Source organism: Heterodontus francisci, unplaced genomic scaffold (assembly GCF_036365525.1).
Source record: "Heterodontus francisci isolate sHetFra1 unplaced genomic scaffold, sHetFra1.hap1 HAP1_SCAFFOLD_436, whole genome shotgun sequence".
In the NCBI taxonomy this organism is placed as follows: Eukaryota; Metazoa; Chordata; class Chondrichthyes; order Heterodontiformes; family Heterodontidae; genus Heterodontus; species Heterodontus francisci.
The window spans coordinates 712,445-1,000,802 of record NW_027141859.1 but is presented as its reverse complement, the minus strand read 5'-3'; the positions used below and the strand labels follow the sequence as shown (position 1 = coordinate 1,000,802).

At 45.5% G+C, this 288,358-nt stretch overlaps 1 non-coding gene across 1 annotated transcript; it reads right to left on the bottom strand.

Annotated features, from left to right (window-relative positions):
- Positions 1 to 285,326: 285,326 nt before the first annotated feature.
- Positions 285,327 to 285,408, bottom strand: trnal-uaa (transfer RNA leucine (anticodon UAA)). The gene has a single exon. It is a non-coding gene; the product is annotated as a tRNA-Leu (tRNA).
- Positions 285,409 to 288,358: the final 2,950 nt, after the last annotated feature.

Here is a 288,358-nt window from a genome sequence, read left to right as displayed (position 1 = left end):
AGCCTTGAATATATTCAATGATCCATCCTCCACTGCTCTCTGGGGAAGAGAATTCCACAGACTGACCCCCCCTCAGAGAGAAACACATTTCTCCTCATCTCAGTTTTAAATGGAACGTCCCTAATTTTTAAACTGTGTCCCCCAGTTCTAGTCTCCCCAACAAGTGGAAACATCCTCTCAGCATCCACCCTGTCCAGTCCCCTCGGGACCTGAGATGTTTCACTCAGATCACCTCTCATTCCTCTAAACCCCAGTGGGTATAGACCCAACCTGTTCAACCTTTCCTCATGAGATAATCCCTTCATCCCAGGAATCAGCCCAGTGAACCTTCTCTGAAATACTTCGAATGCAATTATATAATTTCTTCAGTAAGGAGACCAAAAGTGTCCATAATCCTGCAGACGTCGTCTAACTTATGCCCTGTACAGCTGTAACATCACTTCCCTACTTTGATATTCTATTCACCTCACAATAAACAACAACATTCCATTTGCCTTCCTAATCACTCGCTGTAGCTACACGGTAACATTTTGTGATTCATGTACCAGGACACCCAGATCCCTCTGTACCGTACAGTTCTGCAGTCTCTCCCCATTTCAATAATATACTGATTTTTATTCTTTCTGCTAAAGTGGACAAGCTCACATTTTCCCACATTATACTCCATCTGACAATTTTTTGCTCACTCACTTAACCTATGGAAATCTCTTTGTAAACTTTATGTCCTCTTGACAGCTGGTGAAATGGTCAGACACATGGCAGGTTAACTTCAATGCTGAGAAATGTAAAATGATGCATTTCGGAAGGAAGGCTGAGGAGAAGCGATATAAACTAAATAGTCCAATGTTAAAATGGGTGCAGGTTCAGAGAGATCTGGAATTTCATTTGTGTCACTTTTTAAATCTGAAAGATTCAATTTGGTGCTTGCAATCATGTCAGTTGAATTTAGCTTCATCCTGAAAAGTGTTAGCAAACATGTTTGGAAATGTGTCAAAAGCTGTTTCCATTCAGACATTCCTTCATTGTGGAAGTGTGAGCTATCTTTGCAGAGACAGGAAATAGAGTTGTTTGAATGGACCTGCAGGTTTTAGTTGATGCAATAACGTGAGAATTTGAATTGTGTCCCTTGCAGATACACAGAATTGAAGGTATTTACAGAACACCACATGAAGTAGTTTACCAATGTCTGACAAACTTCAAAGACTTCAAACACATGCAAGAAGAGGCGAAGGGAACAATGTACAAAACCTCAGTCAGTCAGACAACAGCAGGAGGAAAATTAATCTCATTTTATGGGTTTTAATTTGAAGGCCTGAGCTGATGATTGAAAAAGTAGGAGTTCAAATCCCACACAGGGCTGTTGTGAATTTGAATTTAGTTTTTTCTTTCAAAAAACGTAAATCTGGAGTTAAATAACCTCTAGGTTGGAATGATTCACTCCTGTCTACTAGTGCAAAGCCCGTGTGTGTCTCAGTTTTGCTGTATTTATTAACGATTTATGATGATGAGGTAGAATGCAACATACCCAAGTTTACCAATGACACAGTAAGCAGTGTAGCTGGAAGCATCAAATTACAAAGAGATATTAATATCTTAAATAAATGGGCAAAACTGTGGTAGTTAGATTTCCATGTCAGTAAAAAAGACTAGAACAGAGTACTTTATAAATGGTGAAAAGCTAGAAACACTGGAGGTTCAAAGAGACTTTGGGGGGTCCATGTCCATTTGAGTGCAGTGTAGATTTACTAGAATGATAACTGGACTCCAAGGGTTAAATTACGAGGTGATATTACACAAACTAGGGATTTATTGCCTGGAATTTAGGAGGATCAAGGTAATTTGTTCAAAGGTGTTGCGATATTAAGGGGAACTGATGGGGTAGTTTGGGAGAAACTATTTCAGCAGCTTGGGAACATAGGAACAGGAGTAGGCCATTCAGCCCATCGAGCCTGCTCTGCCATTCAATACGATCATGGCTGATCATCCACTTCAATGCCTTTTTCCCAGACTGAGCTTCCACAGCCCACTGGAGTAGAGAATTCCAAAGATTCACAACACTCTGAGCAAAAATCCGCCACTCCAGGCTAAAGGTGGTAGCAGTTTGGAACGTGTCTTCTGCACGCAAACATTGATGCAAAATCAATTGTCGTTTTTAAATCGAAGGTTGATCTCATCAAATGCCTTTTTAAAATTGAAATATTCTTCTTTCGCTCTCTGTCCCTGAGTCACGCTGTTTCTGTCTGTGTGTGTGTTTCTGTCTGTGTGTGTGTATGTTTCTGTGTGTGTGTGTGTGTGTGTTTCTGTGTCTGTGTGTTTCTGTGTGTGTGTGTGTCTGTGTGTGTGTGTGTGTGTTTCTGTGTGTGTGTTTCTGTGTGCGTGTTTCTGTGCGTGTGTGTGTTTCTGTGTGTGTGTGTGTCTGTGTGTTTCTGTCTGTATGTTTCTGTCTGTGTGTTTCTGTGTGTGTGTGTTTCTGTGTGTGTGTGTGTCTGTGTGTTTCTGTGTCTGTGTGTGTGTGTCTGTGTGTGTTTCTGTGTGTGTGTGTGTGTTTCTGTGTGTGTTTCTGTGTCTGTGTGTTTCTGTGTGTATGTGTTTCTGTGTGTCTTTGTGTGTTTCTGTGTGTGTGTTTCTGTGTGTGTCTGTGTGTTTCTGTGTCTGTGTGTGTCTATGTCTGTTTCTCTCTCCTCTCTCAGACCCTTTGTAAAGCTCCACATACATCAGTTTACCATTTGAAGTCAGCTGCTTTTGGTTTCACCGCATCTGCAGAGGTTGCACTTCCTTATGCAGGCTGGTAAGAAACATGTATTCCGCAGTTGGCTCCAATGTTCCCGTGAAAATTTAGATGTTGTGCGTGCCCAGTTTTTTTAACGTGAGCTGTCCCTTGAAATCTTTGAAGAATCTTTGAAGACGTGTGCTATTTATTGTGGAACAGGATCTGCGTGGGACCTTTGAGGCTGCTGCATGCAGATTTGCAGGAACATTGACCAACACTCTCCATCCCAATCTCTTCCTCTTTCTCTCTGGTACTCTCTCCCCATTGCAATCCTTCCCTCTCTCTCTTATTCTCCATATCTATCCCTGTTCTTTCTCACTGTTACTCTCTCCATCTGGATGGAGGAGGAGAAAGAGAGGCATATACAGAGGCAGCTTTACTCTGTATCAAACCCCACAGTGTACCTGCCTCCTCGTTCTAGACTTCCCCACAAGGGGAACATCCTCCCAGCATCCGCCCTGTAAAGTCCCCTCAGAATCTTGTATGTTTCAATAAGATAACCTCTCATTCTTCTAAACTCCAATGTGTATAGGCCCAACCTGTTCCACCATTCCTCAAAGATAACCCCTTCATCCCAGGAATCAGCCGAGTGAACCTTCTCTGATCTGATTCCAATGCATCCAGGCCTGACCATTTATCCACTCTCAAAGCTGCCAAACACCTTCATATTTCCCCTCTCACTCTGTTTATCCCATCCAATATTTCACACTCCTCCTCTTCAACTACAATCTCTGTATCGTTCCCACTCTTTTATAAAGACGGACACAGAGAATTCATTAAGAACCATTCCCACATCTCCCACCACCACAGGTAGGAAGAAGGAGGAGAGGCAATCTAAACTAAAGGATATAGTTATAAAGGGGCTAACATTCTCTGCCTCTTCCTTTGATCTAATATAATCATTGATTTCTATCATTAACAATGGTTGGAACAATTAACTGAGGTTCTGTCAAGGCTTACTCACATTCTTTATCTGTGTCTCTCTGTCCCAGAGAGATGGTGAAGAAACTATTGATGTGTTTCGTTCAGTTAAGCTTGATGACAATGTTTCCCCAGGATGTTGACGCTGGGGGATTCAGCGATGGGATAATGCTTTGAATGCCAAGGGGAGGTGGTTGGATTCTCTCATGTTGCAGATGGTCATTGCCTGGCACTTGTGTGACGTGAATGTTACTTGTCACTGGTTGGCCCAAACCTGAATGTTGTCCGGGTCTTGGTGCATGTGGCTCTGGATTGCTTCATTATCCGAGGCAAAATACTGTGGATGCTGGAAATCTGGAAAGCATCGAGCTGAATCACTAACTCTGTTTCTCTCTCCACAGATGCTGCCTGACCTGCTCAGTATTTAAAGCACTTTCTGCTGGGATCTCAGTTGAAGATGGCTGGGCTGAGGACACTACCCTGATAAACTCCTGCAATGAAGGCCTGGGACTGAGATGATTGACTTCCAACAACCAAAACCATCTCCCTTTGTGCTCGGTATGATTCCAACCAGTGGAGAGATTTCCCCCGATTCCCACTGACTTCAGTTTTACTCGGGCTCCTCGATGTCACACTCGGTCAAACGCTGCCTTGATGTTAAGGTCAGTCTCTCTTCCCAGTAGCAGACAGGTGTGAATCGTTCCCTTTGACCCGTTGTACACTGAACAAGCTGTGCTTCTTCACAGCCTGATACAGGACTGTACACGGCCGATTAATGTAGCCCATCAAACACTCCCAGAGCAGCTTCAGCACAGCTTCGGAACAGAGTATAGTTCCTTCAACATTCTCTCTCTGTCTCTCCCTCCTGCTATCTCTGACATTAGGAGAGAGACAGAGGGAGAGAGGGTTAGATATGAAGGCAGAGAGAGGGCTGTAGAGAGGGACAAATTTGGAGAGAGAGATTGTTGAGGTGGATGAAAAGGATAATGCAAGATATATTAATTTGATGTAATCCTTCACTTATGTGTACACAAACATATAAGAGATAGATATGGAGAGAAAAAAACATCGGGAGATGGGGAAATGTAGATGAAGTTGGGGCCCAGGCAGATACGTTTGATGATCCAGAAGGAACAGTCTCCATTTTAAACATCCAGCAAGCTATTCCACTGTGGGAGCCATCGCACCCTCATGATATTGGTTGTGCAGATTTCTTGCTGGCATATTGGTTAATTTTTAAATCTGTGACTGATAGATTCTTGTTAACCAAATGTATTAAGAGATAAGGGGCAAAGGCAGGATATATGGTGTAAGTTACATCACAGATCAGCCAAGATCACATTTGATGCCGGAACAGGGCTGTGTGGTTGAATTGCATCCTCCTCTTCCAGTATCCCCTGTGAAGTATCCTTCTTTCTCTGTCAGTCACCCTGTCAGTCCATGTCTCTCTGTTTCACTCTTTCTGTCTCTCTCTCTGTCTCTATCAGACAGTGTAGAGTGAGATTCACTCTGTATCCACCCCATGATGTTCCTGCCCTGGGAGTGTGTGATGGGACAGTGTAGAGCGAAATTTACTCTGAGTCAAACCCAACATTGTGCTTGTCTTGGGAATATTTAATGGGACAGTGCAGCTGGAGATTTACTGTGTATCCCTGGAATTTTGAAGGCTCAGGTGTGATTTGATGATTGTTTTCAAGGTAATAAGGGAAACTGATAGGGTCGACAGAGAGTAACAATTCCCACTGGCTGCAGAGTCTAGAACATGGGGGCATAGTCTAAAAATATAAAGCTCGTCTAAAAACCTTTCAGGAGTGAAATGAAGAAACACTTCAACACACCAGGTGTGGTATCAGTTTGGAACTCTCTTCCACAATCAGCAATTGATGCTGAGACACTTGTTAATTTTTAAATCTGAGTTTGATAGATTTTTCTGAAACCTCTCTGTCACTCCCTCTCTCTTCTCCCATCTCTGCCTCTCTCTCTCTCTGTCGCTCCATCTGTCTTTCCATCTCTGTCGCTCTCACTCTCTCCTTCTCTCGCTGTCTCTCTCTCTCTGCAATGAGGTACGGATATCTGGCACAGAGTCTGTCCCTGTTGCTCAGAAGGGAAGGGGGAAGAGGAGCAGAACATTAGTCATTGGGGACTCCAGAGTTAGGGGAACAGATAGGAGGTTCTGTGGGAACGAGAGAGACTCACGGTTGTTATGTTGCCTCCCAGGTGCCAGGGTTCGTGATGTCTCGGATCATGTTTTTGGGATCCTTAATGGGGAGGGGGAGCAGCCCCAAGTCGTGGTCCACATAGGCACCAACGACATCGGTCGGAAGAGAGATGGGGATTTAAGACAGAAATTTAGGGAGCTAGGGTGGAAGCTTAGAGCGAGAACAAACAGAGTTGTTATCTCTGGGTTGTTGCCCGTGCCACGTGATAGCGAAGCGAGGAATGGGGAGAGAGAGGAGTTGAACACGTGGCTGCAGGGATGGTGCAGGAGGGAGGGTTTTGGTTTCCTGGATAATTGGGGCACTTTCCGGGGTAGGTGGGACCTCTACAAACAGGATGGTCTTCACCTGAACCATAGGGGTACCAATATCCTGGGGGGGAGGTTTGCTAGTGCTCTTCGGGGGGGTGTAAACTAATTCAGCAGGGGAATGGGAACCTAAATTGTAGTGCCAGTGTACAGGATGTTGAGAGTAGTGAGGTCAGGGATATGGTTACAAGGACGCAAGAGGGCACTGGCAAGCAAGAACCTGGTTTAAAGTGTGTCTATTTCAACGCCAGGAGCATCCGGAATAAGGTGGGTGAGCTTGCAGCATGGGTTGGTACCTGGGATCTCGATGTAGTGGCCGTTTCGGAGACATGGGTAGAGCAGGGGCAGGAATGGATGTTGCAGATTCCGGGATTTAGATGTTTCAGTAAGAACAGAGAAGATGGTATAAGAGGGTGGGGGGGGGGGGGGTGTGGCATTGTTAATCAAGGAGAGTATTACAGCGACAGAAAGGACGTTTGAGGACTCGTCTACTTATGTAGTATGGGCTGAGGTTAGAAACAGGAGAGGTGAGGTTACCCTGTTGGGAGTCTTTTATAGACCTCCGAATAGTTCCAGAGATGTAGAGGAAAGGATAGCGAAGATGATTCCCGACAGGGGTGAGAGTAACAGGGTAGTTGTTATGGGGGACTTTAACTTTCCAAATATCGACTGGAAATACTATAGTTCGAGTACTTTAGATGGGTCAGTTTTTGTCCAGTGTGTGCAGGAGGGTTTTCTGACACAGTATGCAGACAGGCCAACCAGGGTCGATGCCACATTGGATTTGGTACTGGGAAATGAACCCGGCCAGGTGTTAGATTTAGATGTAGGTGAGCACTTTGGTGATAGTGATCACAATTCGGTTAGGTTTACCTTAGCGATGGGCAGGGACAGGTATATACCGCAGGGCAAGAATTATAACTGGGGGGAAAAGAAATTATGATGCGATTAGGCAAGATTTAGGATGCGTAGGATGGGGAAGGAAACTGCAGGGGATGGGAACAATCGAAATGTGGAGCTTATTCAAGGAGCAGCTACTGCGTGTCCTTGATAAGTATGTACCTGTGAGGCAGGGAGGAAGTTGTCGTGCGAGGGAGCCGTGGTTTACTAAAGAAGTTGAAGCGCTTGTCAAGAGGAAGAAGAAGGCTTATGTTAGGATGAGACGTGAAGGCTCAGTTAGGGCGCTTGAGAGCTACAAGCTAGCCAGGAAGGATCTAAAGGGAGAGCTAAGAAGAGCAAGGAGAGGACACGAGAAGTCATTGGTGGATCGGATCAGGGAAAACCCTAAGGCTTTCTATAGGTATATCAGGAATAAAAGAATGACTGGAGTTAGATTAGGGCCAATCAAGGATAGTAGTGGGAAGTTGTGTGTGGAATCAGAGGAGATAGGGGAAGTGTTAAATGAATATTTTGCGTCAGTATTTACAGTAGAGAAAGAAAATGTTGTTGAGAATACTGAGATTCAGGCTACGAGGCTAGATGGGATTGAGGTTCACAAGGAGGAGGTGTTAGCAATTTTGGAAAGTGTGAAAATAGATAAGTCCCCTGGGCCAGATGGGATTTATCCTAGGATTCTCTGGGAAGCTAGGGAGGAGATTGCAGAGCCTTTGTCCTTGATCTTTATGTCGGCATTGTCGACAGGAATAGTGCCGGAAGACTGGAGGATTGCAAATGTTGTCCCCTTGTTCAAGAAGGGGAGTAGAGACAGCCCTGGTAATTATAGACCTGTGAGCCTTACTTCGGTTGTGGGTAAAATGTTGGAAAAGGTTATAAGAGACAGGATTTATAATCATCTTGAGAAGAATAAGTACATTAGAGATAGTCAGCACGGTTTTGTGACGGGTAGGTGGTGCCTCACAAACCTTATTGAGTTTTTCGAGAAGGTGACCAAACAGGTGGATGAGGGTAAAGCAGTGGATGTGGTGTATATGGATTTCAGTAAGGCGTTTGATAAGGTTCCCCATGCCAACTTTAAGGGCGTTTAAGTGGTCATTGGATAGACACATGGATGAAAATGGAATAGTGTAGGTCAGATGGTTTCACAGGTCGGCGCAACATCGAGGGCCGAAGGGCCTGTACTGCGCTGTAATGTTCTAAATTCTAAATTCTAAATTCTAAATGCTCTGCAGCTCAGCCACCCGTGTTGACACGGACTTGGCTCTGGCTGCACTCCCCAGGTGAAGCATCACTTTCCTCACTATTCTGAACTGAATACCTGTTGGAGAGTGAGATGCACTCAAGGGTTTGCAGCACTACCTGCCTGATTCTTTTTGACTGTCTGGGGATCACCCATTCCCTCTCACCCTGCATAATTTTCAGCTGTTGGGTGACCACATCAAAAACATGCTAAAGCTGAATAAACTGGTGTATTAGAAGGAAGAATGTGCAGCGTTGATGGAAGAAGACAGGGAATGGGAGTAGGTGAATTGCTCATTCGGAGAGGCGATGCAGACACGTCGGACTGAATAGTTCCTTTTGTGCTGTAATAACACTGTGATGGGGCGTATCAGATGGGTGTAATGGTGGAGAATGGGGGATCCGTGGTGGGAAAGGGAAGTTGTCCTATGGGAACCGGAATCTTAGCAGGGAATGTCCGACAGCCTGTCAGGGTCGAAGGCATCCAGGAAGTAACCTCCCTGCCTCCTCCTCCTCCTGAGGTAGCCTGCGGATTCCTGGTGCCAATGCCTGTGTCCTCACGATGGTGATGATATGAAGGTGCATCAGAACACCATGAACTTGGACACCTGCTCCAGTGTGTACTGGAGGGCTCCTCCCGAGCGGATCAGACGTCGGAAGCATTTCTCCATCACACCGATGGCCAGTTCCACCATGCTGCTGGTGACTCCATTGCTCACGTTATACACATGTTAATTGTGTGAGGTTGGTTGGCGGTGGGAGGTGGTTTGAGGGTGTAGAGACACGAGCTGTGTCTAGAGGAGGTTTTCTTTGTCTCCGAGGAGTCGCATTCTGGTTCTGCATGGAGACCCGCAGTGTTGGGACCGGCTGACTGCTTCAGAATGAAGGTATGGTGGCTGCTGCCAGGATAGAGGACATTCACCAACATGATGGACTGGGCATGCTCAGACACCAACTGTACATTAATGGAGTGAGAGTTCTTTCAGTTCCTTTACCTCTCCCCGTTGACATGGGGGCCCCTCAGAGCCACAGAACCATCAGGATTCCCGCTATCCTGACAAAGCCATGGGATCTCACATCCTGCTTCTCCATGCTGAGGGAGAAAATGATGACAAAGATGGCCACCCTCACCTCCCAGAATTAAAAATGGTCAATACACAGGCCTCGTAACTACTGGTCAGTTAGTTTGACACCAGTTGTGGGAAAGGTTTTAGAAACAATAATCAGGGGAAAAGGACGACACACACTTGGAGAGGTTTGAGTTAATTAAGGATTGTCAGCACGGATTTCCAAAAGGCAGATTATGCCTGATTGAGCTAATTGAAATAACAAAGAACAAAGAAAATTACAGCACAGGAACAGGCCCTTCGGCCCTCCAAGCCTACGCAGATCCAAATCCTCTATCTAAACCTGTCGCCTATTTTCTAAGGATCTGTATCTCTTTACTTCCTGCCCATTCATGTATCTGTCTAGATACATTTTAAAAGACGCTATTGTGCCCGCGTCTACCACCTCCGCTGGCAACGCGTTCCAGGCACCCACCACCCTCTGCGTAAAGAACTTTCCACGCATATCCGCCCTAAACTTTTCCCCTTTCTCTTTGAACTCGTGTCCCCTAGTAATTGAATCCCCCACTCTGGGAAAAAGCTTCTTGCTATCCTACCTGTCTACACCTCTCATGATTTTGTACACCTCAATCAGGTCCCTCCTCAACCTCCGTCTTTCTAATGAAAATAATCCTAATCTACTCAACCTCTCTTCATAGCTAGCGCCCTCCATACCAGGCAACATCCTGGTGAACCTCCTCTGCACCCTCTGCAAAGCATCCACATCCTTTTGGTAATGTGGCGACCAGAACTGCACGCAGTATTCCAAATGTGGCCGAACCAAAGTCCTATACAACTGTAACATGACCTGCCAACTCTTGTACTCAATACCCCGTGCGATGAAGGAAAGCATGCCGTATGCCTTCTTGACCACTCTATTTACCTGCGTTGCCACCTTCAGGGAACAATGGACCTGAACACCCAAATCTCTCTGTACATCAATTTTCCCCAGGACTTTTCCATTTACTGTATAGTTCACTCTTGAATTAGATCTTCCTAAAGGCATCACCTCGCATTTGCCCTGATTGAACTCCATCTGCCATTTCTCTGCCCAACTCTCCAGTCTATCTATATTCTGCTGTATTCTCTGACAGTCCCCTTCACTATCTGCTACTCCACCAATCTTAGTGTCGTCTGCAAACTTGCTAATCTGACCACCTATACTTTCCTCCAAATCAGTTATGTATATCACAAACAACAGTGGTCCCAGCACAGATCCCTGTGGAACACCACTGGTCACACGTCTCCATTTTGATGATCAGAGAAGGTTGATGAAGGATATGTGGTGGATGTTGTCTACATGGATTTTATGAAAGTATTTGATGGAGAACCAAACAAAAGTTTGGTTAACAAAATTGAAGCTCATGGAATAGCATCCAATTGGATCAAAAATTGTGCAAAGGACAGCAAAAAGAGAAATGTGTTAAATGGTTGTTTTTCAGACTGGAAGATGGTAGACAGTGATTTTCCCCAAGGGTCAGTGTTAGGACCACAGTTTTTCTTTTGCTTTATATATAAGTGACATGGTTCTTGGAATACAGAGTAGAATTTCACAGTTTTCTGATGATACCAATCTTGGAGGAGTGGTAAACAGTGAGGATGTTACAAACTGCCTGCCACAGGATATAGATAGTCTAGCAAATTGGACAGAGAAGTGGCAGGTGGATTTTAATTGAGAGGAGTGTGAGCTGATGCATTTTGTCAGAAGGAATAGGAAGGCAATATAGACTTAATGACACAGTTCTAAAGATTGTGCAGGAACAGAGGGACTTGTGGCTCCAAATGCATTGATCTGTGAAGGTGGCAGGACATATTAGGAGAATGTTTGGCAAAACATATCAGATCTTGGGCTTCATCATGAGAGACAAAGATACAAAAGCAGGGAAATTATGCTGAAACTTTATAAAGATTTGGTTAGGCCCCAACTGGAGAACGATGTCCAGTTCTTGTCACCACACTCGGAAGGAAGTGAAGTTCCCTGAGAGGGTGCGGAGGAGATTTACCAGAATGGTTCCAGGGATGGGGGTTTAGTTACAAAGTGAGTTTGGAGAAGATGGAGTTGTTCTCCCTGGAGTAAAGGAGTTTGAGAGAGATTTGATAGAGGTGTACAAGATTATGATAGGCTAAGATCAGATAGACAAGGAAAAACTGTTCCCATTAACTGATGAAACACGGACCAGGGACACACAGATGGAAGGTTTTGGGTAAGAGATATAGGGGAATATGAGTAAGAACTTTTTTACACAGTGGATGTTAATGAGCTGGAAATCACTGCCCATGAGGGTGGTGGAAGCCGAGACAATCAATGATTTCAAAAGGAAACTGAATGAATATAACTTGCAGGTATATGAGGAATGAGCTGGGAGTGGCACTGACTGGATTACTCCAGCGAGAGATGGCCTCCTTTTGTGTTGTGCATGACTCTACGACTCCATTGATTTCTACGAGTCTATGTTGTATGTGTCTACTGCTCCTGCCTGGGAAGATCCAGATATATAGACTTTCAATGAAACTGACAGCTCCGTCTTCACCCTGGAGTGAGGCTACAGGTCGTGTTACAGGAGGTGACATGGCTCTGCGACCACCTCCTTATTGAATCAGAGTCACCTCACACACTGCTCTTGGGTTAATTGTAGGTAGGAAAAGAGCTCTTGGAAAACCCGGGGTGGGTAGGGAAGAGTCCCTCCTCCCTCATTACCGAGCTTCCGCTCTCTGCAGTCTCTGATCCATTTGTGGGTCATGTTACAGATCCAGAGACACTGTAACTACAGTCCCCACACCTCGTACAGAGTTGAGTCACCAAATCCTCTGTCCTCCTTGCATGTCTGCAGCAGCTCACAACGCAACCTCCAGAAACCCATCCACAACACATGCACTGACTTTACAATAGCAGAAGTAAGTCAAAAGCCCCTCACCTGCAGGTTGGATGCCTGGTCCTTTTTAATAACACTAGAGGGGATTCATTGTGATGCTAAATGTATATTCAGCTGACAGTGACTAACACAAGCAGTCAGTGGTCATGCCGAGACCTGATTTCAAAGACGTACTCAAAGCTGTCTGGTTGGGACATTGAAGTCACATTCAAAAATATCCTCACATGAGTATCACAAACATAGAATGACTCGCTGGAGCCCTGTCCAGCATGAGGCACTGTGCTGACCACTCAAGAGCCCTGTCCAGCATGGGGCACTGTGCTGACCACACTAGAGCCCTGTCCAGCATGGGGCATTGTGCTGACCATACTAGAGCCCTGTCCAGCATGAGGCACTGTGCTGACCACTCTAGAGCCATGTCCAGCATGGGGCACTGTGCTGACCATACTTGAGCCCTGTCCAGCATGGGGCATTGTGCTGACCATACGAGAGCTCTGTCCAGCATGGGGCATTGTGCTGACCACACTAGAGCCCTGTCCAGCATGGGGCACTGTGCTGACCACTCTAGAGCCCTGTCCAGCTTGAGGCACTGGGCTGACCATACTAGAGCCCTGTCCAGCATGGGGCACTGTGCTGACCATACTAGAGCCCTGTCCAGCATGGGGCACTGTGCTGACCACTCTCGAGCCCTGTCCAGCATGAGGCACTGGGCTGACCATACTAGAGCCCTGTCCAGCATGGGGCACTGTGCTGACCACTCTCGAGCCCTGTCCAGCATGGGGCACTGTGCTGACCATACTAGAGCTCTGTCCAGCATGAGGCACTGGGCTGACCATACTAGAGCCCTGTCCAGCATGGGGCACTGTGCTGACCACTCTAGAGCCCTGCCCAGCATGGGGCACTGTGCTGACCATACTAGAGCCCTGTCCAGCATGGGGCACTGTGCTGACCACTCTAGAGCCCTGTCCAGCATGGGGCACTGTGCTGACCATACTAGAGCCCTGTCCAGCATAGGGCATTGTGCTGACCATACTAGAGCCCTGTCCAGCATGGGGCACTGTGCTGACCATACTAGAGCCCTGTCCAGCATGGGGCATTGTGCTGATAATACCAGAGCTCTGTCCAGCATGGGGCATTGTGCTGACCACTCTAGAGCCCTGTCCAGCATGGGGCATTGTGCTGATAATACTAGAGCCCTGTCCAGCATGGGGCACTGTGCTGACCATACTAGAGCCCTGTCCAGCATGGGGCACTGTGCTGACCATACTAGAGCCCTGTCCAGCATGGGGCATTGTGCTGACCATACTAGAGCCCTGTCCAGCATGGGGCACTGTGCTGACCATACTGGAGCCCTGTCCAGCATGGGGCATTGTGCTGATAATACTAGAGCCCTGACCAGCATGAGGCACTGTGCTGATAATACTAGAGCCCTGTCCAACATGGGGCATTGAGCTGACCACACTAGAGCCCTGTCCAGCATGGGGCACTGTGCTGACCACTCTAGAGCCCTGTCCAGCATGAGGCACTGTGCTGACCATACTAGAGCCCTGTCCAGCATGGGGCATTGAGCTGGCCATACTAGAGCCCTGTCCAGCATGGGGCACTGTGCTGACCACACTAGGGCCCTGTCCAGCATGGAGCATTGTGCTGACCATACGAGAGCCCTGTCCAGCATGGGGAACTGTGCTGACCATACTAGAGCCCTGTCCAGCATGGGGCATTGTGCTGACCATACTAGAGCCCTGTCCAGCATGGGGTACTGTGCTGACCATACTAGAGCCCTGTCCAGCATGGGGCATTGTGCTGATAATACCAGAGCTCTGTCCAGCATGGGGCATTGTGCTGACCACTCTAGAGCCCTGTCCAGCATGGGGCATTGTGCTGATAATACTGGAGCCCTGTCCAGCATGGGGCACTGTGCTGACCATACTAGAGCCCTGTCCAGCATGGGGCACTGTGCTGACCATACTAGAGCCCTGTCCAGCATGGGGCATTGTGCTGACCATACTAGAGCCCTGTCCAGCATGGGGCACTGTGCTGACCATACTGGAGCCCTGTCCAGCATGGGGCATTGTGCTGATAATACTAGAGCCCTGACCAGCATGGGGCACTGTGCTGATAATACTAGAGCCCTGTCCAACATGGGGCATTGAGCTGACCACACTAGAGCCCTGTCCAGCATGGGGCACTGTGCTGACCACTCTAGAGCCCTGTCCAGCATGAGGCACTGTGCTGACCAGACTAGAGCCCTGTCCAGCATGGGGCATTGAGCTGGCCATACTAGAGCCCTGTCCAGCATGGGGCACTGTGCTGACCACACTAGGGCCCTGTCCAGCATGGAGCATTGTGCTGACCATACGAGAGCCCTGTCCAGCATGGGGAACTCTGCTGACCATACTAGAGCCCTGTCCAGCATGGGGCATTATGCTGACCATACTAGAGCCCTGTTCAGCATGGGGCATTGTGCTGACCATACTAGAGCCCTGTCCAGCATGGGGCATTGTGCTGACCATACTAGAGCCCTGTTCAGCATGGGGCATTGTGCTGACCATACTAGAGCTCTGTCCACCATTGGGCACTGTGCTGACCACACAAGTGTACTGCCCACCATGGGACACTGTGCTGACCACACTAGAAGTGGCCGGCTGTGTGGTTCGCATCATTTTATGGGTCCCATCTTCTGTGCCCTCAGCACCAGTGAGTAGAGTTGAAAATCGTGGCTAGAAACAGATACAGAGAGAAAGAAATTCACTTTAAAAAGAGAATTGAGAAAAGATTGATGGCATATTATTTGCAGAAATATGGGAAATGCACAGGGGAATGGGACTAATGGAGTGGTGAGGCCATGGAGGGATACAGACTCAAGAATGAGAATATTGAAATTGAGGTGCTGCCAGACCGGGAGCCATTGTAGATCAGTGAGCACAGGGGTGATGGGTGATCGGGATTTGGTGTGAGTTAGGATACAGGCAGCAGAGTTCTGGATGGGCTGTGGTTTATGGAGGTTTATAACTGGGAGGTGACCAGGAGAGATTCGGAATCGTCAAGTGTGGATTTAACAAAGGCACATATGAGGGTTTATGCAGCAGATGGGCTGAGGCAGAAGTGGAGACGGGTGATATTACTCAGGTGGTAGTGGACAGGGTTGGTGATGGAGAGAATTTGGAGATGAACTCAAGTAAGGTAAAAATAGAACACAGAGGTTGTAAACTGTCTGGTTCAGCCTCACGATCGGGTATGTGGTTCACAGATAGGGGATGGAGTTTGTGACGGAGACCAATGGACCAATGACACTGTCTTCTTTCTTCCCACAATTTACGTTCCAGAACAGTATTTCAGTAAACAGGGTTTACAGATCTCCTAGCTGGAAATAGAGACAGTATCAGCAGCAAAGAGGAGAGAGTAAATTGCAAGAACTGAAATACCGTTCGCAGTGGTTTATACAGCTGATTTCTGGAGATAGAGATTCAGCAGAAATAACAACAGCAGCAAGGAGGGCAGAGTAAATTACAGGAGCAGTAATTCAGTTAAACATGGTTAATCAAGGTAATTACTGGAGATATTTACCGGGATTAACAAGAGCAGCAAGGAGGGTAGAGTAAATTACAGGAATATAATGCAGTTAAACATGGTTAATCAAGGTAATTACTGGAGATATTCACCGGGATTAACAAGAGCAGCAAGGAGGGTAGAGTAAATTACAGGAATATAATGCAGTTAAACATGGTTAATCAAGGTAATTACTGGAGATATTCACCGGGATTAACAACAGCAGCAAGGAGGGTAGAGTAAATTACAGGAATATAATGCAGTTAAACATGGTTTACAGAATAAATACCTGGAAACAGATACTAACCAGGGACACCAACAAGACCGAGGATGGGATAATAAATGTATTGAGCAATCCGAAGTGCGAGGTAGATGCGAAAGTCTAATGAGAACCGATCATAATGTGTAGAAAGATCGTGAAGTTCTGAGGATAAACTCTTGCTCATTGTTGTAACATTCCAATCTATTGTTCTCAGATTCTGACCCATTGTTCTCAGATTCTGACCAATTGTTCTCAGATTCTGATCCATCCTCTCCCTCTCTCTGGAGCCGCTGATCCCTGTGAGTGCCTGGCGTGATGCTCCCGCTGGCAGTATGGGATAACACATCGAAAGGAGTCCCATATTAATAGGAGAGGGAAACCCGCCTGTGACACATCAGGGTCCATGGAGACAGACATTAATTGCAGTCACTGAACAAACAGTTTCAGTTAACACCTTTCAATCCAACACCTTTTTGTACCACAATAAACTGGAACTCTTACCCAGTCTGAATGGATGTTTTGGGGTTTCTGAGGGAAGGAATAGTGGAAATAGCAGAGGCACTGGCCAGAATCTTCCAATCCTCATTGGATATGGGTGTGATGACAGAGGATTGGAGGATTGTAAATCTTACATCCTGTTTAAAAAAGGAGATATGCGATAAATGCTGTAATTACTGACTAGTCAGACTAGTGTCACGACTGGGGACATTTGTAGACGTGACAACCCAAGAGAAAAATACTTGTTGCTTGGAAAAACATTGGATAGTAAATGGTTAGCAACCTGGATATGCTAAAGACTATTGATGTCTGGTAAACAACAACAACAACAACAATTTATATTTAGATATTGCCTTTAATGTTATAAAACATCCCAAGGTGCTTCACAGGAGCATTATGAAGCAAACTGCGAACTGAGATACAACAGGAGATATTAGGTCAAAGGACCAACAGCTTAGCCAAAGAGGAAGGTTTCAAGGAATGTCTTAAAGGAGGAAAGTGAGATGGAGAGGTGCAGAGGCGGAGATGTGTAGGGAGGATACTGCAGCTTGGGCCCCGGCAGCTGAAGGCACGGTCGCCAGTGGTGCAGTGATTAAAATAACGGATGTAAAAGAGGCCAGAATTAGAGGAGCACAGATGTCTCGATGGGTTCTGGAGCAGGAGGAGATTACAGAGATAGGGAGGGGCGAGGCCATTGAGAGATATGACAACAAGGATGAGAATTTTAAAATCAAGATATTGCTTGACTGGGAGCCAATGTCGTTCAGTGAGATATAAACGGGACTTGGTGTGAGCTAAGACATGGGCAGCAGAGTTTTGGATGACCTCATGTTTACAGAGAGTAGATATGGGAGATCAGCCAGGAGTGAGTTGGAATAGTCACATCGAGAGGTGACGAAGGCATGAATGTGGTTTCAGCAGCAGATGGGCTGAGACAGGGGTGAAGTCAGGCGATGTTACTGAGGTGGCAATAGGCGGTTGTAATTCTACCCTGAAAATGAGGTTAAAGCTCATGTTGTGATGAAATGTGACACCAAGGATGTAAACATATTGTCTCAATCTCAGACTGTCACCAGGAAGAGGGATGGAATCAATAGCAAGGGAACAGAGTTGGAGTGGGGAGTTAAAACAATGGCTTCAGTCTTCCCAATATTTAATTGGAGGAAATTTCTGCTCATCCAGTACTGGGTGTCGGATAATCAGTCTGATAATTTAACAACAGTGGAGGAGTGGAGAGAGGTAGTGCTGAGGTGAACTTGATGGAGTTTTTTGATAAAACAATGGAGAGGGTTGATGAGGGTGGTGTGATTGAAGTTATATATATGGACTTTCAAAAGGTGTTCGATCAAGTGACATTCAATAGACAGGTTAGGAAAACTGAACACTATGGATTAAAGGTACAGTGACAGTGTGGATATAACATTGGCTAAGGAACAGTAAACAGAGAGAAGTGGTGAAAGGTTGTTGTTCAGACTCAATGGGAGTATACAGTGGTGTTCCCCTGGGCTCAATATTAGGACCACTGCTCTTTTTGTTCTTGGAAACCCGGGGTGGGTAGGGCAGAGGCCATTCCTCCTCTTTCTTTCCAGAGATTTCCCTCTCTCTGCAGCCTCTGCTCCATTTGTTGATCATGTTACAGACCCAGAGACACTGTAACTACAGTCCCCATTCATCGTACAGAGTTGGGTCACCAAGTCCTCTCTCCTCCCTGAATGGCTGCAGCAGCTCACAGCACAACCTCCAGAAAACCATCCACAGCACCTCCACTAACTTTATAATAACAGAAGTAAGTCAAAAGCCCCTCACCTGTAAGTTGGACGCCTGGTCCTTTTAAATAACACTAGAGGGGGTTCCTCGTGCTGCTGAATGTATGTTCAGCTGAGAGTGACTAACACAGGCGGTCAGTCGACATGCAAGGACCAAGTTTCAAAGACGTACATCAAAGTTGCTGAAATGGCTGATCGACATCATATTCAGACCCCTCCTCACACTACAGACACACACACGTCACACCGACACCAGCACCCCGGCCAGCCTGGGTGTCCTTTACAATGTGCTGGATGTGACTGGCAGTGCAGCTCACACCATTTTATGGATCCAAGCTTCCACAGCATGAGTGGAGCAGGAGAGATGAAATGTGTGGTCAGGAAGACCACACTGTGGCTGTCTGGATACAAAATTGTCTGGCCCATTGAAGACAGAGGGTGTTAGTAGATGGAAAGTATTCAGCATGGAGCTCGGTGACCAGTGGTGTTCCGCAGGGATCTGTTCTGGGACCTCTGCTCTTTGTGATTTTTATAAATGACTTGGATGAGGAAGTGGAAGGCTGGGTTAACAAGTTTGCCGATGACACGAAGGTTGCTGGAGTTGTGGATAGTGTGGAAGGCTGTTGTAGGTTGCAACTGGAAATTGACAGGATGCAGAGCTGGGCTGAGAAGTGGCAGATGGAGTTCAACCTGGAAAAGTGTGAAGTGATTCATTTTGGGAGGTCGAATTTGAATGCAGAATTCAGGCTTAAAGACAGGATTTTTGGTAGTGTGGAGGAACAGAGGGATCTTGGGGTCCACGTCCATAGATCGCTCAAAGTTGCCACCCAAGTTGAAAGGGTTGTTAAGAAGGTGTATGGTGTGCTGGCTTTCATTAACAGGGGGATTGAGTTTAAGAGACACGAGGTTATGCTGCAGCTCTATAAGGCCCTGGTTCGACCACACTTGGAATATTGTGTTCAGTTCTGGTCGCCTCATTATTGGAAGGATGTGGAAGCTTTAGAGAGGGTGAAGAGGAGATTTACCAGGATGCTGCCTGGACTGGAGAAAGGTTGAGGGAGCTAGGGCTTTTCTCATTGGAGCGAAGAAGGATGAGAGGTGATTTGACAGAGGGGTACAAGATGATGAGAGGCATAGATAGATTGGATAGCAGGAGACATTTTCCCAGGGCAGAAAGGGCTATCACCAGGGGGTATAATTTTAAGCTGATTGGAGGAAGGTTTCAGGGAGATGTCAGAGGTAGGTTCTTTACACCGAGAGTGGTGGGTGCGTGGAATGCGCTGCCAGCGGTGGTAGTAGAAGCAGATACATTAGGGAAATTTAAGCGACTCTTGGATCGGTACATGGATGATAGTAGAATGAAGGGTAGGTAGTTAGTTTGATCTTAGAGTAGGTTAAATGTTCGGCACAACATCGTGGGCCGAAGGGCCTGTTCTGTGCTGTACTGTTCTATGCTCTATGTTCTATGTTATATGAAGAGTGACAGAGGGAAAGAAACTCACTTTTAAGCGGGAATTGGAAAAAAGATTTTTAAGATGAACAAGTTTCAGGAACATTGGAAATGAACAGGGGATTGGGATAATCAGAGGGGTGAGGACATGGAGGGATTTGAGCACATGAGTGAGAATATTAAAATTGAGGTGTTACTGGACCAAGAGCCAATGTAGGTCAGTGAGCACAGGGATGTTGGGTGAACAGAATTTGGTGCAAATTAGAAGATGGCAGCAGAGTTTTGGATGACCACAGGTTACAGAGAGTAGGATGTGGGAGACCAGCCAGGAGTGTGTTAGAATAGTCAAGTCTCGAGATAAAAAAGGCATGGATGAGGTTTTTAGCAGCAGCTGAATTGAGCTCTCTCTCTCTTTCGTTCTATCTCTCTCTGTCGGCCTCATTTGCTCTGTCCCACACTCAGAATCTTATAAGTTTCAATCAAGTCGCCTCTTACTCTTCTAAACTCCACTTGACATAAGCCTAGCCTGTCCAGCCTTTCTGCATAAGACAACACCCCCATTCCAGGCATTAGTCTCGTAAACCATCTCTGAACTGCTTCGAATGCATTTCCACCTGTCCTTAAATGAGGAGATCAATACTGTACACAGTACAATACTGTACTCAGTCTATCTATCCCTTTGTGGTTCACTTGTGTCCGCGTCACTACATACTGTCCGACCGACGTTTCTGTCATCAGCAAATTTAGCAAACATACCTTTGGCCCCTTCATCCAAGTGATTTATATAAATTGTAAAGAGCTAAGGCACCCGCACTGATCTCTGTGCACACCACTCGTTACATCTTGCCAAACAGAAAATGATCCATTTAAGCCTACTCTCTGTTTCCTGTTAGCGAGCCAATCTTCTATCCATGCCAATAGGTTGCCCCCGACACCATGAGCTTTTATATTCCGCAATGAACTTTGATGTGGCACATTATGAAATCCCTTCTGGAAATCTAAGTATAGTACATCCACCAGTTCCCCTTTATCCACAGCACCTGTTACTTCTTCAAAGAACTTCAATAAATTGGTTAAACATGGTTTCCGTTTCACAAAAGCATGTTGACTCTGCCTGATCACCTTGAATTATTCTGTGTGTCCTGCTATAACGTCTTTAATAATAGCTTCTTACATTTGATCCATAGCCAGAAAGCCTTTCTCACCTGCCACAGGCCGTATGTCCACTATGTCTATTCTGATTTTGTGCTGTATTTGAACTGTTACTCCTCAATAAACTGCTTGTGACCCTTCGACCTCCTTTTGGTTAATCTGTGACCCTTGATCAGATCTTACATTGGTGTAGGAGAGGGAACACAGCTCATGTCAAAGTCCTGCCTCCCTTTTATATGATCCTGCATAATGGACAGGGACTACTGGGCAGTAATGTGCTCAAAGGTTATCAGCAGTAATTGATTATCTCTATATTTGTATATTGTAGAACATTAAAACATGCCCCTACTCTGGTGTCCAGTGCACCCTCAATATTCATGATTAAAATATCAGAGGAGTGGGAACCAGACACCTCTGATCACCCTGAGGTACAGGTGATTCTCGAGTCGGTGTCGAGTGTATCCACAACCCATAAAGATGACTATGCAAGCAAGAGCTGACCCGAAGAAATTAACTGAACATTGTATGATCCATGAAGCAGTATTCATACCGAGCTGAGATTATATCATACATTCCAGACACTATCATGTCATTGTTATACCAGGGTGTAGTTCACGAAGCCATGTTCCCTTCTAACTGCCCGATTTGACTGGTTGGAAAGCCGGATGGCAGCTGGTGACTGACTATTGACCACCACAAACTCAATTCAGTCAACCCTGCGTGAACCCGGTTGTCTGATAGACACCCACCTCACCATCCCGGATTCCCAATGTTAGGTCTGTCTTCTCCACCCTGGATATCTCTAATGGTTATTGTAGTATCCCAGTAAAACTAGAGAAACAAATTAAATTCGTATTCACTTCTGAGGACCAGAGATACTCCTGGACATGTCTGTCACAAGGGGTTCCACAATAACCCCACTATTTTCAACAAACGTGTAGCCGGGTCCCTTCTGAGCTTTTCACAGTCTTCCTGCTCGCTGCAATATGTCGATGATCTTCTCATCACCGTGTCCACACATTTAACCCTTTTACAGGAACTACTGCAGTGACTTTGGGAGCTGGACTAAAAGAACATCCACGTAAGGCCCAGCTGGTGCAAGACCGTGTCACCTTTCTACGTGCCCAGATCAGATCATCCTGCATCAGCCCACACCAGCGTCAGGCCGAGACCATCCAGTGTCTACCCCTGTTCACCTCAAAATCCTGCCCTGTGTCCTATCCTCAGGCTGGTGGGGTATCAGTGGACCCTCATCCAGTATCTACCCCTGTCCACCTCAAAGACTACCCTGTGTCCTATCCTCAGGCTGGCAGGGTATCAGTGGACCCTCATCCCTCGATTTGCAGAGACTGTGACTCCTCTTTATGAACTAACTAATGGTGATGATGACCAGATTTAACCTGGTTGGACTGAAGAGAGCAGAGAAGCAGCAACACAATTGAAGAAAACTGTCGCCCAGGCAACGTGTCTTATCTCACCTAACCCTGACAAGACTTTCAACATGGAGGTGGTGGACACAGTGAAAAGCCTGACTGCTGTCCTATGTAGAGAAAACGAGGAGAAATTACTCCCCATTGTGAATGACTCCAGAATTGTCAGTGGGACTGAACTGATTTATTCTGTTTGTGAAGGACATTTGTTAACCACTTTCTGGGGCATCAAACATTTCACTTACATCACGGGGTTCTCCAGGGTGATACTGCCCAGACCATTATAAACTTTCCCAGTATAGGGCGGCACAGTGGTGCAGTGGTTGGCACCGCAGCCTCACAGCTCCAGTGACCCGGGTTCAATTCTAGGTCCTGCCTGTGTGGAGTTTGCCAGTTCTCCCTGTGTTTGCGTGGGTTTCCTCCGGGTGCTCCGGTTTCTACCCACATGCCAAAGACTTGCAGGTTGATCGGTAAATTGGCCATTAGCAATTGCCCGTAGTATAGGTAGGTGGTAAGGAAACAGAGGGACAGGTGGGGATGTGGTAGGAATATGGAATTAGTGTAGGATTAGTATAAACGGGTGGTTGATGGTCCGCACAGACTCGGTGGACCGAAGGGCCTGTTTCAGTGCTGTATCTCTAAACTAAACTAAAAGTAGTAATAGTATTCCCCTGTCAGAGAGTCGTAGAGTCATAGTCATTTCAGCACAGAATTAGGCCATTCTGCTCATCGAGTCCATGCCGGCTCTTTGTCGATAAATCCAGCCAGTCTCATTCCCCAGCTCTGACTCCATATTCCTGCAAGTTTATTTACATCAAGTGTTCATCCAATATCCTTTTGAAATAATTCACCTTCTCTGCTTCCACCACCCTCGGAGGCAATGATTTCCAGGCCATTACCACTCGTTGTGTAAAAATGTTGTTCATCACATCCCCCTTAACTCTTGCCCTCAATCTTAACTCTAGTCATTGTACCATAAGCTAATGGGAACATCTTTTCCTGTCTACCTTATCCAAACAGGTCATCATCTTGTATACCTGTATCAAATCTCCCCTCAATCTCCTTTACTCCAAGGAAGACAATCCCAGCTTTTACAGACTATATTGTACTGAAAATCCTCCATCTCTGGAACCATTAAAGTAACCCTCCTCTACACCCTGTCAATGACCCTCACATCCTTCCTAAAGTGTGGTGAACAGAACTGGATGCAGTACTCCACTTGGGGCCTAACCAGAGCTTCATAAAGTTACAGCATAACTTTCCTTCTTCTGAACTCACCACCTCTATCTATGAAGCCCAAGATCCCATATGCTTTACTGACGACTCTCTCAATATATCCTGCAACCTTCAGGGATCTATGTGCACGAACCCCATGTCCCTTTGTCTCTGCACACTCTTTCGAACTTTACCATTAAGTGTATATTGCCTCTCCCTGTTACTTCTGAAAAAATGCAGCACTTGCCACTTGTCTGTATTAAATTCCATTTGCCTCTCGTCTGCCCATTCTGCTAGCCTATCTCTGTCCTCTGACATCGATTGGTATCAACCTCAATGCCTGCCCCGCCTCCAAGTTTGGTATCACCTGCAAATTTTGAAATGTTTCTCTGTATGCCATTATCCAAATCTTTTATACATATCAGAATAAAACAGTGTTCCTAGCACTAACCCTTGGGGAACACAACTGTCTATTTTTCTCCAGTTTGAATAACAACTATTTACTGCAACTCACTGTTTTCTGTCATTAAGTCAGTTTTATATCCAAGCTGACACTGACCCTCCTTTTCCATCAGCATCAATTAACTGTCCAATTCTCACAAACAGATTGTGAAATAAAGTACAAATTCAACTTAAAATTAAGTGAAATGCTAAATGTAAAATTAACAAATTGTTGGAAAGAGATCGACTCTTAGATCACTTAAAATTCAATCTCTCGATAACTTTACTGCATTTAGTACTCTGTCCAAGCAGGACTCCCTAAAACTGGACTCAGTGCAGCTTATTGCATTTAGGGTTTGGGGAGAGAATTCAAAAGCTTAGGGATGAGACCAGAAAGTGCCGGAAATACTCAGCAGGTCTGGCAGCATCTGTGTAGAGAGAAACAGAGTTAATGTTTCCGGTCTCTGACACTTCATCAGAACTGGTAAACGTTAGGAATGTAACAGTCTGTAATTTAATCTATCCCCTCTCTGTCCCATCACAGTCCTTCCTTCTTGTTCTTCTTCCCCCTTCCCCTCTTTCACTTGCTCAAAGACTGTTACATTTCTAACGTTTACCAGTTCTGATGAAGGGGCACAGATCTGAAACATTAACTCTGTTTCTCTCTGCACAGATGCTGCCAGACCTGCTGAGTATTTCCAGTGTTCAGCATCCGCAATATTTTGCTTTTATTTTAGTGTTTAATTCACTGACATTTATCTTCCAGGAATTACTCCCTGGAAGTTCTGCTCTACTCTTCCAGAGCGTAGGGCCTCGGCAGCTGAAGGCAGGACCACCAATGGTAGAGCAATTAAACTCGGAGATGCTCAAGAGGCCAGAAATTGATGAGTGCAAATATCTCGGAGGGTTGTCGGGCTGGAGGAGATTACACAGATAAGGAGTAGTGAGATAATGAAGGATTTGAAAAGAAGGCTGAGAGTTTTAAAATTGAGGTGTTGCTGACCAGGAGCCAATGTAGGTCAGTGAGTCCAGGGGGTAATGGGTGAACAGGACTTGCTGTGAGTTAGGACATGGGCAGCAGTGCATTGGATCACCTCAGGGTTATGGAGAGTAGAATGTGGGAGACCAGCCAGGAGTGTGTTGGACTAGTCGAGTCTACAGGTAACACAGGCAAGGGGGACTGTTTCATCAGCAGAAGAGCTGAGAGAGGGGCAAAGTTGGGTGATGATACGGAAGTGTAAGTAGGCTGTTTTAGTAATATTTAGCAGGAAGCTCGTCGCAGCGTCAACTATGAAACCAGGTTGTGAACAGTTTGCTTTAGTTTCAGACAGTTGCCAAGGAGAGAGATCCAGTCTGTAGCTAGGAAACTTTTGACGTGGGGTTTGAAAACAACGGCAGCAGTCTTCCTAATATTTAATTGGCAAGGCAGATGTGTGAGGAGATACATTGTCAGAAGATTTGATATATATTATCCGTTCATGGGATGTGGGTGTCGTTGACTAGGGCAGCATTTATTGCCCATCCATAATTGCCCTTGAGAAGGTGATGGTGAGCTGCATGCAAAGAACAAAGAACAAAGAAAATTACAGCACAGGAACAGGCCCTTCGGCCCTCCCAGCCTACGCCGATCCAAATCCTCTATCTAAACCTGTCGCCTATTTTCTAAGGGTCTGTATCTCTTTACTTCCTGCCCATTCATGTATCTGTCTAGATACATCTGAAAAGACGCTATCGTGCCCGAGTCTACCACCTCCACTGGCAATGCGTTCCAGGCACCCACCACCCTCTGCATAAAGAACTTTCCACGCAAATCCCCCCTAAACTTTCCCCTCTCACTTTGAACTCGTGTCCCCTTGTAATTGAATCCCCCACTCTGGGAAAAAGCTTCTTGCTATCCACCCTGTCTCTCCCTCTCATGATTTTGTACACCTCAATCAGGTCCCCCCTCAACCTCCGTCTTTCTAATGAAAATAATCCTAATCTACTCAACCTCTCTTCATAGCTAGCGCCCTCCATACCAGGCAACATCCTGGTGAACCTCCTCTGCACCCTCTCCAAAGCATCCACATCCTTTTGGTAATGTGGCGACCAGAACTGCACGCAGTATTCCAAATGTGGCCGAACCAAAGTCCTATACAACTGTAACATGACCTGCCAACTCTTGTACTCAATACCCCGTCCGATGAAGGAAAGCATGCCGTATGCCTTCTTGACCACTCTATTGACCTGCGTTGCCACCTTCAGGGAACAATGGACCTGAACACCCAAATCTCTCTGTGCATCAATTTTCCCCAGGACTTTTCCATTTACTGTATAGTTCACTCTTGAATTGGATCTTCCAAAATGCATCACCTCGCATTTGCCCTGATTGAACTCCATCTGCCATTTATCTGCCCAACTCACCAGTCTATCTATATTCTGCTGTATTCTCTGACAGTCCCCTTCACTATCTGCTACTCCACCAATCTTAGTGTCGTCTGCAAACTTGCTAATCAGACCACCTATACTTTCCTCCAAATCATTTATGTATATCACAAACAACAGTGGTCCCAGCACGAATCCCTGTGGAACACCACTGGTCACACGTCTCCATTTTGAGAAACTCCCTTCCACTGCTACTCTCTGTCTCCTGTTGCCCAGCCAGCTCTTTATCCATCTAGCTAGTTCACCTTGGACCCCATGCGCCTTCACTTTCTCCATCAGCCTACCATGGGGAACCTTATCAAACGCCTTACTGAAGTCCATGTATATGACATCTACAGCCCTTCCCTCATCCATCAACTTTGTCACTTCCTCAAAGAATTCTATTAAGTTGGTAAGACATGACCTTCCCTGCACAAAACCATGTTGCCTATCACTGATAAGCCCATTTTCTTCCAGATGAATGACCAGGGATAATACAAGCTGAATGGCACAACTTTAAAGCTATTGAGAGTAACAGAGAGACCTGAGGTGTTTGTATGCAATCTTTGAAAGTAGCTGGACAGGTTAACAAACAGTTCACAAAGCAAATAGATTACTCGGCTTGATTAATAGAGACACAGAGTAGACTGGCCAGGATATTGTGTTAACCCTATAGAAAAGACTAGTCCGGCTCCATCTGGAGTATTGTGTCCAATACTGGAAACCACACTTTAGGAAGGACATGAAACCTTGGAGAGGGGACAGAAGAGTTTTACTGGAACTTTTCCAGGGATGAGGGGTTCCAGTTATGTAGCTGCGATTGTTTTCCTTGGAGCAGGGACATTTACAAGGTGATCAGATAGGGATATTTAACATCATGAAGGGTTTATATAAATTATATAATGTTTCTAATGTATGAGGGACCATTAACCAGAGGACATAGATTTATGGTGATTGGAAAAAAGAAGCAGAGTTGACATGGGGATTATTGTAATGCAATTTTTGTTTCGGATTTGCAAATTATTCTATGATAGGCTGAAGGATACAGATTCAAAAGTAGGTTCAAAAAGTGATTTGGTTAGATATTAAGGGGAAAAGTTCAAGGATCTGGGAAAGATCCAGGGTGTGGAACTCACTGGAAACTCATCAAAAGAGCCAGCACAGACTTCATAGACCAAATGACCCCCTTCCATGCAATGCTATTATATGTTTCTATGACTTTTCCTGCCTGTACTTTTACAATTTTCCTATCGTTTGAAAAGGTGTTTGATAAAGTACTATATAACAGCCGTGTGACCCAATTAGAAACACATGGGATTAAAGGGCCAAAGTCAGCCGGGGCACAGTTTGTAGCTCTCTCCCCTTTCAGTCACAAGCTTCCAGGATCAAGTGTCATGAAATGGCTTTTTCACAAGAATCAAGGCTGACAGTGCAGCGACAGTACTGAGGGAGTATTGCGCTATCAGATGAGCAGTCTTTGGAATGAAACGTTAAACCAAGGCCCCATCTGCCCTCTCAGGTGGATGCTAATGATCCTGTGGGATTATTTAGAAGCAGATCAGGGGAATTATTCCCTGTGGCCTAGACAATATTTATCCATCAAGCAACATCATAAAAACAGATCTGGTCATTATCACATTGCTGCTTGTGGGATCTTGCTGTGCGAAAATTGGCTGCCCTTTTTCCGACAGTACAAGAGTGAGTAGGCATTATAAGTATACGTTGATTGTAAATCGCTTTGGAACATGCAGTTGTCATGAAAGGCGCTACATAAATGGAAGTCCTTTTTTTTCTTTTTCAATCCCAGCATGCAAGAAATTAGTTAGGTGACAGGTATCAGAGAGTGGGGAATAATGGCTGTTTTTCAGCTGGAGCGAAGTACACAGTGGGGTTCCCCAGGGTGACTGTTGGGATCCCTGGTGTTGCATGCTAATGCAGTGGGCTTGTGTACAGAGGGGGTAATGTCCAAGTTTTCAGATGGAAGGAAACTCAGAAATGTTAATAAACAGTGAGAAGGATAGTAACAGACTTCAGGAGGACAGAGACTGACTGATGAAATGGGCAGGAACATGGCAGATGGAATTTAACACATTGAAATGTGAAGTGAGACATTTGGGTAGGAAGTATGAGAAGAAAAAAAATATAAAATAAATGATACCATTATAGAGTGAGTGCATGATTAGAGAGACCTAGGGTGTAAACACACAGATCTTTGTTAGTAGCATGCAGTGTCCTTGGTGTTAGAGAGAGACAGAGAGTAATAAAACTCAGGAGGAAATGCTGATATTTATACATCATTGGTTAGGTCCCAGATGGAGAATTGTGTCCAATTCTGATCACCACACATTGGTAAGGATGTCAAGGACGTAGTGAAGATACAGAGGTGAATTACTAGAATGGTACCAGATATCTGCGAATGCAGTTACGTGGATAGATTCGAAAAGCTGGGATTGTTCTCATTAGAGCAGTGATAGGTAAGGGGAGATTTGATATAAAATTCAAAATTATGAAGGGTTTTGATAAGGTAATCAATGTGAAACTGTTTCCAGTGTCAGAAACAGGGTTGGCACAGTGGCGCAGTGGTAAGCATTGCAGCCTCATATTATGGGTACTGCCTGTGTGGAGTTTGTGGGTTTCCTCCCTCAGCCAAAAGTCGTGCAGGTTGATAGGTAAATTGGCCATTATAAATTGCCCCTAGTATAGGTAGGTGGTAGGGGAATATAGGGACAGGTGAGGATGTGGTAGGAATATGGGATTAGTGTAGGATTAGTATAAATGGGTGGTTAATGGTCGGCACAGACTCGGTGGGCCGAAGGGCCTGATCGAGTGATGTATTTCTAAATCCAAAAATCTAAAGTTCAGTATTAAGAAGACACAGGCTGAAGGTAATTGACAAAAAACCAGAGGTGAAATGAGGAGAATGTTCTTCCACAGCGAGTTGTTGGGATCTGGAATTCACTGGCTGAAAACATGGTGGAAGCAGATTCAATAATATCATTCAAAAGGCAATTTAGCAAATACTTGAAAAGGAAAAGAAAAACAGGAGTCTGGGGAAAGAGGAGGAAAGAGGAACTAATTAGATGGCTCTTTCGAAGAGACAGCACTGACGCAAAGGGCCGAATAGCCTTCTTCTGTGCTGCATCAATCTCTTATTTTATGAGCAAGAGAAAGTGAGTGAAGAGAGAGAGAAAGACAGAGTGTGAGAAAGTGCGAAAGAGAGAACAGCAAATAGAAATAGAGAGTACGTCGTGTTTTTGGGCAGAGGGATTATGATCTGCCCGTGCCCGTTCCTGTTGAGGCAGGTGACAAACACACTTCCTGCTGCCTCCTCATTTCCATGAATTCTACGTGCCACCCCGGGTAACCCGCGCTGCTGTCTGTCTGGATGCTTAACAGGGCCCTAATGGTGTGTGAGGCTGACACATGTTTCAGCCAGGTTCAGCTTTTAAACGCAGTCTGTCCCTCTTAAAGAGGTGATGCACTGATTCACTGGAGGCTGCTGGTGCTCACTGTAAATTCTGCAATTGGAGACAAGGTAAATAGCACACTGCAACAGAGGGTTTCTGCGGTTCACGGATGTGGGGATGGATGTCTTAGTTACGAAGGGTGACAGGAGGAGAGAGGCTCTGTTTCCGTGTGGTGGGGTGGAGACTCTCAAGGAACGTCCTCCGAAGGGAATCGGTGAAGGTGGCCAGGGAGGTCAATGCAAGAATTTTCGCCACGAGACTCTGGCAGCAGAGCCAGAAGAGGTTTAATGAGCTCATACGGGTGGTCAATGTCATTGAATTAATCTCCAAATGGCATCCCCTACCCCCAACATCACCAACCTCTCACACTGCTCAATGCACCACACCCCCATCACTCACCCATCAGCAGTCCCTAACACTCAGGACTCACACCTAACATTCACATACTCCACCTCACCCTCACACACCTTGTACTGATAGCAGCCTCACACCCACCTCTCACTGCCTCCAATTACCTACAGCTATTCAGCTATGGCAGGCACATCATCAAAACACAGTGTAAAACAATCATTAATATTCTGCCTTCTTTCTTACAGGACAAGGTGATCCATAATCACAGGGAGCAGCAAGTGAACCGGCGAGTGCCAGGCATACCTTCAACCCCTGAGCTTGAGGGAGGAGATGGTTCTTCACATCATGGGACCGGCTGTGACAGAGCCCCTGGCATCCGGCATCGCCTAGTGCATTCAGGATGATGCTATGTTCCTGTCTTATGCCCCTTCTTAACTCCCGCCTCCCCCCGCATCCTGCTGTCTGGGATGATGTACAAGCTGGAGATGGTGGGATCATGGACCTCCTGCTTTCCAACCCACCCACAATCTCTCATCCCAATACGACCCTTCTGATTTTACACTTCCCAATGGTACCCCAAAACTGCCAGCTTCCCAGTCACAGCAGCTCCAGGAGACAGAGAGAGAGCATCAGCACAGGACTGATGGTGAAGCCCCATCACTTAGTCTGATACTCACAGCCTCCAGCTCAAATACTTCCACTGTGTGTGCCTTAGAGGCTGGTATAGAGTCGGAATCTGCACATGCTGATTCATCGAACACGCACGAACTGCAGCCAGGGCAGGGGGAAAGGATAGTGCATGTGGCAGCTCCCAGACAGCGAGGTCACAAACGTGTTATAATACACAGGACTCAGATCAGAACATTACTGGGCTGCTGCCTATGTCGAGGTGGTACAGTTTGAATCGAAGCACTCAAGGCCCAGAGCTGCTCGAGGACGTCCTGAAAGGTCATCTGCAGACTCCCCGAATGAAAGTCAGCAGTCTTCCACCAGCCATGCTGCAGTCACTAGGGAAACACTGGGGAGCACGAGGCAAGTCGAGGGAACGCACAAGACAGAGACTAAGGGAATATACAAGGGTGAATAGTTCCATTTTCCTTTTGTATAATTGGATGTGTTGTTGGATAAAGATGCTACTGAAAAGGTTTATGTTGGTGGTTTTTATTACAGGATGGTGACCAAGGGGACACTGTGATGGGGCGTCTCAGATGGGTGAAATGGTGGAGATTGGGGGATCCATGGTGGGAAAGGGAAGTTGTCCTATGGGAAACAAAATCTTAGCAGGGACTCTCCGACTGCCTGTCTAGTTCGAAGGCGTCCAGGAAATATCCTCCCTGCGTCCTCCTCCTCCTCCTGAGGTGTCCTCCGGATTCCTGGTGCCAATGCCTGTGTCCTCATGATGGTGATGATATGAAGGGTGCAGCAGAACACCATGAACTTGGACACCTGCTCCAGTGTGTACTGGAGGGCTCTCCCCGTGCGGTTCAGACATTGGAAGCATTGCTTCATCACACCGATGGTCTGTCCCACCATGTTCCTGGTGACTCCATTGCTCACATTATACACATGTTAATTGTGGGAGGTTGGGTGGCGGTGGTAGGTAGTTTGGGGATGTAGAAACATGAGCTGTGTCTAGACGGTTTTTTTCTTTGCCTCCGAGGAGCCACATTCTGGTTCTGTATGGAAGCCCTAAGTGTTGAGAATGGCTGACTGCTTCAGAATGAAGGTATGGTGGCTGCTGACAGGGTAGTGAACATTCACCAACATGATGTACTGGGCATGCTCACACACCAACTGTACATTAATGGAGTGAGAGTTCTTTCAGTTCCTGTACCTCTCCCCATTGACATGGGGCCCCCGCAGAGACACCAACACCATCAGGATTCCCGCTATCCCGACAAAGCCACGGGATCTCTCATTCTGCTTCTCCCTGCTGAGCGAAAAAACGATGACATAGATGGTCACCCTCACCTCCCAGAATTATCAATGGGAAGGGACAGCACACAGGCCTCGCAACTACTGGTCAGTTAGTTTAACATCAGTGGTGAGGAAGGTTTTAGAAACTAAATCAGCGGGAGAAAAATCAGCACACACTTGGAGATGTTTCAGTTAATTAAGGGTTGTCTGCACGGATTTTTAAAAAGCAGATCATGCTTTCATGAACTAATTGAATTTATTTTGATGAAGTAACAGAGCAGGTTGATGAAAAGAATGTGGTGAATGGTCTACATGGATTTTAAGAAAGCGTTTGATGAAATACCACACAAAAGGATGTGGAAGCTTTAGAGAGGGTGCAGAGGAGATTTACCAGGATGCTGCCTGGACTGGAGGGCATGTCTTACGAAGGAAGGTTGAGGGTGCTCGGTCTTTTCTCATTGGAACGAAGAAGGATGAGAGGTAACTTGACAGAGGGGGTACAAGATGATGAGAGGCATAGATAGATTGGATAGCCAGAGACATTTTCCCAGGGCAGAAAGGGCTATCACCAGGGGGCATAATTTTAAGATGATTGGAGGAAGGTTTCGGGGAGATGTCAGAGGTAGGTTCTTTGCACAGAGAGTGGTGGGTGCGTGGAACGCACTGCCAGCGGCGGTAGTAGAAGCAGATACATTAGGGACATTTAAGCGACTCTTGGATAGGTACATGGATGATAGTAGAATGAAGGCTGTGTAGGTAGTTTGATCGTAGAGTAGGTTAAAGGTTCGGCACTCCATCGTGGGCCGAAGGGCCTGCACTGTGCTGTACTGTTCTATGTTCTAAAATGTTGGATAACAAAATTGAATCACATGGATTAGCATCCAATTGGATCAAATATTGATTGATGGAAAGAAAAGGGTGAGTAGTGTTAAATGGTTGTTTTTCAGACTGGAGGATGGTAGGCAGTGATGTTCCCCAAGGGTCAGTGCTACGACCACTTTTTTTTTGCTATATATAAATGACTTGGATCTTGGAATACAGAGCAGAATTTCAAGGCTTGCCAATGACACCGAACTTGGACGCACGGCAAACACTGAGGATGAGACAAACTGCCTGCAACAGGATATCGACAATCCAGCAGAATTAACAGAGAAATGGCAGGTGGAATTTAGTACAGAGGAGTGTGAGGTGATGCCTTATGCCCGAAGGAATAGGAAGGCAATATAGACTTAATGACACAGTTCTGAACATTGTGCAGGAGCAGAGGGACCTGGGGCTCCATAAGCATTTATCATTGCAGGTGGCAGGACGTATTAGGAGAGTGTTTAGCAAAACATATCAGATCTTGGAGGCAAGGATACAAAAGCAGGGAAACATAGAAACATAGAAAATAGGAGCAGAAGTAGGCCATTCGGTCCTTCGAGCCTGCTGCACCATTCGTTATGATCATCGCTGACCATCCAACTCAGTAATCTTTTCCCCCCATATCCTTTGATCCCTTTAGAACCAAGAGCTATATCTAACTCCTTCTTAAATACATACTATGTTTTGGCCTCGACTGCTCCCTGTGGTAGCGAATTCCACAGGCTCACCACTCTCTGGGTGAAGGAATTTCTCCTCATCTCAGTCCTGAAAGGTTTACCCCGTATCCTTAGACTGTTACCCCTGTTTCTGGACACCCCAACATCGGGAACATCCTTCCTGCATCTAGTCTGTCCAGACTGATTAAAATTCTGCAGGTTTCTATGAGATGCCTCCCTCATTCTTCTGAACTCCAGCGAATATAATTCTAACCGACTCAGTTTCTCCTCATACATCAGTCCCGCCATTCCAGGAATGAGTCTGGTAAACCTTCGCTGCACTCCCTCTATTGCAAGAACCTTCTTCATCATATATGGAGACCAAAACTGAACACAATATTCCAGATGTGACATCACCAAGGCTCTGTATAATAGCAGCAAGACATCCCTGCTCCTGTACACGAATCCTCTTGTTATAAAGGCCAGCGTACCATTTGCCTTTTTACCGCCTGTTGCACCCGCATGCTTACCTTCCGCAACTCGTGTACGAGAACACCAATAATTCCCTTCTCTCAGTTTATACCAGTACTGATAATAATCTGCCTTCCTGATTTTGCTACCAAAGTGGATAACCTCACATTTGCCCACAATTATACTGCATCTTCCATGCATTTGCCCACTCACTCAACTTGCCCAAATCACATTGAAGCCTCTATGGTTCCTCCTGACAACTCACCCACCCACCCAATTTTATGTCATCTGAAAATTTCGAGATATTACATTTAGTTCCCTCATCTAAATCATTAATATATATTGTGCGTAGCTGGGGTCCTAACACCGATCCCTGTGGTACCCACTGTTCACGTTCTGCCATTCAGAAAAAGGCCCGCTTGTTCCTACTCTTTGTTTCCTGTCTGGCAACCAATTTTCTATCCATCACAATAAACTACCCCCAATCCCATGTGCTTTAATTTTACATGCTAATCTCTTATATGGTACTTTGTCAAAAGCCTCCTGAAAGTCCAAATAAACCATATCCACTGGCTCCCCCTCATCAACTCTTACTAGTTACATCATCGAAGAATTCCAGTAGATTTGACAAGCATGATTTCATTTTCGTAAATTCATGATGACTTTGTCCAATTCTACCACTGTTCTCCAAGTGCTCTGCTATAAAATCTTTGATAAAGGCTCCAGGATTTTCCCCACTTTCGACGTCAGGCTCATTGGTCTATAATTCTCTGTTTTCTCTATATATCCCTTTTAAAGAGTGGGGTTACATGAGCTACCGTCCAATCTGTAGGAACTGTTCCAGAGTCCATGGAATCTAGGAAGATGTCCACCAGTGCATCCACTATTTCCAGGGTCACTTCCTTAATTATTATTGGATTAAGATTATCAGGCCCAACACCATTTCTCTACTAATACGGATTTATTTAACTTCCTATCTCTCACTGAACCCTGTGTTCCCCAACATTTCTGGTATGATATTTGTGTCCTCCTTTGTGAAGACAGAATCAAAGTATGCACTTAGATGGTCAGCCATTTCTTTGTTCCGCATAATAAATTCCCCTGCTTCTGAGTGTAAGGGACCTACATTTGTCTTCACCAATTGTTTTCTCTTCACATACCTATAGAAACTTTTACAGTCAGTTTTTATGCCCCCACAAGCTTACTCTCGTACTCTATTTGCTGCTTTTTAATCAATCCCTATGTCCTCCTTTGCTGAATTCAAAACTGCTCCCAATCCTCAGGTCTGTTGTATTTTTTTTCCCTGGATAATTTGTTTGCCTCTTCCTTGGATCTAATGTTATCTCTAATTTCCCTTGAAAGCCATAATTTGGCTACTTTTCCCGTTGTTTTTCTTTTGTGCCAGGTATGCTGTTATAGATGCCATGCTGAAACTTTGTAATGCTTTGGTTAGACTCGAACTAAAGAGCTCTGTCCAGTTCTGATCACCACACTTTCGGAAGGATGTAAAGGTCCTTGAGAGAGTGCAGTGGAGATTTACCAGAATGGTTTCAGGGATAGGGGGTTTAGTTACAAGGTTAGTTTGGAGAAGCTGGATTTGTTGTCCCTGGAGCAATGGGGATTGAGATAGATTTGATAGAGGTGTACACGATTATTATAAGCTTAGATAAGATATTGAAGGAAAAGCTGTTCCCGTGGTGAAACACGGACTAGGGTTCACAGATGGAACATTTTGGGTAAGAGATGCAGGTGGAATATGAGGAAGAACTTTTTAACACAGTGGATGGTAACGATCTGGAACTCACTGCCCATGAGAGTGGTGGAAGCCGAGACAATCAATGACTTCAAAAGGAAACTGGGTGGAACCTGAAGGAAATGCACTTACACGGCTATGGGGATTGAGCAGGGGATTGAGACTGACTGGATTGTTCCACATAGAACCGGAAAGGATGGACCGAATGGCCTCCTTATGTGTCGTAAATGACGCTATGACTCCATCAACCTCTACTACTCTATACTGGATATGTCTCCTGCTCCTGCCTGGAAATATCCAAATACATAGAGTTTCAATGAAACTGCAATCTTAACGTCCACTGACAGCTCCGTCCTCACTCCGGTGTGAGGCTCCATGTGTTGCAGGAGGTGACACAGCTCTGTGACTAACTCCTTTTTGAATCAGAGTCACCTCACACACTGCTCCTGGGGCAGGTAAGGTAGGGAAAGTGCTCTTGGAAAATCCAGGGTGGGTAGGGTAAAGCCACTTCCTCCTTCCTCTTTAGAGAGCGCCCCCTCTCAACATCTTCTGCTCCATTTGTTGGTCATGTTACAGACCCAGAGACACTGCAACTACAGTCCCCATACCTCGTCCAGAGTTGGGTTACCAAATCCTCTGTCCTCCCTGAATGTCTGCAGCAGCTCACAACACAACCTCCAGAAAACCATCCACAGCACCTCCACTAACTTTACAATAGCAAAAGTAAGTCAAAAGCCCCTCACCTGTAAGTTGGATGTCTGGTCCTTTTAAATAACACTAGAGGGGGTTCCTCGTGCTGCTGAATATATGTTCAGCTGAGAATGACTAACACAGGCGGTCAGTGGACATGCACAGTCCAAGTTTCAAAGACATACATCAAAGCTTCTGCAATAGCTGATTGGCTCCATATTCAGACCCTTCCTCACACTACCAGCACATGCTTGATAAACCCGGGCTAAATCCCTGTCCAGCGCTAAATCCCTGTCCAGCATGGAGCACTGGAAGTGACCGGCAGCTCAGCTCGGACCATTTTATGGATCCAAGCGTCCATGACGTTGGGCCCTGTGGCGCTGTGGAGCTGAAAATCGTGGTCAGTGGTAGAATAAAGAGGGGGTGAAGTTTATTTTTAAAGCTAATTGAAGAAAATACTAGAAGGCCAAAAGGAATATGGGAACGGTCAGGGGAATGGGACTAACAGGAGGGGTGAGGCCATGGAGGGATTCAAACACATGAATGAGAATAATAAAATTAAAGTGCTGCCAGACTGGGAGTCAATGTAAATCAGTGAGCACAAGGGTGATGGGTGATCGGGATTGGTGTGAGTTAGAATACAGGCAGCAGAGTTCTGGATGGGCTGTGGTTTATGGAGGTTTATAAACGAGAGGGTGACCAGGATAGAATTGGAATAGTCAAGTGTGTAGTTAACAAAGGCACAGATGAATGTTTATGCAGCAGATAGGCTGAGGCAGAGGTGGAGATGTGTGTTAGTACAGAGGTGATAGTAGGCAGGGTTGGTGAGAATATGGAGATGAACTCAGCTCAGATTTAAATGGAACACAGAGGTTGCAAACTGTCTGGTTCAGCCTCAGATATTTGGCAATGAGGAGATCGTGGTTCATGGATAGTGGATGTAATTTCTTATGGAGACCAATGACAACTCCACTCTTCCCAAATTTAAATAGTAAGAACGTTATTTCAGTGAAACAAATTTTACAGATCTCATCGCGGGAAATAGAGACTTACCAGAGACAGCAAAGATGGGAGAGTAAATTACAAGCACTCTAATGCACATAGCAATTGTTTATTGAGCTAATATCTGGAGACTGAAATTTGCCAGGAATAACAACAGCAGCAAGGAGGGCAGAGGAAATGACAAGAATGGTAATGCAGTTAAAAATGGTTTATAGAATTAATAGCTAGATACAGAGACTTACTAGGGACACCAATAATAGCCAGGAAGGGGTAGTAAATGTATTGAATATTCCTCAGTGAGTAATAGATCCGACTGTTTAATGAGAACTGATCATAATCTGCAGAAAGAAAGATAAACTCCCAGATGAAACTCCGGCTCATTGTTGTAACATTCCAATCTATTGTTCTCTGATTCTGATCTTTCCTCTCCCTCTCTCCAGAGCCGCTGATCCCTGTTAATGCCGGGAGTGATGTGATACTCCCACTGACACTATGTGATAACACATTGAAAGGAGTCCCTTATTAATAGAAGAGGGAAATCTTCCAGTGACACAATTAGGGTCCATGGAGACTGACATTAATTGCAGTCACTGAACAAACAGGTTCAGTTAACCCCTTTCAATCCAACACTTTTTGTATCACAATAAACTAGAACATTTACCCGGTCTGGATGGGAATTCTGAGGGTTGGTGAGAGAAGGAATGGTGCAAATGGAAGAAGCACTGCACAGAATCTGCCAATTCTCTTGGGATATCGGAGTGATGACAGAGCACTGGAGGGCTGCAAATTATACACCTAGTTTACAAAAAGGAGGGATGTGGTAAACCCTGTACTGTCCAGTCAATCTGACGTCAGTGGTGGTGAAATTTCACAACCCAGGACAGAAATATTATTTGCTTGGAAAAGCATAGCATAATAAATTTCAAGCCACATGGATATGCTAATGACAATTCATGTCTGGCAAAGTTCAGCAAGAACTTATCCCAAGGTACTTCACAGCAGCATTATGAAACAAAGTATAACACTGAATCACCAAGGGAGATATTAGGTTAGGTGACCAAATGCTTGGTCAAAGAGGCAAGTTTTAAAGGAGTGTCTTCAAGGATAAAAGCGAGGTGGAGAGATGTAGAGATGGAGCTGTGAAGGGAGCGTATTCCGGAGCTTTGGGCCGAGGCAACTGAAGGTGTGGCCACAATGGTGGAGTAATTAAAATCAGGGATGCACAAGAGGCCAGAATTAGAGGAGCAGAGGTATCTCAGAGGTTGTGGGGTTGGAGGGGATTACAGAGTTAGTGAGGGGTGAGGCAATGGAGGGATTGGAAAACAAGAATGAGAATTTTAAAATCAAGACATTGCTTGACTGTGAGCTGATGTCGGTCAGTGACCGGGGAATGAGACTTGCTGTGAGTTAAGGCACAGGCAGCAGAGTTTTAGATGACCTCAAGGTTACAGATAGTAGAATGTGGGAGAATGAGTTCGAATAGTCCAGTCTACAGGTAATGAAAACATGACTGAGAGCTTCAGCAGCGGATGAGTTAAGACAGGGGTGAAATCAGGCGATGTTATTGAAGTGGAAATAGGTGGTGATAGTGATGGCACGAATATAACGGTGGAAGCTCATTTTGTGGTCAACTGTCACAGAATCACAGAATTGTTACAGGCGGCCATTCAGTCCGTCTGCACTGGCTGTCCAAAAGAGCAATTCATCTAGTACCGCTTCCATGCCTTCTCCCTGTAACTCTGTACAAACTTCCTTTTCAGACAGCTATCCAATTTCCTCCTGAATGCCTCGATTGAATCTTCCTCCACCACACTCTCAGGCAGTGCATTCCAGATCTTAAGCACTCGCTGTGTGAAAAAGTTTTCCTCATGTCAACATCTGCTTCTTTTACCAATTACTTTAATTCTTTCCCCCTCGTTTCAAAACCTTTCAGGAGTGGGAACAGTTTTTCTCCATCCACTCTGTCCAGACACATCAACATTTTGAATACCTTTTTTCCTCTCATCCTTCTCTTCTCTCAGGAAAATGTTCCCAGTTCTCCAGTCTCTCTTCATAACTGATATTCTTCATCTCTGGAACCATTCTTGTGAATGTTTTTTCACACTCCCCAATGTCTTCACGTTACCTAAAGTGTGGTGCCAAGAACTAGACAGAATACTGCAACTGAGGCCGAACTAGTGTCTCATACAAGTTCAAAATAACCTCTTTGCTTTTGTATTCCATACTGCTGTTAATAAAGCCCAGGATACTGTCTGGTTTATTAACCGCGCTCTCTCAACCTGTCCAACCACCTTCAATGACCTATGCACATATACACCCAGGTCCCTCTGCTCCTGCACACCGTTTAGAGTTGTACCATTTATTCTATATGGCCTCTCCATGTTCTTCTTACCGAAATGAATCACATCACATTTCTCCACATTGAATTTCATCTGCCACCTGTCTGTCCATTCCACCAACTTGTCTATTTCCATTTGAATTTCTACACTATCCTGCTCACAGTTCACAATGATTCCAAGTTTTGCATCATCTGCAAACTTTGAAATTGTGCCCTGTACACCAAGGTCTATGTCATTAATATTTGTCAGGAAGAGAAACGATCCCACCATTGATCCCTGGGGAACTCCACTACAAGTCTTAAATGAAAACAAGAAGTGCTGGAAAGACTCAGCAGGTCTGGAAGCATCTGTGGAGAGTGAAGCAGAGTTAACGCTTCAGGCCTGTGACCTTTCATCAGAATTGACAAAGGTAAGGAAATAAAGCAAGGGTGGGGCAAAAGAGAAAAAAGAGGTGTTGATAGGACAGAGGGTCAGAGAGATTAACTGACAAGGAGGTCATGGGGCAAAGGCAAAGAGAGTGTGCTTGTGGTGTGGTGAAATACAAAACGTTAGTGCAGAGAGGGTGTTGAATGACAAAATAATGAACAGCCCTAGCCAAAAGCAGCAACATAAAAAATCCAGTTTAAGGCCAGGAAATGGCAAAAAAAATGATAAAGCAAAATAATTAAAAGAGCCAGTCTTGATCTGAAATTATTGAACTCAATGTTCACTCTGGAAGTCTGTAGAGTACCTAATCGGACAATGACGTGCTGTTCCTCGAGCTGACGTTGATGTTCCCTGGAACACCGCCTCAGGTAAAAGGCAGATTGGGTGTCCACATTTTGGAGCACCTCCATTCAGTCCAAAAGCATGACACCGAGCTTCCAGTCGCTTCTTATTTCAACACCCTCCACCCGCCCCTCCAGCTCTACTTTTCACATTTCTGTCCTTGTGTTTTCCCCAATACCTCTACTTTCTTTGCTTAAAACCTATTACATTTTGAACCTTTGCCACGTCTGATGAAAGATCTCACACCTGGAACATTAACACTGCTTCTCTCTCCACAGATGCTGCCAGACGTGCTGAGTATTTCCATCACTTGCTGTTTTAATTTCACATTTCCAGCATCTGCAGTATTTTGTTTGATTCTACTACAAACCTTTCTCCAGCCCGAAAAGCATCCATTAATCACGACACTCTGTTTCCTGTCACTCAACCAATTTAGTTTCATGTTGGTACTGTCCTTTTTATTCGATGAGTGACAACTTTGCTCACAAGTCTGCTGTGTGACACTTTATCAAATGCCTTTTGGAATTCCATTTACACCAGATCAACAGCATTGCCGTCATCAATCTTTCATTTCACCTCTTCAGAAACTCCAACAAGTTAGTAAAACACCATTTTCCCTTAACAGATCCGTGCTGGTCTTCCATAATTATCCCACATTTGTGTGTGTGCCTATTAATGTTGTCCCAAATGTGACACCGAGGTTTGAAACAGACTGCCTCAATCTCAGAGTGTTACCAAGGAGAGGGATGGAATCAATAGCAAGGAACAGAGTTGGAGTGGGGGAGTGAAAACAATGACTTCCGTCTTCCCAATATTTAATTGGAGGAAATTTCTGCTCATCCAGAACTGGATTTCGGATAACCAGTCTGATAATTTAACAACAGTGGAGGAGTGGAGAGATGTGGTGGTGAGGTAAACATGATGGCGTTCTTTGATAAAACAATGGAGAGGGTTGATGATGGTGGTGTGATTGAAGTTATATATATGGACTTTCAAAAGGTGTTTGATCGAGTGACATTCAATAGACAGGTTAGGAAAACTGAACCCCATGGATTAAAGGGACAGTGACAGTGTGGATATAACATTGACTATGGAACAGTAAACAGAGAGAAGTGGTGAAAGGTTGTTGTTCAGACTCGATGTGAGTATGCAGTGGTGTTCCCCAGGGCTCGGCATTAGGACCACTGCTGTTTTTGCTGATGGAAAACAAGAGGTATGTAGGGCAGAGCCCCCACCTCCTCCCACTTTACAGAGCTTCCCCTCTCTGCAGCCTCTGCTCCATTTGTTGATCATGTTACAGACACAGAGACACTGTAACTACAGTCCCCATACCTCGTCCAGTGTTGGGTTATCAAATCCTCTGTCGTCCCTGAATGTCTGCAGCTGCTCACAACACAACCTCCAGAAAACCATCCACAGCACCTCCACTAACTTTACAATAGCTGAAGGAAGTCAAAAGCCCTTCACCTGTAGGTTAACTGCCTAGAAATTTTCAATGGCATTAGATGAGGTTCCTCGTGTTGCTGAATGTATGTTTAGCTGAAAGTGACCAACACAGGCGGTCAGTTAACATGCACAGTCCAAATTTCAAAGACGTACATCAAAGCTGCTGGAATAGAAGTTTGATGTGACATTCCACAGCTCCTCATGCTACTCGTACACACAATGTACACCCGGGCACAGCAGGAAGCAGTGTGCAGGCCACACCACAAGTGGCTTTAGCTCATCTCACACCCTTTTGTGGATCCAGACTTCCATTGTGTGGGCAACAGTGGTGCTACAGAGCTGAAAATCAACACCAGGGAGAGATAGAGAGGGAATGAAATTCACTTTAAAGGGGGACCTGGAAATGGACTTGAAGGCAAAGGTTTTTTTGTAATATAGGAATGAAGAGGGGAATTGGACTAATTGGAGAGCTGGGGCTATGGAGGGATTCTAACAGAAGAATGGGAATATTAAAGTGAAGGTGCTGCCAGAATGGGAGCCGTTGTAGATCAGTGAGCACAGGGGTGATGGGTGATCGGGATTTAGTGAGAGTTAGGATACAGGCAGCAGAGTTATGGATGGGCTGTGATTTATGGGGGGTTCATAACTGGGAGGATGACCAGGATAGAAATGCAACAGTCAAGTGTGGATTTAACAAAGGCACAGATGAGGGTTTATGCAGCAGATGGGCTGAGGCAGAGTTAAAGATGGGTGATAGTACAGAGGTGGTACTAGGCAGGGTTTGTGATGGGGAGAATATGGAGATGAACACAGCTCAGGTTTAAATAGAACACAGAGGTTGCAAACAGTCGGGTTCAGCCTCAAACATTGGACTTTGAGTATGTCGTTCACAGATATGGGACAGAATTTCTTATGGAGACCAATAACATTGGCTTCGGGCTTCAGAGAAAAAAAACAGAATTACCTGAACAGTATTTCAGTGAATCAGGGTTTACAGATCTTATATGTGGAAATAAAGACTTCCCAGGGCAGTACAACAGGAAAGATGAGAATAAATTACGAGAACTATAATATAATTAGCAATGATTGTCGAGCTAATAGCTGGAGACAGAGATTCACCAGGAATAACAGCAGCAGTAAGGAGGGCAGAGTAAATTCCAGTAACAGTAACGCAGTTAAAAATGGTTTGTAAAATTGACAAACTTACCAGAGACACCAACAATAGCAAGGATGGGATAGTAAATGTGTTGCATAATCAACAGTGTGTAATAGATCCGGGATGTTAAAGACAGCGAATCATACGTAGAAAGCATGTAAAGAGGCCATGATAATCCTCTGCCCACTTTTGTAACATTCCATTCCACTGTTCTCAGATTCTGACCCATTGTTGTAACATTCCAATCTATTGTTCTCAGGTTCCGATCTATCCTCTCCCTCTTCTCTGGTGCTGCTGATGCCTGTAAGTGGTGAAGCTGATAATCCACTGGCATAATGGTATTAAACCTTGAAAGGAATCCCTTATTAATAGAAGATGGAAAACCTCCAGTGACACAATTAGGGTCCATGGAGACTGACATTAACGACAGTCACTGAACAAACAGGTTCTGTTAACCACTTCCCATCCAACACTTTTTGTACCTCAAAAAAGTAGAACATTTACTCGATCTGTATGGGATGTATGAGGGTTACTGAGGAAAGGAAATGTGGAAGTAGCTTAGGCCCTGGACAGAGTCTTCTGATCCTCCTTGGATATGGGAGTGATAACAGAGGACTGGAGGGTTGTACATGTTGCACCATGTTTAAAAAAGGAGAGATGGGGTAAAACATGTATTTACTGACCAGTCAATCTAATGTCGGTGTTTGGAAATTTCTAAAGGTCACAACCAGGAGATAAGTATGCCCTGCTCAAAAAGGGATAATAACTGAGAAGCAGCATGCAAATGCGAATTCCAAATCATATCTGGCAAACGACAACAACAACAACGTATTTTATATAGTGCCTTTAATGTAATAAAACATCCCAAGATGCTTCATTATACAACAAAACATGATACCGAGAGATATAAGAAATTATTAGGTCAGAGGACCAAAAGCGTGGTCAAAGAGATAGGTTTTAATGGGTGTCTTAAATGAGGAATGGGTGGTGGAGAGGTGGCGGGATGGAGAGGTGGAGAGGTACAAGGAGGGTATTCGAGAGCTTGGAGCCGAGGCAACTGAAGGTGTGGTCACCAATGGTGGAACAGTTAATATCAGGGATGCACAAGAGGCTGGAATTAGAGGAGCACAGATATATTGAAGGGTTGTGGGGACGGATCTTACAGATACAGGACGGGGGCGAGGTCATGGAAGAAAAATAAGTTGAGAATTTAAATAAAGACAATACTTGATCAGGAGTCAAAGCCGGTCAGTGACATGTGCACCAGACTTGGCACGATTTAGGAGCTGGCAACAGAGTTCTGGAGGACATTAAGTTAACAGAGAGCAGCAGGCGGGAAATCAGAGAGGAGTGTGTTGGAGTAGTCATGTCTCGGGGTAAGGAAAGCATGAATGAGTTTCAGCAGCAGATAGGCTGAGACAGGGGTGAAGTCGGGTGCTCTAACTGAGGTGGAAATAGGCGGTTGTATTGATATCCTGAAAATGAGGTTAAAGCTTATTTTGTGATCAAATGTGACACCAAGGCTGCAAAACAAATTGTCTGAATCTTCGACTGGTACAGGGAGAGGGATGGGAACAGAGCAGAAAAGCAAGGGAACAGAGTTGGAGTGGGGAGTGAAAACTATGGCTTCAGTCTTCCCAATATTTAATTGGAGGAAATTTCTGCTCATCCAGTACTGGATGTCGGATAATCAGTCTGATAATTTAACAACAGTGGAGGAGTGGAGAGAGGTGGTGCTGAGGTAAACTTGGTGAAGTTCTTTCGTGAAACAATGGAGAGAGTTGATGAGGGTGGTGTGATTGAAGTTATATATATGATCTTTCAAAAGGTGTTTGATCAAGTGAGATTCAAAAGACAGGTTAGAAAAGCTGAACCCCATGGATTAAAGGTACAGTGACAGTGTGGATTTATCATTGGCTAATGAACAGTAAACAGAGAGAAGTGGTGAAAGGTTGTTGTTCAGACTCGATGGGAGTATACAGTGGTGTTCCCCAGGGCTCGGTATTAGGAGCATTGCTCTTTTTGCTCTTGGAAAACCGGGATGTGTCGCGCAGAGCCCCCTCCCCCTGTTCTTTGCAGAACTTCCCCTCTATTCAGCCTCTGCTCCATTTGTTGATCATGTTACGGACCCAGAAACACTGTAACTACAGTCCACATACATCGTCCAGAGCTGGGTCACCAAATCCTCCCTGAATGCCTGCAGCAGCTGACAACACAACCTCCAGAAAACCATCCACAGCACCTCCACTATCTTTACAATAGCAGAAGCAAGTCGAAAGCCCTTCACCTGTAAGTTGGATGCCCGGTCCTTTTAAGTAACACTAGAGGGGCTTCCTGGTGCTGCTGAATGTATGTTCAGCTGAGAGTGTGTAACACAGGCGGTCAGTGGACATGCACAGACCAAGTCTCGAGGTAACAGTGAAGTCTTCCAGCCATAATGGACAGTTTGACCTTTTCCCACATTATACTCCATTTGCCAGTTCTTTGACCACTCATTTAGCTTATCTATCTCCCTTTGTAGCCTCCTTATGACCTCTTCAGCACTTACCTTCTTACCAATCTTGGAGTCAATAGCAAATTTAGCAAGCATACCTTCGGTCCATTCATCAAAATCATTTATATCAATTGTAAAAAGTTGAGGCCCCAGCACTGATCGTGGTGGCACACCAATCGTCGCAGCTTGCCAACCAGAAAATAACCCATTTATGCCTACTCTGTTTCCTGTTAGCTAGCCAATCCTCTATCCATGCCAATAATGTTACCCCCTAAATGATGAGCTTTTATTTTCCACAATGACGTTTGATGTGGCACGTTCTCAAATGCCTTCTGGAAATCTAAGTACTGTAGATCCACCAGTTCCCCTTTATCCACAGTACATGTTACTTCTTCAAAGAACTCCAATATATTGGTTGAACATGATTTCCCTTTCACAAAACCATGTTGTCTCTCCCTGATCACCTTGATTTTTTCTACGTGCCCTGCTATAACGTCTTTAATAATAGCTTCTAACATCTGATCCATAGCTGAAAGCCATTCTCACCTGCCACAGGTTGTATGTACACTATGTCTATTCTGATGTTATGCTCTAATTGAACTGTTATTCCTCAAAGAGTCACAGAATTATAGAGATATACAGCACAGAAACAGGACCTTCAGCCCATTCTGTCTGTGCCGGCCATCAAGCACTGAACTATTCTAATCTCAGTTCCCAGCACTTGTGACTGTTCCTGCCTCTACCACCCCTTCAGGCAGTGCCTTCCAGATTCCAACCACCCTCTGGGAGAAAATTATTTTCCTCAAATCCCTTGTAAATCTCCTGCCCCTTACATTAAATCAATTCCCCCTGGTTATTGACCCCTCCGCTAAGGGAAAACAGATTCTTCATATCTAACCTATCAATACCCCTCACAATTTTGTATCCCACAATCATGACACCCCTCATCCTTCTCTGCTCTGAGGAAAACAACCCTAGCCTTTCCTGTCGCTCTTCATAGCTGAAATGCTCCAGCCCAGGCAACATCCTGGTGAATCTATTCTGCACCCTCTCCATTGCCATCACATCCTTCCAATAGTGCGGCAACCAGAACTATACACTGTACTCCAGTTGTGGCCGAACTGGAGTTTAATACTATTCCATCATAACCTCCCTGCTCTTATATTCTGCGCCTTGGCTAATAAAGGCAGGTGTCCCATACGTCTTCCTGACTGCATTGTCTACCTGTGCTGCTACCTTCAGTGATCTATGGACAAGTACAACAAGGTCCTGTAATCTCAGGCTTTCCTCCTCACTATTTACAAAACAATCAATTTTCGTGTCAGCTGCGAATTTACTGATCTGACCTCCTATATTCACGTCTAAATTATTAATGTACACGACAAACAGCAAGGGTCCCAACACCGATCCCTGCAGTACACCACTGTTCACAGGCTTCCACTTGCAAAAACAGCCCTTGACCATCACCCTCTGCCTCCTGCCGCTAAGCCACTTTTGGATCGAATTTGCCAAATTGCCCTGGATCCCATGGGCTCTTACCTTCTTAACAAATCTCCCATGCGAGACCCTATCAAATGCCTTACTGAAATCCTAGCAGACTACTGCTTTACCCTTATTTACACTCCTAGTCACCGCCTCGAAAATAATCAGTGAATTTAGTTAGACACGAACTCCCCTTGACAAAGCTATACTGACTATCCCTGATTAATCCCTGCCTCTCCACGTGGAGATTAATCCGGTCCCTCCGATTTCTTTCCAATGGTTTCCCTGCAATAAATTGCTTGTGACCCTTCGACCTTCTTTCCGTTAATCTGTGACCCGATATCAGATGTTACAGTGGTGTAGGAGTGGCAACAGAGTTCATGTCAAAGTCCTACCTCCTTTTTATATGATCCGACATAATGGACAGGGACTACTGGGCAGTAATGTGCTCAAAGGTTATCAGCAGTAATTGATTATCCCTGTATTTGTATATTGTAGAACATTAAAACATCCCCCTACTCTGGTGTCCAGTGTAACCTCAATATTCATGCTTAAAATATCAGAGGAGTGTGAACCAGTCACCTCTGATCACCCTGAGCTGCAGGCGATTCTCGAGTCGGTGCTGAGTGTATTCACAACCCATAAAGATGACTGTGGATACATGAGCAGACCTGAAGAAATTAACTGACCATTGCATGCTCAATGAAGCAGTATTCTTACCGAGCTGAGATTATATCATATATTCCAGACACTATCAGGTCATTGTTATACCAGGGTGTAGTTCACAAAGACACATTCATTACTAACTGCCCGATTTGGCCGGTTAGAAAACCGTATGGCAGCTGGTGACTGACTGTTGACCATCTGAAACTCAACTCAGTCACCCCTGTGTGAACCCGGATGTCTGAAAGACACCTATCCTACTCTCCCGGATTCCAAGTGCCAGGGCTGTCTTCACCACCCTGGATATCTCTAATCGTTATTGGAGTATCCCGTGAAAGCTCGAGGAACAATTTAAATTCACATTCACTTCTGAGGACCAGAAGTACACCTGGACATGTCTGTCACAAGGGGATCCATGATAACTCCACTATTTCCCACTAACGTACGGCCGGGCCCTTCTGAGCTTTTCACAGTCTTCCTGCTTGCTGCAATGTGTCGATAATCTCCTCCTCACCACCACAGACCGTGTCCACATATTTAACCCTTTTACAGGAACTGCTGCAATAACTTTGGGAGCTGGACTAAAAGACCATGCACGTCAGGCCCAGCTGTGCAAGATCGTGTCAAATTTCCAAGTGTCCAGGTTGGATCATCCTGCACCAGCCCAGACGAACATCAGGTGGAGACCATCCAGTGTCTACCCCTGTCCACCTCAAAGACTGCCCTGTGTCCTATCCTCAGGCTGGTGGGCTATCAATGGACCCTCATCCAGTGTTTATCCTTGTCCACCACAAAGACTGCCCTGTGTCCTATCCTCAGGCTGGTGGGGTGTAGTGAAACCTCATCCAGTGTCTACCCCTGTCCACCTCAAAGACTGCCCTGTGTCCTATCCTCAGGCTTGTGGGGCATCAGTGGACCCTCATCTAGTGTTCACCTCTGTCCACCTTAATGACTGCCCTGTGCCCTATCCTCAGGCTGGTGGGGTATCAGTGGACGCTCATCCAGTGTCCACCCCTGTCCACCTCAAAGACTGCCCTGTGTCCTATCCTCAGGCTGGTGGGCTATCAATGGACCCTCATCCAGTGTTTATCCCTGTTCTCCTTAAAGACTGCCCTGTGTCCTATCCTCAGGCTGGTGGGGCATCAGTGGACCCTCATCCAGTGTCCACCCCTGTCCACCTCAAAGACTGCCCTGTGTCCTATCCTCAGGCTGGTGGGGCATCAGTGGACCCTCATCCAGTGTCCAATCCTGTCCACCTTAAAGACTGCCCTGTGTCCTATCCTCAGGCTGGTGGGGCATCAGTGGACCCTCATCCAGTGTCCAACCCTGTCCACCTTAAAGACTGCCCTGTGTCCTATCCTCAGGCTGGTGGGGTGTCGTGAAACCTCATCCAGTGTCTACCACTGTCCACCTCAAAGAGTGCCCTGTGTCCTATCCTCAGGCTGGTGGGGTGTAGTGAAACCTCATCCAGTGTCTACCACTGTCCACCTCAAAGACTGCCCTGTGTCCTATCCTCAGGGTCGAGGTATCATTAGTCCCTCATCCAGTGTCTACCCCTGCCCACATCAAAGACTGTCCTGTGTTCTATCCTTAGGCTGGTGGGGTGTCAGTGGACGCTCATCCAGTGTCTACCACTGTCCACCTCAAAGACTGCCCTGTGTCCTATCCTCAGGCTGGTGGGGTGTAGTGAAACCTCATCCAGTGTCTACCACTGTCCACCTCAAAGACTGCCCTGTGTCCTATCCTCAGGGTCGAGGTATCATTAGTCCCTCATCCAGTGTCTACCCCTGCCCACATCAAAGACTGCCCTGTGTTCTATCCTTAGGCCGGTGGGGTATCAGTGGACACTCATCCAGTGTTTATCGTTGTCCACCTCAAAGACTGCCCTGTGTCCTATCCTCAGACTTGTGGGGTATCAGTGGACCCTCATCCCTCAGAGACTGTGACTCCTCTTTATGAACTACCTAATGGTGATGATGACCAGGTTTAACCCGGTTGGATTGAAGCAGTAACACGAATGAAGACAGCTTTCACCCAGGCAACGTGTCTTATCTCACTGAACTCTGACAAGACTTCATTCGTCTGACATGGCGATGGGGGACACAGTGAAAAGCCTGGTTGCTGTCCGATGTAGAGAAAACCAGGAGAAACTACTTCCCATTGTGAATGACTCCAGAATTGTGAATGGGTCTGAACTGGTTTACTCCGTTTGTGAAGAACATTTGTTAACCATGTTCTGGGGCATCAAGCATTTCACTTAGTTCACGAGGTTCAACAGGGTGATACTGTCCAGTCCATTAGAAACTTTCCCAGTATAGGAAATCAGTAGTAATAGTATTCCCCTGTCAGAGAGTCGTAGAGTCATAGTCATTTCAGCACAGAATGAGGCCATTTGTCCCATCGAGTCTATGCCTGCTCTTTGTAGATAAATCCAGACAGTCTCATTCCCCAGCTGTCTCCACATTCTTGCAAGATTATTTCCCTCAAGTATCCATCCAATATCTTTTTGAAATCATTCACCATCTCTGCTTCCACCACCCTCGTAGGCAGTGATTTCCAGGCCATTCCCACTCACCCACTTCCCGCACCAACAGGTTCTTAAACATGATTTCCTATTCATACATCCATGTTGACTATGCCAATCAGGTCATTATTATCCAAGTGCCCATTGATCACATCCTTTCGAATAGATTCTAGCAATTTCCCAACGATTAACGTAATGATAACAGATCTGTAATTCCCTGTTTTCTCTCTCCCTCCCTTCTTAAATAGTGGGGTGACATTTGCTACCTTCCAATCTCCAGGAACCCGAATCTATAGAATGTTGTAAGATGATCACCAATGCTTCCACTATCTGCATAGCTGGCTCTTTCAACACTCTGGGATGTAGGATATCAGGTCCTGGGGACTTATCAACCATCAGCTCCATTAATTTCACAAACACAAACTCCTGACTAATATTAATTTCCTTCAATTCCTCTTTCCCCCAACATCTTGGATCTCTAATTCTGGGAGATTTCTTACATATTCCTCAGTGAAGACAGACACAAAATAATCATTTAGCTTCTCTGCCATTTCTCTATACCCCATTATAAATTCTCCTGACTCTGCCTGTTATGGACCCACATTTATCTTCGCGAAACGTTTCCTTTCTACGTACCTGTAGACGTTTTTACAGCCCGCTTTTATATTCTGGCTAGCTAACATTCATATTCTATTCTCCATTTCTTTATCAGTTTCTTCATCCTCCTTTGTTATATTCTGAAATCCTCCCTATCCTCAGGTTTTCTACTATTTATGGCAACTTTATAGGCATTTTCTTTTAATCTTATGCAGTCCTTAACTTCTGTTGTTATTCACTGTTGACTGCCTTTACTTTTGGGGTCTATGTGCCTTGATAGAATGTATAGCTTCTGTAAATTATGCAATATTTCATTAAAGACTATCCATTACCTATGCACTGTCATACCTTTCAATGCATGTTTACATTCCACCTCGGCCAATTTGCCCCTCATACCTTCATAATTTACTTTGTTCAAATTTAACACCCTGGCTTAAGATTGCACGTTCAAACATCATGTAAAATTCTATTATGGTCATTCATCCCTAAATGTTATTTTACAATAACATTAGTTAACCCTGTCGCATTACATTATACTAGATATAAAACAGACTGTTTTCTAATCGGTTCCTCAACTTATGCTCTGGAAAATCATCCCTAACACACTCCAGAAACTTGTCATCCCTAGTAGAAGTTCTCATTAGCTTTACCCAATCTATATGAAGATTGAAGTCACCCGTGAATACTGTATTACCCATGCTACATGATGCTCTAATCTCCTGATTAATGCCATCCCCCACACTGCCACTACTGTTTGGTGGTCCATAAAAAAACTCCTAACAATGTTTACTGCCCCTTGCTGTTTCTTAGCTCCACCCAAACAGATTCCACATTTTGTTCTTGAGCCCTGAGATCCTCCTTTACTAATGTACTGATCCCATCCAATATTATCAGCACAACAGCACTGCCTTTTGCTTTTTGCCTATCCTTTATATATGTCGAACATACTTGTATATTCAGTTCTCAGGCTTGGTCACCCTGTCGCCACATTTCCGTTATGAAATTGGATTAGACATAATTACCTCCATTTCGGCCTTCAAATCATCAATCTTGTTGGGAATACTGCGTGCATTGAGGTAGAGCGCCCTTAACCTTGTCATCTTGACATTCAGCATTCTAAGACAAGTTGATGCTTACTTTTGTGTTGCCTGCTTCTAATGTCACTTTCTACTTTTCTACCTCCTGTTACCAGCTTTACTTCCTCCCAATTTGATCATTCATTACAATTTCAAAAGGAAACTGGATGGGTACTTGAAGGAAGAGAACATGCAGGGCTATGGGGATCAAGTGTGGGAGCAGGACTGAGTGAATTGCTCAACAGAGAACGGGCACCGTCTCGATAGGCAGAATGGACTCCCTCTGTGCCATAAGTGATTCCATTAATCAATGATGGGTGTGTCAGCTGCTTCTGCATGGAAAGGTCGAGATACATCGAAGTTCAATGAAACTGCGACGTTAACGGCCACTGACTGCTCCGTCCTCCCCCTGGTGTGAGGCTCCAGGTCATGTTACAGGAGCTAACACAGCACTGTTACCACCTCTTTATTGAATCAGAGTCACCTCACACACTGCTCCTGGGTTAGGTGTAGGTAGGAAAAGTGCTCTTGGCAAACCCGGGGTGGGTAGGACCGGGCCTCCTCCTCCTCTCTCTTCACAGAGCTTCCCCTCTCTGCAGCCTCTACTCCATTTGTTAGTCATGTTACATTCCCAGAGACACTGTAACTACAGTCGCCATACCTCGTCCAGAGTTGGGTCACCAAATCCTCTGTCCTCCCTGAATGTCTGCAGCAGCTCACAACGCAAAATAAAGAAAACCACCCACAGCACCTCCACTGACTTTACAACAGCAGAATTAAGTCAAAAGCCCGTCACCTGTAGCTTGCATGTCTGATACATTTAAATAACACGAGAGGGGGTTCCTCGTGCTGCTGAATGTTTGTCCAGCTGACCGTGACTAACACAGGTGGTCAGTGGACATGCACAGACCAAGTTTCAAAGACGTCCATCAAAGTACTGGAATAGCAGTTTGATGTGACATTCCATAACTCCTCATTGTACGAGTGCATACAATGTTCCCCCGGGATCTTATGCTGCACAGCGTGGGACGGTGTACACACCATGCCAGAAGTGGCTGGTAGCTCAGCTCACACCTTTTGTGGATCCAGGCTTCCATAGTGTAGGAAAGAGTGGTGTTGTAGAACAGAAAATGATCACCAGGCAGATAGAGATGGAAGGAAATTCACTTTAAAAGGAAACATGGAAATAGATTTGAAGGCAAAGGTTTTTTCTGGGATATGGGAATGAACACAATGAGACTAATGGGAGGGGTGAGGCCAGGGAGGGATTCAAACACAAGAATAAGATTATTAAAATTAAGGTGCTGCCAGACCGGGAGCCAATGGTGATCAGTGAGTACAGGGGTGATGGGTGATCGGGATTTGGTGTGAGTTAGGATACAGGCAGCAGGATTCTGGATGGACTGTGGTTTATGGAGGTTTATAACTGGGATGGTGACCAGGATAAAATTGGAACAGTCAAGTGTGGATTCAACAGTGACACGCATGAGGGTATATGTAGCAGATGGGCTGTGGCAGTGGTGGAGACGGGTGATATTACAGAGGTGGTAGTAGGCAGGGTTGGTGATGAAGAGAATATGGAGATGAACTCAGCTCAGGATTAGATAGAACACCGAGGTTGTAACCTGTCTGGTTCAACCTCTGACATTGGGCAGGGTCGGGTATGTGGTTCTCAGATAGGGGAAAGAATTTCTTATGGAAACAATGATACTGTCTTCAGTCTTCAAAAATAATTAAAGTACTTGACCATTATTTCAGTGAACCAGGGTTGGCAGATACTATATGTGGGAATAGAGACTTACCAGGGGCAGTAACAGCAGGGAAGATGAGAGCAAATTTCAAGAACTATTATACAGATAGCAATAGTATGTCGAGCTAAACCTGGAGATAGATATTTACCAGGAATAACAACAGCAGCAAGGAGGGCAAAGTAAATTCCAGGAGCATTAATGCAGTTAAACATGGTTTGTAAAATTAATAGCTGTATTGCCAAACTTACCAGGGGCAGCAACAGTTGCGAGGATGGGATAGTAAATGTGTTGAATAATGAGCAGTGTAAAATAGATCCGAGATGTTAAAGACAGCGAATCATGCGTTGAAAGCATGTAAAGAGGCCACGATAAACCTCTGCCCACTGTTGTAACATTACAATCTATTGTTCTCAGAATCTGACCCATTGTTGTAACATTACAATCTATTGTTCTCAGAATCTGACCCATTGTTGTAACATTCCAATCTATTGTTCTCAGGTTCCGATCTATCCTCTCCCTCTCTCTAGAGCCGCTGATCTCTATAAGTGGCGCAATGGGAAAACACCTTGAAAGGAATCCCTTATTGATAGAAGATGGAAATCCTCCAGTGATACAATTAGGGTCCATGGAGATTGACTTCAATTACAGTCACTGAACAAACATATTCAGTTAACCACTTTCCATCGAACACTTCTTGGAACTCAAACAAGTAGGACATTTACCCAGTGTGCTGGGTTGTGTGAGGGTTACTGAGGGAAGTAAATGTTGAAATAGAAGAGGTACTGGACAGAATCTTCCAATCCTCCTTGGATAGGGAAGTTATGACAGAGGACGAGACGGTTGTAAATGTTACACCCTGTTTAGAAAAGGAGAGATGGGGTAAACACTGCACTGACCAGTCAGTCTAATGTCAGTGGTTAGAAATTTCGAAAGGTCACAACCAAGCGACAGGTATTCCTTGCTCGAAAAAAATGGGATATTAATTGAGAAGCAGCACGGAAATGCGAATTCCAAATCATGTCTGGCAAACGTCAACAACAGCAACTTATTTTATTTAGTGCCTTTAATGTAATAAAACATCCCAAGATGCTTCACAGGAGCATTATTAAATAAAAAATGACGCCGAGACATATAAGGAAATATTAGGTCAGAGGACCAAAAGCGTGGTCAAAGAAGTAGGTTTTAATGGGTACATTAAAGAAGGTAAGCATGGTGGAGAGATGGAGAGATGGAGGGGTGTAAGGAGGGTATTCCAGTGCTTGGGGCCGAGGCAACTGAAGGTGTGGCCAACAAAGGCGGAACAGTTAATAACAGGGAGGTAGAAGAGTCATGAATTAGAGGAGTTCAGATATATTGAAGGGTTGTGCGGTTGGAGGATATTACAGATACAGGCCGGGGGCGAGGTCATGGAGGGAAAACAAGGTGGAGAATTTAAATAAAGACATTGCCTGATCATGAGTCAATGTCAGTCAGTGATATATGAACAAGCCTTGGTGCGAGTTAGGACATGGGCAGCAGATTCTGGGGGACCTTATGTTTACAGAGAGCAGCATGCGGTAGACCAGCCAGGAGTGAACTGGAATAGTCATGTCTAGGGGTAATGAAGGCATGAATGAATTTCAGCAGCAGAAGGGCTGAGACAGGGGTGAAGTCAGGCTCTGTTACTGAGGTGGAGATAGGCGATTGTAATGATTGCACGAGTATTATGCTAGAAGATCATTATGTGATTAAATGTGACACCAAAGTTGCAAACAGTCTGTCTGAATCTCAGACTGTTAACAGGGTGGGATCAATAGCAGGGGAACAGAGCTGGATTGCGGAGTGAAAACAATGACTTCAATTTTACCAATATTTAATTGGAGGAAAGTTCTTCTCATCCAGTACTGGATGTCGGATAAGCAGTCTGATAATTTAACAACAGTGGAGGAGTGGAGAGAGGTGGTGCTGAGGTAAACTTGGTGGAGTTCTTTCATGAAACAATGGAGAGGGTTGATGCAGGTGGTGTGATTGAAGTTATATATATGGACTTTCAAAAGGTGTTTGATCAACTGACATTCAATAGACAGGTTAGGAAAACGGAACCCTATGGATTAAAGCGAGAGTGACAGTGCGGACATAACATTGTCTAATGAACAGTAAACAGAGAGAAGTTGTGAAAGATTGTTGTTCGGACTCGATGGGAGTATACAGTGGTGTTCCCCAGGGCTCGGTATTAGGACCACTGCTCGTTTTGCTATTGGAAAGCCTAGGGTTGGTAAGGCAGAGCCCCCTCCTCCGCCCTCTTTAAAGTGCTTCCCCTTTCTGCAGCTTCCGCTCCATTTGTTGGTCATGTTACAGACCCAGAGACACTGTAAATACAGTCCCGAGACCTCATCCAGTGTTGGGTCACCAAATCCTCTGTCCTCCCTGAATGTCTGCTGCAGCTCACAATACAGCCTCCAGAAAACAATCCACTGCAACTCCACTAACTTTACAATAGCAGAAGCAAGTCAAAAGCCCCTCACGTGTAAGTTGGATGCCTCGTCCTTTTAAATAACACTGGAAGGGGCTCCTCGTGCTTCTTAATGTATGTTCAGCTGAGCGAGACTAACACAGGCGGTCAGTGGACATACACAGGCCAAGTTTCAAAGACGTACGTCAAAGCAGCCAGAATGGCTGATTGACACCATATTCAGCCCCTTCCTTACACTACAGACACACGCATGTTACATCCATGCGAGCACCCCGGCCAGTCTGGGTGTCCTGTACAATGTGCTGGATGGTACCAGCAGTGCAGCTCACACCATCTTATGGATCCAAACTTCCACAGCACCAGTGGAGTTGGAGAGGTGAAATATGTGGTCAGGGAGAGAGACAGAGAGACCATGCCAGTATTTCCCGTCGCAACCTACAACAGCCTCCCACACTATCCACAACTCCAGCAACCTTCGTGTCAACCTTCGTGTCAATTGGCTGGCCCATAGAAGTCAGAGGGTGGTAGTAGATGGAAACTATTCAGCATGGAGCTCGGTGACCAGTGGTGTTCCACAAGGATCTGTTCAGGGACCTCTGCTCTTTGTGATTTTTATACATGACTTGGATGAGAAAGTGGAAGGCTGGGTTAGCAAGTTTGCCGATGACACGAAGGTTGCTGGAGTTGTGGACAGTGTGGAAGGCTGTTGTAGGTTGCAGGGATATTGTCAGGAGGCAGAGCTGGGCTGGGAAGTGGCAGATGGAGTGCAACCTGGAAAAGTGTGAAGTGATTCATTTTGGAAGGTCGAATTTGAATGTGGAATACAGGCTTAAAGACAGGATTCTTGGTAGCGTGGAGGAACAGAGGGATCTTGGGGTCCATGTCCATAGATCGCTCAACGTTGCCACCCAAGTTGATAGGGTTGTGAAGAAGGCGTATGGTGTGTTGGCTTTCATTAACAGAGGGATTGAGTTTAAGAGCTGCGAGGTTATGCTGCAGCTCTATAAGGCCCTGTTTCGACCACACTTGGAACACTTGGAGGAGGTGTTAGCAATTTTGGAAAGTGTGAAAATAGATAAGTCCCCTGGGCCTGATGGGATTTATCCTAGGATTCTCTGGGAAGCCAGGGAGGAGATTGCAGAGTCTTGGTCCTTGATTCTTCTGTCGTCATTGCCGACAGGAATAGTGCCGGAAGACTGGAGGATAGCAAATGTTGTCCCCTTGTTCAAGAAGGGGAGTAGAGACAGCCCTGGTAATTATAGACCTGTGAGCCTTACTTCGGTTGTGGGTAAAATGTTGGAAAAGGTTATAAGAGATAGGATTTATAATCATCTAGAAAATAATAAGTTCATTAGCGAAATTCAGCACGGTTTTGTGAAGGGTAGGTCGTGCCTCACAAACCTTATTGAGCTTTTTGACAAGATGACCAAACAGGTGGATGAGGGTAAAGCAGTGGATGTGGTGTACATGGATTTCAGTAAGGCGTTTGATAAAGTTCCCCACGGTAGGCTATTGCAGAAAATACAGAAGTATGGGATTGAAGGTGAATTAGTGCTTTGGATCAGAAATTGGCTAGCTGAAAGAAGACAGAGGGTGGTGGTTGATGGTAAATGTTCATCCTGGAGTATAGTTTCCAGTGGTGTACCGCAAGGATCTGTTTTGGGGCCACTGCTGTTTGTCATTTTTATAAATGACCTGGATGAGGGTACAGAAGGGTGGGTTAGTAAGTGTGCGGATGACACGAAGGTCGGTGGAGTTGTGGATAGTGCTGAAGGATGTTGTAGGGTACAGAGGGTCATAGATAGGCTGCAGAGCTGGGCTGAGAGATGGCAAATGGAGTTTAATGCGGAAAAATGTGAGGTGATTCACTTTGGAAGGAGTAACAGGAATGCAGAGTACTGGGCTAATGGGAAGATTCTTGGTAGTGTAGATGAACAGAGAGATCTTGGTGTCCAGGTACATAAATCCCTGAAAGTTGCCACCCACGTTAATAGAGCTGTTAAGAAGGCATATGGTGTGTTAGCTTTTATTAGTAGGGCGATCGAGTTTAGGAGCCACGAGGTCATGCTGCAGCTGTACAGAACTCTGGTGCGGCCGCACCTGGAGTATTGCGTGCAGTTCTGGTCACCGCATTATAGGAAGGATGTGGAAGCTTTGGAAAAGGTGCAGTGGAGATTTACTAGGATGTTGCCTGGTATGGAGGGAAGGTCTTACGAGGAAAGGCTGAGGGACTTGAGGTTGTTTTCGTTAGAGAGAAGGAGGAGGAGAGGTGACTTAATAGAGACATATAAGATAATCAGAGGGTTGGACAGGGTGGATAGTGAGAGCCTTTTTCCTCGGATGGTGATTGCAAACACGAGGGGACATAGCTTTAAGTTGAGGGGTGATAGATATAGGACAGATGTCAGAGGTAGTTTCTTTACACAGAGAGTAGTAGGGGCATGGAACGCCTTGCCTGCAACAGTAGTAGACTCGCCAACGTTAAGGGCATTTAAGTGGTCATTGGATAGACATATGGATGAAAATGGAATAGTGTAGGTCAGATGGTTTCACATGTCGGCGCAACATCGAGGGCTGAAGGGCCTGTGCTGCTCTGTAATGTTCTATGTTCTATTGTGTTCAGTTCTGGTCGCCTCATTGTAGGAAGGATGCGGAAGCTTTAGAGAGGGTGCAGAGGAGATTTACCAGGATGCTGCCTGGACTGGAGGGCATCTCCTACGAAGAAAGATTGAGGGAGCGCGGGCTTTTCTCATTGGAGCGAAGAAGGATGGGAGGTGACTTGATAGAGGGGTACACGATGATGAGAGGCATAGATAGAGTGGATAGCCAGATACATTTTCACAGGGTGGAAAGGGCTATCACCAGGGGGCATAATTTTAAGGTGATTGGAGGAAAGTTTCGGGGAGATGTCAGAGGTAGGTTCTTTACACAGAGAGTGGTGGGTGCGTGGAATGCGCTGCCAGCAGTGGTAGTAGAAGCAGATACATTAGGGGCATTTAAGCGACTCTTGGATAGGCACATGGATGATTCTGGAATGAAGGGTAGGTAGTTCGTTTGATTTTAGAGTAGGTTAAAGGTTCGGCACAACATCGTGGGCCGAAGGGCCTGTACTGTGCTGTACTGTTCTCTGTTCTATGTTCTATGTGGCACCTTATCAAATGCCTTCTGGAAATCTGGTGCATCCACCAGTTCCCCTTTATCCACAACCCATATTACTTCTTCAAAGAACTCCAGTTAATTGGTTAAACATAATTTCCCTTTCACAAAACTATGTTGACTCTGCCTGATCGCCTTGAATTTTTCTACCTGCCTTCGATAAAATCTTTAATAATAGCTTCTAAAATCTAATCCACAGCCAGAAAGCCTTTCTCATCTGTCACATATTGTTGCTCTACTATGTTTATTCTGATTTTGTGCTGTATTTGAACCGTCACTCCTCAATAAACTGCTTGTGGCCCTTTCACCTCCTTTTGGGTAATCTGTGACCCTGGATCAGACCTTACAGTGGTGTAGGAGAGGGAACACAGAGATCGGGATATTAGGCTTGGTTTACTTGATTTGTGAGAAATAGCAAACTCAGTTGAGCTATCATTGCTGAGATTGGGTAGGACATTTGCAAACAAAGAGAGTTTGCACTCAATCAAACGTGTGTGTTCATCAGTAAGAGCGTGGGGGAGGGGGGAATTTCAGAGAGTTTTGAATAAGTAAAGCCAGAAATACAATCTCTCTGGCATATCACAGGGAATAGTCAATTGATAACCTGGTAGAGAAGAAAAACAGGCACGCCTGGGGAGACGGACATACTAAGGATTTTCGAGGAGTATGATGGGAATTACGATTTTATTCTCAATGGAATATCTGAGGATGTCCAGAAATGCAAATTAAAGCTAAAAAAAAAGGCTGAGATAAGTTAGTCAATGGGGCACATCTGTGTACCTGAACAGAAAGTGCTGGAAATAATCAGTGGGTCTGGCAGCATCGGTGTTGAGAGAAACAGAGTTCATGTTTCAGATCTGTGACCCTTCATCAGAACTGGTAAACGTTAGAAATGTTGATGTACAAGCTGGAGATGGTAAGACCATGGTCCTCCTGCTTTCCATACCACCCCCAATCCTTCACCTCAAACCTCCCCTTCTGATTTTATACTTTCCAATGATAACCCAACACTACCAACTTCCCAGTCACAGCAGTTCCAGAGACAGAAAGAGAGCAGCAGAAGAGCACTGATGGTGAAGCCCCATCACTTGGTCTGACACTCACAGCCACCAGATCAAATACTTACAGTGCGTGTACCTTAGAGGCTGGTATAGAGTCAGTTTCTGCATGTGGTGAGTCACCGAGCACGAGTGAGCTGCAACCAGGCCAGGGGGAAAGGATAGTTCATGTGTCAGATCACCGGAGGGTGAGGTCACAAACGAGTTATAATACACAGGACTCAGATGTGAACATTGCTGGAGCTGCTGCCCATGCCGAGGTGGTGCAGTCTGAATCCGAGCCTTCAAGGCCCAGAGCTGTTCGGGGACGTCCTGAAAGGCCATCTGCAGTCTCCCTCAGTAAAGGTCAGCAGCCTTCCACCAGCCATGCTGCAGTCATTGGATAAACACTGTGTCGGAGCAGTAGGCAGGTTGAGGGAACCCACAAGACAGGGACTAAGGGAATACACAAGGGTGAATAGTTCAGTTTTGTTTGTATAATTGCATGTGTTGTTGGATAAAGATGATCATGAAAAACATTTTGTTGGTGTTTTTATTGCATGATGGTTACCTAGGGGACGCTGTGATGGGGCATCACAGATGGCTTTAATGGTGGAGAAGAGGGGGATCCATGGTAGGAAAGGGAAGTTGTCCTCTGGGAACTGGAATCTTAGCAGCGTCTCACTGACAGCCTGTCCAGGCTGAAACCATCCAGGAAATATCCTCCCTGCCTCCTCCTCCTTCTACTGAGGTAGCCTGCGGATTCCTGTTGCCAATGCCTGTGTCCTCATGATGGTGATGATATGAAGGGTGCAGCAGAACACCATGAACTTGAACACCTGCTCCAGTGTGTACTGGAGGGCTCTCCCCGTGCGGTTCAGACATCGGAAGCATTGCTTCACCTGGTGGTTTTGTGTGGGGGAAGGGGTGTGTCTGGAGTTTAGAGATCACGATCCGCATTCGGGTTCTGCATGGGGGCCCGATGTATTGGGACCGGCTGACTGCTTCAGAATGAAGGTATCCTTGCTGCTGCCAGGATAGTGGACATTTACCAAGATGATGTACTGGGCATGCTCACACACCAACTGTACATTAATGGAGTAAGAGTTCTATCAGTTCCTGTACCTCTCCCCGTTGCCATGGGGATCCCGCAGAGACACCGAGACCATCAGGAATCCCGCTATCATGACAAAGCCACGGGATCTCTCACATGCTTCTCCCTGCTGAGAGAGCAGGCAGTATAATTCACCTCACCCGACATAATGGCCTCCGTCACACAGCAGATACATGAATGGACAACATAGAGAGAGATAATGGATACGTCACCCGCTCTTGTCTGGAAAGATCCAGATAAGAACATAATAACATAAGAAGTAGGAGCAGGAGTAGGCAATTCAGCCCCTCGACCCTGCTTCGCCATTCAATATGATCATGGCTGGTCTCATCTCGGTCTCAACTCCACTTTCCTGCCCGTTCTCCATAACTCTTCAACCCATTACTAATTAAAAATCTGTCTATCTCTTCCTTAAATTCACTCAATGTCCCGGCTTCTACTACACTACGGGTAGTGAATCCCACAGACTCACGACCCTTTGAGAGAATAAATTTCTCTTCATCTCTATTTTAAGTCCTTAACCCTTATCCTAAAACAATGACCTCTCATTCTAGGTTGCCCCACAAGAGGAAACGTCTTCTCTATGTCTAATTTGTCAATCCCCTTAATCATCTTATATACCTCAATTAGATCGTCTCTCATTCTTCTAAACTCTAGAGAGTAAAGGCATAAAGTGCTCAATCTCTCTTCATAAGACAAACCCCTCATCCCTGGAATCAATCCAGTGACCCTCCTCTGATCTGCCTCCAATGCAACTACATCCATCCTCAAGTCAGGAGATTAAAACTATACTCAATACTCCAGGTGCGGTCTCATTAATGCCTTGTACAGTTGCAGCAGCACTTTCCTACTTTTATATTCTATTCCTTTAGCAAGAAATACCAAAATTCAATTTGCGTTCCTTTTCACCTGCTGTACCTGCAAACTAGCTTTCTGCTATTCATGCACAAGGACACCCAGATCCTTCTGCACCGAAGCACTCTGAAGTTTCTCTCCAGTTAGGTAATAATTTGCCTTTCAATCCTTCTGACCAAAATGGATAACCTTACACTTATCCACGTTAAACTCCATCTGCCAAATTTTGGATCATTCACCTAACCTATCCATATCAATTTGTAAATTTCTTATTTAATTATTGCAACTTACTATACCAGCTATTGTAGTGTCATCTGCAAATTTGGCTACAGTACCTTCTATCCCTGCATCCAAGTCATAAATATATATTGTAAATTGCTGGGGCTAATGACCAAACACTGTGGTACCCCACTAGTTACAGCTTCCTAACCAGAAAAAGACCCATTTATCCCGACTTTCTGTTTTCTGTTGGTTAGCCAATCCTCTATCAAAGTTAATAAATTGCCCCTAACCCCATGTGATCTTACGTTGTGTATTAACCTTTTGAGCAGCACCTTATCAAATGTCTTCTGGAAGTCCAGATATACATCTGCAGGATCCCCATTTTCCACTTGTCTTGTCACAGCTTCGAAGAACTCTAGCAAATTCGTCAAATAGGATTCACCCTTTGTAAAACCATGCTGACTCTGATGGATTGCGTTCTGACTTTCTAAATATCCTGTTATTACTTCCTTAATAATAGGTTCTACCAATTTCCCAACGATAGATTTTTCCAACTTTCTGCCTCCCTCCCTTTTTGAATAAGGGCGTTATATTAGCTTTTTCCAATCTAGTGGAGCCTTTCCCGCATCCAGCGAATTTTGGAATATTGTAACCAATGATTCCATTATCTCTGCTGCCACTTCCTTGAAGACCCTCTGATGTACGCCATCAGGCCCTGGGGACTTGTCTGCCTTCAATCCCAATAATTTGGTCAGCACTTTTTACCTGGTAATGATGATTGTTCTAAATTCATCTCTTTCTATAACCTCTGCATTACCTGTTACTATTTAGATAGTACCGGTGTCCTCCACCGTGAAAACTGAGGCAAAATATTGATTTAGTGTCTGCACCATTTCTGTGTTCCCCTCTATCAACTTCCCAGTCTCATCCTCTAAGGGACCAACATTCACTTTAGCTACTCTCTTACCTTTTATATACTTAAAGAAGTTTTTGCGATCCCTTTTTATATTTTGCGCTAGTTTTCTTTCATAATTTACCTTTGCTCTTTTTATTACTTCTTTAGTATACCTTTGTTGATCATTAAAAATTTCCCAATCTTCCAGCCTGCCACTGGCCTTTGCAATATGGTATGCCTTAGATTTTGTCTTTATGTTATCCTTAACTTCCTTGCTTAGCCATGGATGTTTTTCCCCCTCCTAGAATCTTTCTTCCTCTCTGGAATATGTTTTAGTTGGGAGGAATTGAATATCTCCTTAAACATCTGCCACTGCTCATCAACTGTCCTACCTTTTAGTCTTCCTGCCCAGTCCACTCGGGCTAAATCTGTCCTCATGCCGATGTAATAACCTTTGTTTAACTCCAGAACGCTAGTGTGGAAATCCAGTTTCTCGCTTTCAAACTGAACTTTAAAATCCAGCATGCTATAATCTCTGTTCCATAGAGGATCATTAACTATGAGATCATTAATTAATCCCACCTCATTTCACAGTATCAAATCTAGAATAGCTCCCCCGAGGCTACCTTTGCCAATTTGATTAATTCAGCCTCTATGCATATTAAAATCACCCATGGTTATTGCCGTACCTTTCTTACAAGCCCCAGTATTTCTTGGTTCATACTGTGCCTCACTGTGGAACTACTGTTTGGGGGCCTATAGATTACTCCCACCTGGGACTTCTTTGCCTTGTTATTTCATATTTCTACCCAGACTGATTCTATGTCTTGATCTCCAGTGCCTATATCATTTCTCACCACAGCACTGATCTCTTTCTTTACTAACAAAGCTACACCTCCTCCTTTTCCTTTCTGTCTATCCTTCCAAAATACTAAGTACCCTTGGATATTCTATTCCCAAGCCTGACTTCCCTGCAACCACGTCTCAGTAATCGCCACGAAATCATACCCATTTATTTCTAGTTGTCCCTGTTAGCTCATTTATTTTGTTCCAAAGGTTTCGTGCATTCAGATACAAAGCCTTTAAGTTTGTTTTATTATCAATTTTCAAAGATACATAGAAGTGCAATGCAACTGAGACCTTAACAGCCACTGCCAGCTCCGTCCTCACCCTGGTGTGAAGCTCCAGGTCGCGTTACAGGAGTTGACACAGCTCTGTGACCACCTCCTTATTGAATCAGAGTCACCTCATATCACTGCTCCAGGGTTAGGTGTAGGTAGGAAAAGTGCTCTTGGAAAACCCGGGGTGGGTAGGGGAGGGCCCCTTCCTCCTCCCTCTTTGTAGAGCTTCCCCTCTCTGCAGCCCCTGTTCCATTTGTTAGTCATGTTAGAGAGCCAGAGACACTGTAAATGCAGTCCCCATATCTCGTCCAGAGTTGGGTCACCAAATCCTCTGTCCCCCCTGAATGTCTACAGCAGCTCACAGCACAACCTCCAGAAAACCATCCACAGCACCTCCACTTTTTCAAAATAACAGAAGTAAGTCAAAAGCCCCTCACCTGTAAGTTAGATGTCTGGTCCTTTTGAGTAACATTAGAGGGGGTTCCTCGTGCTGCTGAATGTGTGTTCAGCTGAGAATGACTACACAGGTGGTCAATGGACATACTGAGATAAAGTGTCAAAGAAGTACATCAAAGCTGTTGGAATGACTTATTGACGTCAATTCAAACCCTTCCTCACACTAACAGCATAGGCATGGTATACCCAGGCTAGATCCCTGCCCAGCACGGGACACAGTGCTCGCCACACTAGAAGTGGCCGGCTGTGCCGTTCACACATTTTATGGATCCAGGTTTCCATAGTGTTGGCACCAGTGCCGACATAGAGTGAAAATCACAGCAGAGTAAGATATCGAGTGAAAGCACCTCACTTCAAAACGGGAATTGGATAAAGACTTGAATGCATAAGATTTTCAATAATATGTGAAATGTACAGGGCAAAAGGATTATTGGAGGGGTGAGTCCATGGAGGGATTCAAACACGAATGAGAATATTAAAATTAAGGTGCTGCCAGACCGGTAGCCAATGTAGATCAGTGAACACAGGGTTGATGGGTGATCGGGATTTGGTGTGAGTTAGGATACAGGCAGCAGAGTTCTGGATGGGCTTTGGTTTATGGAGATTTATAACTGGGAGGATGACCAGGATAGAATTGAAATAGTCAAGTGTGGATTTAACAAAGGCACAGATGAGGGTTTATGCAGCAGATGGGCTGAGGCAGAGGTGATGATGGGTGATACAACAGAGGTGGTAGTAGGTAGAGCTGGTGTTGAGGAAAATATGGGAATGAAATCAGCTCAAGTATAAATATAACACAGAGGTTCCAAACAGTCTGTTTCAGCCTCAGACATTGGGTAGGGAGGTGAATGCAGATAGTGGATGTAGAGTGGAGTTCGTGACAGAGACTGAAGACAGTGGCTTAATTCTTCCCAAATTTAATTCACAAAAACACCATATCAGTGAAATATGGTTTATGGATCTAATAGTTGGATGCAGAGACTTACCAGGGCCACCAATAATAGCGAGGCTAGGGTAGTAAACCGTTTGAATTATCTTCAGAGCATAATAGATCCGCAATTCTAATGTCATCCAAAAATACCCAGCAGTAACCAGGCCAAACCAATAGGAGATACTCCTGCTGTCCATTGTTGTAACATTCCAATCCATTGTTCCCAGATTCTGACCCATGGTTGGAACATTCCAATCTATTGTCCTCAGATTTGGATCGATCCTCTCTCTCTCTCTGCAGCCACGGATCCCTGTTAATGCCGGCGTTGATGCTCCCACTGACACTATGAGTTAACACATTGAAAATAATCCCTTATTAATAGAAGAGGGAAACCCTCCAGTGACACAATTAGGGTCCGTAGTGACTGACATTAATTACAGTTAATGAACAAACAAGCTCAGTTAATCTCTTTCAATCCAATACTTTTTGTACCACAATAGAGTAGAAGTGTTCCTCAGTCCAGATGGAACATACGAGGTTTGTTGAGGGAAAGAATGGTGGAAAAAGCAGAGGCACTGGCTGGAAGATTTCAATCCTCCTTGGATCTGAGAGTGATGACAGGGGACTGCAGGGTTGTAAATGTTACACCCTGCTTATAAAATGAGACATTAGATAAGTCCTGTAGCTACTGACCAGTCAGACTAATGTCGGTGGTTGGAAATTTCTAGAGGCCATAAGCCTGTACAAAATATATCTTTCTTGGAAAAACATGGGATAATAAATGACAAACAGCACGGGTAGAGCAATGACCAATCACGTCCGATAATCTTGATCAAGTTCATTGATGACATAACTGTGAGTGTTGATGAGGAGAGTGTGTTTCATGTTATGTATACGGACTTTCAAAAGGCCTGTGATCAAATGATATTTCATAGTCTTGTTATGAAAAATAGAACACATGGAATAATTTGACAGTGATAGTGTGAATCTGACACTGACTCAGGGACAGAAAGCAGAGAGAAGTGGTGAACAGACTTTGTTCAGACTGGTGGAGGGGGAGTATAAATTGCTGTTTCTCAGGGGTCAGTATTAGCATCAGTGCTCTTCCTGACATGTAGATAGATATACAAGTAATAGAGACTTATATGCAAAAAAGCATAATTTCAACGCTAAAAGATGACATGAAACTCATAAATAAGGGTGGCAAAGGCGCAGGCCACAGAATTATCCAGCCTCACAGACTTTGTTTATTTTTAATTTATTCTGGACTCCAATCCAAATACAAATTTATTTCTCTCTGTATAATTCATTTGTGTGATTTTCCTGTGAGTTTGTGCATGAATATGTCCATTATTTTATTTAGATTCATTTTAGATTTTAAAGTACAATAAATTCACTTCTTGATTAAACTTAAGAAAACCTGTCTGATTGGTTCTTTCACGATCACAATAAAGGTAAAAGGTAAAATACTCACTGAGGTGGTCAGCACGTCCACTGCTAAAAAGGAATAAACCCCGTTGTGAACAAATAAAAGATAGGACAAGAGGGGAGATTGGGACACCTCCTCACCTGGCTGTATCAGAAATATGGAGGTTCTCGTGATTGTAACGCAATGACAAACGAGAAATTGGAAGTGTCACAGAGTTATACAGCAAAGAAACAGGCCCTTCGGCCCACTGTGTCTGTGCCAGCCAACAAGCCTATGCATTCTAACCCCATTTTCCAGCACCTGGCCCGTAACCTTGTACGCTATGGCGTTTCAAGTGCTCATCTAAATAATTCGTAAATGTTGTGGAGGGTTCCTGCCTCTGCAGCCCCTTCAGGCAGTGTGTTCTGGATTCCAAATACCCTCTGGGTGATTTTTCTTCCCCTCAACTCCGATCTAAACCTCATGCCCCTTAATTTAAATCAATGCCCCCTGGTTATTGACACCTCCGCTAAGGAAAACGTTTTTTCCTACCTACCCTATCTCTACCTCATAATTTTTCGTGCTTTCTGTCTCTCTCCCTTTTTTAAATAAAGGAGTTACATTCCCAATAAAGGAATTACATACAGAGTGAAGTAACTCGGTACAGGTTAAAACCCCTCTCTGTTGAAAAGTTGTGTAATGTCGTTGGATAGTTAAGGATTATTCCAAAAGCTAGGAAACCCGAAATTCTAAGACTTATGGCCAACCATTTTTTATTTTGCAGCTGAAAATTCAAACAGGGTTAGAATCACTAACAGATAGAGTAATGTTAGCTATGGTAAAACTGGAACAGAAGAGACTAGAATTAGAATTGCAGAGAGAGCGAGAAAGAGCAGAGTGAGTGTCAAGGGAAAAAGTAAGAGTGTTCCAGAAGGAGAAGGAGGAAAGGGAGTTAAGGTGGCTCAAACAACTGGAGGAAATCCCACTACACCCAATGAAGGCACAGCTAGTGAAGGAGCTACCCATAATTCAGGACCATGTGCTGAGCAGTTTCTTCCAAAGTTCAATGAGGAGGATGTGTCAGAATTTTTCATCAGTTTTGAAAAGCTTGCAAAGCAGCTGAAATGACTGACAGAGAGCTGGACACTGTTTTTACCAAGTAGAATAACAGGAAAAGTCCATGAGGTTTATTCATTGTTGACAGATGAAAGTTCATCACATTATGAGATGGCTAAAAATGGTATCCTGGGTGCATATGAGATAGTATCAGAAGTGTACTGTAAAACATTCTGAACCCTCGGAAAGCAGCCTGACTAAACTGACCTCGAGTTTGAAAGAGTTAAGCAGCTTAGTACTGCAGGAATATAGGAGCTGAAGTAAGCCATTCAACCCATCGAACCTCCTCCACCATTCAATATGATCATGGTTGATCATCCAATGCTTTTCCCCCACACTATCCTCATATCCCTTTTTGTCAGTGGTATTTATAAAACTGTCAATCTCTACTTTAAACATACTCAATGACTGAGCTTCCACAGCTCTCTGGGGTAGAGAATTTCAAAGATTCACAACCCCCTGAGTAAAGAAATTTCTCCTCATCTCTGTCCTAAGTGGCTTCTCTTTTATTCTGAAATTATGTCTGCTAGTTCTGGACTCCCCAACTAGGGGAAACATCTTAGCTGCATCTACCCTGTCTATCCCTTTAAGTATTTTGTAGGTTTCAATGAGATCACCTCTCATTCTTCGAAACTCTAGAGAATACAGGCCCGTCTTCCCCAATCCCTCTTCATAGGACAGTCCCACCATCCCGGGAACAAGTCTGGTGAACCTTCTTTGCACTCCCTCTGTGGTCATAATATCCTTCCTCAGGTAAAGGGACCAGAGCTGCGCACAGCACTCCATCTGCGGTCTAACAAAGTTTCTATACAATTGCAGCAAGACTTCTCTACTCAAATCAACTTGTCATAAAGGCCAACATACCATTTGCCTTCCTAATTGCTTGCTGCACCTGCATGTTAGCTTTCAACGACTTATTGATGATGACATCCAGGTCCCTTTGTACATCGACACTTTCCAATCTCTCACCAATTAGAATACTCTGCACGTCTATTCATCCTACCAACGTGGCTAACTTCACATTTTTCCACATTATATTCCATCTGCCATGTTCTTGCCCACTCACTCAGTCTGTCCAAATTTCCTTGAAGCCACTTTGCATCTTCCTCACAACACACATGTCCACCTAGTTTTGTGTCATCTGCGAACTTGAAAATATTACTTTGGTCCCAATATCCAAATCATTGATAGATATTGTGAACAGCTGGGGCCCAAGCACTGATCCCTGCGGTACTCCATTAGTCAAAGCCTGCCAATGCAAGAATGGCCCATTTATTCCGACTCTCTGTTTCCTGCCTGTTTACCAATCCTTACTGCTAGTCAGTATATTACCTCCTATCCCATGTTCTTTAACTTTGCTGACCAACATACTGTGGGGCACTTAATCAAAAGCTTTCTGAAAATGCACCGACTCCCCTTCTCTATTTTGTTAGTGACATCCAAAAAAAACAACAGGTTCATGAAGCATGATTTCCCATTCATAAATCCATGTTGACTCTGCCCAATCAGATCCATTTATCGCATAATTTAGAATAGATTCTAACATGTTCCCTGGTACTGATGAAATGCTAACCACGTGGGATTTTGCTGGGTGCTCTGGTTTCCTCCCACAGCAAAGACTTGCAGGTGATAGATAAATTAGCCATTGTAAATTACCCCTAGCCTATGTAGGTGGTAGGGAAAATGGGATTACTGTGGTGTTAGCATAAATGGGTGTTGTTGTTGCATTGTTGTTCCCAATTTTCTCTTTCCCTCCCTTCTTAAATAGTGGAATGACATTTGCTACCTTCCAATCTGCAGGAAGCGTTCCAGAATAGATAGAATTTTGAAAGATGATCACCAATGCATGAACAATCTCCATTACTACTTCCTTCAACACTCTGGGATATAGAATATCAGATCCTGGATAATTGTCAAACATCAGCCCTATTAATGTCTCCAATACAAACTTCTCACTAATACTAATTTCCTTCAATTCTTCATTCTCCCCAATCCCTTGGATCTCTAATTCTGGGAGATTTCTTGTATCTTCCTCAGTGAAGACAGACACAAAATATTTTTTGTTTAGTTTAGAGATACTGCACTGAAACAGGCCCTTCGGCCCACCGAGTCTGTGCCGACCATCAACCTCTCAATTTATACTAATCCTACACTAATCCCATAATCCTATCACATCCCCACCTGTCCCTATATTTCCCTACCACCTACCTATACTAGGGGCAATTTATAATGGTCAACTAACCGACCAACCTGCAAGTCTTTTGGCTGTGGGAGGAAACCTGAGCACCCGGAGAAATCCCACGCAGACGCAGGGAGAACTTGCAAACTCCACACAGGCAGTAGCCAGAATTGAACCCGGGTCGCCGCCCATCTTACTAGACCAGCTATATCATTCTGTAATCTAAGGCTTTACTCCGCACGATTTACAACCCAACCAATTTTAGTGTCATCTGCGAACTTACTGATCATACCTGCTATATTCACGTCTAAGTCATTAATGCACACTACAAACAGTAAGGGTCCCAGCACCGATCCCGGTGGTACACCAGTGGTCACAGGCTTCCACTCACAAAACAACCCTCGACCAGCATGGTCTGCCTCCTGCCGCTAAGCCAATTTTGGATGCAATTTGCCAAATTGCACTGGATCTCATGGGCTCTTTCCTTCTTTACCAATCTCCCATGCAGTACCCGATCAAAAGCCTTACAAAAGTCAATGTCGACTACATCAACTGCTTTACCCTCATCTACACATCAAGTCACTGCTTCGAAAAAAATTAATCAAGTTAGTTGGACAGCATCACCCCCTGACAAAGCCCTGCTGACTATCTCTAATTAATCCATGCCTCTCAAAGTGGACATTAATCCTGCCCCTCCGATTTGTTTTTCCAATAGTTTCCTTGCAATAAACTGCTTGCGACTGTTCGACCAACTTTTGGTTAAACTGTGACCCGAGATCAGATCTTACAGTGGTATAGGAGAGGGAACAGAGTTCATGTCAAAGTCTGCCTCCCTTTTATATGATCCTGCATAATGGACAGGGACCACTGGGCAGTAATGTGCTCAAAGATTATCAGCAGTAATTGATTATAGCTATATTTGTATATTGTAGAACCTTAAAACATACCCCTACTCTGGTTTTCGGTGCACCCTCAATATTCATAATTAAATATCAGAGGAGTGTGAACCAGACACCTCTGATCACCCTGCGGGACAGCTGATTCTCCAGTCGGTGCTGAGTGTATTCACAACCCATAAAGATGACTGTGGAAACATGAGCAGAGCTGAAGAAATTAACTGACCATTGCATGCTCGATGAAGAAGTATTCTTACCGAGTTGAGATTATATCTTATATTCAAGCCACCATCAGGTCACTGTTATACCAGGGTGTAGTTCACAAAGACACATTTACTACTAACTGCCCGATTTGGCCGGTTAGAAAACCGGATGGCAGCTGGTGACTGACTATTGACCACCACAAACTCAACTCAGTCACCCCAGTGTGAACCTGGTTGTCTGAGAGACACCCACCCTACTCTCCCAGATTCCCAGCGGCAGGGGTGTCTTCACCACCCTGGATATCTCTAATGGTTATTGGAGTATCCCAGTAAAACTAGGGAAACAATTTAAATTCACATTCACTTCTGAGGACCAGAGATACCCTTGGACATGTCTGTCACAAGGGGTTCCACAATAACTCCACTATTTTACACAAACGTATAGCCGGGACCCTTATGAGCCTTTCACAGTCTTTCTGCTTGCTGCAAAATGTCGCTGATCTCCTTCTCATCACCACAGACCATGTCTATACATTTAACCCTTTTATAGGAACTACTGCAGTTACTTTGTGAGCTGGACTAAAAGACCATCCACGAAGGCCCAGCTGATGTAACTTCGTGTCACCGTTCCAGGTGTCCAGATTGGATCATCCAGCATCAGCCCAGACCAACATCAGGTCGAGTCCATCCAGTGACTACCCCAGTACACCACAAAGACTGCCCTGTGTCCCATCCTCAGGCTGGTGGGGTTTCAGTGGACCCTCATCCAGTGTCTACCCATGTCCACCTCAAAGACTGCCCCTGTGTCCTATCCTCAGGCTTGTGGGGTATCAGTGGACCCTCATCCAGATTCTACCCCTGTCCACCTCAAAGACTGCCCTGTGTGCTATCCTCAGACTGTTGAGATATCAGTGGAACCTCCTCCAGTGTCTACCCCTGTCCACCTCAAAGACTGCTCTGTGTCCTATCCTCAAGCTGGTGGGGTATAAGTGGACCCTATTCCACTGTCTACCCCAGTACATCTCAAAGACTGCCCTGTGTCCTATCTTCAGACTGGTGGGGTATCAGTGGACCCTCATCCAGTGTCCAGCCCTGTCCACCTCAAAGACTGCCCTGTGTCCTATCCTCAAGCTGGTGGGGTATCAGTGGACCCTATTCCAGTGTCTACCCCAGTACACCTCAATGACTGCCCTGTGTCCTATCCTCAAGCTGGTGGGGTATCAGTGGACCCTATTCCAGTGTCTACCCCAGTACACCACAAAGACTGCCCTGTGTCCTATCCTCAGGCTGGTGGGGTTTCAGTGGACCCTCATCCAGTGTCTACCCCTGTCCACCTCAAAGACTGCCCTGTGTCCTATCCTCAGGCTTGTGGGGTATCAGTGGACCCTCATCCAGGTTCTACCCCTGTCCACCTCAAAGACTGCCCTGTGTGCTGTCCTCAGACTGGTGGGGTTTCAGTGGACCCTCATCCAGTGTCTACCCCTGTCCACCTCAAAGACTGCCCTGTGTCCTATCCTCAGACTTGTGGGGTATCAGTGGACCCTCATCCAGGTTCTACCCCTGTCCACCTCAAAGACTGCCCTGTGTGCTATCCTCAGACTGGTGAGGTGTCAGTGGAACCTCATCCAGTGTCTACCCCTGTCCACCTCAAAGATTGCTCTGTGTCCTATCCTCAAGCTGGTGGGGTATAAGTGGACCCTATTCCAGTGTCTACCCCAGTACATCTCAAAGACTGCCCTGTGTCCTATCTTCAGACTGGTGGGGTATCAGTGGACCCTCATCCAGTGTCTACCCCTGTCCAGCTCAAAGACTGCCCTGTGTCCTATCCTCAGGCTGCTGGGGTATCAGTGGACCCTCATCCAGTGTCTACCCCTGTCCACCTCAAAGACTGCCCTGTGTCCTATCCCCAAACTTGTGGAGTATCAGTGGACCCTCATGTAGTGTCTACCCCAGTACACCTCAAAGACTGCCCTGTGTGCTATCCTCAGACTGGTGAGGTATCAGTGGAACCTCATCCAGTGTCTACCCCTGTCCACCTCAAAGACTGCTCTGTGTCCTATCCTCAAGCTGGTGGGGTATTAGTGGACCCTATTCCAGTGTCTACCCAAGTACACCACAAAGACTGCCCTGTGTCCTATCTTCAGACTGGTGGGGTATCAGTGGACCCTCATCCAGTGTCTACCCCTGTCCACCTCAAAGACTGCTCTGTGTCCTATCCTCAGGCTGGTTGGGTATCAGTGGACCCTCATCCAGTGTCTACCCCTGTCCACCTCAAAGAATGCCCTGTGTCCTATCCTCAGGCTGGTGGGGTATCAGTGGACCCTCATCCCTCGATTTGCAGAGACTGTGACTCCTCTTTATGAACCACCTAATGATGGTGATGACCAGGTGTAACCCGGTTGGACTGAAGTGAGCACAGAAGCATTAACACAATTGAAGAAATCTGTCGCCCAGGCGACGTGTCTTATCTCACCTAACCCAGACAAGACTTTCCACATGGAGGTGGGGGACACAGTGAAAAGCCTGGATGCTGTCCTATGTAGTAAAAACCAGGAGAAACTACTCCCCATTGTGAATGATCCAGAATTGTGAGTTGGGCTGAACTGATTTACTCTGTTTGTGAAGGACATTTGTTAACCATGTTCTGGGGCATCAAACATTTCACTTACATCGCGGGGTTTAATAGGGTGATACTGCCCAGTCCATTATAAACTTTCCCAGTATAGGAAAGTTGCTGTAATAGAATACCCATGTCATAGAGTCATAGAGGCATAATCAATTCTGGCACAGAATGGGACATTTCAACTCATCGAGTCCGTCCCAGCGCTTTGTCGATAAATCAAGTCTGTCTCATTCCCCAGCCCCACGGATGTCAAGGAGCCTACAGGGTAAGATACAGCAGGAATGGCAAGCTTATGTCCCACACCGAGAACTCAGTACAAAAGAAAACCAAGAGGAGTATAGAAAGTGGAAGGCTAATATCAAAAAGGAATTTACGACATAAAGGACAGATCATAAAAAAAATATTGGCAAGCAAAATCAAGGTGAACCCATGTATGTTTTTTCTTTCAATACATTAAGGCTAAGAGGACAACTAAGGAGAGAGTAGAGCCCATTAATGACCGATAAGGTAACCTATGTGTAGGGACAGTAGTTACTGACATGGTTGTTAATGAATACTTTGTACCTGTCTTCACAAAAGAGGGGAACGGTGCAGATATTTCAGTTAAGGAGGAGGAGTGTGAATTATTGGATGTGATAAACATAGGCAGAGAGTAAGTATTAATGGAAAGAGCATCAGTGAAAGTTGATACATCACCATGGCGTGATGAAATGTACCCCAGGTTGTTAAAAGAAGCAACAGAAGAAATAGCCAAAGGTATGTCCATGATTTTCCAGTACTCACTGGATACAGGTGTGGTGCTGGAGGCTGGAGAACTGCTAACATTGTACCACTGTTAAAAAAGGGAGCGAAGGACAGACCGAATAAATACAGGACAGCCAGTCTAACCTCAGAGTGGGAAAATTATTGGAATCTATTCTGAGAGACAGGATAAACTGTCACTTAGAAAGGCACAGGTTTATCAAGGATAATCACCATAGATGTGTTAAGGGAAGATCGTGTCTGACTAACTTGCATGAATATTTGATGAAGTAACAAGGACGATAGATGAGGTTAATGTAGTTGATGCGGTCTACTTGGATTTTAGCAAGACTTTTAGGCAAGGGCGCACATCGCAGACTTGTTAAAAATAAAATTCTAGGGGATCCAGGGAAATGCAGCAAGGCGGATGCAAAATTAGCTCAGTGACACGAAAGAAAGAGTAATTGTTGACAGGCGTTTTCGCGACTGGAGGGAATTTTCCTGCAGCATTTAGTGGAGACAGTGGTGTCGTGGCAATGTCACTGCACTTGTAAATCCAGCAAAACCAGGTTAACACTCCGGGGACGTGGATTCGAATTTCACCATGACACATAATGAAATTTGAAATCAATTAATAGTTCTGGAATTAAACAGCGACTCTCATGGTGACCATGAAACCATTGTCGATTGTTTGAAAAGCCCATCTGCTTCACTAATGCCCTTCAAGGAAGGAGATCCGCTGTCCTTACCTGATCTGGCCACATGTGACTCCAGACCCACAACAATGTGATGGACTCTTAAATGGCCTCACAAGCCACTCAGTTCCAGGCAATGAGGGATGGGCAATAAATACCGGCCCAGGCAGTGACGCCCAAATCCCATGAATGAATAAAAAAAACAAATTCCATAGGGCTCAGTACTGGAACCCCTGCTTTATGTCGCATATATTAACGATATGGAAGTAAAGGTAGGGGCATAATCAGGAAGTTTGCAGATGACACAAAGATTGGCCGTGCGGTAGATCGCAAGGAGGATAGCTGTACACTGCAGGAAGATATTGATGGACTGGTCAGATGGGCAGAGAAGTGGCAAATTGAATTCAGGCTGGATGAGTGCGATATGATGCATTTGGGGAGGTCAAATAAGGCAAAGGAATGCACGATTAATGGGAGAATACTGAGAAGTGTAGAGGAACTGACAGACCTTAGAGTGAATGCCCACAGATAGCTGAAGGTAGCAGGACAGGTCGATTAGGTGGTTATGAAGGCATGTGGAATCCTTTCCCTTATTAGCCGTGGGATGGAATATAAGAGCAGGGAGGTTCTGCTGGAAGTACATAAATCATTGGTTAGGCCACAACTTCTTGAGTACTGGTTCTGGTCACCTCAATACAGAAAGGATGTAACTGCACGAGAGAGGGTACAGAGGAGATTTACAAACATGTTGCCAGGACTGGGAAAATGCAGCTTTGAGGAAAGATTGGATGGGCTGGGGTTGTTCTCCTTGCAACAGAGAAGGCTGAGGGCAGATCTGATTGAAATGTACATAATTTTGAGGGGCTCTGGATAGAGTGGGGTTGAAGCGTCTGTTCACCTTAGCAAAGAGATCAGTGACAAGAGGGCATTGATTTAAATGATTGGTAGAAAAAGGAGAGGGGAGATGAGGAAAAAAATCACCAAGAGTGTGGTGGGGTGGGGTCTGGATCTCACTTTCTGAAAGGGTAGAAGAGGCTGAAAGCCTCATCTCATTTTAAATGTACCTGCTACACCTCAAGTGATTTAATCTGCAGAGATAGGGACCAAATGCTGCAAGGTGGGATTCGGCTGGGGAGGTCGTTTTTTGGGCAGCAGAGACACAATGGGCAAAGTGGCCTCTTTCTGTGTTGTAAGCATTCTATGATTTTTTTAATGACTTTTCCATGATTTTCTAGGTGCAGATAGGCTGTTTTAGTGAAGGTGTGTAGATGTGGTCAGAAGGTCATCTCGGGGTCAAATATGACACCAAGGTGTGAACAGTCTGGTTTAGTCTCACAGAATTGCCAGGGAGAGGGATGAAGTCGGTAGCCAGGGAATGAAGTTTGGAGCAAGGACTGAAAACAATGTCTTCATTCTTCTCAAATTTGAATTGTCACAGCAGAGATGTGAGGTAATACATTTTAGAAGGATGTATGTGGAAAGACAACACAAGTTACATGTTGCAGTGTAAAGGGTTTGCAAGAACAGAGAGACCTGGGCAGTTTATGTGTAAATCCTTGAAGGTCACAGGAGGGGTTAACAAAGCAGTTAATAAGGTATATGAGATCCTGGGCGTTATAAATAGAGGCACAGAAAACAAAACTGGGAAGTTATGTTAAATCTATATGAAACACTACAGCATATCCCAGTACATAACACATGGAACAGCAGAATTTTAATCATATTGTACCAGGGATCTGGGAATTCAGTTACGTGGGGAGATTGGAAAAGCTGGGATTGTTCTCTTTGGAGCAGTGAAGGGTAAGGGGAGATATAATCTAGAATTCAAAATCATGAAGGGTTTTGATAGGGTAATTAATGTAAATCTGTTTCCAGTGTCAGAAAGTTCAGTATTAAGAAGACACAGGTTGAAGGTAATTGACAAAGAACCAGAGGTGAAATGAGGAGAATTTTCCTTCACAGCGAGTTGTTGGGATCTGGAATTCACTGCCTGAAAACATGATGGAAGCAGATTCAATAATATCTTTCAAAAGAGAATTTAGTCTGGGGAAAAAGGAGGAGAGTAGTAATAATTAGACAGCTCTTTCAAAGAGACAGCACTAACACAAAGGGCCGAACAGCCTCCTTCTGTGCTGCATCTGTCTCTAATTCTGTGAGCAGGAGACAGAGTAAAGGGAGAGAGAGTGAGAAAGGGGGAAAGGGGGAAAGGAAAATAGAAAGAGAGAGAAAACCGGGTTTGCATCGGTTTTTGGGCAGAAGGGTCATGAGCTGCCCATGCCCGTTCCTGTTGAGGCAGGTGATGCAAAATTCCTGCGGCCTCCTCATTTCCATGAATTCTACGGGCCGCCCAGTGTGACCCGCACTGCTGTCTGTCTGCACACTTAACAGGAGACCTAACTGGGTCTGAGACTAGCACATGTTTCAGACAGGGTTGAGCCCTTAAAGGCAGTCTGTCCCCCTTAAAGGGTAGCTGCACTAAATCACAGGAGGCTGCTGCTGCTGACTGCGAATGCTGCAATTGGAGAAAAGGTAGATGGAATACTAAGACAGAGAAAGGGCTCTGTGGTTCACGGATGTGTTGCTGGAGGCCTTAGTCATGGTGGGTGACAGGAGAAAAGAGGCCATGTTTCTGTGGGGTGGGGTGGAGACCCTCAAGAAACGCACTCCGCAGGGAATGGGAGCAGGTGGCCAGGGAGGTCAATGCAAGATGTCTGGCCCTGAGGACCTGGCAGCGGTGCCAGAGAAGTTTAATGAGCTCACACGGGTGGTCAACATCAGTGAATTCATCTCCACATGGCATCTCCTACCCCCAAAACCACCAACCTCTCACACTGCTCAATGTATCACAACCCCATCACTCACCCATCAACAGTCCCTAACACTCAGGACTCACACCTAACATTCACATACTCCACCTCACCCTCACACACCTTCCACTGATACCAGCCTCACATCCACCTCTCACTGCCTTCGCATACCACCAGCTATCCAGTTATGACAGGCACATCACCCAAACACAGTGCAAAACAATCACTGACTTTCTGCCCTCTCTCTTACAGGACAAGGTGGCCGATAATCACAGGGAGCAGCATTGAACCAGCGGGGACCAGGCTTACCTTCATCCCCTGAGCCTGAGGGAGGAGATGGTTCTCCCCCTCATGGGAACAATTGTGACAGAGCTCCTAGCATCCGGCATCACCGAGAGAATTCAGGAAGGTGCTATGTTCCTGCCTTATGTCCCTGCTTAACTCACACCTCTCCCTCATCCTGCTGTCTGTGAGGATGTACAAGCTGCAGATGGTGGGACCATGGATGTCACTGTGGTGTATACATGAGTTTGAGTGATTTGTGGAGAGCACGTTTCTAGATGTGGTCACCCACAGCATAAGGGCATGCAGGGAGAGAGGGAATGGGTGATCACCAGACAGTCAAGAAGAATCAGAGAGGTAGCACAGGAGACCCCAGAGTGCATCTCACACTCCAACCAGTATACAATACTGAGGAAAGTGATGTTTTATCAGCGGACTTCAGCCAGAGACAAGGCCATGGTACCAGGGCTGTCTCAGCTGTAAGGGGTTGGGGGGAGGGGAGGTACAGGGAAGAGTAGGATGTACAATGTTGACAGTGACAGGAGATTCGATAGTCACGGGATCAGACCAGCGTTTCTGAGGCCGCAGACATGTATCCAGGATGATGTGTTTCCTCCCTGGTCTCAGGGTCAAGGATATCACTGAGCAGCTGCAGAGCATCCTGAACGTGGCAGGGGGGGGGGGGGCGGGGGGGGCGGGGGGGGTGAGTGGGGAGGGGGTGTTGGTGAACAGCCAGCTGTGATCGTCCACATCGGTACGAATGAACTGGGCAGAAAGAGGGAGGTGGTCCTGCAGTCAGAATTCCGTGCGCTGGGAAAGAAGTTAGCCTCTCAAAGTAATAATCTCCGGATTACTCCCAGTACACCGTGCGAATGAGTATCGAAATAGGAGGATAGTACAGATGGATGTGTGGCTGGGAGGTTGCTGCAGAAGCGGTGAGGTTTAGATTTCTGGACTCTGAGACCAGTTCTGGAGAATGTGGGATCTGTACCGGCCGGACGGTTGCACCTGAACAGAGCTGGACTAATTTCCTTGCAGGGTGATATGTTAGTGCTATTGGAGAGGGTTAACACTAAATTGGCATGTGAGTGGGAACCAGGAGTAAACATCAGAGAGGAATTCTAAAGTGCACAGAATACTGGGAGAGATGGATAACACTATAGTAGGGTTTAGAAAGTTATTAGTTGGGGTCTGAGTAAGGGAGGAAGTAATAAAGTTTACATCAGGGTTGATGTGCATGTATGTGAATACGGAGTGTGGTTAATAAGACTGGTGAGGTACAGGTGCAGATTGCCATATGGAAATATAATGTTGTGGCTATGACAGAGATCTGTCTCGAAGAAGGGCAGAACTGGGTGTTAAATATTCCTGGATACAAGGTGTTCAGGAAAAATAAGAAAGGGAGAAAAGCAGTAAGGGTGGTGGTATTGATTAAGGAGAACATTATAATGCTGGAGAGAGAGAAAGTCCCGGGGGCGTGTATGGGGAGGTGGGAGTGGGGGTGGGTTGGTGAGTGGGTGGGTGAAGGACATAATCTGTTTGGATAGAGCTAAAAAACAAAAAAAGGTGCATTTTCATTGCTCGGTGTTGTCTATAGGCCATCAGCTAATGGGAAGGATGTGGAGGAACAAATCTGCAAAAAAATTACTGAAAGATGCAAGAATTATAGAGTCGTTACAATGGGGGAACATTCATTATCCTAATATGGACTGGGATAGTAGTAATGTAAAGGGTGGAGGGAGGCAGGAGTTACTACAGTGTGTGCAGGAAACTTTTAAACGACAATATGTTGCTAGTCCAACGAGAAAGGAGGCACTGCTCGACCTGGTTCTCGAGAATGAACTGGACCCAAGTGGATTAAGTATCAGTAGGAGAACATTTAGGGGACAGTGATAATTGTATCATAAGGTTTTTGTTGACTATGGGAAAGGACAAAGAGCAATCCAGAGTAAGAATAATTAACTATGAGAAAGTCAACTTCAACAAGTCAACCGGTGTAAAAATGGAGCTGTGGCGAATAAATTAGAGTCAACGTTTGGCAGGAAAACAAGAGCTGAACAATGGGCAACCTTCAAAGAAGAGATAGTTCGGGCACGGTGCTGGTGAACGGTCGTTTTTCACACTGGAGGACGGAAGACAGTGATGTTTTCCAAGGGTCAGTGCTGGGACCAACTGCTTTTTTTTTTGCTATATATATACAAGATGGATCTTGGAATTCAGATTAGAATTTCAAAGTTTTCCCATGATGCCATACTTGGAGGTGTGGTAAGCAGTGAGGATGATGCAAACTGCCTACAACAGGATATAGATAGGCTAGCAGAATGGCCAGAGAAGTGGCAGGTGGAATTTAATACAGAGGAGTGTGAGATGATGCATTTTATCAGATGGAATAGGAAAGCAATATCGACTTAATGGGACAGCTCTAAAGATTGTGCAGGAGCAGAGGGACCTGGGGCTCTATATGCATTAATCATTAAAGGTGGAATGACATATCAGGAGAGTGTTAAGCAAAGCTTATAAGATCTTGGGCTTCATGATCAGAGGCAAAGATACAAAAGCAGGGAAGTTGTGCTGAAATTTTATAAAGCATTGGTTAGGCCCCAACTAGAGAACTGTGTCCAGTTCTGGTCAGCACATTTTAGGAAGGATGTGAAGGTCCGTGAGAGGGTGCAGAGGAGATTTACCAGAATGGTTCCAGGGATTGGGGGGGAGGGGGTTGGTGGGGGGTGGGGTGGGGGAAAGGGATGGTTAGTTCCAAGGTTAGTTTGGAGAAGATGGAGTTGTTCTCCCTGGAGTAAAGGAGGATGAGAGAGGTATGATAAAGGTGTACAAGATTATGATAGGCTTAGGTAAGATTAGATAAGCCAACTGTGGGACAGACCCAACAACCAATGTTATCTGCAGCACCTGTGAAAGAGTCTGTCACTCTCGAATTGGCCTTCACAAGCCACTCCAGGCACTGCTTCACAAGCCACTGACCACCTCCAGGCGCTTACCCATTGTGTGCCGAGACAAGGAGGCCAAAGAAGAAGAAGATAAAATAGACAAGGAAAAGCTGTTCCCATTAACTGATGAAACACGGACTCCGGGACAGAGATGGATGGTTTTGGGTAAGAGATGCAGTGGGAATATGAGGAAGAGCTTTTTTGCACAGTGGATGTTAATGAGCTGGAACTCACTGCCCATGAGGGTGGTGGAAGCCGAGAAAATCAGTGATTTCAAAAGGAAACTGGATTGGCACCTGAAGGAAATGAACTTGCAGGGATAGGGGTTTGAGTGGGAGAGTGGGACTGACTGAATGGTTCCACACAGAGATGGCACGGAGGGGCCGAATGGTCTCCTCCTGTGTCGTAGATGTCTCTATCACTCTCTGTGACTCTATGTTAGATATGTCTCCTGCTCCTGCCTGGAAAGATCTAGATGCATAGAAGTTCAATGAAACTGTGATCTTAACAGCCACTGACAGCTACGTCCTCACCCTGGTCTGAGGCTCCAGGTCGTCTTACAGGACGTGACACAGCTCTGTGACCACATCGTTACTGACTCAGAGTCACCTCACACACTGCTCCTGGGTTAGGATTAGGTAGGAAAAGTGCTCTTCGAAAACCTGGAGTGGGTAGGGCAGATTCCCCTTCCTCCTTACTCTTTACAGAGCTTCCCCTATCTGCAGCCTCTGCCACATTTGTTGTTCGTGTTACAGACCAAGAGACACTCTAACTACAGTCCACATATCTCGTCCAGAGTTGAGTCACCAAATCCTTTGTCCTCCCTGAATGTCTGCAGCAGCTCACAACACAACCTCCAGATAACCATCCACAGCACCTCCACTAACGTAACAATAGCAGAAGTAAGTCAAAAGCCCCTCACCTGTAAGCTGGATGCCTGGTCCTTTTAAATAACACAAGAGGGGGTTCCTCGTGCTGCTGAATGTATGTTCAGTGGAGAGTGACTAACACAGGTGGTCAGTGGACATGCACAGACCAAGTTTCAAAGACGTACATCAAAGCTGTCAGAATCGCTCACTGACGTCACATTCAAACCCTCCTCATATGAGCATCACATGCATGTTACAACAGGACTAGACCCTTGCCCAGCATGGCGCACTGTGCTGACCACACTAGAGCGTGGCCAGAATGGGGCACTGTACTGACCACACTAGCGCCTTGTCCAGCATGGGGCACTGCGCTGCCCTCACTAGAGCCCTGTCCAGCATGGGGCACTGTGCTGACCACACTAGAGCCCTGTCCAGCATGGGGCGCTGTGCTGACCACGCTAGAAGTAGCCGGCTGTGCAATTCACGTCATTTTATGAAACCAGGTTACCATAGCGTTGGCACCAGCGGGGCCATAGATTGAAAATCGCAGCAGGGGAAGATAGGGATTTAAAACAACTCACTTTATGAAGGAAATTGGACATAAAGATTTTCAAGAATATGGAATATGGACAGGGGAATGGGATTAATTGGAGGGGCGAGGCCATGGAGAGATTCAAACACAAAAATGAGAATATTAAAATTAAGGTGCTGTCAGACCGGGAGTCAATGTAGATCAGTGAGCACAGAGATGGTGGGTGATCGGGATTTGGTGTGAGTTAGGATACAGGCAGCAGAGTTCTGGATGATCTGTGGTTTATGGAGTTTTCTAACTGGGAGGTGACCAGGATAGAGTTGGAATAGTCAAATGTGGATGTAACAAAGGTACAGATGAGGGTTTATGCAGCAGATGGGCTGAGGCAGAGGTGGAGACATGTGATATTACAGAGGTGGGAGTCGGGACGGTTGATGATGGAGAGAATATGGAGATGAACTCAGCTCAGGTTTATATAGAACACAGAGGTTGTAAACAGTCTGGTTCAGCCTCAGACATTAGCCAGGGTGGGGGATGAGTTTGACAGATAGGGGATGGAGTTTGTATGGAAACCAATGACACCGGCTTCCGGCTTCCCGAAGGTACATTACAGAACCGTATTTCAGAGATCTCCTGGCTGGAAATAGAAACAGCAGCAGAAGCAAAGATGAGACAGTAAATGACAAAAACTGTAAGACTATTTGCAATGGTTTATAGAGCTAATAGTTGGAGATATTCACCAAGAATAATAACAGCAGCAAGCAGGGTAGAGTAAATGACAGGAGCAGTAATGCAGTTAAAAACGGTTTATAGAATTAATAGCTGGACAGAGAGAGAGAGCGAGACTTATCAGGGACACCAACAATAGCGAGAATGGGATAGTAAATGTATTGAATAATCTTAAGTGCGTGATGGAATCGCGAGTTTAATGAGAACCAATCATAATATGTAGAAAGAATGTAGATATCCCAGGATAGACCCCTGTCCATTGTTGTAGCATTCCAATCTATTGTTCCCAGATTCTGATCCATTGCTGTAACATTCCAATCTATTGTTCCCAGATTCTGATCCATCCTCTCCATCTCTCTGGAGCCACTGACAAATGTTAGTGCCCGGGTTATGCTCCAGTTCACAGTATGGGATCACACATTGAAAGGAGTCCCGTTTTAATAGAAGATGGAAACCCGCCAGTGACACAATTAGGATCCATGGAGACTGACATTAATTACAGTCACTGAACAAACAGATTCAGTTAACCACTTTCAATCCAGCACTTTCTGTATCACAATAAAGTTGAACATTTACCCAGTCTGGATGGGATGTATGAGGGTTGCTGAGGGAAGGAATGGTGGCAATAGCAGAGGCACTGGCCAGAATCATTCAATTCTCCTTGGATATGGGAGTGGTGACAGAGGACTGGACGGTTGCAAATGTTGCAACCTGTTTAAAAAAGGAGAGATAGCAGAAACCCTACAATTATTAACCAAACATACTAGTGTCACCACTGGGGGAAAATGTAGAGGTGACAACCCAGGAGAAAAATATTTGTTACTTGGAAAACCAGTGGATAGTAACTGGCTAGCAACATGGATGTGCTCATGAAAAATCATGTCTGACAAAATTCAATAACAACTACTTATATTTATATAATGCCTTTAACATTGTAAAACATCCCAAGGTACTTCACAGGAGCATTAAGAAGCAAAGTATAACGCTGAGACACAACAGGAGATATTAGGTCTGATGACCAACAGCTTAGTCAAAGAGGTAGGTTTTAAGGAGTGTCTAAAAGGAGGAAAGCGATGTGGAGAGGTGAAGAGGTGTAGGGAAGATGTTACACAGCTTAGGGCCCCGGCAGCTGAAGGCACGGCTGTCAGTGGTGCAGTGATTAAAATCAGGGATGCACAAGAGACCAGAATTAGAGGAGCACAGATATCTCAATGGGTTGTGGTGATGGAGGAGATACCAGAGGTAGGGAGGGATGAGTCCATGGAGGGATATGGAAACAAGGTGGAGAATTTTAAAATCAAGACATTGCTTAACCGGGAGACAATGTCAGTCAGTGACAGACAAAACTGACTTGGTGTGAACTAAGGCATGGGCAGCAGAGTTTTGGATGACCTCAGGTTTACAGAGAGTAGAATGTGGGAGATCAGCCAGGAGTGAGTAAGAATAATCACATCTAGAGGTGACGAAGGCATGAATGAGGTTTCAGCTGCAGATGGACTGAGACAGGGGTGAAGTCAGGTGATGTTACTAAGGTGGAAATAGGCGGCTGTAATGATATCCAGAAAATGAGGTCAACGATCATTTTGTGGTGAAATGTGACACCAAGGTTGCAAACAGACTGTCTTAATCTCAAACTGTTGGCAGGGAGAGGAATGGAATCAATAGCAAGGGAACAAAGTTGGAGTGTGGAGTGAAAGCAATGATTTCAGTCTTCCAAATATTTAATATTGGCGAAAGAACATAAAACAGAGTGAAGTGGTGAAAGATTGTTGTTCAGACTCGATGGGAGTACATACTGGTGTTCCCCAGGGCTTGGTATTAGGACCACTGCTCTTTTTGTTCTTGGAAAACCTGGGGTGGGTAGGGCAGAGACCCCTCCTCCTCCCTCTTTACAGAGCATCCCCTCTCTGCAGCCTCTGCTCCATTTGTTGATCATGTTACAGTCCCATACCTCGTCCAGAGTTGGGTCACCAAATCCTCTGTCCTCCCTGAATGTCTGCAGCAGCTCACTACACAACCTTCAGAAAACTATACACAGCATCTCCACTAACCTTAGAATAGCAGAAGTAAGTCAAAGGCCCCTCACCTGTCAGCTGGATGCCTGGTTCTTTTAAATAACACTAGAGGGGGTTCGTCGTGCTGCTGAATGTATGTTCAGCTGAGAGTGACTAACCCAGATGGTCAGTGGACATGCACAGACCAAGTTTCAAAGACGTACATCAAAGCTGTCGGAATATCTGATTGACACCATATTCAGACCCTCCTCACGTTACAAACACATACACGTTACAACCACGCTATCACCCCGGCCAGCCTGGGTGTCCTGTACAATGTGCTGATGTGATTGGCAGTGCAGCTCACACCATTTTATGGATCCAAACTTCCGCAGCACCTTTGGAGCTGGAGAGATGAAATGTGTGGTCAGGGAGAAACACAGAGGGGTGAGGCCATGGAGGTATTGATCACACGAGTGAGAATATTAACATTGAGGCATTGCTGGACATAGGAACATGGGACTCTGAAACACGAGTCACCAATTCGGCCCTTTGAGCCTGCTCCAACATTCGATAAGATCATGGCTTAACATGGCTGAACTCTTATTTTTATATTGCATCCCATAGTTCCAGTCTCCCCACACGAGGAAACATCTTCCCGGTATCGGCTCGATCAAGTCCACTCTGGATCTTCCATGTTTCACTCAGATCACCTCTTGTTCTTTCATAATACAATGGCTATAGCACAACCTTTTCAACCTTTCTTCATAAAATCAGCCCTCCACTCGCTGAATGATTCGAGTGAACGTTGCCTTACCTGCCTCGAATGCAATTATATTATTTTTATCAAATAAGAAGACTAAATCTGTACACAGTACACCTGATGAATTCTCGCCAAAGCCCTGCGCAGCTGCAGTAAAACGTCCTCACTTTTATACACGATTCCCTTTGCAATAAACACTAACATTCCATTTGCCTTTCTAATCACTTGCTGTCCCTGTATACTAACTCTTTCTGATTCATGTACCAGGACACTCAGATCCCTCTGTACCACCGAGCTCTGCACGCTTTCTACATTTAAATAGTATACTGCTTTTTTATTCTTCCTGCCAAAGTAGACAACGTCACATTTTATCACATTATACTCCATCTGCCAAGTTTTTGCCAATCTCATTTAACCTATTTATATGCCTTTGTAATCTATTTGCCTCCTCTTGACGACTTACTTTCCTTCCCATCTTGCTGTCATCGGCACATTTAGCAACCACTCATCCTATCCCTGCACCCAAGTCATTGATACGGACTGTAAATAGTTGAGGCCCCAGCACTGATCCCTGTAGTACTTCACCAGTTACTGTTTTCCAACGCAAAAAGACCCATTTATCCCTAGTCTCTGTTTCCTGTTAGCTAACCAATCCTTTATCCATGCCAATATGTTACCCCCTATCCCGTGCCTTTTGGAAATCCAAATACACCACATCTACAGGTGCCCCTTTATTCACCTTGTGTGTCACTTCCTCAAAGAGCTTAAATATATTAGTTATATATGATTTCCCTTTCACAAAATCATGTTGATTCTGTCTGATCCCGTGATGATTTTCTCGGTATGCTGCTATAACCTCCTTTTCAATGGATTCCAGCAATTCCCTATGACTGATTTTAGGCTAACTGGCCTATAGATTCCTGTTTCTTGTTTCCCTCCTTTCTTGAACAAATGTGTTACATTTTCTATTTTCGAATCCGCTGGGATCCATCCAGAATCTAAGGAATTTGGAAGATTCTAATCAATGCCGACACTATCGCTGCAGCTACATACTTTAAGGCCCTAGGATGCAGGCCATCTAATCCTGGGGACTTGTCATACGAACATAAAACATACCAATTAGGAGCAGGAGTAGGCCACTTGGCCCTTCGAGCCTGCTCCACCATTCAATAAGATCATAGCTGATTTGATTGCAACCTCAATCCACATTCCCGCCTACCCCCAATAACCAGTCACCCACTTGCATATCAAGCATTTATCTACCTCTGCTTTAAAAAATATTCAAAGTCACTGTTTCCTCTGCCTTTTGAGGAAAAGAGTTTCAAAGACTCACGACCCTCAGAGAAAAAAAATACTCCTCATCTCTGTCTTTAATGGGCGACCCCTTATTTTTCAACAGTGACCCTTAGTTCTAGATTCTCCCACAAGGGGAAACATCCTTTCCACATCCACCCTGTTAAGAACCCTCAGTATCATATATGTTTCAATCAAGTCGCCTCTTGCTCTTATACCCAGTGGCTATAAGCCGAGCCTTTCCAAAATTTTCTCCTAAGATAACCTGCCCATTCAAGGTATTAGTCTGGTCAACCTTCTCTGAATGTTTCCAATACATTTACATCCTTCCTTAAATAAGGAGACCAATACTGTACACAGTACTCCAGACATGGTCTCACCAATTTCCAGTATAACTGTAGCATAAACCTCCCTACTTTTATGTTCAATTTCCCATAAATGATATCATTCTATTAGCTTTCCTAATAACTTGCTGAAACTGCATACTAACCTTTTGATATTCATGCACAAGGGCACCCAGATCCCCCTCTATCTTAGAGTTCTGCAATCTCTCAGCATTTAGATCAAATGCTTCCTTTCTACCTGCCAAAATGGAAAATTTCACATTTTCTCACATTATACTCCATTTGTTTCCCACTTACTTAACCTATTTATATCCCTCAGCATCCTCCTTATGTCTTCTTCACATGTCACTTTCCTATCTATCATTGTATCATCATCAAATTTAGCAACCATACCTTCAGTCCTTTCATCCAAGTCATTTATATAAATTGTAAAACGTTGAGACCCCAGCACATATTACTGTGGCAGACCACTCGTCACATCTTTCCAAGCAGAAATTGGCCCATTTATGCCTACTCTCTGTTTCCTGTAAGCTAGTCAATCCTCTATCCATGCCAATATTTCTCCCCCTGCACCATGAGCTTTTATTTTGTGCAATAACCTTTGACGTGGCAACTTATTAATGGTCTTCTGAAAATCTAAGTGCATTACATCCATCAATTCCCCCTTATCCACAGCACATGTTACTTCTTCAAAGACCAGCAATAAATTGTTTAAACATGATTTCCCTTTCACAAACTCAGGTTGATTCTGCCGGATTACCTTGACCTTTTTAAAAGCCCTGCTGCATCATCTTTAATAATAGCTTCGAACATTTTACCTAAGAGAGATGTTAAACTAACTGGCCTGTAGTTTCCTGCTTTCTGTTTCCCTTACTTTTTGAATAAAGCAGTTACATTCACTATTTTCCAATCTAACAGAACCTTCCCCGAATCCAGAGAATTTTGGAAAATTAAAACTAATGCATCAACTATCTCACTAGCCACTATCTTTTAACACCCTACAATCAAGTCCATCAGGACCTGGGAACTTGACAGCCCGCAGCTCCATCTACTTGCTCAGTACCACTTCCCTGGTTGTTGGAATTTTCTTCAGTTCCTTCCCCAACCCCGCCCCCCCCCCACCGCCTTCCATTTCCTGGCTCACTGCGAATACTGGGATGTTACTTGTATCCTCTATAGTGAAGACTGAAGCAAAATTCATGTTCAATTCACCTGTTCTCTCCTTATTATTCATTATTAATTACCCAGACTCACTTTCTATAGGACCAACGCTCACGTTGTTAACTCTGCTTTAAATATTTGGAACCTCTTACTATCTCCTCGGCCAGGTGTTAGATTTAGATGTAGGTGAGCACTTTGGTGATAGTGATCACAATTCGGTTAGGTTTACCTTAGCGATGGGCAGGGACAGGTATATACCGCAGGGCACAAATTATAGCTGGGGAAAAGGAAATTATGATGCGATTAGGCAAGATTTAGGATGCGTTGGATGGGGAAGGAAACTGCAGGGGATGGGAACAATCGAAATATGGAGCTTATTCAAGGAGCAGCTACTGCGTGTCCTTGATAAGTATGTACCTGTGAGGCAGGTAGGAAGTTGTCGAGCGAGGGAGCCGTGGTTTACGAAAGAAGTTGAAGCGCTTGTCAAGAGGAAGAAGAAGGCTTATGTTAGGATGAGACGTGAAGGCTCAGTTAGGGCGCTTGAGAGTTACAAGCTAGCCAGGAAGGATCTAAAGGGAGAGCTAAGAAGAGCAAGGAGAGGACACGAGAAGTCATTGGCGGATAGGATCAGGGAAAACCCTAAGGCTTTCTATAGGTATATCAGTAATAAAAGAATGACCAGAGTTAGATTAGGGCCAATCATGGATAGTAGTGGGAAGTTGTGTGTGGAATCAGAGGAGGTAGGGGAAGTGTTAAATGAATATTTTGCGTCAGTATTTACAGTAGAGAAAGAAAATGTTGTCGAGGAGAATACTGAGATTCAGGCTACTAGGCTAGATGGGATTGAGGTTCACAAGGAGGAGGTGTTAGCAATTTTGGAAAGTGTGAAAATAGATAAGTCCCCTGGGCCAGATGGGATTTATCCTAGGATTCTCTGGGAAGCTAGGGAGGAGATTGCAGAGCTTTTGTCCTTGATCTTTATGTCGTCATTGTCGACAGGAATAGTGCCGGAAGACTGGAGGATAGCAAATGTTGTCCCCTTGTTCAAGAAGGGGAGTAGAGACAGCCCTGGTAATTATAGACCTGTGAGCCTTACTTCGGTTGTGGGTAAAATGTTGGAAAAGGTTATAAGAGACAGGATTTATAATCATCTTGAAAAGAATAAGTTCATTTGCGATAGTCAGCACGGTTTTGTGACGGGTAGGTCGTGCCTCACAAACCTTATTGAGTTTTTCGAGAAGGTGACCAAACAGGTGGATGAGGGTAAAGCAGTGGATGTGGTGTATATGGATTTCAGTAAGGCGTTTGATAAGGTTCCCCATGGTAGGCTATTGCAGAAAATACGGAAGTATGGGGTTGAAGGTGATTTAGAGCTTTGGATCATAAATTGGCTAGCTGAAAGAAGACAGAGGGTGGTTGTTGATGGCAAATGTTTATCCTGGAGTTTAGTTACTAGTGGTGTACCGCAAGGATCTGTTTTGGGGCCACTGCTGTTTGTCATTTTTATAAATGACCTGGAAGAGGGTGTAGAAGGGTGGGTTAGTAAATTTGCGGATGACACTAAGGTAGGTGGAGTTGTGGATAGTGCCGAAGGATGTTGTCGGGTACAGAGGGACACAGATAGGCTGCAGAGCTGGGCTGAGAGATGGCAAATGGATTTTAATGCGGAAAAGTGTGAGGTGATTCACTTTGGAAGGAGTAACAGGAATGCAGAGTACTGGGCTAATGGGAAGATTCTTGGTAGTGTAGATGAGCAGAGAGATCTTGATGTCCAGGTGCATAAATCCCTGAAAGTTGCTACCCAGGTTAATAGGGGTGTTAAGAAGGCATATGGTGTGTTAGCTTTTATTAGTAGGGGGATCGAGTTTCGGAGCCACGAGGTCATGCTGCAGCTGTGCAAAACTCTGGTGAGACCACACCTGGAATATTGCGTGCAGTTCTGGTCACCGCATTATAGGAAGGATGTGGCAGCTATGGAAAGGGTGCAGAGGAGATTTACTAGGATGTTGCCTGGTATGGAGGGAAGGTCTTACGAGGAAAGGCTGAGGGACTTGAGGTTGTTTTCGTTGGAGAGAAGGAGGAGGAGAGGTGACTTAATAGAGACATATAAGATAATCAGAGGGTTGGATAGGGTGGATAGTGAGAGTCTTTTTCCTCGGATGGTGATGGCAAACACGAGGGGACATAGCTTTAAGTTGAGGGGTGATAAATATAGGACAGATGTCAGAGGTAGTTTCTTTACTCAGAGCGTAGTAGGCGCGAGGAACGCCCTGCCTGCAACAGTAGTAGACTCGCCAACTTTAGGGCATTTAAGTGGTCATTGGATAGACATATGGATGAACATGGAATAGTGTAGGTCTGATGGTTTCACAGGTCGGCGCAACATCGAGGGCCGAAGGGCTTGTACTGCGCTGTAATGTTCTAATTCTAATTCTAATCTGTCTTTTTTATTTCTTGTCTGTTTTCTCTCGTATTCTAATTTTTACCTCCTTATTAATCTTTAACTGTTCTTTGCTGCTGTTTATAATCTGTCAAATCTTCTGACCTGCCACTCATCTTTGCATAATTATATGCTATTTCTTTAAGTTTAATTCTATATTTAACAATTTCAGTTCACCACTGATGGCGGATCCTGTCAGACTTTAGGTGTCATAGTTCTCTGGTGAGGGTGATTATTTGAATTTCCCCTCTCCCTTTTTGCCTCTTGATTTTGTATCTTTGGAACGTTTTCTCAGTTTTCTACAGTGAAAGCAGACACAAAATATCTGTTTAACCACTCCTCCATGTCCTTGTTTCTTGTGATTAATTCCCCAAACTCACTCTCTGGAGGACTAACGCTAACTTTAGTTACTCTTTTGCGTTTTAAATGCTTACAGAAACTCATACTCTCTGTTTATGTTGCCAGCTAGCTTTCTCCCACACTATTCTTTTACACGCTTATTTTCTTTTGTCATTCATTGCTGGTTCTTAAAATCTGTCCAAGCTCTTCACCTACCATTAATCTTTGCAGATTTGTACAGTGTTTCTTTCAATTTAATATTATCCTTAAATTGCCCATTTAACCACGTATGATGCAACCTTCTCCAAGAGTCTTTCTTTCTCAGAGATAAATCTTTGCTGAGAGTTGTTAAGTATCTCCTTAAAGGTCTGCCACTGCATCTCGACTGTTCTAACTTTTAATCTAGTTTCCCAGTTTACTTTACTTGAATATGCCTTCATATCCTTATCATTACCTTTATTTGGGTAAATAAAAACACAGTCTTAGACCACAGTTTTCCCTTCAATCTGAACGTTGAAATTCTATCATGTTATGATCAATGTCGCCTAGAAGCTCCTTTACCATGAGGTTCTTGATTAATACTGTCTCACTGCACATTACCAGTTCCAGAACAGCCTGCTCCTAGTTGTCTCTAGAACGTGTTGTTCTCAGGAATTTTCACGAATAAACTTTATGAACTAATTTCCCAGGCGACCTTTGCCAATCTGATTTGGCCAATCTAAATGTAGATTAATGTCACCCATGATTATTGTGGCACCTTTCTTACACACCCCATTTATTTCTGCCGGTCTACTCGGTTCTACAGAAACCAATGTAGGTCACTGAGCACAGGAGAGAGGGGAAATTCAAATAATCACCCTCACCAGAGAACTATGACACCTAAAGTCTGACAGGATCCGCCATCAGTGGTGAACTGAAATTGTTAAATATAGAATTAAACTTAAAGAAATAGCATATAATTATGCAAAGATGAGTGGCAGGTCAGAAGATTTGACAGATTATAAACAGCAGCAAAGAACAGTTAAAGATTAATAAGGAGGTAAAAATTAGAATACGAGAGAAAACAGACAAGAAATAAAAAAGACAGATTGGGTGAACGAGACTTTGTGCGAGTTTGGATATGGAAAGCAGAGTTTTGGATGGACTGTTGTCTATGGCAGTTCGTAACAGGGATGGTAACCAGGACAACATTGATATAGTAGATTTGACAAAGGCACAGATCAGAGTTTATGCAGCAAATGGGCTTACATGAAGGACGATATTATGTTCGTTGTTAAGAACAGTAAAACAGTTAATCATAGAAGTAATAGCTGGATAGAGCGACTTACCAGGGACACTAATAGCAGCGAGGATGGGATAATAAATGTATTGAGTTATCCTCAGTGCGAAATAGATCCGATCCGCTAATGTCATCCAAGAATAATCCACAGTAAGATAATCAAACCAATAAGATAAACTCCTGCCCATTGTTGTAACATTCCAATCTATTGTTCTGAGATTCTGACCCATTGCTCTAACATTCCAATCTGATGTTCTCAGATTCTGACCTACGGTTGTAACATTCCAATCTATTGTTCTCAGATTCTCATCTATCCTCTCCCTCTCTCTCGCTGGAGCTGCTTTTCCCTGTTCCTGCCGGCAGTGATGCTGCTGCTGACACTGTGGGATAACACATTGAAAGGAACCTCTTATTAATAGAAGAGGGAAACCCTCCAGTGACACAATTAAGGTCCATAGAGAACGACATTAATTGCAGTCACTGAACAAACAGGTTCAATTAACCCCTTTCAATCCAACACCTGTTGTACCACAATAAAGTAGAATATGTACCCGGTCTGGATGGGATGCATAAGACTTGCTGAGGGAAGGAATGGTGGAAACAGCAGAGGCACTGGCCAGAATCTTCCAATCCTCCTTGGATATGGGAGTGGCGACAAGGGACCAGAGGGTTGTACGTATGACACCCAGCCATATATGGAGATATTGGGTCAGATGACCAACAGCTTGGTGAAAGAGTATCTTAAATAAGGAAAGTGAGTGGAGAGGCAGAGAGGCAGAGAGGTGGAGCTCTGTTGGGAGAGTATTCCAGAGCTTGGTACCTAAACAACTGAAGATGCCGCCTCCAATGGTGGAGTAATTAAAATCAGGGACACAGAAGAGGCCAGAAAGAGAGGAGTGCAGACTGGTTTGGACATCTCGAGATAGAAAGAAAGTTCACACCAGAACACTGTGTGCTCATCACTAAGAGTGGGGTGGCCGGGGCGGGGGTGGGGGACGGGAGCTTTAAGAGAGTTTGAATAAGTAAAACCAGGAATACAATGTCATTAGCAGATCACAGGAAATCGTCAATTGGTAAGCTGGCGGGGAACAATGCAGGCACACCTGGGGAGACGGACATCCTAAGGATTATCGAGCTGTATGATGTCTCTTCAGACTACTAGAAAAGATTGGATGCCCACCAAAGCTACTAAGTATCATCACCTCGTGCCATGACAATATGAAAGGCATAATTCAACATGGTGGCTCTTCATCAGAGCCCTTTCCTATTCTGAGTGGTGTGAAACAGGGCTGTGTTCTCGCACCCACTCTTTTTGGGATTTTCTTCTCCCTGCTGCTTTCACATGCGTTCAAGTCCTCTGAAGAAGGAAGTTTCCTCCACACATGATCAGGGGACAGGTTGTTCAACCTTGCCCGTCCAAGAGCGAAGTCCAAAGTCCGGAAAGTCCTCATCAGGGAACTGCTCTTTGCTGACGATGCTGCTTTAACATCTCACACTGAAGAGTGCCTGCAGAGTCTCATCGACAGGTTTGCGGCTGCCTGCAATGAATTTGGCCTAACCATCAGCCTCAAGAAAACGTACATCACGGGGCAGGACGTCAGAAATGTTCCATCCATCAATATTGGCGACCACGCTCTGGAAGTGGTTCAAGAGTTCACCTACCTAGGCTCAACTGTCACCAGTAACCTGTCTCTAGATGCAGAAATCAACAAGCGCATGGGAAAAGCATCCACTGCTATGTACAAACTGTCTAAGAGATTGTGGGAAAATGGCGCACTGACACGGAACACAAAAGTCCGAGTGTATCAGGCCTGTGTCCTCAGTACCTTGCTCTATGGCAGCGAGGCCTGGACAACGTATGTCAGCCAAGAGCGATGTCTCAATTCATTCCATCTTCGCTGCCTCCAGAGAATACTTGGCATCAGGTGGCAGGACCGTATCTCCAACACAGAAGTCCTCGAGGCGGCCAACATCCCCGGCTTGCACACACGACTGAGTCAACGGCGCCTGAGATGGCTTGGCCATGTGAGCTGCATGGAAGATGGCAGGATCCCCAAAGACGCATTGTACAGTGAGCTCGCCACTGGTATCAGACCCACCGGCCATCCATGTCTCCGCTTTAAAGACGTCTGCAAACGCGACATGAAATCGTGTGACATTGATCACAAGTCGTGGGAGTCAGTTGCCAGCGTTCGCCAGAGCTGGCGGGCAGCCATAAAGACGGGGCTAAAATGTGGCGAGTCGAAGAGACTTAGTAGTTGGCAGGAAAAAAGACAGAGGCGCAAGGGTAGAGCCAACTGTGCAACAGCCCCGACAAACAAATTTCTCTGCAGCACCTGTGGAAGAGCCTGTCACTCTGGAATTGGCCTTTATAGCCACTCCACGCGCTGCTTCACAAACCACTGACCACCTCCAGGCGCGTATCCATTGTCTCTCGAGATAAGGAGGCCAAAGAGAATGATGGGGATTACGATTTAATTCTCAATAGAATATCTGAGGATGTCCAGAAATACAAATTTGAGATAAAAAAGGGCTGAGACAAGTTGGTCAATGGGGCACATCTCTGCACCTGACGGTTAAATAAAAGACACAAAAAATTGAAGGAAGCGATGGACAATTTACAGAAGGAAAATTCAGGTTGGTAGGAGAACATTGGCATCCTGGACAATCAGTTACTCTGGGATCAGGAGCCACATGATGGAGTATATTATCCTCAGAGAAAATTAGAACAAATACTGGACCAAAACACTGAGTTACAGGCAGACACTCCCAGACTAGGTGAGGAGTTAGAAGATGTGAGGAGGGGCGATGAGGGAATTAGACCCGTGTTGAAGCTCTGCCTCCCCTGAAGCTGACCATACCCTGTGTTGAGATAAAATCTGACAGCTTCAGACAAAGTCAGACATCAGTGGGCAGTAGTGGCTGCTGTCTCCAAACACAAATCCAGATATCCCGGTTCTTCTTAGGACAACATATTTGTGAGCCTCACAGTCTCTGCTCAACCTCCTCCATAAAAGGATGACAAGATAACTGGAAATTACCAGGGTTTGTGGTAACCTGGGCCTAAACTGCAGGCCAGTCTAAGAACAAGAGTGATATAGATGGGGTCAGTGAGCAACTAACCACAGTCACTGACAGTGAGAGAGATGTCACCACCACAACCACACAGAGGCTCCTTACCGCTGTTGAGGCCAGGGCTCTAAACCAGGAACTGGGAATGGTGGATATGAGCAGAAGCTCCCTCGATCTGAGTGTTCTGTGTTCCAGTATCCAAATTATTTATGTATATCAGAAAAATATCAGTGTTCCAATCACTGCCCCTTGGGGAAACACCACTGTCTACCTTCCTCCAGTCTGAAAAAGCAACTGCTTACCACAACTCACTGTTTTCTCTCATTAAGCCAGTTTGGTTTTTTATCCAAACTGACACTGACCCTCCTATTCCATGAGAATCAATGAACTGTCCAGCTGTCACAAACAGACTGTGAAAGAAACTACAAGTTCAGCTTAAAATCAAGTGTAATGCTAAATGCAATAGTTAACTAACTTTTGGAAAGAGATCAACTCTTCGATCTCTTAACATTCAGTCACTCATTAACTTTATTGTATTTAGTACTCTGTGCAAGTAGTAGTCCCTAAAACTGGACTCTGTGCAACTTACTGTATTTAGGGTTTTGGAAGAGAATTCCAGAGATAAGGGAAGAGAACAGAAAGTGCTGGAAATACTCAGCTGGTCTGGCAGCATCGGCGCAGAGAGAAACACTGTTAATGTTTCAGATCTGTGACCCTTCATCAGAACTGGTAAACGTCATAAATGATGATGTATAAGCTTGAGATGGTGAGACCATGGACGTCCTTCTTTCCACCACCCCCAATCCCTCACCCAATCCTCCCCTTCGTATTTTATACTTTCCAATGACAACCCAAAACTGCCAGCTTCCCAGTCACAGCAGATCCAGGAGACTGAGAGAGAGCAGCAGCACAGCACTGATGCTGATTCCCCATCACTCCGTCTGATACTCAGAGTCACCAGATCAAATACTTCCACTGTGTGTACCTTAGAGGCTGGTATAGAGTCGGAATCAGCACGGGGTGAGTCACCGAGCACGAGTGAGCTGCAGCCAGGCCACGGGTAAAGGATAGTTTATGTGTCAGCTCACCGGACGGCGAGGTCACGAACGAGTTAATAATACACAGGACTCAGATGTGAACATTTCTGGAGCTGCTGCCCATGTCGATATGGTGCAGTGCGAATCCGAGTCCTCAAACCCTGAGCTGCTCGAGGAGGTCCTGCAAGGCCATCTACAGACTCCCTCAGTGAAAGTCAACAGCCTGCCACCAGCCATGCTGCAGCCACTGGGGAAACACTATGTAGGAGAACTAGGCAAGTTGAGGTAATCCATCAGACAGGCACTAAGGGAATACACAAGGGTGAATAATGCAGTTTTGTTTGTATAATTGGATGTGTTGTTGGATGACGATGTTAATGAAAAGGTTCTTGTTGGTGTTTTTTATTGCAGGATTGTGACCGAAGGGTCACTGTGATGGGGCTTCTCAGATGGGTGTAATGGTGGAGAATAGGGGATCCATGGTGGGAAAGGGAAGTTGTCCTATGGGAGCTGGAATCATAGCAAACACTCCCTGACAGCCTGTCCGGGTCGAAGGCATCCAGGAAATATCCTCCCTGCCTCCTCCTCCTCCTGAGTTGGCCTCCATATTCCTGGTGCCAATGCCTGTGTCCTCATGATGGTGATGATATGAAGGGTGCAGCAGAACACCATGAACTTGGACACCTGCTCCAGTGTGTACTGGAGGGCTCCCCCCGAGCGGTTCAGACATCAGAAGCATGGCTTCATCTGGTGGTTTTGTATGGCGGAGGGGAGTGTCCAGAGTTTGGAGGTCATGAGCCACATTCTGGTTCTGCATGGAGGCCCGAAGTGTTGGGACCGGCTGACTGCTTCAGAATGAAGGTATGGTGGCTGCTGCCAGGATAGTGGACATTCACTAACATGATGTACTGGGCATGCTCACACACCAACTGTACATTAATAGAGTGAGAGTTATTTCAGTTCTTGTCCCTCTCCCCGTTGACATGGGGACCCCGCAGAGACATCTACACCATCAGGAATCCCGCTATCCTGACAAAGCCACGGAACCTCTCATCCTGCATCTCCCTGCTGAGGTAACAGACAGTATGATTCAACTCACCCGACATAGATGGCCTCCGTCACACAGCAGATACATCAACAGACAACATAGAGAGAGATAATAGATATGTCACCCGCTCTTTCCTGGACAGATCCACATAAGAACATAGAAACTAGGAGCAGGAGAAGGCAATTCCACCCCTCCAGCCTGCCCCACCATTCAATACGATCATTGCTGATCTCATTTCGGCCTCAACACCACTTTTCTGCCAATCCTCCATCACCCTTCAACCCATTTCTAATTAAAAATCTGTCTATCTCCTCCTTAAGGTTACTTAATGTCCCGGCATCCACCACACTCTGGAGTAGTGAATTCCACAGACTTATGACTGATTGAGAGAAGAAATTTCTCTTCATATCTGTTTTAAATCTGGTACGCCTTATCTTAAAACTATGACCTCTCGTTCTGGATTGCTCCACAAGAGGAAACATCTTCTCTACGTCTACTTTATCAATCCCTTAATCATCGTATATACCTCTATTAGATTTCCTCTTATTGTTCTAAACTCTGGAGAGTAAATGCATAAACTGCTCAAACTCTCTCCATAAGAAAAACCCCTCATCCCTGGAATCAATCTAGTGACCCTCCTATGAACTGCCTCCAATGCAACTACATCGATCCTCAAGTAAGGAGACTAAAACTATATGCAGTACTCCAGGTGCGGTCTCATTAATGCCTTGTACAGTTGCAGCAACACTTCCCTACTTTTATACTCTATTCCTTTAGTAATAAATGCCAAAATTCCATTTGCCATCCTTTTCACCTGCTGTACCTGCAAACAAGCTTTCTGTGATTCATGCACGAGGACACCCAGATCCCTCTGCACCGAAGTACTCTGAAGTTTCTCTCCATTTAGATAATAATTTACCTTTCTATTTTTCTGACCAATATTGATAACCTCACACTTAACCAGGTTAAACCCCATCTGCCAAATGTTGGCCCATTCACCTAATCTATCCATTTCAATTTGTAAATTTCTTATGTATTTATTGCAACTTACTATCCAATCCATTTTAGTGTCATCTTCAAATGTGGCTATAGTACCTTCTATCCCTGCATCCAAGTCATTAATATAGATTGTAAATAGTTGGGGCCCAAGGACGAACCTTCTGACACCCCAGTAATACATCTTGCTAACCAGAAAAAGATCCATTCATCCTGACTCTCGGTTTTCTGTTGGTTAGCCAATCCTCTATCCAAGCTAATAAATTGCCCCTAATCCCATGTGACCTTACCTTGTGTATTAACCTTTCGTGTGGCACCTTGTCAAATGCCTTCTGGAAGTCCAGATATACGACATCTACAGGATGCCCATTTTCCACATTTCTTGTCACAGCTTCGAAGCACTCTAGCAAATTCGTCAAACAGGATTTACCCTTCATAAAACCATGCTGACTCTGATGGGTTGCGTTTTGACTTTCTTAAAGTCCTGTTATTACTTCCTTAACAGTGGATTCTAACAATGTCCCAACAATAGATGTTAAACCAATTGGACTAGTATTTCCTACTTTCTGCCTCTCTCCCTTTTTGAATAAGGGTGTTATACTGTTTTTTTTCCAATCCACTGGAACCTTTCCTGCATCCAGGGAATTTTGGAATATTGTAACCAATGGATCCACTATCTCCGCTGCCATATCCTTTAAGATCCTAGGATGTAGACCATCAGGCTCGGGGGACTTGTCTGCCTTCAATCCCAATAGTTTGTTCAGTACTTCTTCCGTAGTGATTTTTTTTTATTCATTCATGGGATGTTGGGTCGCTGACCAGGCCAACATTTATTGCCCATCCCTAATTGCTCTTGGGACGGTGGTGGTGAGCTGCCTTCTTGAACCACTCCATCCCATGTGGCGTAGGTACACATACAGTGCTGTTAGGAAGGATCTTCCAGGATTTTGACCCAGTGACAGTGAAGGAACGGCAATATAGTTCCAAGTCAGGATGGTGTGTGACTTGGAGAGGAACTTGCAGGTGGTGATGTTCCCATGTATTTGCTGCCCTTGTCTTTCTAGTTGGTAGAGGTCGCGGTTTGGAAGGTGCTGTCTAAGGAGCCTTGGTGCATTGCTGCATTGCACCTTGTAGATGGTACACACTGCCGCCACTTTGCGTTGGTGGTGAATGGAGTGAATGTTTGTGGATGACGTGCCAGTCAAGCGGGCTGCTTTGTTCTGGATGGTGTCGAGCTTCTTGCGTATTGTTGGAGCTGCACCCATCCAGGCAAGTGGAGAGTATTCCATCACACTCCTGACTTGTGCCTTGTAGATGGTGGACTGGAATTGGGGAGTCAGGAGGTGAGTTACTCGCCTCGGGATTCCGAGCCTTTGACCTGCTCTTGTAGCCACGGTATGTATATGGCTACTCCAGTTCAATTTCTGGTCAATGGTAGCCCCTAGGATGTTGATAGTGGGGGATTCAGCGATGGTAATGCCGTTGAATGTCAAGGGGAGATGGTTAGATTCTCTCTTGTTGGAGATAGTCATTGCCTGGCACTTGTGTGGCGCGAATGTGACTTGCCCTTATCAGCCCAAACCTGGATATTGTCCAGGTCTTGCTGCATATCTACACAGTATATCTGCTTCAGTATCTGAGGAGTCACGATTGGTGCTGAACATTATACAATCATCAGCGAACATCCCCACTTCTGACCTTATGATTGAAGGAAGGTCATTGATGAAGCAGCTGAAGATGGTTGGGCCGAGGACACTACCCTGAGGAACTCCTGCAGTGATGTCCTGGAGCTCAGATGACTCCAGCCAGCGGTGGGTTTTCCCCTGGATTCCCATTGACCTCAGTTTTGTGAGGGCTCCTTGATGCCATACTCGGCCAAATGCTGCCCTGGTGTCAAGGGCAGTCACTCTCACCTCACCTCTTGAGTTCTACTCTTTTGTCCATGTTTGAACCAAAGCTGTAATGAGGTCAGGAGCTGAGTGGCCCTGGTGGAACCCAAACTGAGCGTCACTGAGTAAGTTGTTGCTAAGCAAGTGCTGCTGGATGGTACTGTTGATGACACCTTCCATCACTTTACTGATGATTGAGAGGAGGCTGATGGGGCGGTAATTGGCCGGGTTGGATTTGTCATGCCTTTTGTGCACAGGACATACCTGGGCCATTTTCCACATTGCTGGGTAGATGCCAGTGTTGTAGCTGTACTGGAACAGCTTGGCTTGGGGCGTGGAAAGTTCTGGAGCACAGGCCTTCAGTACTATTGCCGGAATATTTTCAGGTCCCATAGCTTTTGCAGTATCCAGTGCCTTCAGTCGCTTCTTGATATCATGCAGTGTGAATCGAATTGGCTGAAGTCTGGCATCTGTGATGCTGGGGAGTTCAGGAGGAGGCCGAGATGGATCATCAACTCGGCACTTCTGGCTGAAGATTGCTGCAAATGCTTCAGCCTTATCTTTCACACTGATGTGCTGGGATCCCCCAGCATTGAGGATGGGGATATTTGTGGAGCCACCTCCTCCAGTTAGTTGTTTAATTGTCCACCACCATTCTCGACTGGATGTGGCAGGACTGCAGAGCTTCGATCTGATCCGTTGATTATGAGATCGCTTAGCTCTGTCTATCTCATGCTGCTTATGCATTTTGGCATGCAAGTAGTCCTGTGTTGTAGCTTCACCAGGTTGACACCTCATTTTGAGGTATGTGTGGTGCTGCTCCTGGCATGCCCTCCTGCAATCTTCACTGAACCAAGGTTGGTCTCCTGGCTTGACGGTAATGGTAGAGTGGGGGATATGCCGGGCCATGAGGTTACATATTGTGGTTGAGTACAATTCTGCTGCTGCTGATGGCCCACAGCGCCTCACGTATGCCCAGTTTTGCATTGCTAGATCTGTTCGAAATCTATCCCATTCAGCACGGTGATAGCGCCACACAATGCGATTGACGGTTTCCTCAATATGAAGGCGTGACTTCGTCTCCACAAGGACTGTGCGGTGGTCACTCCTACCAATACTGTCATGGACAGATGCATCTGCGGCAGGCAGATTGGTGAGGACGAGGTCAACTATGTTCTTCCCTTGTGTTGGTTCCCCCACCACCTGCCGCAGACCCAGTCTAGCAGCTATGTCCTTTAGGACTCGGAGAGCTCGGTACGTAGTGGTGCTGCCGAGCCACTCTTGGTGATGGACATTGAAGTCCCTCACCCAGAGTACATTTTGTGCCCTTGCCACCCTCAGAGTTTCCTCCAAGTGGTGTTCAACAGGCAGGAATACTGACTCATCAGCTGAGGGAGGGCGGTAGGTGATAATCAGTAGGAGGTTACCTTGCCCATATTTGACCTGATGCCATGAGACTTCATGGAGTCTGGAGTCGAATTTGCGGACTTCCAGGGCAACTCCGTCCTTACTGTATACCACTGTGCCACCACCTCTGCTGGGTCTGTCCTGCCGGTGGGACAGGACGTACCCGGGGATGGTGATGGCTGTGTCTGGGACATTGTCTGTAAGGTATGATTCCATGAGAATTACTCTGTCAGGATGTTGCTTGACTAGTCTATAAGACAGCTCTCCCAACTTTGGCACAAGCCCCCAGATGTTAGTAAGGAGGACTTTGCAGGATCGACAGGGCTGGGTTAGCCATTGTCATTTCCGGTGCCTAGGTTGATGCCGGGTGGTCCGTCTGGTTTCATTCCTTTGCATAGACTTTGTAGCGGTTAGGGACAACGGAATGGCTTGCCAGGCCATTTCAGAGGGCATCTCTTATTTTGAAATTGAGTCTGCTTGTTCTGTACTCTCCAACCAGGGGATACATGTTAGCTGCATCTACCCTGTCTATCCCTTTAAGTATTTTGTAGGATTCAATGAGATCACCTCTCATTCTTCGAAACCCGAGAGAATACATGCCCAGTTTCCACAAACGCTCTTCATAGGACAGTCCCACCATCTCGCGAACAAGTCTGGTGACCCTTCTTTGCACTCCCACTGTGGTCATAATATCCTGCCTCAGGTAAGGGGACCTTACTGCACACAGTACTCCAAGTGCAGTCTAACCAATGTTCTATACAATTGCAGCAAGACTTCACTACTCCTGTGCACAAATGGTCTTGTGATAAATGATAACATACCATTATCCTTCCTAAATGCGTGCTGCACCTTCATGTTCGCTTTCAGCAACCTATTGATGAGGACACCCAGGTCCCTTTGTGCATCTACACTTTCTAATCTCTTACCATTTAAAAAAAATACTCTGCACATCTATTCATTCTATCAAAGTGGCTAACCTCACATTTTTCCACATTATATTCCATCTGCCACATTCTTGCCCACTAAGTCTGTCCAAATCCCTTGAAGCCGCTTTGCATATTCCTCACAACACACATTCCCACCTAGTTTTGTGTCTTCTGCAAAGTTGAAAATATTACGTTGGTCCCCATACCGAAATCATTGATATATATTGTGAACATCTGGGGCCCAAGTACTCATCCCTGCGGTACTCCAGTTTTCACAGCCTGCCAATGCAAGAATATCCCGTTTATTCCTGCTCTGTTTCCTGCCTGTTAACCAATCCTTATTGCATGTCAGTACATTACCTTCTATCCCATGTTCTTTAATTTTGCTTACCAACCTCCTGCAGGGCACTTTATCAAAAGCCTTCTGAAAGTCCACCGGCTCCCCTTTCCCATACTGATAGTAACATCCTAAAAAAAGCTCCAACAGGTTCATCAAGCATGATTTCCCATTCATAAATCCATATAGCCTATACCCAATCAGATCCATTTATCGCATACTTTAAAATAGATTCTAGCATTTTCCCTAGTACTGAGGTAAGGCTAACAGGTCTGTAGTTCCCAATTTTCTCTATCCCTCACTTCGTAAATAGTGGAATGTCATTTGCTACCTTCCAATCTGCAGGAAGCGTTCCAGAATTGATAGAATTTTTAAGGATGATCACCAATGCATGAACAATCTCCATTGCTACTTCCGTCAACACTCTGGGATATAAACTATCTTTCTTTTCTTTCTTTTGGGCCTCCTTATCTCGAGAGACAATGGATACGCGCCTGGAGGTGGTCAGTGGTTTGTGAAGCAGCGCCTGGAGTGGCTATAAAGGCCAATTCTGGAGTGACAGGCTCTTCCACAGGTGCTGCTGAGAAATTTGTTTGTCGGGGCTGTTACACAGTTGGCTCTCCCCTTGCGCCTCTGTCTTTTTTCCTGCCAACTACTAAGTCTCTTCGACTCGCCACAATTTAGCCCTGTCTTTATAGCTGCCCGCCAGCTCTGGCGAACGCTGGCAACTGACTCCCACGACTTGTGATCAATGTCACACGATTTCATGTCGCGTTTGCAGACGTCTTTATAGCGGAGACATGGACGGCCGGTGGGTCTGATACCAGTGGCGAGCTCGCTGTACAATGCGTCTTTGGGGATCCTGCCGTCTTCCATGCGGCTCACATGGCCAAGCCATCTCAAGTGCCGCTGACTCAGTAGTGTGTATAAGCTGGGGGTGTTGGCCGCTTCAAGGACTTCTGTGTTGGAGATATAGTCCTGCCACCTGATGCCAAGTATTCTCTGAAGGCAGCGAAGATGGAATGAATTGAGACGTCGCTCTTGGCTGGCATACGTTGTCCAGGCCTCGCTTCTGCAGAGCAAGGTACTGAGGACACAGGCCTGATACACTCGGACTTTTGTGTTCCGTGTCAGTGCGCCATTTTGCCACACTCTCTTGGCCAGTCTGGACATAGCAGTGGAAGCCTTACCCATGCGCTTGTTGATTTCTGCATCTGGAGACAGGTTACTGGTGATAGCTGAGCCTAGGTAGGTGAACTCTTGAACCACTTCCAGAGCGTGGTCTCCAATATTGATGGATGGAGCATTTCTGACGTCCTGCCCCATGATGTTCGTTTTCTTGAGGCTGATGGTTAGGCCAAATTCATTGCAGGCAGCCGCAAATCTGTCGATGAGACTCTGCAGGCACTCTTCAGTGTGAGATGTTAAAGGAGCATCGTCAGCAAAGAGGAGTTCTCTGATGAGGACTTTCCATACTTTGGACTTCGCTCTTAGACGGGCAAGGTTCAACAACCTGCCCCCTGATCTTGTGTGGAGGAAAATTCCTTCGTCAGAGGATTTGAACGCATGTGAAAGCAGCAGGGAGAAGAAAATCCCAAAAAGTGTGGATGCGAGAACACAGCCCTATTTCACACCACTCAGGATAGGAAAGGGGTCTGATGAGGAGCCACCATGTTGAATTGTGCCTTTCATATTGTCATGGAATGAGGTGATGATACTTAGTAGCTTTGGTGGACATCCGATCTTTTCTAGTAGTCTGAAGAGACCACGTCTACTGACGAGGTCAAAGGCTTTGGTGAGATCAATGAAAGCAATGTTGGGGGGCATCTGTTGTTCACGGCATTTCTCCTGTATCTGACGAAGGGAGAACAGCATGTCAATGGTCGATCTCTCTGCACGAAAGCCACACTATGCCTCAGGGTAGACGCACTCGGCCAGCTTCTGGAGCCTGTTCAGAGTGACTCGAGCAAAGACTTTCCCCACTATGCTGAGCAGGGAGATTCCACGGTAGTTGTTGCAGTCATCGCGGTCACCTTTGTTTTTATAGAGGGTGATGATATTGGCATCGCGCATGTCCTGGGGTACTGCTCCCTCGTCCCAGCACAGACATAGCAGTTCATGTAGTGCTGAGAGTATAGCAGGCTTGGCACTCTTGATTATTTCAGGGGTAATGCTGTCCTTCCCAGGGGCTTTTCCGCTGGCTAGAGAATCAATGGCATCACTGAGTTCCGATTTGTTTGGCTATATGTCCAGCTCATCCATGACTGGTAGAGGCTGGGCTGCATTGAGGGCAGTCTCAGTGACAGCATTCTCCCTGGAGTACACTTCGAGGTAGTGCTCAACCCAGCGGTCCATCTGTTTGCGTTGTTCAGTGATTATGTCACCCGATTTAGATTTGAGGGGTGCGATCTTCTTGATGGTTGGCCCAAGAGCTCTCTTCATGCCATCATACATTCCTCTGATGTTTCCGGTGTCTGAGGCCAGCTGAATATGACTGCATAGGTGTTGCCAGTAGTCGTTTGCGCAACGCCCAGCTGTTCTTTGTGCAGTACTTCTGGCTGCTTTAAGTGCTGCGGAGGTTAAATCGCTGGGGGCTTTCTTGTAGTTCAACAGTGCAATGCACATAACGGCTATGACAGGTTGCAGCTCTTCATTATGAGATTGCAACCAGTCTGCTTTTCTCTTCGCACTTTTGCCGTAGGTGGTCAAAGCTGACTCATAGATGGCGTCTCTGATGTGGGCCCACTTGGTCTCAGCATCCCCTGTGGGAGTGTTTTGAAGGGCTGTTACAAGTGAATTTAGAAATTTTTGTAACAGCTGCGGGTGAGAAATTCTGCTCGTGTTGATGCGCGGGTGGCCCTTCTGCTTGGAGTGATGCAACTTCTTTGGTCTGAGTCTAACCTTGCTGCACACCAGGGAGTGGTCGGTGTCGCAGTCCGCACTGTGGAAGCTGCGTGTGATTTGAACAATGTTTAAAGCGGCTCGCCTTGTGACAACGAGGTCCAGCTGGTGCCAACGACGCGATCTTGGGTGCCTCCATGAAACCTGGTGACAGGGTTTAGTGTGAAAGAACGAGTTGGTGATGCAGAGGTTATTATAGGTACACAACTCAAGCAGTCTCTGCCCGTTCTCATTCATCCTTCCAACGCCATAGCGCCCAAGGCAGGAGGGCCATGAGTCATGGTCGGCCCCAACCCTGGCATGAAAGTCCCCCAGCAGGAATAGGTGTTCGGTGTTGGGGATGCTGCTAATGATGTTATGGAGTTGTTCAGAGAACTGGTCTTTAGCTTCATGTGGGGAGCAGAGTGTTGGAGCATAGATGCTGAGTAGGTGTACTGGACCAGAGGTGGTGAGCAGTCGGATGGACAGTATGCGTTCCGAGCCATTTGAGGGAGGCTCTATCATGCTGAGCAAGGAGTTTCTGATGGCGAAGCCCACTCCATGCTGTCTTGGTTCTTCAGGATCCCTGCCCTGCCAGAAGAAGGTGTAGTCTTGCTCTGCTAGAGAGCCACTCGCGGGGAGGCGAGTCTCCTGAAGTGCTGCAATGTCCACATTGAATCTACTGAACTCGTTGTTAATGATGGCGGTCTTCCGAGAATCGTTGATTTGTGTAAGGTCTTCCGACAGGCCAGGACACATAGTTCTGACGTTCCAGCTTGCAAAGCGAAGTGCTGGTACCTTCTTTCCTTTTTTCATGTTGTTTGGTGCGGTGTATCAGTCCACCTTTCGGGCAATGACCCTGAGATCCAAGCACCCATTGAAGCAGGCAGACTGTGGCGGGACAGAACCTTACTGACCGGGGGCTGCCCGGTTTGAGGCGGGCGGTAGCTGTCCAGTGAGGTGCAATGACCTCTCCCACCAACAAAGGCAACCCGTGGCGCCCAGTTCCTACGCCAATTTATCTGGACTTATAACCCATAACTGCTGCCTTCCGTGTTTTTTAGTCGCTGTGAGGCAACTATGGAGTGACCTCTCCATGGCGCATGCCTGGGCAAATTTATGGAGGTTGAGAGTTGCCCAGTCGACAAAACCCCCATCTCGGGCTTTCTGGTGGGTTCCAAAGGAGTGCAGGACACGACGTTTGGCACCAGTATGGCTGCAGGAACTGCCGGAAACATGCCAAAGGTGACACATGACCGCCTATGGGGTTCCGCTCTGGATTTTCTGTTAGGGTTTACTCCCTTAGCCTTGTTCTCTCCCGAGACGCCCACAAGGCAGTGGGGTTGTTCGGGCCCCTACACAGGTGTAGGATGGTGCCGGTGGGAGGAGGGGATGCAAGGTCGAGGGGTAGAAGGAGGGGGTGGGGGGGTGCAGGGAAAGGGGGTGCGGGGTGAAGATGGTGCGAGGGGGGGCGAGCTGGGACGGGGTTGTGAGGGGGTGAGCTGAGAGGGTGGAGCAGGGAAGGGGACGGGGGTGGGGGGGGTGGAAGGGGGATAAAGGGGGGGAGGGGGGAAGATGGTGCAGGTAATAAGCCATTTCCTCAGTGCCCACCATCGACGTCCGGAAAGCTCATCCACGTCCTTCGGGAGGTGTAGCATCTTTTGGCAGACTTAGAGGTGATTACATTTGCTAAGGGTTTTTTTTTTTTGCAGTGGTTTAAATAAAGGCATGCAGCATTGGCGACAGTGCGCTGCAGATGCTCTCCGAGCCATCTCCCGCGGGCGCTTTGAACTTGCGGCCGAGGGGGCCGTTCGTGGATTTTTTGGGTGTTCGGGGCACCTTTTCTCAGGACTTCTCTCGGGTCCCGCAGCTCCTTCTTCACCTCAATGGACTTACCGCATGCCACGGCTGCAGACACTCTGGGCGGTGAAGACAGCAGGATCGGAGATTGAAGAATTGGCAGCTGTGTTCGTCAGTTTCATCAGGATCAATTTCATTGAGATTATAAATAGAGACATTGAATACAAAAGCAAGAAAATATGACCTTTGTAAAACGCTGGTTTGCCTTCAACTGGAGCATTGTCCAATTCTGGACACCGTACTTCAGGAAGAATGTGAATAAAGAATGGAAGAATGTCGTCCTCTCTCTATCTCCCCCTCCTGCTATCTCTGAAACTAAGAGGCAGACAGAGGGAGAGAGGCTTAGATATACAGATAGAGAGAGTGCTGTTGAGAGGGACAAGGTTGGGAACAGAGAGATTGTTGGGGTGGATTGAATGGGAGAATGTAAGATATATTCATTTGATGTAATCATTTATTGCTGTATATGCAAACAGAGAAGGATAGGTATGTAGAGTGAAATACTGGTCGAGTGGGAGAAATGTGGATTAAGTTGGGGCCCAGGCGGCCAGTTTTGATGATCAGGAAGGAAAATGCTCCATTGTAAACATCCAGCAAGGTATTCCACCATGGAAGCCATCACACACTCATGATATTGGTGTGGAAATCTTGTAATCTATGCCCATGGTTATTGACCCCTCTGTTCAGGGAAATGGGTCCTTCATATCCACTCTATCTAGGCCCGTCATTATTTTATACACCTAAATTAAATCTTCCCTTCAACCTTCTCTGTTCCAAAGAAAACAATTCCAGCCTATCCAATCTTTACTCATAGTTAAAATTCTCCATTCCTGACAACATCCTCTGTAAATCCCCTCTGTACCCTCTCCAGTGTGATCACATCCTTCCTGTAATGTGGTGACCAGAACTTTACACAGTACTCTAGCTGTGGTCTAACTAGTGTTTTATACAGTTCTAGCATAACCTCCCTGCTCTTATATTCTCTACATCGGCCAATAAAGGAAAGTATTCCGTAAGCCTTCTTAACCACCTTATCCACCTATCCTGTTACCCTCTGGAATCAGTGGACATTCACTCCAAGACCCCTCTGTTCACAGTCTGAGAGATTGTTCAGTTAGATTGAAAGAGCAAATGTAAACCATAATAATTTGATGTAACCCTTCACTGCAGTATACACAGACATAAGAGCGAGATGCATGGAGTTTGAAACATCGGGGTGGAGGGAGAAAAATAGATGGAGATGGTAACAAATTGGAACGGAGCGATAGGGACTGAGAGAGAGGTAATCTCTGGTAAACTCTCTTGCTGGTAATCTCTCTCCATCTCTATCTCTCTCTTCCCCTCTCTTCTACTCTCTGAAACCCTATTTCTTCTCTTTGTTACTCACTTTCCAAGTCTATCTCTCAACTTTTCTCCCTCTATCTCTGTCTCCATCTGTACACTATCTCAATCTCTCCCTCTTGCTTTCAGGATGGGAAGAGGGAGAAAGAGAGGCAGAGAAAGGGTGTTGCAGGCAGTGAGAGATGAGGAGAAAGAGACAGAGGAACAGTGAGTCTGGCATTGATAGATAGATCTTTACTCTGTATCTGACCCCGTGCGTACTGCCCTGTGAGTATTCGATGGGGACAGTCTCAGACGGGGGAGACTGTCTAAAAATCCAAAACTATTCGAAAGCCCTTTCAAAGATGAAATTCAGAAACACTTCTGCATACAAAGGGGGAGTAGAAGTTTGGAACTGTCTTCCACAAATGACCCCTCCCTATCTCAGCAATCTCCCCCTGCTCCGGAACCCACCAATATCTGCAATCCTCTAATTCTGGCCTCTTGAGCCTCCCCAATTTGAATGGTCCCACCATTGGTGTTTGTGCCTTCAAGCTGCCAGGAACCGAACTCTGAAATTCCTTTCCTAAACCTCTCCGTCTCACTAACTCTCTTTCCTCTTTGAAGACGCTCCCTCAGACCAACCTCTTTGACCAGGTTTTTGTTCGTCTAGTGTAATATCCCCTTCAGTGACTCGATGACAACTTTTTATTTGCCTTATTTATTTGTTGGATGTGTGCGTTACTGGCCAGGCCAGCATTTATTGCCCATTCCTAATTGCCATTGAGAAGGTGATGTTGAGCCTCCTTCTTGAACCGCTGCAGTCCATGTGAGGCAGGTACACCCACAGTGCTGCTAGGAAGGGAGTCCCAGGATTTTGACCCAGTAACTGTGAAGGAATGGCGATATAGTTGCAAGTTAGGATGGTGTGTGACTTTAGTTGTTGTGTGGACAGTATTTTCAGTGCGCAGTCCATTAAAATTTTTAATTATTTATTTTTTTCAGTTGGTTACAGGTAAAGTTCCTCCGACAATCTGACTGCCTCCCCGTATCTCCTCACTCTTTCTGCCCAGCTCTCCCTCCTTCTCCAAATCCACTGCTTTACTCTGTATCTAAACCCACACTGTACCTGCCCTGGGAGGTCTCATTATGGTGCTTAAGCAATGAGTTATACACTTCTAGCATAATCTCCCTGCTCTTATATACTGCAACAGCTTTGTTGGGAATGTCACTGCAGTTTGAAAATATGAAACACTGATCCAACATTCACCCCTAAAACACTCACACTAACTTCCAAAAACAGGACTGGGCAGATAATGAGGATTGTTAATGATTGTTACAACTTGTCTCATCCTCTCTCTGTCTCTCTCTCTCATGTCAGTTTCTTCCCATCTTTCTCTCTCTCTCTCTCTCTCTCTCTCTCTCTCTCTCTCTCTCTCTCTCCCTCGTCCTCTCCCTCTTTCTCTGCCTCTTTCCATGACTCTGTCTCTTACACCATCTCTCTCTCCTTGGACAGAAATGTTTTTATCCATTTATTGGTTAATTGTGAACCTGTAAATCTTGCCCTTGCTGGGAACGTCACTGCAGTTTGAAAATATCAAACACTGATCAACACTCGCCCCCTAAACTCTCACACTAAACCCCCAATACAGGACTGTGCAGATAATGGGGATTGTCACTGAAGTTCTGTCAAAGTCCCCTCACACACTGTTTCCCATTTCCCCTGCTTCTAAAGTTTTTCCGTGTTTAATAATATTTTTTGGAATTATTTTAAATGTCACTTCAGTTTGAAAATATCAATCACTGAGCCAACACTTGCCCCCAAAACACTCACACTAAATCCCTGATCTCTCCTTTCAAAATTAGTTCCTGCACACGGCCAGTTTTACTTTTTAATTCTATCTTTTTTCAACATTATTAGAATTAAAGTTTTTCCTATATTCTCGCCCTCCCTCTCTCCCTCTCTCTCTGTGTGTCTGTCCCTCTGTCTCTGTTTCTCCCTCTGTTTGTCTCTCTCCTTCTCTCTCTCTGTCAATTTCTCCCTCTGCATTTGTCTCTCTCCCTCTGCATCTGCCTGCCTCTCTTTCTGCCTCTCTCATTCTGCATTTGCCTGCCTCCCTTATTGTCTCTCTCCCTCTGTCCCTGTTTCTCCTTTTTTCTCTATCATTCTTTCTCTGTCTCTCTCTCTCTCCCTCTGTCTCTCTCCCACTCTGTCTGTCTCTCCATCCGGCTGTGTCTCACTCCCTCCATCTCTCCGTCCCTCTGTACATGGACAGCAATGCTTTGAGCCATTTGTTTGGTTAATTTTGAATCCTTAACTCTTGTTTTTGTTGGGAATGGCAATATAGGTTGAAAATATCAAACACTCATCTAACAATCAACCCTAAAACCCTCACATTAAACCCCAAATACCGGACTGGGCAAACAATGGGGATTGTTACTGGAGTTCCGTTAAGGTCTCATTTCGCTTTCTCTTCTGTCTCTCACTGTCTTCCATTTTGTCCCTCTCTCTCCATTTCCCCATTTGTTTCCGTTTCCCTCTTCACCTCTTTCCTTCATCGCCCCCAACTTTATAAATAAAGAGGGCGCTCCCTCCACTTCATACATAGAGAGGGAACTCCCTCTGTTTTATATAGCTGCCGTGGTGGGATTTGAACCCCTGTCCGCAGGCCATCAGGCTGGGCCTCTGGATTAAATGACCAGTGATATTATCACTACCCAACTGCCTCCCAAATGGATGCGTACAGTGTCTGTCCCATAATATCATTCACAGTACTTTCTGGACTGTAACCCTGAACATGGTCCCGAATCAGAGACTCAAAGTTTACATTTTAACTGGGAAAAGGCAGGAACAGAGTGAAGCTGGTTTGATTTTTTCCCTGGATTCAGTGTCCACTGCAGACAGATCAGTTACATTTCCAATAGAAATGCCAGGAGTGAACAAGGTCAATGCAATAATATGGAAAATGTAAATGACGCCTCTCAAAATTGCCATCCATCCAGTATGAGTACAGATTTCAGGTTTATTTCAGAGAGAGGTCTTCCTCAGAAAATATCATTGACATTGAATTGATTGTGTTTTATCCACTACATTATTTACATCAGAGTCAAAGCTGTTGATGTAATGTGTTTGTTCAGGTGAGTGTAACTAACAGCAATGATCAGGGGTATAACCGTGTTAGTGGAGACTTGTCCCCTGTATCAATCAGGACCCATTGGAATGGATCAGCTCAGAGTGCCTCGTGGAGCTGTGGATTCCAGGCTAATAGAAGTCCCTGCTTCTCACAGAAATGGGATATCCAGTACTGCATCAGATAGAGGACATTTATTATCCTGTACTTGCAGCAATTGGAGTTGCTGGTAAGCCAGTATCTCAGCTGTTAATGGTCTAAATCGATGTTAAGTGTGCTGCTATACTCGGTATTATTTCTCAATGTGTGTGTTACACAGCCACCTGTTCTTTTCCAGCAATTTACTGATGGAATCTCCTCATTTTCTGCTCTTTCACTCTTGCAGGAACAGTATTATGTATTTAATGGTATTGTTTTAAGTTACTGTGGCATTATTACTGGATCATTCTGTGTATGCAATGTATTGGAATGAGATGTTTCAGCTAGGATCAATAAACAGACCATCAGGAGCTTTTAACATTTTCATGATGTGGATCGAACCGGTTCTGGAATATTTTTATGATTTTTTTCAGTGATTGATAATGAGACATTTCACGGTCTCAGTGTTACAAAGGGGCAGAACAATGTCCTCCCTCCCCAATAACATGGCTCAGTTTAACTGGGATTCCAATGTATTTATTGATTATCACTGTTATCAAACATTATTTCACTCTGTGAGTGTCTGATGCTGCTTCAGAAGTCCGGCGACAGAATTGAGTTTGCTGCTGGCACTTTTACTTCTCCTTCTCTGCTTCACTGTGGACCTTCACTGTCACTGGACTACATTGTAAAATAGCAAGTATTGATGTGATGTTTTACTGGTTTTCACTCTATCAGTTGGAAACAAGAGTCTTTCCATTTATCTGCAGATTATCAGCTGCAGTGCTGATGTTGGTGTTTTATTAATTGTTTATTCCATGTATTGTCGATGAAGTGAAGAGTGTAGGTGAACAGGTGGAGACTTGAGTGTTCTGTAGATACATTAAATTATTCACAGAGGTTTCACCATTGAACAAACTGACTCTGAGAATAGAATCATTGAACCTGGGGCTGGTGAACAGAACACAGACGCAGAATGTTAGGAATAAATCATAGGTGGAAAGCAGCATTAAGTAACAATTTACAGTGTGTGAGTACTCCGGAGAGATAGGGAAGGTGAAAAGAAGCAGGGAGAACGAAACCGAGGGAAAGAGATAAGCAGAAGTAAAGAGAAAGAGAAAGAAGCAGCAGTGTAAATAATTTACTATAATAAAGTGCTGGAATGTCAGAACAATTAGTGAGAGAAACTGTGAGTTGAAATTGTCTGTTGTCAGATTGTGTTCATTTTCCTGTTGGACTTGATCCTCTGTGTTGATTTCTGTCAGGCCCCACTTTGTTTTGTAGAAAGTTCCTATTCCTTACTTAGTGACTGAATAAACAGAATAGAATCAGTTCTTCACTGATGGTAATTCATTATTTAAATACTACACTTTAAAATCTCTGTGACTGCTGAATTCAATAAAGAGCGAGGCTGATATCAGAAATATATTTAAATTTATATTTAATGGCTTGTACAAACTAAATATATTGACTATATTGTAGAAACAATGAACTGTTCTCCAACACCAATAACCACAGGTATTATTGTTTGAATGTATGAATTGAGTTGTATTACTGGGATCGACAGATTCGATTCCTCTAACACTCTGCTGCAATCTCTCACTGTGAATCTCAGCCTCTCCTCTCACTGTATGGAATCCTCAGTCTCCTCCACCATTGCTTCAGTTTATCCACTTTCCCAAACCATCTGCTCCAGTCTCCCCTCCTGCTCCAACATGTCCTTTCCCTGGAATTTGGAAGGTTGTGGGGTGATTTGATGAATGTTTTCAAGATAATAAGGGAAACTGAACGGGTGGACAGAGAGTAACAATTCCCACTGGCTGCGGAGTCAGGAACTTGGAGGCATAGTCTAAAAATAAAGACGCAGTCGAAAAACCTTTCAGGAGTGAATTGAAGAAACACTTCAAAACACCAGGTGTGATATCAGTTTGGAACTCTCTTCCATAAACAGCAATTGATGCTGAGAGACTTGTTCGTTTTTAAATCTGAGATTGATAGATTTTTGTTAACCAGAGGTATTAAGGGGCAAAGATAGGTACGTGGAGTTAGATCACACATCAGCCATGAGCTCATTGAATGACAGAAGAGGGTTGAGGGGCCAAATGGCCTCCTCCTCTTCCTCTGTCCAATGACAAATATCCTGCTATCACTCTCTGTGTCTTGGTCTGTGTCTCTCTCCTCGTCTCGCTTTCTGTCTGTCTGTCTGTCTCTCTCTCCTCTCTCAAATATCTGTGGAAATCCACAAACATTAGTCAGCCATTTTAGGCTTTTTCGCGGTGGCCATTTTATGTTACCACAACACTGGGACATTTATTCCAGAGACGGACTCCTCACCAATGTAAGGGTAGTAATCAAATTGTGACAGAGGCACAGACATGGAGACACTGAGAGACACAGTACTAGAAAGGAATTAATCATTCCCTTGTGCCCAATAAATTGCCCTCCACTGTGATTAGGCTGGGTGGCCTGTAATTTCTCAGTCTATTATTTTCTCCCTTGTTAATCAACAGTACAACATATGCAGTCATCCAGTCCTCTGGCAGCATGACTGTAACCAGAGAAGATCGGAAATTGATGGTCAGAGCCACTGATATTTCCTCCCTTGTACCTCTGAACAGCCTGAGCCTGGTGAATTATCTGCTTTCAAAGATGCTAAACCCCTTAATATTTCCTCTCTCACTGTTTATCCCATTCAATATTTCAAACCCCTCCGCATTGACTACAATGTCTGTGTCGTCCCCTCTTTTGTGGGGACATTCGATATGTATTCATTAAGAACCATGCCCGCATTTTCCGCCTCCACGGTTAGGAAAAAGGAGGAGAGATGATATAAAGTCAAGGATCGAATTCTAAAGGAGGTGCAGGAACAGAAACATCTGGGGGGTATTTGTGCACCAATCACTGAAGGTGGCAGGGCAGGTTCAGAAAGTGGTTAAACGGCAGAAGGGGTCCTGAGATTATAAATAGAGACATTGAATACAAAAGCAAGGAAATTATGACCTTTGTAAAACGCTTTTTTGTCTTCAACTGGAGCATTGTCCAATTCTGGACACCGTACTTTCTGAAGAATGTGGGGACATTAGTGAGGGTGCAGAAAAGATTCACAAGAAAGGTTCCAGAGATGAGGGACTTCAGTTACGTGGATAGATTGGAGAAGCTGGGGTTGTTCTCTGTGTCTCTCTCTGTCTCTCCCTCCTGCTATCTCTGACACCAAGAGGGAGACAGAGGGAGAGAGGCTTAGATATGCAGATAGAGAGAGTGCTGTTGAGAGGGACAAGGTTGGAGAGAGAGAGATTGTTGGGGTGGATTGAAAGGCACAATGTAAGATCTATTTATTCAATGTATTCACTGTTGTGTACGCAAACAGAGAAAGATAGTTATGGAGAGTGAAATATTGGTAGAGTGGGAGATATGTAGATGAAGTTGGGGCCCAGGCGGACAGTTCTAATGATCAGGAAGGAAATCGCTCCATTGTAAACATCCAGCCAGGTATTCCACCATTTGAGCCATCACACCCTCATGATATTGGTGCGGAAATCTTGGAATCCATGCCCATGGTTATTGACCCCTCTGTTAAGGGTAATGGGTTTTTCCTATCCACTCGATCTTGGCCCGTCATTATTTTATACACCTCAATTAAATCTTCCCTTCAACCTTCTTTGTTCCAAAAAAAACAATTCCAGCCTATCCAATCTTTACTCATATTTAAAATTCTCCATTCCTGACAACATCCTCTGTAAATCTCCTCTGTACCCTCTCCAGTATGATCACATTCTTCCTGTAATGTGGTGACCAGAACTGTACACAGTACTCTAGCTGTGGTCTAGCTAGTCTTTTATAAAGTTCTAGCATAACCGCCCTGCTCTTATATTCTCTACATCAGCTAATAAAGGAAAGAGTTCCGAAGAAGGGTCACTGACCCGAAACGTTAACTCTGCTTCTCTTTTCACAGATGCAGCCAGACCTGCTGAGTGGTTCCAGCATTTCTTGTTTTTATTTTAAAGTACTCTGTCAGACTTCTTAACCACCTTATCCACCTGTCCTGTTACCCTCAGGAATCAGTGGACTTTCACTCCAAGACCCTCTGTTCACAGTCGAAGAGATTGTTCAGTTAGATTGAAAGAGCAAATGTAAAACATAATAATTTGATGCAATCCTTCACTGCAGTAGACACAGACATACGAGCGAGAGGCATGGAGTGTGAAACATCGGGGGAGAGGGGAAAAAATAGATAGAGATGGTAACAAATTGGAAAGGAGTGAAAGGTAGAGACAGAGAGGTAAGCTCTGGTAAACTCTCTTGCTGGTAATCTCTCTCCAAGTCTATCTCTCTCTTCCCCTCTCTTCGACACTCTGAAACCCTATTTCTTCTCAGAGAGTGTCAGAGAGTGTCAGAGAGTGTCAGAGAGTGTCAGAGAGTGTCTGAGAGTGTCTGAGAGTGTCAGAGAGTTTCTGAGAGTCTCTGAGAGTGTCCAAGTCTATCTCTCCCTTTTCGCTCTCTATCTCCCTCTGCACACTATCTCAATCTCTCCCTCTTGCTCTCCGGATGGGAAGAGGGAGAAGGAGAGGCAGAGAAAGGGTATCGCAGGCAGTGAGAGATGAGGAGACAGAGACAGAGGAACAGCGAGTCTGGCATTGGTAGATGGATCTTTACTCTGTGTCTAACCCCGTGCGTACCTGCCCTGTGAGTATTCGATGGGGACAGTCTCGGACGGGGAGGAATGTCTAAAAATCAAAAATTAGTCGAAAGCCCTTTCAAAGATGAAATTTAGAAACACTTCTACATACAAAGTGTGGTAGAAGTTTGGAAATGTCTTCCACAAATGACCCCTCCCTATCTCTGCAATCTCCTCCAGCTCCACAATTCCCCAATATCTGCGATCCTCTAATTCTGGCCTCTTGACCATCCCCAATGAGAATTGTGCCACCATTGGTGGCCGTGCCTTCAAGCTGCCAAGACACTAACTCTGGAATTCCTTTCCTAAACCTCTCCGTCTCACTAACTCTCTTTCCTCTTTGAAGACGCTCCCTCAAACCAACCTCTTTGACCAATTTTTTGTTCGTCTCTTCTAATAGCTCCTTAAGTGACTCTGTGTCAACTTTTTATTTGCCTTATTTATTTGTTGGATGTGTGCATTACTGGCCAGCCCAGCATCTATTGCTCATTCCTCATTGCCCTTGAGAAAGTGGTGTTGAGCCTCCTTCTTGAACCGCTGCAGTCCATGTGGGGTAGGTATACCCACAGTGCTGTTAGGAAGGGAGTTCCAGGATTTTGACCCAGTAACAGTGACGGAATGGTGATATAATTTCAAGTTAGGATGGTGTGTGACTTTTGTTGTTGTGTGCGGACAGTATTTTCAGTGCGCAGTCCATTTATATTTTTAATGATTTATTTTTTTCACGTGGTTAGATGTAAAGTTTCTCCTACAATCTGCCTGCCTCCCCGTATCTCCTCACTCTTTCTGCCCGTCTCTCTCTCCTTCTCTAAATCCACTGCTTTACTCTGTATCGAAACTCACACTGCACCTGCCCTGGGAGGTCTCATTATGGTGCTTAAACAATGAGTTATACAGTTCCAGCATTACCTCCTTGCTCTTATATACTTTAACAGCCTTGTTGGGAATGGCACTGCAGTTTGAAAATATGAAACACTGATCCAACATTCACCCCTAAAACACTCACATTAAACTCCGAAAACAGGACTGGGCAGATAATGAGGATTGTTAATGATTGTTACAACTTGTCTCATCCTCTCTCTGTCTCTCCCTCTCATGTCTGTTCCTTCCCATCTTTCTCTATCTATCTATCTCTCCCTCACCCTCTCCCTCTTTCTCTGCCTCTTTCCATGACTCTGTCTCTAACACCATCTCTCTCTCCTTGGACAGAAATGTTTTTATCCATTTCTTGGTTAATTTTGAACCTGTAAATCTTGCCCTTGCTGGGAGCGTCACTGCAGTTTGAAAATACCAAGCACTTTAGCACTCGCCCCCGAAAATCTCTCACTAAACCCCCAATACAGGACTATGCAGATAATGGGGATTGTTACTGATGTTCTGTCAAGATCCCCTCACACACTATATCCTATTTCCCCTGCTTCTAAAGTTTGTCAGTGATTAATAATATTTTTCTCAATAATATTAAATGTCACTTCAGTTTGAAAATATCAATCACTGATCCAACAATTGCCCCCAAAACACTCACACAAAACCCCTGATCTCTCCTTTCAAAATTAGTTCTTGCACACAGCCAGTTATACTTTTTATCCTTTTTTGATCCTTTTTCAACATTATTAGATGTAAAGTTTTTCCTTTAATCTCGCCCTCCCTCCCTCTCTGTCTGTCTCTCCCTCTGTCTCTGTTTCTCCCTCTGTTTGTCTCCCTCCCTCTCTGTCTCTCTCTCCCTTTCTCCCTCTGCATCTGTCTCTCTCCCTCTGTATCTGTCTCACTCGCTTTCTCCCTGTCTCTCTCCCTCTGCAGCTGCCTGCCTCCCTTTCTGTCTGTCTCACTCTGCATTTGCCTGCCTCCCTTTCTGTCTCTCTCCCTCTTCCTCTGTCTCTGTCCCACTCTGTCTGTGTCGTTCTCCATCTGTGTCTCACTCCCTCCATCTCTCCGTCCCTCTGCACATGGACAGCAATGCTTTGAGCCATTCGTTTGGTTTATTTTGAATCTTTAACTCTTGCTTTTGTTGGGAATGTCAATGCTGTTTAAAAATATCCAACACTCATCTAACACTCATCCCTAAAACGCTCACATTAAACCCAAATACCGGACAGGGCAGACAATGGGGATTGTAACTGGGGTTTCGTCAATGTCTCATTTCTCTATCTCTTCTGTCTCTCACTGTCTTCCACTTTGTCCCTCTCTCTCCATTTCCAGATTGGCTTTCATTTCCCTCTCTCCTCTTTCCTCCATCGCGCCCAACTTTATAAATGGAGAGCAAGCTCCCTCCACTTTATACATAGAGAGGGAGTTCCCTCCACTTTATCGCTGCAGAGCGAGCTCCCTCTACTTTATACACAGAAAGGGAGCTCCCTCTGGTTTATATAGCTGCCGTGGTGGGATTTGAACCCTTGTCCCCAGGCCATCAGGTTGGGCCTCTGGGTTACGTGACCAGTGATATTATCACAATCCAACTGCCTCCCAAATGGATGCGTACAGTGTCTGTCCCGTACTATCACTCACAATAGTTTCTGGGCTGGAACCCTGAACATGGTCCCGAATCAGAGACTCAAAGTTCACATTTTAACTGGGAAAAGGCAGGAACAGAGTGAAATGGGATTGCTTTTGTCCCTGGATTCAGTGTCCACTGCAGACAGATCAGTTACATTTACAATAGAAATGCCAGGAGTGAACAAGGTCAATGCAATAATATGGAAAATGTAAATGATGCCTCTCATAATTGTAGCATCCGTCCAGAATGAGGACAGATTTCAGGTTTATTCCAGAGAGAGGTCTTACTCAGAAAATGTCATTGATATTGAAATGATTGTGTTTTATCCACCACATTATTTACATCAGAGTCAAAGCTGCTGATGTAATGTGTTTGTTCAGGTGAGTGTAATTAATAACAATGATCAGGGGTATAACCATGTCAGTGGAGACTTATCCCCTGTGTAAATCAGGACCCATTGTAATGGATCAGCTCAGAGTGCCTGCTGGAGCTGTGGATTCCAGACTAATCGAAGTCCCTGCTTCTCACAGAAATGGGATATCCAGTATTCGTTCAGTTCATATTCATTTATTATCCTGTACTTGCAGCAATTGGAGTTCCTGGTCAGCCAGTATCTCAGCTGTTAATGGTGTAAATCAATGTTAACTGTGCTGCTATACTCGGTATTATTTCCCTCTGTGTGTGTTACACAGCCGCCTGTTCTTTTCCAGCAATTTACTGATGGAATCTCCTCATTGTCTACTGTTTCATTCTTGCAGGAACTGTATTATGTATTTAATGGTATTGTTTTAAGTAACTGTGGCATTGTTACTGGATTATTCTGTCTAGTGAATGTATTGGAATGAGATGTTTCAGTTAGGATCAATAATCAGACCATTAGGAGTTTTAAAAAGTTTCATGATGTGGATCTAACCGGTCCTGGAATATTTTTACGATTTTTTTTCAGTGCTTGATAATGAGACATCTCACAGTCTCAGTGTTACAAGGGGACAGAACAATGTCCTCCCTCCCCAATAACATGGCTCAGTTTAACTGGAAATTCAATGTATTTATTGATTATCAATGTTATCAAATATTATTTCATTCTGTGTGTGTCTGATGCTGCTTCAGAAGTCTGGCTACTGAACTGAGATTGCTGCTGACACTTTCACTTCTCCTTCTCTGCTTCACTGTGGACCTTCACTGTCACTGGACTACATTGAAAAAAAGAAAGTATTGATGTGATGATATATTGGTTTTCACTCTTTCAGTTGGAATCAAGAGTCTTTCCATTTATCTGTAGATTATCAGCTGCAGCGCTGATGTTGGTTTTTTATCAATTAAACAATCCCACATTCTAACAGATTACTTTATAATTCCAGGAGAAGGAATTTCAATGATTGTGAGGTTTGTCTGGAAGTAGCTTTCGATCCTGTTTATTCCATGTATTGTAGATGAAGTGAAGAGTGCAGGTGAACAGGTGGAGACTTGAGTGTTCTGTAGATACATTAAATCATTCACAGAGTCACCATTGAACAAACTGACTCTGAGAATAGAATCATTGAACCTGGGTCTGGTGAACAGAACACAGACACAGAATGTTAGCAATAAATCAAATGTGAAAAGCAGCATTAAGTAACAATTTACAGGGTGTGAGTACTTCAGAGAGATAGGGAAGGAGAAACGGAGCAGGAAGAATGAAACCGACGGGAAAGGAAAAGCAGAAGTAAAGAGAAAGAGAAAGAAGCAGCAGTGTAAATAATTCACTATCATAAAGTGCTGGAATGTCCAGAACAATTAGTGAGAGAAACTTTGAGTTGAAGATGTCTGTTGTCAGATTGTGTTCATTTTCCTGTTGGACTTGATCCTCTGTGTTGATTTCTGTCAGGTCCTCATTTTGTTTTGTAGAAAGTTCCTATTCCTTACTTAGTGAGTGAATAAACAGAATCGAATCAGTTCATCACTGATGGTAATTCATTATTTAAATACTGCACTTTAAAATCTCTGTGACTGCTGAATTCAATAAAGAGGAGGCTGATATCAGAAATGTATTTAAATGTATATTTAATAGCCTGTACAAACTAAATATATTGACTATATTGTAGAAACAATGAACTGTTCTCCAACACCAGTTACCACAGGGATTATTGTTTGAATGTATGAATTGAGTTGGATTACTGGGATCTCTCGATTAGATTTCCTCCAACACTCTGCTGCAGTCTTTCCCTGTGAATCTCAGCCTCTCCTCTCACTGTATTGAATCCTCAGTCTCCTCATCCATTGCTTCAGTTTATCCACTTTCCCAAACCATCTGCTCCAGTCTCCCCTCCTGTTCCAACATGTCCTTTTCCTTCTCTCCCTCCCAATCTCACTCACTGTCTCCACCTCCAGCTGCCACGTCCAACCTGATAGGAATACAGTAACATGGGAGCAGGAGGAGGCCATTCAGCCCTTTGTGCTTGCTCCACCATTCTAGATCATGGCTGATACTCAAACTTAGCGCTGCAGTTTTCCGCCTTTTCCCATTTGATAACATTTCCTGTCGGTTCCCTGAACCCAGAGCAATAAACCAGCTACACATCCCGGTCTCCCCAAACCTTCCCAACCAACAGTCTGGAGACACATTCCCAATTAACCCATTGGATTCCATCTCTGTAAAAATCCTTCTCGTTTCCCCACTGACACTGCATCCTCACTCAGTACTTCCAGCAGATTCGGTGCTGACTTTATTCACTTTCTGCATCAATTTCCCAATTCATTATTAATAACTGTGTTTTCAAACATTTCGCTGTGACAAAGCAGTGCCCGGGTCAATGAATCAGTTTTCACTGCTCGATGCAGCAACAAAGCTGGAAATTTCAGCCCAGATCCTGTCAAACTGCTGCTTTGTCTCCAGGTCTGATCAGTAATTTCTCTGCTTCCGTTTCTCTCCTTCTTCCAGTTAACTTGGTGGCGATTGTGATCCTGTCCCGAGGAAAGTGCGGTCTCTCCAAATGTATCAGAGTCTACCTGGTGGGAATGGCAGTGTCTGATCTCCTGGTCGTTATCACTAATCCCATATTGAGCTGGGTTGTTGTAATTTATTTCCCATATTCATTCCTGAGAATTACTCCTGTGTGTTCTCTCATTATCGTTCTGCGTTGTGCATCCACAGTTGTTTCTGTCTGGCTCACAGTCACTTTCACCTTTGATCGATTTGTGGCCATTTGTTGTGAGAAGCTGAAAACAAAATATTGCAGCGAGAAAAGGGCGGCTGTGGTTGTGGGAACAGTGAGTGTGCTGGGCTGTTTAGAGTCTCTCCCCTGGTACTTTACACTGGAACAAGATTACATTATTGATAATGTTCCCATGGGTTGTGTTAAGAAACTGAGCTTCTTCACTTCCCCCATATGGGGGGCATTTGAATTGTTTGACCTCATTTTAACCCCTTGTGTCCTGGTCTTTCTGATGTTGCTGCTCAATGTTCTGACTGTCAGACGGATTTTATTCTCCAGTAAAGTCCGCAGGGGATTCCGGCGCCACAGCAATGCAGAGAATCACAAGGACCCAGAGATGGAGAATCGCAGGAAATCAATTATTTTACTCTTCAGTATATCCGGCAGTTTTATCCTGTTATGGGTGACCTGGGTTGTGTTTATCATTTATACTCGAATTACAGATATTAATTATTATTCCTCCTACACTGACCCTCTCTTTATCACAGATCAAACATCAAAGATGCTGCAGATTCTCAGTTCCTGCACCAACACATGTATTTACATTGTGACCCAGACTAAATTCAGACAGGAGCTGCAGAAGGGGGTGAAATACACTCTCAATCTCATTGTTAAATTAGTGAAATCATAGAAAGAGCTGAAGGGTTTCAAACACTGGAACTAAATCCCATTCCCCCTCCTCCCACCCCCCCCCCCAGACCCCCAGCTCCACCTCCCACCCTCCACCCGCCTCTGTGATTATTTGACCGGCGCCATCTTTAGTCCTGGCAGCTGCCTGAGCGTGGGCAGACCCTGACGTTTAACTGGAATAGTGTACATTTGCGCATGTGCCAGTAGAGCGCCACCTTGTGGTTGCTGTTGTCAACAACATCAGCCAGTGGACAAAGCTGCAAATCGGATTGAATGTGAGATCGTGAGCAAGGCAGTAACTGCAGTGTGTCAGGGACACCAGCAGATGGAGATGGACAGAGGGGAGCAGCAACTGCAGTGAGGCAGTGACACCAGCAGATGGAGATGGTGAGTGGTCCAGTAGCTGCAGTAAGACAGGGATACCAGCAGATGGCGATGGTGAAAGGGGGCAGTAACCGCAGTGACACAGGGACACCAGCAGATGTAGATGGTGAGAGAGGGACATTAACTGCAGGGAGACAGGGACACCAGGCGATGGAGATGGTGAGAAAGGGACAGTAACTGAAGTGACACAGGGACACCAGCAGATGGAGATGGTGAGAGGGAGACAGTAACTGCAGTGAGGCAGGGACACCATCAGATGGAGACGGTGAGTGTGGGACATTAACTGCAGTGAGGCAGGGGTACCAGCAGATGGAGATGGTGAGAGAGGGACATTAACTGCAGTGAGACAGGGACACCAGCAGATGGAGATGGTGAGAGAGGGACATTAACTGCAGTGAGACAGGGACACCAGCAGATGGAGATGGTGAGAGGGGGACAGTAACTGCAGTGAGACAGGGACACCAGCAGATGGAGATGATGAGAGGGGACAGTAACTGCAGTGAGACAGGGACACCGGCAGATGGAGACGGTGAGAGAGGGACATTAACTGCAGTGACACAGGGACACCAACAGATGGTGATGGTGAGAGAGGAACATTAACTGCAGTGACACAGGGACACCAGCAGATGGAGATGGTGAGAGAGGGACATTAACTGCAGTAACACAGGGACACCAGCAGATGGAGATGCTGAGCCATTACTGATGGCAGATTCCCTTGCTGAGTTTGAAAGTTTCCACAAGTCTGAAGAATTTACTTTATTGTCAACTTGAGATGCTGAATAAAATAATTTCAATGCAACTTTTGTAAAATGGCTATTTTTCTACTGTGTGAACACTTGTAACATGAAACTCATTCCTGTTTGCAAAGTTATATTGAGTGATTAAAGGTAATGTATAAATAAAACAACAGGATCAAATCTAACTCAAACAGTCATTTATGAATAAAAACTCTCAATATAAGTTGTGTTGAGTTCTTGATCACCTACGTTATGACATCTCTCTCTCTCACACTTCTCTTTCTATGCTGGTATCTTCTCTACTATAACTACGAGTAGTTGAAATTTTACTCCAATTGACCTTTGAAAGTTAATATTGAATCTGCTTTCAGAAACCTGTCAGACAGTGAATTCCAGACCATAATAACTCCCTGCCTATTTGTTTCACCCCTCTACTAGTGTAAGCAGTCTCTCCTCATATCTCCAAAATGAGGGAAAGATTTTGAATGCAATGCAATTAATTTCTCCAGGACAGCAGCTGCAGAGGATCTGGAACCTCCTGAACGTGGACAAACAATGAACAAAAATCCCTCTGAATCCCCCAGGAGAGCAGAGGATAGAAACAGTCTGGAAGCAAATGGAAACAAGTGAAACTTTATTGCAGCAGTAAAAACTCTTTGTCAGAAAGTAGAGGTCTTTATTGCTGAACTTTATATAAACTGGAGGTGAAAAGTGGAAGATGTTTAATACCATTTGTGATAAATGGCCATTTCCCAGCTTTGTAAACCCTTGTAACATTGAGCTGGTGAATGTTAAGAAGGTTTTATTGATTGATTACAGCGAATACATAAATACAGCAGCATCAAATACAGGGCAAAGAATCATTGACAAATATAACTGTAAATATGGGTAAGAATTGTTGTGTGAAATGTCACTGATTATAAAAGTTCTCTTGGCTGCCTCATTAACCTGGCTCTAGTTTCAGTCTTTGTCACACAGTGGAAATGAAAAACCGAATAAAAACCGCATGTTTGTACTGCAGTCAAACAGGCCTCTCCAGCAATAACACTTCGTCAGAATTTCAAGGTAATTGCAATGAGTCATGTTCTGAACTTTCTGTGAACTGGAGGTGAATAGTGAAAGACATTTAATACAATGAGTGTTAAATGGCCTTTATCCAAACCGGCCCCTCCAGGTTTTAAATTACAGCAGTTTTTTTCTGTTCTGTTAATGAGGTTTTTGGGGGAGAGAGAGAGAGAGACAGACAGACAGGTTTCTATCTGGAATGGTCCATTTAGGATATGTCTGGAATATCCCTCTCTCCCCCATTCGCTGTTTACACAGAGTCTCAACTTGGACTGTCCCATACCTGGGATGGAGACTCCAGATGGAGGAAGCTGAGAGCTGGTTGGTTAAGCGGCATTTTGGGTAGACTGTCTGTTTTGAGTGACAGGCTCTGGGATATATCAGGACAACATCAGACCACATTCTTTCCTTCCATGCAGCTGGTTTCTGAAGGTGAGTTTCTGTGTCTCAATCTCTGTGCCCAGGTGAATTGGAACTGATCACAGTGTGTGTGTGAGAGAGTCCAGTCTGAATCCCCCACACTCTCTGGCCCAGTCCTGACGCTTTTCTCCAAATCCCACCACAATGCCCCTCTCCAGGATCCTTTCGCCACGAATGAGCTGATGGAGGGAAGGTGTTCGAGTCCAACGATGGAAAGCAGACGGTGTGGGACGGTGAGTATCACATCTTTATAGACTGATTCTGCTTTTCTCCCTTCTTCTGTCTCGGTCTCTTTCACTAAGTCTCTCTCACTGAATCTCTCTCTCAATGAATCTCTCTCTCACTCAATCTCTCTCTCACTCAATCTGTCCCTCACTCAATCTCTCTCTCACTCAATCTCTCTCTCACTCAATCTCTCTCTGAATCGCTCTCTCTCTCACTCAATCTCTCTCCCACTGAATCACTCTCTCACTGAATCTCTCTCCCACTGAATCTCTCTCCCACTGAATCTCACTCCCACTCAATCTCTCTCTCACTCAATCTCTCTCACCCAATCTCTCTTTCACTGAAACTCTCTCTCACTCACTCTCTCCCTCACTCAATCTCTCCCTCACTCAATCTTTCTCTCACTCAATCTCTCTCTCACTGAATCTCTCTCCCACTGAATCTCTCTCCCACTGAATCTCTCTCCCACTGAATCTCTCTCCCACTGAATCTCTCTCCCACTGCATCTCTCTCCCACTGAATCTCTCTCTCACTGAGTCTCTCTCTGAATCACTCTCTCTCTCACTCAATCTCTCTCTAAGTGAATCTCTCTCCCACTGAATCTCTCTCTCACTGAATCTCTCTCCCACTGAATCTCTCTCTCACTCAATCTCTCTCTCACTCAATCTCTCTCACTGAATCTCTCTCTCACTGAATCTCTCTCTCACTCAATCTCTCTCTCACTCAATCTCTCTCTCACAGCCTCCCTGGCACCGAATCTCCCTCGCACTGATTCTCTCTCGCACTCAATCTCTCTCTCACATAATCTCTCTCACCCAATCTCTCTCCCACTGAATCACTCTCTCACTGAATCTCTCTCCCACTGAATCGCTCTCCCACTGAATCTCTCTCCCACCCAATCTCTCTCTCACTCAATCTCTCTCTCACTCAATCTCTCTTTCACCGAATCTCTCTCTCACTCACTCTTTCTCTCACTCACTCTCTCCCTCACTCAATCTCTCCCTCAGTCAATCCTTCTCTCACTCAATCTCTCTCTCACTGAATCTCTCTCTCACTGAATCTCTCTCCCACTGAATCTCTCTCTCTCACTCAATCTCTCTCTCACTCAACCTCTCTCTCACTCAATCTCTCTCTCACTGAATCTCTCTCCCACTCAATCTCTCTCTCTCACTCAATCTCTCTCTCACTCAATCTCTCTCTCACTCAATCTCTCTCTCACTGAATCTCTCTCTCAATGAATCTCTCTCTCACTCAATCTCTCTCTCACTCAATCTCTCTGTCATTGAATCTCTCTTTCACTCAATCTCTCTCTCACTCAATCTCTCTCTCACTCAATCTCTCCCTCACTCAATCTTTCTCTCACTCAATCTCTCTCGCACTGAATCTCTCTCTGAATCGCTCTCTCTCTCACTCAATCTCTCTCCCACTGAATCACTCTCTCACTGAATCTCTCTCCCACTGAATCTCTCTCCCACTGAATCTCACTCCCACTCAATCTCTCTCTCACTCAATCTCTCTCACCCAATCTCTCTTTCACTGAAACTCTCTCTCACTCACTCTCTCCCTCACTCAATCTCTCCCTCAATCAATCTTTCTCTCACTCAATCTCTCTCTCACTGAATCTCTCTCTCACTGAATCTCTCTCCCACTGAATCTCTCTCCCACTGAATCTCTCTCTCACTGAATCTCTCTCCCACTGCATCTCTCTCCCACTGAATCTCTCTCTCACTGAGTCTCTCTCTGAATCACTCTCTCTCTCACTCAATCTCTCTCTAAGTGAATCTCTCTCCCACTGAATCTCTCTCTCACTGAATCTCTCTCCCACTGAATCTCTCTCTCACTCAATCTCTCTCTCACTCAATCTCTCTCACTGAATCTCTCTCTCACTGAATCTCTCTCTCACTCAATCTCTCTCTCACTCAATCTCTCTCTCACAGCCTCCCTGGCACCGAATCTCCCTCGCACTGATTCTCTCTCGCACTCAATCTCTCTCTCACATAATCTCTCTCACTCAATCTCTCTCCCACTGAATCACTCTCTCACTGAATCTCTCTCTCACTCAATCTCTCTTTCACCGAATCTCTCTCTCACTCACTCTTTCTCTCACTCACTCTCTCCCTCACTCAATCTCTCCCTCACTCAATCTTTCTCTCACTCAATCTCTCTCTCACTGAATCTCTCTCTCACTGAATCTCTCTCCCACTGAATCTCTCTCCCACTGAATCTCTCTCTCACTGAATCTCTCTCCCACTGAATCTCTCTCCCACTGAATCTCTCTCTCTCACTCAATCTCTCTCTCACTCAATCTCTCTCTCACTCAATCTCTCTCTCACTGAATCTCTCTCCCACTGAATCTCTCTCTCACTCAATCTCTCTCTCACTCAATGTCTCTCCCACACAATCTCTTTCCCACTGAATCTCTCTCACTGAATCTCTCCCTATCAATGAATCTCTCTCTGAATCGCTCTCTCTCTCACTCAATCTCTCTCCCACTGAATCACTCTCTCACTGAATCTCTCTCCCACTGAATCTCTCTCCCACTGAATCTCTCTCTCAATCAATCTCTCTCTCACTCAATCTCTCTCTCACAGTCTCCCTCGCACTGAATCTCACTCGCACTGATTCTCTCTCGCACTCAATCTCTCTCTCACATAATCTCTCTCACTCAATCTCTCTCCCACTGAATCACTCTCTCACTGAATCTCTCTCCCACTGAATCTCTCTCCCACTGAATCTCTCTCCCACCTAATCTCTCTCCCACTGAATCACTCTCTCACTGAATCTCTCTCCCACTGAATCTCTCTCCCACTGAATCTCTCTCCCACCTAATCTCTCTCTCACTCAATCTCTCTCTCACTCAATCTCTCTTTCAATGAATCTCTCTCTCACTCACTCTCTCCCTCACTCACTCTCTCCCTCACTCAATCTCTTCCTCACTCAATCTTTCTCTCACTCAATCTCTCTCTCACTGAATCTCTCTCTCACTGAATCTCTCTCCCACTGAATCTCTCTCCCACTGAATCTCTCTCCCACTGAATCTCTCTCTCTCACTGAATCTCTCTCTCACTGAATCTCTCTCCCACTGAATCTCTCTCCCACTGAATCTCTCTCTCACTGAATCTCTCTCCCACTGAATCTCTCTCTCTCACTCAATCTCTCTCTCACTCAATCTCTCTCTCACTCAATCTCTCTCTCACTCAATCTCTCTCCCACTGAATCTCTCTCTCACTCAATCTCTCTCTCACTCAATCTCTCTCTCACTCAATCTCTCTCACTCAATCTCTCTCCCCTGAATCTCTCTCTCACTGAATCTCACTCCCACTGAATCTCTCTCTCACTCAATCTCTCTCTCACTCAATCTCTCTCCACACAATCTCTTTCCCACTGAATCTCTCTCTCACTGAATCTCTCTCTCTCACTGAATATCTCTCTCACTGAATATCTCTCTCACTGAATCTCTCTCCCACTGAATCTCTCTCCAACTGAATCTCTCTCCCACTCAATCTCTCTCCCACTGAATCTCTCTCCCACAGAATCTCTCTCCCACTCAATCTCTCTCCCACTCAATCTCTGCCTCACTCAATCACTCTCTCACTCAATCTCTCTCTCACTGAATCTCTCTCTCTCACTCAATCTCTCTCTCACTCAATCTCTCTCTCACTCAATCATTCACTCACTCAATCGCTCTCTCACTCAATCTCTCTTTCACTCAATCTTTCTCTCACTCATTCTCTCTCTCACTCAACCTCTCTCTCACTCAGTCTCTCTCTCACTCAATCTCTCTCCCACTCAATCTCTCTCTCACTCAATCCTTCTCTCACTCAATCGCTCTCTCACTCAATCTCTCTTTCACTCAATCTTTCTCGCACTCAATCTCTCTCTCACTGAATCTCTCTCTCACACAATCGCTCTCTCACTCAATCTCTCTCTCACTCAATCTCTCTCTCACTCAATCTCTCTGTGAATCACTCTCTCTCCCACTGAATCTCTCTCCCACTGCATCTCTCTCCCACTGAATCTCTCTCTCACTGAGTCTCTCTCTGAATCACGCTCTCTCTCACTCAATCTCTCTCTCAGTGAATCTCTCTCCCACTGAATCTCTCTCTCACTGAATCTCTCTCCCACTGAATCTCTCTCTCACTCAATCTCTCTCTCACTCAATCTCTCTCACTGAATCTCTTTCTCACTGAATCTCTCTCTCACTCAATCTCTCTCTCACTCAATCTCTCTCTCTCACAGTCTCCCTCGCACTGAATCTCCATCGCACTGAATCTCCCTCGCACTGAATCTCCCTCTCACAGACTGTCCCTCTCACAGACTCTCCCTCGCACTCAATCTCTCTCCTCACTCACTCTCTCCTCACTCAATCTGTCTCTCACTGAATCTCTCTCTCACTCAATCTCTCTCGCACTGAATCTCTCTCGCACTGAATCTCCCTCTCTCGCACTCATTCTCTCTCGCACTCAATCTCTCTCGCACTCAATCTCTCTCGCTCAATCTCTCTCACTCAATCTTTCTCTCACTCAATCTCTCTCTCACTCAATCACTCCCTCACTCAATCTCTCTCTCACTCAATCTCTCTCTCACTCAATCTCTCTCTCACTCAATCTTTCTCTCACTCAATCTCTCTCTCACTCAATCACTCTCTCACTCAATCTCTCTCTTACTCAATCTCTCTCCCACTCAATCTCTCCCTCACTCAATCTTTCTCTCACTCAATCTTTCTCGCACTCAATCTCTCTCTCACTCAATCACTCTCTCACTCAATCTCTCTCTCACTCAATCACTCTCTCACTCAGTCTCTCTCTCACTCAATATCTCTCTCACAGTCTCCCTCGCACTGAATCTCCCTCGCACTGAATCTCCCTCTCACAGACTCTCCCTCGCACTCAATCTCTCTCCTCACTCACTCTCTCCTCACTCAATCTCTCCTCACTCAATCTCTCTCTCACTGAATCTCTCTCTCACTCAATCTCTCTCGCACTCAATCTCTCTCGCACTCAATCTCTCTCTCTCGCACTCAATCTCTCTTGAACTCAATCTCTCTCGCACTCAATCTCTCGCACTGAATCTCTCTCTCTCGCACTCAATCGCTCTCGCAATCAATCTCTCTCGCACTCAATCTCTCTCGCACTCAATCTCTCTCCCACTGAATCACTCTCTCACTGTATCTCTCTCCCACTGAATCTCTCTCCCACTGAATCTCTCTCCCACTCAATCTCTCTCTCACTGAATCTCTCTATCACTCACTCTCTCCCTCACTCAATCTTTGTCTCACTCAATCTCTCTCTCACTGAATCTCTCTCCCACTGAATCTCTCTCCCACTGAATCTCTCTCCCACTGAATCTCTCTCCCACTGCATCTCTCTCCCACTGAATCTCTCTCTCACTGAGTCTCTCTCTGAATCACTCTCTCGCTCACTCAATCTCTCTCTCAGTGAATCTCTCTCCCACTGAATCTCTCTCTCACTGAATCTCTCTCCCACTGAATTTCTCTCTCACTCAATCTCTCTCTCACTCAATCTCTCTCACTGAATCTGTCTCTCACTCAATCTCTCTCTCACTCAATCTCTCTCTCACTCAATCTCTCTCTCACAGTCTCCCTCGCACTGAATCTCCCTCGCACTGAATCCCTCTCGCACTCAATCTCCCTCTCACTCAATCTCTGTCACTCAGTCTCTCTCCCACTGAATCACTCCCTCACTGAATCTCTCTCCCACTGAATCTCTCTCCCACTGAATCTCTCTCCCACTGAATCTCTCTCTCTCACTCAATCTGTCTCTCACTCAATCTCTCTCTCATTCAATCTCTCTCCCACACAATCTCTTTCCCACTGAATCTCTCTCTCACTCAATCTCTCTCTCTCACTGAATATCTCTCTCACTGAATATCTCTCTCACTGAATCTCTCTCCCACTGAATCTCTCTCCAACTGAATCTCTCTCCCATTCAATCTCTCTCCCACTGAATCTCTCTCCCACAGAATCTCTCTCCCACTCAATCTCTCTCCCACTCAATCTCTGCCTCACTCAATCACTCTCTCACTCAATCTCTCTCTCACTGAATCTCTCTCTCACTCAATCTCTCTCTCACTCAATCTCTCTCTCACTCAATCTTTCTCTCACTCAATCGCTCTCTCACTCAGTCTCTCTCACTCAATCTTTCTCTCACTCAATCTCTCTCTCACTCAATCTCTCTCTCACTCAGTCTCTCTCTCACTCAATCTCTCTCTCACTCAATCTCTCTCTCACTCAATCTTTCTCTCACTCAATCGCTCTCTCACTCAATCTCTCTCTCACTCAATCTTTCTCTCACTCAAGCTCTCTCTCACTGAATCTCTCTCTCACTCAATCTCTCTCTCACTCAATCTCTCTCTCACTCAATCTCTCTGTGAATCACTCTCTCTCCCACTGAATCTCTCTCCCACTGCATCTCTCTCCCACTGAATCTCTCTCTCACTGAGTCTCTCTCTGAATCACTCTCTCTCTCACTCAATCTCTCTCTCAGTGAATCTCTCTCCCACTGAATCTCTCTCTCACTGAATCTCTCTCCCACTGAATCTCTCTCTCACTCAATCTCTCTCTCACTCAATCTCTCTCACTGAATCTCTCTCTCACTCAATCTCTCTCTCACTCAATCTCTCTCTCACTCAATCTCTCTCTCACAGTCTCCCTCGCACTGAATCTCCCTTGCACTGAATCTCCCTCGCACTGAATCTCCCTCTCACAGACTCTCCCTCTCACAGACTCTCCCTCGCACTCAATCTCTCACCTCACTCACTCTCTCCTCACTCAATCTCTCTCTCACTGAATCTCTCTCTCACTCAAACTCTCTCGCACTCAATCTCTCTCGCACTGAATCTCCCTCTCTCGCACTCAATCTCTCTCGCACTGAATCTCCCTCTCACAGACTCTCCCTCGCACTCAATCTCTCTCCTCACTCACTCTCTCCTCACTCAATCTCTCCTCACTCAATCTCTCTCTCACTGAATCTCTCTCTCACTCAATCTCTCTCGCACTCAATCTCTCTCGCACTCAATCTCTCTCTCTCGCACTCAATCTCTCTTGAACTCAATCTCTCTCGCACTCAATCTCTCGCACTGAATCTCTCTCTCTCGCACTCAATCGCTCTCGCAATCAATCTCTCTCGCACTCAATCTCTCTCGCACTCAATCTCTCTCGCACTCAATCTCTCTCTCACTGAATCTCTCTATCACTCACTCTCTCCCTCACTCAATCTTTGTCTCACTCAATCTCTCTCTCACTGAATCTCTCTCCCACTGAATCTCTCTCCCACTGAATCTCTCTCCCACTGAATCTCTCTCCCACTGCATCTCTCTCCCACTGAATCTCTCTCTCACTGAGTCTCTCTCTGAATCACTCTCTCGCTCACTCAATCTCTCTCTCAGTGAATCTCTCTCCCACTGAATCTCTCTCTCACTGAATCTCTCTCCCACTGAATCTCTCTCTCACTCAATCTCTCTCTCACTCAATCTCTCTCACTGAATCTGTCTCTCACTCAATCTCTCTCTCACTCAATCTCTTTCTCACTCAATCTCTCTCTCACAGTCTCCCTCGCACTGAATCTCCCTCGCACTGAATCCCTCTCGCACTCAATCTCACTCTCACTCAATCTCTGTCACTCAGTCTCTCTCCCACTGAATCACTCCCTCACTGAATCTCTCTCCCACTGAATCTCTCTCCCACTGAATCTCTCTCCCACTGAATCTCTCTCTCTCACTCAATCTGTCTCTCACTCAATCTCTCTCTCACTCAATCTCTCTCCCACTGAATCTCTCTCTCACTGAATCACTCTCCCACTGAATCTCTCTCACTCAATCTCTCTCTCATTCAATCTCTCTCCCACACAATCTCTTTCCCACTGAATCTCTCTCTCACTCAATCTCTCTCTCTCACTGAATATCTCTCTCACTGAATAGCTCTCTCACTGAATCTCTCTCCCACTGAATCTCTCTCCAACTGAATCTCTCTCCCACTCAATCTCTCTCCCACTGAATCTCTCTCCCACAGAATCTCTCTCCCACTCAATCTCTCTCCCACTCAATCTCTGCCTCACTCACTCTCTCCTCACTCAATCTCTCTCTCACTGAATCTCTCTCTCACTCAAACTCTCTCGCACTCAATCTCTCTCGCACTGAATCTCCCTCTCTCGCACTCAATCTCTCTCGCACTGAATCTCCCTCTCACAGACTCTCCCTCGCACTCAATCTCTCTCCTCACTCACTCTCTCCTCACTCAATCTCTCCTCACTCAATCTCTCTCTCACTGAATCTCTCTCTCACTCAATCTCTCTCGCACTCAATCTCTCTCGCACTCAATCTCTCTCTCTCGCACTCAATCTCTCTTGAACTCAATCTCTCTCGCACTCAATCTCTCGCACTGAATCGCTCTCTCTCGCACTCAATCTCTCTCTCACTGAATCTCTCTATCACTCACTCTCTCCCTCACTCAATCTTTGTCTCACTCAATCTCTCTCTCACTGAATCTCTCTCCCACTGAATCTCTCTCCCACTGAATCTCTCTCCCACTGAATCTCTCTCCCACTGCATCTCTCTCCCACTGAATCTCTCTCTCACTGAGTCTCTCTCTGAATCACTCTCTCGCTCACTCAATCTCTCTCTCAGTGAATCTCTCTCCCACTGAATCTCTCTCTCACTGAATCTCTCTCCCACTGAATCTCTCTCTCACTCAATCTCTCTCTCACTCAATCTCTCTCACTGAATCTGTCTCTCACTCAATCTCTCTCTCACTCAATCTCTTTCTCACTCAATCTCTCTCTCACAGTCTCCCTCGCACTGAATCTCCCTCGCACTGAATCCCTCTCGCACTCAATCTCTCTCTCACTCAATCTCTGTCACTCAGTCTCTCTCCCACTGAATCACTCCCTCACTGAATCTCTCTCCCACTGAATCTCTCTCCCACTGAATCTCTCTCCCACTGAATCTCTCTCTCTCACTCAATCTGTCTCTCACTCAATCTCTCTCTCACTCAATCTCTCTCCCACTGAATCTCTCTCTCACTGAATCACTCTCCCACTGAATCTCTCTCACTCAATCTCTCTCTCATTCAATCTCTCTCCCACACAATCTCTTTCCCACTGAATCTCTCTCTCACTCAATCTCTCTCTCTCACTGAATATCTCTCTCACTGAATAGCTCTCTCACTGAATCTCTCTCCCACTGAATCTCTCTCCAACTGAATCTCTCTCCCACTCAATCTCTCTCCCACTGAATCTCTCTCCCACAGAATCTCTCTCCCACTCAATCTCTCTCCCACTCAATCTCTGCCTCACTCACTCTCTCCTCACTCAATCTCTCTCTCACTGAATCTCTCTCTCACTCAAACTCTCTCGCACTCAATCTCTCTCGCACTGAATCTCCCTCTCTCGCACTCAATCTCTCTCGCACTGAATCTCCCTCTCACAGACTCTCCCTCGCACTCAATCTCTCTCCTCACTCACTCTCTCCTCACTCAATCTCTCCTCACTCAATCTCTCTCTCACTGAATCTCTCTCTCACTCAATCTCTCTCGCACTCAATCTCTCTCGCACTCAATCTCTCTCTCTCGCACTCAATCTCTCTTGAACTCAATCTCTCTCGCACTCAATCTCTCGCACTGAATCGCTCTCTCTCGCACTCAATCGCTCTCGCAATCAATCTCTCTCGCACTCAATCTCTCTCGCACTCAATCTCTCTCGCACTCAATCTCTCTCTCACTGAATCTCTCTCTCACTCACTCTCTCCCTCACTCAATCTTTGTCTCACTCAATCTCTCTCTCACTGAATCTCTCTCCCACTGAATCTCTCTCCCACTGAATCTCTCTCCCACTGAATCTCTCTCCCACTGCATCTCTCTCCCACTGAATCTCTCTCTCACTGAGTCTCTCTCTGAATCACTCTCTCGCTCACTCAATCTCTCTCTCAGTGAATCTCTCTCCCACTGAATCTCTCTCTCACTGAATCTCTCTCCCACTGAATCTCTCTCTCACTCAATCTCTCTCTCACTCAATCTCTCTCACTGAATCTGTCTCTCACTCAATCTCTCTCTCACTCAATCTCTTTCTCACTCAATCTCTCTCTCACAGTCTCCCTCGCACTGAATCTCCCTCGCACTGAATCCCTCTCGCACTCAATCTCTCTCTCACTCAATCTCTGTCACTCAGTCTCTCTCCCACTGAATCACTCCCTCACTGAATCTCTCTCCCACTGAATCTCTCTCCCACTGAATCTCTCTCCCACTGAATCTCTCTCTCTCACTCAATCTGTCTCTCACTCAATCTCTCTCTCACTCAATCTCTCTCCCACTGAATCTCTCTCTCACTGAATCACTCTCCCACTGAATCTCTCTCACTCAATCTCTCTCTCATTCAATCTCTCTCCCACACAATCTCTTTCCCACTGAATCTCTCTCTCACTCAATCTCTCTCTCTCACTGAATATCTCTCTCACTGAATAGCTCTCTCACTGAATCTCTCTCCCACTGAATCTCTCTCCAACTGAATCTCTCTCCCACTCAATCTCTCTCCCACTGAATCTCTCTCCCACAGAATCTCTCTCCCACTCAATCTCTCTCCCACTCAATCTCTGCCTCACTCAATCACTCTCTCACTCAATCTCTCTCTCACTGAATCTCTCTCTCACTCAATCTCTCTCTCACTCAATCTCTCTCTCACTCAATCTTTCTCTCTCTCAATCGCTCTCTCACTCAGTCTCTCTCACTCAATCTTTCTCTCACTCAATCTCTCTCTCACTCAATCTCTCTCTCACTCAGTCTCTCTCTCACTCAATCTCTCTCTCACTCAATCTCTCTCTCACTCAATCTTTCTCTCACTCAATCGCTCTCTCACTCAATCTCTCTCTCACTCAATCTTTCTCTCACTCAAGCTCTCTCTCACTCAATCTCTCTCTCACTCAATCTCTCTCTCACTCAATCTCTCTGTGAATCACTCTCTCTCCCACTGAATCTCTCTCCCACTGCATCTCTCTCCCACTGAATCTCTCTCTCACTGAGTCTCTCTCCCACTGAATCTCTCTCTCACTCAATCTCTCTCTCACTCAATCTCTCTCACTGAATCTCTCTCTCACTGAATCTCTCTCTCACTCAATCTCTCTCTCACTCAATCTCTCTCTCACAGTCTCCCTCGCACTGAATCTCCCTTGCACTGAATCTCCCTCGCACTGAATCTCCCTCTCACAGACTCTCCCTCTCACAGACTCTCCCTCGCACTCAATCTCTCACCTCACTCACTCTCTCCTCACTCAATCTCTCTCTCACTGAATCTCTCTCTCACTCAAACTCTCTCGCACTCAATCTCTCTCGCACTGAATCTCCCTCTCTCGCACTCAATCTCTCTCGCACTCAATCTCTCTCGCACTCAATCTCTCTCGCTCAATCTCTCTCACTCAATCTTTCTCTCACTCAAGCTCTCTCTCTCTCAATCACTCTCTCACTCAATCTCTCTCTCTCACTGAATATCTCTCTCACTGAATAGCTCTCTCACTGAATCTCTCTCCCACTGAATCTCTCTCCAACTGAATCTCTCTCCCACTCAATCTCTCTCCCACTGAATCTCTCTCCCACAGAATCTCTCTCCCACTCAATCTCTCTCCCACTCAATCTCTGCCTCACTCAATCACTCTCTCACTCAATCTCTCTCTCACTGAATCTCTCTCTCACTCAATCTCTCTCTCACTCAATCTCTCTCTCACTCAATCTTTCTCTCTCTCAATCGCTCTCTCACTCAGTCTCTCTCACTCAATCTTTCTCTCACTCAATCTCTCTCTCACTCAATCTCTCTCTCACTCAGTCTCTCTCTCACTCAATCTCTCTCTCACTCAATCTCTCTCTCACTCAATCTTTCTCTCACTCAATCGCTCTCTCACTCAATCTCTCTCTCACTCAATCTTTCTCTCACTCAAGCTCTCTCTCACTCAATCTCTCTCTCACTCAATCTCTCTCTCACTCAATCTCTCTGTGAATCACTCTCTCTCCCACTGAATCTCTCTCCCACTGCATCTCTCTCCCACTGAATCTCTCTCTCACTGAGTCTCTCTCCCACTGAATCTCTCTCTCACTCAATCTCTCTCTCACTCAATCTCTCTCACTGAATCTCTCTCTCACTGAATCTCTCTCTCACTCAATCTCTCTCTCACTCAATCTCTCTCTCACAGTCTCCCTCGCACTGAATCTCCCTTGCACTGAATCTCCCTCGCACTGAATCTCCCTCTCACAGACTCTCCCTCTCACAGACTCTCCCTCGCACTCAATCTCTCACCTCACTCACTCTCTCCTCACTCAATCTCTCTCTCACTGAATCTCTCTCTCACTCAAACTCTCTCGCACTCAATCTCTCTCGCACTGAATCTCCCTCTCTCGCACTCAATCTCTCTCGCACTCAATCTCTCTCGCACTCAATCTCTCTCGCTCAATCTCTCTCACTCAATCTTTCTCTCACTCAAGCTCTCTCTCTCTCAATCACTCTCTCACTCAATCTCTCTCTCACTCAATCTCTCTCTTACTCAATCTCTCTCCCACTCAATCTCTCTCTCACTCAATCTTTCTCTCACTCAATTTTCTCTCACTCAATCACTCTCTCACACAATCTCTCTCTCACTCAATCACTCTCTCACTCAATCTCTCTCACTCAATCTCTCTCTCACAGTCTCCCTCGCACTGAATCTCCCTCGCACTGAATCTCCCTCTCACAGACTCTCCCTCGCACTCAATCTCTCTCCTCACTCACTCTCTCCTCACTCAATCTCTCCTCACTCAATCTCTCTCTCACTGAATCTCTCTCTCACTCAAACTCTCTCGCACTCAATCTCTCTCGCACTGAATCTCTCTCTCTCGCACTCAATCTCTCTCGAACTCAATCTCTCTCGCACTCAATCTCTCGCACTCAATCTCTCTCTCTCGCACTCAATCTCTCTCGCACTCAATCTCTCTCGCACTCAATCTCTCTCTCACTCAATCTCTCTCACTCAATCTCTCTCGCACTCAATCTCTCTCTCACTGAATCTCTCTCGCACTGAATCTCTCTCTTTCGCACTGAATCTCTCTCTCACTCTCTCTATTTCTCAATCTCTCCCTCACCTTGTATTTCTGTCTCTGTTTTTCTCTCTCTTTCTCTCTCTGTTCCTCCATCTCTCTCTCTCTTCCTCACTTTGTGTTTCTCTCTCTCTCTCTGAGTGATTGTGCGTCTTTCTGTCTCAATGGCTTTCTCTGTCCTCTCTCTCAATCTCTCTGTGATTCTCTGTCCTCTCTCTCAATCTCTCTGTGATTCTCTGTCCTCTCTCTCAATCTCTCTGTGATTCTCTGTCCTCTCTCTCAATCTCTCTGTGATTCTCTGTCCTCTCTCTCAATCTCTCTGTGTTTCTCTGTCCTCTCTCTCAATCTCTCTGTGTTTCTCTGTCCTCTCTCTCAATCCCCCTGTGATTCTCTGTCCTCTCTCTCAATCTCTCTGTGATTGTCTGTGTCTTTCTCACTGGCTTCCTGTCTGTCTCTTTGGTGCCTTGAATTTCTTTGTGTCTCTGTTATTTCCCTCCACTTTTTCCGGTCTCTCTTTCTTTGTATCTTTCTGTCTTCTCTATTTCTCTTTCTATCATTTCTCTCTCTCTTTCAAAATTTTTCAGTCTTTTCCTGACCCTATCCACCGTCCTCAATTTATCCACCGCCCTCAATTTATCCACCGTCCGCAATTTTTATTCACCACGCAAATCTTTTTCCTGCAATTCCCCCCACCAGAAAACATCCCCCCCTTGTACAGACACCCCCGATCTAAATAATCCTCATATGCAGAAAACTGTCTGATATCCCCTGTTAACTGACCCCCATCTAATACCCTCATTGTCAACAGACCCCCATCTAATTATCCCCTTCCCTCTGTTACAAGACAACCCATCAAACGACCACCCGCACCGGACAGATTCCCATCGAAATAGACCCCGGGAACAAACACCCATTTAAATTCACCCCCGGGAACAAACTCCCATCTGGATAACACCCCCCAGGAACAGACCCCCATCTAAATACCCCCCGGGAACAAACTCCCATCGAAATACACCCCCAGTAACTGACTCCCATCTGAATAACACCCCCCAGGAACGACCCCCATCTAAATACCCCCGGGAACAAACTCCCATCTTAATACCCCCACCCCGGATCAGACTGCCATCTAAATACACCCCCCAGAACAAACTGCCATCTAGCTACACCCCAGGAGCAAACTCCCATAAAATACACCCCCAGGAACAAACTCCCATCTAAATACACCCCCAGGAACAAACTCCCATCTAAATACCTCCCCATGAACAAACTACCATCTAAATACCACCCCCCCCCCCCCCCGGGAACAAACTCCCCTCTGAATAACCCCCCAGGAACTAACTCCCATCTCAATACAGTCCTGGAACAACCTCCCCTCTGAATAACCCCCCAGGAACCAACTCCCATCTAAATACCTCCCCATGAACAAACTCCCATCTAAATACCTCCCCATGAACAAACTCCCATCTAAATACCCCACACCCCGGGAACAAACTCCCCTCTGAATAGCCCCCCAGGAACAAACTCCCATCTCAATACGCTCCTGGAACAAACTCCCCTCTGAATAACCCCTCAGGAACAAACTCCCATCTAAATACCCCCCGGGAACAGACTCCCATCTCTATACCCGCCCGCAACAGACCCCCATCTAAATACCCACCGTTCTGTGAACAGACTCCCATCTCAATACCCCCCCCCCCATTAACTGAACCCATTCTAATTCTCCCCCCGCTCTCCACTGTAAATTCTCCCGGTTTCTAAATACCCTCCCTGTCCTGTAAAAGCTTCCCCTCTACTAATTCCAACCCTGTATCATCACCCCCGTGAACAGCCCCCTACCCCCCTCACTCCCCACCGTGTTATTCCCACCTCCATCACTTTCCTGTGTTTGGCTCCGTCTCCCGACAATCTTCTGTTCATTTTAATTCCAGATCTGGAAAAGCCACTGGAAATCCAACAACTTGCTCCCAGATCCCCGGCACCTTTAACTCCTGTCCGGCCAAAATCAGGGCCGGGCATAGAGCAAGGACCTTCAGAGGCTAACTGGCATTCTGAGCCTTTAACGCACAGGACACAGGCCTCTCTGCAGAAAGGTGTTTCACCTGCTCTCCCCATCGGCTTCAGGGAATCAAACAGAGGGAGACACACACAAACACTCACACATTGATTTTGCACAGGGACGGGAAGAGGCCATTCAGCCCTTTGATCCTGTCCCACCCATGTTAGATAATGGCTGACTTATCCCTTCCCCCATTGAACCACAAGGAGACAGGCAGAGACAGTCGGGGAGCAGATACACAGAGAGTCAAAGAAGCACTGGGCTGGACTCGGACTTGGTGCCAATGGTGTAAACCAGGGTGGCGGGGAGGAGGGTGGTTGTGTATCGGCTGTCCGTTCAGAATCTCTACCTTTTTTTACCTCAATGGGAGCAAAACTGGGCAGAGATGGAAAGCAGGATCCCACTTCACAATCACCCTGTACAACACCAAGGCTGTGAGTTCAAATCCACCACCTGACAGAGGGACAGAAACACAGAAAACAGATCCCGGGATTAGGACAGAACAGAGAGAGAGAAAAATAATTGGAAAGGGAGATGGAGAATGAGATGCAGGGAGTCCGACACCAGTAAGAGAAACTGAGAACAGAGGGTCGGAAATACTGAGAAGGGCAGAGAGAGAGAGAGAGAAATGGAGATATTGAGAAAGATCCCAGACCAAGAGAGTGATGCAGAGACAGAAAGATGTGGAGGGGCAGAGATCCAAAGTAAGGTGCGTTTACAGAATAGAGAGGGATGCTGCGGGATGAGGGAAATGCAGAGATAATCTTGCAGGAAAGGAGGAGCAGCGATGGAAATATTCAGGGATTTGGAAGTGAGTGAGAGAAGAAATGGAGTGAGAGGGAGACAGATAAAGATGCAGAGAGTCGCAGAAAGAGAATGACAATGGAAACCTGTGAGACTCCAGAGAGAGGCAGAGATAGAAAGGATGTTGAGAGATACAGAGACAGGGATTTAAAGATGTGAAGAAACAGAGCTAGGAACAAGGAGGAAGGTGCAGGGAACAAGTAGCAGCAAGAGATGGAGAGAGGGAAATCTATGGGATTACATTGACTGTTCTGGAGCAGCGATTCCCAAACTATTCCCTTCGGAGCACCCTCCTGCCCCCTCCCTTGAGGTAAAAAAAATCCACAGAACCCCGAAAACACAAAATCAAAATACTGCAGATGCTGGAATTCTGAAATAAAAACTGTTCTGGAAATACTGAGCATTTCCAGCACTTTGTTTTTCTATCAGCCCCGAAAACACAAACAGTTATCTTTTCTGTATTTAGAAATGAATTTGACAATGACAAATATATATGTATTATTATTTTCCCTACCTGGTTAAAGCTCTTGTTTGTGAATTCCACGTGTCTAAAGGATTCTCCCTCTGCATCATCACAGATGCAGCTTCCAAAAAGATTCTCCTTGGGAATAAGAGAAATAAAATTGATTCAAACAAAGCAAAGCATTTTTGCACAGAAATAAAACACAGCGAGAGCCCAGGACTCTCTCTCAAACTCACTAACATAAAGCAATCTCTCAGTGACTTACAAACACATCCCCTGACACAGAGCTAGAGACTGGGAAGTTTGGATGTGTTTACCTTGTCATTTCCTGCTCTCTCTCTCTCTCATTTTCTCTCTCTATTTCTCTCTGTGTCTCTCGACATCTGACTTTGTCTTTTCTCTATTTCTGACTTTCTGTCTTTTTCTGACTTTGTCTTTTCTCTATTTCTGACTTTGTCTTTTCTCTATTTCTGACTTTCTGTCTTTTTCTTACTTTGTCTTTTCTCTGTTTCTGGCTTTGTCTTTTCTCGATTTCTGACTTTGTCTTTTCTCTATTTCTGACTTTCTGTCTTTTTCTGACTTTGTCTTTTCTCTATTTCTGACTTTGTCTTTTCTCTATTTCTGACTTTCTGACTTTTTCTGAATTTGTCTTTTCTCTATTTCCGACTTTGTCTTTTTCTGACTTTTTCTTTTCTCTATTTCTGACGTTGTCTTTTCTCTATTTCTGACTTTCTGTCTTTTTCTGACTTTGTCTTTTCGCTATTTCTGACTTTGTCTTTTTTGACTTTGTCTTTTCTCCATTTCTGTCTTTCTGTCTTTTTCTGACTTTGTCTTTTTTCTATTTCTGACTTTGTCTTTTATCTATTTCTGACTTTCTGTCTTTTTCTGACTTTGTCTTTTCTCTATTTCTGACTTTCTGTCTTTTTCTGACTTTCTCTTTTCTCTATTTCTGACTTTCTGTCTTTTTCTGACTTTGTCTTTTCTCTATTTCTGACTTTGTCTCATCTCTATATTTAACGTTGTCTTTTCTCCATTTCTGACTTTCTGCCTTTTTCTGACTTTGTCTTTTCTCTATTTCTGACTTTCTGTCTTTTTCTGACTTTGTCTTTTCTCTATTTCTGACTTTCTGTCCTTTTCTGACTTTGTCTTTTCTCTATTTCTGACTTTCTGTCTTTTTCTGACTTTGTCTTTTCTCTATTTCTGACTTTCTGTCTTTTTCTGACTTTCTCTTTTCTCTATTTCTGACTTTCTGTCTTTTTCTGACTTTGTCTTTTTTCAATTTCTGAGTTTGTCTTTTCTCTATTTCTGACTTTCTGTCTTTTTCTGACTTACTCTTTTCTCTATTTCTGACTTTGTCTCATCTCTATATTTAACTTTGTCTTTTCTCTATTTCTGACTTTCTGTCTTTTTCTGACTTTGTCTTTTCTCTATTTCTGACTTTCGCTCTTTTTCTGACTTTGTCTTTTCTGTGTTTCTGACTTTCTGTCTTTTTCTGACTTTGTCCTTTCTCTATTTCTGACTTTCTGTCTTTTTCTGACTTTGTCTTTTCTCTATTTCTGACTTTTTGTCTTTTTCTGACTTTGTCTTTTCTCTATTTCTGACTTTGTGTCTTTTCTCTATTTCTGAGTTTGTCTTTTCTCTATTTCTGACTTTCTATCTTTTTCTGACTTTGTCTTTTCTCTATTTCTGACTTTCTGTCTTTTTCTGACTTTCTGTCTTTTCTCTACTTCTGACTTTCTGTCTTTTTCTGACTGCCTTTTTTCTATTTCTGACTTTGTCTTTTCTCTATTTCTGACTTTCTGTCTTTTTCTGACTTTGTCTTTTCTCTATTTCTGACTTTCTGTCTTTTTCTGACTTTGTCTTTTCTCTAATTCTGACTATCTGTCTTTTTCTGACTTTCTCTTTTCTCTATTTCTGACTTTCTGTCTTTTTCTGACTTTGTCTTTTTTCAATTTCTGAGTTTGTCTTTTCTCTATTTCTGACTTTCTGTCTTTTTCTGACTTTCTCTTTTCTCTATTTCTGACTTTGTCTCATCTCTATATTTAACTTTGTCGTTTCTCTATTTCTGACTTTCTGTCTTTTTCTGACTTTGTCTTTTCTCTATTTCTGACTTTCTCTCTTTTTCTGACTTTGTCTTTTCTATGTTTCTGACTTTCTGTCTTTTCTCTATTTCTGACTTTCTGTCTTTTTCTGACTGCCTTTTTTCTATTTCTGACTTTGTCTTTTCTCTATTTCTGACTTTCTGTCTTTTTCTGACTTTGTCTTTTCTCTATTTCTGACTTTCTGTCTTTTTCTGACTTTCTCTTTTCTCTATTTCTGACTTTCTGTCTTTTTCTGACTTTGTCTTTTCTCTATTTCTGACTTTCTGTCTTTTTCTGACTTTGTCTTTTCTCTATTTCTGACTTTCTGTCTTTTTCTGACTTTGTCTTTTCTCTATTTCTGACTTTGTCTTTTCTCCTTTTCTGACTTTCTGTCTTTTTCTGACTTTGCCTTTTCACTATTTCTGACTTTGTCATTTCTCTATTTCTGACTTTCTGTCTTTTTCTGACTTTGTCTTTTCACTATTACTGACTTTGTCTTTTCTCTGTTTCTGACTTTCTGTCTTTTTCTGACTTTGTCTTTTCACTATTTCTGACTTTGTCTTTTCTCTATTTCTGACTTTCTGTCTTTTTCTGACTTTGTCTTTTCACTATTTCTGACTTTGTCTTTTCTCTATTTCTGACTTTCTGTCTTTTTCTGACTTTGTCTTTTCACTATTTCTGACTTTGTCTTTTCTCTATTTCTGACTTTCTGTCTTTTTCTGACTTTGTCTTTTCTATATTTCTGACTTTCTGTCTTTTTCTGGCTTTGTCTTTTCTCTATTTCTGACTTTGTCTTTTCTCCTTTTCTGACTTTCTGTCTTTTTCTGACTTTGTCTTTTCACTATTTCTGACTTTGTCATTTCTCTATTTCTGACTTTCTGTCTTTTTCTGACTTTGTCTTTTCACTATTTCTGACTTTGTCTTTTCTCTATTTCTGACTTTCTGTCTTTTTCTGACTTTGTCTTTTCACTATTTCTGACTTTGTCTTTTCTCTATTTCTGACTTTCTGTCTTTTTCTGACTTTGTCTTTTCACTATTTCTGACTTTGTCTTTTCTCTATTCCTGACTTTGTCTTTTTCTGACTTTGTCTTTTCTCTATTTCTGACTTTGACTTTTTTTGACTTTGTCTTTTCTCTATTTCTGACTTTCTGTCTTTTTCTGACTTTGTCTTTTCTCGATTTCTGACTTTGTCTTTTTCTGACTTTGTCTTTTCTCTATTTCTGACTTTGTCTTTTTTTGACTTTGTCTTTTCTCTATTTCTGACTTTCTGTCTTTTTTTGACTTTGTCTTTTCTCTATTTCTGACTTTCTGTCTTTTTCTGACTTTCTGTCTTTTCTGACTTTCTGTCTTTTCTGTGTTTCTGACTTTCTGTCTGTTATCTACTTCTGTCTTCTGACTGTCTGTTTCTATCTTTTCTCTCATTCATTTTCTATCCATTCTTTTTTGCTTTCTTATTCTCTCTCATTCTCTCTTTCTCTCCTTCTTTCTCACTCTATCTTTTCTCTCTTGCTTTTTCGAACACCAAAGCAATAGCCCACCCCGCAATTATTTATTCCCCCTGCAATTTATTTCCCCCCCGCAATTACCCACCCCCGCGATTTCCCCCCCCCCCGCGATTTCCCCCCCCCGCGATTCCCCCCCGCGATCCCCCCCCCGCGATTCCCCCCCCCGCAATTTACCCCCCCGCAATTTATCCCCCCAGCAAATTTAGACCCCCTCCCCTGCAATTTCCCCCCCCCTCAATTTCACGCCACCCGGCTGCTAAATTTCCTCCAAACGCAATCTATATCCACGATGCAAGTTTTATCCCCTGCAATATTTCCCCCCCACCCCGGATAACATTCCCCCCTTGTACAGACCCCCACCCAATCTAAATAATCCGCATCTACAGATCCCTATCTGATATCTCCTGTTAACTGACCCCCATCTAATACCCTCACTATCAACAGACCCAGGAACAGACCCCCATCTAATTATCCCCATTCCCCTGTCACAAGACAACCCATCTAGCTACCCCCCCTGGACGGAGTCCCATCTAGATACCCCTCCAGGACGGAGTCCCATCTAGATACCACCCGCCCTCCAGGGACAGACTCCCATCTAAATACCCCGCCAATAACAGACTCCCATCTAGATCCCCCGCCGGGGACAGACTCCCATCTAGATACCCCGCCGGGGACAGACTCCCATCTAACTACATCCCCGGGGACAGACCCCCATCTAAATACATCCCCGGGGACAGACCCCCATCTAGATACCCCACCCGGGGACAGACCCCCATCTAATTATACCCTTATAATACCCCTGTTACAAATAACTGACGGGGATAGACCCCCATCTAAATAGTAACCCCGGGGACAGACCTCCAACTAAATTCCCCCTCCCCCGGGACAGACCCCCATCTAAATACTAATCCCGGGAACAACCCGCATCTAAATACTAACCCCGGGGACAGACCCCCAACTAAGTACAGCCCCCGCGGGACAGACCCCCATCTAAATACTAATCCCAGGAACAGACCCCCATCTAAATACATGCCCGGGAACAGACCGCCATCTAAATACCCCACCCGGGGACAGACCCCCATCTAAATACATCCCCGGGGACAGGCCCCCATCGAAATACATCCCCGGGGACAGACCCCCATCTAAATACCATCTCAATATGCATAGACAGAAAGTTGTGGAGGGGCAGAGATACAAAGTAAGATGTGTTCACAGAATAGAGAGGACTGTCCCAGGACAGGTGGGAGGGAAATGCAGACATAATCTTGCAGGAAAGGAGGAGCAGAGATGGAAAGATTCAGGGATTTGGAAGTGAGTGAGATAAGAAATGGACTGAGAGAGAGACAGATAAAGATACAGAGAGTCGCAGAAATAGAGTGACAATGGAAACTTGTGAGAATCCAGAGAGAGGCAGAGATAGAAAGGATGTTGAGAGATACAGAGACAGGGATTTAAAGATGTGAAGAAACAGAGTTAGGAACAAAGAGGAAGGTGCAGGGAACAAGTTGCAGCAAGAGATGGAGAGAGGGAAATCTATGGGATTACATTGACTGTTCTGGAGCAGCGATTCCCAAACTATTCCCTTTGGAGCACCATCTAGCCCACTCCCTTGTGGTAAAAAAAAATCCACAGACCCCCGAAAACACAAAATCAAAATACTGCGGATGCTGGAAATCTGAAATAAAAACTGTTCTGGAAATACTGAGCATTTCCAGCACTTTGTTTTTCTATCAGCCCCGAAATCACACAGTCTTCTTTTCTGGATCTAGAAATTAATTTGACAATGACAAATATATTTTTATTATTACTTTCCCTCTCCGGTTAAAGCTCTTGACTGAGAATTCCACGTGGCCAAAGGATTCTCCCTCTGCATCATCACAGCTGCAGATTCCGAAAAGATTCTCCTTGGGAATAAGAGAAATAAAATTGATTCAAACAAAGCAAAGCATTTTTGCACAGAAATAAAACACAGCGAGAGCCCAGGACGCTCTCTCAAACTCACTGACATAAAACAATCTCTCAGTGACTTACAAACACATCCCCTGACACAGAGCCAGAGACTGGGAAGTGTAGATGTGTTTACCCTGTCATTTCCTGCTCTCTCTCTCTCTCTCTCTCCCTCTCTCTATTTCTCTCTGTGTGTCTCTCTACACCTCTTTCTGCCTCATTGTAAAAGCACACAAACACGGGTGACCCCCATCCCCTCTCCTGTAGAAGGATAGAGAGAGAAATCCACATTCCCATCCCTGAAAATCTGAATTCAAATGGTCCCCAGGTGTTTCATTTCACTGTCAAATTCAGCCCACAGCCTCAAACACCAGCAATATTCGGGAATGAGAACAAGCCTTTACAAACCTTCACATTTCACCCATTTCATTGCTGATTCACAGAAGTATTTGACGCTCAATGAATTAATTTTTAAAGTGCTCGTCACTGTTGCAATGTTGGAAATGCTGCAGACCATTAGAGCACAGCAAGATCCCACAAGCAGCAGTGTGCTTGCAGCCGGCTACCCCTCTCTCCCCCTCTGATTCATTCACTCTCCTGAATCTCTCTCCCTCCTGTTACTCTCATTCAGAGAGACAGATGGAGAGAGAGAGAGAAATTCACGGCACTGCCCAAAACACCAGAATTAACTTCCAGGCCTTCAGGAGAGCTTTACACACAATGAATTCACTTCTAAAATGCCGTCACTGTTACAGTGCAGGGAATTCTGCAGGCAAGCCGTGCACGGCAAGATCCCAGCAATGGTGACACTTCAAAATTCAGTTTACCAAGATTTTGAGTGTGGATTTCTCTCTCTCTCTGTCTTTCTCCATCTTTATCTGCATTCCCTCCCTCATCCAGACTCCTCCTGTCTCTCTCTCTCTCTCTCTCTCTCTCTGTTTAACCTCCCACCTCCAGCTGTTTCTCTCTCTCCCTCTTTTTCTCTCCATCTGTTTCTGCCTCAGTGTTGTAATGTAAGAATTGATGCAGGGAATGTATGCACAGCAGGATCCCACAATGTGATCATAGCCAGATATCCTATCACAGTCCTCTGAAAATGCTGAACTCCATCTTTAAACTTTTCACAAGTCTTTAGACAGCTTCACGTTCAGCTCTTGTCATTATTGGCCCTCAGGAGCAGTTGAGAATCAATGAACTAATTTTTAAAGTGGTCCTCACTGTTGAAATGCAGGAAAACTGTTGGCAATCTGTGCACAGCAAGATCCCAAAGGCAACAATATGCTAATATGCAGATAATCTGTTTTTAGTGATGTAAGTTTCGAGATCCCAGAGGGAGGGACATTCCTGCAGTTTGAAAATCTCAAACACCCCTCTCCCTGTCTTTCTCCTGCTCCCTCTCCCCTGCACCCCATCCACATCTGTTTCTTTTTCTCTCGATCTGGGATTTAATCTAGATTGAAACGTCCGCTGAAATGTTTCTGTCACCGTTTAAAATAACCACGTATCACATTCGATTCATAGAGAGATACAGCACTAAAACAGTACTTTCGGCCCAACGCTGACCATCAGCCATCCATTTATGCTATTCCTACATTCATGCCATTTTTCCCCCTCTCACATCCCCACCTTCCCTCAATTCTCCGACCACCTACCTACTCGAGGGGCAATTTTTATAATGGCCAATTTACCTATCAACACGCAAGTCTTTGGCATGTGGCAGGAAATCAGAGCACCCGGAGGAAACCCACAAGGAGAACTTGCAAACTCCGCACAGGCAGTACCCAGAACCCAACCTCGGTTGCTGGAGCTGTGAGGCTGCGGTACTAACAACTTAGCCGCTGCAGGAAAGTCTCCCCCTCTGCGATCCCGAAACTTACATCACTGAAAACACATCTGCATATTATCATATTGCTGCCTGTGGGATCTTGCTGTGCACACATTGTGGCACCTATTGATTAATGGTTAAAATAGAGAAAGTGCGGGGGAGAGTGAAGCAGAGGAAAGTGCAGAGAAAACACAGAGAAATCCACAATCTGACCCTCAGGAAGCTGCATTTCAAAGTGTCCTCATTGCTGTGCAGGAAATGCTGCTGGGCACTAGATGCACAGCAAGATCCCACAAGCAGCAATGTGATAATAGACAGATTTCAGTCCCCAGAAAGGGTGAAACTCCCTCCTTAAACTGGGAACAAGCTGCTGATTCTGTCTCACCATTTCAAATAACGACAAATCATATTGCTGTGTGTTGCATGTTTTTTTAAAATTTATTAAAGGTTTAATTGGAGAAGGTGTGTGTGAAACCGAGACAGAGAAGATAAATCATGGGGGGAGATATAGACACAGGGAAAGAATGTGGAGACAGAGAGAAAGCTCAGACCTACAGTAAAATGAATTAAAATGGGCACCGTGCATCTTATTTAACTGTTAACTTCATAGCATTGACCAAAACACCAGCAAACCTCACAGACAGGGCTGGAAGGAGCAAGGGGCAAATGGGACTCCCTCCTGGGGCTGCTCCTTTAACCCCAGGCTTTCAATCTGTATAAAACACCAGGAGCCCCAATCCAACATTAAATGGTTAACCCAAGGACCCAGAGAGGAAATTAAACCTCAGGCTAATAAACAGACACAACTCACGTGGGCCCTTTGGGTGCAGATTGTGGACAAGGCCTCAGTCCATCCCCTCTGGAGGAAGCTCCTGTCCAAGGATTCCTCGTCCCAAACTTTCCATCTTCTCACCTTCATCGTGCAGTTTTCAGAATGAAAATTCCTCAGGGGAAAGAAGGAGAAAAAAATTGGATGAAAATACAAAGCTAGGACATGTTTAAACAAAATTGCATAGCAAGAGCCCAGAGTTTCCTCTCTCAGTTACACAGATAATCAGCAATATTCAAATACAATCAAATCACAGTTATAAACCAGATTGAGACAGAGAGAGCACACACACAGATACACAGATACACACACTGAATCAGATTTGGGAATGTGTCCACTCTCTCTCGCGAGAGAGTGAAAGCTGGGTTTTGTGATTGGAACTGAGATCTTCAAACCCAGTTTATATCCTGACTGAGCTGTTTGCAAACTCCACCCCTTGAGCCTCTGACATGTTGGGCTGTCTCTCAATCTCCTGCCTCAGGGGCGGGGGAGGGGGCCTGTCCATTGATATGTTAATCCCAGGACAGGACCTTCCTGACTTTTCCAGTCCATTGATATGTTAATCCCAGGACAGGACCTTTCAGACGTTTACAGTACATTGATATGTTAATCCCAGGACAGGACCTTTCTGACGTTTACAGTCCATTGATATGTTAATCCCAGGACAGGACCTTTCTGACTTTTACAGTCTTTTGATATGTTAATCCCAGCACAGCAATGCTTTCAGCCATCTCTTAGTTCATTTTAAACCTTTAATTCTTTGCCTGCAGTTTCAAAATATCAAACACTGATCCAACCCTCCCCCCTCAAACCCTCACACTAAACCCACAAAAAAGACAGAGGCGCAAGGGAAGAGCCAACTGTGTATCAGCCCCGACAATCACATTTCTCTGCAGCACCTGTGGAAGAGCTTGTCACTCTAGAATTGGCCTTTATAGCCACTCCAGGCGCTGCGCCACAAACCACTGACCACCTCCAGGCACTTACCCATTGTCTCTCGAGATAAGGAGGCCAAAGAAGAAACCCACAATACAGGACTTGGCAGATAATGGGGATTGTTACTAAGGTTGTGTTTGGGGATTTTTACTGACATCAGTGTGGATTTTAAAGTGTGTCTCCCCTTCCCTCACATCTAAAGTCTCTCAGTGTTGTTGTTGTGTGTTGACAGCTTTTCCACTGTCCAGTCCCTTTCAACTTTTAATAAAATCTGTGGAACACAAATAAATATAAAGTTGCTCCGACAAGCTGTTTTGTCCTCCCTCTTTCACTGTCTTTCTCTGTCACTGCCCTATCTCTCTCTCTGTCTCTCTCAGGACTGGGAGACACTGGGGATTGTTACTGAGGTTCTGTTGGTCATTTTTACTGACATCAGTGTGGATTGTAAAATCTGTCTGTGTGTGTCTGTGTGTGTGTCTGTGTGTGTCTGTGTATCTGTCTGTCCCTTTATGTATGTGTCTGTGTGTGTCTGGATGTGTGTGTGAGAGAGAGAGAGAATATCAGGGTCACCTCGCTCCATCTCTATCTCTCCTTCTCTCTCTGTTTCTCCTTCTCTCTCCCTCTCTCAATCCGCCTGTCTCATAGAAACATGGAAAATAGGAGCAGGAGCAGGCCATTCGGCCCTTTGGGCCTGCTCCGTCATTCAATAAAGATCATGACCGATGGTCTAATTCAGTACCCTGTTCCCACTTACTCCCCATACCCCTTGATCCCTTTGACATTAAGAAATATATCTCTCTCCTCCATGAATATATTTAATGACTTGGCCTCCACTGCCTTCTGCGGTAGAGAATTCCACAGGTTCACCACCCTCTACCACATCCATCTCTCCCCCTCGATCTCTGTCTCCACCCTCTATCTCCCTCTCCCCCCTCTATCTCCCTCTCCCCCTTCTATCTCCCTCTCCCCCTCTATCTCCCAATCCCCCTCTATCTCCCTCACTCCCCTCTATCACCCTCACGCCCCACTATCTCCCTCACCCCCCTCTATCTCCCTCACCCCCCTCTATCTCCCTCACCACCCTCTATCTCCCTCACCCACCTCTATCTCCTTCTCCCCCCTCTATCTCCCTCACCTCCCTCTATCTCCCTCTCCCCCCTCTATCTCCCTCTCTCCCCTCTATCTCCCTCTCCCCCCTCTATCTCCCTCTCCCCCTCTATCTCCCTCTCGCCCTCTATCTCCCACTCCCCCTCTATCTCCCACTCCCCCGCTATCTCCCACTACCCCTCTATCTCACTCTCCCCCTCTATCTCACTCTCCCCCTCTATCTCACTCTCCCCCTCTATCTGCCTCTCCCCCTCTATCTCACTCTTTCCCTCTATCTCACTCTTCCCCTCTATCTCACACTCCCCCTCTATCTCACACTCCCCCTCTATCTCACACTCCCCCTCTATCTCACTCTCCCCCGCTATCTCACTCTCCCCCTCTATCTCACTCTCGCCCTCTATCTGTCTCTCGCCCTCTATCTGTCTGTCGCCCGCTATCTGTCTCTCCCCCTCTATCTCCCTCTCCCCCTCTATCTCCCTCTCCCCCTCAATCTCCCTCTCCCCCTCAATCTCACTCTTCCCCTCTATCTCACTCTTCCCCTCTATCTCACTCTTCCCCTCTATCTCACACTCCCCCTCTATCTCACACTCCCCCTCTATCTCACACACACCCTCTATCTCACGCACCCCCTCTATCTCACACTCCCCCTCTATCTCACACTCCCCCTCTATCTCACTCTCCCCCTCTATCTGTCTCTCGCCCTCTATCTGTCTCTCCCCCTCAATCTGTCTCTCCCCCTCAATCTGTCTCTCCCCCTCTATCTCACTCTCCCCCACTATCTCACTCTCCCCCTCTATCTCCCTCTCCCCCTCTATCTCACTCTTCCCCTCTATCTCACTCTTCCCCTCTATCTCACACACCCCCTCTATGTCACACACCCCCTCTATCTCACACACCCCCTCTATCTCACACTCCCCCTCTGTCTCACACTCCCCTCTATCTCACTCTCCCCCTCTATCTGCCTCTCCCCCTCTATCTCACTCTTCCCCTCTATCTCACTCTTCCCCTCTATCTCACTCTTCCCCTCTATCTCACACACCCCCTCTATGTCACACACCCCCTCTATCTCACACACCCCCTCTATCTCACACTCCCCCTCTATCTCACACTCCCCCTCTATCTCACTCTCCCCCTCTATCTCACTCTCCCTCTCTCTCTGTCTCTCTCACTGCCTCTCTCTCTATCTCTTCCTGTCTCTCTCTCTGTTTCGTTCTCTCTTTCTTTCCCTCTGTCTGTTGCTCTCTCTCTTTCTCTCCTCTCTCTTTCAATCCATGACTCTGTTTGTGTCTCTCTCACACCATTTCTCTCTCTCTGCCTCTGTCTCTCTGCCTCTCCCTGTCTCTATCTCTCTCTCTGTGTCTCAGCTTCCCCAATCTCTCACCATTGGACAGTCCCGTCATCCCCGGAACAAGTCTGGTGAACCTTCATTGCACTCCCTCTCTGGCAATAATATCCTACCTAAGGTAAGGGGACCAAAACTGCACACAGTACTCCAGGTGCGGTCTAACCAAGGTTCTATGTGATTGAAGCAAGACTTCACTACTCCTGTACTCAAATCCTCTTGTGATAACGACTAACATCCCATGAGCCTTCTGAATTGAATTCTGCACCTGCATGTTAGTTTTCAGTGACTTATTGACGGGGACACCCAGGTCGCTTTGTACATCTACGCTTTCTAATCTCTTACCATTTAATAAATACTAAATTCCACCATCCCGGGTGTGATCAGATACTCTGTCCCTTCGTAAACCATTTCCTGTCCCTCCAACAGCTTGTGCCACTACCCTATTTATCGGTGTGTTTTTTTCCCCTTCTGATGATGTTGAATTTGTTATTCGCTTTTCTCCCACTGAAGTTGTTGTATTGTTAGGTTTTTTTAGTCCTCGGGAAGCTGTTCTTTTCCTGTTGAAATTGTTGCATTTGTTGGTGTTTTTTTCTCCTGTTGAGGTTGTTGTTGCATTTGTTGGTGTTTTTATTCCTGTTGAGATTGTTGTTGCATTTGTTGGTGTTTTTTTTCTCCTGTTGAGGTTGTTGTTGCATTTGTTGGTGCTTTTTTTCTCCTGTTGAGGTTGTTGTTGCATTTGTCGGTGGTTGTTTTCTCATGTTGAAGTTGTTGTTGCATTTGTTGGTGTTTTTCCTCCTGTTGAGGTTGTTGTTGCATTTGTTGATGTTTTTCCTCCTGTTGAGGTTGTCGCGGAATTGATTTGAAAAACACGTTTGCTGACACTTTTCGGGATGAGAAGCTACATTCAACTGAACCCCAGGACCCGTTTCTCTGTCACGGTTAAAGCACTAACCTTGCATTAGTGAGGAGTCTGTCTCTGAAATAAATGTCCCAGTGCTGCTGTAACATAAAATGGCCACCGTGAACAAACCTAAAATGGCTGACTGATGTTCTGAGAGAGGAGGGAACGAGAGACAGACAGACAGACAGAAAGAAAGACAATCTGTAACCTCATGGCCCGGCATATCCCCCACTCTACCATTACCATCAAGCCAGGAGACCAACCCCGGGTCAGTGAAGTGTGGAGCAGGGCGTGCCAGGAGCAGAACCAGGCATACCTCAAAATGAGGTGTCAACCTGGTGAAGCTACAACCCAGGACTATCTGTGTGCCAAACTGCATAAGCAGCATGCGATAGACAGAGCTAAGCGATCCCATAACCAACGGATCAGATCGAAGCTCTGCAATCCTGCCACATCCAGAGAAAAGGAGTGATCAGCGCGAAGAGACTGCTGGAGATTTATGTTCCTGGTAATCTCTCCATCTCTATATCTCCTTCCTCTGTATTTTACTGTCTCAAGCCCTGTCTCACCTCTCTGTTCCTCTTTATCCATGTGTTACGAAGACTGGACTTTGTCTTTCTCCCATCTTCACTCTTCATCTCTACTTCTCCCTCTGTTACCCTCTGAATCGCAGTTTCTCCCTCTCCGTTACCCTCTAAATCCCAGTCTCTCCCTCTCCGTTACCCTCTGAATCCCAGTCTCCCCCTCTCTGTTACCCTCTGAATCCCAGTCTCTCCCTCTCTGTTCCCCTCTGAATACCAGTCTCTCCCTTTCTGTCTCTCTCTCCCTCCCTCTCTGCTTCTTTCTCTCTCTCTGTCTCTCTCTCTCTATCCTTCTCTCTCTGTCTCTCTCTCTGTCCCTCTCTGTCTCTCCGTCTCACTCCTTCTATCTCTGTCACTCCCGCTCTCTCTCTGTCTCTCTCTCTGTCCCTCTATCTGTCTTTCCTTCTCTGTCTCTCCCTCTCTCTCCCTCTCTCTCTGTCTCTCCATCTGTCTTTCCCTCTCTGTCTCTCCCTCTCTCTCCTTCTCTCTCTGCCTCTCTCTCTGTCTCTCTCTCTGTCACTCCCTCGCTCTCCTTCTATCTCTGTCTCTCTCTCTGTCCCTCCATCTGTCTTTCCCTCTCTGTCTCTCCGTTTCAATCCTTCTATCTCTGTCACTCCCGCTCTCTCTGTGTCTCTCTCTCTGTCCCTCCATCTGTCTTTCCTTCTCTGGCTCTCCCTCTCTGTCCTTCTATCTCTGCTTCTCTCTCTCTCTGTCTCTCCAACTGCCTTTCCCGCTCTGTCTCTCCCACTCTCTCCTTCTCTCTCTGTCTCTGCCTCTCTCTATTCCTCCATCTGTCCTTCCCTCCCTGTCACTCCATCTCTCTCCTTCTCTCTGTTTCTCACTCTGTCCCTCCATCTGTCTTTCCCTCTCTGTCACTCCCTCACTCATTCTCTCTGTCACTCCCTCTCTCTCCTTCTCACTCTCTCTGTCCCTCCATCTGTCTTCCCCCCTGTCACTCCCTCTCGCTCCTTCTTTCTCTGTCTCTGCCTCCCTCTCTGTCTCTCTCTCTGTCCCTCCATCTGTCCTTCCCTCCCTGTAACTCCATCTCTCTCCCTGTCTTTCTCTGTCTGTCCCTCCATCTGTCTTCCCCCCCTGTCACTCCCTCTCGCTCCTTCTATCTCTGTCTCTGCCTCTCTCTCTGTCTCTCTCTCTATCCCTCCATCTGTCCTTCCCTCCCTGTAACTCCATCTCTCTCCCTGTCTTTCTCTGTCTGTCTCTCCATCTGTCTTCCCCCCCTGTAACTCCCTCTCGCTCCTTCTATCTCTGTCTCTGCCTCTCTCTCTGTCTCTCTCTATCCCTCCATCTGTCCTTCCCTCCCTGTAACTCCATCTCTCTCCCTGTCTTTCTCTGTCTGTCCCTCCATCTGTCTTTCCCTCTCTGTCTCTCCCTCTCTCTCCTTCTCTCTGTCTCTGCCTCTCTCTCTGTCTCTCTCTCTGTCCCTCCATCTGTCTTTCCCTCTCTTGCACTCCCTCTCTCTCCTTCTATCCCTGTCTCTCTCTTTGTCCCTCCATCTATCTTTCCCTCTCTGTCACCCTCTCTCTCCTTCTCTCTCTCTCTGTCCCTCCATCTCTCTTTCCCTCCCTGTCAATCCCTCTCTCTCCTTACATCTCTGCCTCTCTCTCTCTGTCTCTCCAACTGCCTTTCCCTATCTGTCTCTCCCACTCTGTCCTTCTTTCTCTGTCACTGCCTCTCTCGATCCCTCCATCTGTCCTTCCCTCCCTGTCACTCCATCTCTCTCCTTCTCTCTGCCTCTCACTGTGTCCCTCCATCTGTCTTTCCCTCTCTGTCTCTTCCTCTCACTCCTACTCTCTCTGCCTCTCACTGTGTCCCTCCATCTGTCTTCCACCCCTCACTCCCTCTCTCTCCGTCTCTCTCCCTCTATCCCTCCATCTGACCTTCGCTCCCTGTCACTCCATCTCTCTCCTCCTCTCTCCGTCTCTCACTTTGTCCCTCCATCTGTCTTTCCCTCTCTGTCTCTCCCTCTCTCTCCTTCCATCTCTGTCTGTCCATCTGTCTTTCCCTCTCTGTCACTCCCGCTCTCCTTCTCTCTGTCTCTCCCTCTCTCTCCTACACTCTCTCTCTGTCCCTCCATCTGTCTTCCCCACCCCACCCCCCCGGCACTCCCTGTCTCTCCGTCTCTCTCTCTCTATCCCTCCATCTGACCCTCCCTCCCTGTCACTCCATCTCTCTCCTTCGTTCTCTGTCTCTCACTGTGTCCCTCCATCTGTCTTTCCCTCTCTGTCTCTCCCTCTCTCTCCTTCTCTCTGTCTCTGCCACTCTCTCTGTCTCTCTCTCTGTCCCTCCATCTGTCTTTCCCTCTCTGTCACCCTCTTTCTCCTTGTCTCTCTCTCTGTCCCTCCATCTGTCCTTCCCTCCCTGTCAATCCCTCTCTATCCTTACATCTCTGCCACTCTCTCTGTCTCTCCATCTGTCTTTCCGTCCCTGACACTCCCACTCTCTCCTTCTCTCTGTCTCTGCCTCTCTCTCTGTCTCTCTCTTTGTCCCTCCATCTGTCTTTTCCTCCCTTGCACTCCCTCTCTCTCCTTCTATCTCTGTCTCTCTCTTTGCCCCTCCATCTGTCTTTCCGTCCCTGACACTCCCCCTCTCTCTTTCCATCTCTGTCTCTGCCACTCTCTCTGTCTCTCTCTCTGTCCCTCCATCTGTCTTTCCCTCTCTGGCTCTCCGTCTCTCTCCTTCTATCTCTGTCTCTGCCTCTCTCTCTGTCTCTCTGTCTGTCTCTCTCTGTCACTCCATCTGTCTTTACCTCTCTGACTCTCCCACTCTCTCCTTCTCTCACTGTCTCTGCCTCTCTCTCTCTGTCTCTCACTCTGTCCCTCCATTTGTCTTTCCCTCCCTGTCACTCCCTCTCTCTCCTTCTCTCTCTCTCTGTCCCTCTATCTGTCTTTCCCTCCATGACACTCCCTCTCACTCCTTCTCTCTCTGTCTCTCTCTGCTATCACTGACACTAGGAGAGCGACAGAGGGAGGTAGGGTTAGATATGACGGCACAGAGAGGGCTGTAGTGAGGGACAAACGTGGAGAGAGAGAGATTGTTGAGGTGGATGAAGAGGATAATGTAAGAAAAATTAATTTGATGAAATCCTTCACTGCTGTGTACACAAACATATAAGAGATAGGTATGGAGAGAAAACGGACATCGGGAGAGGGAGGAATGCAGATGAAGTTGGCGCCCAGGCGGACACTTTTGATGATCCAGAAAGAACAGCCGCCATTTTAAATATTCAGCAAGCTATTCCACTGTGGTAGCCATCACACCCACATGATATTGTTTGTGGAAATTTCATGCTTGCTTATTGGTTAATTTTTAAACCTGTGATTGATAGATTCTTGTTAACCAAATGTATTAAGAGATAAGGGGCAAAGGTAGGATATATGGCGTATGTTTGATCACAGATCAGCCATGATCTCATTGAATGCCGGAACAGAGCTGTGGGGTTAAATTGCATCCACCTCTTCCAATATCCCCTGTTAAATATCCTTCTTTCTCTGTCAGTCACCCTGTCATCCTGTTTCTCTCTTTCTGTCTCTCTCTCCAGGTCTCTATCGGACAGTGTAGAGTGAGATTCACTCTGTATCCACCCCATGATGTTCCTGTCCTGGGAGTGTTGAATGGGACAATGTGGAAGTAGCATTACTCTGTATCTAATCCATGCTGTACCTGTATGGGGAATGTTGATGGGAGAGTGCAAACTGTGAGGTCTGGGACCAGGGTCCTCATGGGGAGAACTTAATGGTGCCTCCTAATTGACCAGTGAGCAATATTGGTGCTGCAGGGACGAAAGGGATATTGGCTGAGTGGATACCACATTGGCTGAGAGAGTGGACAATGGTTGTTTCAGACTGGAGGGAGGTATACAGTGGAGGTTTATATTAGGACCACTGCTCTTTTTGATCTTTGCTAAAGACTTGGACTTGTGTTTACAGGGCATAACTTCAATGTTTGCCAATGTTTGTGACATCTGCAATGTAATAAAAGGGAAGGGACTAGTAGCAGACTTCAGGAGGATAGAGGCAGTCTGGTGAAATGGGACACACAAGAACAAATGAATTAGGAGCAGGAGTAGGCCATTCGGCCCCTCGAGCCTGCTCTGCCATTCAATGGATGATCTGATTGTGAACGCAACTCAACTTTCCTGTCTGTGTCCCATAACCCTTGACTCCCTTATTGATCAAAAATCTATCTAACTCAGCATTGAAGATATTCAATGATCCAGCCTCCACTGCTCTCTGGGGAAGAGAATTCTTCAGTCTGAACCCCCTCTGAGAGAAACACATTTCTCCTCATCTCAGTTTTAAATGGGACGACCCTAATTTTTAAACTGTGTCCCCTTGTTCCAGTCTCCCCAACAAGGGGAAACATCCTCTCAGCATCCACCCTGTCCAGTCCTCTCGGGACCTGAGATGTTTCACTCAGATCACCTCTCATTCTTCTAAGCTCCAGTGGGTATAGACCCAACCTGTTCAACCTTTCCTCATAAGATAACCCCTTCATCCCAGGAATCAGCCCAGTGAACCTTCTCTGAACTACTTCGTATGACATTATATAATTTCTTCAGTAAGGAGACCAAAAGTGTCCACAATCCTGCAGACGTCGTCTAACTTATGGCCTGTATAGCTGTAACAACACTTTCCTACTTTGATATTCTATTCACCTTGCAATAAACAACAACATTCCATTTGCCTTCCGAATCACTTGCTGGAGCTACACGGTAACATTTTGTGATTCATGTACCAGGACACCCAGATCCCTCTGTACCGTACAGTTCTGCAGTCTCTCTCCATTTCAATAATATACCGATTTTTATTCTTCCTGCTAAAGTGGACAAGCTCACATTTTCCCACATTGTACTCCATCTCCCAATTTTTTGCTCACTCACTTAACCTCACTTAACTTTATGTCCTCTTGACAGCTTACTATCCAACCTATCATTGGACAGACACAGGGCAGGTTAACTTCACTGCTGAGAAATGTGAAGTGGTGCATTTTGGTATGAAGACTGAGTGATATAAACTAAATGATACAATGTTAGAATGGGTGACAGGACAGAGAGATCTGGGATTTCATCAATGTTACCTGTTCTGCCCAAAAGCTCAATTTGGCGCTTGAAATCTGTGAGTTGAATTTAGCTTCATCCTGAAAAGTGTTAGCAAACGTGTTGGGAAATATGTCAAAAGCTGCTCCATTCAGACATTCCTGCATTGTGGAAGTCTTTGCAGAGACAGGAAATAGAGTTGTTTGAATGGACCTGCAGGTTTTGGTTGATGCAATAAGGTGAGAATTTGAATTGTGTCCCTTGCAGATACACAGAATTGAAGGTATATACAGAACACCACATGAAGTAGTTTACCAATGTCTGACAAACTTCAAAGACTTCAAACACATGGAAGAAGAGGAGAAGGGAACAATATCCAAAACCTGAGACAGTCAGACAACAGCAGTAGGAAAATGAATCTCTTTTTACGGGTTTTAAATTGAAGGCCTGAGCTGATGATTGAAAAGGTAGGAGTTCAAATCCCACACTGAGCTGTTGTGAATTTGAATTTTGTTTTTTCTAAAAATAAACAAAAAATCTGGAATTAAAAATCCTCAAGGGTGGAATGATTCACTCCTGTCTACTAGTGCAAAGCCCGTGTGTGTCTCAGTTTTGCTTTATTTATTAATGATTTAAGATGATGAGGTAGAATGCAACATACCCAAGTTTACCAATGACACAAAAATAGGCAGCATTGTAAACAATGCAGCTGGAAGCAGAACAATGCAAAGAGATATCTGAAGTGAATGGTTAAAACTGTGGTAGATAGATTTCAATGTCAGTAAAAAAGTCTAGAACAGAGTACTTTATAAATGGTGAAAAGATAGAAACACTGGAGGTTCAAAATAGAATTGAGGGGTTCATGTCCTTTTGAGTGCAGTGTAGATTTACCAGAATGATAACTGGACTCCAAGGGTTAAATAACGAGGTGATATTACACAAACTGGGAATAATTCCCTGGAATTTAGGAGGATCAAGGTGATTTGATATAAGTTGTTGAGATATTAAGGGGAACTGATGGGGTAGTTTGAGAGAAACTATTTCGGCAGCTTTAGAATATATGAACAGGAGTAGGCCATTCAGCCCATCGAGCCTGCTCCGCCATTCAAGACGATCATGGCTGATCATCCACTTCAATGTGTTTTTCCCAGACTATCCTCATACCCTTTACGTCATTGGTATTCAGCAATCTGTCAATCTCTGCTTTAAACATACTCAATGACTGAGCTTCCACAGCCCTCTGGGATAGAGAATTCCTAAGATTCACAACCCTCTGAGTATTGACATTTCTCCTGATCTCTGTCCCAAGTGGCTTCCGCCTTATTTTGAAATTGTGCCCCCTGGTTCTAGACTCCTCAACCAGGAGAAACATCTTACCTACATCTACCCTGTCTATCTGTAACGTTACCCCAGGGTCCCCACACAGCCTGTCTCCCCGTCCCCCTGCTTCTAAAGTGTCTCAGGGTCTCCTGGCACTTTCTATCTCTCTGCTTCTGTCTCTAGCCCTCACTATCACTCTGTTCTCTCTCCATATCTATCTCTCCCTATCTCTCTGTTACTCTTCCTCTGTTCCTCTCTCTCTGTCTATCACTCTCCACCACCATGTTGGTTTGCATTGGGGGTCGAGTTAAATCACAGACAAAATAAGCACTTCACCTGTCTGCCCCGGAATAAATAGCAACATTTGTGGCTATTTTATGTCTGTATTCAGACATGATCACAGTGATGTTGACAGCAAAATATCTTATAGGATGGGATGCTGCAAATCGATTTACACTCGTACAGTCAGAAAAACAACTTAAGAAGAATTATTCACAAGTCCAGTCCAACTTAACGACAGATTTGACCCGATAAGGTAAGAAATGCCAAAAGTCTGGAGTATTTTTTGGAGTACGTTAAGCTTTACTCTGTCTGGCTTTCAAAAATTAAACATTACACATGCACTGCAAGATTAAAGATTATACATAGGTTAGGTTACATAGAATTTTGGAAGGACTAACAAGGCTAGGGAATATCCAATGAATGGTGAGACCATAGGAAGTACCGAGCGTCAGAGGGATCTTGGTGTACTTGTCCATCGATCACTGAAGGCTGCAGCGCAGGTAGACAAGGTGGTTAGGAAGGTATATGGGATACTTGCCTTTATTAGTTGAGGCATAGAATATAAGAGCAGGGAGGTTATGATGGATCTGTATAAAACACTGGTTAGGCCACAGCTGGAGTACTGTATACAGTTCTGGGCACCACACAAGAGGAAGGATGTGATTGCACTGGAGAGACCGCAGAGGAGATTGACCAGGATGTTGCCTGGGCTGGAGCATTTCAGCTATGAAGAGAGACTGAAAAGGCTGGAGTTGTTTTCCTCAGAGCAGAGAAGGCTGAGGGGGGACCTGATTGAGGTGTCCAAAATTATGAGGGGCATTGATAGGTTAGATAGGAAGAAACATTTTCCCTTAGCGGAGGGGTCAATAACCAGGGGGCATAGATTGAAGGCAAGGGGCAGGAGGTTTAGAAGGGATTTGAGGAAAAGATTTTTCACCCAGAGGGTGTTTGGAATCTGGAACGCTCTGCCTGAAGGGGTGGTAGAGGCAGGAAACCTCGCAACATTTAAGAAGTATTCAGATGAGCACTTGAAATGCCGTAGCATACAAGGCTACGGGCCAAGTGCTGGAAAATGGGACTAGAATAGGTAGGTGCTTGATGGTGGGCACAGACACGATGGGCCGAACGACCTGTTTCTGTGCTGTATAACTCGATGACTCTAACTGTCGTCATCGAATTCAGCTGGAAATTGATCATTTACATTGTTAGTTCAGTTATTTCAGTCCATATTTACAGTACACACGGTACCTTACTGTTGTAATAAAGTCGTATAGTATCTATTCATCCCACTGGGGCAAAATGTCACTGGCTCAACATTCTCACCAAATACGAAAGCATTCCACAATGCAAGACTCACGAATTCAACACAAGTTTTCTTTTCTGAGTCTCGCTGGTCTGTTCTGATTCTCTGAGGGATTACTGATGCTTATCCTCCACATGAGCAGTCGTCCTAATCCCGTGTGCCTGTCCTGCTCCCAAACCCGGCATCCGCTTACATTAAGGCAAGTGATACAGGAGCGTCTCAGTGACTGAGGCAGGTGAGTCTTGAGGCTGAGCAGGGGTCAGTGAGTGACCCGGGTTAATCCGACACTCCAGGGACAGTTTAAACGGAGCTTTACTCTGTATCTAACCCGTGCTGTACCTTCTCTGAGAGTGTTTGATGGGACAGTGCAGACGAGGAGAGTTATTCCTTACCCATTTTAAATATAGAGAAGTGAATGTCCAAGAGATTGTTTTAAGTGTGATGAGGGTTTCTGCCTCTACCATCCTTTCGAGTCATCGAGAGATACAGCACTTATATAGGCCCTTCGGCCCGCCCAGTCTGTGCCGGCCATCAACCACCCATTTTATACTAATCCTTTCAGGCAGTGAGTTCCAAACACCCACCAGCCACTGGGTGATGTGTTTTGTTCTGTGAAGTTTGATGTCAATGTTTCCCCAGGATGTTGACGCTGGGGGATTCAGCGATGGGATAATGCTTTGAATGCCAAGAGGAGGTGGTTGGATTCTCTCTTGTTGCAGATGGTTGCAGACCATTAACCAACCATTTTATACTGATCATACACTAATCCCATATTCCTGCCACATCCGCACCTGTCCCTATATTTCCCTACCACCTACCTATACCATTGGCAATTTATAATGGCCGATTTACCGACCAACCTGCAAGTCTCTTCGCTTGTGGGAGGAAAGCGGAGCACCCGGAGAAAACCCACGCAGACACAGGGAGAACTTCCAAACTCCGCACAGGCAGTACCCAGAATTGAACCCGGGTCGCTGGAGCTGTCAGGCTGCGGTGCTAACCACTGCGAAACTGTGCCGCCCCAAAGAGAGAGAGGTAAGCTCTGGTAAACTATCTTGCTGGTAATCTCTCTCCATGTCTATCTCTCGCTTCCCCTCTCTTCGACACACTGAAACCCTATTTCTTCTCTTTGTTACTCACTTTCCAAGTCTATCTCTCTCTTTTCGCTCTCTATCTCCCTCTGCACACTATCTCAATCTCTCCCTCGTGCTCTCAGGATGGGAAGAGGGAGAAAGAGAGGCAGAGAAAGGGCGTTGTGGGCAGTGAGAGATGAGGAGAAAGAGACAGAGGAACAGTGAGTCTGGCATTGGTAGATAGATCTTTACTCTGTATCTAACCCCGTGCGTACCTGCCCTGTGAGTATTCGATGGGGAGATTCTCGGACGGGGGGGACAGTCTGAAAATCAAACATTAGTCGAAAGCCCTTTCAAAGATGAAATTCAGAAACACTTCTACATACAAAGGGTGGTAGAAGTTTGGAACTGTCTTCCACAAATGACCCCTCCCTGTCTCTGCAATCTCCTCCAGCTCCGCAATCCACCAATATCTGCGATCCTCTAATTCTGGCCTCTTGACCATCCCCAATTTGAATTGTTCCAACATTGGTGGCCATGCCTTCAAGCTGCCAAGACCCTAACTCTGGAATTCCTTTCCTAAACCTCTCCGTCTCACTAATTCTCCTTCCTATTTGAAGACGCTCCCTCAAACCAACCTCTTTGACCACGTTTTTGTTCGTCTAGTGTAATATCTCCTTAGGTGACTCGGTGTCAACTTTTTATTCTTTATTTATTTGTTGGATGTGTGCGTTACTGGCCAGGTGTTGTTGAGCTTCCTTCTTGAATCGCTGCAGTCCATGTGGGGTAGGTACACCCACAATGCTGTTCGGAAGCGAGTTCCAGGATTTTGACCCAGTAACAGTGAAGGAATGGCGATATAGTTTCAAGTTAGGATGGTGCGTCACTTTAGTTGTTGTGTGCGGACAGTATTTTCAGTGCGCAGTCCATTTAAATTTTTAATTATTTATTTTTTTCATGTGGTTAGATGTAAAGTTTCTCCTACAATCTGCCTGCCTCCCTGTATCTCCTCACTCTTTCTGCCCGTCTCTCCCTCCTTCTCTAAATCCACTGCTTTACTCTGTATCTAAACTCACACTGTACCTGCCCTGGGAGGTCTCATTATGGTGCTTAAGCAATGAGTTATACAGTTCCAGCATAACCTCCCTGCTCTTATATTCTTTAACAGCCTTGGTGGGAATGGCACTGCAGTTTGAAAATATGAAACACTAAACCAACATTCACCCCTAAAACACTTACACTAACCTCAAAAAACAGGACTGGGCAGATAATGAGGATTGTTAATGATTGTTACAACTTGTCTCATCCTCTCTCTGTCTCTCCCTCTCATGTCTGTTGCTTCCCATCCTTCTCACTCTCTCTCTCTCTCTCTCCCTCGCCCTCTCCCTCTTTCTCTGCCTCTTTCCATGACTCTGTCTCTAACTCCATCTCTCTCTCCTTGGACAGAAATGTTTTTATCCATTTCTTGGTTAATTTCGAACCTGTCAATCTTGCCCTTGCTGGGAACGTCACTGCAGTTTGAAAATATCAAACACTGTTCAACACTCGCCCCCTAATCTCTCACACTAAACCCCCAATACAGGACTGTGCAGATAATGGGGATTGTTAGTGAGATTCTGTCAAGGTCCCCTCACACACTATATCCCACGTCCCCTGCTTCTAAAGTTTGTCAGTGCTAAATAATATTTTTTTCAATAATATTAAATGTCACTTCAGTTTGAAAATATGATCCAACACTTTCCCCCAAAACACTCACACTAAACCCCTGACCTTTCCTTTCAAAATTAGTTCTTGTACACAGCCAGTTTTACTTTTTAATTCTATCTTTTTTCAACATTATTAGATGAAAGGTTTTTCCTATCATCTCGCCCTCCCTCTCTCTCTCTCTGTCTGCCTCTCCCTCTGTCTCTTTTTCTCCCTCTGTTTGTCTCTCTCCCTCTCTCTCTGTGTCCCTTTCTACCTATGCATCTGTCTCTCTCCCTCTGTATCTGTCTCACTTGCTATCTCCCTGCCTCTCTCCCTCTGCATTTGCCTGCCTCCCTTTCTGTCTGTCCTCCTCTGTCTCTGTTTCTCCTATTTTCCCTATCATTCTAGTTCTGTCTCGCTCTCTCCCTCTGTCTCTGTCCCACTCTGTCTGTGTCTCTCTCCATCTGTGTCTCACTCCCTCCATCTCTCAGTCCATCTGTACATGGACAGCAATGCTTTGAGCCATTTGTTTGGTAAATTTTGAATCTTTAACTCTTGCTTTTGTTGGGAATGTCAATGATGTTTGAAAATATCAAACAATCATCTGACACTCATCCCTAAAACACTCACATTAAAACCCAAATACCGACTGGGCAGACAATGGGGATTGTTACTGGGGTTCCGTCAACATCTCATTTCGCTTTCTCTTGTGTCTCTCACTGTCTTCCACTTTGTCCCTCTCTCTCCATTTCCCCATTTGTTTCCGTTTCCCTCTCTCCTCTTTCCTTCATCGCCCCAACTTTATAAATAGAGAGGGTGCTCCTTCCACTTTATAAATAAAGAGGGAGCTCCCTCCACTTTATACATTGAGAGTGTACTCCCTCCACTTTGTACGTAGAGGCGGAGCTCCCTCTGTTTTATATAGCTGCTGTGGTGGGATTTGAACCCCTGTCCCCAAGCCATCAGATTGGGCCTCTGGATTATGTGACCATTGGTATTATCACTACCCAACTGCCTCCCAAATGGATGCGTACACTGTCTGTCCCATAATATCAATCACAGTAGTTGCTGGGCTGTAACCCTGAACATGGTTCGGAATCAGAGACTCAAAGTTCACATCTTAACTGGGAAAAGGCAGGAACAGAGTGAAACGGGATTACTTATTCCCTGGATTCAGTGTCCACTGCAGACAGATCAGTTACATTTACAATAGAAATGCCAGGAGTGAACAAGGTCAATGCAATAATATGGAAAATGTAAATGACGCCTCTCATAATTGTCATCCATCCAGTATGAGGACAGATTTCAGGTTTATTCCGAGAGAGGTCTTACTCAGAAAATGTCATTGACATTGAAATGATTGTGTTTTATGCACCACATTATTTTCATGAGCGTCAAAGCTGCTGATGTAATGTGTTTGTTCAGGTGAGTGTAACTAATAGCAATGATCAGGGGTATAACCATGTCAGTGGAGACTTATCCCCTGTATAAATCAGTACCCATTGGAATGGATCAGCTCAGAGTGTCTGGTGGAGCTGTGGATTCCAGGCTCACAGAAGTCTCTGCTTCTCACAGAAATGGGATATCCAGTAATCTATCAGATGGAAGACATTTATTATCCTGTACTTGCAGCAATTGGAGTTCCTGGTAAACCAGTATCTCAGCTGTTAATGGTGTAAATCAATGTTAACTGTGCTGCTGTACTCGGTATTAGTTCCCTCTGTGTGTGTTAGACAGCCACCTGTTCTTTTCCAGCAATTTACCGATGGAATCTCCTCATTGTCCAAACTTTCATTCTTGTCGGAGTTGTGTTATGTATTTAATGGTATTGTTTTCAGTAACTGTGGCTTTGTTATTGGATTATTCTGTGTATTGAATGTATTGCAATGAGGTGTTTCAGTTAGGATCAATAATCAGACCATTAGGACTTTTTAATATTTTCGTGATGTGGATCTAACCGTTCCTGGAATATTTTTATAATTTTTTTTTTGATTGATAATGAGACATCTGACAGACTCAGTGTTCCAAGGGGACAGAACAATGTCCTTCCTCCACAATGACGTGGCTCAGTTTAACTGGGATTTCAATGTATTTATTGATTATCACTGTCATCAAATATTATTTCACTCTGTGTGTGTCTGACGCTGCTTCAGAGGTCTGGCTACTGAACTGAGTTTGCTGCTGACACTTTCCCTTCTCCTTCTCTGCTTCACTGTGGACACTTCACTGTCACTGGACTACATTGTAAAATAGAAAGTATCGATGTGATGTTTTACTGGTTTTCACTCTATCAGTTGGAATCATGTTTCTTTCCATTTATCTGTAGATTATCAGCTGCAGCGCTGATGTTGGTGTTTTATTAATTAAACAATCCCACATTCTAACGGATTACTTTATAATTCCAGGAGAAGGAATTTCAATGATTGTGAGGTTTGTCTGGAAGTAGCTTCCGATCCTGTTTATTCCATGTATTGTAGATGAAGTGAAGAGTGTAGGTGAACAGGTGGAGACTTGAGTGTTCTGTAGATACATTAAATTATTCAGAGGTTTCACCATTGAACAAACTGACTCTGAGAATAGAATCATTGAACCTGGGGCTGGTGAACAGAACACAGACGCAGAATGTTAGGAAAAAATCATATGTGAAAAGCAGCATTAAGTAGCAATTTACAGGGTGTGAGTACTCCAGAGAGACAGGGAAGGAGAAAATGGACAGGGAGAACGAAACCGATTGGAAAAGAAAAGCAGAAGTAAAGAGAAAGAAGCAGCAGTGTAAATAATTCACTATCATAAAGTGCTGGCATGTCCAGAACAATTAGTGGATAGATTGGAGAAGCTGGGGTTGTTCTCTGTGTCTCTCTGTGCCTTCCTCTCTCTATCTCTCCCTCCTGCTATCTCTGACACTAAGAGGGAGACAAACGGAGAGAGGCTTAGATATGCAGGCAGAGAGAGAGTTGTCGAGAGCTATAAGGTTGGAGAGAGAGAGAGATTGTTGGGGTGGATTGAAAGGGAGAATGTAAGATATATTCATTTGATGTAATCCTTCACTACTGTGCATGCAAACAGAGAAAGATCGGTATGGAGAGTGAAATATTGGTGGAGTAGGAGAAATGTGGATGAGGGTGGGGCCCAGGTGGCAAGTTTTAATGATCAGGAAGGAGAACGCACAATTGTAAACATACAGCAAGGTATTCCACCATGGAAGCCATCACACACTCATGATATTGGTGTGGAAATCTTGTAATCTATGCCCATGGTTATTGACCCGTGTGTGAAGGGAAATGGGTCCTTCCTATCCACTCTATCTAGGCCCGTAATTATTTTATACACCTCAATTAAATCTTCCCTTCAACCTTCTCTGTTCCAAAGAAAACAATTCCAGCCTATCCAATCTTTGCTCACAGTTAAAATTCTCCATTCCTGACAACATCCTCTGTAAATCTCCTCTGTACCCTCTCTGGTATGATCACATCCTTCCTGTAATGTGGTGACCAGAACTGTACACAGTACTCTAGCTGTGGTCGAACTAGTGTTTTATACAGTTCTAGCATAACCTCCCTGCTCTTATGTTCTCCACATCGGCCAATAAATGGAAGTATTCCGTAAGCCTTCTTAACCACCTTATCCACCTGTCCTGTTACCCTCAGCAATCAGTGGACAGTCACTCCAAGGCCCCTCTGTTCACAGTCTGAGACGTTGTTCAGTTAGATTGAAAGAGCAAATGTAAAACATAATAATTTGATGTAATCCTTCACTGCAGTATACACAGACAATCGAGCGAGAGGCATGGAGTGTGAAACATCGGGGCAGAGGGAGAAAAATAGATGGAGGTGGTAACAAATTGGAAAGGAGTGATAGGGACTGAGAGAGAGGTAATCTCTGGTAAACTCTCTTGCTGGTAATCTCTCTCCATCTCTATCTCTCTCTTCCCCTCTCTTCTACTCTCTGAAACCATATTTCTTCTCTCTGTTACTCACTTCCCAACTTTATCTCTCTACTTTTCTCCCTCCATCTCTATCTCACTCTGCACACTATCTCAATCTCTCCCTCTTGCTCTCAGGATGGGAAGAGGGAGAAAGAGAGGCAGAGAAAGGGTGTTGCAGGCAGTGAGAGATGAGGAGAAAGAGACAGGGGAACAGTGATTCTGGCATTCGTAGGTAAATCTTTACTCTGCATCTAACCCCGTGCTTACCCGTCCTGTGAGTATTCAATGGGGACAGGCTCAGACGGGGGGACTGTCTAAAAATCAAAAATCAGCCGAAAGCCCTTTCAAAGATGAAATTTAGAAACACTTCTACATACAAAGGGTGGTAGAAGTTTGGAACTGTCTTCCACAAATGACCCCTCCCTATCTCTGCAATCTCCTCCAGCTTCACAATCCACCAATATCTGCAATCCTCTAATTCTGGCCTCTTGAGCATCCTCAATTTGAATCGTCCCACCATTGGTGGCCTTGCCTTCAAACTGCCAAGACCCTAACTCTGGAATTCTTTTCCTAAGCCTCTCCGTCTCACTAACTCTCTTTCCTCTTTGAAGACGCACCCTCAAACCAACCTCTCTGACCAAGTTTTTGTTCGTCTCGTGTAATATCTCCTGAAGTGACTCGATGTCAACTTTTTATTTGCCTCATTTATTAGTTGGATGTGTGTGTTACTGGCCAGGCCAACATTTATTGCCCATTCCTAATTGCCATTGAGAAGGTGGTGTTGAGCCTCGTTATTGAACCGCTGCAGTCCATGTGGGGTAGGTACACCCACAGTGCTGTTCGGAAGCGAGTTCCAGGATTTTGACCCAGTAACAGTGAAGAAACGGCGATATAGTTTCAAGTTAGGATGGTGTGTGACTTTAGTTGTTGTGTGCGGACAGTATTTTCAGTGTGCAGTCCATTTAAATTTTTAATTATTTATTTTTTTCACGTGGTTAGATGTAAAGTTTCTCCAACAATCTCCCTGCCTTCTCCTCACTCTTTCTGCCATTCTCTCCCTCCTTCTCTAAATCCACTGCTTTATTCTGTATCTAAACTCATACTGTACCTGCCCTGGGAGGTCTCATTGTGGTGCTTAAGCAATGAGTTATACACTTCCAGCATAACCTCCCTGCTCTTATATACTTTAACTGCCTTGTTGGGAATGTCACTGCAGTTTGAAAATATGAAACACTGATCCAGCATTCACCCCAAAAACACTTACACTAACCTCCACAAAACAGGGCTGGATAGATAATGAGGATTGTTAATGATTGTTACAACTTGTTTCATCCTCTCTATCTGTCTCTCTCTCTCATGTCTGTTTCTTCCCATCTCCCTCTCTCTCTCTCTGCCGCATCCTCTCACTCTTTCTTTGCCTCTTTCCATGACTCAGTCTCCAACACCATATCTCTCTCCTTGAACAGAAATGTTTCTCTACATTTCTTGGTTAATTTTGAACCTGTAAATCTTGCCCTTGCTGGGAACGTCACTGCAGTTTGAAAATATCAAACACTGTTCAACACTCGCCCCCTAAACTCTCTCACTAAACCCCCAATACAGGACTGTGCAGATAATGGGGATTGTTACTGAGGTTCTGTCAAGGTCCCCTCACGCACTGTATCCCATTTTCCCTGCTTCTAATCTTTGTCAGTGTTCAATAATATGTTTTTCAATGGTATTTCATCTCACTTCAGTTTGAAAATATCAATCACTGATGCAACACTTGCCCCCAAAACACTCACACTAAACCCCTGATCTTTCCTTTCAAAATTCGTTCTTTCACACAGCCAGTTTTACTTTTTAATTCTATCTTTTTTCAACGTTATTAAATGTACCGTTTTTCCTATAATCTCGCGTTCTCTCTCTCTCCCCCCTCTCTCTATTTCTCCCTCTGTGTGTCTTCCTCCCTCTCTCTCTGTCCCTTTCTCTCTCTGCATCTGCTCTCTCCCTCTGTAAATGTCTTCCTCGCTTTATCCCTGTCTCTCCCTCTGCATCTGCCTGCCCCCCTTTATATATCTCTACCTCAGAATTTGACTGCCTCCCTTTCTGTCTCTCTCCCTCTGTCTCTGTCCCACTCTGTCTGTGTCTCTCTCCATCTGTGTTTCACTCCCTCCATCTCTCTGTCCCTCTGTACATGGACAGCAATGCTTTGAGCCATTTGTTTGGTTAATTTTGAATCTTTAACTCTTGCTTTTGTTGGGAATGTCAATGCAGTTTGAAAATATCAAACACTCATCTCACACTCATCCCTAAAACACTCACATTAAAGCCCAAATACCAGAGTGGGCAGACAATGGGGATTGTTACTGGAGTTCCGTCAAGGTCGCATTTCACTATCTCTTCTGTCTCTCACTGTCTTCCACTTTGTCCCTCCCTCTCCATTTCCCCATTTGTTTTTGTTTCCCTCTCTCCTCTTTCCTTCATTGCCCCCAACTTTATACATAGAGAGGGTGCTCCTTCCACTTTATAAATGGAGAGGGATCTCCCTCCACTTTATACATAGAATGGGAGCTCCTTCCACTTGTACATAGAGAGGGAGCTCCCTCCACTTTATACGAAGAGGCTGAGCTCCCTCGACCTTAAACATAGAGAGGGAGCTCTCTCTGTTTTCTATGGCTGCTGTGGTGGGATTTGAACCCCAGTCCTCAGGCCATCAGGTTGGGCCTCTGGATTACGTGACCAGTGATATTATCACTGCCCAACTGCCTCCCAAATGGATGCCTACAGTGTCTGCTCCGTAATATCACTCACAGTAGTTTCTGGGCTGTTACCCTGCACATGGTCCGGAATCAGAGACTCAAAGTTCACATTTTAACTGGGAAAAGTCAGGAACAGAGTGAAACGGGATCGCTTTTGTCCCTGGATTCAGTGTCCACAGCAGACAGATCAGTTACATGTACAATAGAAATGCCAGGAGTGAACAAGGTCAATACAATAATACGGAAAATGTAAATGACGCCACTCATAATTGAAGCATCCGTCCAGTATGAGTACAGATGTCAGGTTTATTCCGAGAGAGGTCTCACTCAGAAAATGTCATTGACATTGAAATGATTGTGTTTTACCCACCACATTATTTACATCTGAGTCAAAGCTGCTGATGTAATGTGTTTGTTCAGGATACTGTAACTAATAGCAATGATCAGGGGTATAACCATGTCAGTGGAGACTTATCCCCTGTATAAATCAGTACCCATTGGAATGGATCAGCTCAGAGTGCCTGCTGGAGCTGTGGATTCCAGGCTAATGGAAGTCTCTGCTTCTCATAGAAATGGGATATCCAGTAATGTATCAGATACAAGACATTTATTATCCTGTACTTGCAGCAATTGGAGTTCCTGGTAAGCAGTATCTCAGCTGTTAATGGTGTAAATCGATGTTAACTGTGCTGCTGTCTGTATTATTTCTCAATGTGTGTGTTACACATCCCCCAGCTCTTTTCCAGCAATTTACTGATGGGATTTCCTCACTGTCCTCACTTTGATTCTTGCAGGAACTGCATTATGTCTTTAATTGTATTGCTTTAAGTCACCCTGGCATTGTTACTGGATTATTCTGTGTATGGAATGTATTTGAAGGAACGGTCTTGGTTAGGATCAAGAATCAGACCATCAGGAGTTTTTAACAGTTTCATGATGTGGATTTAACCAGTCCTGGAATATTTTTATGATTTTGTTTTCAGTGATTGAGAATGAAACATCTCACGGTCTCAGTGTTACAGGCGGACAGAAGAAAATACTCCCTCCCCAATAACATGGCTTAGTCTAACAGTGATTTCAATGTGTTTATCGATTATCACTTTTATCAAATATTATTTCATTCTGTGTGTGTCCACAGCCACCTGTTCTTTTCCAGCAATTTACTGATGGAATCTCCTCATTGTCTGCTCTTTCATTCTTGTAGGAGTTGTGTTATGTATTTAATGGTATTGTTTGGCTTTGTTACTGGATTATTCTGTGTATTGAATGTATTGGAATGAGATGTTTCAGTGAGGATCAATAATCAGACCAGTAGGACTTTTTAATATTTTCATGATGTGGATCTAACCAGTCCTGGAATATTTTTCTGATTTTTTTTGATTGATAATGAGACATCTCACGGTCTCAGTGTTACAAGGGGACAGAACAATGTCCTCCCTCCCCAATAACATGGCTCAGTTTTACTGGGATTTCAATGTGTTTATTGATTATCACAGTTATCAAATATTATTTTATTCTGTGTGTTTCTGACGCTGCTTCAGAAGTCTGGCTACTGAACTGAGTTTGCTGCTGACACTTTCACTTCTCCTTCTCTGCTTCACTGTGGACCTTCACTGTCACTGGACTACATTGTAAAATAGAAAGTATTGATGTGATGTTTTATTGGTTTTCACTCCATCAGTTGGTATCAAGAGTCTTTCCATTTATCTGTAGATTTTCAGCTGCAGCGCTGATGTTGCTGTTTTATTAATTAAACAATCCCACATTCTAACGGATTACTTTATAATTCCAGGAGAAGGAATTTCAATGATTGTGAGGTTTGTCTGGAAGTAGCTTTCGATCCTGTTTATTCCATGTATTGTAGATAAAGTGAAGAGTGTAGGTGAACAGGTGGAGACATGAGTGTTCTGTAGAAACAGTAAATTACTCAAAGAGGTTTCACCATTGAACAAACTGACTCTGAGAATAGAATCATTGAACCTGGGGCAGGTGAACAGAACACAGACGCAGAATGTTAGCAATAAATCATATGTGAAAAGCAGCATTAAGTAACAATTTACAGGGTGTGAGTACTTCAGAGAGATAGGGAAGGAGAAAAGGAGCAGGGAGAACGAAACCGAGGGGAAGAGATGAGCTGAAGTAAAGAGAAAGAGAAAGAAGCAACAGTGTAAATAATTCACTATCACAAAGTACTGGGATGTCCAGAACAATTAGTGAGAGAAACTGTGAGTTGAAGTTGACTGTTGTCAGATTGTGTTCATTTTCCTGTTGGACTTGATCCTCTGTGTTGATTTCTGTCAGGTCCTCATTTTGTTTTGTAGAACGTTCCTATTCCTGACATAGTGACTGAATAAACAGAATAGAATCAGTTCTTCACTGATGGTAATTCATTATTTAAATACTGCACTTTAAAATCTCTGTGACCACTGAATTCAATAAAGAGCGAGGCTGATATCAGAAATATATTTAAATTTATATTTAATAGCCTGTACAAACGAAATATATTGACTATATAGTGGAAACAAAGAACTGTTCTCCAACACCAATAACCACAGGGATTATTGTTTGAATGTATTAATTGAGTTGTATTACTGGGATCTAGAGATTAGATTTCCTCTAACACTCTGCTGCAGTCTCTCCCTGTGAATCTCAGCCTCTCCTCTCACTGTATTGAATCCTCAGTCTCCTCTTTCATTGCTTCAGTTTATCCACTTTCCCAAACCATCTGCTCCAGTCTCCCCTCCTGCTCCAACATGTCCTTTTCCTTCTCTCCCTCCCAATCTCACTCACTGTCTCCACCTCCAGCTGCCACGTCCAACCTGATAGGAATACAATAACATGGGAGCAGGAGGAGGCCATTCAGCCCTTCGAGCCTGCTCTGCCATTCTAGATCTTTGCTGATACTCTAACACAGCGCTGCAGTTTTCCCATTTGATAACAGTCTCTGTCGGTTCCCTGAACCCAGAGCAACAAACCAGCTACACATCCCGCTCTCCCCAAACCTTCCCAACCAACAGTCTGGAGACACATTCCCAATTAACCCATTGGATTCCATCTCTGTAAAACCCCTTCTCATTCCCCCACTGGCACTCCATCCTCACTCAGTACTTCCAGTAGATCCGGTGCTGACTTTATTCACTTTCTGCATCAATTTCCCAATTCACTATTAGTAACTGTGTTAACAAACATTTCACTGTGACAAAGCACTGCCCGGGTCAATGAATCAGTTTTCACAGCTCGATGCAGCAACAAAGCTGGAAATCTCAGCCCAGATCCTGTCAAACTGCTGTTTTGTCTCCAGTTCTGATCAGTAATTTCTCTGCTTCCTTTTCTCTCTCTCTTCCAGTTAACTTGTGATCCTGTCCAGAGGAAAGTGCGGTCTCTCCAAATGTATCAGTGTCTACCTGGTGGGAATGGCAGTGTCTGATCTCCTGGTCGTTATCACTGATCCCATATTGTTCTGGATTGTTTCAATTTATTTCCCATATTCATTCCTGAGAATTACTCCTGTGTGTTCTCTCATTACCGTTCTGCTTTCTGCATCCACAGTTGTTTCTGTCTGGCTCACAGTCACTTTCACCTTTGATCGATTTGTGGCCATTTGTTGTGAGAAGCTGAAAACAAAATATTGCAGCGAGAAAAGGACGGCTGTGGTTGTGGGAACAGTGAGTGTGCTGGGCTGTTTAGAGTCCCTCCCCTGGAACAAGATTGCATTATTGATAATGTTCCCATGGGTTGTGGTCATAAACTGAGCTTCTTTACTTCCCCCATATGGGGGGCATTTGAATTATTTGACCTCATTTTAACCCCTTGTGTCCCGGTCTTTCTGATTTTGCTGCTCAATGTTCTGACTGTCAGACGGATTTTATTCTCCAGTAAAGTCCGCAGGGGATTCCGGCGCCACAGCAATGCAGAGAATCACAAGGACCCAGAGATGGAGAATCGCAGGAAATCAGTTATTTTACTCTTCAGTATTTCCGGCAGTTTTATCCTGTTATGGGTGACCCAGGTTGTGTTTAACATTTATAGGAGAATTACAGATATTAATTATTATTCCTCCTCCACTGACCCTCTCTTTATCACAGAACAAACATCAAAGATGCTGCAGCTTCTCAGTTCCTGCACCAACACATGTATTTACATTGTGACCCATACTAAATTCAACAGGAGCTGAAGAAGGGGGTGAAATACCCTCTCAATCTCATTATTAAATTAGTGAAATCATAGAAAGAGCTGAAGGGTTTCAAACACTGGAACTAAATCCCATTCCCCCTCCTCCCACCACCCCCCCCAGACCCCCAGCTCCAGCTTCCACCCTCCACCCGCCTCTGTGATTATTTGACCGGCGCCATCTTTAGTCCTGGCAGCGAATGAACGTGCAGACCCTGATGGTTCACGGGAATAGGATACGTTTGCGCATGTGCCAGTGCAGCGCCACCTCGTGGTTGCTGTTGTCAACAACAGCAGCCAGTGGACAAAGCTGCAAATCGGAGTGAATGTGAGGTCGTGAGCAGGGCAGTAACTGCAGTGTGTCAGGGACACCAGCAGATGGAGATGGACAGAGGGGAGCAGTAACTGCAGTTAGGCAGTGGTACCAGCAGATGGAGATGGTGAGGAGGGACAGTCGCTGCAGTGAGTTCGGGACACCAGCAGATGGAGATGGACAGAGGGGAGCAGTAACTAAAGTGAGGCAGTGACACCAGCAGATGGAGATTGTGAGTGGGCCAGTAGCTGCAGTAAGACAGGGATACCAGCAGATGGCGATGGTGAGAGGGGGCAGTAACCGCAGTGAGGCAGGGACACAAGCAGATGGAGATGGTGAGAAAGGGTCAGTAACCGCAGTGAGGCGGGGTGCCAGCAGATGTAGATGGTGAGAGAGGAACATTAACTGCAGTGAGACAGGGACACCAGGAGATGGAGATGGTGAGAGCGGGACATTAACTGCAGTGAGACAGGGACACCAGGAGATGGAGATGTTGAGAGGGGGACATTAACTGAAGTGAGACAGGGACACCAGGAGATGGAGATGGTGAGAAAGGGACAGTAACTGAAGTCACACAGGGACACCAGCAGATGGCGATGGTGAGAGGGGGCAGTAACCGCAGTGAGGCAGGGACACAAGCAGATGGAGATGGTGAGAAAGGGACAGTAACTGCAGTGAGGCAGGGATACCAGCAGATGGAGATGGTGAGAGAGGGGGCAGTAACTGCAGTGACAAAGGAACACCAGGAGATGGAGATGGTGAGGAAAGGACAGTAACTGAAGTGACACAGGAACACCAGCAGATGGATATGGTGAGAGGGGGACAGTAACTGCAGTGAGGCAGGGGTACCAGCCTATCGAGATGGTGAGAGGGGGACAGTAACTGCAATGAGACAGGGACACCAGCAGATGGAGATGGTGAGAGAGGGACATTAACTGCAGTGAGACAGGGACACCGGTAGATGGTGATGCTGAGCCATTACTGATGGGAGATTCCCTTGCTGAGTTTGAAAGTTTCCACAAGTCTGAAGAATTTACTTTATTGAAAACTTGAGATGCTGAATAAAATAATTTCAATGCAACTTTTGTAAAATGGCTATTTTTCTACTGTGTGAACACTTGTATCATGAAACTCGTTCCTGTTTGGGAAGTTATATTGAATGATTAAAGGTAATGTATAAATAAAACAACAGGATCAAATAAAACTGAAACAGTTATTTAGAAATAAAAACTCTCAATATAAGTTGTGTTGAGTTCTTGATCACCTACGTTATGACATCTCTCTCTCTCACACTTCTGTTTCTATGCTAGTATCTTCTCTACTATAACTACGAGTAGTTGAAATTTTACTCCAATTGACCTTTGAAAGTTAATATTGAATCTGCTTTCAGAAACCTGTCAGACAGTGAATTCCAGACCATAATAACTCCCTGCCTATTTGTTTCACCCCTCTACTAGTGTAAACAGTCTCTCCTCATATCTCCAAAATGAGAGAAAGATTTTGAATGCAATGCAAATTAATTTCTCCAGGACAGCAGCTGCAGAGGATCTGGAACCTCCTGAATGTGGACAAACAATGAACAAAAATCCCTCTGATTCCCTCAGGAGAGCAGAGGATAGAAACAGTCAGGAAGCAAATGGAAACAAGTGACACTTTATTGCAGCAGTAAAAACTCTTTGTCAGAATGTAAAGGTCTTTATTGCTGAACTTTATATAAACTGGAGGTGAAAAGTGGAAGGTCTTTAACACCATTTGTGTTAAATGGCCATTTCCCAGCTTTGTGAACCCTTGTAACATTAAACTGGTGAATGTTAAGAAGGTTGTATTGATTGATTACAGTTAATACATAAATACAGCAGCATCAAATACAGGGCAAGGAATCATTGACGAATACAACTGTAAATATGGGTAAGAATTGTTGTGTGAAATGTCACTGGTTGTAACAGTTATCATGGCTGCCGCATTAACTTGGCTCTAGTTTCAGCCTTTGTCACACAGTGGAAATGAAAAACCGAATAAAAACCGCATTTTTGTATTGCATTCAAACAGGCCTCTCCAGCAATAACACTTCGTCAGAATTTCAAGGTAATTGCAATGAGTCATTTTCTGAACTTTCTGTTCAGTGGAGGTGAATAGTGAAAGACATTTAATACAATCAGTGTTAAATGGTTATGATCCAAACCGGCCCCTCCAGGTTTTAAATTACAGCAGCTTTTCTGCTCTGTTAATGAGATTTTGGGGGGAGGGAGAGAGAGAGACAGACAGACAGGTTTCTATCTGGAACGGTCCATTTGGGATATGTCTGGAATATCCCTCTCTCTCCCAATCGCTGTTTACACAGAGACTCACCTTGGACTGTCCCATACCTGGGAGGGAGTGTCCAGATGGAGGAAGCTGAGAGCTGGTTGGTTAAGCTGCATTTTGGGTAGACTGTCTGTTTTGAGTGACAGGTTCTGGGATATATTAGGACAACATCAGACCACATTCTTTCCTTCCATGCAGCTGGTTTCTGAAGGTGAGTTTCAGTGTCTCAATCTCTGTGCCCAGGTCAATTGGAACTGATTACAGTGTGTGTGTGTGAGAGAGTCCAGTCTGAATCCCCCGCTCTCTCTGTCCCAGTCCTGACGCTTTTCTCCAAATCCCACCACAATGCCCCTCTCCAGGATCTCTTCCCCATGGATGAGCTGATGGCGGGAAGGTGTTAGAGTCCAACGATGGAAAGCAGACGGTGTGGGATGGTGAGTATCACATCTTTATTGTCTGTTTCTGCTTTTCTCCCTTCTTCTAACTCAGTCTCTTTCACTAAGTTTCTCTCACTGAATCTCTCTCTCACTGAATCTCTCTCTCACTCAATCTCTCTCTCACTGAATCTCTCTCTCACTGAATCTCTCTCTGAATCATTCTCTCTCTCACGCAATCTCTCTCCCATTGAATCTCTCTCCCACTGAATCTCTCTCCCACTGAATCTCTCTCTCACTTAATCTCTCTCTGAATCACTCTCTCTCTCACTCAATTTCGCTCCCACTGAATCTCTCTCCCACTGAATCTCTCTCCCACTGAATCTCTCTCTCACTGAATCTCTCTCTCACTGAATCTCTCTCCCACTGAATCTCTCTCTCACTGAATCTCTCTCGCACTGAATCTCCCACGCACTGAATCTCCCTCTCACTCAATCTCCCTCTCACAGACTCTCCCTCTCACAGACTCTCCCTCGCACTCAATCTCTCTCCTCGCTCACTCTCTCCTCACTCAATCTCGCCTCACTCAATCTCGCCTCACTCAATCTCGCCTCACTCAATCTCTCACACTCAATCTCTCTCTCACTGAATCTCTCTCTCACTCAATCTCTCTCTCACTGAATCTCTCTCTCACTGAATCTCTCTCTCTTGCACTGAATCTCTCTCTCTCGCACTCAATCTCTCTCTCTCACTGAATCTCTCTCTCTTGCACTGAATCTCTCTCTCTCGCACTCAATCTCTCTCTCTCGCACTCAATCTCTCTCCCACTGAATCTCTCTCCCACTGAATCTCTCTCCCACTGAATCTCTCTCTCACTTAATTTCTCTCTGAATCACTCTCTCTCTCACTCAATCTCGCTCCCACTGAATCTCTCTCCCACTGAATCTCTCTCCCACTGAATCTCTCTCTCACTGAATCTCTCTCGCACTGAATCTCCCACGCACTGAATCTCCCTCTCACTCAATCTCCCTCTCACTGACTCTCCCTCTCACAGACTCTCCCTCGCACTCAATCTCTCTCCTCGCTCACTCTCTCCTCACTCAATCTCGCCTCACTCTATCTCGCCTCACTCAATCTCTCCTCACTCAATCTCTCTGTCACTGAATCTCTCTCTCACTGAATCTCTCTCTCAGTGAATCTCTCACTCACTGAAGCTCTCTCTCACTGAATCTCTCACTCACTGAATCTCTCTCTCACTGAATCTCTCTCTCTTGCACTGAATCTCTCTCTCTCGCACTCAATCTCTCTCGCTCGCACTCAATCTCTCTCACTCAATCTCTCTCTCACTCAATCTCTCTCTTACTTAATCTCTCTCTCACTGAATCTCTCTCTCACTGAATCTCTCACTCACTGAATCTCTCTCTCGCTGAATCTCTCTCTCACTGAATCTGTCTCTCGCTGAATCTCTCTCTCTTGCACTGAATCTCTCTCTCGCACTGAATCTCTCTCTCTCGCACACAATCTCTCTCGCACTCAATCTCTCTCGCACTCAATCTCTCTTGCACGCAATCTCTCTTGCACTCAATCTCTCTCACTGAATCTCTCTCGCACTCAATCTCTCTCTTTCGCACTGAATCTCTCTCTCACTCTCTCTATTTCTCAGTCTCTCCCTCACCTTGTATTTCTGTCTCTGTTTTTCTCCCTCTCTCTCTCTCTGTTCCTCCATCTCTCTCTCTCTCCCTCACTTTGTGTTTCTCTCTCTCTCTCTGAGTGATTGTGCGTCTTTCTGTCTCAATGGCTTTCTCTGTCCTCTCTCTCAATCGCTCTGTGATTCTCTGTCCTCTCTCTCAATCTCTTTGTGATTTTCTGTCCTCTCTCTCAATCTCTCTGGGTTACTCTGTCCTCTCTCTCAATCTCTCTGTGTTTCTCTGTCCTCTCTCTCAAACTCTCTGTGATTCCCTGTCCTCTCTCTCAATCTCTCTGTGATTCTCTGTCCTCTCTCTCAATCTCTCTGTGATTTGCTGTCCTCTCTCTCAATTTCTCTGTGATTCTCTGTCCTCTCCCTCAATCTCTCTGTGATTCTCTGTCCTCTCTCTCAATCTCTCTCTGATTCTCTGCCCTCTCTCTCAATCTCTCTGTGATTCTCTGTGTCGTTCTCACTGGCTTTCTGTCTGTCTCTTTGGTGCCTTCAATTTCTTTGTGTCTCTGTTATTTCCCTCCACTTTTTTCTCTCCACTTTTTACCCTTCTCTCTTTCTTTGTATCTTTCAGTCTTCTCTACTTCTCTTTCTATCATTTCTCTCTCTCTTTCAAAATGTTTCTGTCTTTTCCTGACCCTATCCACAGCCCTCAATTTATCCACCGCCCTCAATTTATCCACCGCCCTCAATTTATCCACCGCCCGCAATTTTTATCCACCATGCAAATCTTTTTCCTGCAATTCCCCCCGCCAGAAAACATCCCCCCCCCTTGTACAGACACCCCCGATCTAAATAATCCTCATCTGCAGACAACTGTCTGATATCCCCTGTTAAATGGCCCCCATCTAATACCCTCATTATCAACAGACCCCCATCTAATTATCCCCTTCCCTCTGTTACAAGACAACCCGTCAAACGACCACCCGCCCAGGACAGATTCCCATCTAAATGGACCCCGGGAACAAACACCCATTTAAATTCCCCCCCGGGAACAAACTGCCATCTAACTACACCCCAGGAACAAACTCCCATCTAAATACCCCCGGGAACAAACGCCCAACTGAATACATCCCCAGAACAAACTCCCATCTAAATACACCCCCAGGAACAAACTCCCATCTAAATACCTCCCCATGAACAAACTACCATCTAAATATCCCCCCCCCCCGGGAACAAACTCCCATCTCAATACCCTCCTGGAACAAACTCCCCTCTGATTAACCCCCCAGGAACAAACTCACATCTCAATAACCTCCTGGAACAAACTCCCCTCTGAATAACCCCCCAGGAACAAACTCCCATCTAAATACCTCCCCATGAACAAACTACCATCTAAATACCACCCCCCCCCCCCCCGGGAACAAACTCCCCTCTGAATAACCCCCCAGGAACAAACTCCCATGTAAATACCTCCCCATGAACAAACTACCATCTAAATACCCCCCAGGAACAAACTCCCCTCTGAATAACCCCCCAGGAACAAACTCCCATCTCAATACACTCCTGGAACAAACTCCCCTCTGAATAACCCCCCAGGAACAAACTCCCATCTAAATACCCCCCGGGAACAGACTCCCATCTCTATACCCGCCCGCAACAGACCCCCATCTAAATACCCACCGTTCTGTGAACAGACTCCCATCTAAATACCCCCCCCCCCCCATTAACTGAACCCAATCTAATTCTCCCCCCGCTCTCCACTGTTAACTCTCCCGGTTTCTAAATACCCTCCCTGTCCTGTAAAAGCGTCCCCTCTACTAATTCCCACCCTGTATCATCACCCCCGTGAACAGCCCCCTGCCCCCTCACCCCCCACCGTGTTATTCCCACCTCCAGCACTTTCCTGGGTTTGGCTCCATCTCCCGACAATCTTCCGTTCATTTTAATTGCAGATCTGGATAAGCCACTGGAATTACAACAACTTGCTCCCAGATCCCCGGCACCTTTAACTCCTGTCCGGACAAAATCAGGGCCGGGCATAGAGCAAGGACCTTCAGAGGCTAACTGGCATTCTGAGCCTTTAACGCACTTGAAGATCCCAGCCCCAGACACAGCCCTCTCTGCAGAAAGGTATTTCACCTGCTCTCCCCATAGGCCTCAGGGAATCAAACAGAGGGGGACACACACAAACACTCACACATTGATTTTGCACAGGGACGGGAAGAGGCCATTCAGCCCTTTGATCCTGTCCCACCCATGTTAGATAATGGCTGACTTGCACCTTCCCCCATTTAACGACACGGAGACAGGCAGAGACAGTCGGGGAGCAGATACAGAGAGTCAAAGAAACACTGGGCTGGACTCCAACTTGGTGCCAATGGTGCAAACCAGGTTGGAGGGGAGGAGGGTGGCTGTCCGTTCAGAATCTCTACCCTTTTTTTTACCTCAATGGGAGCAAAACTGGGCAGAGATGGAAAGCAGGATCCCACTTCACAATCACCCTGCACAACACCAAGGGAGCGAGTTCAAATCCACCACCTGACAGAGGGACAGAAACACAGAAAACAGATCCAGGGATTAGGACAGAACAGAGAGAGAGAAAAATAAATGGAAAGGGAGCTGGAGAATGAGATGCAGGGAGTCCGACACCAGTGAGAGAACAGAGGGTCAGAAATACTGAGAAGGGCAGAGAGAGAGAGAGAGAAATGGAAATATTGAGAAAGATCCCAGACCAAGAGAGAGACACAGAGACAGAAAGATGTGGAGGGGCAGAGATACAAAGTAAGATGCATTTACAGAATAGAGAGGGATGCTGCGGGATGGGGGAAATGCAGAGATAATCTTGCAGGAAAGGAGGAGCAGCGATGGAAAGATTCAGGGATTTGGAAGTGAGTGAGAGAAGAAATGGAGTGAGAGAGAGACAGATAAAGATGCAGAGAGTCACAGAAAGAGAGTGACAATGGAAACTTGTGAGACTCCAGAGAGAGGCAGAGATAGAAAGGATGTTGAGTGATACAGAGACAGGGATTTAAAGATGTGAAGAAACAGAGTTAGGAACAAAGAGGAAGGTGCAGGGAACAAGTTGCAGCAAGAGATGAAGAGAGGGAAATCTATGGGATTACATTGACTGTTCTGGAGCAGCGATTCCCAAACTATTCCCTTTGGAGCACCATCCAGCCCCCTCCCTTGTGGTAAAATAAAATCCACAGACCCCCGAAAGCACAAAATCAAAATACTGTGGATGCTGGAAATCTGAAATGAAAACTGTTCTGGAAATACTGAGCATTTCCAGCACTTTGTTTTTCTATTAGCCCCGAAAACACAAACAGTTTTCTTTTCTGTATTTAGAAATGAATTTGACAATGACAAATAAATATGTATTATTATTTTCCCTCCCTGGTTAAAGCTCTTGTCTGTGAATTCCACGGGGCCAATAGATTCTCCCTCTGCATCATCACAGCTGCAGCTTCCGAAAAGATTCTCCTTGGGAATAAGAGAAATAAAATTGATTCAAACAGAGCAAAGGATTTTTGAACAGAAATAAAACACAGCGAGAGCCCAGGACACTCTCTCAAACTCACTGACATAAAACAATCTCTCAGTGACTTACAAACACATCCCCCGACACAGAGCCAGAGACTGGGAAGTGTGGATGTGTTTACCCTGTCATTTCTTGCTGTCTCTCTCTCCATCTTTCTCTCTGTTTCTCTCTGTGCGTCTCTCTGCATCTGTTTCTGCCTCATTGTAAAAACACACAAACACTGGAGATCCCCATCCCCTCTCCTGTCGAAGGATAGAGAGAGAAATCCACATTCCCATCCCTGAAAACTGAATTCAAATGGTCCCCCGCTGTTTCATTTCACTGTCAAATTCAGCCCACAGCCTAAAACACCAGCATTATTCGGGAATGAGAACAAGCCTTTACAAACCTTCACATTTCACCCATTTCATTGCTGATTCACAGAAGTATTTGACACTCAATGAATTAATTTTTAAAGTGCTCATCACTGTTGCAATGTTGGAAATGCTGCAGGACATTGGTACACAGCAAGATCCTACAAGCAGCAGTGTGATAACAGCCTGCAAGCTGTGCACAGCAAGATCCCAGCAATGGCGACACTTCAACCAAGGTTTGAGTGTGGATTTCTCTCTCTCTCTGTCTTTCTCCATCTTTCTCTGCCTTCCCTCCCTCACCCACACTCCGACTGTCTCTCTCTCTCTCTCTGTTTAACCTGCCACCTCCAGCTGTTTCGCACTCTCTCTCTTTTTCTCTCCACCTGTTTCTCCCTCAGTGTTGTAATGAATAAATTGATGCAGGGAATGTATGCACAGCAGGATCCCACAATGTGATCATAGCCAAATATCCCATCACAGTCCTCAGAAAATGCTAAACTCCATCTTTAAACTGAAAACAACCTTTATGCAGCTTTAAGTTCAGCTCTTGTAATTATTGGCCCTCAGGAGCAGTTCACACTTCATGAATTAATTTTGAAAGTGGTCCACTGTTGCAATGCAGGAAACCTGCAGGCAGTGTGTGCACAGCAAGATCCCAGCAATGGTGACACTTCAATATTCAGTTTACCAAGGTTTTGAGTGCAGATTTCTCTCTCCCTCTCTCTCTGTCTCTGTCCATCTTTCTCTGCCTTCCCTCCCTCACTCACCTGTCGCTCTCTCTCTCTGCATTTAACCTGCCACCTCCAGCTGTTTCTCACTCTCCCTCTTTTTCTCGCCATCTGTTTCTGCCTCAGTGTTGTCATGCAGGAATTGATGCAGGGAATGGATGCACAGCAGGATCCCACAATTGATTAAAAGGCATTGTTAAGCAAAATAGCACAGCAAGAGCCCAGGAATTGCCCTCAGTGACACAGACACTCTCTTAGCAACACCCAAATACAGACAAATCACATTTAATAAACCAAAGGATAAAAGCGTTCAGACAGCAACCTCCACCTCTCTGTGTCTGTCTCTGTATCTCTCTCCCCTGTCTCTGTATCTCTCTCCCCTGTCTCTGTATTTCTCTCCCCTGTCTCTGTATTTCTCTCCTCTGTCTCTGTATCTCTCTCCCTGTCTCTGTATCTCTCTCCCTGTCTCTGTATCTCTCTCCCCTGTCTGTGTATTTCTCTCCCCTGTCTCTGTATCTCTCTCCCCTGTCTCTGTATCTCTCTCCCCTGTCTATGTAGTTCTCTCCCCTGTCTGTGTATTTCTCTCCCCTGTCTCTCTCTCTCCGTCCATATCTGTTTTTGTCCCTCTATCTCATATGTAATCTTGACTGAAAATAGCTATGAAATATTTCTGACTCACCATTTAAACCAACAACAAATCACACAGCTGTGTGTGTTTTTAACTATTAAAGGTTTAAATAGAGAGACAGAGGGAAAGAATTCTGGAGAAAGACAGAGAATTCGAAACTCAGAACTTCAGTAAACTGAATTGTTTGAATGGGGAACATTTGACACTCAGTGAACTGTTTAAGTGCTCGTCACCATTGCAATGTTGGAAACACTGCATGCCATATGTGCACAGCAAGATCCCACAATTTATTTCACCCTCAAATTCACGTCACTGCCCTAAATATCAGCATCACTCTGGAATTATACCGGCTTCAAGCTCAGGACTTTAATTCCAGGCCTTCAGGAAAGCTTAACACAAAATGAATTCACTTCTAAAATCGTGTGATAGGGAGGGAAGTCTCCTCATTGTTGTCATGCAGGAAATGCTGCAGGCCACTAGATGCACAGCAAGATCCCACAAGCAGCAATGTGATAATAGCCAGATTTCAGTCCCTAGAAAGGGTGAAACTCCCTCTTTAAACTGGGAACAAGCTGCTGATTCTGTCTCACCATTTCAAATAACGACAAATCACATTGCTGTGTGTGGTATGTTTATTTTTATTTATTAAAGGTTTAAGTGGCGAAGGAGAGTGTGTAACCGAGACAGAGAAGAGAAAGTATGGGGGGAGATAGAGACACAGGGAAAGAATGTGGAGAGAGAGGGAAAGCTAACCTCATAACTACAGTAAAATGAATTAAAATGGGCACCGTGCACCTTATTTCACTAAGTTCACGAAGCATTGCCCAAAACATCAGCAAACCTCACAGACAGGGCTGGATGGAGCAAGTGCAAATGGGAGTCCTTCCTGGGGCTGCTCCTTTAACCCTTGGCTTTCAACATATTTAAAACTCCAGGGCCCCAATCCGACAGGAACTAGTTAACCCAGGGCCCCAGAGAGGAAATTAAACCTCGGGCTAATAAACAGACATAACTCACGTGGGCCCTTTGGGTGCAGCCTGTGGACAAGGCCTCAGTCCGTCCCTTCGGGAGGATGCTCCAGTCCAAGGATTCCTAGTACAAACTTTCCCTCTTTTCATCTTCACGATGCAGTTTTCAGAATGGAAATTCCTGAAGGCAAGAGGGAAAGAGAGAAAATTGATTAAAAGGCATTTTTAAAGAAAATAACTCCTTACATCTTATTTAACAGTAAAGATTCCGAACATTGCCCAAAGCACACGGATTACTCTAGAATTATAACAAGCCTTTAGAAACTATCACATTTGTGACTTAATTCCAAGCTTTTGACCCTCAATGAGTTAATTTTTAAAGTGGTCGTCACTGTTACAGTGTTGGAAAAGCTGCAGGCCATTGGTGCACAGCAAGATCCCACAAACAGCTTTCTGATACCAGATGGCTGCCCCTCCTCTCCCCCTCTGATTCTCTCTATGTTTCCCTCACTCTCCTGCGTCTCTCTCCCTCCTGTTACTCTCATTCAGAGAAACAGATGGAGAGAGAGAATGAGCCTTGCGAAGTGGGCCCCAGAGAGGAAATTGAACCTCGGTCTAATAAATAGACACAACTCACGTGGGCCCTTTGGGTGCATCCTGTGGACAAGGCCTCAATCTGTCCAAGGATTCCTCGTCCCAAACTTTCCCTCTTTTCACCATCACGGTGCAGTTTTCAGAATGAAAATTCCTCAGGGGAAAGAAGGAGAAAAAAATGGATTAAAATACAAAGCGAGGACATATTTCAACAAAATAGCATAGCAAGAGCCCAGAGTTTCCTCTCTCAGTTACACAGACAATCAGCAATATTCAACTACAATCAAATCACAGTTATAAACCAGATTGAGACAGAGAGAGCACACACACAGATACACAGACACACACACTGAATCAGACTGGGGAATGTGTCCACTCTCTCCAGAGAGAGAGTGAAAGGTGGGTTTTGTGATTGGAACTGAGATCTTCAAACCCAGTTTATATCCTGAGTAAGCTGTTGGCAAACTCCACCTTGAGCCTCTGACATGTTGGGCTGTCTCTCAATCTCCTGCCTCGAGGGCGGGAGAGGGGGTCTGTCCATTGATATGTTAATCCCAGCACAGCAATGCTTTCAGCCATCTCTTAGTTCATTTTAAACCTTTAATTCTTTCCCTGCAGTTTGAAAATATCAAACATTGTTACTGAGCTTGTGATTGGGGATTTTTGCTGACATCAGTGTGGATTGCAAAGTGTCTCCCCTTCCCTCACTTCTAAAGTCTCTCAGTGTTGTTGTGTGTTGACAGTTTTTCCAGTCTCCAGTCCCCTTCAACTTTTAATAAAATCTGGAGAACACAAATAAATGTAAAGTTTCTCCGACAAGCTGTTTTGTCCTCCTCCTTCCAAGGTCTCTCTCCGTCACTCCCTATCTCTCGCTCTGTCTTTCACAGGACTGGGAAGACACTGGGGATTGTTACTGAAGTTCTGTTGGCCATTTGTACTGTCATCAGTGTGGATTGTAAAATCTGTGTGTGTGTGTCTGTCTGTGTGTGTGTGACTGTGTGTGTGTGTCTGTGTGTGTCTGCATGTGTGTGTGTGTGAGAGAGAGAGAATTTCAGGGTCACCTCGCTCCATCTCTATCTCTCCTTCTCTCTCTGTTTCTCCTTCTCTCTCCCTCTCTCAATCCACCTCTCTCATAGAAACATAGAAAATAGGAGCAGGAGAAGGCCATTCGGCCCTTTGAGCCTGCTCAGTCATTCAATAAGGATCATGACCGATGGTCTAATTTAGTACCCTGTTCCCACTTTCTCCCCATACCCCTTGATCCCTTTGACATTAAGAAATATATCTCTCTCCTCCACGAATATATTTAATGACTTGGCCTCCACTGCCTTCTGCGGTAGAGAATTCCACAGGTTCACCACCCTCTTCCCCTTCTCTCTCTCTCCCATTCTATCTCTGTCTCCCCCCTCAATCTCCCTCTCCCCACTGTATCTCCCTCTCCCCCTCTATCTCCCTCTCTGCCCCCCTTCTCCCTCTCTCCCCCCGTCTCCCTCTCTCCCCCGTCTCCCTCTCACCCCCGTCACCATCTCTCCCCCGTCTCCCTCTCTCCCCCCGTCTCCCTCACTCCCCCTGTCTCCCTCTCCCCCACGTCTCCCTCTCCCCCACTGTCTCCCTCTCTCCCCCTGTATCACTCTCCCCCCTTGCATCCCTCTCCCCCCTGTATACCTCTCCCTCCTGTCTCCCTCTCTCTCTCTGTCTCCCTCTCGCCCTCGATCGCCCTCTCACCCTCGATTTCCCTCTCCCCATCGATCTCCAACTCCCCCTCGATCTCCAACTCACCCTCGATCTCCAACTCTCCCTCGATTTCGGACTCTCCCTCGATCTCCATCTCCCCGTCGATCTCCATCTCCTGCTCTATCTCCATCTCCCGCTCTATCTCCCTCTCACCCTCGATCTCCCTCTCCCCCTCTATCTCTCTATCTCCATCACCCTCTCTATCTCCATCACCTTCTCTATCACCATCACCCGCTCTATCTCCATCACCCTCCCATCACCCTCTCTATCTCCATCACCCTCTCTATCTCCATCTCATGCTCTATCTCCCTCTCCCACTCTATCTCCCCCACCCCCTCTATCTCCCTCTCCCACACTATCTCCCTCTCCCCCACTATCTCTCTCTCTCCCCATCACCCTATCTATCTCCCCCTCCCCCTCTATCTGCCCCTCCCCCCTCTATCTCCCCCCCATATCTCCCCTCCCCCCTCTATCTCCCCCTCCCCCTCTATCTCCCTCTCCCCCTCTATCTCCCTCTCCCCTATATCTCCTTCTCCTCCCCCTCTATCTCCCTCCCTCCCCTCTCTATCTCTCTCCCCCCTCTCTCTCCCGCTCTCTCTTCCCCGTACAACTTTCTCTCCCCCATCTCTCCCTCTCGTTGTCTTTCGATATCACTGACTCTGTCTCTCTCTCTTCCCACTGCCGCTGCCTCTCTCTCTCTGTTTTTCTCTGTTTCTCTATCTCTCTCTCTCTCTGTCTGTGTCTCTATCTCTCTCTCTCTCTGTTACTCTATCTCTCTCACTGTCTCTGTATCTTCCTCTCTATATCTCTGTCTCCCTCTCTATTTCTGCCTCTTCCTATCTGTCTCTCTATCTGTCCCTCCATCTTTCTTTCCCTCCCTAACACTCCTCCTCTCTCATTCTCTCTCTGTCCCTCCATCTGTCTTTCCATCTCTGTCACTCCCTCTGTTCTTCTCTCTGTCTCTCCCTCTCTCTCCTTCTCTCTCTCTGTCCTTCCATCTGTCTTTCCCTCCCTGCCACTCCCTCTCTCTCCTTCTGTCTCCCTCTCCTGTCTCTCTGTCTCTTTATCTCCCTCTCTCTCTCTGCCTCTGTCCATAACTCTCTCTGTGTCTCTGCCACCATTTCTCCCTTTCTCTTCCCCCTCTGTCTTTTCATATCTCCCTTCCTCCCTCGCTCCCAGGACAGCAATGGTTTAAACCATTTTCCTTCCTTCTTTAACCCTCCCTCTCTGTCCGTCTCACTCCCCATCTCTCTGTCTCTGCCTCTCTCTCTGTCTCTATCTGTCCCTCCATCTTTCTTTCCCTCTCTGTCACTCCATCTCTCTCCTTCTATCTCTGCCTCTCTCTCTCTATCCCTCCATCTGTCCTTCCCTCCCTGTCACTTCATCTCTCTCTGTCTCTCTCTCTCTATCACTCCATCTGTCCTTCCCTCCCTGTCACTCCCTCTCTCTCCTCTCTCTGTCTCTCTCTCTGTCTCTTCATCTGTCTTCCACCCACCCCGTCACTCCTTCTCTCTCCTTCTATCTCACTCTCTGATGCTCTCACTGTCTCTCTCTCTCTTTCCCTCCATCTGTCTTTCCCTCCCTGTCACTCCCTCTCTCTCCTTCCATCTCTGCCTCTCTCTCTCTGTCTCCCCATCTGTCTTTCCCTCTCTGTCTCTCCCTCGCCCTCCTTCTCTCTCTGTCTCTCTCTCTCTCTGCCTCTCCATCTGTCTTCCTTCCCCTGTCACTCCCTCTCTCTCCTTCTATCTATGTCTCTCCCTCTCTCTCTCTGTCCCTCCATCTGTCTTTCCATCTCTGTCACTCCCTCTCTCTCCTTCTATCTCTGTCTCTGTCATTATCTCCGTCTCTCCATCTATCACTGGCTCTTGCTCTACTTTTGCCTCTCTCTCTCTCTCTCTCTCTCTCTCTCTCTCTCTGTCTCACCCTCTCTCCCAATCGCTGTCTCTCCCATTCCCTATCTCTTCTCCTTTGTGCCTCCCTCTCTCGCTCTCTCAACCTCTGTCTCTCCCTCAGTCTGTCTCTTTCTCACCCTCTTTCTGTATCCCTTCCTATCTGTCCCATTATCTCCTTCCATCTCTCTGCATCCCTCCATCTGTATTTCCCTCTTTCTCACTCCCTCTCTCTCTCCTTCTATCTCTGTCTCTCTCTGTCCCTCCATCAGTCTTTCCCTCCCTGTCCATCCCTCTCTCTCCTTCCATCTCTGTCACTCTCTCCCTGTCCCTCCATCTGTCTTTCCTTCTCTGTCACTTCTTATCTCTCCTCTCTCTGTCTCTCGATCTGTCGCTCCATCTGTCTTTCCCTCTCTGTCTCTCCCTCTCCCCCTCTATCTCTCACTCCCCCTCTATCTCCCTCTCCTCCCCCTCTATCTCCCTCTCCTCCCCCTCGATCTCTCTCTGCCCCTCTTTCTCTCATTGCCCCTCTATCTCTCACTCGCCCCTCGATCTCTCACTCGCCCCTCGATCTCTCACTCGCCCCTCTATCTCTCACTCCCCCCTCTATCTCTCTCTCCCTCTCTCTCTCGCGCTCTCTCTTCCCCGTACAACTTTCTCTACCCCATCTCTCCCTCTCGTTGTCTTTCGCTATCACTGTCTCTGTCTCCCTCTCTTTCTGACTGCCGCTGCCTCTCTCGGTTTCTCTCTGTCTCTATCTCTCTCTCTCTGTCCCTCCATCTGTCTTTCCCTCCCTGTCACTCCCTCTCACTCCTTCCATCTCTGCCTCTCTCTCTCTGTCTCACTCCCAGAACAGGTTCAGCACATCTTAGGAAAAGAGTACAGTTCCTTCAACATTATCTCTCTGTCTCTCCCTCCTGCAATCTCTGCCACTAGGGCAGAGACAGAGGGAGAGAGGGTTAGATATGAAGGCAGAGAGAGGGCTGTAGAGAGGGATTCAGTGTCCACTGCAGACAGATCAGTTACATTTACAATAGAAATGCCAGGAGTGAACATGGTTAATGCAATAATATGGAAAATGTAAATGATGCCTCTCATAATTGCCATCCGTCCAGTATGAGTACAGATTTCAGATTTATTCCCGAGAGAGGTCTTACTAAGAAAATGTCATTGACATTGAAATGATTGTGTTTTAGCCACCATATTACTTACATCAGAGTCAAAGCTGCTGATGGAATGTGTTTGTTCAGGTGAGTGTAACTAATAGCAATGATCAGGGGTATAACCATGTCAGTGGAGACTTATCCCCTGAATAAATCAGGACCCATTGGAATGGATCAACTCAGAGTGCCTGGTGGAGCTGTGGATTCCAGGCTAATAGAAGTCTCTGCTTCTCACAGAAATGGGACATTCAGTATTCATTCAGTTCATATTCATTTATTATCCTGTACTTGCAGCAATTGGAGTTCCTGGTAAGCAGTATCTCAGCTGTTAATGGTGTAAATTAACGTTAACTGTGCTGCTGTACTGGGTATTATTTCCCTCTGTGTGTTACACAGCCACCTGTTCTTTTCCAGCAATTTACTGATGGAATCTCCTCATTGTCTACTCTTTCACTCTTCCAGGAACTGTATTATGTATTTAATGGTCTTGTTTTCAGTAACTGTGGCATTATTACTGGATCATTCTGTGTATTGAATGTATTGGAATGAGATGTTACAGTGAGGATCGATAATCAGACCATTAGGAGTTTTTAACAGTTTCATCATGTGGATCTAACCGGTCCTAGAATATTTTTATGATTTTTTTTCAGTGATTGATAATGAGACATCTCACGGTCTCAGTGTTGCAAAGGGACAGAACAATGTCCTCCCTCCCCAATAACATGGCTCAGTTTAACTGGGATTTCAATGTGTTTATTGATTATCACTGTTATCAAATATTATTTTATTCTGTGTGTCTGACGCTGCTTCAGAAGTCTGGCTACTGAACTGAGTTTGTTGCTGACACTTTCACTTCTCCTTCTCTGCTTCACTGTGGACCTTCACTGCCACTGGACTACATTGTAAAATAGAAAGTATTGATGTGATGTTTTACTGGTTTTCACTCTGTCAGTTGGAATCAAGAGTCTTTCCATTGATCTGTCGATTATCAGCTGCAGCGCTGATGTTGGTGTTTTATTAATTAAACAATCCCACAATCTAACAGATTACTTTATAATTCCAGGAGAAGGAATTTCAATGATTGTGAGGTTTGCCTGTAAGTAGCTTTCGATCCTGTTTATTCCATGCATTGTAGATGAAGTGAAGAGTGTAGGTGAACAGGTGGAGACTTGAGTGTTCTGTAGACACATTAAATTATTCACAGAGGTTTCACCATTGAACAAACTTACTCAGAGAATAGAATCATTGAACCTGGGGCTGGTGAACAGAACACAGACGCAGAATGTTAGCAATAATTCAGATGTGAAAAGCAGCATTAGCTGACAGTTTGCAGGGTGTGATTACTCCGGAGAGATAGGGAAGGAGAAAAGGAGCAGGGAGAACGAAACAGTGGGAAAGAGATAGGCAGAAGGAAAGAGAAAGAGAAAGAAGCAGCAGTGTAAATAATTCACTATCATAAAGTGCTGGAATGTCCAGAACAATTAGTGAGAGAAACTGTGAGTTGAAATTGTCTGTTGTCAGATTGTGTTCATTTTCCTGTTGGACTTGATCCTCTGTGTTGATTTCTGTCAGGACCTCATTTTCTTTTGCAGTAAGTTCCTATTCCTTACTTAGTGACTGAATAAACAGAATAGAATCAGTTCATCACTGTTGGGAATTCATTATTTAAATACTGCACTGTAAAATCTCTGTGACTGCTGAATTCAATAAAGAGCGAGGCTGATATCAGAAATATATTTAAATTTATATTTAATAGCCTGTACAAACTAAATATATTGACTGTATTGTAGAAACAATGAACTGTTCTCCAACACCAATAACCACAGGGATTATTGTTTGAATGTATGAATTGAGTTGTATTACTGGGATCTATAGATTAGATTTCCTCTAACACTCTGCTGCAGTCTCTCCCTGTGAATCTCAGCCTCTCCTCTCACTGTATTGAATCCTCAGTCTCCTCATCCATTGCGTCATTTTATCCACTTTCCCAAACCATCTGCTCCAGTCTCCCCTCCTGCTCCAACGTGTCCTTTTCCTTCTCTCCCTACCAATCTCACTCACTGTCTTCACCTCCAGCTGCCACGTCCAACCTGATAGGAATACAATAACATGGGAGCAGGGGGAGGCCATTCAGCCCTTCGAGCCTGCTCTGCCATTCTAGATCTTTGCTGATACTCTAACACGGCGCTGCAGTTTTCCCATTTGATAACAGTCTCTGTCTGTTCCCTAAACCCAGAGCAACAAACCAGCTACACATCCCGGTCTTCCCAAACCTTCCCAACTAACAGTCTGGAGACAAATTCCCAATTAACACATTGGATTCCATCTCTGTAAAACAGCTTCTCATTCCCCCACTGACACTGCATCCTCACTCAGTACTTCCCGTAGATCCGGTGCTGACTTTATTCACTTTCTGCATCTATTTCCCAATTCAATATTAATAATTGTGTTTTCAAACATTTCACTGTGACAAAGCACTGCCCAGGTCAATGAATCAGTTTCCACTGCTCGATGCAGCAACAAAGCTGGAGATCTCAGCCCAGATCCTGTCAAACTGCTGCTTTGTCTCCAGGTCTGATCAGTAATTTCTCTGCTTCCTTTTCTCTCTCTCTTCCAGTTAACTTGGTGGCGATTGTGATCCTGTCCCGAGGAAAGTGCGGTCTCTCCAAATGTATCAGTGTCTACCTGGTGGGAATGGCAGTGTCTGATCTCCTGGTCGTTATCACTGGTCCCATATTGAACTGGATTGTTGTAATTTATTTCCCATATTCATTCCTGAGAATTACTCCTGTGTGTTCTCTCATTCTCGTTCTGCTTTGTGCATCCACAGTTGTTTCTGTCTGGCTCACAGTCACTTTCACCTTTGATCGATTTGTGGCCATTTGTTGTGAGAAGCTGAAAACAAAATATTGCAGCGAGAAAAGGGCGGCTGTGGTTGTGGAAACAGTGAGTGTGCTGGGCTGTTTAGAGTCTCTCCCCTGGTACTTTACACTGGAACAAAAATACATTATTGATAATGTTCCCGTGGGTTGTGTTAAGAAAGACAGCTTCTTTAATTCCCCCATATGGGGGTCATTTGAATTGTTTAACCTCATTTTAACACCTTGTGTCCCGGTCTTTCTGATGTTGCTGCTCAATGTTCTGACTGTCAGACGGATTTTATTCTCCAGTAAAGTCCGCAGGGGATTCCAGCGCCACAGCAATGCAGAGAATCACAAGGACCCAGAGATGGAGAATCGCAGGAAATCAATTATTTTACTCTTCAGTATATGCGGCAGTTTTATCCTGTTATGGATGACCCAGGTTGTGTTTAACATTTATAGGAGAACTACAGATATTTATTATTATTCCTCCTACACTGACCCTCTCTATATCACAAATCAAACATCACAGATGCTGCAGATTCTCAGTTCCTGCACCAACACATGTATTTACATTGTGACCCATACTAAATTCAGACAGGAGCTGAAGAAGGGGGTTAAATACCCTCTCAATCTCATTGTTAAATTAGTGAAATCATAGAAAGAGCTGAAGGGTTTCAAACACTGGAACTAAATCCCATTCCCCCTCCTCCGCCCCCCAGACCCCCAGCTCCACCTCCCACCCTCCACCCGCCTCTGTGATTATTTGACTGGCGCCATCTTTAGTCCTGGCAGCGAATGAACGGGCAGACCCTGATGGTTAACGGGAATAGGATACGTTTGCGCATGTGCCAGTGCAGCGCCACCTCGTGGTTGCTGTTGTCAACAACAGCAGCCAGTGGACAAAGCTGCAAATCGGAGTGAATGTGAGGTCGTGAGCAGGGCAGTAACTGCAGTGAGACAGGGACACCAGCAGATGGAGATGGACAGAGGGGAGCAGTAACTGCAGTGAGGCAGTGGCACCAGCAGATGGAGATGGTGAGGAGGGACAGTAACTGCAGTGCGTTAGGGACACCAGCAGATGGAGATGGACAGAGGGGAGCAGTAACTGAAGTGAGGCAGTGACACCAGCATGTCGAGATGGTGAGAGGGGGACAGTAACTGCAGTGAGACAGGGACACCAGCAGATGGAGATGGTGAGAGGGGGCCAGTAGCTGCAGTGAGACTGGGACACCAGCAGATGGTGATGGTGAGTGTGGGACAGTAACTGCAGTGAGGCATGGGTACCAGCAGATGGAGATGGTGAGAGAGGACCATTAACTGCAGTGACACAGGGACACCAGCAGATGGAGATGCTGAGCCATTACTGATGGGAGATTCCCTTGCTGAGTTTGAAAGTCTGAAAAATTTACTTTGTTGTAAACTTGAGAAGCTGAATAAAATAATTTCAATGCAACTTCTGTAAAATGGCTATTTTTCTACTGTGTGAACACTTGTAACATGAAGCACGTTCCTGTTTGCAAAGTTATATTGAGTGATTAAAGATAAATAAAACAACAGGATCAAATAAAACTCAAACAGTCATTTATAAATAAAAACTCTCAATATAAGTTGTGTTGAGTTCTTGATCACCTACGTTATGACATCTCTCTCTCTCACACTTCTCTTTCTATGTTGGTATCTTCTCTACTATAACTAAGAGTAGTTGAAATTTTACTCCAATTGTCCTTTGAAATTTAATATTGAATCTGCTTTCAGAAACCTGTCAGACAGTGAATTCCAGACCATAATAACTCCCTGCCTATTTGTTTCACCCCTCTACTAGTGTAAACAGTCTCTCCTCATATCTCCAAAATGAGGGAAAGATTTTGAATGCAATGCAATTAATTTCTCCAGGACAGCAGCTGCAGAGGATCTGGAACCTCCTGAATGTGGATAAACAATGAACAGAAATCCCTCTGAATTCCCCCAGGAGAGCAGAGGATAGAAACAGTCTGGAAGCAAATGGAAACAAGTGACACTTTATTGCAGCAGTAAAAACTCTTTGTCAGAAAGTAGAGGTCTTTATTGCTGAACTTTATATGGACTGGAGGTGAAAAGTGGCAGATCATTAGCACCATTTGTGATAAATGGCCATTTCCCAGCTTTGTGAACCCTTGTAACATTAAACTGGTGAATGTTAAGAAGGTTTTATTGATTGATTACAGCGAATACATAAATACAGCAGCATCAAATACAGGGCAAAGAATCATTGACTAATACAACTTTAAATATGGGTAAGAATTGTTGTCTGAAATGTCACTGGTTATAAAAGTTCTCTTCGCTGCCTCATTAACCTGGCTCTCGTTTCAGTCTTTGTACACAGTGGAATTAAAAAACCAAATAAAAACTGACTGTTTATACTGCAGTCAAACCGGACTCTCCAGCAAAAACTCTCTGTCACAATTACAAGGTAATTGCAGTGAGTCATTTTCTGAACTTTCTGTTAACTGGAGGTGAATAGTGAAAGACATTTAATACAATTCGTGTTAAATGGCTATTATCCAAACCAGTCCCTCCAGGTTTTAAATTACAGCAGTTTTTCTGTTCTGTTAATGAGGTTTTTGTGGGAGGGAGAGAGAGAGAGAAATAGACAGAAAGGTTTCTATCTGGAATGGTCCATTTGGGATATGTCTGGAATATCCCTCTCTCCCCCATTCCCTGTTTTCACAGAGACTCACCTTGGACTGCGCCATCCCTGGGAGGGAGTGTCCAGATGGAGGAAGCAGAGAGCTGGTTGGATAAGCTGTATTTTGGGTGGACAGTCTGTATTCAGTGACAGTTTCTGGGATATATTCGGACAACATCAGCCTCCATTCTTTCTTTCCATGTGGCTGGTTTGTGAAGGTGAGTTTCTGTGTCTCTGTGCCCAGGTGAATTACTAGCTGATTACAGTGTATGTGTGAGAGAGAGTCCAGTCTGAATCCCCCTCTCAATTTATCCCCCGCCCCCAAGCAATTTTTATCCACCACATAATTTTTTTCCCTGCAATATTCCCCCCCCCCGCCTTGTACAGAACCCCCCCCAATCTAAATAATCCTCGTCTGCAGACCCCTATCTGATATCTCCTGTTAACTGGCCCCCATCAAATACCCTCACTATGAACAGACACCCATTTAATTATCCCTTTCCCTCTGTGACCAGACAACCCATCGAAATACCCCCCCAGGACAGACTCCCATCTCAATACCCCCCAGGACAGACTCCCATCTAAATACCCCCCGGGAACAGACTCCCATCTCAATACCCCCCAGGACAGACTCCCATCTAAATACCCCCCGGGAACAGACTCCCATCTAAATACACCCCCAGGACAGACTCCCATCTAAATAAGCGCCCAGGACAGACTCCCATCTAAATACCTCCCCAGGAACTGACTCCTATCTAAATACCCCCCAGGACAGACTCCCATCTCAATACCCCCCAGGACAGACTCCCATCTAAATACCCCCGGGAACAGACTCCCATCTAAATACACCCCCAGGACAGACTCCCATCTAAAGAAGCCCCCAGGACAGACTCCATCTAAATACCTCCCCAGGAACTGACTCCCATCTAAATACCCCCCGGACAGACTCCCATCTAAGTACCACCCCCCCCCAGAACAGACTCTCATCTGAATACACCCCAGGAACTGACTCCGATCTAAATACCCCCAGGAACATACCTCCGTCTAAATACCCCGCATTAACTGACCCTAATCTAATTCTCCCCCCGCACCACTCCCCCCCCACTGTAAACACCCCCGCCTTTCTAAATACCCTCCCTGTCCTGTAAAATCCCCCCTCTACTAATTCCCACCCTGTATCATCTCCGTCGAGAACAGCCACCCACACGTGCCCCCTGTCTAACTCCCGGCCCTGTCACCAGCCTCCCCCCTGTGTAATTCCCACCTGCATCACTTTCCTGGGTTTGGCTCCATCTCCCGACAGACAGTCTTTAATTCACTATAATTCCTGTTCTGGATAAGCAACTGGATTTCCATCAACTGGCTCCCGGCACCTTTAACTCATGTCAGACCAAACACCGGTCTGGGCATAGAGCAAGGACCTCCAGAGGCTAACTGGCATTCTGAGCCTTTAACGCACAGGAAGATCCCAGCCACAGACACATCCATCTCTGCAGAAAGGTATTTCACCTGTTCTCCCCATCGGCTTCATGAAATCAAACAAAGTGAGACACACACAAACCCACACACACTGACAGGCACAGGAACGAGAGGAGGCCATTCTGCCCTTTGAGCCTGTCCTACCCCGTTAGATCATGGCGGATCTGCCCCTTCCACCATTGAGTCACAAGGCGACAGGCAGAGACAGTCGGGGAGCAGATACACAGAGAGTCAAAGAAACACTGGGCTGGTCTCGGACTTGGTGCCAATGGTGTAAACCAGGGTGGAGGGGAGGAGGATGGTTTTGAATCGGTTGTCTGTTCAGCATCTCTCCCCTGTTTTTAGCTCAATGGGAGCAAAACTGGGCAGAGATGGAAAGCAGGATCCCACTTCACAATCAACCTGCACAACACCAAGGGAGCGAGTTCAAATCCACCCCCAGACAGAGGGAGAGAGACACAGAAAACAGATCCAGGGATTAGGACAGAACAGAGAGAGAGAGAAATAAATGGAAAGGGAGCTGGAGAATGAGATGCAGGGAGTCCGACACCAGTGAGAGAAACTGAGAACAGAGGGTCGGAAATACTGAGAAGGGCAGAGAGAGAGAGAGAAATGGAGATATTGAGAAAGATCCCAGACCAAGAGAGAGATGCAGAGACAGAAAGATATGGAGGGGCAGAGATACAAAGTAAGATGCGTTTACAGAAACGAGAGGGATGCTGCGGGATGGGGGAAATGCAAAGATAATCTTGCAGGAAAGGAGGAGCAGCGATGGAAATATTCAGGGATTTGGAAGTGAGTGAGAGAAGAAATGGAGTGAGAGAGAGACAGATAAAAATGCAGAGAGTCACAGAGAGAGAATGACAATGGAAACCTGTGAGACTCTGGAGAGAGGCAGAGATAGAAAGGATGATAAGAGATACAGAGATAGGGATTTAAAGATGTGAAGAAACAGAGTTAGGAACAAAGAGGAAGGAGCAGGGAACAAGTTGCAGCAAGAGATGGACAGAGGGAAATCTATGGGATTAGATTGACTGTTCTGGAGCAGCGCTTACCAAACTATTCCCTTTGGAGCACCCTCCAGCCCACTCCCTTGTGGTTAAAAAAAATCCACAGACCCCCGAAAACACAAAATCAAAATACTGAGGATGCTGGAAATCTGAAATAAAAACTGTTCTGGAAATACAGAGCATTTCCAGCACTTTGTTTTTCTATCAGCCCCGAAATCACACAGTCTTCTTTTCTGTATTTAGAAATGAATTTGACAATGACAAATATATATTTATTATTACTTTCCCTCCCTGGTTAAAGCTCTTGTCTGAGAATTCCACGTGGCTAAAAGATTCTCCCTCTGCATCATCACAGCTGCAGCCTCCGAAAAGACTCTCCTTGGGAATAGGAGAAATAAAATTGATTCAAACAAAGCAAAGCATTTTTGCACAGAAATAAAACGCAGCGAGAGCCCAGGCCTCTCTCTCAAACTCACTGACATAAAACAATCTCTCAGTGACTTACAAACACATCCCCTGACACAGAGCCAGAGACTGGGAAGTGTGGATGTGTTTACCCTGTCATTTCCTGCTGTCTCTCTCTCTCCCTCTCTCTCTATTTCTCTCTGTGTCTCTCGACATCTGTTTCTGCCTCATTGCAAAAACACACAAACACTGGAGACCCCCATCCCCTCTCCTTTCGAAGGAAAGAGAGAGAAATCCACATTCCCATCTCTGAAGAACTGAATTCAAATGGTCCCCAGGTGTTTCATTTCACTGTCAAATTCAGCCCACAGCCGAAAACACCAGCAATATTCGGGAATGAGAACAAGCCTTTACAAACCTTCACATTTCACCCATTTCATTGCTGATTCACAGAAGTATTTGACACTCAATGAATTAATTTTTAAAGTGCTCGTCACTGTTGCAATGTTGGAAATGCTGCAGGACATTGGTACACAGCAAGATCCCACAAGCAGCAGTGTGATAACAGCCTGCAAGTTGTGCACAGCAAGATCCCGGCAATGGTGACACTTCAACCAAGGTTTGAGTGTGGATTTCTCTCTCTCCCTGTCTTTCTCCATCTTTCTCTGCCTTCCCTCCCTCAGCCACACTCCGCCTGTCTCTCTCTCTCTCTCTCTCTGTTTAACCTGCCACCTCCAGCTGTTTCGCACTCTCCCTCTTTTTCTCTCCACCTGTTTCTGCCTCAGTGTTGTAAGGTAGAAATTGATGCAGGGAATGTATGCACAGCAGGATCCCACAATGTGATCATAGCCAAATATCCCATCACAGTCCTCAGAAAATGCTGAACTCCATCTTTAAACTGAAAACAACCTTTATACAGCTTCACGTTCAGCTCTTGTAATTATTGGCCCTCAGGAGCAGTTGACACTCAATGAATTAATTTTGAATGTGGTCCACTGTTGCAATGCAGGAAACCTGCAGGCAGTGTGTGCACAGCAAGATCCCACAGGCAGAAATCTGATATGCAGATAATCTGCTTTTAGTGCACTGCAAGATCCGAGCAATGGTGACACTTCAATATTCAGTTTACCAAGGTTTTGAGTGTAGATTTCTCTCTCCCTCTCTTTCTGTCTCTGTCCATCTTTCTCTGCCTTCCCTCCCTCACTCACCTGTCTCTCTCTCTCTCTGCATTTAACCTGCCACCTCCAGCTGTCTTTCACTCTCCATCTTTTTCTCTCCATCTGTTTCTGCCTCAGTGTTGTAATGTCGGAATTGATGCAGGGAATGGATGCACAGCAGGATCCCACAATTGATTAAAAGGCATTGTTAAGCAAAATAGCACAGCAAGAGCCCAGGAATTGCCCTCAGTGACGCAGACACTCTCAGAAACATCCTAATACAGACAAATCACAGTTAATGAACCAAAGGATAAAAGGGTTCAGACAGCAACCTCCACCTCTCTGTGTCTGTCTCTGTATCTCTCTCCCCTGTCTCTGTATCACTCTCCCCTGTCTCTGTATCTCTCTCCCTGTCTCTGTATTTCTCTCCCCTGTCTCTGTATCTCTCTCCCCTGTCTGTGTATTTCTCTCCCCTGTCAGTGTATCTCTCTCCCCTGTCTCTGTATCTCTCTCCCCTGTCTGTGCATTTCTCTCCCCTGTCTCTGTAGCTCTCTCCCTGTCTGTGTATTTCTCTCCTCTGTGTCTGTATCTCTCTCCCTGTCTGTGTATTTCTCTCCTGTCTCTGTATCTCTCTCCCTGTCTCTGTATCTCTCTCCCCTGTCTGTGTATTTCTGTCCCCTGTCAGTGTATCTCTCTCCCCTGTCTCTGTATCTCTCTCCCCTGTCTCTGTATCTCTCTCCCCTGTCTGTGTATTTCTCTCCCCTGTCTCTGTATCTCTCTCCCCTGTCTGTGTATTTCTCTCCCCTGTCTCTGCATCTTTCTCCTCTGTCTGTGTATCTCTCTTCCTGTCTCTGTATCTCTCTCCCTGTCTCTGTATCTCTCTCCCCTGTCTATGTATTTCTCTCCCCTGTCTCTGTATCTCTCTCCCTGTCTCTGTATCTCTCTCCCTATCTGTGTATTTATCTCCCCTGTCTCTGTATCTCTCTCCCTGTCTGTGTATCTCTCTCCCTGTCTCTGTATCTCTCTCCCCTGTCTCTGTATCTCTCTCCCCTGTCTGTGTATTTCTCTCCCCTGTCTGTGTATTTCTCTCCCCTGTCTCTCTCTCTCTGTCCATATCTGTTTTTGTCCCTCGATCTCATCTGTAATCTTGACTGAAAATAGCTGTGAAATATTTCTGACTCACCATTTAAACCAACAACAAATCACACAGCTGTGTGTGTTTTTAACTATTAAAGGTTTAAATAGAGAGACAGAGGGAAAGAATTCTGGAGAAAGACAGAGAGAATTCGAAACTCAGAACTTCAGTAAACTGAATTGTTTGAATCGGGAACATTTGACACTGAGTGAACTGTTTAACTGCTCGTCACTATTGCAATGTTGGAAACACTGCATGCCATATGTGCACAGCAAGATCCCACAATTTATTTCACCCTCAAGTTCACGTCACTGCCCAAAACACCAGCATCATTCGGGAATTATACCGGCTCCAAGCTCAGGACTTTAATTCCAGGCCTTCAGGAGAGCTTAACACAAAATGAATTCACTTCTAAAATGCAGTCACTGTTACATTGCAGGGAATTCTGCAGGCAAGCTGTGCACAGCAATATCCCAGCAATGGTGACACTTCAACATTCACTCTGCCGAGGTTTTAAGTGTGGATTACTCTCTCTCGTGCTCTCTCTGCGTTTAACCTGCCACCTCCAGCTGTTTCTCAATCTTCCTCCTTTTCTCTCCAACTGTTTCTGCCTCGGTGTTGTAATGGAGGAATTGATGAAGGGAATGTATGCTCAGCAGGATCCCACAATGTGATAACAGCCAGATATCCAATCACAGTCCTCAGGAAATGCTAACATTCAAACATATAACAATCCTTTATACAGCCTCATGTTCCCCTCAGGAGCAGTTGACACTCCATGAATTAATTTTTAAAGTGGTCGTCACTGTTATAATGCAGGAAATCGGCAAGCGATTTGAGCACAGCAAGATCCCACAGAAAGCAATATGACAAGATGCAGGTAATCTGTATTTAGTGATGTAAGTTTAGAGATCCCAGAGGGAGGAACATTCCTGCAGTTTGAAAATCTCAAACACCCCTAGAACAAAGAACAAAGAAAATTACAGCACAGGAACAGGCCCTTCGGCCCTCCAAGCCTACGCCGATCCAGATCCTCTATCTAAACATGTCACCTATTTTCTAAGGGTCTGTATCTCTTTTCTTCCAGCCCATTCATGTATCTGTCTAGATACATCTTAAAAGACGCCATCGTGCCCGCATCTACCACCTCCGCTGGCAACGCGTTCCAGGCACCCACCACCCTCTGCGTAAAGAACTTTCCACGCATATCCCCCCTAAACATTTCCCCTTTCACTTTGAACTCGTGTCCTCTAGTAATTGAATCCCCCACCTGGGAAAAAGCCTCTTGCTATCCACCCTGTCTGTACCTCTCATTATTTTGTACACCTCAATCAGGTCCCCCCTCAACCTCCGTTTTTCTAATGAAAATAATCCTAATCTACTCAACCTCTCTTCATAGCTAGCGCCCTCCATACCAGGCAACATCCTGGTGAACCTCCTCTGCACCCTCTCCAAAGCATCCACATTCTTTTGGTAATGTGGCGACCAGAACTGCACGCAGTATTCCAAATGTGGCCGAACCAAAGTCCTTTCCAACTGTAACATGACCTGCCAACTCTTGTACTCAATACCCCGTCCGATGAAGGAAAGCATGCCGTATGCCTTCTTGACCACTCTATTTACCTGCGTTGCCACCTTCAGGGAACAGTGGACCTGAACACCCAAATCTCTCTGGACATCAATTTTCCCCAGGACTTTTCCATTTACTGTATAGTTCACTCTTGAATTGGATCTTCCAAAATGCATCACCTCGCATTTGCCCTGATTGAACTCCATCTGCCATTTCTCTGCCAAACTCTCCAATCTATCTATATTCTGCTGTATTCTCTGACAGTCCCCTTCACTATCTGCTACTCCACCAATCTTAGTGTCGTCTGCAAACTTGATAATCAGTCCACCTATACTTTCCTCCAAATCATTAATATATATCACAAACAACAGTGGTCCCAGCACGGATCCCTGTGGAACACCACTGGTCACTCGTCTCCATTTTGAGAAACTCCCCTCTACTGCTACTCTCTGTCTCCTGTTGCCCAGCCAGTTCTTTATCCATCTAGCTAGTACACCTTGGACCCCATGCGCCTTCACTTTCTCCATCAGCCTGCCATGGGGAACCTTATCAACCGCCTTACTGAAGTCCATGTATATGACATCGACAGCCCTTCCCTCATCAATCAACTTTGTCACTTCCTCAAAGAATTCTATTAAGTTGGTAAGACATGACCTTCCCTGCACAAAACCAGGTTGCCTATCACTGATAAGCCCATTTTCTTCCAAATGGGAATAGATCCTATCCCTCATGATCTTCTCCAGCAGCTTCCCTACCACTGACGTCAGGCTCACCGGTCTATAATTAGCTGGATTATCCCTGCTACCCTTCTTAAACAAGGGGACAACATTAGCAATTCTCCAGTCCTCCGGGACCTCACCCGTGTTTAAGGATGCTGCAAAGATATCTGTTAAGGCCCCAGCTATTTCCTCTCTCGCTTCCCTCAGTAACCTGGGATAGATCCCATCCGGACCTGGCGACTTGTCCACCTTAATGCCCTTTAGAATACCCAACACTTCCTCCCTCCTTATGCCGACTTGACCTAGAGTAATCAAACATCTGTTCCTAACCTCAACATCCGTCATGTCCCTCTCCTCAGTGAATACCGATGCAAAGTACTCGTTTGGAATCACACCCATTTTCTCTGAGTCCAAGCATAACATTCCTCCTTTGTCCTTCAGTGGGCCAATCCTTTCTCCAGTTACCTTCTTTCTCCTCTTTCTCCTGCTCCCGCCCTGCTCCTCATCCACATGTGTCTCTTTTTCTCTCGATCTGGGATTTAATCTGGATTGAAACGTCCTCTGAAATGTTTCTGTCACCATTTAAAATAACCACACGTCACATCGTGGCTCCTATTGATTAATGGTTAAAATAGAGAGAGTGCGGAGTGAGAGAAAAGCAGAGGAGGATGTAGAGAAAACACAGAGAAATTCACACTCAGACCCTCAGGAAGCTGAATTTTAAAGTGTCCTCATTGTTGTCATGTAGGAAATGCTGCAGGGCACTAGATGCACAGCAAGATCCCACAAGCAGCAATGATACAATAGCTAGATTTTCCCTCAGTCCCCAGAATGGGCGAATCTCCCTGTTTAAACTGGAAACGGGCCATTTGTGCACAAGCAGTGCACAGCAAGATCCCAGCAATGGTGACACTTCAATATACAGTGTACCAATTTTTGAGTGTGGATTTCTCTCTCTGTGTCTTTCTCCATCTTTCTCTGCCTTCCCTCCCTCACCCACACTCTGCCTGTTTCTCTCTCTCTGATTTACCTGCCACCTCCAGCTGTTTCTCACTCTCCCTCTTTTTCTCTCCACCTGTTTCTGCTTCAGTGTTGTAATGTAGGAATTGATGCAGGGAATGTATGCACAGCAGGATCTCACAGTGTGATGATAGTCAAATATCCCATCACAGTCCTCAGAAAATGCTAAATTCCATCTTTAAACTGTTAACAAGTCTTTATCCAGCTTCACGTTCAGCTCATGTAATTATTGTAAAATTCTTGTAAAAACACAGAGAAATCCACATTCAGACCCTCAGGAAGCTGAATGTTAAAGTGTCCTCATTGTTGTCATGCAGGAAATGCTGCAGGCGACTAGATGCACAGCAAGATCCCACAAGCAGCAATGTGATAATAGCCAGATTTCAGTCCCTAGAAAGGGTGAAACTCCCTCTTTAAACTGGGAACTAGCTGCTGATTCCGTCTCACCATTTCAAATAACGACAAATCACATTGCTGTGTGTGGTATGTTTATTTTTATTCATTAAAGGTTGAAATGGCGATGGAGAGTGTGTAACCGAGACAGAGAAGAGAAAGCATGGGGAGAGATAGAGACACAGGGAAAGAATGTGGCGACAGAGGGAAAGCTAACCTCATAACTAAAGTAAAATGAATTAAAATGGGCACCGTGCATCTTATTTCACTAAGTTCACGAAGCATTGCCCAAAACATCAGCAAACCTCACAGACAGGGCTGGATGGAGCAAGTGCAAATGGGACTCCCTCCTGCGGCTGCTCCTTTAACCCCAGGCTTACAACATGTTTAAAACTCCAGGGCCCCAATCCGACAGGAACTAGTTAACCCAGGGCCCCAGAGAGGAAATTAAACCTCGGGCTAATAAACAGACATAACTCACGTGGGCCCTTTGGGTGCAGCCTGTGGACAAGGCCTCAGTCCATCCCCTCGGGAGGATGCTCTTCTCCAAGGATTCCTCGTCCCAGACTTTACCTCTTTTCATCTTCACGATGCAGTTTTCAGAATGAAAATTCCTGAAGGCAAGAGGGAAAGAGAGAAAATTGATTAAAAGGCATTTTTTAAAGAAAATAACTCCTTACATCTTATTTAACAGTAAAGATTCAGAACATTGCCCAAAGCACACGGATTATTCTAGAATTATAACAAGCCTTTAGATACTATCACATCTGTGACTTAATTCCAAGCTTTTGACCCTCAATGAGTTAATTTTTAAAGTGGTCGTCACTGTGACAATGTTGGAAAAGCTGCAGGCCATTGGTGCACAGCAAGATCCCACAAACAGCATTCTGATACCAGCCAGCTACCCCTCCTCTCCCCCTCTGATTCTCTCTATGTTTCCCTCACTCTCTTGTGTCTCTCTCCCTCCTGTTACTTTCATTCAGAGAGACAGATGGAGAGAGAGAATGAGTCTTGTGAAGTGGGCCCCAGAGAGGAAATTGAACCCCGGGCTAATAAACAGACACAACTCACGTGGGCCCTTTGGGTGCAGCCTGTGGACAAGGCCTCAATCTGGACAAGGATTCCTCGTCCCAAACATTCCTTCTTTTCAACTTCACGGTGCAGTTTTCAGAATGAAAGTTCCTCAGGGGAAAGAAGGCGGAAAAAATGGATTAAAATACAAAGCGAGGACATTTTTCAATAAAATAGGATAGCACGAGCCCAGAGTTTCCTCTCTCAGTTTCACAGACAATCAGCAATATTCAAATACAATCAAATCACAGTTATAAACCAGATTGAGACAGAGAGAGCACACACACAGATACACAGACACACACACTGAATCAGACTGGGGAATGTGTCCACTCTCTCTCGAGAGAGAGTGAAAGGTGGGTTTTGTGAATGGAACTGAGATCTTCAAACCCAGTTTATCTCCTGAGTGAGCTGTTGGCAAACTCCACCTTGAGCCTCTGACATGTTGGGCTGTCTCTGAATCTCCTGCCTCGGGGGCGGGAGAGGTTGTCTGTCCATTGATATGTTAATCCCAGGTCAGGACCATCCGGACTCTTCCAGTCCATTGATATGTTCATCCCAACACAGCAATGCTTTCAGCCATCTCGTAGTTGACTTCAAACCTTTAATTCTTTCCCTGCAGTTTGAAAATATCAAACATTGTTACTGAGCTTGTGTTTGGGGATTTGTACTGACATCAGTGTAGATTTTAAAATGTGTCTCCCCTTCCCTCACTTCTAAAGTCTCTCAGTGCTGTTGTTGTGTGCTGACAGTTTTTCCAGTCTCCAGTCCCCTTCAACTTTTAATAAAATCTGGAGAACGCAAATAAATGTAAAGTTTCTCCGACAAGCTGTTTTGTCCTCCTCCTTCCAAGGTCTCTCTCCGTCACTGCCCGATCTCTCTCCCTGTCTCTCTCAGGACTGGGCAGACACTGGGGATTGTTACTGAAGTTCTGTTGGCCATTTTTACTGTCATCAGTGTGGATTGTAAAATCTGTCTGTGTGTCTGTGTGTGTGTGTGTGTGTGTGTCTGTGTGTCTGTGTGTGTCTCTGTGTGTGACTGTGTGTGTGTGTCTGTGTGTCCCTTTATGTGTGTGTCTGTGTGTATCTGCATGTTTGTGTGTGAGAGAGAGAGAATCTCAGGATCACCTCTCTGTATCTCTATCTCTCCTTCTCTCTCTGTTTCTCCTTCTCGCTCTACCTCTCCCTCTCTCAGTCCGCTTCTCTCATAGAAAAATCGAAAATAGTAGCAGGAGCAGGCCATTCGGCCCCTCGGGTCTGCTCTGCCATTCAATAAGGATCATGACCGATGGTCTAATTCAGTACCCTGTTCCCACTTTCTCCCCATACCCCTTGATCCCTTTGACATTAAGAAATATATCTCTCTCCTCCACGAATATATTTAATGACTTGGCCTCCACTGCCTTCTGCGGTGGAGAATTCCACAGGTTCACCACCCTCTTCCCCTTCTCTCTCTCTCCCATTCTATCTCTGTCTCCCCCCTCAATCTCCGTCTCCCCACTGTATCTCCCTCTCCCCCTCTATCTGCCTCTCTACCCCCCGTCTCCCTCTCTCCCCCCGTCTCCCTATCTCCCCCCGTCTCCCTCTCTCCCCCCCGTCTCCCCCTCCCCCCCCCGTCTCCCTCTACCCCCCTGTCTCCCTCTTACCCCCCTGTCTCCCTCTTACCCCCTCTCTCCCTATTCCCCCTGTCTCCCTCTCCCCCACGTCTCCCTCTCCCCCACTGTATCCCTCTCTCCCCGTGTAGCCCTCTCCCCCCTTGTATCCCTCTCCCTCTTGTCTCCCTCTCTCTCTCTGTCTCCCTCTCGCCCTCGATCTCCCTCTCCCCCTCGATCTCCAACTCCCCCACGATCTCCAACTCCCCCTCGATCTCCAACTCACCCTCGATCTCCAACTCTCCCTCGATCTCCAACTCTCCCTCGATCTCTAACTGTCCCTCGCTCTCCATTTCCCCCTAGATCTCAATCTCCTGCTCTATCTCCATCTCCCGCTCTATCTCCCTCTCACCCTCGATCTCCCTCTCCCCCTCTATCTCTCTATCTCCATCACCCTCTCTATCTCCATCACCTTCTCTATCACCATCACCCGCTCTATCTCCATCACCCTCCCATCACCCTCTCTATCTCCATCACCCTCTCTATCTCCATCTCACGCTCTATCTCCCTCTCCCCATCTATCTCCCCCACCCCCTCAATCTCCCTCTCCCACTCTATCTCCCTCTCCGCCTCTATCTCTCTCTCTCCCATCACCCTCTCTATCTCCCTCTCCCCTCTATCTCCCTCTCCCCCTCTATCTCCCCCTCCCCCTCTAACTCCCCCTCCCCCTCTATCTCCCCCTCCCCCCTCTATCTCCCTCTCCCCCTCTATCTCCCTCTCCCCATATCTCCTTCTCCTCCCCTCTATCTCTCTCCCTCCCCCTCTATCTCTCTCTCCCCCTCTCTCTCCCGCTCTCTCTTCCCCGTACAACCTTCTCTTCCCCATCTCTCCCTCTCGTTGTCTTTCGCTGTCACTGACTCTGTCTCTCTCTCTTACCACTGCCGCTGCCTCTCTCTCTGTATTTCTCTGTGTCTCTATCTCTCTCTCTCTGTCTGTGTCTCTATCTCTCTCTCTCTCTCTCTCTGTTACTCTCTCTCTCTCACTGTCTCTGTATCTTCCTCTCTATATCTCTGTCTCCCTCTCTATTTCTGCCTCTTCCTATCAGTCTCTCTATCTGTCCCTCCATCTGTCTTTCCCTCCCTAACACTCCTCTTCTCTCATTCTCTCTCTGTCCCTCCATCTGTCTTTCCCTCTCTGTCATTCGCTCTGTCCTTCTCTCTGTCTCTCCCTCTCTCTCCTTCTCTCTCTCTGTCCTTCCATCTGTCTTTCCCACCCGGCCACTCCCTCTCTCTCCTTCTGTCTCCCTCTCCTGTCTCTCTGCCTCTTTATCTCCCTCTCTCTCTCTGCCTCTGTCCATAACTCTGTCTGTGTCTCTCCTTTCATCTCTCCCTTCCTCCCTCGCTCCCAGGACAGCAATGGTTTAAACCATTTTTCCTTCCTTCTTTAACCCTCCCTCTCTGTCCGTCTCACTCCCCATCTCTCTGTCTCTGCCTCTCTCTCTCTCTCTATCCCTCCATCTGTCCTTCCCTCCCTGTCACTCCATCTCTGTCCTTCTCTCTCTGTCTCACTCTCTATCCCTCCATCTGTCCTTCCCGCCCTGTCACTCCCTCTCTCTCCTCTCTCTGTCTGTCTCTCTCTCTCTCTCCATCTGTCTTCACCCCCCGTCACGCCTTCTCTCTCCATCTATCTCTGTCTCTGCCGCTATCTCTGTCTCTCTCTCTCTGTCCCTCCGTCTGTCTTTCCCTCCCTGTCACTCCCTCTCTCTCCTTCCATCTCTGCCTCTCTCTCGCTGTCTCCCCATCTGTCTTTCCCTCTCTGTCTCTCCCTTTCCCTCCTTCTCTCACTGCCTCTCTCTTTGTCTCTCCATCGGTCTTCCTTCCCCGTCATTCCTTCTCACTACTTCTATCTCTGTCTCTCCCTCTCTCTCTGTCCCTCCATCTGTCTTTCCCTCTCTGTCACTCCATCTCTCTCCTTCTATCTCTGTCTCTGTCATTATCTCCATCTCTCCATCTATCAGTGGCTCTTCCTCTACTTTTGCCTCTCTCTCTCTCTCTCTCTCTGTCTCACCCAATCGCCCAATCCCTGTCTCTCCCAATCCCCGTCTCTGTCCCTCTGTGCCTCCCTCTCTCGCTCTCTGTACCACTTTCTCTCCCTCAGTCTTTCTCTTTCTCTACCTCTTTCTGTATCCCTTCCTATCTGTCCCATTCTCTCCTTCCATCTGTCTGTGTCCCTCCATCTGTATTTCCCTCTTTCTCACTCCCTCTCTCTCTCCTTCTATCTCTGTCTCTCTCTCTGTCCCTCCATCTGTCTTTCCCTCTCAGTCTCTCCCTTTCCCCCTCTATCTCCCTCTCCCCTCTATCTCCCTCTCCCCCACTATTTCCCTCTCACTCCCCTCTCTGTCTCTCACTCCCCCCTATATCTCTCACTCCCCCTCTATCTCTCTCTCCCCCTCTCTCTCCCGCTCTCTCTTCCTCGTACAACATTCTCTCCCCATCTCTCCCTCTCGTTGTCTTTCGCTATCACGGTCTCTGTCTCTCTCTCTTTCTCACTGCAGCTGCCTCTCTCTCTGTTTCTCTCTGTGTCTCTCTCTCTCTCTCTCTCTGACTGTGTCTCTATCTCTCTCTCTCTTTCTTTGTCTCTAAATCTCTCTCTCTTTCTCTCTTTCTCAGTGTCTCTGTATCTTCCTCTCTATATCTCTGTCTCCCTCTCTATTTCTGCCTCTTGCTCTCTGTCTCTCGATCTGTCCCTCCATCTGTCTTTTCTTCCCGAACACTCCATCTCTCTCCTTCTCTCTCTGTCCCTCCATCTGTCTTTCCCTCTCAGTCAACCCTCTGTCCTTCTCTCTGTCTCTCCCTCTCTCTCCTTCTCTCTCTCTGTCCTTCCATCTGTCTTTCCCTCCCTGTCACTCCCTCTCTCTCCTTCTGTCTCCCTCTCCTGTCTCTCTGTCTCTTTATCTCCCTCTTTCCCTCTCTCTCTCTGCCTCTGTCCATAACTCTGTCTGTGCTTCTGACACCTTTTCTCCCTTTCTCTTCCCCCTCTCTCTTTTCATCTCTCCCTTCCTCCCTCGTTCCCAGGACAGCAATGGTTTCAACCATTTTCCTTCCTTCATTATCACTCCCTCTCTGTCCCTCTCTCGCCCCCTCTCTCTGTCTCTGCCTCTCTCTCTGTCTCTCTCTCTGTCTGTCCCTCCATCTGTCTTCCTTGCCCTGTCACTGCCTCTCTCTCCTTCTATGTCTGCGTCTCTCTATTCTGTCTCTCCATCTGTCTTTCCCTCTCTGTCAATCCCTCTCTCTCGTTCCATCTCTCTGTGTCCCTCCATCTGTATTTCCCTCTTTCTCACTCCCTCTCTCTCTCCTTCTATCTCTGTCTCTCTCTCTGACCCTCCATCTGTCTTTCCCTCCCTGTCCATTCCTCTCTCTCCTTCCATCTCTGAAACTCTCTCTCTCTCTCTGTCCCTCCATCTGTCTTTCCTTCTCTGTCACTCCCTCTCTCTCCTCTCTCTGTCTCTCTCTCTGTCCCTCCATCTGTCTTTCCCTCTCTGTCTCTCCCTCTATCCATAACTCTGTCTGTGTCTCTGACACCATTTCTCCGTTTCTCTTCCCCCTCTCTCTCTTCCTCCTTCGCTGCCAGGACAGCAATGGTTTCAACCATTTTTCCTTCCTTCTTTATCCCTCCGTCTCAGTTCCTCTCTGACCCCCTCTCTCTGTCTCTGCCTCTCTCTCTGTCTCTCTCTCTGTCTGTCCCTCCATCTGTCTTCCTTACCCTGTCACTCCCTCTCTCTCCTTCTATGTCTGCGTCTCTCTATTCTGTCTCTCCATCTGTCTTTCCCTCTCTGTCAATCCCTCTCTCTCCTTCTATCTTTACCTCTTTCATGATCTCCATCTCTCCATCTATCACTGACTCTTCCTCTACTTTTGCCTCTCTCGCTCTCTCTCTCTCTCTGTCTCACCCTCTCTCCCAATCCCAGTCTCTACCAATCCCTGTCTCTCTCCCTCTGTGCCTCCCTCTCTCGCTCTCTCTACCTCTGTCTCTCCCTCAGTCTGTCTCTTTCTCTCCCTCTTTCTGTATCCCTTCCTATCTGTCCCATTCTCTCCTTCCATCTCTGTGTCCCTCCATCTGTATTTCCCTCTTTCTCACTGCCTCTCACACTCCTTCTATCTCTGTCTCTCTCTCTCTGTCCCTCCATCTGTCTTTCCCTCTCTGTCACTCCTTCTCTCTCCTATCTCTGTCTCTCTCCCTCTATCCCTCCATCTGTCCTTCCCTCCCTGTCACTCCCTCTCTCTCCTCTCTCTGTCTCTCTCTCTCTGTCTCTTCATCTGTCTTCCAACCCCCCCGTCACTCCTTCTCTCCCCTTCTATCTCTGTCTCTGATGCTCTCTCTGTCTCTCTCTCTCTCTCTGTCCCTCCATCTGTCTTTCCCTCCCTGTCACTCCCTCTCTCTCCTTCCATCTCTGCCTCTCTCTCTGTCTCCCCATCTGTCTTTCCCTCTCTGTCTCTCCCTCGCCCTCCTTCTCTCTCTGTCTCTCTCTCTCTGCCTCTCCATCTGTCTTCCTTCCCCGTCACTCCCTCTCTCTCCTTCTATCTATGTCTCTCCCTCTCTCTCTCTGTCCCTCCATCTGTCTTTCCCTTTCTGTCACTTCCTCTCTCTCCTTCTATCTCTGTCATTATCTCCTTCTCTGCATCTATCACTGGCTCTTGCTCTACTTTTGCCTCTCTCTCTCTCCCTCTCTCTCTCTGTCTCACCCTCTCTCCCAATCGCTGTCTCTCCCATTCCCTATCTCTTCTCCTTCGTGCCTCCCTCTCTCGCTCTCTCAACCTCTGTCTCTCCCTCAGTCTGTCTCTTTCTCTCCCTCTTTCTGTATCCCTTCCTATCTGTCCCATTATCTACTTCCATCTCACTGCTTCCCTCCATCTGTATTTCCCTATTTCTCACTCCCTCTCTCTCTCCATCTATCGCTGTCTCTCTCTCTGTCCCTCCATCAGTCTTTCCCTCCCTGTCCATCCCTCTCTCTCCTTCCATCTCTGTCTGTCTCTCTCTGTCCCTCTATCTGTCTTTCCCTCTCTGTCACTTCCTATCTCTCCTCTCTCTGTCTCTCGATCTGTCCCTCCATCTGTCTTTCCCTCTCTGTCTCTCCCTCTCCCCCTAATCTCTCACTCCCCCTCTATCTCCATCTCCCCCTCTATCTCCCACTCCTCCCCCTCTATCTCTCTCTGCCCCTCTATCTCTCTCTGCCCCTCTATCTCTCACTCGCCCCTCTATCTCTCACTCGCCCCTCGATCTTTCACTCGCCCCTCGATCTCTCACTCCCCCCTTTATCTCTCTCTCCCTCTCTCTCTCCCGCTCTCTCTTCCCCAGACAACTTTCTCTCCCCCATCTCTCCCTCTCGTTGTCTTTCGCTATCACTGTCTCTGTCTCCCTCTCTTTCTCACTGCCGCTGCCTCTCTCTGTTTCTCTCTGTCTCTATCTCTCTCTCTCTGTCCCTCCATCAGTCTTTCCCTCCCTGTCACTCCCTCTCACTCCTTCCATCTCTGCCTCTCTCTCTCTGTCTCCCCATCTGTCTTTCCCTCTCTGTCTATCGCTCTCCCTCCTTCTCTCACTGTCTCTCTCTCTCTGCCTCTCCATCTGTCTTCCTTCCCCGTCACTCCCTCTCTCTCCTATCTCTGTCTCTCCCTCTCTCTCTCTGTCCCTCCATCTGCCTTTCCCTCTCTGTCACTCCATCTCTCTCCTTCTATCTCTGCCTCTCTCTCTCTCTGTCTCTCCATCTGGCTTTCCCTCTCTGTCACTCCCTCTCTCTCCTTCTATCTCTGTCTCTGTCATTATCTCCATCTCTCCATCTATCACAGGCTCTTCCTCTACATTTGCCTCTCTCTCCCTCTCTCTCTCCCTCTCTCTCTCTCACCCCCTCTCCCAATCCCTGTCTCTCCCAATCCCTGACTCTCACCCTCTGTGCCTCCCTCGCTCGCTCTCTCTACCTCTGTCTCTCCCTCAGTCTGTCTCTTTCTCTCCCTCTTTCTGTCTCCCTTCCTATCTATCCCATTCTCTCCTTCCATCTCTCTGTGTCCCTCCATCTGTATTTCCCTCTTTCTCACTCCCTCTCTCTCTCCTTCTATCTCTGTCTCTCTCTCTGTCCCTCCATCTGTCTTTCCCTCCCTGTCACTCCCTCTCACTCCTTCCATCTCTGCCTCTCTCTCTCTGTCTCCCCATCTGTCTTTCCCTCTCTGTCTATCGCTCTCCCTCCTTCTCTCACTGTCTCTCTCTCTCTGCCTCTCCATCTGTCTTCCTTCCCCTGTCACTCCCTCTCTCTCCTATCTCTCTCTCTCCCTCTCTCTCTCTGTCCCTCCATCTGCCTTTCCCTCTCTGTCACTCCATCTCTCTCCTTCTATCTCTGCCTCTCTCTGTCTCTCCATCTGGCTTTCCCTCTCTGTCACCCCCTCTCTCTCCTTCTATCTCTGTCTCTGTCATTATCTCCATCTCTCCATCTATCACAGGCTCTTCCTCTACTTTTGCCTCTCTCTCCCTCTCTCTCTCTCACCCCCTCTCCCAATCCCTGTCTCTCCCAATCCCTGTCTCTCACCCTCTGTGCCTCCCTCGCTCGCTCTCTCTACTTCTGTCTCTCCCTCAGTCTGTCTCTTTCTCTCCCTCCTTCTGTCTCCCTTCCTATCTATCCCATTCTCTCCTTCCATCTCTCTGTGTCCCTCCATCTGTAGTTCCCGCTTTCTCACTCCCTCTCTCTCTCCTTCTATCTCTGTCTCTCTCTCTGACCCTCCATCTGTCTTTCCCTCCCTGTCCATCCCTCTCTCTCCTTCCATCTCTGACTCTCTCTCTCTCTCTGTCCCTCCATCTGTCTTTCCTTCTCTGTCACTCCTTCTCTCTCCTCTCCCTGTCTCTCTCTCTGTCCCTCCATCTGTCTTTCCCTCTCTGTCTCTCCCTCTATCCATAACTCTGTCTGTGTCTCTGACACCATTTCTCCGTTTCTCTTCCCCCTCTCTCTCTTCCTCCTTCGCTGCCAGGACAGCAATGGTTTCAACCATTTTTCCTTCCTTCTTTATCCCTCCGTCTCAGTTCCTCTCTGACCCCCTCTCTCTGTCTCTGCCTCTCTCTCTGTCTCTCTCTCTGTCTGTCCCTCCATCTGTCTTCCTTACCCTGTCACTCCCTCTCTCTCCTTCTATGTCTGCGTCTCTCTATTCTGTCTCTCCATCTGTCTTTCCCTCTCTGTCAATCCCTCTCTCTCCTTCTATATTTATCTCTTTCATGATCTCCGTCTCTCCATCTATCACTGGCTCTTCCTCTACTTTTGCCTCTCTCGCTCTCTCTCTCTCTGTCTCACCCTCTCGCCCAATCCCAGTCTCTACCAATCCCTGTCTCTCTCCCTCTGTGCCTCCCTCTCTCGCTCTCTCTACCTCTGTCTCTCCCTCAGTCTGTCTCTTTCTCTCCCTCTTTCTGTATCGTTCCTATCTGTCCCATTCTCTCCTTCCATCTCTGTGTCCCTCCATCTGCATTTCCCTCTTTCTCACTGCCTCTCACACTCCTTCTATCTCTGTCTCTCTCTCTCTGTCCCTCCATCTGTCTTTCACTCCCTGTCCATCCCTCTCTCTGCTTCCATCTCTGTCTAACTCTCTCTGTCCCTCCATCTGTCTTTCACTCCCTGTCCATCCCTCTCTCTGCTTCCATCTCTGTCTAACTCTCTCTGTCCCTCCATCTGTCTTTCCTTCTCTGTCACTCCCTCTCTCTCCTCTCTCTGTCTCTCTCTCTGTCCCTCTATCTGTCTTTCCCTCTCTGTCTCCTTCTCTCTCTCTGTCCCTCCATCTGTCTTTCCCTCCCTGTCACTCCCTCTCTTCTTCGATCTCTGACCCTCTCGCTCTCTCTGTCTCTCTCTCTCCCTCCACCTGTATTTCCTTCTCTGTCACTCCCTCTCTCTCCTCTCTCTATCTCTCTCTCTGTCCCTCTATCTGTCTTTCCCTCTCTGTCTCCTTCTCTCTCTCTGTCCCTCCATCTGTCTTTCCCTCCCTGTCACTCCCTCTCTTCTTCGATCTCTGACCCTCTCTCTCTCTCTGTCTCTCTCTCTCCCTCCACCTGTCTTACCCTCTCTGTCACTCCCTCTCTCTCCCCTTCTATCTCTGTCTCACTCTGGCATTATCTCTGTCTCTGCATCTATCACTGGCTCTTCCTCTATCCTTCTCTCTCTCTCTCTGTCTCTCCCTCTCTGTTACTCTTTAAATCCCAGTCTCTCCCTCTCTGTTACTCCTTGACTCCCAGTCTCTCCCTCCCTGTTACCCTCTGAATCCTAATCACTCCCTCTCTGTTAACCTCTGTAACCCTCTGAATCCCAGTCTCTCCTTCCCTGTTACCCTCTGAATCCTAATCACTCCCTCTCTGTTAACCTCTGTAACCCTCTGAATCCCAGTCTCTCCTTCCCTGTTACCCTCTGAATCCCAATCTCTGCCACTCTATTATCCTCTGATACCCAATCTCTCCCTCTCTGTTACCCTCTGAATCCCAATCTCTGCCACTTTATTATTCTCTGAATCCCAGTCTCTCGCTGTCTGTTACCCTAAGGAATCAGTGAACATTCACTCCAAGGTCCCGCTGTTCACAGACGCAGAGAGAATGTTGGAGACAGTCACGTTGTTAGGTTAGATCGAAAGGGCAAATGTCAAATATAATCATAGTTTGATGTAATCCTGTGCACACGGAGGTACAATAAATAGGCATAGAGTGTGAACGATCAGGGGAGAGGAAGAAATAAAGATGGAGAGAGTGTAACAGTGAGAAAGGGAGAGATATACATGGAGAGAGAAGTGGAAAGCTACTCTTACTGGTCATCTCTCTCCATTTCCGTCTTCCCCTCTCCCTTACTCACTCAATCACTCTGCTACTATCTCCATATTTATATCTCTCCTCTTCTCTCTCTATCTCGATCTCCCTCTGTCCCCTCTCAATCCCAATCTTAGCTGTGTCAAATCTTCCAGTCTGCTGAACACAGCTTTGCAGTAACACTGACCGACACTCTCCATCCCAATTTCTTCCTCTTTCTCATTGGTGCTGTCTCCCCATTGCTATCCCTCTCTTTCTCTGTTTTACTCTCTCTATATCTATCCCTGTCTCTCTCACTGTTACTCTCTCCATCTGGATGGAGGAAGGGAAAGAGAGGCACATATCGAGTCAGCTTTACTCTGTATATACCCCCACACTGTACCTGCCCCGGGAGTGTTTGATAGAATGGAGAGGACAGAAATTTACTCAATAGCTAACTAATAGCTTGGCAGCATTTGATGGGACAGTGTAGATGGAGCTTTACTCTGTATCTCTGGAATATAGAAGGTTAAGGGGTGATCTAATCAAAGTTTAAAGTTGTGGATGGGGTGCCAATCAAGTGGGCTGCTTTGTCCTGGATGGTGTCGAGCTTCTGGAGTGTTGTAGATGTTACACTCATCCAGGCAAGTCGAGAGATACCATCACACACCTGACTTGTCTCTTGTAGGTGGTGGAAAGGCTTTGGGGAGTCAGGGGTGAGTCATTTGTAGCCACAGTACTGATATGATTTCTTCAATTCAGTTCCTGGTCACTGTCTCCCCAGGATGTTGATGCTGGAGGATTCAGCGATGGGATAATGCTTTGAATGCCAAGGGGAGGTGGTTGGATTCTCTCTTGTTGCAGATGCTCATTGCCTGTCTGTGTTTATTTCTGTGCTCTGGGACCAATTTCCTCATGGGGACGTCTTAATGGTGCCTCATAATTGACTAGTTCACGAAAGGAATGTTGATGGAATGAACGGGACAGGGACAGAGTGGATACAACATTGGCTAAGGGACAGGACACAGAGAGTAGTGGTGAATGGTTGCTTCAGACTGGAGGGCGGTATCTATGCCTGACATAATCTTATACACTTCTATTCAATCTCCCCTCTATCTCCTTTGATCCAAGGAGACCAAACCCAACATTTCCAACCTAGCTTTGTAGCTAAAATCCCCCATCTCTGAAACCATTCTGGTAAATCTCTGCACCCTCTCAAGGAACCTCACATCCTTCCTAAAGTGTGGTGACCAGAACTGAACACAATTCTCCAGTTGGGGCCTAATTAGAGCTTGATAAATGTTCAGCATAGCCTCCCTGCTTTTGTACTCACTGTATACAGTGTACATTGTGGTGTAGGGATATTCCCCAGGGGTTTGGATTCGGACCACTGATCTTTTTGATATTTGAATGACTGGGACTAGGGTTTACAGGACATAACTTCAACATTGTGCCATCTGCAATGTAATAAACAGGGAAGGGAAAGTAGTAGACTTCAGGAGGGTAGACATAGCCTGGGGAAATGGTCAGACACATGGCAGGTTAACTTTAATGCTGAGAAATGTAAAATGATGCATATTAGAAGGAAGGCTGAGGAGAAGCGATATAAACTACATGGTACAATGTTAAATTGGGTGCAGGGACAGAGAGACCTGGGATTTCATTTGTGTCACTTCTTCTCTCTTCAAGATTCAATTTTGGGCTTGCAATCTGTAAGTTGAATATAGCTTCACCCTGAAAAGTGTCAGCAGACATGTTGGGAAATGTGTCAAAACTGTTTCCATTCAGACATTCCGACATTGTGGAAGTGTGAGCTATCTTTGCAGAGACAGGAAATAGGGGTGTTTGAATGGACCTGCAGGTTTTGGTTGATGCAATAAGGTGAGAATTTGAATTGTGTCCCTTGCAGATGCACAGAATTGAAGGTATTTACAGAACACCACATGAAGTAGTTTACCAATGTCTGACAAACTTCAAAGACTTCAGACACATGGAAGAAGAGGAAAAGGGAACAATATACAAAACCTGAGACGGTCAGACAACAGCAGTAGGAAAATGAATCTATTTTTATGGGTTTTAATTTAAAGGCCTGAGCTGATGATTGAAAAAGCAGTTCAAATCCCACACTGGGCTGTTGTGAATTTGTATTCTGTTTTTATCCAAATAAAAAACCCATAAATCTGGAATTGAAAAACCTCTAGGATGGAATGATTCACTCCTGTCTACTGGTGCAAAGTCCGTGTGTTTCTTAGTTTTGCTGTATTTATTAACGATTTAAGATGATGGGGTCGAATGCCACACACCCATGTTTACCAATGACACAAAATAGGCAGCATTGTAAGCAGTGTAGCTGGAGGCATCAAATTACCGAACAGTGGCGCAGTGGTTAGCACCGCAGCCTCACAGCTCCAGCAACCCGGGTTCAATTCTGGCTACTGCCTGTGTGGAGTTTGCAAGTTCTGCCTGTGTCTGCGTGGGTTTCCTCCGGGTGCTCCGGTTTCCTCCCACATGCCAAAGACTTGCAGGTTGTCAGGTAAATTGGCCATTATAAATTGGCCCTAGTATAGGTAGGTGGTAGGGAAATATAAGAACAGGTGGGTATGTGGTAGGAATACCAGAATGATAACTGGACTCCAAGGGTTAAATTACGAGGTGATATTACACAAACTAGGGAGGTATTCCCTGCAATTTAGGAAGATCAAGGTGATTTGATCAAAGTTGTTGAGATTTTAAGGGGAGCCATGCCCACAAATCCCACCTCCATACACCAATTCCCCTTTTGATCCCTATTACTCTATCCTTAGTTATCCTCTTGTTCTTCATGTATTTATTAAACATCTCAGTGCTTTCCTTGATTTTACTTGGTTATATTATTTTCTGACTATCTCTTTGCTTTCCTAATTTGCCTTTTAATTTCACCCCTGCACTTTCTTCACTCCTCTCGGCTTTCTGTGGTATTGAGCTATCTGTATCTGACATAAGCTCCCCTCCTCTGATCCCCCTGAAGGACCCTCACATCCTTCCTAATGTGTGGTGACCAGAACTGGATGCACTATTCTCGTTGAGGCCTAACCAGAGCTTTGGAAAGGTTCAGCATAACCTCCATGCTTTTGTACTCAACACCTCTATTTATGAACCCAGGATCCCATAGGCTTTACTGACTACTCTCTCAATATGTCCTACCACCTTCAAAGATGTATGTACATGTAACCCCAGGTCCCTCTGTCCCTGCACACTCTCGAGGATTGTGCCATTAAGTCTATATTGACACTTCCTATCACTTCTGCCAAAATACATCACCTCACATTTCCCTGTATTAAATTCCATCTGCCACTTGTCTGCCCATTCTGCTCAACTATCAATGTCCTGTTGCAGTCGATTGGTGTCATCCTCACTCTTTGCATCTCCTCCAAGTTTGGTATCATCGGTAAATATTAAAAATTTACTCAAACACTAATACATTCCAAAAAGTGGGGCTCACAAATTTAACACAAGTTTCCTTTTCTGAGTCTCGCTGGTCAGTTCTGAATTTCTGTTGGGTGGCATCAGACTAGATTTTGTGTTCTGACCTGAACCCACAAACGTATCACTCAGAGGCAGGATTATTACCCACGGAGCCACAGCTGGCTCCAATGTTCCCAGAAAATTTAGTTGTTGTGCAGGGTCAGTTATTTTTTCGTGTGCTGTGCCTTTAAATGTTTGAAGAATCTTTGAAGACGGCTTTGTAAATCGCGCTTACAGTGCAAAAGCAAAGAGGTTATGATGAAGCTTAAAAAAGACACTGGTTCATCCTCATCCAGTATTGTGTCCAATTCTGGACACCGTACTTTAGGAAGGATGTGGGGGCATTAGAGAGGGTGCAGAAAAGATTCACGAGCAAGGTTCCAGGGATGAGGGACTTCAGTTACGTGGATGGATTGGAGAAGCTGGGGTTGTTCTCCACAGAGAAGAGAAATTGAGATTAGATTTGATAGAGGTGTTTAAAATCATGAGCGATCCGGACAGAGTAGATGTAGGAGTAGTAATGCAGCACATAGGACATTCCAGACCCAATTCTGTTGCGTGTTTACTTGTGCAAGTGAATTGACCATTTAATATTTTTAACTTACTTAACCCTTGTGTTCCCTCAAAGATCAAGCTCGCAAATTCGACAGTGCCCACTTTGACTTCATCCCATCGTGTCTTATGTACATTCTCACAGGATAGCAGGTATAACTGTAGTCATAGTATTAACCGAAATTTGATCAGTTACATTGTTATTTCTGTCCATATTTACAGTACAGGCGGTACCTTACTGTTGTAATATCTATAGTATCTATTCATCCCACCGGGGTAAAATTTCACTGGCTCAACATTCTCACCAATACTCAAACATTCCACAATACAAGGCTCACAAATTCAACAGAAGTTTACTTTTCTGAGTCTCGCTGGTCTGTTCTGATTCTCTGAGGGATCATTGATGCTTATCAGTACCAAAGGTATTAAGAGATAAAGGGCAAAGTTGGGATAGATGGTGTTAGTTAGATCACAGATCAGCCCTGATCTCACCGAATTCTCGAGGGTTGAGGGGTTAAATTGCCTCCTCCTCTGCCTATGTCCGATGTTAAATATCCCTCTTTCACTCTCAGTCACCCTGTCTTTCTGTGTCTCTCTATTTCTCTCTTTCCATCTCTCTCTCTGTCTGTTTCGGAGAGCGTAGAGTGAGATTCACTCTGCATCCACCCCATGACGTTCCTGCCCTGGGAGTCGGCTCTGCTGATGCTGCGTTTCACCCGGTCTCAGTTTATACTGCACAAGACCATTTCTCTGTTCATGATACAATCGGCCCTGTCTTTACTCTATTTCTCACCCCATGCTGCCCCTACCCTGGGAGTGTGTGATGGGACAGTGCAGAGGGAAATTTACTCTGTGTCAAACCCACACTGTGCTTGGCTTGGGAATGTTTAATGGGACAGTGTAAATGGAGCTTTACTGTGATTTCCCTGTAATTTAGAAGGTTAAGGGGTGATTTGAAGCCCTGTTCCCAGGCCATAAGGTTGGGCCTCTGGATTACGTGACCATTGATATTATCACTACCCAACTGCCTCCCAAATGGATGCGTACAGTGTCTGTCCAGTAATATCACTCACAGTATTTTCTGGGCTGTAACCCTGAACATGGTCTCGAATCAGAGACTCAAATTTCAAATTTTAACTGGGAAAAGGGAGGAACAGAGTGAAACGGGATTGCTTTTGTCCCTGGATTCAGTGTCCACTGCAGACAGATCAGTTACATTTGCAATAGAAATGCCAGGAGTGAACAAGGTCAATGCAATAATATGGAAAATGTAAATGACGCCTCTCATAATTGTAGAATCCGTCCAGTATGAGTACAGATTTCAGGTTTATTCCGAGAGAGGTCTTACTCAGAAAATGTCATTGACATTGAAATGATTGTGTTTTATCCACCACACTATTTACATCAGAGACAAAGCTGCTGATGTAATGTGTTTGTTCAGGTGCCTGTAACTGATAGCAATGATCAGGGGTATAACCGTGTCAGTGGAGACTTATCCCCTGTAGTGGGCATGTTTAAAAAGGTTGCAAACGATACAAAAAAATGGCCGTGTGGTTGAGAGAGACCAGAGTAGGTGGAGACTGCAGGAAGATGTTAATGGACTAGTCAGGTGGGCAGACAAGTGGCAAATGGTATTCAACGCAGAGACCTGTGAGGTGATGAATTTGGGGACGTCGAGCGAGGCAAAGGAATGCACAATTAATGGGAGAATCCTTCCAGGTGTAGAAGAAGTGTGGGACCTTGGAGTGAATGTTCATAGATCCATGAAGATAGCAGGACTGGACGCTAAGTGAGTTAAGAAGGCATCGGGAATACGTTTCCTTTATTAGCTGAGGTGCAGAATAGGAGAGAAGTTATGCTGTTCGTATATAAGTCATTGGTTGGGCCACACCGTGAGTACTTTGTGCAGTTCCGGTCACCACATTACAGAAAGGATTTAATTGCACTCGAGAGGGTACAGAACAAATTTACGAGGATGTTGCCAGGTCTGGAAAAAAAATGTTGCTGTGAGGAAATATTGGATAGGCTGGGGTTGTTGTGCTTGGAACAGAGATGTCCGAGGTGAGGTGATATATGAAATGTCGTACGTTTTGAGGGGCCCGGATAGAGTGTACGTGATGGGCCTATTTACCTTCGCAGAGAGGTCAGTGACATGTGGGCAGAGATTTAAATTGAAATAAAAACAGGAAATGCAAAAAATACTCAGCCGGTCTGGCAGCATCTGTGGAGAGAGAAACACAGTTAGCTTTGCATGACAATGACCCCTCATCAGAACCTTCATCACTGACCTGAAACATGAGACAGGGAAGGTTGTAGGGGTGGAGGAGGTTGCAGAGATCAGGAGGGTTGCAGGGCTGAGTACGTTAGAGAGAGAGGGAGGGTTCAAGAGCCTGGAGTAGGTGACAGCGTTCGGGAAGGGTGTCGGGCCTGGAGAAGGTGACAGAGATACGAAATGTTGTAATGGCTGGAGGAGGCAGCAGAGATGCGGGGTGTTGCAGGGGGTGGTCGTGGTTACAGAGAGAGGGAAGGTTTTGGTGCTGGAGGAGGTGACAGAGATCAGGAGGGTTGTGGGGCTGAGGACGTTAGTGAAAGGGAGGGTTGTGGAGCCTGGAGTAGGTGACAGTATTAGGGAAGGTTGTCAAGCCTGGAGAAGGTGACAGAGATAGGAAATGTTGTAAGGGCTGGAGGAGGCAGCAGAGATACGAAGTGTTGAAGGGGGTGATGGTTACAGAGACCGAGAATGTTGGTCTGCTGCAGGAGGTGACAGAGATCGGGAGGGCTTTATGGCCGGGAGGAGATTGCAGAGAAAGGGTGTGCTGTCACGGCTGGAGGAAGTTACAGAGATCGGGAGGCTTGTAGGAACTGGAGAGTAACACAGAGATAGGGAGGGCTGTCGGGGCTGGGGTCGGTGACAGAGCTAGAGAAGGTGGAATGGGCTGGAGGAGTTTACAGAGATAGGGAGGGTTGTAGGGGCTGAGAAGGTGACAGAGTGCTGAAGGGTTGCAGGAGCTGAGGAGTTTATGGAGTAGGGAGGGTTGTCGGGGCTGGAGTCATGACAGATCTAGGGATGCTTTAGGGGCTGGAGGAGGTTACTGAGATAGTGAGGGTTGTAGGGGCTGAGGAGGTTACTGAGACAGGGAGAGTTGTAGGGGTGGGAGGTATTCACAGAGATACGGAGGGTGGTAGGTGCTGTACGAGGTTACAGAGATAGGGAGGGTTTTCCAGGCTGGAGGAAATTAGAGATAGGGAGTGTTGGGGGGTCTGACGAAGAATCATAGGTAGGGAGGTTTGTACGGGCTGGAGGAAGTGACAGAAATAGGGAGGGTTGACGGGGCAGGAGGAGGTCACAGATGTAGGGAGTGTTGTGGGGCTGAAGAGGTAACGGAGATAAGAGAGGGTTGTAGGGGATGGGGGAGGTTACAGAAACAGGGAGGGTTGTCTTGGTGGAGAAGGGTACAGAGATCGAGAGGGTTGTCTTGGTCGAGGAGGTTACAGAGATAGGGAGGTTTGTGGGGGCTGGTGGACATTGAAGAGCTAGGGAAGGTTGTAGGGGCTGGAGGAGATTACAGTGATTTGGAGGGTTGTAGCTGGTGGAGGAGGTTACAGAGATATTGAAGGCTGTAGAGGCTGGAGGAGGTTGGAGAGACTGGAAGGAATATAGACGCTGGAGGAGGTTACAGATAAATGGATGGTTTTAGGGGCTGGAGGGGGTTATAGTTCAGGAGGAATGTAGGGGCTGGAGGAGGTTAAAAAGGGAGGGAGGGTTGAAGGAGCTGAGGAGGTAATAGGGATAGGGAGAGTTATAGGGACTGGAGGTGGTTACAGAGCTAGGCAGGGTTGTAGGGACTGAGGAGGTTACAAAGAGGGGAGGTTGTAGGAGCTGAGGAAGCAATAGCGATAGGGAGGGTTGCAGGGGCTTGAGGAGGTTACAGAGATGGGGTGTTGGACGGGCAGGATGAGGTTACAGAGATAGGGAGGGTTGCAGAGAATGGAGGAGGTTACAGAGATAGGGAGATTTGTAGGGGATGGAGGAGGTTACAGATATAGGGAGGTTTGAAGGGGATGGAGGATGTTAGAGAGATTGGGAGGGTTGTATGTGCTGGAGGGGAGTACAGTGATAGGGAGAGTTAAAGGCACTGGAGGCGGGGACAGTTTTGTGGAAGCTTCTAGGGGCTGGAGGACATTACAGAGATAGGGACGGTTGTCGGGGTGGAGGAGGTTACAGAGATATTGAGTGTTGAAGGGCTGGTGGAGTTTGGAGAGCTAGGAAGGCATGTAGAGGCTGGAGGAGGTTACAGAGATAGGGATGGTTTTAGAGGTTGATGGAGGTTGCGTTTAGCGGGAGGATTGCTGGGGATGGAGGAGTTGTTTAGTTTAGTTTAGAGATACAGCACTGAAACTGACCCTTCGGCCCACCGAGTCTGTGCCGACCATCAACCACCCATCTCTAATAATCCTACACTAACTCCATATTCCTACCACATCCCCACCTTCCCTACCACCGACCTAGACTAGGGGCAATTTATAATGGACAATTAACCTATCAACGAGCAAGTCTTTGGCATGTGGGAGGAAACGGGAGCACCCGGAGGAAACCCACGCAGACACAGGGAGAATTTGCAAACTCCGCACAGGCAGTACCCAGAATTGAACCCGGGTCGCAGTAGGTGACAGAGATTGGGAGAGTTGTAGGGGCTGGAGTCGGTTACAGAGATAAGCGGGAGGAAGTTGTGGGCGCTGGTGGAGGTCACAGAGATAGGGAGGGTTGTAGGGGCTGGAGGATGTGATAAGATAGGGATAGTTGTGGGGATTGGAAGACATAGCAGAGATAGGGAGGTTTATACGGGCTGGAGGAGGTTACAGAGTTCGGGAGTGTTGTCTCGTCTGGAGGAAGTTACAGATCGAGGGAGAATAGGGGTGCAGAAGAGGTCACAGAGCTCGGGAGGGTTTTAGGGGCTGGAGGAGACCACAGTGATAGGGAGAGTTGTGCAGCTGAGGAGTTAACACAGATTGGGAGCGCTGTAGAGGATGGAGGTGGTTACAAAAATAGGGAGGGTTTTAGGGGCTGGAGGAAGTTACCTGGATCGGGTGCATTGTATGGGCTGGAGCAGGTTTCAGAGATAGTAAGGGTTGTGGGGGCTGGCGGAGGTGACAGAGGTAGGGAGTTTAGGTGCCCTCTGGACACAGGTGTGTTACTGGAGTATTGGAGAACAGCTGACATTGTACCTCTGTTTAAAAAGGGAGCGAAGGATAGACCGATTAATTACAGGCCAGTCGGTATAAACTCAGTAGTGGGCAAATAATTGGAATATTTTCTGAGAGACAGGATAAACTGTCACTTAGAAAGGCATAGCTTAATCACGGATAGTCAGCATTGATTCATTAAGGGAAGATCTTGTTTGACCAACCTGATTGAATTTTTTGAAGAAATAACAAGAAAGATAGATGAGGGTAGTGCAGTTGATGTGGTCTACAAGAATTTTAGCAAGGCTATTGATAAGGGCCCACAGGACAGACTGGTTAAAAAATTAAAATCCCATGGGATCGAGGGAAATGCAGCAATGTGGATACAGAAGTTTCTCAGTGGGAGGACAGAAAGGGTAATTGTTGACGGGCGTTTTAGCGAATGGAAGGATGTTCCAGTGGCCTTCTGCAGGCCTCAGTACTGAGTCCCCTGCTTTTTGTGGTATATATTAAAGTTTTGGATGGAAATGTAGGGGGCATGATGAAGAAGGTTGCAGACAACACAAAGATTGGCCTTGTAGTAGAGAGCGAGCAGTATAGTTGTAGGCTGCAGGAAGATATTGATGATCTGGTAAGATGGGCAGAAAAGTGGCAAATGGAGTTCAACTCAGAGAATTGTGAGCCGATGCATTTCGGGAGGTCAAACAAGACAACTGAATGTACAATTAATGGGGAAATACTGAGAAGTACAGAGGGAGTGAGTGACCTTGGAGTGAATGTCCACAGATCCCTGAAGGTAGAAGGTCAGGTCGATAAAGTGGTTAAGAAGGCATATGGAATCCTCTCCTTTATTAGCCGAGGTATAGAATATAAGAACAGGGAGGTTATGCTGGAACATTATAATTCATTAGTTCGGTCACAACTTGAGTACTGTGTGCAGTTCTGGTTACGTCACTAAGAAAGGATGTAACTGCACTGGAGAGGGTACAGAGGGAATTTACGAGGATGTTGCCAGGACAGGAAAAATGCAGCTATGAGGAAAGATTGGATCGGCTGGGTTTGTTCTCCTTGGAACAGATCTGATTGAAATGTACAGGATGTTGAGTTGAGGTGAAGGTTCAATTCTCCTCAGCAGAGAGTTCAGTGACTAGGGGGAATAGATGTAAAGTGATTTCCATAATAATCAGAGGGGAGATGAGGCAAAATGTTTTCACCCAGAGGCTGATGTGGGCCTGGAACTCGCTGCCTGAAAAGGTAGTTGAGGCAGAGACTCTCAACTCATTCAAAAGGAGTCTAGATATGCATATCAAGTGCTGTAAGCTGCAGGGTTACGAACCAAATGCTGGAAGGTGGGATTAGAATAGGTGGATCGTTTTTTGGGCTGGCACAGACACAATGGGCCAAGTGGCCTCTTTCTGTGCATTAAACTTTCTATAATTCTATTTCTATGATTCAACGTTTCAGATCAATTATCCCAGAACTGACGATCACTGATTAATATTTAGCCCTCCAGCCAGAATAATACCTTTGCTACAATAAACGTAGCATCGAATTCCAATGATCAGTTCCAGCTCCTCTCTCTGGTCCAGATAACAGACAGTTCCACAATTCGGGAATGAACAACCCAGAACTTCCCCATTTCCAATGATCAACACCAGCTTCTCTCTATCTCTCTTGCCCAGTCACAGGGCAATTCTGCAATGTGGGAATGAACATATATCAAAACTCCATTTAACTATGCAACCTGCTCTCTCTGGCCCAAAAAACACGCAGTTCCAAAAGATAAATGACAAAAGTCTACAGTCTGTATTGTACAATGGGAGATCCTCTCTCTGGCCCAGATAAAAGGCAGAGCTACAATGTGACAATGTATGGATAACAAAAAAATGAGAGAGAGAGAGAGAGAGAGAAAGACAGACGGGGTGCCAGACCGTATGGACGAAGGAGACAGGTTGCCAGACCACTTGAACGAAAGAGGCGAGGTGGCAGAGAGTGAGGTAAAGGAAGCAGACAGATTGATATAGAAATACAGACAGGGAGTGAGAGAAAGGATTGAAGAAAAAGAGAGAGGGTAGAAAAGTACAGAGCACCAAACTCTGGGGGGCGGAGACGAGGAGGGGGAGAGACGCGAAGTGACAGTGAGTCAGACAGAGCACAAAACCAAGAGATGGATAGAGAGAAAGAGGGAACAAAAGAGGGCGAACGAAAGTTGGACAGGTAGAGCATGAAATAAAGAGAAAGAGACTGACGTGGAATGAGAGAGTAAATCAGCCACGGAGAGAGACAGACATAGAACGAGTGAGAGAGAGGGGGAGTGACAATGAGACAGACAGAGCATGGGAGAGAGAGACAGACAGACACAGAGAGAAAGTCAGACAGATGGACCTGAATTTGTTCAACGTGAGTTTTGAGCTGAGGTTGGAATTGACATGTGTCACTGACTCCTGAACATTTTCCAATCCCTGTGTGGGGCCTGAAAGCGGGATCAGACATTTTCAAACTGCAGTAATGTTCCCGACAAGGGCTTAGAGTTAAATGTTTTACATCAACAAAACAGGTCCCCTGGTCAAACTGGTTCTGTTCTCATTGTGCTGAATTAACATGTCAATGGACAGGACCCCGAGGAACATATTGAACAACATCACAACGAGTAACATTTTTAAAAATTCTTTCATAGGATGTGGACGTCGCAGGCCAGGCCAGCATTTATTGCCCATCCCGAATTGCCCTTGAACTGAGTGGCTTGCGAGGCCATTTCGAGGGCATGTAAGAGTTAACCACATTGATGTGGATCTGGAGTCACACGTCGGCCAGACCAGGTAAGGACAGCAGATTTCCTTCCCTAAAGGACATTAGTGAACCAGATGGGTTTTTACAACAATCGACAATGGTTTCATGGCCATCATTAGACTAGCTTTAAATTAAAACATATTCACTGGTGAAGCAAACTGCTGAGCTGGGTTGTGTCTGAATGAAAAGGAGTCTCAGTTCAAATCCAAAACCCTCTCCCTCCCTGTCTCTCCAGTGGAAGGGATATTTCTCTCAGTCTGGTGTGTGTGGGTTGTGTGCTCGCATTGTGAGCTCAATCGATATCACTTTTGATCCTTTGCTTTCTAACCAGTATTATTTTGAATTGGGATGTTACTGAGAGATTGTCAGTACAACTGAGAGAAAACAGTTTTGGGACCTTGCTACACCTATTCCTGAGAATCGTTTGCTTTGATTTATCCAATTTAATTTATTTTACTGCTCTGCTCCTGGGGGTATTTGTTTTACGTTGAAAACTATAATGACAATATGTGAAGAGAGTGAGAGGGTTTTGGGATGAGGAATATTATTGGACAGACTGTCCATCCGCTTTGGACAGTGTCCTTCACCCAGAGGCAGGATTCAATGTATCTACCGACATTTATGTCTGGCTTTTGATCTTTCATTCAACATGCGCCTGTTGGATTGTAGCCCTTGATTTTTAAAATGGATTAAAGTTTTGATTAATTTATCTCTGGCCCGTCATTACGACATGAACATGTTAATCCTCGATGCAGTCATTTCGGAAGGATAGGTGGAGGGGAAAAGGAGGTGTCATAGTGCTGTTAATGAAGGACGAGACAGTACATTAGTGAGACAGTAACTTAGATCAAATGAGCAAGATCTAGAATCAGTTTGGGTGGAGCTAAGAAACAGCAAAGGGGCAGCAAACATTGGTGGGAGATGTTTTGTAGACCACCAAACTACAGTGGTAATGTTGGACACGGTAAGCAAAAGGAAATCACAGCTGCATGTAACATGGGCAATACAGTAACAATGGACAGCTTCAATTTACAGATAGATTGTCTCATCCTAATTAGCACTAATTCTGTGGAGGGTGAGTTCCTAGTATGTGTATGAGATGGATGACTGGAGCAGTATGTTGAAGAACCAACTGGGGATTGAGCTATTTCATCTTTACAATTTGTAATCACAAAGGGCTAATTAATAACCTTGCTGTGAAGGAGCCATTATGAAATCATGACCGCAATATGATAGAATTATACATTTGAAAAAAAGATATTGTTCATTCTGAAACTAGGCTCACAAATCTGAACAAAGGAAAATATGAAGCTATGAAGGGCAAGTTGGCTATGGTGGATTGGGAAAATACATTAAACGATTTGATAGTAGCCAGACAATGGATAGCAGTTACAGAAGTTATTTCACGGTTGACAACAAATGTACATCCCTCGAAGAAACAAAAACCCAACAGGAAAGGTGAATCAACTATGGCTAACAAAATAAGTTAAAGATTGCATTAGGGCAAACTTGTAAGCCTTTTAAGGTCGCCAGGAAACCTGCAAGCCCGTGGATTGGGAGCAATTTAGAAACCAACAAAGGAGAACCAATAAACTAATGGGGAAAGGGGAAATAAATCTGGGATGTAAGATAACAAGAAACTTAGTGCCTCTTTATGTATTTGAAAAGGAATAGATTCGCAGGGACGAATGTGGGTCTATTGCAAGCGGAGATAGGAGAGCTTGGGATGGAGAATGAGGAAATGGCGGAGAGACTGAACAATTACTTTGTATCTTTTTTCACGGAGCAAGATACAGAACATCCTCAAGAAATTCTAGGGAAACATGGGACTTGTAAAAATGAGGAACTGAAATAAATGAGTATCAATCAAGAGGTAGTACTTGAAAAATGAATTGGATTGTAAGTTCCTAAATCCCCTGGACTCGATGAGCTGCATCCCAGAGTATTGAAGGAAGTGGCTATAAAGATAGTAGATGCATCGGTGGTTATCTTTCAAAATTCTATAGACTCTGGAAGAGTTCCTGCACACTGTAAATTAGCAAAGTTCACCCCGATATTTAAGAAGAGTGCGATAGAGAAACGGAGGACTACAGACCTGTTGGTTTGACGTCAGTAGTAGTGAAAATGTTCGATTCTATTAAAAAAGAATGATATAACACGACACTATGAACAAATGATGTGATCGGGCTGAGTCAATCTGGATTTATGAAATGGAAATCATGTTTGACAAACCTGTTGGAGATTATTTTTTGAGGATGTTCCTTGTGGCATAGATAAAAGAAACCAGTGGATGTGCTGTATTTGGACTTTAAGACGGCTTTTGATAAGGTCTCGCACAGGAGATTTATAAGCAGAATTAGAGCACATGGGTTCGGGAATAGCATACTACTATGGATTGAGAACTGGTTAACAGAAAAAAAGCAGAGAGTAGGAATAAATGGGTGATTGCCAGGATGGCAGGCTGTTACTAATAGGGTACCGCAAGGATCAGAGCTTCAGCCACAGCTGTTCACAATCTATAGAAATGGGCGGCACAGTGGCGCAGTGGTCAGCATCACAGCTCCAGGGACCCGGGTTCGAATCCCAGTACTGTCCGTGCAGAGTTTACAAGTTCTCCCTGTGACCGCGTGGTTTTCCACTGGGTGCTCCATTTTCCTCCCACAGCCAAAGACTTGCAAGTTGATAGGTAAATTGGCCATTGTAAATTGCCCCTAGTGTAGTTCGGTGGTAGGAAAATGGTGGGGATGTGGTAGGAATATGGGACTAATGTAGGATTAGTATAAATGGGTGGTTGTTGGTCGGCAAAGACTCGGTGTGCCGAAGGACCTGATTCAGTGCTGTATCTCTAAATAAAAATAAAAATAAAATGATTTGGATGTGGGGGCCAAATGGAATATTTCCAAATTTGCTGATGACACAAAACTAGGTGGGAAATTAACTTGTGAGGAGGATGCAAGAAGGTTTTAAGGAGATTTCAGCAGGCTAAGTGAATGTACAAGAACATGGCAGATGGAAAGTAATGTGAATAAGTGTGGAGAGATCCACTTTGGTAGAAAACAGAAAGGCAGAGTATTTCTTATATAGTGAGAGGTTGTGAAGTGTTGATGTCAAAATGGATCTGGGAGTCCTGGTTCCTGAGTCACTAAAAGATAGTATTCAGATGGTGTAAGCATTTAGGAAGACAAATGGTATGAAGGTCTTCAATACAAGTACATTTGAATACATGTTATAAAGATATGTTGCTGCAATTGTAAAAAGCCTTGGTGAGACTCACCTGGAGTTTTCTATACAGTTGTGGTCTCCTCCTTTTATGATGTATATACTTGCCATAGAGGGTGTGTAACAGAGTTTGAGCAGATGAACCCTGAAATGACAGGATTGTCTTATGAGGAGAGATTGCAGAAAGTGAGCCTGTATTCGCTGGAGTTTTGAAGAATGAGAGGTGATCTCATTGAAAGTTGCAAAATTCCTACAGGGTGTGACAGGGTAGATGTGGGTAGGATGCTTCTCTTGCTGATGAGCCTAGAACCAAGGGACACAATCTCAGAATAAGGGGGAGGCCATTTAAGACTGAGATGAGGAGGAATTTCTCTAATCAGATGGTGCTGAATTTGTGGATTTCTGTACCCCATAGGGCTGTGGAAGCTCAATCACTGAGCATGTTCAAGACAGAGATCTATAGATTTGTGAATAATAATGACACTATTGGATAGAACAAAGAACAAAGAACAGTACAGCACAGGAACGGACCATTCGGCCGTCCAAGCCTGCGCCGCTCTTGATGCCTGCCTAAACTAAAACCTTCTGCACTTCCGGGGTCCGCATCCCTCTATTTCTATCCTATTCATGTATTTGTCAATATGCCTCTTAAACGTCGCTATCGTACCTGCTTCTACCACCTTCCCCGGCAACACGTTCCAGGCACTCACCACCCTCTGTGTAAAAAAACCTGCCTCGCACATCCCCTCTAAACTTTGCCCCTCGCACCTTAAACCTCTGTCCACTAGTAAATGACTCTTCCACCCTGGGAAAAAGCTTCTGACTATCCACTCTGTCCATGCCACTTATAACTTTGTAAACCTCTCTCATGTCGCCCCTCCATCTCCGTCGTTCCAGTGAAAACATTCTGAGCTTATCCAACCTCTCCTTATAGCAACTACCCTCCAGACAAGGCAACATCCTGCTAAACCTCTTCTGTTCCCTCTCCAAGGCTTCCACATCCTTCTGGTAGTGTGGCAGCCAGAATTTCACGCTCCCTATCCCTTCTGCCAATATACATCACCTCACAATTCCCTGTATTAAATTCCTTCTGACACTTGTCTGCCCATTCTGCTCAACTATCTATGTCCTGTTGTAGTCGATTGGTGTCATCCTCACTGTTTGCATCTCCTCCAAGTTTGGCATCATCAGCAAATATTGAAATTTGACCGAAAGCATTGACTTTTGGGTAACACTGCTGTCTATCATCTTCCAGTCTGAAAAACAACCATTTACCACAACTCGCTGTTTTCTGTCCTTTCACCATTTTTTGATCCAACATGACACAGGCCTTCCTATCCCATGAGCCTCAGTTTTGTGAACCAGATTTTTATGTGCTACTTTGTCAAACCCTTTCTTCAAATCCATATAAAATCCGTTGCATTCCCTTCATCAACCTTCTCTGCTACTTCATCAAATCCATGCTGGCTTTCCCTAATTAGGACAAACCTCTCCAAATGCCTGGGGAATTCCTTCCCGAAACCGCTCCATCTCTCTATCTCTCATTCCTGCTTAAAGACGTTCCTTTATACTAACCTCTTTGAACAAGCGTTTGGTCATCAGCCTTAATCTCTCCTCATGTGGGTTTGGTGTCAGATTTTGTTTTATAATGCACCCTGTGTCGCACCTTTGGGACTTCTGCATCCTCGCCTTCTCCTTCACTCCGTCTCTCTCCAGGTGTGGGCTCACCAAACCCTGCAACATTACAGCAAGACTTCCTCACCATTGTACTCTACCCCCTTGCAATAAAGGCCAACACTCCATTTGCTATACCTGCATGTTAACTTTCTGTGATTTGTGTACGAGAACATCCAAATCCCTCTGGATACCAACATTTAATAGTATTTCGCCATTTGAAAAATGTTCTGTGTTTCTATTCTTCCTGCCAAAGTGAAGAACCTCACATCTCTCCACATGATATTCCAGCTGCCACTTTCCTGCCCACTCACTTAACCTGTCAAACACCCTTTGCAGTCTCTTTGTGCCCTCCACACAGCTTACTGTCCCACCTAACTTTATATCAACAGCCCATATAAACGTAACATAGGCCGTGTTTGATAGAGGCACTTCTTTCCTGACAAGTATTAAGATACAACTGTGGAGGATATTTCTGTCTATTCATCGGAGTTGTTAAGGTGAAAGATATTTAGTAAGAGGTTAGAGAGTGTCCTTCTGTATCCTCTCCCACCCTCATATCCAGCATTGGAAACACAAACACGGAGAAACAAACCCACACACAGGCACAAAGACAGTCACATAAACACAGGCAGACTAGCATGTCCAGATAAACACACACACATAGAAATCCACACCCAGGCACATCCATTCCCACTGACCGAGAGAGAGAGAGAGAAACCCATACAGAGACACATATATTCAAATTGACCAACTTAGACAGATAAACACAAACTCTCTCTGTAAATCATGTTTTTACAAACATCAAAATCTCTCTGTTCTCCTTTTATATTTCACTCTCGGGGTTTAATTTATTGTCAATCTGATTTCACAGGGACCAGGAGACTCTTTGCTTTTCTTTACTTGTCTTTGGGGTCAATGAGTCATGGGTCAATCCCAGTGTCAGTGCAGTCTGTGACCCATGACACAGCAGTGTGACCTCTAGGGGGTGGGTGAGGGGAGCAGGGAGAGGGTCTGTCCCAACCTCTTAAAGGGACCCCGCGCTGTCAGAACTGCTCCTGAAGATTAAACCTTCGAGTGAGTCAGTCGGAGTTTGAACAAGGATGGGAATAGAGTCACATTGGATCTTCCAATATTTATTTATTCAGTGATGTTAATAAATAGCAAATTATCTGTCAAGCCCAAATTCACACAAGTAATATTGTGAATTCGGATTAATAATTTTAAAGGAGAACCTGTTGTTAATTAATTCCTTTCATTTGCTAAAAAATATCATCACGACCTTGTTTATTTCAGGATGTAACATTATTAAAGCCCTTAGGAAGACAGGAGGAGGCCGTTTGGCCGCTCGAGCCCGTTCTACCTTTTTGAGACATTTTCTTCCTCACCCTTTGCCTGACAGTCTCTCTCTCTCTCTCTCTCTCTCTGTCCCTCACCTAGCCTCTCTCTCTCTCCCCCCACACTCTCTTTCACTCTCACTCAACCTGCCTCTCACTCTCTCTCTGTCCCTCATCCTGGCTCTCTCTCCCTCTCCCTCACCAGTCTTTCCCTCTCTCTCCCTCACCCAGTCTCTCCATCCCTCTCCCTCCTTTTCTCCAAGTCATTCTGTCTCTCTGCCCAAGTCTTTCTCTCTCTCTCCCTCTCCCTCAGTCTCTCTCGCTCTTCCCCTGTCTCTCTCTCTTTTTCTCTCCCCAGTCTCTCTCTCTCATCCAGTCTCCCTCTCTCTCTCGCTCTCTCTCTCTCTCTCACCAGTCTCTCTCTGTCCCTCCCGCACCCTGTCTGTCTCTTTCTCTCTCTCGCCCTCACTCTCTCTCTCTCTGCTTCTCTCCCTCCTGCAGTCTTTCTCTCACTCTTTCCCTCCCCCTCACCCTGTCTCTGTCCCTCTCTTCCTCGCCGTGTCTCTCTCTTCCCCTCACCGTGTCTCTCTCTGTCTCCCTCATCCAGTCTCTTTCTCCCCATCCCTATCTCTATTTCCCTGTCTCTCCCTCACCCTGTCTCCCTCTCTCTCCCTCTTCCTCACCCTCTGTCTCTCTCCCTCTATGTCTCTCTCTCTCCCTCTGTCTCTGTCCCACTCTCTCTCCCTGGACAGCAAAGTTTTGAGACATTCATTAGTTAATTTTGAGTTGTAACTCTTGCCCTTGTTGGGAATGTCACTGCAGTTTGAAAATGTCAAACACTGATCTAACACTCACCACTAACACACTCACACCAAAGCCCCAATACCAGACTGGGCAGACAATGGGGATTGTTACTGGGGTTTTATCAAGGTGTCATTTCACTCTCTCTTCTGTCTCTCACCGTCTTCCACTTTGTCCCTCTCTCTTCAATTTCCCATTCATTTTCATTTCCCTCTCTCCACTTCCCTTCAGCGCCCTCCACTTTATACATAGAGAGGGAGCTCACTCCACTTTATTCACAGAGAGGGTGCTCCCTCCACTTTATACATAGAGAGGGAGCTCCCTCCACTTTATAAATAGAGAGGGAGCTTCCTCCACCTTATACATAGAGAGGGAGCTCACTCCACTTTAAACACAGAGTGGGTGCTCCCTCCACTTTATACATAGAGAGGGAGCTCTCTCCACTTTATTCACAGAGAGGGTGCTCCCTCCACTTTATTCACAGAGAGGGTGCTCCCTCCACTTTATACATAGAGAGGGAGCTCACTCCACTTTATTTACAGAGAGGGTGCTCCCTCCACTTTATTCACAGAGAGGGTGCTCCCTCCACTTTATACATAGAGAGGGAGCTCCCTCCACTTTATAAATAGAGAGGGAGCTTCCTCCACCTTATACATAGAGAGGGAGCTCACTCCACTTTAAACACAGAGTGGGTGCTCCCTCCACTTTATACATAGAGAGGGAGCTCACTCCACTTTATTCACAGAGAGGGTGCTCCCTCCACTTTATTCACAGAGAGGGTGCTCCCTCCACTTTATACATAGAGAGGGTGCTCCATCCACTTTATACATAGAGAGGGAGCTCAATCCACTTTATACACAGAGAGGGAGCTCCCTCCACTTTATACATACAGATGGTGTTCCATCCACTTTATACATAAAGAGGGAGTTCCCTCCAATTTTTACACAGAGAGGGAGTTCCCGCCACTTTATACAGAGAGTGGGAGCTCCCTCCACTTTATATATAAAGAGGGAGCTCCAACCACTATATACATAGAGAGGGAGCTCCAACCACTTTATACATAGAGAGGGAGCTCCCACCACTTTGTACATAGAGAGGGAGCTCCCTCCAATTTATACAAGGAGAGGGAGCTCCCTTCACTTTATCCATGGAGAGGGAGCTCCCTCCACTTTATACATAGAAAGGGAGCTCCCTCCACTTTATACACAGAGGGGTAGCGCCCTCTACTTTATACATCTGTCATGGTGGGATTTAAACACTTTTCACCAGGCCACGAGGTTGGGCCTCTGGATTACTAGCCCAGTGATATTACATGATGTGACTGCCTTCTTAATGGATGCGTACAGTGTCTGTCCCCTAATCTCACCCAAAGTAGTGTTTAGGCTGTAACCCTGTACATTGCCTCGAATCCGATCCCAAAAGCTCACATTTTAACTGGGAAAAGGCAGGAACAGAGTGAAACGGGATTGCTTTTGTTCCTGGATTCAGTGCCCAGTGCAGACAGATCAGTTGCATTTGCAATAGAAAAGCCAGGAGTGAACGAGGTCAACACAATAATATGGAAAATGTAAATGACGCCACTCATAATTTTAGCATCCGTCCAGTATGAGTACAGATTTCAGGTTTATTCCGAGAAAGGTCTTACTAAGAAAATGTCATTGACATTGAAATGATTGTTTTTTTATCCAACACATTATTTACACCAGAGTCAAAGCTGCTGATGTAATGTGTTTGTTCAGGATACTGTAACTAATAGCAATGATCAGGGGTATAACCGTGTCAGTGGAGACGTATCCCCTGTATAAATCAGGACCCATTGGAATGGATCAGCTCAGAGTGCCTGCTGGAGCTGTGGATTCCAAATGAACAGAAGACTCTGCTTCTCACAGAAATGGGATATCCAGTAATCTTTCAGATAGAAGACATTTACCATCCGGTACTTGCAGCAATTGGAGTACCTGGTAAGGCAGTATCTCAGCTGTTAATGGTGTAAATCGATGTTAACTGTGCTGTACTCGGTATTATTTCCCTCTGTGTGTGTTAAACAGCCACCAGCTCTTTTCCAGCAATTTACTGATGTAACCTCCTCACTGTCTACACTTTCATTCTTGCAGGAGCGGCATTATCTATTAAATGGTGTGGTTTTAAGTAGCCGTGGCATTGTAACTGGATTATTCTGTGTATTTAATGTATTTGAGTGAGATGTCTCGGTTAGGATCAAGAATCAGACCATCAGGAGTTTTTAACAGTTTCATGATGTGGATCTAACCGGTCCTGGAATAGTTTAATGATTTTTTTCAGTGATTGATAATGAGACATCTCACAGTTTCAGTGTTACAAGGGGACAGCACAATATCCTCCCTCCTCAATAACATGGCTCAGTTTAACTGGGATTTCAATGTAGTTATTGGTTATCACTGTTATCAAATATCATTTCATTATGTGGGTGTCTGACGCTGCTTCAGAAGTCTGGCTTGTGAACTGAGTTTGCTGCTGACACTTTCACTTCTCCTTCTCTGCTTCACTGTGGAGCCTTCACTGTTACTGGACTGCATTGTAAAGTAGAAAGTATTGATGTGATGTTTTATTGGTTTACACTCTATCAGTTGGAATCAAGAGTTTTTCCATTTATCAGTAGATTATCAGCTGCAGCGCTGATATTGATGTTTTATTAATTAAACAATCCCACATTCCAACGGATTACTTTATAATTCCAGGAGAAGGAATTTCAATGATTGTGAGGTTTGTCTGGAAGAAACTTTCGATCCCGTTTATTCCGTGCATTGCAGATGAAGTGAAGAGTGTAGGTGAACAGGTGGAGACTTGGGTGTTCTGTAGACACATTAGGTCATTCACAGAGGTTTCACCATTGAACAAACTGACTCTGAGAACAGAATTATTGAACCTGGGGCCGGTGAAAAGAACACAGGCGCAGAATGTTAGGGATCAATCATTTGTGAAAATTAGAATTAAGTAACAGTTTGCAGAGTGTGAGTGCTCCAGAGAGATAGGGAAGGAGAAAAGGAGCAGGGGGAACGAAACTGAGGGTAAGAGATAAGCAGAAGTAAAGAGAAAGTGAAAGAAGCAGCAGTGTAAATAATTCACTAACATAATGTGCTGGAATATCCAGAACAATTAGTGAGAGAAACTGTGAGTTGAAGTTGTCTGTTGTCAGATTGTGTTCATTTTCCTGTTGGACTTGATCCTCTGTGTTGATTTCTGTCAGATCCTCATTTTGTTTTGTAGAAAGTTCCTATTCCTTACTTAGTGACTGAATAAACAGAATAGAATCAGTTCATCACTGACGGTAATTCATTATTTAAATACTGCACTTTAAAATCTCTGTGACTACTGAATTCAATAAAGAGCGAGGCTGATATCAGAAATATATTTAAATTTATATTTACTTGCCTGTATGAACTAAATATATTGACTATATTGTATAAACAATGAACTGTTCTCCAACACCAATAGCCACAGGGATTATTGTTTGAATGAATGAATTGAGTTGTATTACTGGGATCTATGGATTAGATTTCCTCTAACACTCTGCTGCAGTCTCCCCCTGTGAATCTCAGCCTCTCCTCTCACTGTATTGAATCCTCAGTCTCCTCATCCATTGCTTCAGTTTATCCACTTTCCCAAACCATCTGCTCCAGTCTCCCCTTCTGCTCCAACTTGTCCTTTTCCTTTTCTCCCTCCCAATCTCACTCACTCGCTCCGCCTTCAGCAGCCTTGACCAAACTGATAGGAATACAGGAACATAGGAGCAGAAGGAGGCCATTCAGCCCTTCGAGCCTGCTTCGCCATTCTAGATCATGGTTGATACTCAGACGCAGCGCTGCAATTTTCCATCTTTTCCCATTTGGTAACATTCCCTGTCGGTTCCCTGAACCCAGAGCAACGAACCAGATACACATTCCACCCTTCCCAATGCTTCCCAAACAACAGTCTGGAGACAAATTCCCAATTAACTCATTGAAGTCCATCTCTGTAAAACCCCTTCTTATTTCTGCACTCGCACTTCATCCTCACTCAGTACTTCCAGTATATCCGGTGCTGCCTTTATTCACTTTCTGTCTCAATTTCCCAATTCACTGTTAATAATTGTCTTTCAAACATTTCACTGCGACAAAGCACTGCCCAGGTCAATGAATCAGTTTTCACTGCTCGATGAAGAGCAAATCTGGAAATTTCAGCCCAGATCCTGTCCTATTGTAATGTTCTATTCTATGATCTATAGTGTAGGTCAGATGGTTTCACAGGTCGGCGCAACATCGAGGGCCGAATGCGCTGTAATGTTCTATTCTATGTTCTATTCAAACTGCTGCTTTGTCTCCAGGTCTCATCAGTAATTTCTCTTCTTCCTTGTCTCTCTCTTCCAGTTAACTTGGTGGCGATTGTGATCCTGTCCCGAGGAAAGTGCGGTCTCTCCAAATGTATCACAGTCTACCTGGTGGGAATGGCAGTGTCTGATCTCCTGGTCGTTATCACTGATCCCATATTGATGTGGATTGTTTTAATTTATTTCCCATATTCATTCCTGAGAATAACTCCCGTGTGTTCTCTCATTAACGTCATGTTTTCTGCATCCACAGTTGTTTCTGTCTGGCTCACTGTCACTTTCACCTTTGATCGATTTGTAGCCATTTGTTGTGAGAAGCTGAAAACAAAATATTGCAGCGAGAAAACGGCGGCTGTGGTTGTAGGGACAGTGAGTGTGCTGGGCTGTTTGGAGACCGTCCCCTGGTACTTTACACTGGAACAACGTTACATTATTGACAATGTTCCCATGGGTTGTAGTTTTAAACCGAGCTTCCATACTTCCCCCACATAGGGGGCATTTGAATTGTGTAACCTCATTTTAACCCCTTGTGTCCCGGTCTTGCTGATTTTGCTGCTCAATGTTCTGACTGTCAGACGGATTTTATTCTCCAGTAAATTCCGCAAGGGATTCCATCGCCACAGCAATGGAAAGATTCGCAAGGCCCCAGAGATGGAGAGTCGCAAAAAATCAATTATTTTACTCTTCACAATATCTGGCAGTTTTATACTGTCATGGATGAGCCGGGTTGTGTATAACATTTATCGGCGAATTGCAGATATTCAGGATTATTCCTCCTACACTGACCCTCTCTTTATCACAGATCACACATCACAGATGCTTCAGGTTCTCAGTTCCTGCACCAACACATGTATTTAAACTGTGACCCAGGCTAAATTCAGACAGGAACTGAAGAAGGCGGTAGAAATATCCTTTCAATCTCATTGTTAAATGAGTGAAATCAGAGAAAGAGCTGAAGGGTTTCTAACACTGGAATGGTGAGAGGGAACAATAACTGCAGTGAGACCGGGACACCAGCAGATGAAAATGGTGAGAGGGGGCAGTAACTGCAGTGAAACAGGGACACCAGCAGGTCGAGATGTTGAGAGGGGCACAGTAACTGCAGTGATACAGCGGCACCAGCAGATGGAGATGGCGAGAGCGGCGCAGGAACAGCAGTGAGACATGTACACCAGCAGATGGCGATGCTGAACCATTACTGATGGGGGATTCTGTGTCACTGAGAGTTTGAAAGTTTCCAGAAGTTTGAGGAACTTACTTTTTAAAACCTGAGATGCTGAATGAAATAATTTCCATACAATAACTTCAATTTGTGCTAAATGGCTATTTTCCTACTATGTAGGCATTTGTAACATTAAAATGGCTCCTGGACTGAATATTATTTTGAGTGATTAAAGGTAATGCATAAATAAAACAACAGCAGCAAATAAAACTCAATCATTCACAAAGAAGCACTCTCTAAATAAAAGCAAAATACTGCGGATGCTGGAAAACTGAAACAAAAACAAGACATGCTGGAATCACTCAGCAGGTCTGGCAGCATCTGTGGAAAGAGAAGCAGAGTTAACGTTTTGGGTCAGTGACCCTTCTTCGGAAATGACAAATATTAGAAAAGTCACAGATGATAAGCAAGTGAGGTGGGGGTGGGCCAAGAGATAACAAAGGAGAAGGTGCAGATTGGACCAAGCCACATAGCTGACCAAAAGGTCACGGAGCAAAGGCAAACAATATTTAGAATTTTAGAATTTAGAACATTACAGCGCAGTACAGGCCCTTCGGCCCTCGATGTTGCGCCGACCTGTGAAACCATCTGACCTACACTATTCCATTTTCATCCATGTGTCTATCCAATGTCCACTTAAATGCCCTTAAAGTTGGCGAATCTACTACTGCTGCAGGCAGGGCGTTCCACGCCCTTACTACTCTCTGAGTAAAGAAACTACCTCTCACATCTGTCCGATATCTATCACCCCTCAACTTGAAGCTATGTCCCCTCGTGTTTGCCATCACCATCCGAGGAAAAAGACGCTCACTATCCACCCTATCTAACCCTCTGATTATCTTATATGTCTCTATTAAGTCACCTCTCCTCCTCCTTCTCTCCAACGAAAACAACCTCAAGTCCCTCAGCCTTTCCTCGTAAGACCTTCCCTCCATACCAGGCAACATCCTAGTAAATCTCCTCTGCACCCTTTCCATAGCTTCCACATCCTTCCTATAATGCGGTGACCAGAACTGCACGCAATACTCCAGGTGCGGTCTCACCAGAGTTTTGTACAGCTGCAGCATGACCTCGTGGCTCCGAAACTCGACCCCCCTACTAATAAAAGCTAACACACCATATGCCTTCTTAACAGCCCTATTAACCTGGTTAGCAACCTTCAGGGATTTATGCACCTGGACACCAAGATCTCTCTGTTCATCTACACTACCAAGAATCCTCCCATTAGCCCAGTACTCTGCATTCCTGTTACTCCTTCCAAAGTGAATCACCTCACACTTTTCCGCATTAAACTCCATTTGCCATCTCTCAGCCCAGCTCTGCAGCCTATCTATGTCTCTCTGTACCCGACAACATCCTTCGGCACTATCCACAACTCCACCGACCTTAGTGTCATCTGCAAATTTACTAACCCACCCTTCTACACCCTCTTCCAGGTCATTTATAAAAATGACAAACAGCAGTGGCCCAAAACAGACCCTTGCGGTCCACCACTAGTAACTAAACTCCAGGATGAACATTTGCCATCAACCACCACCCTCTGTCTTCTTTCAGCGAGCCAATTTCTGATCCAAAGCTCTAAATCACCTTCAACCCCATACTTGCGTATTTTCTGCAATAGCCTACCGTGGGGAACCTTATCAAACGCCTTACTGAAATCCATATACACCACATCCACTGCTTTACCCTCATCCACCTGTTTGGTCACCTTCTCGAAAAACTCAATAAGGTTTGTGAGGCACGACCTACCCGTCACAAAACCGTGTTGACTATCTCTAATGTACTTATTCTTTTCAAGATGATTATAAATCCTGTCTCTTATAACCTTTTCCAGCATTTTACCCACAACCGAAGTAAGGCTCACAGGTCTATAATTACCAGGGCTGTCTCTACTCCCCTTCTTGAACAAGGGGACAACATTTGCAATCCTCCAGTCTTCCGGCACTATTCCTGTCGACAATGACGACATAAAGATCAAGGACAAAAGCTCTGCAATCTCCTCCCTAGCTTCCCAGAGAATCCTAGGATAAATCCCATCTGGCCCAGGGGACTTATCTATTTTCACACTTTCCAAAATTGCTAACACCTCCTCCTTGTGAACCTCAATCCCATCTAGCCTCGTAGCCTGAATCTCAGTATTCTCAACAACATTTTCTTTCTCTCCTGTAAATACTGACGCAAAATATTCATTTAACACTTCCCCTATCTCCTCTGATTCCACACACAACTTCCCACTACTATCCTTGATTGGCCCTAATCTAACTCTAGTCATTCTTTTATTCCTGATATACCTATAGAAAGCCTTAGGGTTTTCCCTGATCCGATCCACCAATGACTTCTCGTGTCCTCTCCTTGCTCTTCTTAGCTCTCCCTTTAGATCCTTCCTGGCTTGCTTGTAGCTCTCAAGCGCCCTAACTGAGCCTTCACGTCTCATCCTAACATAAGCCTTCTTCTTCCTCTTGACAAGCGCTTCAACTTCTTTAGTAAACCACGGCTCCCTCGCACGACAACTTCCTCCTGCCTCACAGGTACATCCTTATCAAGGACACGCAGTAGCTGCTCCTTGAATAAGCTCCACATTTCGATTGTTCCCATCCCCTGCAGTTTCCTTCCCCATCCTACGCATCCTAAATCTTGCCTAATCGCATCATAATTTCCTTTCCCCCAGTTATAATTTTTGCCCTGCGGTATATACCTGTCCCTGCCCATCGCTAAGGTAAACCTAACCGAATTGTGATCACTATCACCAAAGTGCTCACCTACATCTAAATCTAACACCTGGCCGGGTTCATTTCCCAGTACCAAATCCAATGTGGCATCGCCCCTGGTTGGCCTGTCTACATACTGTGTCAGAAAACCCTCCTGCACACACTGGACAAAAACTGACCCATCTAAAGTACTCGAACTATAGTATTTCCAGTCGATATTTGGAAAGATAAAGTCCCCCATAACAACTACCCTGTTACTCTCACCCCTGTCGAGAATCATCTTCGCTATCCTTTCCTCTACATCTCTGGAACTATTCGGAGGTCTATAAAAGACTCCCAACAGGGTAACCTCACCTCTCCTGTTTCTAACCTCAGCCCATACTACCTCAGCAGCCGAGTCCTCAAACGTCCTTTCTGTCGCTGTAATACTCTCCTTGATTAACAATGCCACACCCCCCCCCCCCCCTCTGTTACCATCTTCTCTGTTCTTACTGAAACATCTAAATCCCGGAATCTGCAACATCCATTCCTGCCCCTGCTCTACCCATGTCTCTGAAATGGCCACTACATCGAGATCCCAGGTACCAACCCATGCTGCAAGCTCACCCACCTTATTCCGGATGCTCCTGGCGTTGAAATAGACACACTTTAAACCAGGTTCTTGCTTGCTAGTGCCCTCTTGCGTCCTTGTAACCATATCCCTGACCTCACTACTCTCAACATCCTGTACACTGGCACTACAATTTAGGTTCCCATTCCCCTGCTGAATTAGTTTAAACCCCCCCCGAAGAGCACTAGCAAACCTCCCCCCCAGGATATTGGTACCCCTCTGGTTCAGGTGAAGACCATCCTGTTTGTAGAGGTCCCACCTACCCCAGAAAGAGCCCCAATTATCCAGGAAACCAAAACCCTCCCTCCTGCACCATCCCTGCAGCCACGTGTTCAACCCCTCTCTCTCCCTATTCCTCGCTTCGCTATCACGTGGCACGGGCAACAACCCAGAGATAACAACTCTGTTTGTTCTCGCTCTAAGCTTCCACCATAGCTCCCTAAATTTCTGTCTTAAATCCCCATCTCTCTTCCTACCTATGTCGTTGGTGCCTATGTGGACCACGACTTGGGGCTGCTCCCCCTCCCCATTAAGGATCCCAAAAACACGATCCGAGACATCACGAACCCTGGCACCTGGGAGGCAACATACCAACCGTGAGTCTCTCTCGTTCCCACAGAACCTCCTATCTGTTCCCCTAACTATGGAGTCCCCAATGACTAATGTTCTGCTCCTCTTCCCCTTCCCTTCTGAGCAACAGGGACAGACTCTGTGCCAGATATCTGTACCCCATTGCTTACCCCTGGTAAGTCGTCCCCCGCACCAGTATCCAAAACGGTATACCTGTTGTTGAGGGAAACGGCCACAGGGGATCCCTGCACTGCCTACTGGTTCCCTCTCCTTCCCCTGACGGTAACCCATCTGCCTACTTCTTTTACCTGATGGTAATGGTGTGTTGAAAGACAAAGCATTAGTACAGATTAGGTGTAAATACACTGAATATTGAACAGCAGCAGGTGCAAACCTGCTTACCCACTGTTTTTTTCAGTGTTTTTTTCAGGTTTGCACTTGCTGCTGTTCAATATTCAGTGTATTTGCACCTAATCTGTACTAATGCTTTGTCTTTCAACACACCATTAACATATTGTTTGCCTTTGCTCCGTGACCTTTTGGTCAGCCTTGTGGCCTGGTCCAATCTGCACCTTCTCCTTTGTTATCTCTTGCCGAACCCCCACCTCACTTGCTTATTATCTGTGACTTTTCTAATATCTGTCAGTTCCGAAGAAGGGTCACTGACCCGAAACGTTAACTCTGCTTCTCTTTCCACAGATGCTGCCAGATCTGCTGAGTGATTCCAGCATTTCTTGTTTTTGACTCTCTAAATAAGTTGTGTTGAGTTCTTCATCCTTAACGTTATGACGTCTCTCTCTCTCTCTCTCTTTCTATGCTGGTATCTTCTCTACTATAATTCCGAGTAATTGAAGTTCTGAGCGAATTGTTTTTTGAAAGTTAATATTGAATCTGCTTTCAGAAACCTGTCAGACAGTGAATTCCAGACCAGGACAACTCCCTGCCTGTTTTTTTCACCCCTCTGCTAGTGACAACAGTCACTCCTCATGTCTCCAAACTGAGGGAATGATTTTGAATACAACTCATTTCTCCAGGACAGCAGCTGCAGAGGAGCTGGAACCTCCTGTATTTGGACAACTGATGAACAAAAATCCTTCTGAATCCCCCAAGAGAGCAGAGGAAAGAAGCAATCAGGAAGAAAAGGAAGCAATTGACACGTTATTGTAGCAGCAAAATCTCTTTGTCAGAATGTGGAGGTCTTTATCACTGAGCTTTATATAAATTGGAGGTGAAAAGTGGACGATCGTTTATACAATTTGTGTTAAAAGGCCATTTTCCAGCTTTGGATACCCTTGTAACATTAAAGTGGTAAATGTTAAGAAGGTTTTATCGACTGATTACAGGCTAATGCATAAACACAGCAGCGTCAAATAAAGTACAAGCTACCATTGACAAATATGACAGTAAATATGGGTGAGCATTTTTGTGTTATACTGCAGTCAAAGAGGCCTCTCCAGCAAAAACTCTTTGCCAGAATTTTAAGGTAACTGCAGTGAGATATTTTCAGTTATTTTCTGAACTTTCTTTTAACTGGAGGTGAATAGTGAAAAACATTTTATACAATGAGTGTTTAATGGCCATTATCCAAACCGGCCCCTCCAGGTTTCAAATTACAGCAGCTTTTCTGCACTGTTACTGCGGTTTTAGGCGGAGGGAGAGAGAGAGAGACAGACTGGTTTCTGTCTGGAAATGTCCATTTGGGATATGGATGGAATATCCCTACTTTCCCATTCCCTGTTTACACAAAGCCTCATCTTGAACTGTTCCATATCTAGGAGGCAGTGTCCAGATGGAGGAAGCTGAGTGATGGTTGGATCAGCTGAATTTTGGTTGGACTGGCTGTTTTGAGTGACAGGTTCTGGAATATATTTTGACAACATCCGCCTCTATTCTTTCTTTCCATGTGGCTGGTTTGTGAAGGTGAATTTCTGCGTCTCAGTCTCTGTCTCTCTGTGCCCAGCTGAATTGCAAGCTGATTTACTGTGCGTGTGTGTGTGAGAGAGTCCAGTCTGAATCCCCCTCTCGCTGTCCCATTCCTGACACTTTTCTCCAATTGCCACCCCAGTCTCCCTCTCCAGGATCTTTACCCCATGGACGAGATGATGGAGGGAAGGTGTTTATGTCCAACGATGGTGCGCAAACCGTGTGGGATGGTAAGTATCACATCTTTATTGTCTCTCTTTTCCTTTCTTCCTCCTTCTGAATCGATCTCTCCCTCTCAATTTCTCCCTCATTCTATCTCTGCAAATCTCTCCCTCCCAATCTCTCCCTCCCAATCTCTCCCTGCCACACTCTCTCAATCTTTCTCAATTTCTCTTTCTCTCTGTGTTTCTCTCTCTCACTGCTTCTCTTTCACTGTGTTTCTCTCTCTCCCTGTTTTTTTCTGTCTTTCTGGTTCTCTCTCTCACTTTCGCTGTTTCCCAATCTCTCTCTCTGTCTCTTTGTGTTTTTCTCTCTCTCTGTGCTTCTCTCTCTGTATTTCTCTCTCGCTCTCTGTTTGTCTCCCTCTCTTTGTTCCTCCATCTCTCTCTCTCTCTCTCTGTCCCTCACTTTGTATTTCTCTCTCTCTCTCGCTCTCTCTCTCTGTTTCTCTCAGAGTGATTGTGTGTCTTTCTGTCTCAATTGCTTTCTCTGTCCTCTCTAAATCTCTCTGCGATTCTCTGTCCTTCGCTCTCAATCTCTCTGTGATTCTCTGTCCTTCCCTCTCTCAATCTCTCTGTGATTCTCTGTGTGCCTTTCTCACTGGCTTTCTGTCTGTCCCTTTGCTGCCTGCAATTGCTTTCTGTCTCTTTCCCTCCATTATTTTCCCTCCTCTTTTTCTCTGTCTCTTTCTATCCTTTCTCTCTTCCTGTATTTTCTCTATTTCTTTGTCTCTTTCTGTCTTCTCTCTTTCTCTTTCTGTCTTTTCTCTTTCATTTTCTCTCTTTCTTTGCCTCTTTCTATCTTTTCTCTCTTTGTTGTCTCTTTCTGTCTTCTGTCTTTCTCTTTATATCGTTTATCTTTCTTTTTCTCGCTTTCTCCTTATATCATTTCTCTCTTTCTTTTGCTCTCTCTTTCCTACTTTTTCTTTTTCTCTTTCTTTTTTCTCACCCTAACCCCCCCAATTCATAACCCACACAAATTATATCCCCCCACAATTTATATCCCTGTTCAGCTTGCCCCCACCCCCGCAATCACCCCCACAATTCCCCCCACACAATTTTCCCCCTGCAATTCCCCCCGCAATCTTCCCCATATTTTCCCCCCTAAATTTAATTTCCCACCCAAGCAAAATTCCCCTATCAGATTATTCCTGCCCCCGCAAAATTCCCCAATTACTCAACGCAAATTTCCCTGATGACCCCCCCCTGCAAATTTCCAACAGCAATATTTCCGCCCTGCATATTTTGTGCCCGTGAACAGACCCCCATCTAAATACCCCTGCTCTACAGACTCCTATCTGATATCCCCCTGTGAACATACCCCCATCTAAATACCCCTGCTCTACAGACTCCTATCTGATATCCCCCTGTGAACATACCCCCATCTAAATACCCCTGCTCTGCAGACCCCTATCTGATATCCCCCTGTGAACAGACCCCCATCTAAATACCCCTGGTCTACAGACCCCTATCTGATATCCCCAGTTAACAGACCCCCATTTAAATACCCCTCCTCTACAGACTCCTATCTGATATCCCCCTGTGAACAGACCCCCTTCTAAACACCCCTGCTCTATAGACCCCGATCTGATATTCCCCAGTGAACGGACCCTCTCTAAATACCCCTGGTCTACAGACCCCTATCTGATATCCCTCTGTTAACAGACCCTCATCTAATACCCTCCTGTGAACGGACTCCCATCTAAATACCCCCAGGAACAGATCCACGTCTAATACCCCTCCTGTGAACAGACACCCATCTAAATACCCTGGAACAGACCCCCATCTATATACCCCTCCTGTGGACAGACCCCCATATATATACCCCTCCTGTGAACAGACCCCCATCTATATACCCCACCTGTGAACGGATCCCCGATCTATATACCCCTCCTGTGATCAGAACCCCATGTAATTAACCCCCACCCTCCCTGCAAACAGTCTCACATCGAATGCCCCCATGAACAGACTAGAGAATCCCCACCGCCCCCTCCCATGTTAACCCTGGTGAATCCACACTGACCCCTTCCATTCTAAACCTGGAGATTCCCCACCGCCCCCTCCCATTTTAAACCTGGGGAATCCCCACCGCCCCCTCCCATTTTAAACCTGGAGAATCCACACCGCCCCCTCCCATTATAAACCTGGAGAATCCCCACTGCCCCCTCCAATTTTAAACCTGGATAATCCCCACTGCCACCTCCCATTTTAAACCTGGGGAATCCCCACCGCCCCCTCCCATTTTAAACCTGGAGAATCCCCACCGCCCCCTCCCATTTTAAACTTGGAGAATCCCCAACGCCCCCTCCCATTTTAAACCTGGAGAATCCCCACTGCCCCCTCCCATTTTAAAACTGGGGAATCCCCACAGCCCCCTCCCATTTTAAACCTGGAGAATCCCCACCGCCCCCTCCCATTTTAAACCTGGAGAATCCCCACTGCCCCCTCCCATTTTAAACCTGGGGAATCCCCACCGCCCCCTCCCATTTTAAACCTGGAGAATCCCCACCGCCCCCTCCCATTTTAAACATGGAGAATCCCCACTGCCCCCTCCCATTTTAAACCTGGGGAATCCCCACAGCCCCCTCCCATTTTAAACCTGTAGAATCCACACCGCCCCTCCCATTTTAAACCTGGAGAATCCCCACTGCCTCCTTCCATTTTAAATCTGGAGAATCCCCACTGCCCCTCCCATTTTAAACCTGGGGAATCACCACCGCCCCCTCCCATTTTAAACCTGGAGAATTCCCTCTGTCCTCTCCCATTGTGAATATTGCATTCTAATTCTCCCCACCACACCACCCCCCCCCCGCCCCACTGTAAACACTCCTCCCTTTGTAAATACACTCCCTGTAACTGTAAAAGCCCGAATCTACTAATTCCCACCCTGTATCAGCTCCCCTGTGAACAGCCAATCCTGCCCGCCCCCTGTGTAACTCCCGTCCCAGTCAACAGCCTTCCCCCCTCCGCCCCCGTGTAATTCCAACCTCCATCACTTTCCTGGGTTTGGCTCCAGCTCCCGATACTCTTTAATTCACTTTAATTCCTGGTCTGGGTCAGCCACTGGAATTCCATCAACTGGCTGGCTCCCAGTTCCCCATCATCTTTAACTCGTGACCGGCCCACAGCAGGGCCTGGAAAATTGCAAGGACCCCAACACCCCCACCCTCCCTAAAGGCTGACAGCATTCTGAACCTTTAACGCCCAGTGAAGTCCCAGCCCAGACACATCCCTCTGTGCAGAATTGCGTTTCACCTGTTCTCCCCGTCAGCTTCAAGGAATCAAGCATAGGGAGACACACACAGACACACACACACTGACTGGCACAGGGACGGGAGGAGGCCATTCAACCGTTTGATCCTGTCCCACACATGTTATCTCATGGCCGATCTGTCCCTTCCCCCACTGAGCCACAAGAAGACAGGCAGAGACAGTCGGGGAGAAGATTCACAGAGAGGCAAAGAAACACTGGGCTGGACTTGGACTTGGTGCCAGTGGTGCAAACCAGTGTGGAGGGGAGGAGGGTGGCTGTGAATCAACTGCCCGTTCAGCATCTCTCCCCTGTTTTTACCTCAATGAGAGCAAAACTGTGGAGAGATAGAAAGAAAGATTCCGGTTCACAATCACAAAGAACAAAGAACAAAGAACAGTACAGCACAGGAACTGGCCATTCGGCCCTCCAAGCCTGCGCCGATCTTGATGCCTGCCGAAAATAACATCTTCTGCACTTCCGGGGCCTATATCTCTCTATTCCCTTCCTTTTCATATATTTGTCAAGATGTCTCTTAAACATCGCTCTCGTATCTGCTTCCAAACCCTTTCCTGGAAGCAAGTTCCAGGCACTCACCACTCTCTGTGTAAAAAACTTGCCTCGCACATCCCCTCTAAACTTTGCCCCTCGCACCTTAAACCTATGTCGCCTAGTAACTGACTCTTCCATCCTGGGAAAAAGCTTCTCACTATCCACTCTGTCCATGCCGCTCATAGCTTTGCAAACCTATATTATGTCGCCCCTCCACCTCCGTCGTTCCAGTGAAAACAATCCGAGTTTTTCCAACCTCTCCTCATAGCTAATGCCCTCCAGACCAGGCAACATCCTGGTAAACCTCCTCTGTACCCTCTCCAAAGCCTCCACGTCCTTCTGGTAGTGTGGCGACTAGAATTGCACGCAATATTCTAAGTGTGTCCTAACTAAGGTTCTGTACAGCTGCAACATGACTTGCCACTTTTTATACTCTATGCCCCGACCAATGAAGGCAAGGATGTCGAATGCCTTCTTGACTACCTTATCCACCTGCGTTGCCACTTTCAGTGACCTGTGGACATGAACGCCCAGATCTCTGCCTGTCAATACTCCTAAGGGTTCTGCCATTTACTGTATACCTCCCACCTGCATTATACCTTCCAAAATGCATTACCTCACATTTGTCTGGATTAAATTCCATCTGCCATTTCTCCGCCCAAGTCTCCAATCGATCTATATCCTGCTGTATCCTCTGACAGTCCTCATCAATATCTGCAACTCCACCAACATTTGTGTTGTCCACAAACTTACTAATCAGACCAGCTACATTTTCCTCCAAATCACTTATATATACTACAAACAGCAAAGGTCCCAAGACTGATCCCTGCGGAACACCACTAGTCACATCCCTCCATTCAGAAAAACACCCTTCCATTGTTACCCTCTGTCTTCTGTGACCGAGCCAATTCTGTATCCATCTTGCCAGCTCACCTCTGATCCCGTGTGACTTCACCTTTTGGACCAGTCTGCCATGCTGGACCTTGTCAAAGGCTTTACTAAAGTCCATATAGTCAACATCCACCGCCCTTCCCTCATCAATCATCCTCGTCACTTCCTCAGAAAACTCAATCAAATTAGTAAGACACGGCCTCCCCTTCACAAAACCATGCTGTCTCTCGCTAATAAGTTCGTTTGTTTCCGAATGAGAGTAAATCATGTCCCGAAGAATCCTCTCTAATAGTTTGCCTACCACTGACGTAAGGCTCACCGACCTGTAATTTCCTGGATTATCCTTGCCACCCTTCTTAAACAAAGGAATAACATTGGCTATTCTCCAGTCCTCTGGGACCTCACCTGTAGCCAATGAGGATGCAAAAATTTCCCTCAAGGCCCGAGCAATTTCTTCCCTTGCCTACCTCATTATTCTAGGGTAGATCACATCAGGCCCTGGGGACTTATCTACCTTAATGCTTTTCAAGACACCCAACATCTCCTCATTTTTGAAAATCAGATGACTGAGACTATCTGCACTCCCTTCCCTAGGTTCATCATCCACCAAGTCGTTCTCCTTGGTGATTACTGATGCAAAGTACTCATTTAGCACCTCGCCCATTTCCTCTGGCTCCACGCATAGATTCCCATCTCTGTCCTTGAGTGGGCCAACCCTTTCCCTGGTTACCCTCTTGCTTTTTATATATGTATACAAAGCCTTGGGATTTTCCTTAATCCTGTTTGCCAATGACTTTTCCTGACCCCTTTTAGCCCTCCTAACTCCTTGCTTCAGTTCTTTCCTACTGTCTTTACATTCCTCAAGTGCTTCATCTGTTCCTAGCATTCCAGCCCTGACAAATGTTTCCTTTTTCTTTTTGACTAGGCTCACAATATCCCTCGTTATCCAAGCTTCCCGAAACTTGCCAAACTTCTCTTTCTTCCTCACAGGAACATGCTGGTCCTGGATTCTAATCAGCTGTCGTTTGAAAGACTCCCACATGTCAGATGTTGATTTCCCCTCTAACGGCCGCCCGCAATCTAAGTTCTTCAGTACTTGCCTAATATTGTTATAATTAGCCTTCCCCCAATTTAGCACCTTCACCCAAGGACTACTCTTATCCTTATCCACAAGTACCTTAAAACTTATGGAATTATGGTCACTGCTCCCGAAATGCTCCCCCACTGAAACTTCGACCACCTGGCCGGGCTCTTTCCCCAATACCAGGTCCAGAATGGCCCAATCCCTACTTGGACTATCTACATATTGTCTCAAGAAGCCCTCCTGGATGCTCCTCACAAATTCTGCCCCATCCAAGCCCCTAGCAATAAGTGAGTCCCAGTCAATATTGGGGAAGTTTAAATCAGCCACCACTACAACCCTGTTACCTTTACATTTTTTCCAAAATCTGTCTACATATCTGCTCCTCTATCTCCCGCTGGCTGTTGGGAGGCCTGTAGTAAACCCCCAACATCGTGATTGCACCCTTCCTATTCCTGAGCTCCACCCATATTGCCTCGCTTGCATGACCCTCTGAGGTTTCCTCCCGCAGTACAGCTGTGATATTCTCCTTAACTGGGAATGCAACTCCCCCACCCCTTTTACATCTCCCTCTTTCCCGCCTGAAGCTTCTAAAGCCTGGAACATTTAGCTGCCAATCTTGCCCTTCCCTGAACCAAGTCTCTGTAATAGCAACAACATCATATTTCCAAGCACTAATCCAAGCTCTAAGTTCATCTGCCTTCCCTGTTATACTTCTCGCATTGAAACAAATGCACTTCAGACCACTAGTCCCACTGTGCTCAGCAACATCTCCCTGCCTGCTCTTCCTCTTAGTCCTACTGGCCTTATTTACTATGCCCTCCTCATTTACTTCACCCGCAGTCCTACTGCTCTTGTTGTCACCCCCCTGCCACACTCGTTTAAACCCTCCCGAGTGACGCTAGCAAACCTTGCAGCCAGGATATTAGTGCCCTTCCAGTTTAGATGCAACCCGTCCTTCTTGTACAGGTCCCATCTGTCCCTGAAGAGAGCCCAATGGTCCAGATATCTGAAACCCTCCCTTCTACACCAGCTGCTCAGCCACGTGTTTAGCTGCACTATGCTCCTATCACCCTGTACAACACCAAGGCAGCGAGTTCAAATCCATTCCCAGACAGAGGGATAGAGGCACAGAAAACAGATAGAGAGAGAGAGAGCTAGGAACAAGGAGGAAGGTGCAGAGAACAAGTTGCAGCAAGAGATGGAGAGAGGGAAATGTACGGGATTACATTGACTGTTCTGGAGCAGTGCTTCCCAAACTATTTCCTACGGAGCACGCTCCAGCCCTCTCCCTTGTAAAAAAAAGTCCACGGACCACCGAACACACAAAATCAAAATACTGCGGATGCTGGAAATTTGAAATAAAAACCATGTTGGAAATGCTGAGCATTTCGAGCACTTTGTTTTTCTATCAGCCCCGAAAACACACACAGTCTTCTTTTCTGTTTCTCGAAATTAATTTGACAATGACACATATATGTTTATTGTTATTTTCCTCTCTGGGTCAAGCTCTTGTCTGACGATTCCAAGTGCCAGAATATTCTCCCACCGCATCATCAAAACTGCCGCTTCTGCAAAGATTATCCTTGGGAATAAGAGAAATAAAATTGATTCAAACAAAGCAAAGCATTTTTGATCAGAAATAAAACACAGCAAGAGCCCAGGGCTCTTCCTCTCACTCACTGACATAAAACAATCTCTCAGTGACTCCCCATCTTACAAACACATCCCCCGACACAGAGCCAGAGACTAGGAAGTGTGGATGTGTTTACCCTGTCATTTCCTGCTGTCTCTATCTCTCTCTCCCTCCCTCTATTTTTCTGTCTGTCTCTCTACATCTGTTTCGGCTTCATTGTAAAAGCACACAAACACTGGTGACCCCCATCCCCTCTCCCATAGAAATAGAGAGAGAGAAATCCACATTCCCATCCCTGAAAATCTGAATTCAAATGGCGCTCAGGTGTTTCATTTCACTGTCAAATTCAGCCCACAGCCTAAAACACCTGCATTATTAGGGAATCAGAACAAGCCTTGACAAACCATCACATTTCAGCCATGTAACGACTGATTTACAGAGGCATCTGACACGCAATGAGTTAATTTTTAAAGTGGTCATCACTGTTGCAATGTTGGAAATCCTTTAGGCCATTGGTGCAAGATCCCACAAGCAGCGGGTGATAACAGCCGCCTGCACCTCCTCTCCCCCTCTGATTCCCTCCATGTTTCCCTCACTCTACTGCATCTTTCTCCCTCCGGTTACTCTCATTCAGAGGGACAGATGGAGAGAGAGACAGAGACAGAGAAATCCACTCTCAAAACCTCATTCTCAATTCAAATGGCTGCTGCACATTTAATTTCACCATCAAATTCATGGCACTGCTCAAAACACCAGCATTATTTGGAAATTATACCGGCTTCAAGCTCAGGAATTACAATTCCAGGCCTTCAGCAGAGCTTCACAAACAATGAATTCACGTCTAAAATGCAGTCACTGTTACAATGCAGGGAATTCTGCAGGCAAGATGTGCACAGCAAGAACCCAGAAATTGTGACAGTTCAACATTCAGGTTGTCAAGGTTATTATTGTGGATTCCTCCCCCCCCCCCCCCCGCCATCTCTCGCTGTCTGTCTTTCTCCATATTTCTCCACCTTCCCTCCCTCACCCACACTTTGCCTGTCTCTCCCTCCCTCTCTGCAGTTAACTTGCCACCTCCAGCTGTTTCTCACTCTCCCTCTTATTCACTCCATCTGTTTGTGCCTCATTTTTGTAATGTAGGAATTGATGAAGGAAATGTATGCACAGCAGGATCCCACAATGTGATAATAGCCAGATATCCCATCACAGTCCTCAGAAAATACTAAACTCCATCTTTAAACATATAACAAAACTTTATACAGCTTCACGTTTCCCTCAGGAGCAGTTGACACTCAATTAATTAATTTTAAAGTGTTCCTCAATGTTACAATGCAGGAAACCTGCAGACAATCTGTGCACAGCAATATCTCAGAGGCAGCAATGTGACAATATGCAGATAATCTGATTTTAGTGATGTAAGTTTAGAGATCCCAGAGGGAGGATCATTCCTGCAGTTTGAAAATCTCAAACACCTCTCTCCCTGTCTTTCTCCTGCACCCGCTCCCACCCCATCCTATCTGTTTCTTTTTCTCTCGATCTGGGATTTAATCTGGATTGAAACATCCTCTGAAGTGTTTATGTCACCGTTTCAAATAACCACACGTCACATTGTGACTCCTATTGATTAATGGTTAAAATAGAGAAAGTGCGGGGGAGAGAAAAGCAGAGGAAGATGGAGAGAAGATATTTAGATATCCACACTCAGACCCTCAGGAAGCTGAATTTTAAAATGTACTCACTGTTGTGCAATAAATGCTGCAGGGCGCTAGTTGCACAGCAAGATCCCAAAAGCAGCAATGTAATAATAGCCAGATTTCAGTCCCCAGTAATGGCAACATCCCCTCTTCAAAATGGAAACAAGCAGCTGATGCTGTCTCAGCATTTCAAATAACGACAAATCACATTGCTGTGTGTGGTATGTTTTTTTTTAATTAAATGTTTAAATGGAGAAGGGGAGTGTGAAACAGAGACTGAGAAGAAAAAGCATGCGGGGAGATAGAGACACAGGGAAAGAATGTGGAGACAGAGAGAAAGCTAACCTCAGAAGAACAGTAAAATGCATTAAAATGGGCACCGTGCATCTTATTTCACTAGGTTTAATAGCATTACCCAAAACTCCAGCAAACCTCACAGTCAGGGCTGGAAGGAACAAGTGGCGAAAGGGACTCCCTCCTGGGGCTGCTCCTTTAACCCTAGGTTTTCAACCTGTTTAAAACTCCAGGACCCCAATCCGGCAGGTTAACCCTTAGTTAACCCAGGGCCCCAGAAAGGAAATTAAAACTCGAGTGAATCAACAGACACAACTCACGTGGGCCCTTTGGGTGCTGCCTGTGGACAAGGCCTCAGTCCGTCCCCTCTGGAGGAAGCTCCTGTCCAAGGATTCCTCGTCCCAACCATTCCCTCTTTTCATCTTCACGATGCAGTTTTCAGAATGAAAATTCCTGAAGGCAAGAGGGAGAGAGAGATAATTGATTAAAATGCGTTGTTAAGCAAACTAGCACAGTAAGAGCCCAGGAGTTCCCCTCGGTGACACAATCTCTCAGCAATACCCAAATACAAACAAATCACAGTTCATAAATCAGAGGTTAAAAGGGTTCAGACAATTCCATCCAAAAGTGTGTGTCTTTGTATCTGTCTCTTTATCTCCCGCCCTGTCTCTGTAACTCTCTCTCTCTGTTCTTATTTCAGTTGTCCCTGTGTCTCTCCATCTTTCCTCTCTCTCTGCCCTTATCGTTTCCCCCCTATTTCACCTATAATATTTATTGAAATGAGCTGTGCGATATTATTGTCTCTACGTTTAAGACAACAACAAGTCACACTGCAGTGTATGTTTTTAACTATTAATAGTTTAAATGGAGGGGCAGAGGAAAAGAAAGCTGGAGAGAGACAGAGAGAGAAATCTCAACTCAACTTCAGAAAAATGAATTGAAATGAATCAGAAGCATTTGACACTCAATGAACTAATTGTTAAAGTGGCCATCACTGTTGCAATGCTGGAAAAACTGCAGGCCCACTTATGCACAGCAAGATCCCATAAGCAAACGGCTGCCCTCCTGTCTCCCTCTGATGCCCTCTATGTTTCCCTCACTCCCCTGCATCTCTCTCCCTCCTGTAACATTTCATTCAGAGACACAGATGGAGAGATAGAGAGAAAGAGAGAGGGAAATCCACTCTCAGAACCTCACTCTCAATTCAGTTGGTTGCTGCATATTTCATTTCATACTCAAATTCATGGCACTGCCAAAAGCAGCAGCATTATTCGGGAATTATAACGGCTTCAAACTCAGATCTTTAATTCCATTCCATCAGGAGAACTTTACACACAATGAATTCACTTCTGAAATGCAGTCACTGTTGCAATGCGGGGAAATCTGCAAGCAAGTTGTGCACAGCAAGCTCCCGCAGGTAGCAATGTGATATTATTCAGATAATCTGTTTATTGATCTTAGTTGAGAGATCCCAGAGAGAGGAAAATTCCTGCAGTGTGAAAATCTTAAACACCCTTCTCCCTGTCTTTCTCCTGTTCCACTTCCTCCCCCCAACCCATCCCCCTCCCCCACACCGAGAGGGGGAATAATTCTGTGCCTGTACAATTCCGGTCCTGTGTGTGAGTGTAAGATTAATTCTGTATCTGTCTTTCTCATTAACTGCGTGTGAGTGTGGAATTCACTTTCTATCAGACAGTTCCAGCTACTGTGTCTGAGTGTGGGATCAATTTTGTTTCTATTACTGTTTGGTGCAGTGTGCGTTTGAGATTCCCTCTGTGTCTGTCACTCTCTGGTAGGGTGTGAGTGAGGGATTTATTCTGAATATATCACTCTCTGTTACGGTGTGTGACTGAGATTAATTCTCCATCTGAAAATTCCTGATACTGCGTGTAAGAGAGATGGAAACATTCTCTATCTGTAAGCCTCTGCTACAAAATGTGAGTGTGGGATTCATTCTGTACTTGTCCATTTCTGGTGCTGTGTGTGTATGGGATTTTTCTGTCTCCCTTCGCCTCTGATATTGTAAGTGTGGATACAGTATGTGGGAGTGTTTCTATTTTTCTTTGCTGTTGTTCCTAACAATCTCAGGTATAACGGGTAACTGACTAGATCCTTCCTGCCTTTGAAACCTACAGTCGGAAAGGTTTCATTTGAATTAAAGGCTCTCTTTTGAACATAAACCCATTTTATTGTTGCACTGATGGCGCTCTCTCACCCGATCTCTGACATGTTCTCTACTTGTTCGACTGAAATCTTGAAATCACCATGAATTTTGCCCTTGAATTTCCTCTTTGGGGATGAGCAGGTGAGCAATGTGATTCTTTGACTCCTCAATCTAGTTATTTTACACAAGAGGAACTCGGAAATCCAGCAATGAGTTCGGACTCACATTTTCAGGGCATTATTGCAACAGGAGATGGTCATGTAGTCAGGAAGGCGGAGACCTAGTGGCAATATCACTAAACTAGTAACAGGTAGAGACCCAGGCCTAGGATCTCGAAATTGAGGTTCGAATCCACAAACAGCATTTCATAAAGCTGCAATTAAAAAGCTAATCTAAAAAAATACTTTTGTGGACTATAATTTTAAAAAAATCTGGTTCACTAATGTTTTACAGGGAAGAAATCTGCTGTCCTTGCCTTATTAGCAGGAAATGCAGGCTTAGACATATAATTTTTTTTAAAAAAATAACTAAACTAGAAATCAAAAAGTAAAAGTGTCGTCTAATTCCATGGCAACATGGGTACAAATCCCACCAAGTCAGTTGATACAGTTTAATTCAATTAATTAACAAAGAACTGGAATTAAAAGCTAGTCTCAGTTGAAGCGTGGCTCCCTGACCTGAAGCCGACTCGACCCGGCGAAATGTGTCAGATTCGGGTCGAGTCGCGCCTCTCTTCCGAGTCCAGCATTCGGATCGGGTCGGGCCGGGCTGGACAGTAGTGCCGCCGGGAAGCAATCTTCAATTCAACATTCAGGTCAATGTGCAAAAGTGCAGTCCAGATTCCGCATTCTGCAGTGAATGCGTGAGCGTCTCTATAACATCATCGCGCTCATGCTATAGCTTCCATACATCCAAAGGTGATTCTATACTACAGTACAGTATGGATGTAAAATGAATTCTGTCTACTGGAGAATGTTTAGCACTGAAAAGTCCTGGAGCCGGAAAGGTAAATTGTCCACTTGGAAACATTTCAATGCTGCTGTTTTCCACAATGGTAAACGTTCAAGTGGATGTGTACAATGCATATCTTGGAAACTCCTACTAAAATATGACAGTAAAAATATGGGAAATTCATCTCTGCAGCAGCACACTGAAAAAGGTTGTACTCGACCCACAGCAGGGCCAAGTCAATCGTACCTAATGTTGTTTCTAGAGACGAGGGATGAAAAACATACCGGCTCACAAGAAATCAGAAATTACAGACAAATGTGTGAGTTTCTGTTGCAAGGATATTTGACATTTCCGAACTGTCTCTGGTGAAGGGTTTGTTGAGCTCACACAAGAGCTTATCAATGTGGGTGCTACATACGGTCAAGTATCAGCATCAAGTGTGTTACCAAATCCAAGTATAGTTTCAAGAAGGTGTCGTGATGTGGCCGAAGAAAAGAGAAAACAACTAATTTCTCAGATTACTGACATACTGAAGGATGTGAATGTGGGAATGACAACTGACGTGGACGGACAACTATCATAAAATCCTTTATATGTTGATAACTTCTCATTAGATCACTGTAGATTTTCAACTTAATGCCAAAGTTTTAACAATAGCAATGTTTCCACTGGAGGACGTCATAACTGGTGAAATCATCAGGCGTGAGATTTCAAAGCTGCGAGTGAATACTGATGGATTCGACCCAGCACATTTAAATAAATTAGTCCGGGTGATAGATCAAGGTGCTAACATAGTGCTTGCTCTTGGACCATATCGCCGTCTGGATTGCCCGGACCACGAATTTAACACGCTCCATCAACATTCACTTGATTCCAAAGGAATTAGCTTCCGAAGCTCCAGACCTTGTAGAAACTATACATCATGCCAAAGCCTTAGTGACATATGTTAAATAGTCTGGTCTTGCTGCACAGTTGTCTGAAACTGCAAATCCAACGGGAGAAACGAGCTTCAGTACTGTGTATCTGACACTGAATTCAATTCAGGATATTTATCATGAGCTGCACGAGAAATTGAAGCAGAGTGTGGAGAACTGCAGGCTGGAAAACATCGCCCCTGATGTCTTGCAGTTTTTGCATGATTTCCTCCGACCATTTTAAGAACCTCAGAGGGAAGTCGAGGGAGACCAGTATCCTACATTGAATCTGGTAATTCCGTGGGTTCAGAAAATTAAACGACTCTGTATGCCACTTTCTACAGATACTTCAAAGAAAGCAGTTGTCAGCCAACAGCACCGAGAGTGGCGTCTGAAGAAAGTTGAAGTAAATGACATGCACAAGATAGCAATATTTCTCTGGCCTAAATTTAATCAGCTACGAATGTTGTCCAGCCATGATGGGAAGAGATTTGTTCAGAAGTGCGCAGACTTATCAATAACTTTGAAACAGAAGACCCTGTGAAGAAAATGACAGTGGTTGATGATGATCCTACAGCTGCGAAAAAAACACTGACCGAATTTGTTGAATGAGAGAATGTTCATGAAGAAATGAACAAAAATGATGAAGTGCAGCACTGCACAGCACAGAGGCCTGCTGTGTTGGCGATGGAAAGCGAGCGTGATCTGTTGGGCTGGTGGAAGGAACAAAGTGTTGGCCTCTCCCCCAACACTTTTTCCGGTACATTGATGACTGTACCGGTGCTGTTTCCTGTTCCCGCCCCAAACTGGAAAATCTTATCAACTTTGATTTCAAGTTCCACCCTTCTCTCACCTTTACATGGTCTATCTCTGACACTTCCCTTCTCTTTCTCGACTTCTCTGTCTGCATCTCTGGGGCTAGGTTGTCCACTAATATCCATTATAAGCCCACTGACTCCCACAGCTACCTCGACTACACTTCTTCACACTCCACCTCCTGGAAGGGCTCGATTCCATTTTCCCACTTTCTCCATCTCCGACGTATCTTCTCTGATGATGCTACCTTCCATGACGGTGCTTCTGATATGACCTCCTTTTTCTTCAACCGAGGATTCCCCCCCACTGTTGTTGGCAGGGCCCTCAACCGTGTTCAGGCCATCTCCCGCACCTCTGCCCTCAAACCTCCCCCTCCCTCCCAGAACCGTGCCAGGGTTCCCCTTGTCCTCACTTTCCACCCCATCAGCCTCCATATCCAAAAGATCATCTTCCACCATTTCCACCACCTCCAGCGTGATGCCACTGCCAAATGCATCTTGTCCTCCCTTCCCCTGTCAGCATTCCGAAGGGATCGATCCCTCTGCGACACCCTGGTCCACTCCTCCATTACCCCCACCACCTAGTCCCTATCCCATGGCACCTTCCCCTGCAATCACAGGGAATGTAATACCTGCCCATTTACCTCCTCTCTCCTCACTTTCCCAATCCCAAAACACTCCTTTCAGGTGAAGCAGCGATTTACTTGTACTTCTTTCACTGTAGTATACTGTATTCGCTGCTCACAATGTGGTCTCCTCTACATTGGGGAGACCAAGCGCAGACTGGGTGATCGCTTTGCGGAACACCTCCACTCTGGCCGCAAGCAGAACCCTGAGCTTCCGTTTGCTTGCCATTTCAACACTCCCCCTGCTCTCATGCTCACATCTCTGTCCTAGGATTGCTGCAGTGTTCCAGTGAATATCAACGCAAGCTTGAGGAACAGCATCTCATCTTCCGATTAGGCACACTACAGCCTGCCGGACTGAACATTGAGTTCAACAAGTTCAGAGCACGACAGCCCCCCATTTCACTTCCATTTTTAGTTATTTTTTTATTATTTTCCTTTTTACATTTTTTACAATCTTTTTTTTGCGTTTATTTCATTTCATCTTACTTTGTTCAGTTTGCTTACCCACTGATTTTTTTCATGTTTGCACTTGCTGCTGTTCAATCTTCAGTCCGTTAACACCTTATCTGCACTGATGCTTTGTCTTTCAACACAGCATTAACATATTGTTTGCCTTTGCTCCATGACCTTTTGTTCATCTGTGTGGCCTGGTCCAATTTACACCTTCCCCTTTGTTATCTCTTGCCCCACCCCCACCTCACTTGCATATAACCTGCGACATTTCTAATATTTGTCAGTTCTGAAGAAGGGTCACTGACCCAAAACGTTAACTCTGCTTCTCTTTCCACAGATGCTGCCAGACCTGCTGATTGGTTCCAGCATTTCTTGCTTTTATTTCAGATTTCCAGCATCCGCAGTATTTTGCTTTTATTTTGCCCTAATGATGAGGCAGAGTGGCCGCAGAGAAGGAAAGAAAAGGAAGCCAATCCCACACTCGGGATCCCACTACCCATGTGTGAAGTCCTGTCCCATGTCCCTAAGCTCTGTGGGTCGAGATTTAACGTGATCATTCACATGAAGACCTGCAGAAACGTGTGACCCTGTGTACTCAAACATGTGTGATCATCGTTGGACTGGTTAGGGAATGTCTCGACATAAAGAGAGCTTAATCTTGGTCAAAAGTGCCTGTTCATCGCTAAGAAAGGTTGGGAACTTTGAGCTGGTTTTGAATTAGTAATGCCAGAAGCACAATGTCATTATAATATCACAGGGAACAGATAACCTGGCATAGAAAAACAAGCAAAAATGCATCTGGGGAGACGGACAGCCTCAAGAATTTAAAGGAGTATGAAGGGAATTGCGATTTAATTCTCGATATATGTCTGAGGACGTCCAGAAATTCTAACTTAAGCTACAAAAAGGCAACGCTAAGCTGGGCTATGAGGCGCACCTGTGTGACTGATGGGTAAATAAAAGACACAAAGAATTGAAGGAAGAGGTGAACAAGGTACAGAATGAAAGCAAAGGTTGTCAGGAGAGCATTTGTATCTTGCACAATCACTTACTCTGGGAACAGGAGCCACATGATGGAAGACATTATCAGCAGAGGAAATTAGAACAAATACTGGACCAAAACATTGAGTTATAGACATAAGACATCAGACTAGACGACGAGGTAGAAGATGTGAGGAGGGGCTTTGAGAGAATTAGACCAGCGTTAAAGCTCTGCCTCCCCTGAAGCTGACCACGTCTGGAGTTTAGTTAAAATCCAACAGCTTCAGATGCAATCAGTCAACAGTGGGGAGAAGTGTCTGCTGTCTCCAAACACAAAGTGGGATGCACGGTTCTTTTTGGGATGACATGTTCGAGAGCCTCCCAAACTCAGCTTCACCTCCTCCATAAAGGAAACAGAAAGATAACTGGGAAAACATCAGGGTGTGTTGCAACCGGGAACAGAGCTACAGGCCATTCTAAAAACAAGACTGACATAGATGAGGTCAGTGAGCAACCATACACAGTCATTAACAGTGAGGGAGATGTCACCACCATAACCACACATAGGTCCCTTAACCCCGTTGATGCAAGGGCTGAAAAGCAGGAACTGGGAATGGTGGATATGAGCAACAGATCTTTCGATATTATACCAAAGTGTTTTTTTTAAGCCACGTACTCTGAATTGGAAGGGAATGACCTTAAACAAGTTCTCCTGGCCTCAAGTTCCGTGAAGTTAAAACAAGAGAAAAAGCAGATCATTCTGGTCAATAGCACGATAGAGGGTATAAAGACTGACATGTGGGCGTCGGGGACAGGAAGCATTGACGTCCACCAGGTCCTGGCCAGTGTCAAACACTGAGAGAGAGAGACGGATTGGCAGCTGCATTGGTGGCTGTCACATGGCTCGAGTTGGAGATGATTAGATTAGATTAGAGATACAGCACTGAAACAGGCCCTTCGGCCCACCGAGTCTGTGCAAAACATCAACCACCCATTTATACTAATCCTACACTAACCCCATATTCCTACCAAACATCCCCACCTGTCCCTATATTCCCCTACCACCTACCTATACTAGTGACAATTTATAATGGCCAATTTACCTATCAATCTGCAAGTCTTTTGGCTTGTGGGAGGAAACGGGAGCACCCGGAGAAAACCCACGCAAACACAGGGAGAACTTGCAAACTCCACACAGGCAGTACCCGAAATCGAACCCGGGTCCCTGGAGCTGTGAGGCTGCGGTGCTAACCACTGCGCCACTGTGCCGCCCAATGAAGCTGCATCCCTGGTAACAGAGGCAGAAAAGTGACAAGCGCTCTTTTGATTTGACAGGCCCAGTAGTAACAGAGTACACATGGGATGGGCAGAAAAACTGACAAACATTCTGTGTGTCGGTCAGTGTGTGTGTGGTTTTACCTTCTGGAAGGAGATAAAGATGAAGAAAAAGTCACGAAAGATGAGAAGACCACAACCAAGCTCGCTTTCCAGAAATTCTACAACAGACACTGTGAAATCCACCGTGCCAATTCATCTTGTTTCCTGTATTTGAAGAAAGCCTGTTAAAAATAATTCTCAAAGTGGCCTGAAGAGAACTGTTGTCTGGTAATCTGCCCGTGTGTGCTCAGAAGGCAAACTGTATGCCTGTTTGGAAAAACACATCTAATCTGCTGTTTCCTTCAAAAATGAGCAAGTAGTTAACCCAAATGCTATTTACTGTGACAGAGCTCAGACCTAAAAAGAAAATCCCGTTTTTAAAGCTGTTTTCGCTTAACCAGTGTATATATGTGTGTGAAGGGACTAAGGTAAAAAGGAACTTTAAAGTTTGGTTAAGATGGAAAGGGGACTGGATTGCTGGATTTTTAAAATTTTGATGTGTGATGGTGTTGCCTTTTGCAGCTAGTTAAGTCTTGTTTTATAATAAACTGTTAATTTTGTTGTTTTTTAAGTGTTAGTGTGTTCGGTTCTCGGGAAAATAGTGTATCTTATTGACTGTTTCAGTAGGTGTATTTTTTTTTAATGTTGTGACCTGTGGAGAAGTGCCACTGAATTAACAGTGCACTCTTCCCGCCTTGTTCATAACACAAGGAAGAAGATATAATTCAGAGAATGGTGAAAGTGGAGATAATTCAGACACTAGAGTTTAGAATTGATGGGAGGAATTATTAGATAGACTGTCTGTACTTACAGTAGAAAAAACGACAGGGCAGGATGAGAAGAATCCAAGAATAACGAGGGAAGTGGGAGTGAAAAATTTCAAGGCACTGGCCATAGATCTTCAGTCTCCTTTAGACTCGGGGTGGTGCCAGAGGACTGGAGAATTGTAAACGTTACACCTTTGAGTTAAAACGGGCGCAAAGATCGGCCTAGCTACTGCAGGCCACTCAGTTTAACTTAGGTGGTGGGGAAACTTCAATAAATAATAATTCAGGGCAAAATTTATCATTGCATGGAAAAATGTGAGTGAATTATGGTAATCTGACATGGATTCCTGAAGGAAAAATCATGTTTAACTAACTTGCTGGAGATTTTGATGAGGTAACATAGAGGGTTGATTAGATCAATGCTGTTGATGTGGTGTACATGAACTTTCAAAAATAATTTGATACAATGCCATACAACAGACGTGTGAACAAACTTATAGATCATGGAATAAAAGGGACAGTAGGAACATGGAAATGGAATTGACTGAGTGATGGGAAACAAGGAGTATTGGTTAAAGGATGTTTTTTTCGGGCTGGAGGAAGGTTTGTAGTGGAGCTCCCCAGTGATCAGCAATGGGACGCCTTGATTTTCCTGATATATATTAATGACCTGGACCTCTGGCACAATTTCAAAGTTTGTGAGTGATGCAAAGCTTCCAAGCATTGTGAGCTGCGAGGAGAATAATGTAGAGTTGCAAACGGATGTGGACAAGTTGGTGGAATGGGCAGTTAGTTGACAGATGACCTTCAACACAGAGAAATGTGGAAGTGATTCAATTTGGTAAGAAGAACATGGAAATGCAATATAAAATAAAGGGTACAATTCTTAAGTGGGTGCAGGATCAGAGGGACCTAGGTATATATATGCATACATCATTGAAGGTGGCAGGACACGTTGAGAGATCAGTTAATAAAGCATATGATATTCTGGCCTATATTAATAGGGTAATAGAGTACAAGAGAAAGGATGTTATGTTGAACTTGTGTAAGATAACAGTTCGGCCGCAGCTTGAGTATTGCGTCCAGTTCCGTGCTAGACACTTTAGGAAAGATGTGCGGGCATTGGAGCAAGTACAGAAAAGATTCCCAAGAATGGATCCAGGGAAGAGGAACATCAGTTATGAAGAAAGATTGGATGTTTTCCTTGGAGAAGGGAGGCTTAGATTAAAGCCTGGCTACTTGACCACACCCGACGAAATATGTCGGCTTCGGGTCGGGTCTCTCTTCCGAGTCCAGCATTTGGGCTCGGGTCGTGGTGGTTGGACGTGAAAAGTGTCACTGACCCGAAACGTTAACTCTGCTTCTCTTTCCACAGATGCTGCCAGACCTGCTGAGTGGTTCCAGCATTTCTAGTTTTTATTTCAGATTTCCAGCATAAACAGTATTTTGCTTTTATTATTATGGACGTGTACAGTGCTGCCTTCCTCTGGGAAGTAATATTTAACTGAACATTCAGGTCAAGGTGGGAAACGTGCAGTCTCGACTCTGCATTCTGCAGTGAGCGATTCTATGACTTCATCGCGCGCTCATGCTGTCGCTTCCATGCATGGAAAGGTGATTCCACACTACAATACACTATGGATATAAAACGAAAGCTGTAAACAGAAGAATGCTTAGCAGTGGAACGTTCTGTAGCCAGAAAAAGTAAATCTTCCATTGGGAAACATATTAATTTTGTTGTTTTTCGTTATAGTTAAATTGCAACTGGATTTGTACATTGCATATCTTACAAACTAATACAGAAATATGACAGCAAAAAGATTGGAAATTCATTTTGGCAGCAGCACACTGATAAATGTTGTACTCAACCCGCAACAAGGCCACATCAGTTGGACCTAACTTCATTTACACAGACGAGCGGGAAAAATGACATGCTCAATAGAAATCTGAAAGTACAAGTCTCTGTTGTAAGGATATTCAACATTTCTGAGCTGTCACTGGTGAAGGGTTTGTTGAGCTAGCAGAAGAGCTTATCAATGTGGGTGCGACATACGGTCAAGTATCAGCATCAAGTGTGTTAGCAAATCCAAGTACAGTTTCAAGAATGTGTCGTGATGTGGCCAAAGAAAAGAGAAAATAACTAATTTCTCAGATTACTGACATACTGAAGGATGTGAATGTAGGAATGACAACTGACATGTGGACGGACGACTACAATAAAATCCATTATATGTCGATAACTTGTCATTACATCACAGTAGATGTTAAACTTTTCCACAGAGCAGGATCAGCAGGGAGAGGAACTTCAGCGCAGCTGCAAGGACAATCAAACAGCGGAGGACTGCCTGTAAGCCTTCCACTGTTGACTCTACTCTTTTCTTACATGACAATTTATAAGACCTGCTGTTCTTTTTGCTTTGTTTGCTTGCTATGTCTATAACAAAAAATAATTACTTGCTATGTCTGTAACTGAGACTACAAAATAAAATGTTCACCTAACTGCCTACTGGGTGCTTCATCGGAGTTGGCGATCTGTTTTCTTTATAATCGGCAGTTTGATGCGATTTGTTTCTGCTTTATCTGGTTATTATCGCAGTGCTGTTTGTCGGAGCTTGCTGTGGGAAATGGTTTCTGCGTTTCCTACTTTACAACAGTGACTACAATTTACAAAGACATTCATTGGGTGGAAAGTGGTTTGAAATGTCCTGAGGTTGTGAAAGGTGATAGAGAACAGCAAGTCTTTCTTTGTGGAGGGAAAATTGATAACCTTATGAGAAGACTGCTTAAAAATCATGAGGGAGTCAAGACGTTGCTTGAAAGTCTCAGAAGGGACAGGCTGATATTTCTGACAGTAAAGAGAAATACTGTGTTTATTTGAGTGTTATCTGCAAAAAACTTAGTCCGGCTCCTGGTTGTGGTATCCTTATTTTTATTTACTCATGGAGATGGAAGATAGATGTTCAATAAATACTTTACTGCATTTGATCAATGTTAGATTATTTGTTTTGCATTTTAATACTTCAAATCAGGGTCTCTGGGATGCTTTATCGCTTCTAGGACTGAACTGTAATCTTCAAGAGGAACAAGACAGTCCAGTGTGTAAAAGCAATTAACAAGCAGCGCTTGCTGATTATCCGTTTTTGTAGCACTGCCAGATGAACAAAGATCTCAAAGGATAGTTGGACATTCAAAGCTTTGGAGGGTTGAGATTCATCCATGACAGCAAATAATATAGGGGTAAGAAAACGAATCACTATGTAATATTGTATTAAATGTCAATGCTAGAAATTGTTCAACATACTTTCTGAACACTAACTTATCTGTCTTTTTTTTGTTTTGTTTTTGCTTTGTAGGCTATTCGAGGTGCTGGTGGTGTTTATGCTGATCAACCACCAGAAGTCCTCAATCAGAAATGGGCGTCACAGTGATGCAGTGATTAGCACCGCAGCCTCACAGCTCCTGCGACCCGGATTCAATTCTGGGTACTGCCTGTGCGGAGTTTGCAAGTTTTCTCTGTGTCTACATGGGCTTTCACCTCCAAAAGACTTGCAAGTTGATAGATAAATTGGACATTATAAATTGCCCCTAGTGTAGGTAAGTAGTAGGAAAAGAGTGGGGGTGTGGTAGAGAATATGGGATTAATGTAGAGTTAGTATAAATGGGTGGTTGTTGGTTGGCACAGACTCGGTGCGCTGAAGGGCCTGTTTCAGTGCTGTACCTCCAAACAAAAATGAAAAACAGTACTGCATATCTACACTTGCATTAAAGGCTTGCTTGGGTCTGTGAAGTTTTCTCCCGTGCCCGACCGGACCATGATAATTAATCACTCAGGACTTCCTCATTGTCTCGCCATCTCAGCTGTTCACTGAATAACCTTGAAGCAAGTAATTCAACCTGTAAACCAGGAGTCCAGGTAATGTATATTGTCTGAGCCTTCGGGCAATTGTGTTCATTTTAAGCAATACTGTCTGGCAAACCCGGGTGGCCACAACTCCATGGGTATCTGTTTAAATCGTGACCAAAGAATCACTGACTCATTTCCCGGCGGAGCAGCAGGAGAAGGTAGCGACTCTTCGGTGGGTGAGTGAAGGCATCAGGAGCTGTGTTTTAAAAGTAAGGACTTACTGTTTTACTTACTGTTTTCCTTGTCTTTGAGTTTCTTTTGGCGCCGGAGGAACCGGAAGCTGGTCGGCAGCGAGGACTCCTGGGTAGGTATTTTCCTTAAAGGTGCGGAGCTCCGTGGACTCGGCCTCATTTCCCGGCGGAGCAGCAGGAGAAGGTAGCGACTCTTCGGTGGGTGAGTGAAGGCATCAGGAGCTGTGTTTTAAAAGTAAGTACTTACTGTTTTACTTACTGTTTTCCTTGTCTTTGAGTTTCTTTTGGCGCCGGAGGAACCGGAAGCTGGTCGGCAGCGAGGACTCCTGGGTAGGTATTTTCCTTAAAGGTGCGGAGCTCCGTGGACTCGGCCTCATTTCCCGGCGGAGCAGCAGGAGAAGGTAGCGACTCTTAGGTGGGTGAGTGAAGGCATCAGGAGCTGTGTTTTAAAAGTAAGTACTTACTGTTTTACTTACTGTTTTCCTTGTCTTTGAGTTTCTTTTGGCGCCGGAGGAACCGGAAGCTGGTCGGCAGCGAGGACTCCTGGGTAGGTATTTTCCTTAAAGGTGCGGGAAGCTGAGGGGTTGATAGATAGAAACTACACGGAGGTCGTTACTCCACAAATCAAAGGCAGCTGGGTAACAGTTAGAGGTGGGAAGAGGTGAGTGCAGGGATCTCCTGTGGTCGTTCCCCTCAACAACAAGTATACAGTTTTAGATACTGTTGGGGGGGACGGCCTATCGGGGGCAGGCTGCAGTGACCGGGCCTCTGGCACGGGGTCCTGCACTGTGGCTCAGAAGGGAAGGAGGGAGAATGGGAGAGCACTAGTCATCGGGGACTCGATGGTGAGGAGTACGGACAGGCGGTTCTGTGGGCGCAGGCGAGACGCACGGATGGTTTGTTGCCTCCCTGGTGCCAGGGTCCGTGATGTTTGTGATCGCGTCTTCAGGATCCTTAAAGGGGAGGGGGAGCAGCCAGAGGTCGTGGTGCACATTGGCACCAACGACGTAGGAAGGAAGGGTGGCACAGATGTTAGAAGTGAGTTTAGGGAGTTAGGCTGGAAGCTGAAAGCTCGGACGGACAGAGTTGTTATCTCTGGTTTGTTGCCGGCGCCACGTGATAGTGAGGCTAGGAATAGGGAGAGAGCACAGCTGAACACGTGGCTGCAGGAATGGTGTAGGAGGGAGGGCTTCCAGTTCTTGGATAATTGGACTGCATTCTGGGGAAGATGGGACCTGTTCAAACAGGACGGGCTGCATCTGAACCAGAGGGGCACCAATATCCTGGGAGGGAGGTTTGCTAGTACTGTTCGGGAGGGTTTAAACTAGTTTGGGAGGGGGATGGGAACCGGACTTGTAATCCAGGGACCAGTGGGTCCACTCAGAAAGACAAAGAGTGTAGTGAGGTATTGGGGAAGGTAGCACTGTCACAGAGGACAGATGGGCACGGAGAAGGGTTAAAGTGCGTATACTTCAACGCAAGAAGCATCAGGAATAAGGTGAGTGAATTGAAGGCGTGGATGGGCACTTGGGACTACGATGTTCTGGCCATCACTGAAACGTGGATAGGTGAGGGGGAGGAATGGTTTTTGGAGGTACCTGGCTATAGATGTTTTCATAAGATTAGGAATGGTGGTAAAAGAGGTGGGGGGGGTGGCATTGTTAGTTAGAAATAGTGTAACAACTGCTGAAAGAATTTTCGAGGAGGATCTGCCGACTGAGGCACTGTGGGTTGAGGTCAGGAACAGGAAAGGAGCAGTCACCTTGATGGGAGTTTTCTATAGGCCCCCCAATAGCAGCAGGGAGGTGGAAGAGCAGATTGGGAAACAGATTTTGGAAAGGAGCAGTAGTCACAGGGTAGTAATTATGGGGGATTTCAACTTCCCAAATATTGATTGGCAACTCTTTAGATCGAATAGTTTGGATGGGGTAGTGTTTGTGCAGTATGTCCAGGAAGCTTTTCTGACTCAGTATGTAGACTGCCCGACCAGAGGGGAGGCAATATTGGATTTGGTACTAGGTAATGAACCAGGGCAAGTGATAGAGCTGTTGGTGGGCGAGCACTTTGGAGATAGTGATCACAATTCTGTAGCATTCACTGTGGTAATGGAGAGGGATAGGTATGTGCAACAGGGCAAGGTTTACAATTGGGGGAAGGGTAGATATGATGCTGTCCGGCAGGAACTGAGGAGCATAAGTTGGGAGCATATGCTGGCAGGGAAGGGCACGGTCGAAATGTGGAACTTTTTCAAGGAGCAGATAGTAGGGACCATTGATAAGCATGTCCCTGTCAGACAGGGAAGGGATGGTCATGTGAGGGAACCGTGGTTGACAAGAGAGGTTGAGAGTCTTGTTAGGAAGAAGAAGGATGCGTATATAAAGTTGAGGAAAAAGGGCACAGGCATAGCTCTGGAGGGATACAAGATGGCCAGGAAGGATCTGAAGAAAGGGATTAGGAGAGCTAAGAGAGGGCATGAAAAATGCTTGGCGGGTAGGATAAAAGAAAACCCCAAGGCCTTTTACGCGTATGTCAGAAATATGAGGATGACTAGGGGGACCATAGGTCCGGTCAAGGACAATAGCGGGAGACTGTGTGTTGAGCCGGAAGAGATAAGTGAGGTTTTGAATGAGTACTTCTCTTCGGTATTTACGAATGAGAAGGGGTGTATTACTGAAGAGGACGGTGTGAAACAGACTGGTAAGCTCGAGGAAGTGCTCGTTAGGAGGGAAGATGTGTTGGGGTTTTTGAATAACTTGAAGATAGACAAGTCTCCCGGGCCTGACGGGGTATATCCAAGGATGTTATGGGAAGCAAGGGATGAAATTGCAGAGCCGCTGGCAATGATCTTTTCATCTTCTCTGCTGACGGGGGTGGTACCAGGTGATTGGAGGGTGGCAAATGTTGTGCCCCTGTTCAAGAAAGGGAATAGGAACAACCCTGGGAATTACAGGCCAGTTAGTCTTACTTCGGTGGTAGGCAAGTTGATGGAAAAGGTGCTGAGGGATAGGATTTCTGAGCATCTGGAAAGACACTGCTTGATTCGGGACAGTCAGCACGGTTTTGTGAGGGGTAGGTCTTGCCTCACAAGCCTGATTGAATTCTTTGAGCAGGTGACCAAGCAAGTGGATGAGGGTAAACCAGTGGATGTGGTGTACATGGATTTTAGTAAGGCATTTGATAAGGTCCCCCATGGTAGACTTATGGAGAAAGTCAGGAGGCATGGGATAGTGGGGAATGTGGCCAGTTGGATTAAGAATTGGCTAACTGATAGAAGGCAGAGAGTGGTCTTAGATGGTAAATACTCAGCCTGGAGCCCAGTTACCAGTGGCGTGCCGCAGGGATCAGTTCTGGGTCCTCTCCTGTTTGTGATTTTTATTAACGACTTGGATGAGGAAGTCGAAGGGTGGGTCAGTAAATTTGCAGATGATACAAAGGTTGGTGGAGTTGTGGATACCGAGGAGGGCTATTGTCGTCTGCAAAGGGACTTGGATAGGTTGCAGTGCTGGGCTGAAAAGTGGCAGATGGAGTTTAACCCTGAAAAGTGTGAGGTCGTCCATTTTGGAAGGACAAACATGAATGCAAAATACTGGGTTAACGGTAGGGTTCTTGGGCATGTGGAGGAGCAGAGAGACCTTGGGGTCTATGTGCATAGATCATTGAAAGTTGCAACTCAAGTGGATAGGGCTGTGAAGAAGGCATATGGGGTGTTAGCGTTCATTAGCAGAGGGATTGAATTTAAGAGCCGTGAGGTGATGATGCAGCTGTACAGGACCTTGGTAAGGCCTCATTTGGAGTACTGTGTGCAGTTCTGGTCGCCTCATTTTAGGAAGGATGTGGAAGCCTTGGAGAGGGTGCAGAGGAGATTTACCAGGATGTTGCCTGGAATGGAGAATAAGTCTTACGAGGAAAGGCTGAACATTCTAGGCCTCTTCTCATTAGAACGGAGAAGGATGAGGGGTGACATGATAGAGGTTTATAAGATGATCAGGGGAATAGATAGGGTAGACAGTCAGAAACTTTTTCCCCGGGTGGAGCAAAGCGTTACAAGGGGTCATAAATTTAAGGTGAAGGGTGGGAGATATAAGGGGGATGTCAGGGGAAGGTTCTTTACCCAGAGAGTGGTCGAGGCATGGAATGCCTTGCCCGGGGAAGTTGTTGAGTCAGAAACTTTAGGGACTTTCAAAAGGCTTTTGGATAGGTATATGGATAAAGGAGAATGATGGGGTATAGATTAAATTGTCCTTGACAGAGGACAAAGGATCGGCACAACATTGTGGGCCGAAGGGCCTGTTCTGTGCTGTATGTTCTATGTTCTATGTTCTATGTTCTATGACTCTGAGGCTCTAATCTTCATCTTTTTGAACAACCTTGCAAGTCCAATTACAGTTTTTGTTGCTTATCTGCACAAACTTAAAAAGTGAAACTCGGCAGGTCGGTAAAGTGAACATTCCGGTGGTTGGGTCGTGCTCGCATCAGGGCGGGTCTGTTTGAGCTACGGTCACGTCAGGCACAGGGAGAAATTAAGGGACTCATGTCGGATGGGGCTCGGTTTCGAATGGGTTCTGTCAGGTTGTTATTTTTTGACCTGAGAAGGCAGTACTGAATGTTTGCAAGGTCCCTCACAAAGCAATAGACAAATATAATTAAATAGCATCCTGCTTGAGCCAGAAGTGCCAAGTAGATCATCCATCTTGCCCAGCTCCGGAGGCCCCCAGCATCACATAGAAACATAGAAAATAGGAGCAGGAGTAGGCCATTTGGCCCTTCCGGCCTGTTCCACCATTCAAAAAAGATCATGGCTGATCATTTTTAATTCAGTACCCTGTTCCCGCTTTCTCCGCATATCCCTTGATCCCTTTGGCATTAAGAAATATATCTATCTCCTTCTTGAATATATGTATTGATTTTGCCTCCACTGCCTTCTGCGGTAGAGAATTCTACAGGTCCTCCACCCTCTGAGTGAAGAAATTTCTCCTTATCTCGGCTCTAAATGGCATACCCTGTATCCTGAGACTGTGACACCTGGTTCTAGACTTCCCAGCCATCGGTAACATCCTCCCTGCATCTAGCCAGTCCAGCCCTGTTAGAATTTTATAGGTTTCCACGAGATCCCCTCTCATTCTTCTAAACTCTCGTGAATATCGGCTTAGTTGACCCAATCTCTCCTCATACGTCAAACCTGCTATCCCAGGAATAAGCCTCATAAATCTTCTTTGCACTCCGTCCTTGGCAAGAACATTCTTCCTCAGATAAGGAGACCAACACGGCACACAATACTCCAGATGTTCTCTCACCAAGGCCCTGTATAACTATATTAACACATCCTTGCTCCTGCACTCAAATCGTCTTGCAATGAAGGCCAACATAACAATCGCCTTCCTACCTGCTTGCTGCAACTGAATGCTTGCTTACAATGACTGGTGTACCAGGACACCCAGGTCTCGTTGCACTTTCCCCTTTCCCAATCTATCACCATTCAGGTAATAATCTGCCTTTCTGTTTCTACAACCAAAGTGGAGAACCTCACATTTATCCACATTATATTGCAGCTGCTATGCATTTGTCCACTCATCCAACTTGTTCAAATCACATTGGAGCCTCTTTGCATCCTGCTTACAGCTCACATTCCGCGCATCACCCCCCACACCACAACACACACCCTCCACCTAGCTTTGTGTCGTCTGCAAACTTGGAAATGTTACATTTAGTTTCCGCACCTCAGCCATTAATATATATTGTGAATAGTTAGGGCCAAAGCAATGATTCCTGCTCGCCCACTAATCGCTGCCTGCCACCCAGAAAAAAACTCATTTATTCCTACTCTCTGTTACCTGTCTGTCAATCAATTCTCAATCCATGCCAGTATATTACCCCCAATCCCATGTGCTTTAAGTTTGCACACTTACCTCTGATGTGGAACCTTATCAAAAGCCTTCCGAAAATCCAAATACACCATATCCACTGATTCACCAGTATCTATTCTGCTAGTTACATCATCAAAAAAACACCAGTAGATATGTTAAGCATAATTTCCTTTTCATAAACCCATGCTGACTTTGTCCAATCCCGGTTTTGATTTCCAGGTGTCCTGCTATCACATCCTTTATAATAGCCTATAGCATTTTCCCCACTGCTGATGTAAGGCTAACTGGTCTGAAATTTCCTCTTTTCTTTTCGCTCCCTCCTCTTTTCAAGAGTGGGGTTACATTTACCACATTCCAATCTGCAGGCACTGCTCCAGTGTCTATAGAATTTAGGAAGATGACTACTAATGCATCCAATCTTTCCATGGCCACTTCCTTTAGTAATCTGAGATGTAGATTATCAGGCCCTGGGGATTTGTCGACCTTTATCCCCATTAATTTTCCGAGGTTTTTGTTTACTAATATTGATTTACTTCAGTTCCTCCCGCTCATTAAATCTTTCGTTCCCTGATATTTCTGGGAGGTTATTTGTGTCCTCTTTTGTGAAGACATAACAAAAGTATGCGATTAATTGTTCTGCAATTTCTTTCTACCCCATTATAATTTCCCCCGTTTCTGACTGTAAGGAACGTACATTTGTCTTCACTAATCTTTTTCTCATCACATATTTGTATTAGCTTTTACAGTCAGTTTTTATGTTCCCTGCAGTTTCACTGTCATATGCTGTCTTCCCCCGCTTAATAAACATCTTTGGCCTCCTTTGCTTTTTCTGGCAATTTTTTATGCCTCCACATCCAATCACAGTTGTCAGTCTTAAGCAAATCAGATTCATGCCACGTGACATCATGAAACATCTGAGGGTATTGGATACTGCAAAGGCTATGGACCTGACAATATTCCAACAATAGTACTAAAGACTTGTGCTGCACAACTTTAACGCCCCCAGATAAGCTGTTCCAGCACTGCTGCAAGACAACAATGTGCAAATTGCCCAAGTATGCCTGCACACAAATCCAACCCGGCTAATTACTGCCCTATCAATCTCCCCTTGATCATTAGCAAAGTGATGGAAGGAGACAGTGCTATGAAGTGGTACTTGCGCAGCAGTACCTTGCTCACTGAAGCTTAGTTTGGGTTCCGACAGGGCCAGGCAGCTTCTCACCTCATTACAGCCTTGGTTCAAACATGGACAAAACAGCTGAACTTAAAAGGTGAGGAACAGTGACTGCCCTTGACATCAAGGCAGCATTTGCCTGAGTATGGCATCAAGGAGCCCTACCAAAACTGAAGTCAATGGGAATAATGGATAAAACTCTCTGCGGATTGGAGGCATACTTAGCAGCAAAGAAGATGGTTGTGGTTGTTGCAGATCAATCCTATCAGCTCCAGGACATCACTCCAGGAGTTCCTCAGGGTACTGTTCTAGGCCCAACCATCTTCAGCTGCTTCATCAATGATGTTCTTTCAAACATAAGGTCAGAAGTGGGGATGTTCGCTGATGATTGCACAATGTTCAGCAATAGTCGTGACTCCTCAGTTAATGAAGCAGCCCATGTTCAGATGCAGCAAGACTTGGATAGCATCCAGGCTTGAGCTGATAAGAGGAAAGTAATATTCATGCCACAAAGGTGTCTGACAATGACCATCTCACACAAGAGAGAATGTAACCATCTACCCTTGGTGTAAAATGGTACTACAATCACTGAATCCCCACTATCAGCAACCTGGGCATAACATTGTCCAGAATCTAAACTGGACCAGCCACAAATTACTCCTGCAAGAGACGGTCAGAGGCGAGGAATCCTGTAGCTAGTATCTGACCTCCTGACTCCCCAAAACCTGTCCACCATCTACAAGGCACAAGTCAGGAATGTGATAGAATACTAGCCACTTGCCTTGATGGGTGCAGCTCGAAGAAAATTCAAAATAGCACGACAAAATGTCGGACAAAGTAGCTCGCATGATGGCACCCCATTCACCATCTTCAACATTCACTCACTCCCCCATCAAAGCACAGTGGCAGCAGTGTGTACCATTTACAAGATGCACTGCAGCAACGCACCAAGGCTCCTTAGACAGCACCTTCCAAACCCGTGATCTCTACCACCTAGAAGGAAAGGGACGGCAGATGCATCGGAACAGCAGCATCTGCAAGTTCCCCTCCACGCCACAACCATTCCTGACTTGGAACTATATCACAATTTCTTCACTGTCACTGGGTCAAAATCCTGGAACTCCCTTCCTAACAACACTGTGGGTGTCCCTACCCCACATGGACTGCAGCAGTTCAAGAAGGCAGCTCACCAACATCTTCTCAATGGCAAATAGGGATGAACAATGAATGCTGGCCTAATCAACGATGCCCACATCCCATAAAGGAATTAAAAAATGCAACATCCTCTTGCACTGTCACATCCCTAAGTAATACAATAGCCCAATCAGCACAACAGACCACGGCATTGCAAAAGCATCCTGCAATACAACAGGCTCTTGCAGTGCAACAGCTCCTTTGAGTCCAAGAGCTTCTTCCAGTGCAATTGCTCTTCCAGTGCAAAGGTTCCAAGCAGCGTATCGTCCCTTGTACTGAGCCACATGCAATGCAATGGCACCTTGCAATGCAAGATCCCTTGCAATGCAAACCCTCGTAAAATGCAACAGCCCCTTGCAGTGCAAGAGCCAGTTGCTGTCGAATAGTGCCTTGATTTGACAAATCGAATAGCAATGCAATAGCTCAGAGCAATTCAATTGTCCTTTGAATAGAGCAGTCTGTGTCAATGCAAAAGTCTTTTCCCATGTAATAGCCACTTGCAGTGAAATAGCAATTTGGACTGCAATAACCTCTTGCAATGAAATTTCCCATGCATTTGTGCAGCTTCATGCAGTGCATTAGTCCTTTGGAGAACAATAGCCACATGCAATACAATACCACATTGCATTGCAATACTCCCTCAAAATGCAATAGCATCTTATGTTGGCAAGGCCTGTGAGGTAAGTAATTAGGAAAGCTAATACAATGTTATCATTTATGGCGAGGGGAATTGAATACTAAAGCAGGGAGGTGATGCTTCAGCAATACAGTGCATTGGTGAGGCCGCATCTGGAGTACTGTGTACTGTACGGGTTTCCTTATTTAAAATAGGATGTAAATGCGTTGCAGGAGCGACAGATAAGGTTTACCAGCCTATTCCCTGGAAAGTGCGAGCTGCTTTATGAGGAAAGATTGGACAGGCTAGGCTTGCATCCGCTGGAATTTAAAAGAGTAAGAGGCAACTTTGTTGAAACATATAAGATCCTGAGGGGTCTTGACAGGGTGGATGTGGAAAGGATGTTTCCCTTTGTGAGATCATCTAGAACTAGGGGTCACTGCTTAAAGATCGCCCATTTAAGACAAAGATGAGGAGATTTTTTTTTCTTTCAGAGGTTCGTAAGTTTTTGGAATTCTCTTCCTCAAAAGGCGATGGAAGAAAAGCCTTTGAATATTTTTAAGGCAGAGGAAGATAGATTCTTGATAAGCAAGTGGGTGAAAGGTTACCGGGGGTAGGTGGAAATGTGGAGTAAGCAGTTTAGCAATGAACTTATTGAATGGCGAGCAGGCTCGATGGGCCAACTGCTGCTCCTAACTATAATAAAAGCAAAATACTGCGGATGCTGGAAATCTGAAACAAAAACAAGAAATGCTGGAATCACTCAGCAGGTCTGGCAGCATCTGTGGAAAGAGAAGCAGAGTTAACGTTTCGTTTCAGTGACCCTTCTTCGGAACTGAAAAATATTAGAAAAGTCACAGATTATAAACAAGTGAGGTGGGGGTGGGGCAAGAGATAACAAAGGAGAAGGTGCAGATTGGACCAGGCCACAGAGCTGACCAAAAGGTCACGGAGAAAAGGCAAACAATATGTTAATGGTGTGTTGAAAGACAAAGCATTAGTACAGATTAGGTGTGAATACACTGAATATTGAACAGCAGCAAGTGCCAACCTGAAGAAAAACAACCTGAAAAAAACAGTGGGAAAGCAAACTGAATAAACTAAGATGAAATGAAATAAATGCAAAAAAAGATTGTAAAAAATGTAAAAAGGAATGTAAAAAAAAAGGAAGAAAAAATAACTAACAATGAAAGTAAAATGGGGGGCTGTCACGCTCTGAAATTATTGAACTCAATGTTCAGTCCGGCAGGCTGTAGTGTGCCTAATCGGTAGATGAGATGCTGTTCCTCGAGCTTGCGTTGATGTTCACTGGAACACTGCAGCATTCCCAGGACAGAGATGTGAGCATGAGAGCAGGGGGGAGTGTTGAAATGGCAAGCAACCGGAAGCTCAGGGTCCTGCTTGCGGACTGAGTGGAGATGTTCCGCAAAGCAGTCACCCAGTCTGCGCTTGGTCTCCCCAATGTAGAGGAGACCACACTGTGAGCAGCGAATACAGTATACTACATTGAAAGAAGTACAAGTAAATCGCTGCTGCACCTGAAAGGAGTGTTTGGGGCCTGGGATAGTGAGGAGAGAGGAGGTAAATGGGCAGGTATTACACCTCCTACGATTGCAGGGGAAGGTGCCCTGGGACGGGGACGAGGTGGTGGGGGTAATGGAGGAGTGGACCAGGGTGTCGCGGAGGGAACGGTCCCTTCGGAATGCTGACAGGGCAAGGGAGGGGAAGATGCGACTGGTAGTGGCATCACGCTGGAGGTGGCGAAAATGGCGGAGGATGATCCTTTGGATATGGAGGCTGGTGGGATGTAAAGTGAGGACAAGGGGAACCCTGTCACGGTTCTGGGAGGGAGGGGAAGGGGTGAGGGTAGAGGTGCGGGGAATGGGTCGGACACGATTGAGGGCCCTGTCAACCACAGTGGGGGGAAATCCTCGGTTGAGGGAAAAGGAGGTCATATCAGAAGCACCGTCATGGAAGTTAGCATCATCAGAGCAGATGCGTTGGAGACGGAGAAACTGAGAGAATGGAATGGAGTCCTTACAGGAGGTAGGGCGTGAAGAAGTGTAGTCGAGGTAGCTGTGGGAGTCAGTGGGCTTATAATGGATATTGGTAGACAACCTATCCCCAGAGATGGAGACAGAGAAGTCGAGGAAGGGAAGGGAAGTGTCAGAGATGGACCATGTAAAGGTGAGAGAAGGGTGGAAATTGGAAGCAATTCCTAACTCATGTGTTTGTAAGTCTGTATGAGAAGCAGAGTAGCGATTCAGATCTGTGACGTTTCTTCAGAAGGTCAGGGACCTGAAATGTCAACGCTGCACCAATCTCTCCAGATGCCGCCTGACCTGCTGAGTATTTCCAGAACTTTCAGCTTTTATTACTCGTGAAAGAAGGATTCTTTTGACGAAACGCAGTATCAGAGGCTAAACTGCTGCATTTGTTCTTCACGAGCTTCTCAGGTCACCTCACAAAACAGTGGCAACAGTGGGATACGAACCCACGCCCCTAATGGGACTGGAGTTTAAATCCAGCACCTTCGACAACTCGGCCATGCTACCACATAAGCACGCACTGTTTGAGATGGCTGAGGGTTTAAAGCAGTTGGACCGCGAATCTATTGCACGCATTGTTCTAAATTCGACCCTCATCGTTACTGTATTACAGGATAGCTGTGTTTACATCATTCCAACACGTGAAAGAATCTTGCACCTGAGTCCCAGTATTCCGAAAACCATAATGGGGGCGGGGTGGTGGGCTGTACTTGGGTATTGGCTACATTTCTGTCGTACTCTGTTTGCTCAAAGCAGAAAAGTGCTCAGAATTGGATGTGTCACAGTTTTGCAGCCCCTCAGTCCGAGGCTTATCTGGAACTTGGCCTCAGAGCACAGTGTAACAGTGGAGTGGAGACACTGAGGCCTATTGTGCCTCCACAGGCAGATCGCCTGCGGTCGAGGACCAGACGCGGGCCTGCATGATGGAAATTGTAGGGAAAAAGGAGGGGCACCAGGGAGGTTCAGCGGGTAGAGGAACAATTTCCTCCTCTTCTTCAGTGTTCCCTTTAGGGACCCAATGTTTATAAATGGAATGCAAAAGCCTTGGTTCGCACAGTGCAAAGTCCCAGTTTCTCAGACATTTGCCGAAGGTTCACTGAAACTGAGTAAGAAACTGGCTGACACCCTCCGGCCCCAGACACTATGTCACATCCTCGGGGCCGAGACACTGGTGCCCATCCTCGGGGCTCAGACACTGCTTCACAATCTCGTAGCCCATAAATCTTGATCACATCCTCAGAGCCAAGGTGCAGTGTCACATCCTCGGCTACCGACAGTGGTTTACATCCTGGTATTCCAGAGACCAGTTCACATCTGGGTCCAGACGCTACTTCACATCCTCGGTGCTCAGAAGTTGCTTCATATCCTCGGGACCAGGGAATCCTGATAGGTTCAGACCGCTTTATGAGGGTTGAAACAAGGATAACGTTCCAAGCAACGCTGATGCCTTTGCACAAATCATTTCTGCTGATTAGCAATGCTGACCAGGAGCCAGGATCTGGGATCAGAGCTATTCTTTCAAATATGATTGTCTTGTCTACCACATTCGTTCCCCAGCCCTTTTGTTGCAGAGAAAGGGTTCGTCTACAACACAGACCGATAAAAATAACACAAAATCTCGGACATAATGTAATGTTATAATGTGGTCCGAAATGAGGATAGGAGGGGATATCCTCCGAACTGGAATACGCACAGGTAGGGTTTACAGGAACGTAGAGGACGGTAGAAACCAATATGGACGAGGTGGAAGGGAGGAATGTGGAATGAGTGGAAATGTGGGATTTAGAAGAAGTGGAAGGATGGTATTTGGAAGGAGGGGAAAGTGGTTGTCAGTAGTTTGGATGTGTAAGGACATAAATGGCAGGGTTTGGATGAGGGAAAGTAGGATTATTGAAAGGCGTAGAGAGGGTTGTGGAAGAGCTGAAGGGAGCGGTGTGGCAGGAGGGAGAGTGGAGGTGCAGAAGGTGGGAAGGGAGGGATGTACATGCAGGGAAAGGGAGGGATGTGGATTGAGGGGAAGTGATGGATGTGGATGGAGGAGAAGGGATGGATAATAAGGAGAAAGGAAGATTTTGTCGATGAGGAGTGAGGAGTTTGGAATGGTGACGTTTGGGATGAGGGGAAAGAGCTGGGTGGAAATAGGGAGGGAGGGGCTTGGATTAAATAGCAATGCTGAAGGTGGGAAGTGATGAGTCGGAAAGGGGAGGAAGGGAGGGTTTCGAAAAGTTCTGCCCAGATGCAACCTGCCCAGTTTGTACTGGTCCCACCTTCCCCAGAACAGGTCCTAATGTCCCAGGAATCTGAAGCCCTCCCCCATACACCATTTCTCCTGCCACGTGTTCATCTGGTATATTCTGCTATTTCTGTTCTCGCTACCACTTGGCACTGGTAGTAATCCTGAGATTACTACCTTTGACGTCCTACAAAGAACAAACAAAGAACAAAGATAATTACAGCACAGAAACAGGCCCTTCGGCCCTCCAAGCCTGCGCCGATCCAGATCCTCTCTCTAAACATGTCGCCTATTTTCTAAGGTTCTGTATCTCTTTTCTTCCTGCCCATTCATGTATCTGTCTAGATACATCTTAAAAGACTCCATCGTGCCCGCATCTACCACCTCCGCTGGCAATGCGTTCCAGGTGCCCACCACCCTCTGCGTAAAGAACATTCCACGCATATCCCCCCTAAACTTTTCCCCTTTCACTTTGAACTCGTGTCCTCTAGTAATTGAAACCCCCACTCTGGGAAAAAGCCTCTTGCTATCCACCCTGTCTATACCTCTCATGATTTTGTACACCTCAATCAGGTCCCCCCTCAACCTCCGTCTTTCTAATGAAAATAATCCAAATCTGCTCAACCTCTCTTCATAGCTAGCGCCCTCCATACCAGGCAACATCCTGGTGAACCTCCTCTGCACCCTCTCCAAAGCATCCACATCCTTTTGATAATGTGGCGACCAGAACTGTACGCAGTATTCCAAATGTGGCCGAACCAAAGTCCTATACAACTGTAACATGACCTGCCAACTCTTGTACTCAATGCCCCGTCCGATGAAGGAAAGCATGCCGTATGCCTTCTTGACCACTCTATCTACCTGCGTTGCCACCTTCAGGGAACAGTGGACCTGAACACCCAAATCTCTCTGGACATCAATTTTCCCCAGGACTTTTCCATTTACTGTATAGTTCACTCTTGAATTGGATCTTCCAAAATGCATCACCTCGCATTTGCCCTGATTGAACTCCATCTGCCATTTCTCTGCCCAACTCTCCAATCTATCTATATTCTGCTGTATTCTCTGACAGTCCCCTTCACTATCTGCTACTCCACCAATCTTAGTGTCGTCTGCAAATTTGCTAATCAGTCCACCTATACTTTCCTCCAAATCATTAATGTATATCACAAACAACAGTGGTCCCAGCACGGATCCCTGTGGAACACCACTGGTCACACGTCT